General features: G+C 39.1%; 3 protein-coding genes across 4 annotated transcripts; 1 reads left to right on the forward strand and 2 right to left on the reverse strand.

The window, feature by feature from the left end:
* Positions 1-25,435: 25,435 nt before the first annotated feature.
* RFK (riboflavin kinase) lies at positions 25,436-32,320 on the reverse strand. The gene is made up of 4 exons (XM_072859663.1): positions 32,056-32,320; positions 30,176-30,327; positions 28,749-28,851; positions 25,436-28,156 (listed from the first exon to the last, which is right to left on the reverse strand). Exons 1-4 carry the CDS (start codon positions 32,135-32,137, stop codon positions 28,026-28,028), a joined length of 468 nt encoding a protein of 155 aa, XP_072715764.1. The 5' UTR covers positions 32,138-32,320; the 3' UTR covers positions 25,436-28,025.
* Positions 32,321-51,669: 19,349 nt separating this feature from the next.
* GCNT1 (glucosaminyl (N-acetyl) transferase 1) lies at positions 51,670-65,099 on the forward strand. 2 transcript variants are annotated; one of them, XM_072860491.1, is made up of 3 exons: positions 51,670-51,736; positions 62,218-62,353; positions 62,765-65,099. In XM_072860491.1, exon 3 carries the CDS (start codon positions 62,900-62,902, stop codon positions 64,178-64,180), a length of 1,281 nt encoding a protein of 426 aa, XP_072716592.1. In that variant the 5' UTR covers positions 51,670-51,736; positions 62,218-62,353; positions 62,765-62,899; the 3' UTR covers positions 64,181-65,099. The 2 variants fall into 2 exon arrangements, with proteins under 2 accessions (XP_072716592.1, XP_072716591.1); XM_072860490.1 differs by lacking the exon at positions 51,670-51,736 and adding an exon at positions 53,597-53,740.
* Positions 65,100-99,457: 34,358 nt separating this feature from the next.
* Positions 99,458-241,187, reverse strand: PRUNE2 (prune homolog 2 with BCH domain). The gene is made up of 20 exons (XM_072859152.1): positions 241,146-241,187; positions 208,667-208,771; positions 208,016-208,218; positions 206,523-206,686; positions 198,465-198,617; positions 195,837-195,931; positions 158,127-158,285; positions 150,593-157,127; positions 149,311-150,142; positions 125,948-126,027; positions 124,234-124,434; positions 118,877-119,053; positions 113,694-113,796; positions 110,046-110,177; positions 109,807-109,893; positions 106,262-106,360; positions 104,147-104,182; positions 103,587-103,625; positions 102,012-102,059; positions 99,458-99,814 (listed from the first exon to the last, which is right to left on the reverse strand). The coding sequence occupies exons 1-20, from the start codon at positions 241,179-241,181 to the stop codon at positions 99,793-99,795; spliced, it is 9,306 nt and encodes a 3,101-aa protein (XP_072715253.1). The 5' UTR covers positions 241,182-241,187; the 3' UTR covers positions 99,458-99,792.
* Positions 241,188-265,954: the final 24,767 nt, after the last annotated feature.

The following is a 265,954-nucleotide window of genomic DNA, read 5'->3' on the forward strand; positions in this document are numbered from 1 at the left end:
GAACATGTAAGGATCTGGCTGATATACTAAATCCTGGAATATGAGAGCACCAGAAACCCAGAGTACCTACTGCTGCTCCTAATTCTGTTTTATTGTTAGGTGGAGCCAGGTCCTGAATTTCACTCAAAACCAGTTGAGGAATTATGTTTTTCTTCCTCCTATATACCTAGTTCTTACAGCCATTACTTCTTGACTAGGACTCTATCCTTTTTTGTCTGGGACTTCTGTCCCTAGAGTTGAGAGGTGTTTGCTAATTACATCCGTGCCCTGTTGTACTAATTGTTAAGACCTTGCTCAGCAATCAGTAGGTAATTGCCAAGTACCATCAGGTTTCTTGACTGGCCACACCAGACTATAGTATAGTATGGTGAATATCCCTTTTCTATTATTTCCCATCATTCTAGTTATTGGATCAGTTCAGACACAAGACAAGTACAACTGGTAACCTGTATTGTGGGATACATACTGGCTTGCTTCCAAACAGACATGGGGCAAGCTGGAGCAAACAGGTGTGAGCATCCTTTTGGTTCACATTAAGATGCTCAGGTGGTGATCCAATTTCCCATTTTCCCTAGCTGTCTATCCATGTCTGACCTCTGAGGATGTCCATCCCCAGGATAATCATGATGCCTAACAGGATCTGAGGTTTCATCCTTCTGACATTTGGCAGAAATAATTTCGTCTTAACCACAGGATATGTGAGTGTTTTGCCATTCACTCCTATTACTGAGTCTTTGCTTCATTTAAGGGAGACTCTTCCTTCGTATATGTCCTTATGAATCATAGAGATTTGGGCTCCAGCATCTATTAAGAAGGCAGGGGAGATCTTGTCACTGACCAACTTTTCCAGGCTTGGGTGGCGGTGGGCTGCTTAGATGGCTGCCAGCCCTGCAGTGGGGCCTGGCCAGCCCTGGTCCCCAAGGTCGAGGTGAGGACCTGGAGGAGTGGGGCTGAGGCAGCTGCTGGGTGGGGCTCCTGGATATTTTCCACTGGCATGTTTTCTCCTGCTAATTGTTTGAGAGCAGCTATGGAAAGACCCTGCAGCTGCGACTGCTTTAACCCTTTATCTCAGCCTTTTTGGCTTCCTGCCTCGTTGACAGCCGTCAGAAGTTGTTTGCTTTTTTTTGGCTCACCCATGGCTTTCCTGCGGTGGTGGTGGTGTAGGGAGGTGAGCTGGGGGGGTAGTGTCAGACCTTTCCTGAGTTGGTATTACTTAGGCTTCAGGTGGCACTTGTGGACCGCCGTACAATGACTATATGGCCAACATCTGCCGCAGGGATCCTGGCCACTGAGTGTCGGCACCCACACACAGCTGCCATGGTGCTGGAGGTTTAGATTTTAGGGCAGCCTCTTCTACTATGGGATGGAGTCCACCTGCGGTGGTGCCTTGCTACCGTGGGTTATTCAGAGCAGTTTGTTCACCACTGACCTATATTCCTCTTTTTAGCAAGTGTAAGATGGCACATTTTAATATTGCCTTTTCTAGTTTGCTAGCATTCTCCCAAAGCTATCCATCTTTACCTCCTCTGTCACTAGCGGGTGAGGTACAAGCTCATCCTGCTGCACAATTCAATAAATTATTCACATGGACATAGGTTTCGCCAGATTTCATGGCAAATTGAGTCTGCAAATCAGTTAATTCTTGCGAGTGAAACCACAGGCCGTAAGAGTAGCAGGGGGCAGCTGCTGTCCTGGCAGTGCATCAGGCTCTTCTGTTGTATTTATTTGGTTCTGAACCTTATCACCCTCTGAGTTAAGGAGTGTATCACAGGGTGCGCAGGGGATGGGGGCTTGGGTGCCACAGGGTGTTCAAGGGGTGAGGGATTGGGGTCCGGATCACACTATGTATTTATCGCCAGCAATTTCATACATAGCAGTCATAAACTTGACTGGGCCTATTTTGTCAGTTTGGAAGAGTTGTTGCCATTGCTGCAGAGCTTTGGCAATGATATGGGGTTGTAATTTACTTTCTAAGTACTTATTTTATGCTTCCAGTTGACTATTTCTGGTATTATGGGTTACATTGCTTTGGGTAAGTTTTCTTCCTCAGCTAGAGATTTTACCTTGTTTATCTCAGCCTGTGTACTGCTGTCCGCAGGCAACTTCTGAGTAACTGGTGTAATCCTGACTTGATTTTTCCACCTCTCACACTAGGACCAGATTGCCAAAGGGCCAATATAGCTTTCCTCTACCCATTCGATATCGCAGTATGGACTATCATATCTCTCCTTTATGAACTTTTGCCCTGTGTGTCTGTGGAGAGCTGGAGACCAGCGCTGCTGCAGCATCACAGGGGCAGAGACTGGTGGCCCTGTGGGGCAGAAATGGGGTCCTGGAGCCGGGGCAAGGGAGAGGACCTGGGGGACTGGGCAGGAACAGTCAGGGTCAGCAGTACTCTTATGTCCCTGACATCTTCTCAACAATTTTCTGTTCCAGCTGTATGAGGCATATAGAAATCAGACAAGAGGTAAATGCAACAATACCAAAAAAGGCATTCAACTTTTCCCAGATGCCCTAGAGCATATACCATGTCCTTGTGGTCAGGACAAGCAAATGAATGTCACATCGTGGTTGACACGATTTCCATGGGTGCTGGTCACACTGAGGAGAACATTGCTTACAAAAGTTCAGAGATGGCCTCTGGATTTCCAGTCACAAGGATGTGCTCAGCATGTCCATTCACTTTCCTGTGAACACTGAGTCTGACCAGGGAAGGTGCTGAGACCCTGTCTTGTCACTGAATTCATCACAGATGTGAAGCTGCTGGAGAAGATAGTCACCCATAGTCAAGGTCTGCACACCTCATTCAGCTTTGCAAGGCCCAGGGGACATCAGCTGGCAATGGGCAGCTGAGCTACATAACACCATGGAGGATTTCTAGATGAGGATTTTTGTCTCCACCCAAATATCTTTAAAAAAATAGGCCTTGGAGGCCATCACAATCAGGCAAAGATCAGTTTATCTGTTATCTTCAGTGCCCAGATACTTACTCTAATTTGGCAGTATCACTTCACTTTGTTCTTGGTTCATCCCTGTATTTCCACCAGTTCTGCGGTTACCCATGTAGACCAAATACCACTCCTCTGGTTCAGGGGCCCATGGGCTGCTCACGAGTTTGCACAAGAAGCCTTCGGAGCGGGGGCAGTTTCTTTTTTTACACAAAGGTATGCTCTTTCTGACAGGAAGACAAAAATCTAGCATTCACACTTCTTGACCACACGGGCTCAGCTCACTGGCTGAGATTTCCCCTCCCACAGTTTTAAAATCCAAATCCATAATATGGTGGGAAACTTGTGTGGTTGTTCTGAAATGCAGAGTTATTAAGAAAGGTCTTCTCCACAGACCTTAGCCATGGCCAGTGTGGCTTAGGGCAAACTGGCCAAACACCTTAGGGCACCCAACAGGCACTACAAGGCGTGCTTCTTTTGAAATTTGGTTATTGAGGGTGCTGCCCTCTTGTGTGCTGCTAGACTATAGGCTCTGAGTGGCTTCATTACTGTTTATTGTACTTTGGGCAAGTCTCCACAGACATCTGAGGCCTTTCTTTTCTCATTTTATTTTGCAAAGGAAAGGATCAAAGGAAATGGTTGAGCGACCGAGCATGTTATCCTGCTGTCTACCTACCTACCTCCTCCTCCCTCCTGCCAATGCGAGGAGTGCAGGCTGGAGATTGCTGATCGACATGCTCCTGAGAGCTGAAGTGATGTCTGTCTCAATGACAGCAGGGTGATCTGAAGTGGAAAGCAAAAAAATATCCAGCCCCTTTCACTGTATCTGGCTGCTGAGCAGGAAGCAGGACCTCATGACTGGGGTCATGTTTGTGTCATGGTGGCTCCAGATGACCGTGAGAGGGGACATGGAGCAAGTAGCCACTGTGGCTGCAGCCCAGCTGCAGAGGCATGAACTCTGCAGGAGTGAGGCACAAAATGGTGAAACATCCTTCTTTTGTACAGAGAAGAGAAACTGCAGCAACCCCAGGAAGTCCTGGGGTGACTCTGCAGCGGTCCCAGGCAGAGGGACCTCCTCCAGGGACTACAGATGACTCATCTGGACCCCCAGGCCTGCATGGCAGGGGGCACTGCCAAATTCTGCAGGGCATATGGAGAAGAAATCCCTGACATCGAGCAGCTACATCGCCCTTAACCTGGGGGAAGGCCATGCTCTCCCAGTAACCCCAGGCGAGACCCACGGGAGCCCAGCTGTCCCCAGCTGCCTTGCTGGCCTCAGTGGCATCAAGCATGACAAGCCACCTGCTTCATTAGAGAAATAGCTGACAACTGGAGAAAAGGGTGGCAGTCTGGGGAGGTGGGGAGGTCAGTGCAGCATCCATGGAGCAGCTGGAACCTGCTCTGGGGAGCCGAGCCAGCTGGGCTCTCCTAGCAGGAGCTGAGAGCTCAGGGCAGCCCATGGGAGTGCTGCTCTGTCTGCTGCAGGGCAAAGACTTCCCACCACTGCACCATCCTCTGTCCCACCTGCCACCAGCCAAAAATCCATGGTGACAAGGCCCAACACTGGGCTGGCTGGGCTGCCTTCCTTTAACACAGGGATCCCAGCTGGCAAGACAAGAAAAGTGGCAACGAAGACAAGAATCGGGCAGAAATGGGGACTGTCCTGGGCTGCTGGTGAGATCCTGAGCAGCTGGGCTGTGGGCACCTGAGACAGTCACCCCAGGGGGAGCGAGGGGCCACAGGTTTGTGTTGACACTTATTCAGTCCATGGGAACAGCTTCACGCTGGGATCAGCATCCCTGCTGGGGCCTGGGCTCCACGGTTGCCTCTTGATCAGGAACCTCCATGGGTTTATTGAGTCCCTTCTGAGCCCCTGTCAGTAGGATGCTCTCTGTGTGTGAATGCTGGGGAGAAGCCCCAGTGGTAACTGCCCTGAACTGACGTAGAGTATTTTCCTTTGGTCTGAGTTTGGTGGATGTCCTCCTCTCCCAAGGACTCCAGCCCTGAACAGCACGTGAATTCTCTTACTTATTCTCCCGAGCTAGATCACAGCAGCTGTGCATGCTTCAGACTCCTCTGCTGTCTGACAGGTTACCAAGAGTCAGTGCTTTAAACAAACTAAGTAAAACCTTTAATAAGCGGAGTCTTCAAGGAGAAAGACCAAAAAATGCATGAAATTCCATGTGCCATGTTTGAAAGAAGTTATAATATATCCATACACAGGCATCTGTTTTCTTGGGTGCTGAATCTGGTTTTATCAGACAGAACTTATAGTTAGAGCAGCCCAGAGGCACTCTACTGCATTCACAGTGCCAGTGACTCTCACAGTGATATGGGGCCAGAGGATTTTTTATTTCCATGTTGATTTTCTTTGCTTTGTACTGTTTATCCTACCCATAAGGAAAACAGCAGCATTTATCATTGTTTATATAACTAGAAAAGCCCTTTATACAGAAAAAAATAAACCCTTGCCTTGCTACCCTGGTAGGTTGCATTGTGCTCCCGTGCACGTGAGCAAAGTGTGCAGACCTCATATTCGTCCACTTACAAACTGACCTCTTAGAAAGAAGAATTTTTGGGGCTACAGATATTCTTCTGCTTTTAATTCCCACTGCACAGTTCAGTTTCACCCACTTGTTTCGGTATGAGCACTTCAAAACAAATGGAGATCAAGGGAAGGATTTTCATAAGAGACTCTCAGGAGTGGGTACTTCTATTTGCTGGTTATGGGAGACGAGTATAAAATTGCCTTGTGCTTACTGAAAATTTCAGCCTTGAGACCTGTTTTGAAAGAGATCTACTATATACAGACACAAATACCACTGTTTACGTGTGAATACTGAATATAGATTAAAACATTTGCTAAAGAGCTGAATACTAGTAAGTATTGGAAATTATTTATCACTAAGGCAAAATTAACACTTACTCCTGATACGTGATTGAACAGCATGTCAGAAACCAACATTATTCCATTGGAAGTGACAAATCTAGTTAATTCCTACTTTCCGACATCTAAAAATGTATTATAAGAGTTCTGCTGTGAAATCTGTTTTGGACTGCCATAACATTACATTTTAATTATTAACTTGTAATTCCATAAACTACAAGGCACATTGCACTTCAGGAAGCTAAATAAACTCACAAAACAGTCAGGATGTTCTTACTGATTTGCTAAAAATCAGTTCTGAATTTTAAGACTTAGATGTTTACTCAAAATAAGGTATTTGAAGCTGTAAAGATATATCTTTGTGAGCTTAACAATAAGGGATTTTTAAGAATGCTTAAGAATGTCTGGATGTGTAGGTTATTGGACATCATTAAAACTATTTGAATGACCCGCATAAGTACTTCTATTGTTTCTACTGCATGAAAAGGCACACGTAAAGAAACATTAGCTAAAATGCTAACTGAAGTGTTTAAAAGCTATGTATTTAAAATAAGAAAGGTAGCATGACAGGACATGTGTGTGTAGCTGACCATTCTAGAAGAATGTTGTTTCAGTTCTTCTTGGTCCACTTACTTTCAAGTCTACTTTGTCCCATTAATATTTCTGCCACCAGATGTGGAGATATTCTTCATAGAGTGGAAAACTTTTTCTTTCTCTTTTTTTATTGGAATGAAGGCTATGTGCAAATCACCTGTTGAAGGTAAATGGGCCTCTCTCAAAGGAATCAGTATTATTTTCACTATGATTTAGAGAAAGGCAAAGCATGCTACAAATTCTATCATGTGCACATAGAGGTGCCCAGTGATTCTGCCTCCTTCCTGTTCCAAGATGTACATAGGCCAAACTCAACCAAGTTTCTATAGTTTTGACCAAAACTAAACCCTCTCATTTCAAAATTATGACAAAATGGAAGAGCTGATTTTATGCTTCTTAGATGATTTTTCTATTCTGAAAATCCAAATCACAGAACAGGTTCAGGTAACTGCTGTGGAAATCGATGGAATTAACTAGGATGAGAGTTTTAGTTCTTCACTTCCGCTCTTCATTATCTGAACTGTGTTCTGTCTAATGCAGTAGGTGGCCAGATAGGCTGTCTGCTTACATATACAGGTGCGTGTGTGTGTGTCTGTGTATACACAATACCTGAAGAGGCTTAAGGACATGTGTGTCTAAGGGGACACAACAAAGAACATCAGATAGCTATTTAGCTGTGAGTGGCCCTCATTTCCTATGTGCCATTACTGTTTCGGCTGTATTTTCATGTACCAATGTGTGCCATTTTGGCTAACAATGGATTTTTAGAAGACCTTTTATTTCGAGCAAAATAAAAGCCACAGTCATATGGAAAGCTGGCTTCTACAGTTTTTTGACCTACAGTATGGCAGTCAAGATTATTTTAGAAGTGCAGCTGGTGAATTGTATTAATCCTTCTGGTTCACTCCTGCAATAGTCAGGAACTATTTTCTTATCTTTATTGTGTTTTTTCATACATCCAGTCATTCACTTACCTCAGGTATCTTGGGCTCAGTTCCACTACAACATGTTGTACACATAGTCTAAACAAGAGTGGATGTTTCATGTTATAGGGGAAACAACATTAATTCTTGAAACTGATGGGTAAAACCCACAAAGCAGCAGTACACATTTCAAGCTCCTTTATGAGTGAATGAATAACCTTTTGATCCTAGAGGAAAAGGTAAAAAAATCTCATAAAATTTGTAAAGGACTGAATGTTGGCTTAATGCCACAAAAAATACAAGCTTAGTATTCTGTATCTGTAGGGGTTCTTTCAGAATATGGGTGTTCCATGGATGTTTTAACTACTAGCTTCTACCTTCTGTCAAAGTGGACTTTCATCTTTCAGCTGGTAACAACTACATGTGGTTTGATTCCTGGACATCAATAGCTAGATTCCTTTACATTTTGTAAAGGAATTTTCATTTTTCTGTATTTATGTTGCATTTAAATTTTTCAAGTGCCTGCACACTTCTTACTACAAATGCATTTATTTTTTACAAGTGACCCTTTAAAAAGGATGTATGATGTAATGGAAAGGAAAGAACATTAGTCTGTTTTAACTCTCTTCGAAACAATAGCACCTGCTTCCCTTTAAATTTGCAGTCCATATTAAGATTGTGGAAAACCTTAGGAAACTCAGTGTGGCCTGCTGTGTTTCTGTAAAATCAGATTAGTAAAGTCACAGTTTAGAAGTTCCTACAATAATAAAATATATCAGAAAACCCACAATTACAGCTTTCTGACAGTATAGGTCACAGTCTCTAAAAAATGCTATGCTGACATTTTTATTTCTCACAAACCGAGTTTATGTCGAAGTTATCTTTACGTACTTCCCTGTCAATTAACACAAATGGTAGCTTGCAGCACCATTTAAAAAGGGAGACAAGTCTATTCTGCATTAGGAGAGAAGGAGAAACTGAAAGAAAAAAGATAAAAGAACCAAAATTTCATGTTTTCTTGGGCCACGATAGTAAGATGAGAGATTTTCTAATAACATTTTGAAAGAATACCATCTGTATGAAGGTGGCAAATAAACAGACCCTTGCAGGACATGCATTTCATATTCACCAGTTCAACACTTGCTGCATTTTCTTGGCAGAGTTATCAACGGGCAGGGCTCTGGGTGGGACTTGGGAAACCTGAATTCCAGTTCTGATCCAGTCACTGGCCCATTAACTAAACTTGTGCAAATTATTAGTTTTCCCATCTGTAAAAGCATGATAAGGCTATCTGCCTTGTAAAGCACATTGAGATATATAGCTGAGGAAAAAAGTAAGCAAGCAGGTGTGGTTACATTTGTTGAATTACTCATTTAAGCTATGTTTTTCCAAACTGAGACCGTATCCACTCTTGAAAATTTAGTGGTACTGAGCACATGTGAGTTTTAGTGGATTCAATCTGTAAAACAGGATTAATACCCACTCTGTGTGGTCCTCCCTAGAGCAGAAGAGCATTTTAAGAGAATCAGCTAAATTAGGTGAAACCTGAGGTTCTGCAGGTGCCAAACATGGCAGTCCTAGCTTAGAAAACCCCTGCTAAAGGCACCCTATAACATTAAAGCATAAATGCACTTAGAAACACAGAAACGTGACTATGCTATTTCTTTTCTCCCTGTTACTCACTCTTTTGTGCCCTCTCTCAAAAGTGCCTGCAGGCAGAATACCTCTGGCTGTAATCTCCCCAGCCATGCAGAACTGGCATTCAGTTAGGAGGTTTCAAAGGAAACTGCTATTGCAGAAAGAGGTGGTGATTTCCTTCGCTGTGAATCTATTCTTAGCCTGTGTTGTAGCATAGTATCAGGAGATGCTACTGATCTTTCACGGGCATGAGATCTTGTTAACAAGTCCCTTGGCATTTTTCTGGATGCAGTGGTGCTGACCCTGTGCCAAATTCTTCATGGGCAATTGTGGTTTATGTACCTGATTTTTTTCAATACGCTTTGGCATTGTTAATTTTTTTCTGTCCACTACTACTTGGTAATATTTGCTGTAAGTTCATAAACAGCTGCTATTTCACCATGGCCAAAACTGCATTTCATTCCCACTTGAAGTGATTACTGCCTCTAAATTTGTAAAATATGACCAATAAAGGAAGCCGGTGAACTCTAATATTTGAGTTGTTCTTTTATTAAAGGAGAACCACTGTTTTGTGGATGACCTTGTTGTCCTTTGTTGCTGTTATCTGCTCAGAGCTCAAACACTGCATTTTTTTCCCCTTTTTACAACAGTTTGCATGGCACCAAATGTGCTATCTGCTCTGAAGAAGGAAAATACCATAGTGGTAGGGAATATGAATCGTGCCACTGTTCCTGTGCGACATGCACAGATACCTCACTGACATTTATCTGGGATCCTTTTCTTTCCTCTGTATTTTTGCCTCCGATTTTACTTTACTATATCATAGTTCCAATGCAACACGATGGCTGATGTGAAATCTTAATTCTCATGGTAGTTCTTTAATATATTTTTGGTATAGCAGACTTCTTTCAGCTAACATGAAGAATTTAAGTTTTCCAGTTGAGAGTGCACATACACATATGTCTTTGCTTTTAACGGAGTTCGTTCTAATTTCCTATCATCCCCTCCGTTTTCTTTCTGGAAAGGAGGAATCATTGATAGATTTTTGTGGCAGCTTTAGAACTACATAGCCCTTTCTTTCAGAAAAAAGATATATCAAAATTATATAGTGTAGTTTATTCTAACTATGCATCTTTATTTCTTGATGTTACTGTTCACAATACATATATGTATTAACAGGATTTGTCACATTCATTTTACCTGACTTTTCCTAAAATAACTTCCTCCTCCAACAGCTGACTTTTCCTTCCTTATCTGTTTTTCAGAAGCCATTGCTTTCAAAAAATTGTTATGTGAAGACCCTAGTGTACTATCAATATAATCACAGTTTTCTATTTTGCCACGTCAAACTGTGAAAATGTTGATAAGTAAAAACAATTTTAAGTATCTACAGTAATACTGAAATTATGTGAAGAGGTAGCAAGAGGAAAAGAAGAAATATTTGGGGACATTATTTAAGGACTTATTAGGGGATTAAGGGGCACACAATTTGTGGTGGGGACTTGCACTTTGTTGGAGTTCTCTGAGGCAACCAATGTATCTGCATGGTCAACTTGGTTATTCACTATGATTCACTCCTTTCAAACATCACAGTTACACAGACGCTGAGGTAATATCATGCTTCCCTAAAAATGTTGCTACTAGTCTATACAGTCCAACAAGTGCAGCCCAACAGGAAAATAATTCCAGAACAAAGCCCAGTGTTAAACAGTGTGAGAAATATCCAGCATCAAATACAGGAAAAGCTAACTCTTGAGTGCAGCTCACTTCATCTGGATTTAATAAGAATATTATCAAAGATTTAAAAAAATATAGAAGGGCAGGGTTGAGTCTTATTTCTGTTTACAGCTCCTCCTAGTTTTCATTCTAACCTTAAAAAGTTTCCTGTCCAGTGTAAAGTCATATTGCAGGTCTAGAAGTAAACCAGTCGTGGGACCTTTTCATGTCAAGAAATTAGAATTAAGTGTCATTGTAATCTAGAGCTCATCCAGAGAAGGTCAGATATAGATGGATGAATGAAAAGGAGGTTTAATGCAATGAGTTTTGAGTAACCTCTGTCTCAGTATATGTCAATTTTGCCATGCAAACATATGACATACCAGCTTGGTCTGTAATATGCCAGGATAAATCTGTTTGCATCTGTACACGTGCAACTACGAGTGACTCCAGAGAGTTTGCAGAAAGAAGCACCACTGAGGGTGGAGGTTCCTTTTTCAGCTTTTGTAAGAGCACAAGGAGTTCATGTGAAAGTCATTTTATATGGTGCTTTTTCCCCCCACACATACAAACAAATGCTCTGGGTTTCCCCCAACATACTTACTACTGAGTATGAATTCAGATATGAAACAACATTAGAGCAAAATGCACAGAAATATGGTTCATCAATGTCTTCCAAAACTACTCAGTCTTTAGCAGAGCTGAGATCTCTGAGGAGGTCCTGTTCACTGAATGTTTTTATTGCAGCAACTAACTGGTATTGCTTGAACTACAGCACAGCTGAGATGCGTCGCTGATGGTATTCCCCAGTTATGTATAGAATTACAGAATCACAGTATGGCTGCAGGCTTCATGTATTATACAGGACTCCCTGTCCAGCCTCTTCTGTTACTTAAAAAAGTAGGAACAGCCAATTTGCTCAAATACCTAGACTTGATTAGAATAATTTTTCCCATAACAAACTAACGTCTAACACCGAATCTAGTGTTTTATAACACTGCTGGGTAAACTGATTTGCTATCCCCACACAATGCTTTACACAGAGACAGTATTTGTGCCACTTACCAAACTAATCTCTCTGCTCTGAGAGTTATGAAAAGCACAGCTTATCAGTTTGTAACAATATTTTAATGAATATTTAGTAAATAAAGAGATGGACTGTGCACTTCAGTGCCATAATAATATTACTGCATTCATGATCTGAGGGCATTTACACCCCTACCTCAGTCTTCACACAACTTTTCTTTTAATAAGAATTATTTTTTTTACACCCAGGTGGGCATTTGGGCACCAAAATTTCATCCTTCGTAAATAAGAGCTGGCTGTCTTAAGTCTTTGAAATAAATATAGGTCTATGAGGAGTGGAGTCTTGCAGCAACAGCCTAGAAGGTATAGGAAGACCAAAAAATCTATACCTAGAGGCACTGGGAACATCAACATGTTTCTGGTTAACAGAATGCCCAAGCACAAGGTAGGTGCCTCCTAGCACTGTGCAGCAAGACCTCTCTTCAGCCGCTGGAGAAGTGGCTGTACAGTCTTCAGCATTAGCTGGCAGAGTTGAATGAAGAGGCAATCGATGATTATTGCAAACAAAACCAGGGCAAGAAAGTGAGAAAACGCATGTTATGTGAAAAGACCATTGGCTACCTAGATAGTCTATGCTTAACCAGATGAGTCCCATAAACTCAGAAAATTGTCTGTAAATGAGTGGAATAGTCTTTCCTTCATTGTCTTCCACACCGTCCAGTTGTAACTGCTGGAGTCACAACAGTGATGAATTACATGACAGGAATCCAGGGTATCTGTAGCTTTGCACAGCTATGGCATTTGGCACAGGCATGAATATGGACACTGAGGCTAGCAATCAGCTAATTTGCGGGAAATTCACAGCACCTCAACAGAGGCCCCTAACTCCAGTGTGTTAATTTAGAAGGCTGATTTTCACAGGCTCCCAAGAGGAGTGAGCAGAGCTAGGGAGGAGCTTTCCCAGAAGTTTACATTTAGGCAATTTTACACCTAATCCAGAAGTCTATTGTTTTTAATCCAATGTCCTATCAATAGTGTTATTCTCACACCAGTAACTCTGGTTCAGCTGCACTGAATTGCATTGTAACCAGCTGACATTCACACTGTTATGAAATTGGAATCAGGTCCTGTAAGACATTTTCCTGCATAGAAAAAAAGAATCCCAAACAATCCTACAACTTCCAATGCAAATATCTACGATTAGACCATGCTATACCCCAGCAGAGTCCAGAAAAATTCATAGCTGAGGAAACAGTACTGATTTAAGCTATGTTACGTCCAAAATGAGATTAGCACAGGAAGTCTGGGCAGAATTTTGGACTGGGAACTTAATTTTTCCAGTTCAGATTTGCATTAAATCCAACTATATGTATGTCTTTGTCACCTATTTTGTGTGTTTTACACAGAGCTATCTGCAAAAAAAAGAAGGTATAAAAAAATTCAGTTGTAATGCCATCAGGCCAAACCACCTAGACCTTGCAGTAACGAGATCTCTGTGACCCTTTGGAAGGGTGCTGCTATCTCCCCCATAACAAATCCTCTAGCAATTTTCAATTTTTGTACCTAAGGTTTCCAAGGACTTTCAATTTTTTTGGTGCTAGAATAGACTGGATGGGCAGAGCACTATGGTAGCTGCAGTAAACCTTAGCTCAAGAAATGGCATGGCGTGATCAGTTTCTCAGTTTCTGGACAGGAACAAGGGAGACTGAGCTGGATGTATGTCAAAGTTGTTACTCATTCTGATAAAGAAGCAAGAATCAATGTGATGTTGAGTCAGAGCCTGGCCTGAAGAGGAGTTTTTAAAACTAAGTTTTTAGAAGGCGTTTCAGTTTGAAAGGAAAAAACAAAACAAAACAAAACCAAGAAAGAACATACATATAATGATAAAAACAGTTCAGTAGGTCTGAAAAGGTCATACATTTTTGCCTTTAAAAATCCAGAACAGTATCATAATAAAATAGAGTGGGTTTTTCCAGAGTCAATGCCCCATTTTTAGAATGTAGTTAGTTTACACTTTTCTCCAATCCATGGCTTCATAATTACTTCAGAATCACACAACATCATACACATGTGACTTTTATATTTACACATTTCATTTGCAACCAGAAGAGCTACAGACTGAAAATTTTAAACAGAGGTTTATAGAATCCTCAAGTACAGCATGGTAGACGTTGGGGCAGAAAGAAATACAACAAAACAGTTAAACAACAAGTCACGGACTTATTTGAGACTTGTTCTTACACAAGGAACAATGATAGGCCAGAACAGAGGGATGAAGCCTCCAAGCTGGCAATCTTCCCATGAAGGCAGGCAACTTTGTCATTAATTAATTAGTTCTCCTGCAGTATTATGCAACATAACTTGTCATACTATCCTGAGTAAAGTTTTAACTGAAAAGTGAAAGATCTTTCTGTGGCTAAACCCAGGCATTTGCTGTTTCTATTTAGCATTGGTTCAAAGGCCAAGGATAAACATTTTGCCTTTTCACGACTGATTTTCTTGGCAACTTCGCAAGGCTGTTCTTGGGAAAGCTCTGGTTACATTAATGGAAATACCCTGCACAGGTTTCTTTAGGAAAATCTTTTGCATCACACCTGTACATTCTGGGAACTTTTTGGCATGCAAAAAAATTTGGGTTTTTAAATAAAGGAAAATCTAATTCCACTCCTTCTGTAGACAATAGGAGTACTCAGGTTGGGGCATTTAAACATCTGACTGTAAAGTTAAAGGTTGTCACTCATGTCAAATATCAGAAGCCCAATTGCTTGAGTATATTCCCCTCTGGGCGTGACTGGCAAATATTACAGAAAACAACAAACGCTACTAAAGGAACAAAGATTAAATGGAGGAGGAGGGGAAGTATTTCACTTTTAAAAACGTATTTATTTTTACTTGCAAGGTTTAAATGTTTTTGAAACTGCCTTCTTCAGCAGTAGTTAACCTCTTCTCAGTTTAACCTTACATTATTGCTATTTATTTTTTATATTACAACAACTCTTTCATCAGGATCAAGGTCACTTTCAACACATACTTCAGTAATATTTTTGGCTTATTTCTTCACATGAATAACTGGTGTTAAATTACAGCACTTAAAACTACCCAGAGATGAAGCAAAACATAAGCTAGGGTAAGATAGCTGGATGCAAAGAAGAGAAAAGATAATTTCTATATATATATTGCATGTGTAGTCTATAGATCGTTTCAATGGGAAAATCAGAATTCAGCCTTGACAATTTCTGAAGTTTTTAGAAGCAACTGACAAGAGAACAGAGGATGTCCAACTGCAGGCAGACATCAGAAACAGAGGGGTCTTTAATTCAGCCAAGGTTTTAGAGGTAAAGTGAAAAACATTAATTAAAACTATATGGCTGTCTAATACACCATCAATTATTCAACAATTTTTCAGAGTGTGCCAAATGACTAGTCTCTAAAAGGGGAAAAATCTTAGGATTTACAGGGCAGTGGGGATAGGAAAATGGAAAACGTGAATACTGCTCAATTCAGCAAAATTAAGACCAAACATCTAGTTTTCCCGGAGTGTTCCTTAAATTCTTACAGATGACACCAAGAAGGGTACTCTGTAAGGATTTGTTCAATAATAGAGTCATGAAAAAATACGAAGCAAGGGAATAGTCTCTCAAAATCTGGTGACAATGAATTTCTGCATCTCACAAGAGTGAGCAAAGGTCACCAGCAAGTTACTTTGAGGGTTACGTGTATAAGCAGGCTAAAAATGCTTGTGTGCTAGTATAGTTAGGTACATCCAGAGGCTTGAGAGAGACTTGGACTGCCCTTTACCCCCAGGGGCATTTAGACAGACTAGGCTGCTTGGAGCAGCATGTTGTAACCTGACCTGTAGAAAACAGACCTTCAGCAGGGAAAAAAGCCGGTATAGACAATATGTCAGTGAGAGAAAGGATCTAAACTCATAGGACCTTGCCATTGCCAGAAGGCTTGTGAGTTATCCACATCCTTACACTGAAAAGGGCTAAGAAAAGCAGAACTAAATGCTCATTCTCCCCAAGAAGGATGAAGCTTACAGGAAAATAAAAAAAGACATTTTAAAAAGTCTTTGCGACTCTAGTTCTTCACTCCCTAAACTATGCTACCACTAATCTATACCTAAACATATAACTAATACATAGACCACACAAAGTACAAAGGCTAGTCAAGAGTTTCTTCAAGAAATCTACTTGACCCTAAATGCTCAATGACTCTGACACCTGCCTCCCAGCAGCACGAACCCCATTGCAAAAAGCCCCAGCCCCAAGGCTGGCACTGGGCCCTGCCTCCTGCTGCATGACCGATGCAGGCAGCATGGAGGGCTGGGGCTCTCCCAGCCGCCCCCGGAGGGGAGGGGACGGGGCACAGTCCCCCACACGCACTCAATTTGAGTTCAGACAGCAGGACGAGTTAATGGGACAGATCGCACTGAATAGCACTGGCTTTTTGTCTTTTTGTCTAGGGTAGGCAGCAATCATTTTGCTAACTCCCTGATTTCCAAGATTCACTGATGTTGTATTGTGTTTGCATTATTACCTGTAAAGTGGGAGGCCCTGAAATTGGTGAGATGACTGTCCTTCTGTAGCCACTGGTTTTCCTCCCCACTACCTGGCTGGCTGGTGGGTTTGGCTGAAAAGACTTTCACCCCCTCGGGGATGAGAAATAGAAAAGATAGCACAGCAGAATGGCAGGGGGAGGCTGGGTTTCTGCGTGCTAGAAGTAACCCCAGCCCTTTCTAGAGATCATGATTTCCACCTCTCAGGGCAATTTGCCACCAGCTCTTCAACCAGACATCCTCACCAGTGGCCAGGCAAATAAGCTGCACCTGGATCCAATGACTCAGAGGACTGTTTGCAATCTCAGGGACCTGAGTTGCTGCCTTTCCTTCCTTCTCCACCACACCTTCCCTCTCAAGCTAGCATCTTCTGGCTCTTCTTGCTCCAGCACTTCTGCTTGGAGGTGACTCCACTATTGGGTGACACCACGGCAGTGCCAGGCTAGCTCCTGGATGCTCTGTTGCTCACTGAAAGTGACCTCAAGCTGTAACTGTCCCAATCTGCTCTTCTGCTGCCTCTGACCTCACTGGGAGAGGCAAACGCCTGGTTTGCTTGCCCTTGAAGCTCACACCAGCACCACAATTAGCTGTGGGTGCCAGGGGAAAGTGGAGTTGGTGAGAAAATAAAAAAGCTGAGTAATCAGCTTAAGGAGGAGTATGGTCCTATAGACAGAATTGGTTAAGGCTATAGAGTCTTTTCACAATAGATGTCTGCCCCACTTTATTTCCTTAAACAAAGATCAAAAGGAGAATGAAGCATATCAAATACAAGTATTGAACATTTCATATAGCTTATAGATGAAGAGAGCTTTACCCCTCCTAAACTTATTTGCTGTTGCTCGCTCTTCCTGTTAGATGCTTAATTACTTGTTGGGCTGTGCAGTACAGGCTGCAGCAGCTAACGCTTCGCACATTTGCTGGCGTCTGCAGAGGCTCAGTGCTTCAGCCTGGGCTTCCACATCCCACATTCACCCTGACAGTGTGCAGATTTCTTCTGTTAACGTGCATTATACAAAGGACCCGTGCCTGGACCCTGCAAACACTCTGGGACCCCTGTTCAGGGCAGACATGCTATAGCCAGAAGGGTGATAAGGGGGAAAACTCTCCTTATCTCCTACTACATCTACTCCTGATTAATCTTTTGCCACATGCCGATGTGCATTGCAACCATAAAGGCTTTCAATACCATCTGCAACTAATATTCACAACTAGGCCTGGTAAAAAACGACTAAACCTGTTGTTGCCGAGTGCCCTGCTGTTACACAGCCAGGTTTTGATCCACTGTGCTGTCCCTGGACCACTGTCAGTTGTTCTCACAGAGAACAGACAGATTTTTATTTTTTTTTTTTAACACAGAGCTTTTAGGACATTCTGACCTTCAGGTAGGCTCAGATGTGGAAGTGACTCACATTGTTGTAGACTGTCTCCTAGCCGATGGACCTAGCAACCATCACTGAGATAGCCATGGCACAGCTAGCTCATTTAGATTTGCAGTTATCAATAATAATATTAATTATTACTATTTTTTTATTATTCTTTCTTCTATCCCTGTGCCATGTTATGCCCATATCCACTTTTCTACTCAGTGCATGTCTTCTTAATAAAATGTCCACCATTTCCTCTAGTGGGAAGAGGCTCAGTATGTCTACAGTTCTCCCTCCTACTTTTAATCAGAACATTTCCCTTCCTGTCTTTCATTCAAAACATCAACATTTTAAACTACTTTGCAATAACAGGCAGAACAACAAAGTGTAGTGATTTGCTGCATGGGGCTAATGGATACCATCAGCCAATCCATCAGTTTATAAAAATCATATTTATTTGAAACCACTGGATATCCTAACTGAAGTGCCACGCTCAATCTGCACCCCCCTTTGGCTCCATTCTATTTTTTGATTTTCAGCAAAATGAATAGCCTACTGTCTCACAATTGCTCTTTCATCAGACATCCATTTTCCCATTGCTGTGACTGCTTGGATCAAAATACAGACTTGAATGCCGAGACCCACAACCTTCCCGACAGCCCTCCTGGGTGTGAGGTACAATGCACAAATTCTCCTTGACATTTAGGAGCTGAGTAACATAGAGTCTGTGCCAAGCATAACCAAGGTCTTAGTTTTCTGCAGGCATAAAAGTTCCACTTGGCACATATCAGAGCTGCCCTGTTGGAGGGAAATAGTTAGATGATAGCATTGAGAACTACTTTACACTTCTTCCCAAACTTTTATTTTACTTCCCTTCCTACTCAGAGTTTGACCTCTCAGATACAGGGTATTCTGTCGCTGGCTAGTACAAAATCTCCATGTGAATACCTTCCTATACTAAGTTCCCTAAATTCATGTATGTCCCAGCTCTTCCTGTTTGTAATCTGTTGGGATTACAGAGCTGGATTTGGCTTTGGAGCACTATGCTGAAATTTACAATATTAAGCTGAATTATTCTCCTCACTTGCAATGAGCACATGATTTACTAAGGCGCAGTTCTAGACTGCTCCTCGTTTCAAATGAGCAGTTCAGAACAGTGCCCTAGTAAATCCCTGGACAACATTTCTATCTTCCTTTATTACAACAGCTCTTAAGTTTAAAAGTGTGGTATTGAATATAAAAATGAATTTTTCAAACTTCATGAATTTAAAAAATTGAAGGAGGTTAATTTTAAAAACAGCTGAGAAAAAGTCAGTAGGAAATGGCCCTCCATGAGGTGAAATAAGCAAAAAACCTTGGAAGACAGTCAAAACCAAAACTTTTTTTCCTTTCATTCTAGATGCAAAAAAGCCCCACAGTTACACTCCCGTGAAAAGAGTAGATCAACAACTAGCAACACAATTTAAAAATCAAAAGGCCACAAAACATATCTTCAAGTTGAAAAAACAAAAAAACCCCCCCTGTGTTGTCTGTTGCTTTGTGTAGCCAAGTATTTTTCAGAGCTAACTTTGAGAGACTGTCTGTTTTGTTCTGTGGCACATTTATATGTTCAGTTTCTTTTACCTAAACTATACTGTATCTCTTTGAAAGACTGTCTGTTTTGTTCCATGACACATTTATATATTGTTTATTTTACCTAAATTATACTGTATCTAATTCTGAACGGAACAGTGTTATTCCCCTTGGAAACAGCATTCTATTCTCTCTCCACAGCATCAGATGATAGCTAGCAGGTGCCACTCCACTACACCAGGCTCAGACTGTACCATATTGTAACATATAAAAACTCTTTTGGACAGTGGATATATTGGATAGCACAGGTCACTAATTATGACATAACAATACTTAAAATTGTGGAAATAACTAGAAAGAAGCCACCTTCAGGAACTTTTAAAATGCAACTGTACTCAGACATTATAATAAATGACGCCAATATTTTGGCATAGATTTGGGACAAAAAGAGATTGTAATTTCAATTTGGAGACTGTTTCCAATTATTGATTTTTATTTTATTTGGGATTAATACAACAGATTTTCTGTCATGATTAGAGAAATACTAAGATGAAATATGAACCACTCCCTCTTAATGGCAAGCCTGAAGGTGTTCTGAAACGTATCTGCAATGTGGATGTAGGAGCCAAGAAGTGGTGCAGTGTCTCTTCTTTCTCAGGAGCAGGAAGCTAAATCCTGCATCACGCAGAAAAATCACATAGTAAATTAACCGGGTCATAGAAGGTTGCTAACTTCACCTGTTTAATTGCTGCTAATGTGAACTACTAGTATATCCATTTTCTTATTTTCAGACAGAAAAAGTCTAGTTGCACGGAACTGGACAGACATGTTTTAACATTATGTAGGACAAAGCATTCACTTCAGTATTTCACAGAAGAACCGTATGCAGTGTCTGTCTTCAAAAATATCCTCAGGGACACAAAGCACATATGATGACACACTCTAAGCACGTATGATGCTCTGTTTGCACCTAGTTAAGCACAATTTTTCCTACACACCTGAAGAATTTATATTGTTATTCAAACATAAATGTAATTTAATTCACTGTGGTTTGAAAGGGGTTCGCTAGGCCTAACACCTATTGCCTTTGGAAATGGGAGTATTTGGCCAAGGTTTCCCACAATTTTACTTTAGTGCACTGAGCTAATCGATCCTCCTGAATGCCTCTGAACATCCATGTGTAGATATGGCACAACTAGCTAAAGCAGGTGGCAAACCTGTTGCACCACTTAGGGAAAAAAAAAAGACAAAAGTCCAACATAGTCCTTGCAGTTCATAATCAGCTTTTCACAAATTTCAAAACACCTAAGAAATACACTTTGTAGGCACATAAAGTTTCAAGACCAGGCTCAGGCTTTTTTTTTTAATACTGACCTCCTCCTGCTGTACTCCTCACTGCTGATTCTTCGTGAGGACAAACAGCCCTTTGCTTTGGCTGGGGTGCTCAGTATATTTTTGAAAGGAAGTTAGATGACATTTTTTTCTGTTGTGATATTGTTTTATTTGCTTTTCTAGGGAAGGGAGCATTTGGGTGCACATCCTGCGTATAGAGCTACAGTTTATTGGAATGTGCAACTCAGACTGCTTCATAGGTAAATACAAAGTCCAGGAGACACCAGGACAAGAGGTACCTATTTGTAGGCATTTTCTCCTGTGATTTGTACACTGAACATTTAAGTTCTGAACACAGTATGAACAATGTAGAATGCTCCTGTCCGAGTTCAAGGTGGCTTATCTTTAAATATTCTTATTTTTGTTCTTCTCTTGTGTCCAGCTAACATGCCACTGTATGCTGGAGAAGGCTGCTGCCCACCCTGCTGCGGTAACTCTGACCTGGCAGACAGCCCAGATTGCTCTGACTGCAGAAAAAAAAACAAGGTAGGACCATGCTGAAGAGCAGTACTGGCATTTAAGGGCTTTGTGACTGACCGGTCTGACATTTAAAAATGAAAAGCAGATAACAGCAAAACCGTGCTGCTGAGCTGTAGGTACACAGTGTATTGGTACTGCTCCGTCACCAGAAGAGGCAGGGCTTTACTCAAATAACAGCAACTGATATGGGAGATGCCACCTTCTCTCACTTACAAATATTGTTTTAAATGTCCATGCTTTTCATGAAACAGTTGACTGGGAAGTACTTATTTCAACAGACAGCAATCTGTATCATCATGTCAAAATCACCTCAATGACTTTGAAACAGCTACAGCATCTTACACACAGATTTGTAGAGTGAAGAAATGTGCTTATTAACCCAGCGGATACAATTGGGAAAAGCAGGCTCAGGCCACACAACCAGTTTTCCAATTCTTCTAGGTGCCAGAGAGTTAAAAATGTAAGTATGCTGATGAGAACATGAAAATATCCATGTTTTACAAGATGGCAGATAATTGCCTTGAAGGGATCTTCTTGAAAGAGCAACAACTAACTGATGGATAACATAAGAAGGACATGGTATGAGGAAGAGAATTGTGAGGAAAACTTTTTTTTTTAAGTGGCATTTTAAAAATAGTGGTCAAGGATGCCCAAACTAGAGACTTACAGAGCCGTATCGATTTTATAGTGTTTTCAATTAGAACTGCCTGCTGAGAGTACACAGGGAGACCAAGAGAAAACATAAACTTTATAAAAGGCCATTTGTCCAAGAGCTACTGACTCAGAGGGAATCATTCATTTGTCACTGACACCTCTGGAGACAGTTCATAGAAAACAGTACAACCAAGGAAACCAATAATAAACACACAGAGAACACAGCACAAAAGGATCTGAAATACTGCTTTCTATTTTATGGACTTACTGTGTCTATGCCTTTTACAGTGTCCTGAAAAAAAGCTAGAGAAATTCAAATCCACAGCTGTTCAAATCCACAAATCCTAATCTCACAAAGCCAATGCTTCTTCTCTCTATCCTCCTGCCTTCTGCAGCCACCATCCTGAGAAAGATGTCCTGAAGGAACACAAATACATTTAAAAACCAAAAATGCTTCACAAGCTTTTCTTCATCTCAAGGCCTTTTTCTGTTTTCTTCTTTCCTCACCCTGTAACCCTTTCTTTGCTACTCTCATTTATCCATGGAGCTTCCCAAGCCCTAAGTTCTTCTTTAGCTAGTTGTATTTTTTTTCTCCTAGGCAATTATCTCTCACTACTCTCTCATTAATAATGCTCTTTCAAAATGATCTTGTAAATTCACACCTCCTCCACAGCTTTACCACCCACTCACTGCTCATGTAATCCAGTAATTTGATTTAAAAGGGGAGTGTAGGCTACCAGTGCTCTTTATCCTTTCTCTTTCCAATGGAGTGTATGTATATAGGGAAAATTTTCCTCTTCTGTGACTCTATTCTGAAGTTTTGCTAGAAAGGAAGTGAAGGAAAGGTCATTGTAGGAGTTACAGTCCAAGTGCCTTGAGGCCCAGCTCTCCTTCCCCCACAGGCTAGTCCCTAAAGCTAGTCCCTTTATACCTGAGGTGGGATCGGAGCTGTGGTCATAATTGGTCATGAAGGCACCTCACTGGCTGTGGACCCCGTCTGGTGACCAAGGGGTCCCACCTCTCCTGCTCCCACTGCTGAGGTGTGTGCATGCCAGGGGACATGGCAGAGCACAAAGAGCGCAAAAAGCCAGTGATCGCCATGCCAAAAGCCCAGGTCTTCATCGGAGGGGGGATGAAGCGTACCTGTCACGCACGTGTAACTTCTGCTCTCTTTCCAAGTCAGTACCATATGTTCCTACTTTTACTGTTTTTTTCCTACTGCTCAGAAATATTTAGGGAGTTGCCTAATACATGTCTAAAACCTGATTTTAACAAATCTCCCAAGACTTCCTTAATTGTGAACACAACAATTAATGTTGTGTTAAAGATTTTGCACTAGGAAAGTATATAACATTGTAAAGTAGGCAGCAATTACAACTTTTTTCCATTGTCCCTTTTCAGAATAGGTTTAAGCAGAAGGCACACCTCCCCAGCCAACAAAACAGATGCACTTATTTTTTCCTTGCATGACTTCGCAGACTCATCTTCCACATTCAGCTGGGTATTAAAAAGGGAAATAAATGTTCCTTTGTTGTTCCTCATTTATATTATCTATTCAGCATCTAGATAGGACTTTTCTGTTTCATGAAGAGTTGAGGTTCTACTCTTCTCTAACAACCATTGTTACACTGTTCTTCCTCAGTTTTTTTTCTTGAGTTCCTCTGTCCTTGCTCACTGCATGTGCCATGACCAAAATCACCATCCAGTTATTTTGCTGTATCCTTTTTTCTATTTCTTGTCTCTTAACATCATCGTCAATTCCAAATTTTCTTTTTTTCCCCGGTCCTTATGCAAAAAACTAATTCCCTCACCTAGGTTCTCATCATTAGGAAGCAAAAATGCCGAGTACAAATCTTACTGTATTCACTGATTGCATGGAATTGTGCCTTCCTCTTTCACTTACGAATCTTAGCACTGTGGAAGAAGCGAACCAACTGCAAAGTTAAGAACTCGTAAAACATGCTAAGCACTTGGCTATTCTGAGCCACAAAAAAGAAGCCAAAATTAGTTCCCAACTATTATAGATCAAGATAGAGATCATTACCTTCAGTTATGCACTTAATTAGATGGTAACTGCCATTGTTATTAATGTTTTTAAAGCTCCAGCCCATTTAAAAACCAAGAGAGGGCACAAATCTACCTAAGTGTTCCTTTGGAAGAGTAGATAAGTTTTCCAACCATCACACTAACAAGTACAGCCTTGTGCTTATTAGGGGTTTTTTTACATCTTTGTTCTCCCTTCAGAAAAAACAAGCATGTGTGGAAAAAAGGTCATACCTCTATATAAAGCATATTCATTATGGAAGACATCTGAAACCATTCTAATATTTTTAAAATTCATTTTAATTCCAGAAGAAAACTAGTAGAAAATCTAGATGCTTGGAAATTACAGTGCTGAGTGTTGAAGAAAAGCCCTGAACAACATAGGTGCTTGAGGACTTCTCTCTCTTAAATCCATACCTCGAGTCTGGGCACTCTGTTGTTAAAAGTGTGATTTCTGACACATGGCAGCCTACACTGAAGAGTCAACTGCATGTGACATCAAAAAAGCAACCCTTACACATATACCACCACAATACGTTACCTTCTTTCTTGATGTAACTTCAGTGATGCTAGGCAGAGGTATATAAAGGTCTACATATAAACAGTTGCCAAGAGTGAAAGTATGAGAAGAACTTTTTCCCAAAAGAGGCCAGAGCCACAATGAAGTCTTTTGACACAGAGGTTTGACTCCTTCAGCAGCATCCTGGTTTTGGCTGGGACAGTTAATTTTCTTCCTAGTAGCTGGTATAGTGCTGTGCTTTGGATGCAGTGTGACAGTAACATTGATAGCAACAACTAAAACATCAGCGTGTTAAGTGGTGTTTACACTGGCCAAGGACTTTTCAGCTTCCCATACCCTGCCAGGTGCACAAGAAGCTGGGAGGGGGCACAGCCAGGACAGCTGACACCAACTGGCCAAAGGGCTATTCCATACCATATGACATCATGCCCAGTATATAAACTGAGGAGATTTGGCTGGGAGGCAGCGATCACTGCTCAGGGACTGGCTGGGCATCAGTCGGCGGGTGGTGAGCAATTGCATTGTGCATCACTTGTTTTGTATATTCTTTTATCATTACTATTATTTTCCCTTCTTTTTCTGTTCTCTTAAATTGTCTTTATCTCAACCCACAAATTTTACTTCCCCCCTCCCCCCAGATTCTCTCCCCCATCCCACTGAAGGGAGGAGTGAGCGAATGGCTGTGTGATGTTTAGCTGCCTGCCGGGTTAAACCACAACAAGCAGCAGCAGATAAATCTTTGCCCTGACCTAGATGAATGTTTAACAGTTGAAGCAGAACATAGGAGAAGAATGCACCTTCTTCCATCTGAATCCTAAAAGAAACAAGCAGTTTTAAAAAGTTTTGAAAGAAAGTGTATAGACAAATCAATTAATGGGTTTCAGGCTGTGAATTCTAAGGCTGTAGCTCTCCTAAGTTCTGACTAAAGCACAGAAGTCCCCAGAGTGGGGCCAGTTTTCAGACACACTAGGAAGGCTGAACAACATCTCACTACTCTTTTCTGACAGTCTAGCTTTTTAGGCAGTCACTCCCTCAAAGCTTTGCATAAGGCTGAGACAACCGACTTTGCTAGGCATGGAAAAGGAAAGGAAACCTGTGACAAGACGGATAACTTTATCAATTACAGTTCCTTTATTAATGGTACAGTTCAGCAACATCAACTGAAATAAATAGTTATTTGTACATAATACAAAAATATAACCCTTCATAAAGTTTATACTGTGCTAGGAATTATGTATTGAGCTTAAACAGTTGATACATAACATTTTCTTTTAAATAATGTGGACAGCCAAATGAATGTAGTAACATTTTCTCTAATTTGAAGACAAACACATGACGAGCAGTTTATTAGTTCAGTGTATCCATACATCATACCTCAGCTAAGATTTGAGAGCAAACTAACAGTTTTTCAAGTTTTCCCTTTGCCACTGTTCTCTATCGATCTGTTCTCTATCAGTTCACCAAATGGTGAACTGAATTTTTGATAGTAACATTTATTAGCAGATACAGAAAAGTATTATTCAGACAACTAGCTTAAGGCACCATGGTTTCCACAACAGATGCATGAAATTACTGGCAAAAAACCAATTTTAATGAAGGCTCTATGAGTGTTCAGCTACAGTACCATGATGAACAACAATCTATTCTTTAAATATATTCTTGACAATATATTCAGTTGACTAGTGTGGCTTTTGTTTATTCTTTACAAAAAGAAGTAAAATATAAGATTTTGACATTATTACAATCTCAAGAATGCCTCAAATCTTTGAAAAAAAAGTTTCTCTCTTCATCCCTCCATTTTAAAATGTAAAAAAATCCAGCTGTCACTCTCACAAGACAATTCTTTTACAGACTTTCTAAAAAGACAGTTTCCAACAACTTACAAAGTCCACTAAATTATTTTGTTCTCCTTTAAAAGAAAGTATATGTAACTGCTGATAACTGCCCCCTGGCACCCCTCCCCTTCCCTCCCCCCAGTTCTGTATTCCGTCTGTCTCTGCTATCAACAGCACTGGTGAACAATTCATTTAAATTAAATAAAGTTGCTCCGGAAGTCCTACAGATCAAACATGAGTCCTTGATTTGCTCAAGACCTCTCTCCTAATAACATCCCATGATATTGGCTGAAAGTTAACACAATATGAAGTGGAACTAACATCCCGACAGCACCTGCCACAAAGACCCAAACGGCCTACCTTGTTAAAACTCTCTTAAACCCTAGAGTGAAAAGTAGGATTTGAATAGGGTAGGACAAGGAGTAAATTAATAAAATTGCACTACAGAAATTGTGCGTTCCAAATTGTACATGGTAGTTCAGACACAGAACTACAGTTGAGACATATCCACAGAACCATTTTCAATTTCAGAAAATGTTCCAGCCACATCACAAGCCAATGTCAAAAGATTATGAACATGACAAAGTCACTGTGGCTTACCTAATTCCACTCACTGAGTAGGGGATAGAAAAATTTATCAGAGGGGAAAAAAAAAAAAAAAGAGTAGATTTGGAATCACATTACATACTTTAAGAAGTATTTTCTACATTACTCTTAATTTTGACAATACCCCCTCTGTTTACCTATCCCTACATTTCAGAGTAGGAATGGCTGCAATTACTTGTAATAAATAACCAATACCCACTATAGTGTTGATATATTGTTCCATGAATCCCCAAAGGCTTTCATTTGTGTATTGAACTACTTGGTCAGCCAAAACCTTGGCTCTTACCTGCACTTGGTGTAGAGAGTTGATGAGATTTTTCTGTGCCTTACACTAATGTCAATCTAAAAGTCAGCCATTTTACTGCCAGTGTAGTGAATAACCCCAGGTTCTCCCCATTTTCCTATGACAAACACTAGCAGCAGATAAAATGCAAAGTTGCCTTTCACTACCTCTTTTGCCTTAAGGCCCAGTTAGCAGAATTCTTGTTATACTGTTTCTGCATCTTTTGTGCCTGAACCTTTAATCAACTTTCACACTGCCATTCATTTCCTGAATTTCAGTGAAACACTTCCTCAGAAGTAAACTACACAGGTCATGTGTTGTCATATGTACAGTCAACTATGAAGAATTATATCTCAGATTCCAGTAACTCAATAAGCAATAGTGATTTCCTCCATTTCAAATTAAGTTAAAATAAATAACTTCAATTAAAATGACAGCTTCAACCACGACAGCTGTATAGCATATAAAAAATAAGAACTATAGAGAATTAGTCTCATTAGTATCTAATCATTGGCTTCCTGCACCACAGGAAATTTCTGACTCAATCAATAGCAAAATTTTCCAAGTTACTAGCTAAAATCCAGATATAAGAATAACATAAAACCAGGAAAAGATGTTGGAATAACATTCTATATGTTAAAAACAGACATTCTTCACTTAAGTGAGCTACCCATACCTTAGGGTCAGAAGAGGTCACAATTAACTTTGGTCATGTTCTGCATGTGCTCAGATCTCTGAACAACTGGTAACTTCAGGATACACAATGTATCTGTAAGGACCTGAAACAGCCTTCTACTCTTTTTGTGTGACTGGGTTGATTATGAAGTAACACAAGGAAACTGAAATCATCTTGTGTGGTTGGTTCCAACCTCAGTTACCCAAACAGACATATGACAACAAAGTACCTATAAAAGCAGTGCAAATATAAAAGCTCCGTGATGAGGGGGCGGGAAGCAAAAAAAAAAAAAAAAGCAGCATGGGCTTGCTCAGTGGTTGTTCACTATTTTGCCTTCTGGCAGATTAAAGAAGTTATCTTCTCTGAGTTTAAGATGTTCTGGTAAATCTAGCTGTCTTTTTGCTTCTTCAATGTCTTCCTGAATTGCTGAAATGAGTGCCTCTGAAAAGATAAGAACAGGGATATTTAAAAGTTGAATTCTGAACACGCAATAGCAAGTGAAAATACAGTGTACCACAGAATACCAGACAACAATCACAGAAGTCAAATATAATTATTATCACAAGGTTTGAAAGGCAAAATTCTTTCATTTTAACATGCTTTTTTTCTTTTTTTTTTTTTAAATATGCCAGAGTTGCATTTTTCACCGTTATAGGCACTACCCTCTCCTTGTTCCAAAAGACATTTTAGCAAAAGATCAACAGTTTCATGAACTGTTTCAATTCTAACAGAGCTGCATTTTAAAAAAGATATTAACAGACTAGGCTGATGCTTTTATGACAAGCCCATGATTTTAAAATTACTCCTCAGACAAGTGACATGAAAATACAACTTTTTAGTGTGATACAAAAAACAGACCCCCACATCTTCCAATTAAGCCAACTTGTACATTTAACTTATGAAAACATTTTACTGAAATTTCAAAGGGTAACAGATAAAACATCTCATTATGGAAAGAGAGACAGTGAAGAGACAGTACTTGCATGAATAAGACACATAAGTCACCAGTTTGAAGGAGACCTGCAATACTGACCTAAGGAATCAAAGTTTTTTTCTGGTCGAATATATCCAATTATGACTATACTGAGAATTTCTCCATAGAAGTCTTCTTTGAAGGTGTGGATAATGTGTGTCTCCTAAAGGAAGAGAAATAAGTTGGCATTTATGATGAACTTTGAGTTTATTTCCCTCACTGTAAGGTTGTACAGCTAATATCCCTAATTCAAATTCTCCCCAACACATACTAATAAAAGGGAGATTTAGTTTAGCATGTATAATGCAAGATTAAAAGGCTAGGGCTTTTGCTTATGTTACGAAGAACTGTACTTTGAGGCAGTTTAAGAAAAATTACTCTTAAGAGTATTCTGATAGCCAAACAAAAAGAAAAGAAAGCCATTACTCAGGTGAAATGCTTCACCACTTCTCGGAGGTAAGATTTCCAGGGCAGCAAATCACAAACAAAGCTTATTGTATCATTGTTGATGCCTCCAAAAACTGAAGATTTTGATTGAAATAGTTGGCTTAAGGAGAGCTTTTACAACCAGCTCACATGGGAACTGAATAATCAAATTCAAGAAGGAGTGAAGGCTGAGACAGGGTTCCATCTTACACTCAAAACCATTTTATGCACATCTCCCTCTCCAACATAGGCCCACCCATAGCATATACCAGCAGAGATATCAGATAGAAAGCTTTTGACCACATGCTCAGAAAAGTTACCTGCAAAAACTTTTAAAAGTATACATTTGCGTAAGACAAGCTTCAAACATTTAGAGCCTTAGAAGTAGAGATTCATGCCCCAATAAAAGTGTTTTAGACAATTAAAAGAGAGCTCTGCCAGACTCAGGAAAAGCACCAGCACCTGACAGCCAGAAAAACACAGCTGTCACAGCTCAGGATTTTACCTCAACTCCTCCATCCTATTATTATATACCTTCAAATATTTATTCTGTATATCAAGCCACAGCACTTCGTGTATGGGTTCCATCATTTAAGAGAAGAATTAATAGAAAATAATTGCAAACTAAGGTGCCCCAACATCTCCTACTTGAAATGTAGATAGATTGCAGAAAACAATAGATTAGTATGTTCCAGCTCATTCTAGGGCTTTCATAACCAGTAAATTCAATACATCTATCAAGCTCATGTTTAGTTAGCTATCAGTACTGTAAGCAAACACTATTTCAGAAATACTGTTAAATTTTTATTTTGGAATTACTTAAGTAATGATAGAATAGAAATAAGAAAACAAAGTTTATTCACCCAAAGCTGTGTACTCTCTAGCTACCGAGAGTATTTTCTTTTCCGAATACAAACATATGATATGGATACCAAATACATATCTAAGAGCAAACAGAATTTCTAGATCTCATTTATGGATCAAATTCTGCTTATCTTATTCAAATTCAACATCTGGCTCATTTATTATAATAGAAATTCCCCACAAAGCGAAATTCTTACCACTGATTTCTTAATATTCTTATAGAAAGGATTCCATCCTATGCTCAAAACCATTTTATGGACATCTCCATTTCCAACACAGGCCCATCCATAGTATATACCAGTAGAGATATCAGATGGAAAGCTTTCAACTACTTGCTCAGAAAAGTTAGCTGCAAAAATTTTAGAAAGTGTAGTGTGAGTGACTGTGTAAGTCAAGGACATAACAGAATCTTCAAACACTTAAAAGCCAAACTCTGCCTACGTACTATTTACAAATGTAACACTGATGATGATAAGAATGATGCAACATGCCATTTGGCAAAGAATAAAACACAAACCAGCTTCATAGAATTCATTCCCTGTGGTAATACCAGAGTTATCACATCTCTTATGCATAGTATATTTTATTGTTATATACATTCTCTTCTGTGGTAATAATTAATAAACATGTAATATATCCAGTCAGAATGCCTTTCACTCTTAGGATAACTATCACAGCTTTAATATGGTGAAAGATGAGGAAAAAAAAAAATCAAGTTCCTTCTGCACAATAAAATAGCATCTCAGAATTATTTACTTGTTAGTAAAATAATTACTTATGAAATAAAATATATAGAAATAAATGAAATTATGATTTAGTCACCTGTCAATTTTGTACAAGTTGCCTTTCAGAGGCATCTGTAGATTTCTGGGATCTTCTTTGAAAACTACATATCTACAGTAAAATAAATTCCCTTCTGACTGAACCTAACCTTCTTTCAAAATTACTATCCTACTTCTACGTCCCCCATGAGTATATCTCTTCATACAAGACATCAAGTTGATTTGAAATAATTTATGGTTACTGAATTTTTATCAAAGCTCACAAGAGTAACAACTTCCCTCTCCTATTCCCTGATACCAATACATCATTTACACACAATCAAGAGAAAAATGTGAAATTATTAACAGATGTTGCCAGAAATCCAGTACCTCAAGATTGGTCTTATACAGTTTCCTTGTCTACTAGGAGTGGTGCAACATGACTGTTGACTTCAGTGTCTGTTTAAGACAGGCCAAAATTCACTTGAATTACACATTTATCTGTATGTAGACAACTGAAACAGAGGTGAGCAATAGGAAAATATATTTATTTTTAGGCCAAGTCCACATGCTCTGTTTTTTAACCTCTGCATTGTTCCCCTTGAACCTCTTTCCTTACAGCTATTCCCAATGCCTACTCCCTTTCTTGTTCTAATCTGAGGTTATATGAACGGATATTTTCCAAGCTGCCACACAATACCGTGCATGTGATCACTTATCTACATCCTGTACATCATCATGACGATCATTAGATGATTAAACGAACAAAAAACATGACTGAAAGAAACCGCTTAACAGAATGGGGGAAAAAATAACACAAAAGAGGGTACAAGACTCTAAGCAATGTAGAAAAAAAAAGTCAGAAAAATGCTAACACGGAACAAGCTAAGCCTATTTACAGAAAGAGCAAGTCATGCTAACAGCGCAATTGTGCAGGACAGCTGGGTGTCTCCTGGGTTCAAGCGAGCTTAGTCACCAGCAACCGAGCTCTCGTACTTCTATTCGGCAGGCGAACCAGACGCCCGTGCCCCTCCTGCGCGGCGGCGGCCGTGTCTCCGCGGGAGCACGGCACCTCTCCGCTCCGGCGGCCTGTGCGGCTCGGGGCTGCTGAAAGACCCCCGGGCCGGACGCCGGCCCCACCGGCAGCTGCACACCAGCCCCGCCGCGGTCCCGGGACAAGGAGCGGCGCGGGCGGAGAGCCCCGCGCGGGGTACGCCGCGGGGGCAGAGGCAGGCCGCGGCCAACACCTCGCCGGTAGCCCTCACGGGAGGCGGCACCCTCACCGCGCCGCCCGATCCCCTGCGCACCCCGCTCACCGGTGGGGATGCCCAGCTCCTTGGAGCCTCTGCCGAAGCCCTTCACCACCTCCCCGCGGCAGAAGTAGGGCAGGTGCCTCATGGCGGCCGGCGGGCGACGGCGGCCGTTGGACAGGCACGCGGCGCCGGCGAGAGCCGCCGGCAGCTCCCAGCCCGACGCTCCGCAGGTCCGCTTCAGCCCGCGCGCAGCGCTCTCCAGCAGCTCGCTCTAGGCGCTACTAAAAAGAGGGGAGGAATCAGGTGGAGCGTTCCGGTTTTCAAATCATACCGCCCTCTGACAGGCACCTGCCTCCCCTCCAGAATGGACTTGCCCGCACCGCCACTTCCACCCCCCCCACCCCCCCATGGGGGTCTGCACATGCTCAGTCTGCTGCGTGGCTGCTTCTCTGGGCGCGTTGGTTCAGTCGCGGCCGGGCGGCCGGGCGGCAGAGGCCAGCTCGGAGGGAAGCGGCCGCGCCCCGCCGCCTCCAGGCGGCTCTGCCCGGGGTCCCACTGCCTCCTCTCCTCTCCTCTCCCCTCGCATCGCTTCGCTTCGCGGGCAGGGCAGCGCCTGAGCCCGGCTGGCAGAGGCCGCTGGTGCGGCGTGTCGCAGCGGCGGCCTGCCCGCCTGGCCCGGCCCGGCCCGGCTGAGGCTTTCCCGCACCCCGGGCGGGGTGCGAAACAGGCCTGTTGCTAAACCCTCCTGCCCCGTACCCCCGTGTCACAGGCCGGCAGCGCGCTGTTGGGCCGCCCGGAGCGTCGCCGTCCGCCCGGGGGCTGTGGTAGGCCGCGGGGGCGAGCATGCTGCGCAGGCCCGCTGCCGGAGGCTGGGCGCCCCGCTGTGCGGAGCAGGCCGCTTGCGGGGCACGGGCTCGCCCTGGAAAGGCAAGTCCGCGCGGTGTGAAGCGGGGAGTTTGTTTTGGGAGCTGAACCAGGGGATGTCTGCGGAGGGAGGCAGGCAGTAGCGCTCAGGGCGAGCCGCGGTCGGCCGTCTGGCTCACGGGGATGGCCGTCGCTCCTGCCGACAAACCTCCTCGGACTCTGCTCTCGGGGACGGCTGGATCTGGCCAGTCCGGACGCTTTCATGCAATGAAAACGAAACAGCAACAGCTACTCGGGGTGACTGACAGTTGCCACATCTCAGCCCTCTTCCCTGAAAAGCTACATCTTGCACTCTGCGCCCATGCTTAGAAATAATGGTCGTTTCTTCCTTGGTAACTCTGGTTTTTACCTTTTCTTTCAGAAACGGTCCAATGCTCCAGAGCACAGCAGACATTTGGGAAAACTCACAGAACTGATCTTTTTGTTACATGATACCAATGAACCTTAGCTGCTTACTTAAAAAAGTAACATTTTTACTCCCCTCTGATTTGCCATCATACTCACATCTCCTTTTCTGTTGTTAGCACTTGTAGTGCCAGGATTTCCTTTGGAAAAAAAGCATCAAGACAGAAATGCTCATCCTGTATTCACCTTACATACTTAAAGGAAAGTGAAGGGTAACTTAGCATTTCCCTTACTTCACTTCCTGTTTCCAGTTGCTTTCATGTTGTAGCTGTGTTGATAAATCTCTTTAATGTCTTTAGGTGATTAACGCTCTCTTTTCTAAGGCCTTGATCCAGCTCAAATAAATTGAGTTTGCTTTAGTTCAAAATACTATTATTAAGTGTGAAAAATGTCTGTAATCTGTCTAAAGTACAGAGCAGACAGCCTGCCAGCAGACAGTGGTGTATATATACCATTTGAGTTCTGGGGTCTCATGCACCACTGCTATGCCACACATAAGCATATTTGTGTATAAACACATACCTATATCTAGAAATACCACCAGAGTTCTTGAAGTGAATTTCCAATCTTTCCCCCTTCTAGAACATGGTTGCTAATTTTACCAGTTTGATATAAGCTACAAAAATATTTCAGGACTTACCTCTAGTTCTGTTAGCTATTTTTTTAAATGGGGAAAAGTAGTGTAAACACCTATGACTTGTGCTTACATCTAATTGCATTTCAAGTAAATAACTTTTAAAAATGGGAACCATCATGAGAAACTGACTGATATGTCATACTATAAAACACTGAATGCTACCAGTTCATGGAAGCTGTGGACACAAACTATTTTACATAAGAAGGTCACAATTATTTTTAAAAGTGATTCTGCCTCAAAATTACCCTTTTCTTTTTTTCTTTTTTCTCTTATCCCAATTCCCCACCACCCTTTTCATGCTAACATTTAAATTTATTACTTCAGTTTGAGTAGCTTTGGCTGACTTACAGAATCATTATATATGTAGCTGTAGCTGATGAACAGAGTGGTGGCGGTATATATATTAAGAAGGAAAAGTGGAAGAGAACGATGTCATGAGTATGCTACTACTGCATATATTCTGTTCTGCTGTCTCCCATCATACAGAGAATAATGTTACAAAAAGTGTTTTCAGTGATACTTTGTAATGGAACTACTTTGGATATTAAGTACAGATCCCGAAGCTGTTACATCGTTGCTTAACTAATGACAGACCATTAACAGTTGACAATGTGACCCCATGGCCATTAGAATTGTTTGTTTATTTCAGCTCAAGAGCAAGAAACAAAACAAAACAAAACAAATTATATTTTCCAGAATATGTTTCTTACTGATAGTAATGAGTTATGCATCAGGTTATAATTCCTATTTAAGGAGATATAGATTTGTGTTCTTCCCTTTTTCTTTTTTTTTTTTAATGAATACCTCTTTTCAGAATAAATGTTGATGTTCTTGTGATATCCACAAGATGTCATGCAATGTCTTCTTTTTCAGCATCTGTAGGTTTGGGCATAAGGTTTATGATCTCAGTAGCAGAGAAGCCCTTGACTAATAGTAAGTCAAGGAAGTATTTGTTTAAGGACTACATGGTTAGGTAGTTTCACAGACGTCTAACTGATGACTTCTATCTCATTCTGTCAAATAGTTATAATGTTAATAATTTCTATCAGTCATCATGTTTTTCTTTTGTTAGTAACTGTACCTAGTTCATATTGGTGAGGGGGATCTTGAATGAGTAGAATTTAGTTACCTGTACTAAAATTTAGTAGAGTTAGTAGACATGTTTCTTCCAGAAGTGTCACCAAATTTTAGTGATGAACATGTCTGCTAGCACTGTCAGCCAAGAGAAGAGCAGTTCGATAACTCATACCTGCAAGGAGAAAACTCAGGCGCTATTTCAGGCAGCTAGGAAGGAACTTCTGTTCCCTGCTTATGCTACTTTATCTACAGCTATTGTTGTTAATGAAACATGTTTAAATATTTTTCTAGTATATATATACAGCCATAGAAACCAGAATAAAGAAAACAGAGCATGTGTTGTGTCATCTGTCTAGGGCCTGTGTCAGGTTACCTGACTGAAAATAAGCTTTGTGGACTCACCATACTAACCAACGTTTAAATGTTCTGCAATACGGATCATACTCTGTTCATCTTGTTTCATAGTAAAACATATGACTTGTATGGCATCACAACCCTGTGCCAGAGTCCCTGTCTCCTGCTGCTGTGCTGCAACAGGGTGCATTCCTAGGCATGGCTTAAGATGGGAGCAGGAATATCCTGTTTCTTCCACATAAGATGGAAAAATAGCAAAAAAAAATCTGCTGGATACTGGGATATTTTAGGGCTGTCCTAGCCAAGCTGGAAATTCTGGTTACACCAGGCTCGGTGAAATATTCAGGAGGTGACTTGAAGAAAAGTGTGCCATGTAGTAAAACTAGTAGCATTTTAACCAGCTCCTTGGAAGTTTCCATTCCCAGTGTGACAAAACTCTCATTGATTCAGGAGTTCAATCCAAGGACACTCTGGCACGCCTTACGTCTAGTGGGCTGAAACCAGATGATGAAATCAGAGTACAAAGATACATACAAAACACTCTTGCAAGAATGTCTAATAAACAAACCTGCTTTGAAAGTATTTTTTTCTGTATTTTAGTATGGAATAGCAAACCACAGAAGTTAATTTTTTTAAACAGTTTGAAGTTTTGTTCTATTTGAAAATACCATGTTCTTCTAGAACAAATAACTGCGGAGTAATGTGATGGCTAGCAAGACTGCATTAGATTACAGTGAAGCAACAGTAATATCAGTGTCTGCATAGTAAGGCATAGCTGATATTATCTCCTGAACAGTTTCTGGTAATTATAGAACATTTGTGCTATAGCAACTACCATTTGTATGTTACTAAACAATGTGTGAGAGAGACAAAGCTTGTTTGATTAATTACTGGTGCAATTCAGATATTGCAGACATACGACATAAAGGTGTAGGTCTCAATGCTTTCGAAAGCTTATATCAATGTGTCCAAAAATTCCCTCAGCTTTTGAATCACTATTTCTTTCTAGTGCCTTTTCTCCACACTGAAGCCTCAACTTGCTTCTTGAAAAATGCACAGCACTGCTTTCAACTAGCTTAACTGCTTTCCTTGTCTCTGCACAGCATTGTATTGTGCAATGTGAATGTACTTCATGGTTAGCGCTCCAAATTCTCTAAATTTTAAAACTGCTGAAGAACCCAAGCTTTTTTGGCAACAAGCCTTCAAATGCATTTTGCAGGCCTCCCTATTTGTCCATTTTCCAAAAATAGTTTAATAGATGTCTCAGATTAAATAACCATGATCTAATTAGTCCTGATTAGGCTGAATCATAATGATGGCCATCTGAATGTCAGGTGTATATCACACATATTTTTCCCAGCCACAGCTGACCCAGATCAAAATGTTTGTGTCCAGTCTATGACATATTATAAAAGCAATTAAAACCTTTGGTTTCCATTTCTAATCTGCTACAAAATGAAAGATACAACACAGCCTGATTAATGGTTTGGTGCAATCTTCAGAAGAATCCTACCAACAGAGGCTTTGGTAGCACAGGAAAAATAGTACAGGGCAAGGTGTCTCACGCAGCTTCCACCCTTGAAGATAACTAAATAAGAGTCTCGTATGTTTGCGGGCTTGAGATATGTTGAGATGCAAAATACCTTGCATTTCTCAAAAATCAACACAGATTGCTACCAGGAATCCCACAATGAAACGCAGAAGAACAAGACTGGGGATCTCAGTGAAGCAGGTTAGGAGATGTCTACTGTATTGTCATGAGTTGTGCAATGCCTTGCAGATGAATAGATGTTAGGCAACTTGGAGGTTAGTGTGAAGCTATTTCTGATCAATGTTCCTGCAGAAATGGCATGTTAGCAGTAATAATGTGTTACAGGAGGTAGTTAGCTGAGATCTATTAAGAAAGCCACAAACAATGGGAGGGGCAATGGATTTTTCAGCTTGTTAAATGTAACAAAAACCAGAAATAACTTCATTTCAGATTTTGGTGAATCTGAATAATTTGAAGCAAATAATTGGAAAGCAAAAAAATTAGATACCAAAATCTTTTCTGACCTAGAACTTAAGTACTACTTGGCTCTTAATTCCCACTTTTCATGGGGAAGAATAGAAGGCAAAGGTGCTAAAAGCTTACAGAAAAGGGCAATCTCTCAGAGGGAAGAGCCTGTTAGAAGGGCACAGGCTTAAGTGGGAATGAGTACAGAGATAAAAGGAGCAGATATTTGACGCTTATGAGACTTCACAAGTTTGGGAACACTTTACAAAAGAAAGTAAGCCAGTTTGTCAAAACTGTCTGTCTTTACTTCAAGAACTGGTTTCACAATGACATAAAGAATACAAAATTGAACCAGTGACCACTGGCCTCGTTCATGGAAGCTGTATTTAGAAGTGCTGGGAAGAACAGTATCCTCTCAGAAGCACAAGAGATGTATTGCCCCAGTGGTAGATTTCCTTTTTTATGTCCAGGAATACTCTGCATAGGCCCTCACCCCTATTCTTTTTATGGAAAGCTGAAGAGGCTTTCTTAATTTTCAGACGACAAGGGAGAAAGCTTTTTCACCTATGCAATAGCATCAGAAAGAGCAGGAGATTAAAATGATTGTGCTAGTGACTGACATTGCAGGGAGGAGGTGCTGAAGGAAATGGCTGCAATGTTTTTCCCTGCATGCTAATTACCAGTTTTTAAGATAATTTTCTTCTTTCCTTCCCTGGGCTTGCTGTTACAGCCTTGTTCACCCACTAAACAATGGCTGAGCAAACAAGAAAGATTCTGGTGAAAATTTCTCATTGTTAAAAGGAACCTGGAGTTTATAATACTCCTGCCATCACCAATATGTGATGCTGGTTCCCAAGCACGTGCAGGGTGTGCCTGCATTTGTGACAGCACTGCCATCTATATAAGGCAACCACTCCTTCATTGAGCAATCTCCGCTGCCTATTGAAGATATAGCCCTAATCATCGCTCGTGCCTGCCACTGCAAAGAGACCCTTCTCCATGCATGCTATTTGACTGCACCCTTGTGTTTTCTTAACACAGGAAATACTTGCACAACAACAAGGGAAAGTGTTAGCCATAATTTCCACTTTTGGCTTTTGGGCTACATTCCAATTGCTGTGCACGCAATCCCAGTACTCCTGCAAGCAGCCTGTGCCAGACCCATCCGTGCTGTGAACAGAAGGGTTACTCCACATCAGCCTCCCGAAAGTTGCCTCACTATGGGCAGGCTGCAGTCACTTGCCCTTGCCAGTAAACCTGGCCTGGTGCTGCCCTACCCATCTGCAGAGTCAAACCAAAGCTATGAATACAAAAGGCATGTACAAAGAAGAATCCCAGAAGTAATACAAGACCAGTTTCTGTTTTCTTTTGTTTGGGGGCTAGAGGAGGGGAAAAGAGCCCTGAAGTTAAAAGAGGAAGAAAAAATTGTGACCCTACCTCAAGCAATTCCTTCAAAATTATTTCCTTCCAGTGATTACATAGCACAGACAACAGCAATACTGATTGCATAAACACGAACACTCTAATAAACTAGACGAAGTGTAAAACTGCTTTCTATTAACCTTGTATGGATTTAAACAATTAAGGGCAAAATCAAGCTGCATTTGCCTGCTAGACAGGGAAATTCTTATTAGAAGCAAAATTTAGAAACTATAAGCAAAAGGCATTTTTTTCTGCTTAGTTCTTCCTAAATTATATCCTACCCTGATGCCAAACCAAGCACAACTGTAATATCTTCTATCTAATTGCAAAAAGACACCAAATATGAAAGGATAAAAGGCTGTTCCTAGGGTCAAGGCTGCTAACAAATATTATTCTATCCATGTGTTTCCTGCTCTTTTTTTGCAACCCCTCATGCATTTAGGGTGTGCATTGTGTAATAAATAATTATCACCCGTATCAGTAAGCAAGGTGTTAAAGAAGAAAGTAGCCCTATGTCGTGGTTTAGCCCCAGACGGCAACTAAGCACCACCCAGCCGCTCGCTCACTCCCCCCCGGTGGGATGGAGGAGAGAATTGGAAGAGCAAAAGTAAGAAAACTCGAGGGTTGAGATAAAGACAGTTTAATAGGTAAAGCAAAAGCTGCGCACACAAGCAAAGCAAAACAAGGAATTCATTCACTCCTTCCCATGGGCAGGCAGGTGTTCAGCCATCTCCAGGAAAGCAGGGCTCCATCACGCGTAATGGTTACTCGGGAAGACAAATGCCATCACTCCAAATGTCCCCCCTTCCTTCTTCTTCCCCAGCTTTATATACCGAGCATGACGTCATGTGGTATGGAATAGCCCTTTGGTCAGTTTGGATCAACTGTCCTGGCTGTGCCCCCTCCCAGCTTCTTGTGCACCTGGCAGAGCACGGGAAGCTGAAAAGTCCTTGACTGGTGCAGCGACAACTAAAACATCTCTGTATTATCAACACTGTTTTCAGCACAAATCCAAAACATAGCCCCATACCAGCCACTATAAAGAAAATTAACTCTATCTCAGCTGAAACCAGGACACCCTACCACAATACTTAGAATCGAACTGTTAAATCAGATTCACTTCCTTGTGTAACTCCTTCCAACTTCTTTGAAGTTCAAACCCTTTCACCATATTTTCTTCCTCCTTTCTCTCCAGTTTCTTTGACTTTTTACTCAGCAGCGTGCAACCTACTGCGTTAATACCATTGCAAAAGTGGCAATGATGCATATGCCAAAGAGTTGGATCTGGTGATGTGTGAGATGCCAAACACAGGGCTGCAAAAAAGGAGAATATGTCCTTTGGCTCAAGCATGGTGTCTAGTTATAGACAGGTTATATCCTTACTTGGAGGTTTGAATTAAATAGCTTTTTGTAACTGGGGTGTCAGCCTTATTCCATCCACTTTTGCATCACCAATTTGTCTCACAGGGCTCCTTCCAGCGTGACACTTGCTCTGCCTTCCACACCAAATGAGACTTGCTGGTTTCCAGTGAGTTCCTTGGCAGATGTTGGAAAGTGACTGCTGGTAGGAGTATGGGAAGCTAACTCACATGCCATATGTGAGGTCTGACAGAGCTGCTCTCCAAGCTGGTGCTGGGTCATTTTGTTTTGCCCTAAGAGTAACAAGGCTTGCATGGTCTGAATACCGCAGCTGGTATGCTTGTTGCTAAATTAATTACACTGTGGAAGCACTGTGTGTGCCTCTCCCTCAGTTTTCCCAGCTAAGCTGCATCCATCAGAAATGAAGACAATGACTGTTTTGCTCATAGGGAGTTATAATTAAAAACCACTTCTTCCCTCCCCCCCACCCCCAACCTCAGGATGGTTTTAGGACATCTCTTATTCCACTTACTTTCTCAAGGGTATCCTGAGCTGCAGAGGTTCAAAACAGCCTGTCTAACTCAGTATTAGATTCATATGGAGATGTTCTAACCAGTTTTTCTACATTATTAATATCACTACCTCCTGCACTTGGATTGCTCATTTTGCCCCACACTATTTACCTTGGCAAAGAAATAGCAGTGGGAACCCATAATTTATGCTACAAAACAGGTTGAGCAGAAGATTCTGTAGAGCCTGCTTTACCTTACAGAACTAGTTATTCTCACAAACTCAGGATTTTTCATAGCCATCATCAGTGTATATCAGATTGCTTTAATAAAGAGATTCATATAGTCCTTTGTTGCCTAAAAAATAAATCAGAGATTAGTATCCGCCATCATAAATTTTGGCAACCTTGTACTTGTAGTTGGCAACCAGAATGTGGTAACATGGAACAGATATTCAGAGGTATTGCAAAAGATTTACTTGTGAGTGAAAAAGGGCAGCATATTCTGGGGTGGTTTGAATAATCTTCCACTTCCTTCTTTGACAGAAGAGAACAAATAGTCTGTTTAGTTTTCACATTTATATTTTCTCACGTCAGACAAGTGTCTTCAACAGTCATGAACTGTCTCTAGAGATAAGTAAGGAGGTGGCACAAAAGCATTCAAGCTGTTTTGTCTGATGTTACAGAATATAAAAAACCTGAGAAAACTGACATTTTCTTTTTCTTTTAAGGAGAAATCAATCCATGGAAGAGAATCTGTAAAAACATCTATTTTGAACTACACTTTTGTTTTCATGCTAAATGTTTAATACATTTTTACTGCCCATAGTAGGCCTTTTAACTAGAATATAAGTTTCTGAACCTCTTGCCTTTTGGAGGAACCTAATACCAAATGACTCAGAAGTTCGATATATTCTGAAAAATCTTTTAGAAGAAGCTGTGAAATAACACATACCAACACGAGCTGTAGTTATCCTTTTTCCACCTTTTTGGTTCACTGCACTGCCCTATTCCTGGCAGCTCACTCTCCACATCACTCCTCAACAGGCAACTCATAATCCTCTAAAAGGTAAAATTTCGAAACAAAGAAACAAACAAGCAAACAAACAAACCATCTGAGGACAATGCTCATAGATAAGGCACAAAGGTGACTTCATGGGCTGGTTGGTATCACTGTATCTAGTTTCATTTCAGTAATACGTAAGCCTGTTACCTTATTAATTACCATATTGGGCTGAGACTTTGCATACGTAAGGTTCAGATTCACAGTTTGTGGCCTCACCTAGTTCAGTGAGAACACTCAGTTATGCAAATTTTTCTCAGTGTGAATGACATTATTACATTTGGTATCTCCCGTGCACTCTCACTGCAGCCAGATGGAAAATGCACGTGGCTGAACCTGGAAGTTGAAGGAAGATCAGTACCTCTGTCGTTCTGACCTTTCTGTGTAGGAATTTAATCAACTTGTCTATCTGCTTTTATTGTAGCTTTCTTATAGACTTGTTCTAAGGGCACGGACTAGTGAATTAATAGAGAAAAGGCTAACCAAAGACAATTGTTTACTAGAGCACTCAAAAATGCTGCCAAGTTCATATCAATTTGTTTATGCCGGTTGGCTAGTTTTTGAGTGAATGTCAACACTATAGTTAAACAAAGAGAATGTCAATATGGAGTTGAAGGCCCTTCCATTTCAGTCCTTAAAATATTGGTAAATTAGCCAATTACTTAAAGGTTATCCTCCCCTTTCTTCACAAGTACTTCTGCTAAATATATTTGTATCAGACAGCTTCCCTGTCTATAGTTTTTGATAAATTCCTAAAACATGTCAGATCATGAGCACATTCACAGCAGCCTCACTTGCCCAAGAACACTTGAAGGATCTTGGAGGATTTATGGCCATTTCTCAGTAAATATTAGAACACATTACATGATTAAAAACAAAATTCTGGCCAATGAATATCCCTAGCACCTTGATCTAATAGGTTGCTTAAACATCAAGCCAAATTCTGATTTCAGATACCTCAGTTTAAATACTCAGTAGATTTTTTGAAATCAATTGGAAATGAAATATAATGGTTTAAATAAAAATAAATTACAGGAGAGCCTCACTCTATACTTCTTCACAGTGTAATGAAACCCTATCAGTTTTACCTATGTGGGCTAGTTGTCCCTGTATATGTTTGCCAGGAATATGGATTATATTCAATTCTAAATTAGTAAAAAAAGCTAAGTGATTTTTATTCAGAAATTCCAAACTTAAGATAATTATTTCCTGTGCATTAGTTGGCATTATATATATAGTGATTTTTATTCAGTCAACTTTTAGTCCTGAACCAATTTCTGAAGAATCGTGCCTGATACATAAAAGGTTCTCTAATGTGATCTTGCTTCATTAGCAGAGCCTCAGTGTGTTCAGCATTAACTGATATGATTAACATCTACCAATCCATTTTATGCCTCTTCACAAGTTGAATATGCAATGCACTATTTTGCTGTGGTAGGAATGAGGATTTTTTTTTTCTTTTTGACTTTGCTTTGAACATAGCTGTTGCCATGCATGTATAGGAGAGAGGAGAAATTAGATGAATGATACATGGTTGGTTCTTTATTTCTGTGAGAACACCAGGCCAGTTTCCCAGAATGGTCTATCAATACATTAAACTTCTTCATACAGGAAGTTGCAGCAGTATGCCAATAAACCAAAACTGTCAACACTGGACTTCACTCTGAGCTTTAAGTGAATATTTACACATTTTGAGTTCAGGCCATAAATTGTCTTGAACATATCTTGAGATATTACACAGAAGGTGGCTGCAAGAAGCAAAGGTTGCAAAAGGTTTGGACAGTTATGTCAATGACTGCAGCAATGCAGTATCTACATCTATGCAGAACACTTACTCAGTAAACTTCAAAGCACTTCACTGAAGAAATAATTGCCCTTTTTATTTAATTCAGAAACTACAGATACCAGAAAATCTATACATCAGGTACTCTTTCTTGTTGGTTTGCATTAGAAACACATTTTTGCAAAGGCATGGCTTCAAGCTGCATTATTAGAAAGGCTTCTTTATATTTACTTAAGTGCAGTTTTTCAGATTAGGATAACCTCTGTTTATTTCCCATTCTTTTTCTGGCTTGGTGCTAGAAAATAACAGGCTACAGGTCTTCTCACACAACAGCTTTTTCACTTCATGTTATTGAAAGAACAGTGATTTGCTTGAATTATTTTCTCCGCTGTATCAATTTATATCACTATAGCTTGTTGGTGTTTGCTTGAATAGAAATTTTTAACAACACACTTGCTTACGATCTTCATTTTCCTTACTTTAGACAACATGGGGAAGAAATTGCTGTCTCAGATTACTGGATGGTTTCTTGGTAAATTAAAACTAAGTCCATTGATTTCCAGTGCTGGTTTAAACCCTTTTGGTGAACACCATCCTAAGGTACAGACAGCAGCTAATTGACAGATCAAGCGACATTAAGAGTAAGTAGAGTGTCAAATATATGGATTAAATGAAGATATTTGAGCGAGGAAGCCTTTGTCCAGGACAATGGAGTCTTTTTGAGGATGCAGTTCAAATCTTCATATGTGGATCTTGAAGGAAAAATGGTTTTCTTCAGGATGGCAACAATCCTACTTCCTAGCAGAGCTACAGATATGACTTTTAGGCATCTGCCAGCAAGCTGAGACACAAAACCACATCAGAATATTTGTTTTTAATATTTTTCTCTACTAAACCTTTTTACATTATAGTGCAAACCCCTGAATTTTGCTTGGAAATCAGGCTTTTTTGTTTCTTTGTGTGTTTGTTTATTTATTTTACAGACCTCTTCCTTATTTACACTGTTTCAAGAGGTTACCAGCAGCATAAGATCCCTCTGGACTTCTCACAAGGAAAAAGGTATGGTATTTTTCAAAAGTTTCATTCTTTTGAGGACTGAAAACCTTTTAAGAGAACAGAGCTGCTCTTGATGACTTACTACAGTACTGAGAGCATGAAATTAAACCCTTTCTCATAAGCTTCTTGTAACTACTTGTAACTCATCATCAAGGGGTAAATACTTCCAGCCTTTTTGGTTGTGTTTTTTTTTTAATATTTAACTCTGCCACAAAACACCACCACCTATGAACACTACTACATGATAAGACTGGGCTTAGGAAAACAAAGACCAATGGAAAAAAAATTTGAAGAGATCCAGCAGGAATTTTGTCGCTCAGGAAGGCTCAATGGAGCTGCTGAAAACAAATATGAGAAGAAAGTTGTTTTGTCCTGGATATTCGAGATTACTTTAATAATTGATATGTAAGTGAAACTATATGTTTCTCAGACTGTACTAAGGAAAAGTACTATGTATTCTTGTCCTAGAAAGTATGAAACTGTTAAAAGGTATCAGGTATGAAAAGGAAATTTATGAAGTTCTTACAAGAGACCTCGACTTTATAGGCAGCCTTAAAGTCTTAGGGAACCTCTTGTTCAGCATCTATCTGTGACAGACGTGAGACACTCAAACCTGAACAAAATGTTTACATAGAACCCAGATTTAAACTTAGAATTAAAAAAGGAGTGGTGAATTGCAGAATGTAAATTGACTAGCCTGTAATCAGGACCCCACATTTACCCTCCAGGGTGGAACAGTAATGGACTACATGACCAAACCACTAACTCTTGGGAACATAAAGAGACAAGACAGATTTGGAAATTTAAGTCTGCAAAATCAATAGGATGAGTTTGGAAAGGGCACTGTGAAAGACTGTATCAAGTGTGCAATAAAATACACATCCCAGCAGTATCCATCCTTTTGATGAAATTGCTACATTTTGAAGAACTTAAGCCATCTGCAAAAGCCTGTGGACAAAGATGAAATTCCTAGTAAAAATGAAAGTACACTCTTACTCTACAGTACACCAGTAATGATTCTAGGAACTCTTCAACAGGCAGTTGTATCTAGTAATATGAATAAAACCATTGTGATTTATGGTAATGTGCAGTTTATATGATTATGTGATGTCTAAGCTTACAGTAAAGTCACAAATAGGCAATAATCAGACCATAAACCAGGGGACAATTCTTATTATATATTCACGTGTACTAAATATAAAAGTTAAAGACAATCTTGTGTTGCAGGAATTATGCAGTTGCCACGTAGTCCATGTTAGGAATTATGGAGATGCCACCTCAACAGGGCTCAGCCCTAGGTTCCTGCTCAAAGATGAGTAGCCATTCCACTAAGTAAATTAAGTGATTTAGTTATCCAACATGCAGAGCAGCTCGAGCTGGGTGCCTCCAAGGAGGGACCCCCATTGCAGACCATGGACTCCACTTATACCCTTACAGACAGATCTCCCAGAATGTACCACCCATTACCCAATCCCCAAGTCCAATCACTTAATTCTGGTCGGTGGTCTCTTGATTTCGTATTGGTTCTCTTGGTCGCTGGGCTGGCCTTCTTCTGAAGTTACCACATTCCTTCAGAATTGTTTCCTTGGTCCTTATGTTCTTCATTCTGCTTGCATCTGCCGGTTTCAGCTAGTTTTGTGGTTGCAACATCAGCTTTATCAAAAAGTTTCTCTTGGACAGTTCTTGTGGCCTAAGGCTTTAAGTACTTTAGCTTCAAGTGCTAAGCAAGGCTATTAATCCTAACAATTCTCAACACTTGGAAATACACAGATTATGATTCCCTTAGGGAAAGGAACACCTAGTCCAGTAATGGAAAATATCAGTCTAGAAATTTTATTCACAGCTGACATAATAGAAAAGAACTCCCATGGGAGCACTGGAAAATTCATGTGTTCAGATCTCATACTTCTACAGTTTCTCAGGAATCACATATAGGGCACTTTTATGAAGGTGTTGTACAGAGAGACTGACTGCCCAGAGGGATAGAGCAGGACATGCTGTTTCCAGCAGAGCAAATTTTGGTAAAAAATAGCTTACCTCCTGAAAAATTTTCAGCTGATCCTAGCTAACAGAGCAACCCTGCTATAAAAAAAGAACCCACAATAACAGATAATGTACAATGAAAGTGTAACTGAAAGAAAATTCAGAAATAACCAAAGTACTGCCTATTTTACAGAAATTAGACAAAATATCATAAAGAAAGTAATATGGGGAAATTATGAGTAGACGTTGAAAGCTTGATGGTAAAGCAGGAACAAAGTAAAGACAAGAGGCTAATGCTGTACATACAAATAACATCTAAAGGAACTTTAGGTTCATGGTCGTAAGCTGGCATTAATTTGTTTGGATATGCTGGAAAAAAAAGTGTTGATACTGAATTCTTTTTTCTTCCTGTCTGCAAGTAGCAATACCAGACAATAAAGCATAAAATCATATTAGCTATATATGTTATACCAACAACCCTGAAGTCTGCAATGTCTGCAAAATGCAAATAGGAAGCTTAGGACCAGACTACCAGTTTATGTAACAATTGACGGCAAAACACCGTCATAAAAATACAACTAAATCAAAGATGCTGCTCATATGATATTTCTTTCCATTTATCATGGAAAGAAAATACATGTTTATCTAGCAAAACATAAACACAAGAGACTATAAAACACTTTATTGTGGAATTGTTCCTCACAGCTATAAAAACAGAACACCTTCAACAAAGGGAGGAAGGAGAAACGAAACAAACTTAAATGGAAAAGCTGGGCTATGAAATAGTTGACAGATGATAGAGAATCAAAGGAAGGGCTTGAGCAGAGCATTGCAGATACACAGAGCATTGCAGCCCTTTCAGAAGAAGCCTGCACTTAGATCACCTTAAAACATTTGTGAGACCAGGCTCTGAAATTTGTGAATTGTTTCAGAAGTGTAGAGGAGAAATGAAACCTACTCAGACATTAGTTCAGAATTCCTGGTGTATACCTACACGTATGTATATGTCTGCATGTATGTATAAATGTATGTACATATTTATTTATATTTGTATACATAATATTGGTATTGATTTATTTTTACTTCGGGAGAAGGGACTTTCTAAGACCATTGATACTTTTCATAAATAAAATTTGGGAAAGTTTCTGTGCTGGTTTTGGCTGGGATCGAGTTAGTTTTCTTCATAGTAGCTAGTATAGGGCTATGTTTTGGATTTGTGCTGAAAACAGTGTTGATAATACAGGGATGTTTTAGTTACTGCTGAGCAGTGCTGACACAGAGTCAAGGCCTTTTCTGCCTCTCACCCCACCCCACCAGTGAGTGGGCTGGGGGTGCACAAGAAGCTGGGAGAGGACGCAGCTGGGACAGCTGACCCTAACTGACCAAAGGGATATCCCATACCATATGATGTCATGCTCAGCATATAAAGCTGGAGGAAGAAGAAGGAAGGGGGGGACGTTCGGCATGATGGTGTTGGTCTTCCCAAGTAACCATTACGTGTGATGGAGCCCTGCTTTCCTGGAGATGGCTGAACACCTGCCTGCTGATGGGAAGGAGTGAATGAATTCCTTGCTTTGCTTTGCCTGTGCGCGCGGCTTTTGCTTTACCTGTTAAACTGTCTTTATCTCAACCCACGAGTTTTCTCACTTTTATTCTTCTGATTCTCTCCCCCATCCCACCGGGTGGGAGTGAGCGAGTGGCTGCATTGCTGGCTGGGGTTAAACAACAACAGTTTGAGAGGTTGAAGTTTGTCTAATTTGTTAGTGTCTTAGGAGGAGCTTGACTGATTCTCCTTATGGCTAAAATACTGGCTTTGCCAGGCCACACCAGACTGATCTTTCATCACTCCTGCCAAAGCAGCCAGCACGAGGAGGAGTCATTCATTTCCCCAGCAGACATGTTAACACCACGCCTGCTTCTCACCTCTTCGGTGGAATCAGCAAGTCACACTTTTTAACTGGATCAGAGTAGCAAAAAACTACCTAAGTGGTTCTATTGGGTTTACTTGGCAAGGTCGGGGGGATGAAGGGGGACTGCAGGGGTGGCCTCTGCGAGAAGAGGCCAGAGGATGCGTCGTGCTGGACACAGCTGGTTTCAGATGGCTCCAAGATACACCCACTGCTCGCCAAAGCTGAGCCCGTCTGTGACACTGGTGGCACCTCTGTGGTATCATATTTAAGAAAGAGTAAAAAACACCACACAGCAGCTGTGAGAGAAGTGAGAAAAACATGGGAGAAAGCCCTGCAAACACCAAGGCCAGTGAAGAAAGAGGGGAGGAGGTGCTCCAGGTGCCAGAGCAGAGATTCCCCTGCAGCCCCTGGAGAAGACCATGCAGCCCATGGATGACCACAGTGGAGCAGATATCCACCCTGCAGCACGTGGAAGACCCCATGCCACAGGAGGTAGACGTGCCCTGAAGGAAGCTGCAGCCAGAGGAGAACCCACGCAGGAGCAGGCTCCTGGCAGGAGCTGCAGCCCAGGGGGGGACCCCACGCTGGAGCAGTCTGTTCCTGAAGGACTGAACCCCGTGGGAAGGACTCACGCTAGAGAAGTTTGGGAAGGACTGTATCCCATGGAGGGGCTCATGCTGGAGCAGGGGAACAGTGTGAGGAGGAAGGAGCGGCAGAGAGGAGCTATTACGGACTGACCACAACCCCCATTTCTCATCCCCCTCTGCCACTCAGGGGGGAGGAGGGAGAAGAGTCACAAACAAAGGAGTGAAGCTGAGCCTGGGAAGAAGTCAGAACAGCTAGAGTGAAGGCGGTTTTAGTTTTGTCTTTGTTTCTCACCATTCTACTCTATTTTTAATTGGCAGTAAATTAAAATAATCTTTCCCAAGTTGAGTCTGCTTTGACCATGATGGTAATCGGTAAGCAATGCCCCTGACTTTATTCCAGCCCATGAGCTTTTCCATCCTATTTCCTCCCCCTGTCCTGTTGAGGAGGCAGGGTAAGAGAGCGGCTGGGTAGGCATCTGGCAGCAAGCCAAGGTCAAACCCACCACAGCAGTACAATGAGAAGCCCCTAATTTACCCAGTATATTTTTTACAGTTAATTTTGGCAACTCAAGGCTGCAATCCACTCCACTCTATTTTTGATTCTATAATTAGTACTAACTGCCAGACAGTGTCTTGGAAGAAGTTTGTCCCAGGATGGCCCTGATCATGCAGTACTGACAGTTTATTCACATTAAACTTATTTTAAACTTATCTGAAAAATTTGCCTCTCAAAAAGTATGATGATTTTGTGTAAACACACAACAGGTAAAATGAAAGAGTAGTTCTAATATGTATTACACATATCCTGAGGAAGAAAACATGACCTTCCCTTATTAACTTTACGCATGAGCCATGTTCATCCCTACCAATGAATACTCACCCATATCAGAAGACACTTTGTTCCAAAGAGAAGTATGCTACAATGTGCTTCAGATATATTTTCTTAAATGGGTGGGGTGTCTTCTTTCTGCTAGACAACATTTTCTGTTAAAGTGGTTTTTGCAGCTGTGATTATCTTCTTCAGACTTTTTTTTTTTTTCTGCACACAGTGTTTGCATTTCTGGCACCCCTCCTCTGACTTATGCTGAGGCTCAACTTTCAAGAGTTCATCTGCAAATTGAAGACTAGAATTATTTTTTTCCCTACTCAGGCACAGAGCAAGCAGCGTGGGGAATCTAGGCAAGAATGTTAGGTCTCATAAACTTCACAACAAATGGAAATATTTCTAGGGATACTTACAGAAAAGATCATACAAATTTCTGGATTGTAGCAACTCTTTCCTTAGAGAAGGCTAACATAGTAAAGGCACAGTCTCCATATTAAGAAACCTTGAAGTCCTAGCAGGATTCAAAACTGGGGTTAGGATCCTCTGTCTACCTGAGGTTCAATATTAGGATCTAGCATCTTCCTATGTTAGATCTGAACTATCACAAGAAACAGATATTGGGGTTACACTTACTAGACACAAAAACTCAGACAAGTGATCTTTTGAAAAGATTAGCAGAGAAGCTGTTAACATTACAAAATGCTAGACCACTGTCTGGCTTTTCAGAAAAAGGAAACTTTTACTTCCTTAAAACTGGTAAAATTGAGAAGATACAAGAATGAGCAGTAAGCATTAGGTTTAAAAAATTATTTGCAGCTGAAACTTTTGACAGAGCATAAAAAACCTAAGGTCTTTAAAAATGTTCTGTATTCGTTAAGTTTTCCAAGAAAAAGCCTAAAAGCCTGGAGGCTGCTGTCAAATGACAAATGAGATACTAATATTAATTTAGAGCAAGCATACCTATGAGACAGATGTCCTCCCAGTGGAAATATATTTAAGCTGTATTCTCCTGCACCATAACTATGTAAGTTTAGCCTTGCACAGAAAACTGTTCTTGAAACTTTCTCAGTTCTGTTGTTTGTATGCCTTGTTCTCACTGGACTGTTGGTCTTATGACAGCTATAAAATATTCGTGTACAAATTGATTTCATGCAAACCAGTCATGATTTACAACAAAATCATTTATGTATTTTAAATTTCCCATATTTGTGACTTGCTTTTTGTTCGCTTTTGCCTATATTTTGTCTCTACGTTCCACTTTTTCCATTGTTTTATTTAATTCCTCTATGTGTACTTCCAAAATTGTGAATGACATCTCTTTTTTTTCTTTTTTACTTTATTTTGTTTCACAGCTGCCATACAGTCACATCTCTTACTGGTCTATCACATAGCAAGAAGGTCAGCTTGTGGACTCTATCATCTTCATATTCCAGCCTCAAGGTTAGAACAGCGAAAACCAGGTGCAAACCCACTTCATCCATTTTCTTTAAGGATCAGCCAACAAAAACTATCCGTGAAAGAAACCAGAACTGAAACATAGTCCTTGAAATTTCACAAAGCTGCAATACACAAATGATGAGTCTCTGCCAGCATGGTCAGCCAAGGATCACAACCTCTCTAATCATGTCAGTTTACGAAGAACTCCGCTTTCTACCTGTGCAAAAGTTAGAGAATAACAGACTTCTGAACTTCAGCTATCTACCTGAAATAACTAATTTCAGTAATGACTTTAATGCTTTTTCTTTTTTTTTTCTCTCCACAGGAAGTAGTTGTTAGAGGGTACTTTCTGTTGCTGCAGCAATATACATCAACTCTGGTGCTTTGCTTATTTTGCTTCTTTGCATCTGTAGCTGTGTAAGTAATTAAGGTGGGGAGAATGAAAAACAATGAAAGAAAACATCTGCCCCCAAAGCGTACCCAATTCACTCTCTTAAGAACACTTGGTGTTCAGCTCTACTGTTACCACTTCTTGTACTGCAAAGGCAATACTGCCATGCTTTGCAGCCAGTTTAGCAAGAGAACAAATACTTAAATTTACGCTACGTGTGACTTAATGTTCTAATTTACATGCAAGACCAACAAGATACAGTCATCGGCTGTAATCATAAACCATTACTCTCCATGGGAAAAACAAGTAGGAAATCTTGACACCTCCCCCCAGATTTCTCACTCCTGTTGGAAACTTCTGTTACCAACCTCTACTGGGTTTACAGAGGAAAGGCCTTTTTAGTATGGTGCTCCATCAGAAGTTCAGCCCTGTAAATAACAGACACACTAGAAAGACCCCTTTTTTTTCCCCACCTGTCAGGAAAAAGGGAGGACTGCCAAGCTAGCATGTAGTTATACACTACTTCTCTACCCAGAAGGTACATATATAATGAAAATTTTCTTGACAACATGACGCTGCAGATTTGAGGTCTTGCAGTCCATTCCCAAACCAACCTGTCTGATCTAAGTGGTGACATGTGGAGGCAATTCTGCCTTCTCCTGGCAGTGACAGCCTTGAAACCAAATCTTCTCATTTTCTCGTTAGCTTTCAGCCCCTTGATGCTGCCTGCTGTGCAGACACTTGAACCTCCAGTGGGAGCTCACAACTAGGACGAGGAAAGGACAGGAGAGTCCTTTAGGCGTGCCTCGATCTGCCAGATCATACTGAACTCCAGATAATGCTGATGTGCAGGGATTCTTGGGGAATGCTGCAAGCACTGCTCAAGCTGCTGCAGGCTGTGGCACTTGGGGTTTTTTAATGAGGAAGATGCTTTCTTTGAACTTCCCATTTCCTTGGAATTTAATTTTCTGTTTTAAGTACTTTGATAACATATTAAGAAGCTGCCTGGCCCTAAGCTCCACCTCCATGTTTCACAGCTCTCCAAACCTTGTCGAGTATGTTTATCGTCGGGCAGACATTTGGTGGGGCAAAGTGAACAACAAATCGAAGTCTTCCTCAGGCTCTGTCTAGCCACGCTTTTCTTTTCACCGCTGGAAGTTTCGTATCCGGCTTCACAGCCAGGCCTGCTCCCTTCCTACCCCTCCCCGCTCTTCCGCCGCTCGGTTTTTCCACTCACTGACCCATTTAAAGCACATCCGTCCCCAAAAGGCGGATGGGCAGCCCGGCAGCGCGGCGCCAGGTGGGCACTGCACACCCACATCTGCAGGAGCCCCGGCCCCGCTGGGTCCCCGCTGGGGACAAACGCGCGGCTGCCACAACCCACCCAAGCCCATTCAGCGCCGTCGCGGTGACTTTCCCCCTCGCCCCCGGCGAGGCACCCAGGGCGGGCTGCCACGCCGCACAGCCGCCGGAGGGTTGTGGTCGTTCGGGGCGATGCCCTGCGGATGTTGCCTCCTCCTGAGGGGCCAGGCCGTCCGCCGGGGTGGCCCGGGGAACCGTGAGAAAGCCCTTTGTCGCCACGAGCCGCAGAGGAGTTGCCCGCGCTCCGCCCTACGTGGGTTTCAGCGTTGCCGGCACTGCCAGGGGAAGCCTTAAAAAAGGGAAAAAATGCCAAAGAAGAGCGGTTGCAAAAGGGGCTGGGGACAGCCCGGCACTGTCGCCGTGCGGGACGGGGCGGGCGGGAGTGAGGCGAGGCAGGGGCGGGACGCGGCCAGCGACGCCGGGCGCCGCGCAGCGACGGGCCGGGCCGGGCCGGGCCGGGCCGGTGGGTGGGTGGGTGTTGCCGGGGGAGGCGGGGCGCGGGGCGGGGGCCGGGCGGGGGCCGGGAGCCCAGCGCCGGGCGGCGCAGGCGGGGAACGTGCCGCTCCGCTGCCGGGGCGCGCTGCCTGCCCCGGGGCGCCTCCCCGCCGCGCCGCGACACGCCGAGCCGCGCCGTGCCGTGCCGAGCGGGAGCAGCCGCGGCCCCGCAGGTGGGTGCTGCGGGCGGGCCGGGAGCGGCGCGGCCCCGGAGCGGGCGGCGGCTCGGGCCGGGTGCGAGCATCGCTCTTCCCGGGGGCCTCCTCCGTGCCCTGCGGAGCGGCGCAGCGCTCCGGCAGCCGCGGGAGCGCCGGGCAGGTGCCGCACTGGAGGGCAGGGGAGGCGCAGCTGCTGTGCCTCTCTCCTCCTTCTCTTGTTTCTGCTCCTCTTTACTTTCTTTCCCTCTTTCTGTCCTTCCCGTCTTTCCTTTCGTCCTCTCCCCTCTTTCTTTTACTTTTCTTTCTCTGCTTATCTTCCCCCTTCTCTCTCTCTCCCCCCCCTCTTTCTTACCTTCCCTTTCTTTTCTTTCGCCTCTTTTCTTCTCCCTTTTCTCTTTTCTCTTCCCTCCCCCTTTACTTTTTCCTCTTCTTTCCTTTTCCCTTCCCTCTTCTCTCCCCCCCCTCTCTTCTCCCTCTTCTTTACATGTCCCCTTTCTTTTTCTTCCCTTCCTTCCCCCTTCTCCTCCCCTTCCCTTCCTCCCTTCGCCTTTTCCCGCGGCAGTGCATGCAGGGGAGCCCAGGGCAGGCTGTTGGTCTCGGGTGTGCTGGGTTGGTGTGAAATCTGTTAGCAAGCACAGGGTTCAGGGGACATTTGATGTTCCTGAGGTGTTGCAGTCCTGGCGTGTGGCTTTTTTTTTTTTTCCCCCGTTAAACTTGCTAGAACTGGGAAAACCCTGAAGAAACCTCCTTTTTTTCAGAACAGCAAAGCTGTTTAGACGGTTGTAAATAGTTTTCTGTGACCCAAGTTGGGTGGGAGGACTCAGAAGCCTGACAGGCGGCTCAGTTACGCTCTGGCTTTGCCTCCTTTCAGTGTTGCTCAGAAAAGTAGATTTCTTTGTGGGAAAGGGGAGGCGTGGCAGTAGGAGGGAATTGCCGTTTGGAGTCTGCAATTTTACATTTCTTTTTAAATGGAATATGAGGTGGGCGACCTCAAAGCTGGCACGAATGACAGAGTCAGAAATGGTAGTAAGAGGGGACAAATCTAGCATTTCAGTCTATCGACTTCAACTTGAAAATTCTTGTGAAAAATAATGCAGTATTTGGAGCTCAAGTTGGAGCTCACTTACAACGGTATATTGCTTTTGAAAGTAGGTGTATACGAAGGAAAACACTACTTCTGTTTTGTCTCCTCAGTGATTCTCTATAGTAAACATAAGTTATCAGTATCATCTCTTTCCTGTGACTCTGAATTACCCCTATCTGGGGTAATACTTCTTTCCTGAGGCCAGAAGAGTCAGAAGTTGCTTAAAAAACCCGATGAATACCTTTGCCAAGTCTGCTCTCTTTTTTCTAACTTAAGCGAAATGCACTGGGGAACATACAAGCTGAAGGTTTATAGTCTGCTGTGCTGAGAATACGGTGATTTACTGAGCAAAATCCTGCTCTCCAAATTTGTTGCTGCAGTGGAAAACCCACTGCTAGTCTTATGAAAAGATTTAATTTTGTTTTTCTAATAATCTCCTCCTGGTTTTCCTTTGGATTCCAACATAATCCAAAAGTTCTCCACTTACTTTGGTTCAGAAGCTCCTGAAACTTGAAAACACCTAACTTTATCAACCTAGAATTCTGTCTTAGAAAAGGTGGAAAAAGGTAATTCCACAGGAATGTAGCATGCCCAACTAGTACAACCGAAATAACTTGTCCTATTAGGTTTACTTCATAGCTCCAGGGAAACTACTTCTTGCTCTGTGAAGCATTATTATACGCAGGATAATTGTGGCACTAGTAGAGATGCTTACTAAACCAAACAGAAACCTCATCACATCTCAGAAAACTGTGATAGGTTATCTCAGAAAGCTGTTTGCACCCACCAGACAAGAACATTGTAAATCATAACAAAAACTATGTGTTTGGTAACTGTGTTACCAAAACGTTCCGAGGTGTGGATTCTCCTATCACAATCTCACATATTGTTGTCGATTAGATTTTAAAGCCACCTTTTGTTTATCTTTTTGAGGGGTGGAAGGATTAGCCTGTTTTCCTGCTGAAAAATCATGTAAGGAAGGGGGTAAGAGGTGGCAATTCTCACCCAGTATAAAGTTTCCATGATGACAGTGAAAGTTACCCATTGCTGATGGTACATACAGCACTATAAACTATAATATGTGGGGTTTTTCCTGTCTTTTTTGTGTATTTTGCAACAGAACTTACTTTCCAGGTAGAAAGTAAGCTCAAGTTGGAGCTCACTTATAACGGTATATTGCTTTTGAAAGTAGGTGTATACAAAAGAAAATACTACTACTTTGTCTCCTCAGTGATTCTCTATAGTAAACATCAGTTATCAGCATCATCTCTTTCCTGTGACTCTGAATTACCCCTGTCTGGGGTAATACTTCTTTCCTGAGGCCAGAAGAGTCAAAAGTCTTACTTTCCTTAGACAATAAAAAGTTGTATTTTTGAACTGTATTTTTATGTGCCATTGTCTTGCAGGTCAGATTAAACCCATCTCACCTGAAGTGAACAGTGAAAAAAAACCAAACCATATAGTACCTCTTAAGCTGTAGATTTAAAGTAGGAAGTATTATTTTACTGACTTGCACAACAGACTTAAAACTGTGCACCTAAGCATGATGCTGATCCTTGTTAGTCCTCTAACTACAGGAGACATCTGTTCTTTTCAGAGGAGGTTTTTGCTGCTGGTCTTATTTGTCCTTTAGCTCACTGATAAACTGTAACTGTAGGCATGGCTTTAAAACATTGGCTTCTATATAGGGCTAAAGAAAATCTCCTCAGAATATTTTAAGTGTTGTGCTTGAAGAAGGATCCAAGTACTCAAAAATTTGACAGTCTCTTCCTCCCTCCATGAGATTTAGTTGTGGTTTAATGATACTACCTTTCCTGTAACAGTCTGCCACTGTGTCCCATTCTGAAATACAGCATTATCACAAGGCAGCAATTAGCAAAATTCTGTAGGGGCGTAAGGAGTGCAGCGACTGCTCTATTCCTGGTGAAATTATAGTTCCTACTTTAGAATAATGTGAAAAAAATAGATATGCATTTTATTTTGAAGTAGCCAATGTGTACCAATTATCTTGATGAACACCAGCCAGTTGTACTGGGTGTTAAATTGGACAATATTTCTTTAAAGATTTTGTGTTTTTTTTTGTTTTGGGGTTTGTGAGTGTACTTTCAGTGTTAGTTACCTTGAAGTAAAACATATCTTTTCATCAGTACTAAGAGTCACAGACTTCTCAAGGTAGGAACTGGCCACCGAATTACTTTGCCATAACAGCTTTACTTTCCTCAGTTGAAATTTCTTACTGTTATAGCTCTGCCTGTGGGACCTCTAAGGACAGACATGAACGCAAATGGGAATCAGGCTTTGAACTGTTCTGAGGAAGATTTACTTGATGCAGTAGTACAAGAGAGTACTAGAAAGGCTACTAAAACTTACATTTTTTCAATGCCATTTTACACACTGACACATACGTTCATGTGGGGTTTACTCATTTTTTAAGAGAGAAAGAATTTAGTGTGTCAGATTCCTGACATTTAAACATAAGATCTCCAAATAACCCAGAGGTTTGAATTTATTTTCATACTTCCCCCCCAAAAAAAAAAAACCAGCTATCTACTTTTAGCTGCTCTCACTGTTTAATCTCCGTGTAGTGGTAGGTGTAGCAGTACTAGTCGTTTGTGGAGTTTTGTTTAAAGCTGCCTTCTAAGCTAACAAGGGACTAGAAAAAAAACTGTGGGTATTTTTCCTATAAAAAGGAACTGTCTTTTTCATTATTGGGTTTTTTTAAGCAGCTCTGAAGGAAAAGCCCTGCTCTTGCAGGGTGTTGTCAATGAGCAGCCAATTGCACCCACGTGGAACCCTGCTGCTGCCTCTGCATGACTTTCAGAATTAAGGTCTTAGTCCCATAAAGTCTAATGGTAACCCAAATACTCAGCTTATGACCAATTCTTATTTTCAGTAAGACTGAAGACTATCTAACGGAACAAACATGAGTACTTTCATTCAGTTACAGGCGTATCTACTTTCAAGATCGTGCTGTTTGATATCATGGAAATGCTGAGTAAATGTGACTCTGCTCTGTGTCTGGCAGATCTCTGCAGATAACGCTGCGTCTGTGCAGGCTGTCTTTGTGCTTATGCATGTTTGTGTTTATGCAAGCTGCTTACGCTTTAAAAATCACTTCCTCATCAGAATGAATGTTCTGCATAACTGAACCTGAATGGAAGCAGGTTAATTGTAATAACTGCTTGCAGGACACGTATGCTTTGAAGCATCGTGGATATGCCCTGGTAATAGTCAAGGACTTTGCAGGAAATCCACCCTCAGTGGAGGGTGGTCTTCTGAAGTGTTGAGGAAAAGTTTCGTATCTCAGGTGGAATTTGTGAATGGGGAAAGAGAACAGCAAGGATCTGGTCAACACCTGCTCACTTACTATTCTCAGGGGTAGCTGAAGTTTCCTAATATCTTCCCTCCCTCCGAGGCAAGAAAAGGGAAAAATAAGTCAGTTCTGACTCTCACTTCCCACCCATCAAAACAATTACTGGTCTCCTGGCCCATCCCAACTACCACTTCAGAGGTGGGTGTACTCAGCACTACATTTTCCGCTTGGCTTTTCTTCAATCCATTTCTGTAAAAACAAAAATCTCAGGTTGTCATGAATGGATGTAGGATATTAATGCAGCTGCCAGGAAGTTTTCAAATACCTTTGTAAAGCTTTGATTAAAAGTTGATCTGTCTGTGGACATTAATAGAGGCCTGCGTAATGTTCACGTTGCTGGGTCGTCTCCTCTCCACAAGTCACCAAAGCAACTTACAAGAGAACAACCATCACTGTCTACTTCCTCTGGTATTTGTTAGAGGAAGCAGAATAGGAGGAAAAATGAAGGGAAGGAGCTGGGTGCGCGTTAGTTTGGCAGCCCACAAGGCTGAGAGAGTCGTAACACCAGAACATTGCAGCTAAGCCTGCAAGACCTATCAGATCTTCCCTGCTTTTGTTATTACTGGTTTTGACCTCCTGACAGACTCTGTGATACCACCTAACTCTAAGCTCTTTCCTGCCTTTCTATCAGTCTTTCACAAGATTTATGGGCTGCTGAAGTACGCCAAAGTACTTTCTTACCCTCTACCTACCCCCTTCTGAACTTCTGGTGCTGATACTGGCCTGTGGTGTATTTTGGAGGCTACAGTGCTTCCTTTTGGGTGCTGAATCAGTGTTTAACATCTTGCCTCAACAGTTTTTCCATTGATGTGAGAAAAGACTGAAGTGCAAAAATCAAAAGACAGCTGATTTTTTTTGTTCTTGTGCCACCAGCCCGTAATGATTTTCATCTTATCATGAGATGGGTCTGTGTACCATTTCACAGCAAGCCCTAACTGCTTTTTCCAAGGAAAAAAATATACTTAGCATAAAAATGTATAGCAATTGCTTAAATACAAAAAATATTTACTTAGTTTATGGTTTCACTCTGCTCTCTAAACTACTTCAGCCAGGACAGGGGAGGGCGATGCGTTTTACATGAGCTGGCACGAGGGAGGCCCTGCGACGCCTGAGAACCGGGAATCCCGTTTTCCCAATCCCGACACCGTAACTCAGGCAAAACGAATAGTCCCAGAGAGCAGTGCCAGCCTAGTCTAACACTGATTAGAGGCTGCCATTGCTTTTAACCTCGTTAAGGAAAAGATGCATCTCTCACTCTCAGCCATACCAGTCCAAACAAGAGCCTAAAACCCGGAGCCCGGCTTTGCTGGACTGCGGTGGGGTGAGCAGAGACTCCCAGAGCGCCGCAGGGCTGGCGGCTCCCTGTGGCAGGTCTGTCAGGGCAGGGCCTGGCAGCCAGGCCCGTCCCATCGCCCCAGCCAGGAGCAGGGCAGCGGGGGCGGCACAGGGCCAGCCCTGGCATCGGGCACCTCCCTGGGGATGGGGACAGGCTGAGGCCGGGCTGGGACTTGGGCCCAGCTTGTCAGGGCCCGTGGCCAGGCTGTGGGGGCTGGAGACCGGCCTTGCTATGGCATCGCTGGGGCAGGGGCCGGTGGCCCTGGGAGGCTGAAGTGGGGCCATGGGGGAGCTTGGAGGGGGCTGGTTGGAGCTGTGAAGGCCTATTAGAGCCCTTGGGGCCTTGCCGGTGGCCATGAGAGCTGACGGCAGAGAGCTCCCAGAGGCTGGCTGGTTGGTTCTGCTGTGGTACCCCTCTCGGCCCGACGTGCGGCCAGCAGAGATGGGAGTGGGGCTGCTCCTTCCACCAGCAGCAGGTCGTGGTATTGGACCAGTTGCACAGTGAAACTGCAGCCGAAGAGGTCTGCTGTGCTGGCGGCGAAAGGCTGGTTTCCATGTTGCTGGGCTGGCGAGGCACGTGCCCTTCGTCAGGGCTGGTGTAGCAGCGCTCTGCCAGCTCTGCGCCCTCGCAAATACCGTCTTTCTTAGGACCAGCCCTGTTGTGTGGATATAAGGGTCCTTGCTAATAGCACTGCCATTACATGCTGCAGCTCCAGTCCAGCCTGTCTGTATAAAAAAACCTCCACCTGAACTTTGGCCTCCCTCGGAGCTGTGGTATAATCCTGGAAAACTGTTTTGTTTGTTTTTTTCTGTGAAGTCTTAGGTTTCTTGTGGGTTTTTCTGTTTGTTTTTAAGGATGGGTGAAGCCACACTTAACTGAAATCACCTGCTGAGCTGGGCTCGGAGGGTGCTGCTCCCCTCTGTCCGTGGCCGCAGCTGTTCTTTAATGAAGATTATTCTCCTTCAGTTCTTTTGGCATAAGTACCCATGTAGTCTATTGCTGACTTGTTTCAGTCAGTAGCATGGGTCAGCTTAATAATTCAGCATGTAGTGTTAACACAAGTTTATATAGTAACCAGGTAAAGACATTGTTAACAAAATCAGCTGTTTTACAATAGCACCTTTACAGTAATATAGAAGTTAAATCAGAACCTGACTTTTACCAAAACATCTCCCAAACTGCCAGGTAATAAGTGCGTGTTTCACAGATGAATAAACTAAGAGGCAGATGATCCAAGTGATTTGCCCTCGGACATAGAAGAGGTTCCAGAAGTGGAGACTTAAACTAGGTGTAGTAATCCTTCTTTCCATAAGGTCTATTTAAATGGAGAACACTAGTATCTATTAGAAATCAAGTTGAAATTATCTTGGGTTTGTGTTTAGTCGTACCGTACAGTTTGTATACAGCAGTGAAGAATAATTTTGGCAGGAAAGAGAGAAGCAGGCAGCTAACTCAACCTTTGTTCCAACTCCTCCAAATACCAGCAGCTACTATAAATTTCCCCTTTTAATGACTACTGCATCAGAAATACAGGCTCTGACTTGAGGAGGAGGCACTAAAAGAAGGAAGCGGGTCAAGTACATAACTTCTGCAACTGAACTTCAGTTGAGAGCAAGACCAAGGCTGCAGCATGAAGTCTTTTATCTGTGGCTGCGGAAACCTCCCTCCTGTTCTCCCACAGTGCAAAGTACTGCCTCTGACACCGCATTCTCTAGTGTGCACACTAAAGCTATGCAGAGCTTGAGAAAAATATGTTAAAAGCTTTACTGAATGCAGTCTGAAGCTATGTTAATGAGTATTCTAGGCTCATAAAACCTTATAAAACAAAACCCAGGTATATTATTAGATTAAAGGTACCAAACCTTTCCATATCCTGTAAAGGTCAGCTTTTGCAAAGAATGGCATATGATCAAGTTTTAGGACTTTTTAGAAAAAGATTTGCAAGCATAAACAAATAGTAACTTATTGTTAAGACTGTTCAGAGGAAGTAGCATATCAGTGAGAGAAATTTGATTGTGAGGAAAAACCTCCATCATAAGATAAGAGCCATGTTTACATGTAAAGGTTTGCATATCTCTCATTTTGGTATAATGGAAACGCAGGGTCTGCTTATTCTCAGCTCAAAACAATACAGGAATTGTACCCAGCTGGGTGTACAAGACCTTTCTGAAAGAGATTCTTTATCCTGCCTTCAACTAAGTTTTATTCTAAAATAGGATCAGGAAAGACTTCTTAGCAAGCTTTATTCTTTGGAAATTGTAGAAGGTGAAGACCACAATGGTAGCTTTCGATTAAGGCTCTGTCTCCCTGCATTGTGAAGAAGAGGGAGGGGGTGGCAATCCTCTTGAAGTGTGTGTTACTCCACAATGCTAGTGCTCCTGTAAAAACTGAGAATAGGATTAAATAGTAGTGCTAACTCTCATCCTAAAGAAAGAAGGATTCCAGCATCTGTCAGCTAAAGCTTCACAAATATATTTGAAGTACATTTTATGTTCTAGAAAAGTCTTCATTTCCAAGTTGGCAGGCAGAAAACAGTAATTTTAGGGGTAGCCAGTATCACAAACTTCATCCTATGGAAATATATACTTGGTAGAGATTATGGAGACTATCATATAGTCTGAATCATAACTCTGAAACTATCGTAACTCTGAAAGTTGAGGAGCTATGCTTTGCTAATTTCTTCTTCCCCTTCTCATCAGATCTTTCCCGATGGTATTTCTAAGCTCATCTGCAGGATGTTGAAGAGACTGTGTCTCACATAAAAACCTTGAAAGGCTTCAGGGACTGCTTTCTCAGTGAGAAGATAAAGCATGGCTAGCATCCAGGAAGTGAGTGGTAAGTTATAATTATGATGAGATCTATGTCACTGCTGAAGTGAGTATAAAACATTCTTGTCAAACTCTGAAGCATGAATTAACATCAAATACCTGCTTCTCAGTAACGTGTCTGACTTACTGGCTTTAATTTTGTCAGATGCAGCTGAATCAGCTCTGTTTTCTTACTGAACTTCAGTTTGTAGTCTTAGTACTACAGAAATAGTGTCTCATGAAAACTATTGGCCTCTCCCAGACTTTTTCTAGAAAAATAAACTGATTTTATTCATTAATTTCTACTTTTCAACAGAATATTTTTGTCTGAACTATTCACCTTTTTACTGTCACTAAATAAAAATGTAATTATTAACTGGTAATTTTTTAAGGAAACCTTTTAGTCTTTGAATGACAGTCATATTTCTTTTTATTTTAGGATTTTTCCTTCTGTCTCCCTGACAAACTCACCAAATTCCTGAGAAACACAAACTTTTTTCTGAAGTTGTTGAAGCTGATATTAGCAGAGTGGAGGGCAATTTTTTTAGCCCTGCAAAGCTACCTGGTATTTGAAATGCTGAAGAGGAAATTACGGTTTTGCCACAACTCGTTCTTCAGGCTTTTCTTGGGTCTAACTCTTATTTTAGTAATCATTTCAGTTTTGAAAGTTAACCAGAAACAAGACTTCTTAAATCGGAGACATCTAGAGCTGACAAAAGAAGATCCTATTGGTAATATTAACTGCACCAAGATTATAGAGGGGGATATAGAAGAAATTCAAAAGGTAAAGCTTGAGACGTTGTCAGTGTCATTTAAGAAACGCCCTAGACTAACAACAAATGATTATATTAACATGACAGCAGACTGTGCCTCCTTCACCAAGACTAGGAAATACATTATGGAACCTCTCAGCAATGAAGAAGCAGAATTTCCAATTGCCTACTCAGTAGTGGTTTATCACAAAATTGAGATGCTTGATAGACTTCTAAGATCAATCTATGCCCCTCAGAATTTTTACTGCATTCATGTTGACAAAAAGTCTCCAGAATCTTTTTTTGCTGCTGTGAAGGGAATAGTCTCGTGTTTTGATAATGTCTTTATTTCCAGCCAGTTAGAGAGTGTTGTATATGCTTCATGGAGCAGGGTACAGGCAGACATTAACTGCATGAAAGATCTCTACAGAAGAAGTTCAGACTGGAAATACCTAATAAACCTCTGTGGCATGGACTTTCCTATAAAGACCAACCAAGAAATAGTAGAGAAATTAAAAGCCCTTAAAGGTGAAAACAGCTTGGAAACAGAAAAAATGCCTCTTCATAAAGAAGTAAGGTGGAAAAAACACCATGAGATTATTGATGGTAAAATAAAGAACACAGGCATAGACAAACAACTACCACCTCTTAGTACTCCAATTTTTTCTGGTAGTGCCTATTTTGTAGTTAGCAGAAGATTTGTAGCATATGTATTAGAAAGCAGCAAAATACTTAAGTTCATTGAGTGGGCAAAAGACACTTACAGCCCAGATGAGTACCTGTGGGCAACAATTCAGAGAATCCCTGAAGTCCCAGGTGCAGTTTCTTCTAGTGAGAAGTACGACGTTTCTGACATGAATGCACTGGCCAGGTTTGTCAAGTGGCAGTACTTTGAAGGTGATGTGTCCAAAGGTGCACCCTACCCACCATGCAATGGAGTTCACGTTCGCTCTGTCTGTATTTTTGGGGTAGGAGACCTGAACTGGATGCTACGAAACCACCACTTCTTTGCTAATAAATTTGACACTGATGTTGACCCTTTTGCAGTAAAATGTTTGGAAGAGTATTTGCGAGACAAAGCTTTGTATCTGAAAAAGAACTGAACTTCTGCATGCTCCTGTTATGAAACATAGGTACAAATAGTATACAGCTATGTACTTTAACATGTAACACTGATGGTGTTGATGCTGATGATGGGTATAACAGTTCTCACCATGTTGGTATGGTGGTAATGACGCCCTCCCTGCCTTGTCGATGGACAAGGGGGAGAGAACGCATGTCTCAAGTGAAGATGGGGATGCCTGTGTTGCACACTGAGGCTTAGAACTTTGGGTACAAAATCGAAGACAGCAATTTTTGGAAGACCAACTATTTCGAATATTTATTATCTAAAAGGTGTAATTAATGGACTTCCTTTGGCTAAACGATTTCTTTTAAGGCTTGGAAAATGCATGTTGTTCATGGTTATTCCTCAGTTTTTTCCCCATGAATGTAATGCTAGCTGGAAGGGAAGGATGAAGAGGGGGATAAAAAAAGGAAAAAAGCAGCTGGGCTGCACAGACTTCATACTGAGTACTGAAAGATCTCAGGAAAATAACATTAGGATTGATCTGAAAACTATACAAAAGGGAATATATCAAAGCCAGCTATCATCATTTAACTTAAATCTGATTGCTGTAGGTCTGTAATATGTAATTCTTAATCCTCCTAAAAATTTCATCTTCAGCATGGAGTATTAAGGACTTGTGTTTAAATTTTTGTAGCCAAATCTTGCTTTTGTACTCTTACACTCCCCTGCTAATGTGATACAAAGTTTATACACTAGTTTGTAATGACATCTTCTCAGGGAAACTTCAGGTTTGTGCCTGGTGAGTTAGACTTGTAATTTTACAGTTCTTACTGTATCAGGAGTCTTGCTTTTGGATCCAAAATGACTCAAGTTTCTCAAAAACTTAAGAGAACTTCAGTAGTGTCTAAATGTGACTGATGGAACTGCTGATTTCTGCTTCCTGACAAGCTCAACTTGCATTCCAGATTCTTTTGAGTATGCAAAAATAAAGTTATTTTTCTAAATGATATTGCCTCTTCCTACAATTAAAGTCCTTCTAAAAGGACCACCAAAAAATCCTAATGATGAAGACCTAAAATGCTTTTACTGTAGGTTGCCATACACAACTGAAGGTGCAGCTGAGACAAGTCCTACCTTTCCTCCATATGTTCATTCACTCGTGTCTATGCTTGTTTGGGTTTAGTTGGTGCAGCTGATTTTTATTTATTTGCTTCTTTTGGTGGAAAGGAAAGGAGGAAGTCTGGATGAGTTTTGTTCTGGGTTAGGTCCCTGCTTAGTTTAGCTGCTGCAATGTGGCACAGAAGCATGGTGATGAGAGAACAGGACACTGTGAGGGATGATGATATTTCTTTCCATACCAGTTCAGGTTTGTTATGCATAGTTACTGGCAGGTGTCTCATCTTACTCCTGAGGTGACAGTGGAGTTCATTACAGGCACTAGCAAATGGCAAAACAGACTAATTTTTTTGTTTCTTGAACTGTTGCTGTGATTGCAGCTTGTGTTTCTTACAAAGGTAGCTTGTCATGAAGTTTCTCCTAAGTTGTGCCCCAATACTTAGACATTAACATAATGAACTGATGACTGTTGATCATGCAAACAGCTAGGGAAGCAAGCAATTTAATCTGAAATAGGGCCTATTCTTGCTAACCCTGCCTTCAAAACCACCTGAGAGCTGTTTAGGGAGTCTTCAGAGACTCTCACATGATGCATAAATAGGTAATTAAAGCCTGTGAGCTGAGGCAGCAGGGGGAAATACCCTGTCTTCCCCACCCTTTGGCTTTTCTACAAGAACGCTGTTATAGACAGTTGTGCTCTACCACCTTTGCACAAGCTACAATGAGGTGTAACTTCACTGCATCACTGGGAAGTCATGTTATATTTTTAGCAGAAAGGAAGCTGTTTGTTTTTAAGAATTTCCACCTAAAGACAAGATACATGAATAGCTTCTATGAGACCAGAACTACTAGTTCAAATAGACTGAAAGAGTGATAATGGAGTTCTCTGCACAGGATGGACTGATGACTCAATTGCTTGGAATCTGCTAGACAGCTAGAGCATCAACCCCTTTACCTACCTATTCCAGTCTGCTTTGTACTTACTCGTTTGTATAATACAATGAATGCCTCTCTGTGTCTCTGTTGTTAATGATACTGCTGCTGTAGATAGACAGTGAAGATGCTACTTGACTAGGTGCTCCAAATGTTACTGTTTGAATAGAGTCAAGAGAGATCCTGTATACGTTCACTGTATGTTCTGTTCTCTACAGAATGAAAAAAAGGACACCATTGCTGTTCAGCGTACATTCTCCCTAAGATAAGGAGGAATTCCTTTTTCTTCTGGGGAAAATGAATCACAAAAAAACCCACCTCCCTAAAACTGACCTGTAGAAGAGACACTCTGATCTTGTAGATTTTAAATGGTCTAGAAAGACAATTTCATGAAAAGAGCTCTTAATCTGTTGAACAAGTACCGAATATGCCAAAGGAAATTGATATATTAATTAAAGGTATTGCAACTACACATACAGAAAAGACACCATAGCCAACTATAATGGGTAGAGAAAGCAATTGAACTTACATTAGTATTTCACTGAATCTGCCAAGAAATTTAGCCAAAATAATCATCATACTAGAATCGAGCAACTTTGTGCCAACAACAAAACTCAAATAAAATCTAGATTGTATCCCTTACTAACATCAGCAGTTGGCTTTCCATAACTTGTCTCAGTTTTCTACTAGATGTTTAGAGGACTGCAGTAAAAGTCTGGTACTAGCTTGAGTGAACATGAAAGAAAAATGCTTCACTGGTACTGCAGCAACAAGATAATCTTGGGGCTGTGCTGAAGATGCTGGACGCCTGTTAGGAATAGCTAAAAATTAAAAACTTAATGATTACATCAACCCTTCAACTATTAATTCTGAATACAGTGGTGCTCTAATACAAGAAAACTGCTGGTTTACTCTGATCACCTTCATGTTCCCCCTCAGGGAAGAAGGCAACACACAGACCTGCACCAGGATTGAATTTGGAAGCTGGGCAGAGGATGGAGCAGTTAAAATTGATGCTGTGATGGTGAGTCAGCTACAGTGCTGACCAGGGCACTCAGAGTATCTGCTTTTTCCAGTCCCTGCTGCATGCACCCAGCTTACACCAGCCCTCGCACTGTGACCTTATCATCCTTTGGGCAGCTAGGAAGGAAACTGGTTTGTGTTCTGCCAACCGAATAACTTTTTTTTTTCTTTTTCTGTGTTTTAAAGCTGGTTCAGTTTCTCAGTCCAGCTCACCAGTGCTGGGAAGGAGTGAGTGGCCAGTGAAACTGTTGCTGGAAGTAACATGTATGCTATTCAAAATCCCCTAACTTGTCTTTTAATTTTCTGTAGCAGAATTTTCCCAAAGAGCTCAGTGCATCAGAGGCACTGCTCTAGTTCAGTCCCCACTAACAAATTTTGAGTGGCCCTAATAAATAATAACAACAATTTGCTTGGTTTACTGATAATAATTGTGGTAACCAAGTATCCTGTATCACTAAGAGCCTTTAGGCTCAAAGGCTGATTTGATCTGAGAAACCTAGTACTTGTGCTTTCATCTCCTTCCTGCCTTAGGCTTGGTTTGACAGGAAGCGTATGTTTGGCTCTCTCACTACGTCCTATCTAGCACAATAGAAAATGACCCAAAACCTTCAAGATGAACACTGCAGTTATAATTAAGGTCGCCAGCCAGATCACAATTACTTGGTGCATTTTCAAGTGGCCGGACAATTAAAAATTGACCTGGGTTATAACATGAATGCATTAGAAGATAAAAATGAAAGAAGAGGCCATCTGCTCCAACATACTTGCACTGTGCTGATAAGGAGGACATAATCCCTTCCTCCAGATTCAGTGCTATTGCTAGCTCTGAATGGCTGTGGCAGTCACTAAAAATAATAAACATTATTTAATTTAAGTTCTGGTGCAATATTTCACTGTTTTAACTTATAGCTTCTTTTACTCTTGAAAATTTTAGTGGTGGATTTTTCTAGTCACTTACAGGATATATAAAAGAGCTAATATTATAGTGAGCACCTCTTCAGTCAATTAAAACATGGGAAATTGTATTATGTAAAATGGCTTCCCAGTTCCAGTTAGCAATACCGTTCATCCTCAGCTTAACATTTCAATAATCTAGTAGACCAGTTTCCATATTTTTTAAATTCTCTTCTTTCCAATAGATCAGTTTCCTTAATTGTGCTTTTAATGCCCTAGACTGCAGTGTGGTAAATTAACAGTAACCTGCTTTTGACAGGCAAAGAGCCTTCCAGGTGCCTTAGACAGCAGACATAAAAAGGCAATACCCTTTAGGTTATATTCTTTATTCCAAATCAAGTCACTCAATTTTTTCCAGATATTCTTACTCAGTTTTCAAGAATCTACACTAATCTGATTTATGAAGTTGCTTTCCTCATAGGTATCCTGAGTTTTTCTATTTTATAACTGAAATGAGTCAGTTTCTTACTCTTTGCATACAAGTAACAGTTTGGGGTTTTTTCTTCTTTTTCTTTTTTTTTTAGAAATTTTCTTTTCTGGGTCAGCCACTAACCTCATACAGATCCTTTGTATTTGTATTATGGTCTCCCTTATTTGCCTTGCCTTACATTACAGCCTCTTCAGACAGGGAAATATTTTGCTCAGTGCCCTCATTTAAATTCTGTGGCTCTAAAACTGAGCTTTGCTGTTGGAGTCTTACACATGGTTGGGTTCTTCTAGGATCTGACAGTATTGGTTTTAATTTGTCTGTCTTCTATAGCTATAATAGAGCTTGACAAGAAAAAGTTAAGAAAACAACCAAATCCTTGAAGTCAAACCAATGTATTTAAAAATATATTGTTTTCCCAAAAAAACCCCTAAGTTGTATAGAAGAAGAAGATGATATAGAAAAAAATTCAGGTAAGAAAAACATGTCAGGATGGGCCCTGAGCAGATGTTGCTTGTTAAAATCCATGTCGCATACTCTGAGACAGGATTCTGGAACTTTTTCTGACAGATACTGGTCTAACTATACTTTTTAAAAATAATTTCCTCTGGATTTGGGAACGTAGGCCTACTGGGAAAGGTAGTCACATACAACTAATGATCTTTTATTCTGTACCATGAAATCATATTAATCTTAGCTATCTTCATATTTTTTTTATTTTTCAGGGACTTGACCCTACCTTCATTCTCTCATTTAAACAAGCAGTATTTCAGAAATCCTTTAGCAGAAAATGTTTAGTTACTAAAGTCTCCACTAACTTGAGTGAAATTAGCTTGTCTGTATCAAAACCCTTCTTCTCTCTTCCTGTCAACCAGCTTGCCTTTGCTACACATGGGGGTGGGGAGCAGAAATGGTCCTATGGCTTCAAAGTATATTTTACCAATTGGTGTGTGATAGGGAAAGTGAAAGTTGTGGCTGAGCATCAATAGCTATGGGTGAGTCTTTAGTACATTTTGGCATCAGCGGTGTGAATTGCATTAGTGATGCTGGAAAGAGGGATTTCCCAGTGTTGATGTGAAATGAGTTTAGTATGCAAAACATACTGGAAGGGTGCACATCACCTGTCTGTAGGTAATGCTTGTAACCCTGTTTAATAGCAGGCTGATGTTAATTAAGCATGTTGCTTGCACCAGGCAGTCAAACCTTAATTACCTCTTTGAACCACTGGGTTATTAGGATGATGTTGTAATACCTCCTCTCCAAGCAGGAGATGAAATGCTGTCACCCTTAGCTTTGAGTTAATCCCAGCCACCCTTTGTGCCTTTTGAAGTTTGAGGCAGATAGGTCCTTCTGCAAAAACCAGCAAACCTGTTGTCAGCAAATAGCATACCAACTCCCGCTGGCCAGGCCAGCTGCCCTCCTGCCTGCATGGGGCTCTTGAGCCCAAATGAGCCCAGTGGGTTAATTTATTCTGGACCAAGCAGTGTTGTTTTAGCTACCTCCATGGCATGCCTGTGCTGGGCATGCAGAGCAAGGAGATGCTCTTAAGAAATAACATATCACATACTTGTAAGCTTTGCATCCTGACGCATTCAACTTGTATTGCTACAGAGGCCCCAAAGAGCAGAAGGGATTTGGTTTTACGCTGGAGCAAACCCAGGTGAATCTACTTTGGGGCAGTGAGACCAAAAGGATTTATTCTTTCTTCTGTGCATTTATTCTTTCTCCTGTGCATAGCACTGAGCAGCTGTTGCCTGTGAGATCCAGAAATCCTTAACAACAATCAGACAGCAATGAAACTTAAAGAGTTCAGAAGAAATAAATATCCAGACTACACAACTCGTGTTCATCTTCTCTAAGGACATCTGCTAGAAGGTAAAAATACAAGCACCATGCATACTCTTCCCTCCTTCTCTTCTTCCCTCCCTCCCCACTAAATTTAATTTGAATTGCTGCCATGCCAGGAAACTCAGCAAACAGGATATTTAGTAACTGAGATAATGCACCCACTCCCATGCCTGCTCCCTAGGGCAACTGACCTTTGGAGAGCTCTTGTTCTCTTCAAATGACCAAAACCAGAAAGGCCAGAGAGAAACTTAATTTTGTTTTCACAGGAACTAGTCAAAGCATTTTGCCTTTGCTGCTTTTTAACCTTTTCTGCCTGCTTACCCACTGCAGCTGAGGGCACAGAGAAAAAGGAGGTCTCTTCCTCAGTATCTCCAGTCTCATGGGCTTTCTCCTTCCTTAGCAAAGAAGACTTTTCCCACCCTTGCCTCCTTGGTTCACAGTCTCCTGCCTCCTTTTCTCCTCCTGCCACGATCTGCTGGGAAGAGAGGGCACATCTGAAAGAAATGCCAACAGACCTTGCCAAACATTACTTCAGGTGGCCAAGGTACAAGGAGAAGTGAAGTTTCAGTAAAACTATTTTCAGATGGGGTTACAGATCCTATTCAGGAAAAGGGTACTTAATTGCTTTGGTCCTGAAGGCTGTCTTCCCTGCCCCCAGCTTCCCATCCCCTAGGTCCCAGTGATATCTAGACTGAAAAAATAGTGCAAGGCCCCTTTAACTGTGTATATAGGCAGGAGAATCCTTTGGTGGCTTATCTGTCTAGCTTAGAATCTGTCTAGCTAGAATCTGTCTAGCTAGAATATGTCATATTCTGCAGTCTATGCTGAATATGAAAATCTTTCTAAAATGATACAACAATTATATATTCAGATATACAGGGAAAATAAATGAGGTTACTCTTAGCAGCTGAAATCTTCCTAGGTACTTCCTAATCAGTAAAATTTTCAAACACACACTTTTTTTCTTTTTGAATTACAATTCAAAATAAGAACTACTACACACATCACATTTACAATTTTGCTACATTTACTTAAGTGTAAGAGTCATGGACTGACATGCAGGATAAAATAGAAATTTGAGTCATGAATGTAGGTTAAATTCCATCATTTAGAAATAGTTTTCACTATTTTAACACAACACTTAAAACATATTTCTTAGGTTCTATAGAATTTTCATAAAAAGCAATCAAACAGAAATGTTTTAAATTGAGTACAGTCACTTCTGCACTGTTGTATAGTTAAGAGGAGTCGTTCCTAAATGTCTCTGATCTATCTTCGTGAGCATGTAGTCCCAAAAACCTCAAAGCCCACACAAGCTCAATATTTTTCAGGTCTAACTAAACCAGTATTGAACTATATACCACTAGGGTTTTGTGTATTTTTGAAGTCATATTTCTTTTACCTATGAATGTGTCAAAATCTGCAGTCAGTATAGTGAGCTTTCACCCTTCTTAACCTTTGAAGGTTGAATTTTTACTAGTAGACTGAAGAACACTCAGAAAATACTAAATCTGCTAGACTGGCAGCTCAGCTGTGTAACCTGTGTACTTCAGTTAATTTGCACGAAACTATCAGAAATTTCCACCAAACATCTTTCTAGCATTAAAAATAGTCACACGTGGAATTTTTTTAAATGAGAGGGAAAATCCTCCATGAGGCTACCTTTCATCATCTGAAGATAAATGACACAGACTGGAACAGTCTCTCAAAAAATCAGAAGTATGTTAAGAGCAGAAAACACTGGAAAGTGACAGTCATGGTGGAACAGAATGACAATCAACTTATCAAAATATTTCACATAGCTCTGTCTGAGATGCTGTAGTTAGTGGTTCAGCAGTAGTCGCCAGTTGCTTTCAGCCACTGGAGGTTAAACAGCAGATTTGGACCAGCTGCTGGATGGAGGGCGGTGATTTAATGACAGAGGCTGAGGTATTCAGTGGATTTCAAGTGAGCCCTCAACCTACCCATGCCCCTGGGACCAGTTGGGCTGCACCCAAGGGTGCTGAGGGAGCTATCCGACATCCTCACAAGGTTGCTTTCCTTCAGTTCTGACAGGTCATGGAGACTGGAGGAGGCTCTCAACAACCAAAGCAAAGCAAATGTTGCACCCGTCTTCAGAGAAGGGGAAACGGAACAATCTGGGGAAGTACAGGCTGGTTGGCCTCATTTTCGGTCCCTGGGAAAATCATGGGTGGAGCAAGAACTCTTGGGCATGTACGAGCACATAAGGGAGAAGACAGAGACTGGGAATAGTCAGCAAGGATTAACCAAGACTACATGATGCCTGACCTGCTGGATGGTCATCTGTGATAAAATGACTGGATTTGTGGATGAGGGGAGAGCAGTAGATATTGGCTTGGATGTACATGAGCAAGGCTTCAACAGACACTGTGAGGAGAGGCAGCCAGAGCTGGACTGGAGAAGGGCAGCTTCAAGGTGCCCGCTCTACCTGCAAGGAGGTTCCCAGGGGTCAGGCTTTTTGCCAATGGTGGCCATAAATGGAAACAGGTGAGTCTACAGCTAGAGAAAGCACGGATGGGGAATTTCCATGGCAGGATAACTAAGTAGTGGGACAGGCTGCCTGGAGAGGCTGTGCCGCCTCTGCCCTTGGGGGATTTCAAGACCTGGCCACATAAAACCCTGAGCAGCCATGTCTGACCCCATAGCTGAGCCTGCCTTGGGCAGGGGTTTGGACTGGAGACCTCCTGCAGACCACACCAGCCCATGTGACTGTTTTTTCTATATTCCTCCAGCAGTTATGCAGTTATAAAACCACTCCAAAGGAATGAGGGCTGAGGAAAAATATTTCCAGAGTCAGATAACCCATTTCTTATTAACTGAATATTTTAAGTAACATGTAATACCCGAGGCTTGCTGTAACTCATTTTCACATGTTGCACACATCCCTTTTGTCACCCCCACAAATACCAGTCCCCACAAAGCTGCAACACATTGTTCCCTTTTTTCACCTGTTCTGTTATTTTTAACTTAGTATTCTTTTCACAAGAATACTGCCACATCTATCTGCGGTTAAATTTGGTCAAATGTTTGCTTACATTAATGACAGAATTACACTCTGAGGTAGGCAGGCTGCTTACTACATGTAATGTAAAGGTATATGCCCATTACTGGCAGCTGTATTTCAGAGGAACAATTAGCCCAGATGAAGCTGGGAATAGTGATTAAAAAAAAAAAGCTGGCAAATAATGAAGACACTTAGTACTTTCTGGTTCTTTTGTGACCACCATTTGGCTCTGCTCACATCCTCAAGTGAAGTCACAAATTAATCCATTTGTGTGATACAACAGTGGGATGGTAGGAGATAGTTCCCTGCTTTTTCTTGGAGTGCAGTCAGAAGGAAAATCACTCTGCACTTGTACAAGTCCCTCTTTGGACACAAAGAGGGGTCAACACAATCAGGTCAATCTTCTATGCGCTGCTCTAAGTTGGTATTTGGCTTTCTGGCCATTTAAAGATTGATGTAAAAGTAGCTATAATGATGAACTGTAGGAAAGCAAATCTTTTCTGTGTGGGTATTTTCATGTGTGCTCCCTCTTGCCTAGGAAGGTCTGTATGTCTGAACTTGTACGGTACTTTTACAAACTACTGTAAAAAAGTCTAGATGCATGTGTGTTTGTGTAGCTTGTCATCTCTTTGCACAGGAGCAGGTACTTAGAATAGTTTAGACTGAGAAACCACATTATGCAGGCCTTTGATGGAAACTTAATATGTAGTCTAACAATCCCATGCAAAAGCTTGGCTTAGAAATGGTACATCAGAATATACCAATGAAAGTATTATTCTTTATGTATAGGCATTGGGGTTATAGTAGTATAAATGATTTTTGGCAGAAGGCAGTATTTGGTTAATGTTTGTTAAGTGCTACTCTCTTTAATTGCTGGAAAAAAGAAGGAAAAGTAATTCCGTCAAAATGATTTCACTTTCTGCCGAGTGCTCTGTGTCATTTGTTGGCAAAGGGAATGGAAGAAAAAATATCAGCAACAAAAAGTGACCGTGAAATGTTTTTTTTACATTAACAGCACTGGCTCAAATTTTCTTTCCCATATTTGGTATTGCCTAAACTGCAGTAAATTACAATTTGTATTTCAAGCTGCTAGCCTTGGCCAATTTTCACAAAGAACTGAAAGCACCTAATGTGGGAACTTGGATAGTTATGTCCAAAATTACATCCCTGCCCCACTGCACCTGAAGTTAGAGGCATCTTCTTTCCATCATATTCTTATCTTTGATCTTTTATGCTTTACCTAAACATGTGAATCTACATGTCTCCTTCCACCTGGCCTGGCCCATGCTGCATAGCTCAGCACCTAGTTAGTTTTTAAGTCTGCACAAAGACATACTTGCATTCAGAAAGCTTTCCTTCCCTTCCCTTCCCCTCCCATCTGTCTTAGAGGAACAGCGCACTGTTTTTGTAAAGAATAGGAAATACATGTCTCTGTCTGCACAGGAATTTGGTCTCTTCTCTGAAGAAGTCACCAGCTCTGTAGAGACAAGTGGGTTAAAGACAAACCCTTCTCCATACTATTGCCTTGGCCAGCCCCATGCAGCTGATAACTCCCTGTGCCAGTTGTTCACACTCTTTACGGAGCCTGGCATTTAAGCCCAGAATAGGAAATCAGGCACTTACTTCCAACATCCTTCTGGAAGAACATTTAAAATGCTGTCTGTAGATGCAGCCCAACGTGTACATCTTCACTGATGTTTGCAGGTCTCTGTGCAGATATTGCATGCTGTTCGCACTTTGTAACTCCAAAGGAGGAAGTATCGCTCTATTTGTCTGATGTCAAGTTTCTTGTGTCTTTCTCTGAGGTTATGGTACAAACCAATCAATACCAGAGGCACATCACCAGGCTGGGAGGGTGGCTCAGACTGATGGCAAGTCTCAAGAGCTGATGTCTCAAAAATGCCAGGCAGGAGAAGTCAGGAAAACACAACAAAGCAATACAAGTTACAGTAGCTTGGACTCTGCATCGTTTCAGAAAGAAAAGTTTATCAACCTCAGAATGCTTATGCAAATGAACCTCAGCCGGAGAAAAAATACCCTCACTACCCTGTCTTTTAAACATCTCATCTATTACCAGGTAGAAGATTTTCTGCCCTTATTTAAAAAATGGCAGATAGAATAAAATGTCAGCCTGAGTGTTAAATGGCAATCTGCAGAAAAGGATTAGGCTGTTGGATAAAACACTGTCAAATAATATTTAACTATATTTCAAGAGGCCATTGGCATTTTTTCCTCACTGAATCAATTCCAGTGCTGCAGTTCAGTATGCAAATCCTGGCTTCAGAGCTGCTCAGCCCCCATTTGATCACACGTTATTTCTGCCATGAGGAGTCCAGCTGCTGGGCAGATTTGAGGCTCCGTGATGCAATTTCAGTGTCCTACAGTGCATTATAAGAGGGTTCACACAGTACATTTTTTGTTAGACAAAGAACATCAGCAGAGGTTTAGAAAGCACAGTGACTTCTAGGCAAATTGAAATTGTCTATGTTAACTTAGAGGCAAAAAAAAAGTCTTAGAAATGAGCTGTGAAAAGCAGAACCAATGATGAGACTCTGCTTAGCACAAGCACTTCCTTTTTTCACGTAATAGGGAGATGGTAAGAAGGGACAGAGCATTCAGTGTTAGATGGGAAGAAGTGAAGTGGCTCAGGAAGCTCATGTAAACCTTGGGAACGCAGTAGTACAGAAAATAAAACAGCATAGGTCCATTAACTTTTTCTGGAGTCCTGGCAGTGGACACATACTAGGGGGAAAAAAGAAGAAAAAAAAAAGAAAAAAAAAAAAGATTACCCACAGTACGGCTTTTACTAGAGTTAAATATTAACTTGTCCAGAGGAAATGAAAGGCAGAAAAATATCACAGGGTTACTGATTTCACTGTAACTTTATCCAAATGCCTTACTGTGGCAAGTACTATGTAAAAAAATAGGGAGACAGACTACCTTCTCCAAAGAACCTACATCACAAAAATCACAGGACAATGCACTAAAAGGCAAGTGAGAAGAATGTATTTTGTTATACTGACAAAAATTGAATGAGAAAATCATGTGGAATAAAATAGATTTGAACTAGAAAAATGGGGAAAAAACAGGAAAACAAGGAAGGCTGATGAAAGAAGAGAGAGCAGAAAGGGAGGAATAGAAACACTAGCAAAGGGTAATGATAGTAAAATGGCAGGAGATGGCGGAAGAAACTGTTGTAATGAAGTTTTGACATTTTAAAAAGTTGTCCATTCTGTTTGTTCATCTCTATCCATCCTGTCCACCACTACCGTGCTGAAGTATTATAAATGACTTAAAGTTTTACTTGGGGAAAACTACAAGTTCCTGGCAACAGAAGCTGTAGTGATTCTGACCGGGAGACCACTCTACATTGAGGAGCCAGTGACCCACAGCGGAGCTAGCCTGGGCAGGTGCTGCATGCCCAGCATGGCCTTCATGATGTGCTGTGCTGTGCCATGCCACACGCCTTCCTCCACCGCAGCCTATGCATGGTTCTGGAGGAGCCTGTGGGCAGCTCCCACTCAGCACTGGTGATAAGCCTTGTCTTTAACAGCGCAACAAGAAGTTCTCTGGAGAACATCTTTCCTTTCTGACAGCAGAAGTGATGAATGAGAGTTGCTTTCTTGCTAGGAAATCCTAAAACATCTTGAATGACTGGCAGGGGTGACTCGCTCTCTTTCTCTGCCATGAAATAGGTCTGCAAGGCATCTTGCGCGTGAATTGGAGTCCTGTTTGATGCCTGGGGCTCCCAGCACCTAAAGGCATGTAAGATTATCTATGCTTTTTTCTTCTTATTGTGTTAATAAATAGCACAGCTTTTCTTACTGGGATGCAGTAAGAATATCACTCTAAGGAGCTAAAACCAGCACCTACTAATAAAACTAAAACATAATAAAGCTAAAACCTTTGCATTATTCTCCCAAGAACAACTGACATAATCTCCTCCCACCTGCAAGGCAGTACTTATGCATGCAGTATGAATGACATCAGGCATTGCCAGAAAATTTGCTAGTAAATGGAAATAAAACCCTTTCACAGAGACTCCTAGGGCTTTTCCTCGCTGCAAATTTCTACCTTACCTAAAATGGAACAACTATTTGGGAAAATCTCTCCTTGTGGAAAATTAGTTCAACCTAATAATGCCTTTATCCTTTTTTTCATCTGATTTTTGACTTAAATAGGAACAATGCAAATATTATTCTGAAACAAGGCCATCCACGCTGACTTTTACTAAACAAAAAAGTCTGAGATAACTCCACAAACAGAACAGTGCAGATCAGGATGCTCATTTCCATCTGAAAGTTGCAAGAAAGGAAGTTAAGCATCACACATCAATCATCTTAAGCAATGAGACATATCTCTTGCCCCTGTGTGCAGTCATATCCTAGTGTTTTCTCACACTACACCCACAAACTTGCCTAAATCACAGCAGGAAGCCATCTAGTACCCACTACATAACGTGTTTTCATCTAGTCTGTGTAGGCTGTTCTTTAGGCTTAAAAGTAAAATACATTGAGTTTTTAGGTTTATTACTACCAGACAGCTCAGGCTGCTTTTCTTCCTTTGGGAACACACACCCTGCTTACTATAGTGATTTATGAGATACTGTAATCCAGACATTTTTGTCATGAGTAGTACAGTCACTACAATTAGTATTAGCATATATTCCAGACACTTCATACGCACTAAATGGAGGTCAAACTACGCTATGTGCTTATACTGCAAGAAAACCGTCTTATTCTGTGTATGCTCAGCATCTGGGTGATTTCAAGATGTCGATCCAAGGTTAATGAATTACAAGGGCACAAACCCAGCATCAACAAAGACCTGAATCAATGCAGGAGGTCTGGGTTTCAAAACCCCTTTCTATCGCATATATATAAGAAAATGCACCCTGTCGTAGTGAAGCATGACGGAGGGAGAGTCATGGTGATGGGCAACACTGCCCTAGCCTTCCTGCTACTGCCAGCCCTGCAGATTTAGTCTCAGGTAGCTTTGGGTGAGGGGGCTGCTCCCCAGCTTGATGGTCTTCACACAAGATTGGTGGTGGCCACCTGGGGCCGGTGAGCACTGGAGAAACGCACAGTAGCCTTGGCCTGGGGGGGACCCAGAGGGGAGACTGAACAGGGGACATCTCACTCATCCTGCAGCTGGACTGAGGCAGGAGGGCACTGGGTTGGGTGAACAAGGCACTTCACATTTTTTCTGCCTTGATGCTGAGTTACCCTCAGTGTGACAGTTAAGATCGACTTCCACCGCCTCCAGTCTAAAAAGGGCATGTACCTGTCAGATTTAAAAATCAGAGAATCCTAGATATCCTGAGAATTAGCGTAAGCATTGAAATAACTTTTATTCACCAGAAATGGAAAAGGTTGACAGTAGGGATTGCTTACAGCCAGCCACTGCTGGCAAGCTAAACCACCAAATGCGTATTTTGTTTTACGTATCAAAATGTCACCTTTATTCAGCTAGGCTGCTCATCTTTAGCCACAAAGATAGCACAATGTTTATTCTTAGTCCTGTCACTACAATTAAGGAAACTTTAAAACCTGTGGAACATTTCTTTAGAGAAGGTGTTAGCTGACTGACTGACTCCAACAGAGCCAAATAAAGTGTGTGTCTAACAGTACCAGACAATCTCTAAACAGAAGCCTTTTAGCTAACAGTAACCAGCCGTCCCCATCTCGCTCTTATTTCGCCACTAAATTTTTCTTAAATTCCTCCATTTTATCTTTGTCCCAATCCTCCCAGGATCATGTAGCATCACATGTGGACATGCACAATTTTTGCAATGTCAGCCATTTATAAAAAGTAAAAGTTGGACATATAAAAATATAATAGTACATTATTCTCACTAGATACTTAAAAACAATGAATATAGTTTTATGCCTTCATTCAGTGTAGACATTTGTGCAGTTAATTTTAAAAAATCATGCACTTTTAGATGAAAACTTTTTATTTAGACTATCATTACAAATTAAACCATTAAACAGCACCGCTGTCTTCATGGCAGGGAAAAGGAAGAGAAGTACAGCAACGTATGTTTGTGATTAGTTAGATGCATACCTGTGTAAACACAAAAAATTTTTTAAAAGGCATGATGTCTTGGTGATAAACAGAGGTTCCATTACACTGCACAAGACATAATTTTTCAAATGCTAGAGATGGTCACGCTATTTGTTAAGAAAGCCTGGAAATAATAAAATAACAGGAAGAAGAGAAAACCTTTCCCCCATGCCCCCTGCACTGCTTTTTATTTCACATGCAATACCCGATTTCACATACAAGACTGACAGAAGAGCAGCCCTGTGCCTAAGCTTCTCCCAATGGTGAGGACACTTTCCAGGGAAGAGGACGTATGAAGTTGAATGCTCAAAGCCTAAGAAGGACATTTGTAGGTGAATATCCTGTTCACAGAGCGGACATTGAAGCTTGCATATTAAAGGGGTCCAGCTGCGTCAGTGCAAAAGAAAATCTCCTTTTAGCTCCATCTCTAGGGATTTACTTGTCTCCCCTGTATCTGGATCCTGGCTGGCCTCAAGCAACAGATAGGTATTAAGCAGCTTGGGCTCAGGTAGTTTTAGGCAGCAACTGAGTAGCGGGTTTTGTTTTTGAGGCTGGGTTGTGGAAAGAAATGGATTGCAGTTTGGGGCTTATCCAACAACAAAGTGCCTGAATCCTGCTTTACACGTAGACATCATTCAGTGGATCTAATTCAAGGTTAAACTGACAGTCCTCTGAACCCACCAGCATGTCAAGTCCTTTTTCTCTAGTTTACTTTGAATCAACAAGTGCCATCTACTTCAGTCAAATATGTTTTCCTTTCACATTTCTCCAGTCCTCTGTTTATTAGCCTTGTTCCGAACACAGGAACAAGGTGTCTGGAACAAACTGGTCTCGGACACCATCTCACCCGTCACCTCATCAGGACTGTTGAGGCCACCTGAGAAGACTTTTTGGCTCCAAAAGTCACAGTGCTTGGCTATAGTGTGGTGCAGAAGAGGACTTTATGCCAGCCTGGTCTCCTAGATGCTACTCTAGGGCTAATTTTAACTCCACTTGCTTCAGCCGATCTTCAGCTTTGCATCTTCCTGCTTGTCTTTGCAAGGACAGACTGCCAGCCTCAGAGAACACTACATGGCTTAATTTCATTTTTCACAGAGTTGTACTTTTGCTTATTTCCAGCTTCCTTTCTCTCTCCATCTGGTAATAAACAATGGGAAGTCATGCCAGCAGTTGCAATACCTTTGGGAAGTTTGGTGCCTATAATTCGTGTCATGTATATTACCCACTTGTAATTTGTTATGATGACTGATGACTTGTTCAAAGACCTTCCAGGCTCAACACTGAATCTTGCACTCACAGGAGCAGATTGAACAGAGTAAGGATTCATGTCGTCTCCTGTGCAGGTATGTTAGGTAATCCCAATCTTGTTTATAAATCCTGGGTGACGAAAGAGACCTGCAGATGTATCCTACAGGGAATGAGATCAATACCTTGACTAGCTCCAGCTGGGTAGCAGTACTTTGTATTCTCCAGGGTTTGCTCCATCCATAGACAAAGAGAATTACTCATCCAGAGAAAAAAAATTGACAGAACTGAACATGATGGCAGAAAATAACTATGAGTATTATGGAACTAGAGTAAATTAAAAATTAAAAAAAAAATCAAGGCAATCATGATGTGGAAGTTTGTTAACTAAACCAAATCGGAAAGAAATTCTTCTTGCTTTGTTCTTAATTTTTCCATGACTTTGCATCTGGATTTTCATCATCAGTAGATCAGGAAAATTTCTTTGTAGTATAAAAAAGGGTCTTGATAAAGCAGTGGTCAAAAAGAGCTTTATATCATGAAAGGTGGCTTACTTCCCATTTATATCCATTTTCCTTGCGGTATCTGACTTTCATTTAGCACTTTACAAGATTTATCCTAGAACTGTCTCTCTTGAAATCAATCCCATGCTAATTTTTGTGATTTTTTTTTTGTATTGGTGGTTTTATTTTAAAAGGAAACTACCTCTGCAGCAAGCCTGGATGTACAACTACACTACTGATTTACCCATATACAGAAAAGGACCTGTTGAAACAAATTCCTGCATTTAACCTCATTAGTGAAAGCCAAGATACAATTGTTTTTCTTGGCTGGACATTTGGTTGCTAGTTTAGTCCACAAAGCATAAAGCATGTTTGCTTAAGGCTCATAGGAGAGTAGAGGTCAGAAAAGAAAGCCAAGAATTCATTTACATTTAAAAAAAAAAAGATTTTAAGAGTTTAGAGTAATTGTTATGCCAGATAAGGTTTTGAAAAAGAAAAAAAACCTGTTTGATAAGTTTCAGTTTGAGACAAGCCAAAAGTAGCCAGGAAATTCCAGTTCCACAGATGTCCTACCAGTACTGGAAGGGTCACTGTATTTGCTTTAACTTCCCTGGCTTTAAAAGGGGTGTAGTAGCTTTTTACATTTATTAACCAACATTTATATTTAACTTTCTTAAAAGCAATGGGGAAATGATAAGGAAATGTGCATACATTCTTAAACATTTTATTGATCTAATTTCTTATGGAGCACCCTGTCTTTCTAGGATAATTTTTTTTAGTCTAAAATTACTCAGATATATATTTCTATGGACAATGAAGTTGCTTTAATGATAAACTCAATCTCAGTGCTGCCCAGCTGTCCTAGGTCATTTCACTCCTTAGTTAGGCACTTCGGTCAGTGTTTCTGAATGCTGCTAAACATGCTGACTGCAGAATAACAACAGGATACTTGGATTTGGCCAGGTGTTAAATTTCTCTCTAAATTTCACTCTAAGTTACTAAGTTACAGGTGTTAAATTTCTCTCAAAATTTCACTCTAAGTTACTTTACTGTCCTGATTTCAAGCTGGCTCTTTTTCTGCACACAAAAGGAAAAAAAGCCCAACCTTCCCCGCCCCCCGCAATGGTCACCCAACAGTGTGACAGCACTGTAAGGTGTCACTTCAGCAGACATCCACAAAACCATCAAATGACCCCTGGTTACCTAACCCTCTCCAGCTGTCCAGAAAGCTGCAGGGCCATGGCACAAGCCTGCTGACTCTGAGGCTCGTCCCGACACTCCCGCTGCTGGATGGTACCACGGCTGCTGGTGCTGCTGCCATTGCCACGTCTCTTCCCGCTCCGTCCTCGGCAGGGGCAGCAACGCCAGGTGTGCCGGAGGGGTAGCGAGAGCGGCGGCACCGGTGATGCCAACAACAGCAGGAAAATCACAGACGCCAGCAGATGTGAGGATCGGAGCAGCAGCAGGGGTGCCCAGAAAGGAACAAAACTGAACCTAAGTGTGAAATCAAATTATGTTCTGTCAGCTTATAATCAGAACAATGCAGGTGCCATCCAGCAAGCTGCAAATGGGCTTTAAAATTAATTGCACACGACAGAACATATTACAATACTGGTTTCAAATATGCTTGTTTGTAGCAAATGGCAACTATTTCTGGCACAACTCTAGTAAACAAGAGGCAAGCATTGTGGGGTTGTATCTTCAAAGGATGGGGACGTATCATGAAGCGTCCCAGTTCTCTGCGTTACTCGCTGACACCATGGAGTTGCTGGAGTTTTCTGTATCTAGATTTGAAACTTTGTTTCCTAGATTTCTTAAAAATTGAACCTCTGCCTCTGCAGATGCTTTCCTGAGTACCTGATTTTACTTTTAGGTCTAAGCCCTACGCTGCCCATTATTTTGTCAGGTCTATTCTCAATGAAATGTAACTCCCCAGGGGAAAAATATGGTTTTATTATGGACTATTTCCCCTCTAAGGGACTAGTCAAAGAAAAGATGGGTAGCAACTGTATCCTTTTTAATCATTTTAGCATCCCAATAGAGTCATCCAGCTGTACTTATTTCCAGCACTGTGTCATGCTAGACCATTCTGGGCGCAGCATCACAAACATTTGCCACATACTGTGATTGTGAACCCTTCAAGGAAACAGGTGAACCAAACTGACAGGGACTACCGTTTGGAGGAAATACCATTTAGTCAACTTTATTTTCTTCTCTGTCTTTGGTGGAATACAAGAAGTTCTCCATGCCCCATCCCCTCAGGATGCAAAACAACCTTATCTTGGAAGCACCACACACTTCACACTTCACAGCCAGCCAAGCCACCTGAATTAGAGCGGATAACCCTCAGGAAATGCTTATTGAATTGAGCAGGGAATTCTCATTACTGTTTCTTGTCTGTTTTCATGGAATTGATTGGCTTCCACATCTCTCCTTTTAAATATATTTAACATTTGTAAATACCCTGGCTCTTCCAGGTCTGAGACTCTAGCCCAGCTGGTTCACTTCTGTATCCATGCAAAGGGAATTCACTGAACGTAAAGGATGTCCCAGCTGACTATGATTTGGTCCTAAAGTCACTTCTGTTCACTTTAATCTGGGAATGAGGATTCAAAGCAAAATAGTTATATAGGCCTGACTACAACGACACAGACTTTCCTCCTCTCTAAATTAATGTGAACAGGAGTAAAACTGAAGAAAAATAACAGTTCTGTTGAAAAGTCCTGAGCACTTACTCGTGGAAACTTTTAAGAGGCTAATAAATAGGAGCATTTGAGTGAATGAGGCTTTTATTCTCAGCTTGAGACTGCAGTGGCTGAAACTATTACGCAGCCAAATGATATTAGGCACTCTCAGCAGAACTGAACTCTCTTATTAAGTAGTAGTTACTCCTGTTCTGAAGTAAAAGCTTTAGCTAGTCTGTGATTAATATTGTATATTGATTTGGTGTGAGGACAATGAAAGAGGATCTCAAAAGTAATTGTATCTGCCAATTCAAAGAAATACTTTCCAAATTTGGGTGAACAGAACAGCAAACAGAAGACAGTAAGTCTCTGAAGAGAAAACTGGCTTGCACGTGTGGAAATACATGCATACCGAGGATGTCTGGAGGCAGGTACTGAGGTAAGTAAACCAGCTGAGGTTGCCTTTATGCTAATGAGCAGCACTCAGTGGGCTCACCCTCCTGCACAGCCTCCAAGCCAGTGCATGCGCCTTTTAAAGACTGCTGATTTTTTAAAACAAATTTATAGTACATCATAATGTGAGGATATTAATATTTTGCAACAAATGGCACCTTCCCTCAGAAAATCTGTGTGGCCCTTTTTACACTGGTTAGTACTTACAAAAGAAATCTCCTATGACTGCAAAGAAACCCCAAACTGGATTGTGTAATTCTGTTTTGACACTACTGATGTTACCCTGTTTACACCAAAGAACAAAAGCACAGATCTAACCTTCTGAAACTTATACACCAAAATCCATACAGATACATTTAAATTTTCACTTGTATTTACTGGTACTTAGGAACCGTCAAAAGGTGCTAGCTGACCATTTCAGCACTATTGAAATTAAATTCACGACCACTGTGCTCACAAATTAAATTTCATTCATTATTTGGTCAAAGTCACAAAAAAGAAAGAAGCAGAACCACAAATTTAATCAATGTATTACTTGAAGCAAACCTTAATTTTAGCATTCATACAGACAGCTTCTGCTCACCAATGTAAGTGTTCACATTTTAGGAAATGGGAGAGGTTAGCTGGTTGTTTTTAGCTGCATATATTTGCATTGACTCATTCTGGAAAGTTTTTGTTAAGATGAGTATCTGCATACTAACTTTTACTACTTATCAGGGTCCTCCCCACCTACCAGTAGTAGAAATACTAGCAAAACACTTTGGGGCATGTTGACTCTGCTAAAAACAATAATAATAGATGGCTCATCACCGTCTTTGAAGTGGAGGATTAATAATAAAAATAATGAGTAAACTGTTAGGGGATTGCAGTGAGACTAGAAGGAAAATATAAAAACAACCATATGATTCACCTTTTAGCTAAAAGGAGTCTGAGTGCACTGTTCCAGTTAAGCAATTTCTTCTTTAAAAGACACCAAAATAAGGATTCAAATGAGAAAGCAACTTGAAATACAGTATGCTTGTTTATCCAGACTACATTTAATCTCGTGCTAAGCACAGAGTTGTGTTACTTAATTCACCTTTGCTCCTAGGTGTAAAATGAGGGTATGTGTTCAGGACTGGAACATGGTGTTGTGCTGGGGAGCACCACAGGCAGGTACAGCCAGTACTGCTGCTTGTAAACTTAGAGCATATCTGGCTCTACGTGAAGAAGCTACCAGCAGATAGAGGTTGTCAGGAAAATCTCAGCTTTGCAACCTGGATCACCAAATGACTAATTTATATTTTGGATTCCCCACACATACCTATTTTCTAATTCTTGAGTGAGCTTGGAACAGCTGACAGAGGAATCTCCCTAAGGTGAATCTGTCTGTTGGTGACCACAGCTACACTGCATTCAAACACTTGTGTTTCCCAAGCAGGGGCACTGAACAGGCACCTGTAACTTCTGCATGTTCAAATGAATGTGCAGTCAAACTCTGTTCAACTTCTTGGACAGAGCTTAATAAAAAAAAAAAAAAACCACTGGAGAATCACAGAAGTTCAAAGTTATTCATATCGAATATTGAACTCAGGAAGGATGTTTAAATAATCTGGGGTTTTCTTTTCTAAATCCATTAAAATATTTTCTGGTTTGTCCCTTCTTTATCAAGCAATTAGACTTGTTTGCTCTCTTCTCTTCTTTCCTCTCTATCAGGTGTTGTTGGGGCTACTTGTGTTTACTTCCTTATTTGCATTTCTTTAATGGAGGCAAAAAGTCCAGGCACCCAACAGACTCAGCAATTTACAAAAACATAGTCCTAGGTAAAAGCAGCACAACGTTACTCAAGATTTTCTCTCTCACACAGTCACACATCTCTATTTGTCTTCAGCTGAGCAGTTATAGCCTACTGGACGAAGAGCTATTCTGTTTGGTCATAAACCTTACCAACCAGAAACTCATAGCAAGACTTGTCTGCCAGATCCATGGGCCAGCTCCAAAACTGAGACACCAGTTCTTCCTGTCATTTAGGACTCAGCTATTCTGTACAATGAGGAATAACCTCAAAACTTGGTTTATTTATTGAGGTCCCAAAAGAGCAAAAAAAACCCTTACACAGGTGGTTTTGGTTTTTTTTCTCTATCAATATTATATAATGAAAGTGAAAGAACATATGTAGTAGCAGAGCTATTAGTCACTATACTTCATCTTACCTATTTAAATATTCTTAATCCACATGTATGCAGAGAACATCCCTCACATATACACCTTGGGTCCTCCACAATATTAAGTACAACATATCTGATTTTGGCTGAGAATGAGTTTAGCTAAAATACATGGTTTAATAAAATTCTGAAGGGATGGGAATAATAATGACAGCATGATGCTCCTGCCCAGGGTGACAGGCTGCAGCTCACTTTCTGGATTAGGAGTCCACCCAGTAGGGTTCAGGAGTGTGTGGGCATGTGGAAGGGCAGAAGAGCCTAGGGAAAATTTGAAGAAATAGTCTCTCGTTTCCCCTCACCAGTAACTCTGGGGGGCTGTCACACATCTGCTCAATCCATGTATGCTGCATGGATTAGTGGCATGAAAAGTCAAGTTGGTTGAACCAGTTGCCGATGTATAAAGTAGGTTCCTTGTGGTCTCCACTATAAGAGTCCCCCTGAAATCGTGGGGGCAGCTGTGAGCACTTGCAGAAGCTGGGTGGCCTCCATGCTGCCCCGCAGTGGGAAAGAGGAAGGTGCTGGGACCACTGGGCATCTCATAGGCATCAGGGCTGGATGTGTGGAAGTGCAAAGAAACTAAAACAGGCAGCCCCACCAGAGTTGTTTTTTCCCCCTCCATTTACAAAATCTGCCTACAGTTCACACTAAGAAGGAAAAAGAAAAAAAAAAAAGAGGCAGCAAGTAGCAGTGAGATGTTGTGTTTCCATATGGTGAATTACCATTGAAACAAAGAACTAAAACCACAGACTCTGCATTTTTGCAGTCTACCTAAAGAAATTTATAGTTTTATCCTGTTGGGCATAAGGATGGTGAAGAATATGTTCTTCTGGCACACCTCAACAGCTCAGCTCAAGCGAAAGCAGCCACAGAGCAAGTCTGTGTTTGCATTGCACTTTGCTGTCAGGGGTGTTTGGACTTCCTGTAATAAATCCCCAGGTAATAAGCCCTGCTGTACACAGAGGCAGATGCTGGATCCTTTACCAAGGCATTCTGGAGGAAGATGTCTGTCCTGTTAGACAGGAGGGAAAAAACTTGTGGGAAGACACTGGAGAACTCATGTCACAGCAATTGTCCTATCCTGCGGCTGCACCTTGGAGCCATCCTGTTAGCAACTGGTAAGTTGTGCTGACCTAAGATTTAACCAGCCCACTCTTAGGCTACTTGTAGAGAGTGCTTTTACCACAATTAAGGAGAGGTTGTGCATATGGATAGAAATCACTCTGGAATAACATAGAGGTTTATTCAATGCTTGAATTAATTTTGCAAAGAAGGCAAGCCCTGATAACTCACAGTAGGGGCTAGGAGTCAGAATTATATGCAGATCACATCTAGTTTTCATGAAAATAAATACTGGAACACACTCAGGAAAATCTGAATAATATTAAGATGTCAAAAGCTTGATGTTACCCATTTCCTCATGACATGATTTGACACTGTAACATCAAAGGATGAGCCTTTCAACTCACTGATGCTATCTCCACACTAGAAAACAATTCATTTGTTGTACATGAAAGCAGTTTAGACCAGTTGATCCTTTAACTGTTGTAATCCTGGAACAGATAACTTAACATCCAGCACAGCATCGGGCAGCAGAGCAACAGCTGCAAATGTTTCCTTAAAGCCTGAATACAACTTAAAAGCTTGAATGCAATATAATCTTTCTCAACTCTGGCTTTGCTCATGTATTTATGTATCTATACATACGTGTGTGTACATATATATATATGTGCCTGATGCATCAGATCACATCTGCCCGCCTAGGTGATTTGTCACCGCCCTGTTTCACAGCGAGCTAGTCCAGGAGCTTCAGGTCAATAAAGGCCCTGAGGAACCTTCCTGTGCTCTCCTTGAGATTCCCATTGCACCACATTCCTACTTCGAGAGAAGGCAATTAACAAAATAGTGCTGTTTGAATTAGAAGCATGAAAAGACTAAGCCTTTCATCAGTAGTAATTATTTGTTTGAAGTTGGGGTTAGGAAGCTTATCAATAGAAGAAGCGCTAGTGAATTGTAACATAAAAGTAACAACACCTAATACGGAGTAGTCAGAATAAGCAAAAAAGAACTTATCAGGCTAAACAAACCAGAGAAAAAAATGAAGAGTAAGCAATTAGAGATGAGAAACAGACAGTCTCATGCGTTCTGTTCAGCATCCACAAAAGAAGCCCTACTCTTGATCACATCCCGCTTTCTTTCCTGTGGTCATGGTTTCCACTCACAAGAGTGGAGGTACTCATGGAGACCAGCTTTGTAGGAAGTGCAGCACCTGAAATCACAGAGGAAAATGAGAAGGGTGTCTAGACAGCCTCAGGAGGGTGATTCTGAGGGTACTTTACCCTGCTTTGTCCCTGTCTGATTTGGCTCTGGGGGAAAAAAAATGGAGTGCCTTTTTCTTTCCAGGACTTGTTAGAAGAGACCTGGCAAATGAGTTAACTGAATTGGTGACGACGTTGCCTGTGTAGGTTCATGTCACTAGTCTCATCCATTTTTACTCACTTCACAATTCCAGCAATTGAGAAAGTACTCTGCAGCAGGTACTGAACCTGCGTGACAATCCTCCCATGAGCTGGCGATGTCTACCAACACAAATAGCATTTAGACCAGTGTCGAGCTGATAACTGCTCCATATAAGGCAGATGCCTGAAGTCAGATTTGGTAGGCCAAAATTATGCTTATTAACAGCAGCCTGGGTTAGATCTTCTGGTGTACTAGTATAGGCTGGGATAGAGTTAATTTTCTTCACAGCAGCTTCTATTGTGCTGTTTTGGATTTGTGACCAAAACAATGTTGATGATAGCACACCAATGTTCTTGTTACTGCTGAGCAGTGCTGACACAGAGTCAAGGCCTTTTCTGCTTCTCACCCCACCCCACCAGTGAGTGGGCTGGGGGTGCACAAGAAGCTGGGAGGGGACATGGCTGGGACAGCTGACCCCAACTGACCAAAGGGCTATTCCATACCATATGGTGTCATGCTCAGCATATAAAGCTGGGGGAAGAAAAAGGAAGGGGGGAAACTCAGTTATGGCGTTTGTCTTCCCAAGTAACCGTTATGCGTGATGGAGCCCTGCTTTCCTGGAAATGGCTGAACACCTGCCTGCCCATGGGAAGGAGTGAAGGAATCCCTTGTTTTGCTTTGCTTGCATGTGCAGCGTTTGCTTTGTCTACTAAACTGACTTTATCCCAACCCATGAGTTTTCTCACTTTTACCCTTCCAAATCTCTTCCCCATCCTGTTGCAGGGAGTGAGTGAGCGGCTGTGGGGGGCTTAGCCACCTACTGGGGTTAACCCACAACATCTGTGAGATGAGTAAGAAAAGCAGAAAGTTCTGCATCCAATGGCAGCTGTGAATGAGAGATGCTTCTCACAGATACTTCCAGGCTGACAGACAGAATAGAGATTCCAAATCCACAACTACTGAAAACTGAAGAAAATAATATTCAAAAGGAAATTTTTCTGAAGAAAATTGCTTTAAGAGAAAACAGCAGCAGCCAGGACCTATGAATTTTTCCTCCTGGGAGTACAATGACCACTTGAATAGCGTTACTTTGCTGGTGGGCTGCATTCTGGGAATGGTGTGTGTTCAGAAAGTATGGTCATATCAGTGATGGAATTCTGTAAAATCCACCAAAACCAGCTCTTCTAGTTAGAGAATATCAGACCAGTTTCAGTGGATCAGCAAGGTCTTACTAATTTTGGTGCTTGCTCCCAAAATCTGCACAGTGTTAAATCCACTTGCTTTCCCCACACTGATTTTCTTTCCTCTTGCAGTGGTAATGGGGTAGGAAGTGGGTGAATGGATAACTTGAGATCTGTACCATCATATACCACTGAGACACCTTCAGGAGATGGCAGCTTCTCCACTGAGCACTGCTATTGACCCATTAAATAGCACAGGAATTCTCTTCTGAAGCAATTAGCTTTTTTTTTTTTCCCCCATTGCATTTCTGGTTTCTGTTTATCCTCTTTGGCATAGTTCACCTGTCACTTCTCTCCTGCAGCTATTTTCCTCTATGAAATACTTTTCCATATGGCCCCCTATTCCATCTTGCTCTTTCCTTTCTATATTTAATGTTTCCTTATTCACACCTATCACATCTTCTGACTAGCTTATTCTGTGCAAGTCACTAGGAAATACGTATTTTTTTTTTCTAAATTCATACAACCTTTCCCATTTTTTCCAGCTTCCTCTCCTGTGCTGTCTACCACAAGGGCTGAGAGGGTTTTATCCTACACTGAGTGAAAGCCAGATTAAGGTACTTGTCTCCAGGGATTCCATCATTTCTTTAAATGAGGAAAAATGAACATTTGGAACAGAGCTGACTTGCACTTCTGTTGAGCCAAGGCTCCAGGCAAACAGGGCGTGCTGTGTTTCAGAAGCTCTCCCCAAGGAGAATCAGAATTTGGAAGAAGGCTGGAGCAGCCCCAAGCAGAAAGATGCCTGTAACACTACCTTCCCCCGGTCATTTCCCTGACCTGTCCTTCCTTCCCCTATTTTTCCTTTCCCAGACTGATAATTTTAGCTGTGTTCCTTTTCCTTTTGTTCTTTTATAAAGCCAAAATCTCACATAAATATTCTCTGCGTTGTTTAGGTTGACTGTTTAATGCAACGTTACTCATACTTCAAAGGGATGAAGACAGAGATGAAGTTTTAGTCTTGATGGCTTAACACAAGTCTGTCATATAAAGCCAGCATTTAATTTTCTGAGTCACTCTCTCACGGAGAGAGTCTGCTTTACATATCAGGCCTCAGGGAGTGGTGTGGGAAGCACTCTGCAGATTATTTTCCTGCTATTGCTGGAGGCTGCTTTGCTTGCTGCCTATTGAAGTACATAATAGAGAAGCAAGCAGATAAGGTTCTGACATTTCTGATTTGAATTTTCTTTCAACTGCTTCTATTTTTGTAGTAAGTTGTGACTTGGCAAAACAGATAATACTGGGAAGCGAGCTCATGCTTTTTATTTCTTCACCTGAATTTAATTCCTTTGAACAGCGTGGCTTGACAATCTTAGAGTTCAACTGATTTTCTGACAGACTAGATACTGTATGAGAGATACTGCACTTTTTTTTCTGCAGCAGCCCACCACTGAGGTCACCGTTGGTCATCTCAAACACAAAAGGAACCTCATTCTGTGGAGCTGTCATTTACTTCCAAGACTGTCCATAGGTTACTAGCTAATGTTAGGGCAGGGACTTGGGTCTATTGGTCTGTGGCCTCAAGGCATTTAAAAATAATTCAGAAATAGTGCTGCGCTGGATTCAAATCACTTGTTCATGATACAGAAATATTGGCTTCAAATGTCATTCCTTCTACGACAACTTTATAATCCAAATATTATGCAAACTATAGAGATAGGACAGTACAGAGCATTCTCATGCCTAATATAATTCTGCATTTAAGACCAAAATGTTAGTCCACTGAAGCCAACAAACACCTTGCTAACAATGCTAATGTATGCATGCTTTAGCACATGAAAGTAGTTTTTTCTAATAATATTTATGAAATGACTGATTGAACTTCTTTCTTCAAAAAGAGATGAAACCTTGTAATAGTATTCAATTCTTTAAAAAAAATAATTGTAATTTTGCCTTGTTACTCCTGTCTTGACTCAAAGACCAAGACACTGGATTTTCCATAATGAAGAAAAATTAGGAGATTGCAAGTGTACTTGTAGAATCAGTCATCTGTGTTTTTTCTTAGCAATAATTATCGCTACAGGAACAGCCAGCAAAGATACACCAAAAAGCCTATACCAGTCCGCACATTTAAATGTACTGTTGTGTACTATAAGCCTTGAGAGGTGTTCTGCCTTACTTCCACAAAGCTGTGTTTAATAGGCTTATCTTAAGTTGAGGAAAGCAAAGAGGAAAGAAGAGGCGGCAGGCTCAGGCTGCATTTTGTTTCAGGTTCTCGAATTTGGCAGAGGTCAGCTGAGCCAACTCCATTGCTCCTGCTGAATGGACAAACCCAGATGGTCAGTAGAGGGACTGTTAAGAGGAGTCACTCTGTGCAAGTAGCAAGTGATAATTTCTTCTTAAGTGGGTGGATCTTTCTAGGAAAAATAACTATAAGAACCAAGCACATGATTTTTAAAGAGACTTAGTAGCTTTGCAAAATAATTTATTTGGGTGAGAGTTTGTATTCCGTAGTAGTTGAGCATTTGTGAAGGCAAAGATTGCAGAACTGTAAACCAAAACAGTGCACACAGGAACTGCCAACATTTTAACTTCACAGTGCCATTCTTTGACCTTCCCCTGAGCATAGGCAGCTAATCATACAGAACAGCATCTACAAGTACAATAGGTAATAATTTATTCTTCACTAGATATTGCCTTCTACCAAGAAGCAATTTTAAAATGAAAGTTAAATTATGCTATAAGCCATGACTGCAATTTCGTGATTTTTTTCTAATTGCAGACCTGGAAAGTGAATGCTTTCCTCAATAAAGCATTTTTTGGTGGGGTTTTTTTGGGGTTTTTTCACTTTCAGAAAGCCACTGGTTAAAATGAAAAGACGGTGGTATTTGGCACATGACAAGATGTGAAAATGAAATACAAACATAACAGGAATCAAGAAAGATCAACCAGCTGGATGGCAGACCAGTAGCTGTTGTTTAGAAACTAGAACAAGCTCCAACAAAACACCTAAGTCATAAACGTTTACCTCTGCCTACTTCAAGTGCTGATGCACAGAAAGTAAGCCCACGGGGCGGGGAGGGTGGGGAAGCTGCGCTAAAGGGCGAGCCTGCATCAAAGAAAGGATTAGAAAAAATTAAATGCTTACAGTAACAATGCAGTCATCTAAGGCCCTCAGTAAGTTCCCCATAAATTTGTGGGACTTATGAGCTCCCTCATGGACTTAAGCCCATGTTTCAAAGCTTTGTAAACACTTAGTTGTCACCATCTGCCTGCAGGGTAGCTGTATTTTGCAATGGGAACAGGATGCTAAAGGGGTTGCATGACTGGAGGAAAAGGACAGTGAATGAAGAGCAGAACAGCGAATTTCCTGACGCTTGCTTGCTCTGTGGGCTTCATCTGTGCCAGGTAACACAGGGACACCCCTCTTGCCTTTAGAAATAACTATCCATGGCTACACAGCTAACACAATCTGAGACCTGTCTTTTATTTCCACTAGTGGCACTAGTAGGAAATTGAGGGGAACTTCTAACACTCAAAAATTACAAAAGATTATACCACAAACCTGAAAATCCCTGTTTGTAGATTTTGTATTTCTAACAAAATACACTGCTAGCACTGTTACAAGCCTTCAACACTAACAAGTTTAAATTTTAGAGGATGTAATTTTTACCGGCGCAAAGGCCTCAGAGGGCAGAAAAGACACACCAAAATCAGGTGGATCTAAAAAAACCCACCCACCACACATTTATTTCAGAGAAAATGGTAAGGAAATCTTTTGTTTGCTTTCTTTAGAAGCATTTACATTTCATATCTTAAATGTCTGATCACTCAAGAGGACTAGAGAGGGGGTTGGGCTAGATGATCTTTAAAGGTCCCTTCCAAACCAAACCATTATAACTTAAAATTAATTTATAAAATGAGACTTTCATTTGGTCCAACAACTTTCAAACTACCATGGGACTCATAACAATACGGCACTATTTCCCAGCTCTGTATTTGTACTTACACTTGAAGAATCTTTAATACTTTCTTCCATTAAGAAAACTAGATTTCTTTTATTTTTTTCTGTAGTTATTTTAATGCACAGTGATGAGTCCCAATAGCTCGGTCAACAGCACTTTCCTGACTTACCAACAGAGCATAACTGCGGTTCTTTGTCCTGCAAAGCTGTAGAAATTTGTAACAGAACAAATGAGATTGGTATGAATGCTGTATGAAAGGAAATATGCATGTGTGTAAATGCAGTGGGAAACACAGCAGAAGAAGGGTTTAAAGAACATCAGGGACCAATAACAAAGAGCACCGTTTCCAGGACACACCTCCCAGGACACTGATCCCAGCAGTAAAATCGAGGAATTTGGTTCTTATGTCAGGACCGTAAGATCTGCAGTCTGGGAAGAGGTTGTCAGTGGAAGACCCTGCCACCTAACACCAGCAGGGTGGCAAGAAGGTTACAGTATATCATGTACACGGTGATGCATGTGATAACTTGCCAAGACAACAAACATACGCTTCAAACAAAGGAAAAAAAGTGGCCTCAGATTTATCAGACTGAAGGAAGCATGACTCTAAAGCAAAGGACCACCCAATAATAGCTACTGAACTCAAAATCCCCACACCCAAGAACTAGTTTGCTGTCCGCAGTAAAAACGCCAAGAAACATGATGAGGACTTGGTAGCCAGCAGCTCTTGTCCTTTGTGCTGCCAACAACTGCTCATGGTCAGGCCCCCCGGGGAACACATGTCCTGGTGCTTTAGAGTACATGGGTGTGACAGTGTGAGTGAATGAAGCCTATGAGAGGAGGAGTGTGAGCAAGTGGGATCAACTTACTTTGAGATTTTGTAAATAAATATGGTATCCTTTCATAATATCTTGCATTCAGCTTGTAAAACTAGTTCTCCCATACAGAAAACAATCCAGGTCATCAATTTATGTTTAGCTCTAAAGACTGAGCTAACGGGAATATGAATCTTGGAGAGGCAGGGAGGCAGAAAATTAACACAGTCAGGAAATGAGTGATAATGTTAACTTACTGCATGGCAATGGATTTCCCTTTCAGCTGATATACTTTATTTTACGCCACTGAACTGTGCTGAAAACTTATTTCATTACAACCCTCCATTGAAAATCTATGAGAAAATAAAATACCTTTTTTTCCCACTCCTGAAGAGAGAGCAAATGAAAAGAACATACAGTTTAAGTACTTTTAAACCTTTTTACACCTTTTTTCTTGAGAAAAATGTTAAGATGTCCCAAATGTTCACAACATGGACTACTTAGAGACTATCAAGAGAACAGGAAGATGTCAACAGCTAACATACTAGGATTTTCTTTTTTGAAAATAAGGCTTCTGTGTTACTACTTACCTGCATATTCAGCTTCCCCTTGTATAAATAGCTGTGTCTATTGCACCAGTGTTCCCAGCTACAAAAGCCATTAATCAGCACTCTGAGAACATCAGTCAAATTACTGGAAGACATAAATTGCCAGGTGGTGAGGCACACAGAAGGTAAGGAAGAGAAAATATCTGAACTCTCAATACAACGATTGATGGTATTAGGATGACCCACAGCTCTCCGAGCTACAGCATTATAGCTGGATGTAAGCGTAGCCATTCCAACCCCTGAGATTTAGGGTATAAATCATGCCATATTACTGCACACCAGAGATCAACTGCCAACAAAACATTTAAACTGTAATTAAATTATATTGGAAGGACCTGGAGAAAGATAATCAAAACCAAAACACAATTTAAGATTTCTGAAATCTAGCAGCACTTCTTTTGTATGACAGGGCCATAATTAAGTCTGTTTCTGAGGCTCAATTTAAGCCCTAAATTATCAGCCCTTAAGATCTGATAAATGTTCAAACCTATCAAAAGTCAAGGAGACTATTTTCAACAAGCATGAAACATTAGTTTAATCCAACTTCTTTGACTTTGCACTGAAAAGGTCTAGGAGCATTCATAGAATTGCTTGCAGGTGGGTGGCAATTAAGAAGCCATAGGTTATGCCCTTTTAGCTCGTATTTGGTGCCTCACTGGCCAACGCTCCAGGTTAGCTGTCCAAAAGTCAGCCAGGTTTACTTAAAGTAGTGGCACTATAAATTGACCCATTTGACATAGACATAGATTGGGACAGGAGTGGACACATGGTACCAGTGAGAAGACTGAACATCCACCAGCTCTGACTCCTTCCTTCACTGCAGTCAACAAGGTTGTTAAACTGCTCAGGGTGGTTTGACAGTCAATCTGTTTCTGCCCTGTAGCTTCTGTTTTCTGCCTACCATATGAGATGGAGTGACACTATCTATGCATTTGATTTTTAGATAACAGCATAGACACAAATCAGAGAGCAATTTGAAGAGCTCCTCCTTCTTTCTTTCAGGAACAATATTGCTAGTATCAGCAAAGGAAGGATTTGAATACATGGAGGTGGACAGTAACATCACGAGACACAGCATTGACTCAGTTTCAATTTTTGGAAGGACAGGGAGGGAAAGGAAAGAAAAAAATATTTATAATTATGCAAAGAACTGTGATTTGAAACGGTCAAGTGTTTCCATGCACCCAGGGAATAAACAAAAAAACTTGAAGCTGAAAGGAAATACTTCCAGTGGGGGTTGCAGTTCTTTATTTCTGATTCATAGGTATATATATGCATACAATGATATTAGATATCCTTGTATTGCTTAATATATAATTTGTCAGCATAGGTTTTTTAACAAAAAAAAATTGCAACTATTAATTTATATTTGATCTGAGCACTCTGATACACAGTAGAAAAAATCCGTATATAAAAGATTATATCTGTGCAATTATACGTCCTATATTCCTCTTTCAACAAACTACTGATTTATTAATATTGATACATTATTGTTAGTATAATATAGAATTGCCATAACATTAAAAAACTTTTCAAAATATATTAATAAGCAAAGATAACCACACCTCGATCTTGCAATCATTTTTGCGCCATCACATTGATGCCCCATTTTGCTTTAATGTGACATTTGGCTTAAACAAATTCCTTCCATCTCAAGCTGCCACTATTAGTCCACCCACATAAATCATATTAATTCATGTATAGCTTTACTGTTTAGTAATTTCACACAAAGCCTTTAGAATTAAACTCACCTCTGAGCTGACATCCACCACTAAGACCAGAAATCTCTTATACCTCACTTAGGGCTCAAACAGTGCATGAAGATTTGTGCTGAACCTCTGCTTTGTGGTGAACTTCTCTTTTAGCGAACACTTCTCTCACCTATAGCGTAACACAATCTGGCTCATTCTAGTGGCTTAAACTACAGGTCTACAGAAGATGTGACTTCATGCTACTAAATGCTTTTAATAGTTTAGATCTAGGTGAAGCTTAATTAGCATCTGGAAGTTAATACAAATATTAATCTGTACATAAAACATTATCCCCAATATACTAAGTGACAGCACTTTTATAAGGCAGACACAAGCCAAGATTCGAATATCTGAGAACAGGTGGAAACTACCGGATCCTAATTTAGGGCAAGTTTATAGAGCAGCAACAACGGTCAGCAGGCTTAGGCCCTTCCTCTGTGAAAATTAACAGGAACTGACAGAAAGATGCGATACAGCAGGCTAGTGTGACAGAGACACAATGCACCACCTGTCAGTACAGAGCAAGGACTGCAAAGGTGCAGATACTTCAGTTTTGATGCTGGCAGGTAAGAAAGCATTTGGCAAGTTCTTGCCTTTCTGACAATTTTGTCAATCTCCATTACAGTAGCTGAACAACTGTGCACACAATGATGGATGCTTGCTTCCCTGCCTGCAGACTACCTTGCAAATACAGGATACAAACTGACAGAGGTGGAAATGTGCAAACCACAGAACAAAAATATCAGTCTTTTAAATGAAGGACAAAATATAATTTTCACTTTCAGTTTAGATCCTACTGAAAAATGCAGGCTCATGCTGTCCTGCCTTTTGCTTAAACTTTATTCCCCAAGAAAACTTTTGCTTGTCTTCTCTTTCATTGATAATTCTGGACTGGAAGCAAGACTGCAGTTAGTGTACACGTAAAAAGAAGGTGCAAATTATCTTGAATTGTTGTGTCTAAGGACTTCTTTACAGACAAAGTGGAGAATCCACAGATGTAATTCTAGGGCATATGAGAATCTCGTGAAGATAAGAATAATATTTCAGAGAGTGCGTAACACTATTACTTCTGTCAGGACATCCCAAAAGGCAGGTGAGTCAGCAGGTTTGGAAAGTGCATGCGTGTGTTCATTAGGGGAAGAGAAAGCCTTAGACATTTTCTTGACTCTCATCTTTTTAAAGCAGACAAGCGGAATTCACCTGACAATTAATGTGCACTCTCTTGCAAAAGAATGGCCTGAGAGACTGCAGTTATTTTCCAGTGAATATGAGGACATATTACAGTGTCTTTTGTGCCAGTACACGGGACAGCAGCAAACAAGAAATGCTTAGGGTTTTTTCCTTTTCGTGTTTTTACTGCTGTGTTCTACGACACAGACAATAAACTGCATTGTAATACTTTTTTATATATATTAGATACACTTTGAATAATACTTTGACATCTATTCCTAACAAATGATTGTGACTCCCAACTGTAGATTTATACATTTAACCTTCAGTTGTTAGTAGGAAATACTAAGTATTTTTTTCATATTCATAGCATTAATAGCCTTTACAATTGGAGTTAGGATGCTATTTGAAGACTCATAACTTAAAAAAAAAGTTCTGGAAAAACAGATTTAGAAAACAACAACAACGAATTAATGCTCCAAGGCTTTTAGAATATATGACAATCATTTACAGGATTAGCTGCTTCTATAAAAACAATCCCTAAAATAAAGATACTAAACTAAATTATTAAAATGAAATTAATTTCTGTTACTCATTTGTCCTCTGGGAAGTCTGTTTGATGACTAATTATTATTTTTTTACTGTATCAGTTTTTTCTGTGACCAAATAAAAAAGTCATTAAGGTTAAATGAACATGGAAAGACTTTTCAGACAGAAACAGACAAATTCAAGAAAGTCCTGCATCATTTCTAGAATTATTTTTAAACAATAAAGTTGCTGCTGCTCTGTGACACAACCAGGCTAACATTTATTGTAACAATAACTATTCTGTTCAGCTGTGCATAAACATTAATAGCTGAAGTAAAAAATGAAACAAAAATCCATATCCTCATTGACTTGCTCATGAGGCACACTGTTGGTAAAATAGTATGCCTTTGAACAGAAATTGCACACACACATAGAAATCAATGCTAGATGATACAGCTTTCCTAATGAAAATTCTATTTCTGAAAACAACACAAATAACCAGGCCCAAAATTATGTTGTTTCCATGGCAACAGGATTGGCCCTTTTGGTCTTCTTGAATTGCTGAATGACATGGAAAAATCATAAACCAAAAAAAATTAACCCAAATTGCCTATTGGACACCATGGTCATGGGTGTCTGGGTGATGAAAATCCAAGCGAATCCTCTTCTTCAAATGCCTGGAAACGATGCTTTTTATTTCAGGGTCATGTCAATGCTATATATTAAAGACAAAAAAAGAAACACAAAAGGACAACAAAAAAAGGGAAATCAGTGCTGTGAAACACGTGGCTAGTCATTTCCCCAATCCTGAGCTCCCACAAAGTGTTGAGCATCCTCATCTCTCATTTACTTAAATGCATTGGTGTCAAATAATTTACACACATCCTATCTACTATACATGGAAAATATAGACCTTAGTAAGAACTGTTACTGTTTTATTGAAATTAACACATTCCTGGCAATTCCAATCTGAAGTAGACACCAGATGTGGAAAGATCCACTGGTAAAATGACACCACAGTGTAGCAAGGTATGGGTGCCCCTAAAAATATTTCTAAGAGTATGGTTTTGCCATTTAGTGCAAAGCACATGTCATCAAATACTTTAGAAGCATTCTTTAGAATAAGAAGTTGTCATCATAAACATTGCATCAAAACACAATTTTCCTCACAGAATACATAATTATTTAAAGCACCCTCAATATTTATGAACTGTTACAGAACTCACAGGGTTCTTTCAATGTGAATATTTCATAATGATTTTTTTTTTTTTAAGTCATAAGGAATTGCAAGAAAGTAAACCAAATAAAATACAAGAGAGCATGACAATAGACAAAAGCCTTTGGAATAGACATGAAAAAGACAACAGAAGCAAACTAAGAGCTGGGCAGACTCCAGAGAGGTTTCAGCAGAAAGCATACAGAAGAAAAGTCTGTGTAAAACTGTTATCGTTGTGGAGGCATTTACATGGGAAATCCTATTTCCTGAAGAAATGACACCAGAAATGAGTGATATGACCACAGGAAAATTATTGCCACTTCTGAAGACAGATTCGTATTTATGCAGAGAAAACAAATAGCAGAGAATTAGCCTTAATTTGGCCTTAACTATATTTATTTAAGCTAAATACAAATTCTCTTCTCATCTTGCTTTTTGCTGCCCAGCTTCTCTTTCGAGAAAAACAGGAAAATTATTCAAGCCACAAAAAGACCAAAATCATAAATAAATAGTCTTTAACATGTTATTTGTTTTCTATGCTCATACTTCAAAAAAACAGTTCTCATATTGACTCATTACAGAATAACCAGTGTCTTGAGAAAAAAAAAATATGCTCAGAGATTTTATGTCAACTGCTCTAGGAATCAGGAATTTAGCTATGGTTCTAACCTGTGTATCAGGTATGATACTATGATAGTTTACTAGAGTACAATTTTATTTTTAAAAGTGAAAAGAAAAGCTCCATTTTATTTATGCATCTGTTTGCTACGTGTACTTCTAATTATTTGCCTGCTTACTAATACTCATGTTATCGGTGGACTCTTTTACTGAGGAGTCAGGTTTACTACATGCTATTTCCCGAACAATATTCCAGTGTGAGACACCAGTGTGTTTCTACATACCAGCCAGATGGGTAGGGAGTGCAAAGTCCCCAACCACTCCTCCCCTGTACACACCCGCCAGGAATACATACACTGCTGTAATGGTTAGTCCCCCTGACATGCTGTTCTAGCAACGAACCATTAGTGCTTGTGTGACACACTGCAGCTGCAAACACCCTCACTGATGTGCAGTAAGAGCAGTGCAGGGTTTTCCATTCGCATGCTTCAGTTATGGTATCAGATGGAGGAACAGCATGCCAGAGGACTGACACATTCCCATTTCCAAGGGAACCAGTCTCTCTGAAAGGAAGAGACATAAAGATACTGGAGATTTAGTCAGGGAAATAACTATGAAAGAAGCTGAGAAGCACAAAAAGCAAAGAGAAGGAAGACACCAAGAGCACGATCCAGAAATCAAAGTAAAATATAAGACCTTTTAATCTCTGAGTGAGAATGGCAAGTTTACCACTTTACTTTTAATTGAGGATAATGCATGGGACCATCTTCACTCTGATCATGTTGCACTTTTTCTATCTGTTTTTCACATAACTTAACCTGAATGTCCTCAGGCTAAGAATTCTGTCTCTGCTTCGAAATGGTGGAGGACACTTTAAACACATCTGCAATGCAAATATAATAAATCCTAACTTCAGTGCTTTTTCTGCTTGCATATGTTGAATCACGTTCCTGAAAATAACTATAAAAGCATTTAGGTCTCAAAAAAGCTTTATGGAGTCTACCCAGCCTCAGTTCCTAGCAGCATGGTTGTAAAATAATGTTAAAATGTAACGACAGTATTAGGCATAAATTCTTACTCCTGCTCCACTGAAGTCATTTCTGGATCATTTGAGAGGCAGCTAGTTCTGGGTACAAGGAAAAAGAGGTAGTAGTAAACATTTCTTCTGTGTTTATTTCTTTCTCTTTTTAAACATGACATCAAATTTGGGGGATGTAATAACTAACTGTAGTGAGTATCTTTGATGGCAAAAACACACAAATGTTATTGATAGGGATGTAGTGAGCTTAGTGCCTGCAACACAAATTAGTTTGAGTAATAACTTTTTAAGCTATTTCTTTAAGTTGGGGGAGGGAAATGCACTACAGTGACTTCATACATCCAACAATAACAATAATCAGTGATGCCTCATATGAATATTTAGTTCCCCTTTCACTTGCTATGCTGCAGCCTGCACTCTTTTAAATGAAAGGAGTAACAAGAAAGCAGCTTTCTTCCACCGAGTTTTCATTGTCATATACTACAATGCATTTGAAAATGTTTGAATAGAAGGGATAGAAGTTGCATTTCAAGGCTGGGTGGGCCTCTTCTTTTGTTTAACAAAACATGCAGGTGGTATCAGATAACTACTTATGTGAATTTATTGCTTCCAAGGCAGTCTAACTGCTAGAATCAAAACGCAGTGGCCAGTGGTTTGGGTATTTCTCTGTGGTCGTTTCAAAAGCTAATCTCAGGAGAACCGGAGGAAAATGTGTACCACAAAAGAAGAAATTTTAGAAAAAATGCCACAAAGAAGAAGTGGTAAGATAAAAATTCTGAAGTGCACAAGCTAAAGGAAGGAGACTGAAAAGAAACTTCAAAACCTCAAAATCTTTGGTTACAAAAACCACAGGGAAAATGTCATACTAGAACCGACAGACACAGCTCCCTTCTCCGGAATCTTGTGTACAATACACATGTGAAAAAAGGACAGTGGATACTTTCTAAGCTCTGCTCAGTGAGTCAAGGACTGTGTCCTTCCAGTTTAGGAATCCTATGGTACTTTACACTATACTGCCTCATTATGTTAAAGTCAAAGCACAGAGTTATGAGTTTAAAATATCTGATCATCAGCTGACACTGATTTATTAAGTGACCATAGACAATACAATATTGTCAAGTATTAATCCACTGGCCTGTCCAACCAACACTGGAAAGACAGGAAAAGTTACCTACCTACCTTAACTGAGACTGAGGTACAATAGCTATCCCTAACTTAGTAAATTGTAAAAAAAGTTTTTTAAAAAGAACTACCTCCTAAAAACTTTACAAATCATCTGACATAATGGGTGAAGGGTAGAAAATGTTTAATGAACCATTTTAATGGAGTAAAAAAGTTATTTCAGTCTTTTCCATGAGTATAGACACAATCATCAAAAAATAGCAAAAATGTTTTTTATAGTGTGAGTGTAAGATTATTCCTTACTGAGACCCAATGGCACAAAAGCAGGCTGCTTATAGTGAGAGGGGAAGTCAATTCACAAATGTGGCAACTTACACAGTAATTGAAACTACGAGCTGATTGCTGTACCAAACACCTAATATACTACTGCATTTAATCTGTTCTGTGAAACAAGTAAATATAATGCCAGCACCCAGCTGAAAGCTATCTTACTTAGCTGTTTCTGAAGTTTCCCTCAGCTCTTCATCCAGTCTGCATGAATAAAAGTTATTGATATAAAGAAACAAAGAAGCAAGCAGAGCATAAGAGAGAAGCAGAGCAATAGCAGAGCAAAGAACAAATATAGTACATGCTTCTAAAATAGGCACCCAGTATTGTGCACTGACCCTGAAGCTCTTCAGTTCAGTATGATACCATTTATCCCTGTGCTCAATCCACCTTTAATTTGTAACTCCTTACTTAGCTTATTTAGAGGCAGAAACATAAAAGCAGCAGGGATCTGAGGCATGCCCAGTGGACAGAGCTGAAAGCATTCAGTTACTCTGTCAAACAGTATTAAACTTGCTGCAGCCTGGGCCAAGTCAAGGACATTTACAGTTGAGTAAATTTTATTTGCAAGGGAGGCTGATCTCAACAGCTTGAAGGGGAAAGTAAGATTCCACATCATTGCAAGTCCTCTCTCATTCAGCTGTTGAGGTGGCCTGCAGGTGAAAGGCTGTCACACAGATTCACTCCATTATGAGCAGCAGCATGGGCTAGAAAGCAAGTTTTACCTCATTCTTCTCTTAATACACTTCTCTTCATCATACCTTACAAGATAAGAGTGGGTGAAGGAAGAGAAAAGATGTTCAAGTTCATATGATATAACAGGCACATTGTATCCCACTTCAGTAAAAACTACCAAACAACCGCACAACCCAAATCCTGGCATAACCCTATGTACTTTCTACAGGTGACATTCCTCATGACCATAGGTGGTATTTCTGTTCTTGCCAGTGGAGCAATAATGAAGCTGAAAGCTGAATTGTATTTTATTTTGCTACAGGAATCTTTCTCAATTTGCAGCAGAAGGGAAGCTATCAGCTGAACACTGCTCTTCTCCTTGTGGCATGGGAATAACCACTCACAGTGCCCTGAATACACACACCCACTAAATCTTCGTATCACATCATCTTGAAAATGCTTGCCAACAATGGCCACACTTGTCACCTTTTGATTTTTTCTTCAGCAAAATCGTGATCTCTCATCTGGCTGCTGATGACATGAAGTAGGCAGTTCCCTAAAATTTCTTAAGCTCTAAGTCCTAAAGTTTCTTTTATACTGGTGCTGTGATCATTTCACCTTTGGTCTGAGAGGTGAATGGACTTTCCAAACAGTTTTCAGTCTACAGGGAAGAAAAGATGTGTGTAACACAGGTATGTGTACTGCTACAGACAGTGTAACAGTAAAATAGCAAGGAAGCAGAGAGAGAAACACTGAAGTATCAGGTCTGTATCAAAGGGAACAATAAGAAATTAAAATATTTACAGGAATCAAAAGATTTTGGGAGGGAAGGAGGAAGGGATGGAGGGAGGATGAAAAAATTTTATGGATATTAAAACACTCTGGACATCTCTTTATCAGGTCACCAATAACCTCTGTGCACCACATTCTTAGCATCACTCCACCTCTAAAGAAGTTACAGCAGCAAATAAATTTGAGTGAAAGTCCCTATGATCCCCGATTTCACAACAGTAATTTACTATTTTTACAAGTGCCACTGCAAGAACCGAGCTTCCCACTTGCTCCCTGGATTACACAAGTATCAGAGCAAGCACTAGCTCCATGAAGGAAATTATGCTCCTTTCACAACTACTGCGACTCCTGCCTGGGTTGAAGAGATCAACGACAGTTCCAAAAGAAGTGTTCTTCATACCGAGTCACTGATAAACCATAAGGAAAAGACAATCATACTTGTATGTTTACTCATCAAAATACTTTCTAGAACAGAATGTTCGCCTGTTCAAAACCTAGGACATTTGATAAAAAGAATAATTTAAAAAATGCTTTCCTGAACAGCTTATCTTTTTAATAATGACCCACATGAGAATCATCATGAGAATCATGATTGATTTCCAGGGTTTTCAGTCTTGGTATACCATTTCAGTTTGTTGTTTTCAGGTCTGAAAAAAAGCCAGTTGAGGTGAGTAACTCAGATCAACTTCCTACAATTTTTTAATAGATACTATTTCCTTTAGAAATACCTGCATTTGAAAAACCTTTACACATAAGAAGCAAGAACTGAGGCACAGTCTGTGGTTCTGGGTTAAACCATGAAAATCAACAAGATAAGGAACGGTGAACCTATAGACTTTCAGTGGTTTTCTACTGAACAGGCTATCTTTGAATCATTGTTTCCGTTCAAAGCTCTGTATGACTAAAACTTAAAAATATTTTTACTTAAATAGTGGTAAAAGTTGTGGAAAAATATAGCATAGCTGATACCTGTGGAAGGGTTAAACTTTTTTCCTATTTTCTTACTGGGTTGCAATTAGTGAGTGAACAGTCTGTTCCAATTTGGATTATATAGTCATAGGGTTGATGAAGGGACTCTGCGCCTGAAAGTTTTTCTTCATTTTTCCAGCAGTACCATTTGATCCAGTACAAAACCTTCCTCTTCCTATAAACATTGGTTCCCCTAGGAGTATATATTTATTGTGTTTTGTGTTTCCATCACACAGTTTTCCTGCTTCCGAAGGAATGTGGAATTTTTGTGGAACAACACATAACCATTTGTAACAATACCAGGAAGGGGCTTTCTGTTTTTCTTACAGACTCTGAAACACTATTACTAGTTTGTGGAAACTGTTTCCATTAGAACAAGTACACGCTTACTGTACATCACTTACTTGACAATACTGTCTGGTATGTGCACGTATTCCATTGGAATCATCTCATGAAGCTCTGCCAGTGTGTTGACGTACTGTATCTTACTGCTGAACTTAGAGCTGAAACACAGAAACAACACATTCATTGACTCTTCCCCCCCACATCTTTTACGATATATTAAAAAAAAAAAGATGAGGCATGTAATTAATGTATTAAATAATTAAGCATTTTTTTATTCATATCTCAGTTACAGAGTTCAGCTGATCATGAGCATACCTGTGTTCTAGTGAGGCTGAAATAAAGTCTAGACCTTTTGCTGTTCCTTGCTTAGGCTGAATCACAGTATTTAGGACAACATTATAAGTTGTAATGCCTACATACTAGGCAATGCGATTAGTTTTACAGTTTGAAGGAGATGTATTAAAATTCTGAAAAAAATCAAATCCCCTACAGCCCACTTACATGTAAAAAGAGATGGGAAGCATTCACCTAACATGGTCATGATGAATTAACATCAAGTGATCGTGATGAATTAGCATTTATATTTGACGCTGATTCTCAATCAAACATAATAAAACTGAACTTCCTCATTTGTTTAGATGAGTACAGACCTGATTGTGTACGTGCATGTCTATTCTTACTGCAGGGCCTTCTTATGAGGAAATACTTCCTTTGTTTATTTCAGCTGTGCTATATAATCATTTGTTGTGTTTGAGAAATGATCACTTGGAAAAAGGCTAACTTGTTCAGAAAACACACATTAAAAAATAAGGCTATTCACTTGTCTGACCTAAATTATTTGATATGTATCATCTTATGAGAATTCTATCTTTCTCATTTGGCTCATAAAGCAATTTTCCAAATTTAGCTCTGGTTGTATTTAGATAGTCTTTTAACATCAGTAACAGTGACAAATGCACATTGACCGTAAATGTTCTTAAGTGTAGGCCATGGAAAACATATTCTTCCTATTTACTGCTGATTTGGGGGTATGACCAGACAACATGAAGCCTCTGAAATAGCTCTGAGCAGAAGGTTACTGCCCCTCCCCTTACCATACATATCTCCCTAATAAGGTAAAGTGAGACAACTGAAACAGGAATACATGAAGGTACTGTGAATAGTTGTTTGAGCTCATCCATTTTAATTTGTCTCTGTACCAAATTAGCATCACTAGGCACACACACTGGAGCAGGCCAATGGTCATGTTTTAAGATGCATGAATCATTCACAATTATCCAGTCAAAGCCATGATAACACACAGATAATTCTTAGCATTTTATCCAGAATGTTAATCATAGTCCGCATCATCTGACCTGCCAGCTAAAGTAACTTGGAAGCTGCAAGCCAATCAGAAGCTTCTAAAGACTGGGGGAGGGAGAGAAAAAAAAATTTAAAAATCTTTCAAGGGTTTATTTTTCCACTTGAGGATTCTCCTGGGACCATTAATTCCACCACAGTGATTGACTGCTGAGTAATTGCTTCATGTGGGAGTCTGTGTACGGGCATCCCACATACATGACCGAAATAAGAAGTCCTTGTTTCTTTCAGACTTTAGGGGAGGCATGCTGCCAATAGTGGTAAACTTCCTATTATTTAAATATTTCCATCAAATGCCAAATATCTTTCGCAGACACTTGTTTTAGTAGAAGTCTAATTTCTTATCTAACACAGCTAAGATGATCTCTAGTGTGAATATCTGGTCCATAAAGGGTATCTAGGATCTATCTTTGCAACCACTAGTTCTTTCATCCTGTGTTTGTCAATTGTTTAGTGTTTGTCAGTCAAGATGTCCAAGTCCCAGACACCACCGAATGACCTTGCCAGTTTTTGAGGTAGAATTGACTGTAGCACACCCTCAGTGACTTGACTGTCCCTTGCCATTCTGTTGTCTTTCAGTTTCTTGATTCCTACTGTTTTGCCCCACATCTCAGCTGAAACAGAATTAAAATTAAGTTGTTCATGTTTAGCTGTCTCACTGAAATCTCTGCTTGCCTTTGGACCAATTAATTTCTTACTCTAAAATTCCCACCGTGCATGTCAGTGGTTTGGTGAACAGCTTGAGGCTAGCAAACTAAGCTACAGCCACTGGCCTTCAATCTAATCAAGTTTCTTTCTCCTTACATTGCTTGTTACTGAATTGACTCTCTTTCTGTGCCTCCTGGAGTTTTTTACTCAGCTTTCTCATAGTGCTCTTCTGTCCTTGGTGAGGCTTCAAATATCTTATGTCATCTTCCACAAAAGTCACACTGGCCACGTGTCCTGCCCACCATTTTTCAGCTCCCATTTGCACTTCACTTTCTTCTTGCAGAGAGACTCAATCTCTTGGCTGAAGTGGAGAGTTTTAACTGGTCTCTATTGTGTCTAGTTTTGTACTGCTAAATTGCTTTGCCAAACTATTTAGAGTGAACTTTTTCTCCTGTTTGGCAACGCAAAAGCTCTAGCCACTGCTGCTCAGTATGGTCATCCTGATAAATGACTAATGAATTAAAACAGATGTGGCCTATTTGATTTTTTTAAATTTTACTGCCTACCTTTCCTCTGGGAGCAAATAGGATGACAACAGAAATATCTCAGACACCAAATGCAACCCAGTGAATCCCATCATTACTGTTGATAATTCCAGGTACTGTTTCCCTGTTACTCCGGTATTTTTAATTGTCACTTTCTAGTTGGTATTAGAAACCATTAGTGTGTATTAGTTGGTATTAGTGTGTATTTCACCACATCTGAAAGAAGCAGCTCCGTTATGACACTCTGCCTGTTGCACTTTGGCAGCGATGGGAGAACTCATGTGCTTCCCCATCCCAGCATCACCCCACCAGGACAGAGCACCCTGCGACAGACACCTCTAGAGTCCTCATCTGCAGCCTGGGGGCAGACCTCCCTGAGGTCTGTCATGACGTATGTTTTTTGCTGTGTGGCTTCTGCAGATTATGCTTCTCTTGCCTGAAGCAACTCTTTCTCACACCTGTCAGTCTGCTCTCCCTGATCTCAGGATTTCAACTTCATACTTGCCCATCTTCTTCAACAACTTGTGAGGTCTTCACGGTCTGTAACATTTCTTCGCTTTTTTACTAATCAAAGCATTATTTTTGGTGGCATTAAACCTTTTTTGGAACCAGAACTCCTGAGCATTCAACAGCTCAGGGTGCTGGCAGTCCTCTTGCATGAGGAGCAACTAATTTTGTTTAAACCCAGAACTGTAGCTTAATCTTGTCCTGTAGCCAGATTTTTTTAATGTGGTGATTATTATTATATGCAGACCCCTTTTCTACAAGCCTTTTAGCTGAGCTTGGAACAAAGACAATTTTAAGGGACTGAATTCCCAGTTCTGCATACACATACAGGTTTACGATATCACCTGTGATGTCTTCAACTAGATACTCATATAAATCATGGAGTTTTCTCCACTTACTTTAGGAAAGTCAATTTCAACTGTCAAAATCTCAACATGAACTGTAAAATGAGTACTCTTCAGTGAAAGATTAACAGCCATATTTGATTATTTAGGGTGCTTCTGTATTCGTAGGAACATAGAAAACCACTGGTGTTCACCACATACCTTATAAAAGGTCGTGTCACAGCCAGAATTGTCCTGATAAACCATGATGGATGAACAATTATAAATGATTTCAAATTCTTCCGTAATCTAAGTAAAAAAGAAATGGTTTCTTAAAAAAACAAAAAACCACAAAACATACAGGAAGTTCATATACAGTGAACACTGTCATACAGGGGAGTAATGGAAATGGACAGTATTTAAAATAATGGCTGTGGATCAGAAAGGAAAATACTACTCACCGTCGATCAATCATCTGGTAACATTTTTTCATCCAACCCAGTCCAGGCATCCTCCTTCTTGGTGTTGCTCCATTCAAGTAGACAATCATATAGTCTTCTGCTACCATCAGCTCTAAGGTACTGATTACATAGCTGATAAAAGTACAGAAGTGAGCACATACTTTACATTATCCACTTAAGCCCAAACTAAATCAGTCTACTACGAATAAATCAAGGCAGACTAAGCAATTTATGACAAGACAGAGTTTTCTTTTCCTTTAAACCAAAGCAAACATTTAGCACTGGTTGCCATGCTACCTCTAGATGTATAACTAGAAAACCACAATCTTATCTGCATCTTCAGAAATATGTGGTTTCCTTACAAAGATACAGTTTCCTAGTGAGTTTTCAAATCTCACAGGTGACTTTGCTTTTTCTTAAAAGGGCATTAAATCATGAGATTTTGCAAGGGAGAGCAGAGCATGGCAGGACCATGTGAAGTTCCAGGAACTTCTGAAATTAACTGTTGAGAAACTTGTCTTCACTATTAATCGTCATGTTTGTTCAATGCAAAAACACTCCAAACACTCATTAAATTCCTCAGCTCAGCAATGGTAATTCAGACAGAACAGTGCCCTTGGGGCCAAACTCACCCTACCTAGAAGACTGCAGTACCCTGTCAAATGAAAGGGTTAGCTTTAAATTCTTGCCTGGGATTATATGTGCAGATGCTCCGCCCAGTAGTCCCTACCTCACCTGGGAGCTGTTCATCACAGGAATGTTCAAATTGTTCTCTCTACTATCCAGCCCCAAGGCATGTCTATGCAAAAACTACAGTGAAAAATCACAAGTCACACCTTAAAAACCTGAATGCCTGAGTGCACTCACTACAAAAGGCAGGTCTATCCCTGAGCATAATGGCTGCTTTCACAGGTGTATGGGAATGACTCACTGTCTAATCTGACCCTTACATTCCTTAAGATGCAGTTGCTTTAAAAGAATAGTAGGAAATCTAGTTCTCACCAAAGAGAGTGATATTTTACCTGGGCATAAGGTAGGCAGCCATTAACTGCCATGCATTTGATAAATCCCATCTAAATCACTACTCAGTCAATGCTTTTCACTGCTCTCTTTCTCACCTTGCAGTTGTGCATTCCCTGCTTTTGCCTGACATTTGTAAAGGCTCATGTCTAACAGTGAAATATCAAAGCAAGGGATTGTATGGACATTAAGGTGCAAAAAAGCTTAATTTAACTGAACCTACTCACTATTTGACACTTTATGAAATTATCCCTTCCCATAGGGCACAACTGCTTTAAAGGCATTTAGCATTTAGACACATTTTAAAGGCAGAAAAGTGTGTATAAGTACTTCTCAAAATGCTACAAGCCTTTCAGTTATAGAAACAGAGACAGTCTGAAAAATGTCTACATTTGCCTAGGTGCAAAGGGAATTGTGAATATTATGAATACTCAGTTATAATAAGAACAATCATGCATACTTCTCATCAGGAGAGGAGTATTATGACAAAAAGGAACCTCTGTTAGTTTTTTAGTCAGATCTCACTTATATCACATACTTTCACTCAATAGTTCTTATTCACTGTGGGCTGAATTAGAACATTTGCCATTTTAGGGATGCTGAGCTCTCTTGCAAACCTTACCTAACTGGTAATTTCCTATTATTTGGTAATAATGGTAATTTCTTTATTATTTGAAAAGAGGGACAGAATTTTTCTTATTGACTAGAACAATTCACTCACTCTGAAAGCAAAAAGGGCTGGTTTTGATTTTTAAAGTGTAGTTTTCCAAGTTGCGATTCTTTTAAAAAACTTTTAATCTCTAGACTGTATCAGGCAGCCACAAATGAAACAGCAGAATTTTCCGTGTGGTTCTGAATCATCTAGAAGAAGTGCTGTACAAGATGCTGTCTCAAGGTTTTGGCTCAAACCCAACTCTTCAAAGACAGTTTTACAGGATTAGTCAAGGTAACAAACAGGAACAAGGTAATTGGAAATGTGAAGGGAATCCAGAAGGGAAAGTAACTGCAAAACTCAGGAACAATTGAGGACAGTGGTTAATCAGAAACTAGAGGTGGCTTATAGACTGCAAGTACACGATTATCTACCAGAAACATGCTATATAAAAAATGAGAAGAGGTTTAGTGATTTGCAGGTCTCTTCAGACCCCTATATAATTCAATAGTAAAGAATTCACAAATATTTAAATATATCAGTTATTGGATATGTTGTAAACTATCGCACTTCCTCTACTTCAATGCAATTAATAGGCCTACAACTGAAAGAAAGGGCTGATCTGACTTGCCCTTTTCTGTTGTCTTACAGAGAACCAACAGCCTGTAAGCCTTAAAATAAGCTGAAGGTTCACAGCCAACCTGAACTCCCTCTTATGCTACCACCCCAGAAAAAGACAGTGAGTTATAAAATTGACTTTGGCAATATCCTCAAGTGATGTGGAAAAGTCTCTTAAGGCTTGAAAAGGCTTTCTCTGCAAAGTCCATTTACCACCAGCTCTATCTATGAACAAGGGTCTTGGGTGAAGTCAAAGAACAACTATTTAATGTCAGTCTCAGCTTTGTTCCCTAGTTTTCAAGGTAAAACCACTGTAGTAATTCCCCCCCTCTAAATCATTGGGCGGTGTGTAAATCATTTACTGTAGATGACATGGGGGTCTTAGAGGCTCTACCAGACAAATGCTAGCAGTTGGTCTGACCTGGAACTAAAGCACTCAATCTCATTCTTCACATGTAGACACAATTTTGAAGGCACTGGCTGTCACCATGTGCATCTTTAAGGACTGGAGTTTTAAGGAGACTGGGTCTGTGCTCTTGGTGCCTCCTAAGCTGCAAATGGCGAAGGCCAGGCCTCTGCTGGCTTTAGAAATGACTTACCGGGTTTTAGCATAGAAAACACTGGAGTGATTCATTTTTTAACAGCTGTAAGTGGAAGTAGCTGGAGGCACTTCAAGGGAGTGCTGCCTTCACAATTTTTGGCTGCCAAACCAAGTTGCCATTAAGAGTAATTGTCCTGTGATAACTTTGAGTTCATGTGGCCAAATCTGTGTCCTACCCAACCGGCCCCTGCTGCTTCTAACTGAATCAGAAGCAGCTGGCGTCAGGAAAAACACTTAGAGCTGTTTGTGTCAGCAACTGTAATTTATCCTGTATTTTTAAAACAAGTGTCGCAAAATGGTCCTGTCACTCCTAAACACAGCCGCAGCATATATTAAAAATACGATATACAGTGATACATCATGATAATATATAACAAACAATGAAGAGTGAAAACCAGTCTGGTGGCCTAAGTCCGTGCTGATTGTTCTCAGCAAGGGCTGGAAATCACTAGTGAAATAGTGCAATGATTGTAGGCCCAAGAAGCTGAAGGTACTGCATTCCTTGACATTTAGGGAGATACTACAGTCAGATTTGGTACTGACAAATATGCCTTAATTTGGGAGGGTGAGTAGGTAAAGAATACCAAAATAATACTCCACTGAGTAGTTTATCTAAAACTGCTATTTTCCTTGTCTTTCAGATCACTCCCCTTCTAATGACCAAAATTACCTCTTAATTAAAGACAGATTATCTCTCACTACATAATTACGAGTGCTAACTCAAAAGACTCTGTCACATTGCTCACATATCACTCACAGGAAAAGATTTTCCATGACATAGTTGTAATCAGTTCGACTGCTGTCTGGCAAGAAGCATGCCGCAAACACAATGATAGCATTCAGACCATCACCATAGTATCCTGTGGAAAAAATGAAAAGGCATTTTTATCTTTGTCAAAGGCTCTTAACAAGATAAATTTAAAAAGAAATCTCAAAGTCCTGGAATAGAGCTACTATGTCTACTGCTGAAGAAGACCAAAAATGTACAATCTATCATCATGTCATAAGGCAGCAGGATAGTCAGTGATGTCGAACTCCTGAAAAACACACTTAGCACAACTATTAGTAAACTCTTTGTAGAGACCAGCAAAAAAACTTTGTAAGTAATACAATCTTATCTGAACTCCTGGGTCATTGCATCTCTACAGCAATTGTGTGCTGAATACTCACCTTAGACTGAGAAATAAGGGGCTAAAGAAAATATCCTACATTTGTTATCCTGCATCTTTTGAACGATGTTTCACAAAGTCTTACAATCCAATCTCAGTTGGCTTGCACAGCTCCAATGGCTTCAGGATATTACAATTATGGCTGCACCCCACTATACCTTTAAAAGTTCCTGGGATCAGCTAAATCCTTTGCTGCAAGATTTGTATAAAATACTTTTTTACCTTGGATACTGCAGTTGTCCAATACTGGCATTCTCTGGGCTGTACCACTGCCTAACGATAGCTGTAAACCCTCAAAGCTGCAGCACTACTGTTCTGGGGTCCAGGACAGTTGCTTGTTACCCAAAAGAATTTTTTTTTTTTTTTCATGATGGTTAACCTTCTCCACAGTCCTTTGCAGCTGCTATGGATTTCTGTATTATTAATAATAAATACAAAATACTCCTGCATTTCTGTTGAAAGTTTTGTTTAAAAGATACGTGCAGTCAGGAGGCAATTTATGAAGATGCTGTAGAAATGGTTGTAGGTAGATGGCACTAACAATGCAGAGAGACAGAAGCTGGATATACTTAGAGAACGACTTGAAAGCCTTTCAAAAGAGGCTATCAGAAACTAACTATGAGGGAGATACTGATGTTTGTGAAGGAAACTCTGAATCTCCCTCAGAGATAGGAACACATTCCTGACAAAATTAAAGGATAATACTGGCACCTATACAACACTTTCATAAGGAGATTTTAAGGCTTTTACAGTGCTTTTTAGGTACTAGAGAGCAGTATCCATGCCTAACTCAAATGCTCGTAGAACTTCTTGCATTGTAGCCAGCCAAGCAAAGCAAAATTCTCTATAGAAAAACAGAGATAGTACACAATCCACATGTGCTAACCGGGGAAGAGTGAGAGACTAGTTTGTTTTCTTCTTTCTCACTCAACACCTACACTGAGTCTCAGCTAGCTGAAATAAGAAAATGTTTATGTCAAGGGAGTAATTTCTTACACGGCTTTGTAGAGATCTTCAAAGAATCCAGAACCCCTGACAAAATGGGTGCTTCAAGGCACTTGCCCATGAAGTGTTCCATGCCAAGGAGGACCACAGCTGATTACTCTCAACACTATCCCAGTCACAAGGACACAGCACTGTTTTGGGCTCTCAGCTATGCCTTAAAGGACAGAAAAACACTACTGCTTGCCCAGCTACAAAGGGGACCAAAAGAAGGGTAAGTCTCTGAGAGAAAAATGTGCATGTCAGAAGTAGGTCTCCTGCCTCGAGCCATATTGTTTTGAATCAAGGCTTGGCAAAGCAACCTGCTGAAGGATTATGTTGGAGTTTTTTCTTTCTGAATTTGATTTGGTAGATTTGACTAAATATAATGCATTGGATAAGATGATAACGCACATTGTTGATGGGAACACCAACACTGAGTTGAGAATGCTAGCTAGCCTAGACCTCATCCACTGAAGAATCATTTGGACACTGCAGGAAACTTTCTGTCCTTGGCCTTAACTCCATCCTTCCATGATCTTGGCATCTCTTGTCTTCCCGAAGTAGTATTTTTTTCCCCCTCAGCTTTACAAATAAGAAGGAGATTTCTTTCCTTCCATAAAGTTAAAAATCCTTAAAAGACTTTCAGAACAATTTATATCATGCTGCCATAAAGCAATCTGTCCAGCTGGCTCAGGAGTTTGGCAGCAAGAGCACATTGTGGCAGGTGTGTCCACTAAATTACACAGCACAGTTTGCAGTTCATGTAAAGCAAAATGATTATGTGCAGATGCCACCTAACAGCACACAGAAGAAAAACCCACAGATAAATCTAAGCCACTTTTTCTTACACATGCTTGCAGGCAAGGAATGTTCACCCAAGGGAGAAGTGTTTTTTAATTCATCACTAGAAGCCAGTAAAAGCCATTTGGCCAAATTCTCACTCAGCCTATGCAAAGAGACAGATCTCTAAGAAATTTCTCCATCAACATATGTGGAAGGCAATCTCACGCTTAGACTGCCAAGTCTACTCTCCCCTTTCCTGTTTTGTGGCTACCATCTAGATTCTGCATTTGGTGTTATCTGTCAATTGGCAGGGAGGAATGTTCAGTAGATCACTGAATCATCAAGAGATGCTTGACCTGACTTCCAATTAACTAATTTTAGCCAGAACCTGTTCTTAATCTTGAGGTTAAAGGAAAGATTCCTGGCCCTCTAAACCACTCCAAAGATAATACAGCATTGCCAAAGGGAACATCATACAGAATAGGCCCAGCCGCCATAATGTAGAAACTGTTTGTCCTGGTTTTGGCTGGGAGTTATTTTCTTTCTAGTAGCTGGTATAGTGCTGTGGTTTGGAGGCAGTATGAGAATAATGTTGATACCACACTTATGTGCCAGTGGTTGCTAAGTAGTGCTTACACTGATCAAGGACTTTTCAGCTTCTCATGCCCTGCCAGCAAGAAGCTGGGAGGGGGAACAGCCAGGACAGCTGACCCAAACTGGCCAAAGGGCTATTCTGTACCACAGGACGTCATGCTCAGTATAGAAACTAGGGGGAGTTGGCTGGGGAGCAGCGACCACTGCTCAGGGACTGGCTGGGCACCGGTCGGCAGGTGGTGAGCAATTGCATTGTGCATCACTTGTTTTGTATATTCTGTTGTTGTTGTTGTTATTTATTATTATTTTTTATTATTATTGTTGTTGTTATTGTTACTATTATTATTATTATTATTATTATTCCCTTCCTTTTCTGTCCTTTTAAACTGTCTTTATCTCAACCCTCAAATTTTACTTTTTTTTTTCCCAGATTCTCTCCCCCATCCCACTGTCGGGGGGGAGTGAGCAAAACGGCTGTGTGGTGTTTAGCTGCCTGCCAGGTTAAACAACACCACCGTTCACCGTTCCCATGACCCATGCATCAAAATGATTTTGTTTCCACATCTTCAGTTTGCCACTTCATAAACACAGAATTTAATCCAGTCCTTAACTCGTTTTGATATGGCTAGATTTCAGGCAAAATTTCCAGTTTAGCCCGTGGTGGGCTGAAACTCATAGTTACTGACCAGCACCCATTCAAAAGTAAAGGAAATGTAATGTTCTTTAACTTAGATTTGAGTGATCTAACAAAACAAGATGTCAGACGTGTAAAATATGAATCCTGATTTTTTCACACTGAGAGCTGAGCTGAATGACCTAGACTCCCATCGATAACTGTGCATTATTATGTTCTTCATAGTTGCCATCAGAGATGTCTGCCACTGGAACTAGTCCTTGTTCAACAGTCAAGTAGTACTCAATTAAAAGCTACATCTCCACTCACTAAAATGGACTGGTATTTATTTTTCATAAAAGCTGGTATAAATGTATACATCAGCATCTAGTAGGAACTGTACATGACAGTTTTCGCCACAAATGTACCTAGACTAGTTTACAGCATACAAAAACCATATAAATAAACACCATTAGCAAGGCCTCAAAATATTTTATGTTTGTTTCCTAAATTATGCCATCTGTGTCTGTTTGCTAAACTGTGTCTGAGGTGTCATCACATTCATAAATCTTTGATGGTGTTGTTATAGTGGAAAAATGCTTGGAGGTTTACACATCTTTATTAATTCCGACTAAACCTTCTGCACATTGGCCACTGTGAACACCTGTAGGCTAGCATTTAACTGCTTTTAATGCAAATGTGCAAATTTGAGGACCACATCCTCAGGTAACATATTTAACCATAATTTATTTATGTCACTTTTACCAGATAGAGGTTCAACACTGAAAATATACTGGAAACAATGGTTTACCTTTAAATGATGTTACAGATCAGCAACACTGTGGCAGAAACATCCTCATATAAACTCACAAATCTTACCTCTGAGATGCTAAGTTACCTGCCTCAGTTTCTGCAGGAACAGAACAACACATCCTTACTTAATATCATTATTAACAGCTGGCAAACAGTGTCTCCAAAACATATGGGATCCAAAGATAATCTAAACCTGAGACACTGAGGAAAAGGCACTTAGAAAGCTTTGTTTCATTTTCTTCCTTCAAAATCTATAGTAATATCTATCCATTTGAATTAATTTATACAGAAGTGTGCTAGTAACACCAGAACTACAAATTCTCTGAGGTAGTTAGGGAGCAGATGAGCAAAGGAGACAATATAGCAAGCACAAGAGGTCATTTTCCTACTTTAAATGTTTTCTTTGATATGCTACTTGATAATCATTAACAAATTACATGAAAACAACATAAAACAGTTGCTGGTGAAATGCTATCTGCTGGCAACTATAAATGGCAGAAAAATAACATAAGGAGCTTAGCCAGACAAATGGAAGCCCCAGGGAAAACGGTATTTTTTTTAATTTGCCACTCTACTTGTTTAGATCTGTGCACCCACATACATCATTCAGCAAATCACAGAGCACTATACTTCCTTGTGCAAAAGTTTTTGCCAAAATCCACAGAATAAAGTTTTCAAAATATTTTTTCCGTAGGAGAAAAGTTTTCTTCCTTACTCGAAGACAGCTTTAGCCTACAATGACCAAATTGTTACTGACACATGTATGTTAGTTTATTTCTTACTCCTGAAATTGCTTTGTATTTAAAATACTTATTAGTCATTGCCACACTGAATTGAAAGTCAGGTTGATTTCAGCCATGGCTGAAAAATAAACTCTCTCTCCCCTTGCCAGTATGATAAATTAACTAAAATAGAAATAAATCATGCTCAATAAAGCACGAATTTTTTACATCAATCTAAAAAATGCATTCAGGGTTTTCCTACCTCCATGTGAAATGACCTTTTTGTAAGGTTCAATGACTTTCATATCAATTCTTTGTTCTTGTTCTCCAATAACCACTGTTCTCCATAACCTGTTGTCCTCACGCTCCTCTTCAGCAGTGTACTCTGGAATTGATTCAGACTCCTCCTGGGAAGCATCCTTAGTAGCAGTTTGCTCTTCTGAAAAATAAAATTGTATATATTACATCTGCCTGTAAAAGCTCTAAATATTTTCTCTGTTACATACATTTGAAATGGATGACTGAAATCAGCTGGATTTTTACAGCACTATCCTGGATCTGCACTGGTATAAATAAGAGAAGAATTTGATCATCTAACAGTCATCTAAATGTGAAGTTTCCATTTTTTTTAAACTTTTCATCATTATGAACATAAAAAGAACAGCAGCAATTATCACTACGCAGAATACCGCCAAGGGATATTTGCATTTTTGCATCCAGTTAGTAAAACTGATCAGATGCTCACTAGAGGTACTGCACTGTAGGTCTTTAAAAATCTTTGTGTTGCAAGTGTGAGAACTATACTAAAAAGCAAAATAGGGAACTAAAAGTGAACACAGCGATGCTTCCTGTCTAGAGAGGAATCACCACAGAGCTACAGCTTCTCAACTTTTTCCCAGTTTGTCTCCCATCTCTTCACATTTGGCACCAGCAAATATGAAGAACGCCCATCTTCCTCTGCTTCGGTCATGAGATAATGCTGACTCCTCATATAAGCACAGTATTCGTCTCCCCCAGGGCCTTTCAGTTGAGGTTAAATACCAGTTCCCTCCCAGATGTGAAGTACAGAGCAGCCAGGCAATCTGGCCTGTTCATACCAGCACCCATGAGAGAACAGGTATATGCAGTCCACAATGATCACAATAAATTAACTGCACAGCTGACAAGAGACTATAAAGTCTCATAGCACCTCCTCTCTGCTGGATACTCTTAGTTTCAGAAAAGCTGTGAAGTAATTAACAAAATCTGCTTTTCCATTGCACATTGACAAGATGGGTCTTAAAAACAAATTTAACCGCAGTCCAGTTTTTCAAACTTAATGGCTGGTTACACAGAAAGTGACATGAAAAGTGATTCTGTCCACAGCTGGAATTATTTCATTTCCTTCTTTAGTTATTGTTACAACATACTGTTTTTCCTGTGGGAAAAAAAAATATCTCTCTTTTGTACTATTATTCTTGCTGAAGCACCTTTGCCTTGTGGCTGTCTGCATATTATCAATTTACCTTCGTAGTGAAGATTCTATACATTTATGCATTACACATACTTGAAGTAAACAAAATCAACTGTTCTGGCTCTGCAGTCATAAGTAAGAGCAGAATTTGATCGTGTAAGTCAATAAGTGAGGTAACAGTAAATAAAGATGGAGTGAAATACATAAGAACATACATGTGTGTACACAAAAAGCTGATCAGACATCTTATTTGAAAATACCAAAGAGACCTATGAGAGTTAAGAATAAACTAAAAGAAGTTATTTTAATTGACAAGAAGAAGTAAAGAACACAATGTTTCACAGAAGTCCTCAAACATTTCTATGTATTGGTTTACCTTCGGATGCCTCTTTGATTAATGCTGCTTCTTGAACTACTCACACAAATGGAAGTATATGATCCTTAAAACACACCAGTTTATCATAAGAATTAAATCAATTTTCTTTATGAAATCAGGAATAAGATAGTATAGTGTGTATATACCACATATATCTACACACATAGAACTATGGGCACATACACATATATGTACTGACTATTAATTTGTAAAACTGATTTCTGCATTAAAACCTCTCAATAATTCCACCAAATTTGTTAGGAATATCAAGTTCCTCAAAATACACAAAAAAAGCTTTGAACTTTTTAAAAAAATATATATTAGCTTGAGCACACATTTGTTGTTACAGTAGGACTAATGAAGCCTGAATTTCTACTGCCACCTGTCTTGTATTTTCTGTCCCTAATACAAAGTATTATTAGGGAATAATACTGGTGGAAAGTCCCCCTCCCTGAGGTAGATTCTCCCATGTGCAACAAAAGCTGAGTCTATAATCAGTTCTTTTCTTTACCTAATTCCTGCCTGCTGGAATCTTGCAAGAAAGCAGTAATATTTCACCTCCTACCTCACTGCCTAACCAGCCAATGAGTTAAAAACTTAAAGTAAAATTGTATTAATGGTGGAAACATGGATGGAAGATCAAGAAATACATACACATGCATATATAATGTGACTACATAAGCCTTTTTTCCTTAGGATCTGCAAATAAAAGGAGTTTGAGGAGATCTAAGGTTGGGAAGAAGAACAGACTGCAAAAGGAGATTTTTTTCAAGTATGCTATTTCAAATTGGTTTAACAGTTGCTGCTCAGTAGATTATATATTGTGGAACTGAAGTACGTAATCATGCCTTCTCACAGCACAATGCTCATGATGTTTAATAATACACTTAGCATTCAGTTTTGAAGTATCACATATTCTGTGACATTGGGAACAAGCTTACAAAATGCCTAACCCCGCTCCCTCCAAACCTAGATATCAGCTCAGGTGCTTTCAGAATAGATAGATGGGATTATCAGAACGGCCTAGGAAAACTGTCTAGTCAGCTGGTGCCTCGGAGGGTAGAAGGGGCACGGCTGAGGGAAAGAACTGTAGCTGGCAGAACAGCTTTACTGAAAAGAGGCTGGGCTAGGTAACTGGCAGACTAACACTGAAATTGTATTTGGGGTTTGATAATGTTTCTTTTTGTTGGTGAAACTGCAAATGATGAAAAATGATGAAAAGAGAGCCTGATAAAACTTACAATGCTGGAACTGGCCAAATGAATTATTTTTAGACAGAAATGGTACTAGATTGCCTCTTCCTGATGAAGTGGCTATGCTTTACTGCCTGGAGTGTTGATTTTGCAGTGAAAGATGCACCAGTGTGAAATTCAGAAAGGAAATAAACATCTGCAGACAAAATAATAAACACTCTTTTACTTTCCAAATAACACTGACTTGGGTGGCAGCCTTCACCTGTATGCACATACGGTTTTCAGAAATACAATTTTTATGTCATCTAATGTAATAATCTAAAAAGCTCATTTCACAAACAAGAGCAGGTTCTGAAAGAGAATGTTTAAATGAAATGTATTAGTGACAACCCCCCCCGTGACACTGATGATCAACCAATCCCTAAACAAGTCAGGTGCTAGTTTAAGGCAAGTACTTTAGTATTTCTGCTCTCATCTATCTTCTGGCACATTGAAGTTGTGATGATTCTTCTTCATCATTCTTTTAAACACGTGGGTTTCAGTATTTCTTGTATTACAGAACCATCAGTTTTCCAGCAATGAGGTGGACCCCTGAATCATGACAACAGCCTTGCTTTTCTCAGTTGCCTTTTATAGTTCAAATGGACCTTCAGCAGTCTGAGCATGACAAACTAAAAATCACTATTTTCTACTGTCTCAACAGCTACGTCTTCTCAGCATTTACTTCCCTGGGTTTGGCACAACGTTCTAGAAACACTGATCTGTGGGAGATTATGAGTGCGGGTAACAGCAGAGCACATACTGGCTAACAGTAAAGGGACAGAAATACAAAAATAACAAAGGCTATTTACCATGCAAATAAACATTCTCCAGTAGTTCTTATGACTATACTCTTACCTATCAGATTCATGTAATATACAGCCTACTTATTTTATTGCCAGCTTCTTTTTATAAAATGTGATTTTTTTTCCTTTTCTGCTCTCTGTTCCTGGCTCATATAAGCGGAGGACATTTTGCTGATTAAGTATGTCTAAAAACAAACCACACAACTGTAAAAATGTCACCAAAAACACAGGCACCTTGAGTTCTTCTTCACTTAGGAGTTTGGGGAAATTGATCCAATTTTAGCAACTGAACCACATTTAGAAAGCAGCAAAAAAAGCTGGGGAGAAATGCTTGCCATAAATACAACTGCCACCAAAATCACTGGAGTTGAATTTATTTACTTGAGCGCTTAAAGGCAAAATCTGTTCCACTGCAGACAGAGATTTTTGCTCTCACACAATGGTCACAACAGTCTAAAACTGCAAGCACATGCTGCTCTGGTGTGAGCGCACGCACGCATCTGTATGTGTGTGTTTGTGTGTTTTAGTTTTAACCTTTGTTACAAAATATTCTAACCATCAAGCAACTCATCACTATGCTCTGCATCTACCCATAAGGAAATCGGCCTTCTAATGAGAAGTGACATTAGAGATGCTCATGCATGACTGAGTACACAGTAATGCCTCTTTGGCAATATCACTTAAACTGATGCAACTGTTCTTCTATGCTCAAAAGAGCATACAATTTTTAAATTATAGTGACCTCACTAGCAACAGAGAATTTAAATGCAAGGGAAAACTCAGTTTAAATTGATCAATTTTTAAAGTTTCTTTCTGTTGTAGGTTCTAAAATGGTCACACCGATTTCCCCCTCAAATAGCTTATGATCTGTATGTATTTACATTAGTGAACACAGTTCTTATATGGTTCTTAAGGTACTAGCAAGGAATGAGTGTGAACACCCTATTTCGTACATCATGAAGGTAAGTAAAATGAGTAAGACAGTGTAAAACACTTTTACACCACATGAGAGAAAATCATTAATATGCAAAGGAAGACTGAAGTATCCATTGCACACTTCAGGGTGTATCTATACTGTACAACTAGCCCTGCTGAGAAAGCATATTTAAATTGGTGGAATGAGGAATTCTGTTGTTCCATCACCTGAGCTAGCTTTATCATGCCATCCACACACCTTCCACATCTCAGCTTTCCAACCATACATGGGAATAAAAAAAGACCTTTCTCACTAACAAAAGACCTCTGTCACCACGCTGTGTCCATTTCATTTATATACTGCAAGCGCTTTGGTGCGGCTTATGTCAGCCAACACATTTTGCACAAGGTTATATCCCTAAGTACTACTGATGTACCTGTAATCTAGAGCTGGCCGGAGCTGCACGAAGGTGCAGTTAGCTATGGCGTTCTCTACAACAGAGAGAAACTGCTTTCTCCTTCTTGAACAACTCTTTTCAGACAAGTCCTATGGTACTGGACAAAAACAGGACTTTGAATTTGATTCTCTCTAGGTAGTTCTTCATATTTTATTTGATCAGCTGTACTATGTCTTTCTGCACTCTGCATAAGGAGAAATGTATTACTTTACACAGAGGAAGAAAGGTTAAAAAATAGCAGACAGTAAAATGACGTGGACACCTAGCATTAACTCGCAAATGCTTTAACCATATTCATAGCCTGACAGACATGAGACTGATCATGTAAGCAGTAAAGAAAGAAACAGATGAGCTCTACATTTACAATCTAGAACATTACCTTGTCCAGTGTATTCAAAAGAGTCTGCTTCATCAGGAGTGTCAAGGTCATCTACATTGATGTCAATTTCATCTGGTGTATCCAAATTGTCATCAGAAAGTACAGACCCTTCACTCTGGTCCAAAGAGAGATTGATATTTGGAGCAGTGAGCTTTACCCTTCTGGGATGGGAACTGTTAAGATCAAGAGAATTGGGAGGTTCTGAAGAAAGAAGAAGAAAAAAAGAACTTTATCTCCTCTGCATACAATTCATCTCCCAGATACTTAAGAATCACGTTCAAACACACTGGGACAGATCAATTTTATTAACACCAAGCCATTTAAGACCACCTAACATGAAACACAAATATCAACATTAATGTTTAAAGAAATAAAACAAGCATCTACATAAATGGCAGATGAAGCTGGGAGCTCTTAAATTATGCAAAATCCAGATTCACTTTTTTGCAATCATCAGATGAAAACCAAGCCTTGGACATGCTCTGACCCACAATGTTTAAGAATTTAAAGAGCAATATACAAGTCATTTGAGTTATGAACGAAGACATTGCTGAATCCTGGAAAAATTCATATGAGTGAAAATCCCCTGTAAATATTTGTTTTCTTACGCACTTTGTGCTATTCGAATGGTGCTGATTTGCAAGTAGCTATGTCTTCAGTTTTAACTATACAGTATCTTATTTGAGACAGTAACAGAAATAAAAATACCTCTGAGTACCTTAAGCAGTCTTAAATAAAAGTAGTCTTCAATAAGAAAAAAGCTAGTGTGCTGGTTTGAGCTGGGATCGAGTTAATTTTCTTCATAGTAGCTAGTATGGGGCTATGTTTTGGATTTGTGCTGAAAACAGTGTTGATAATACAGAGATGTTTTAGATACTGCTGAGCAGTGCTTACACAGAGCCAAGGCCTTTTCTGCCTCTCACCCCACCCCACCAGCGAGTGGGCTGGGGGTGCACAAGGAGCTGGGAGGGGACATGGCTGGGACAGCTGACCCCAGCTGACCAAAGGGCTATTCCATACCATATGGCGTCATGCTCAGCATATAAAGCTGGGGGAAGAAGGAGGAAGGAGGGAACATTTGGAGTAATGGTGTTTGTTTTCCCAAGTAACCATTACGTGTGATGGAGCCCTGCTTTCCTGGAGATGGCTGAACACCTGCCTGCCCATGGGAAGCAGTGAATGAATTCCTTGCTTTGCTTTGCTTGCGTGAGGGGCTTTTGCTTTCCCTATTAAACTTTATCTTAGCCAAAGAGTTTTCTCACTTTTACTCTTCTGATTCTCTCCCCCATCCCACTGTGGGGAGAGTGAGTGAGCGGCTGTGTGGGGCTTAGTTGCCAGCTGGGGCTAAACCACTACAGCTAGGTATGGCTTTGCTCCTTGCCACTGCATTGTCTGCCACATTTCTAATGCTAGTATTCTAATGCTAACTTAGTTCACTTAGACAGTAGTCAAATATAAGATAAATAATAGAGACTACTTAAACTTTACAAGGACTTTACGACGAGTGATGACAACAGTGAACAAGAGAAAATGGCACACTACAATTATCATTTCTCAAGTGAAGAAGAAAATTGGCTAAATAAAGCGAACTTAACACTTTTTCTTTTTAACACTGAACTGATTCTTCACCAGCACAGAAACATCTTTCTCACTGCATAACTAAATGCCAAGGGATTAAGATATAATTAAGAAAATGAGTAAGAGCTTCTCTCACCGGGTCTCATCTCTGTAGAACTGGGGCTTAGTACACCCTCAGCAAAGGGGATGTCCATTCCCACATCCTCTTGTACCAACCTGAGAGGTAAAATACAAAGCAAAATCTTAAAAAGATGCACAGGTTGACCTTGCTATCAATACAGCTCATGTGATCTCATACAGAACTGACACTTTCCTCAACATAGCCAGTTCAGAAGTCTGATCACAAATTGATGTGAGAAATGAACACAGCTGCTGTAATTCTACTGTGCCATTCTTACCCTTATTTATGCATACATCTGTAGAGCCTTTAGAGACTATAGGTCACATATAGCCACTTTTACTTCAATCAAGACATAGCACTGAATAATAACAGGCTCGCAAACAGCAATGTTTCTCATTTTATACAAGCAAAGTTGGTCTTTTGTCATCTGGCAAACCAGACAAATGGTTGCAGGGAGCTTCAGCTACTCTTTGCAAACTGCACGCCACAGTTAAGAGTTCCATAACAGTATTTTCATTGCTGTACATACAGTTACTGTATAGCAAAAATGAGATCATGAGTGGGTTTTTTCATTCTTTTGATATCATTTGTACTTTAGAGCAATTCTGACCCAAATCAGTCATTTTGTAATACTGAAACAGTTGATGTCCTGCATTGGAAGAGTAGAGAAAGCACAAAAGTGAGAACCAAAACTACATCACAGATTTTCAAAGATTAAAAAGTTGCAAAATATCCTACCTAGACTCCATTTTTATGAAGATACTAAGAAATTACATTTAATGTACCCACATAAGACAAGTCAAAGGCATTAAGTGGTGAAAATAATAACATAGGCGTTCAAATGTTTAAAGCAAATTGACTTGAACTATTTTCATGTCTATTTTCTATTCAAGCATTTTACAAAATGCTTGCTGGGAGGATGGTTCAACTGCAGATAGGAAACAACATTTTACATTTTCAGGACACTCTTGACAGCTTCCAAACTACTTGCACTAAAAATGTATGACTCCAAAAAAGCTTCACTTATTTTTTCTGTATTCCTGTTCCAAACTCTTTATTTTTCAAAAATAATTTCTTTTTTTCCACAAAAGCTGAAGAACAGACAATTTTTACACTTTGATTAACAGAGCTGTGATAAGATCAAAGAAGGTACTTCTCCCTGCCAGAGCATCAGCTAGCTCTGTTCTGAATGATGTAGCTGAACGGATCTGAATAGGCTTGGCTTGTCACTCCTGCAGTTTCTTCCTACCCTCGCTTTCCCCATGAGGACTACCCTCATTATTTTACTGTATGCAGACAAGACTCTTCTGGCCAATCATTGCATCAGAGTATGAGTATAGTTTCTGTGATTTCTTGTTAATTTCATATATATTATGTACAAACGTGTACATGTAGGCCTGCCTATAAGTGAGCCAAAGGCTTCACTGTGCTTAAAGCTGCAAAAGATCTTTACCTCAAGCCCTGTACCATCGAATTCCCAATATAGACAGGCAAACTAGTGAACTCCCATTTTTCCCATGAGGTCATAGAGAATACAGGCAACATAAAGCTAGGGTCAAACATGTTTGTGCTGCTCAACTCATGATCAGGCCTTCTCTCTCCATAAAAGCAGACACATATTAATCTTGCTAATTTTACTAGATTTATGCCCACATACTGAAGAGTACATCCTTCACAAATACAGAGGTTAACTGCTTAATGATTTCTACAAAACACGCCAATTCTGGAATATGTTTAATTACTGTCAAATAAGGCTTGAAATATTCTTTCCCTTTGGATACACAATAGAACAGTAAAGAAATTTGATCAAAGTATCCTGCTCATGAATAAAATGAATGGCACAAATTGTCTGTAATGTACCATTTCCTTTTTTTCTGCTCTGCAGCATCATCTGTTTTCAGAAGCTGTACAGAAAACTGATACACAGAATACCATCACAATTTACTTAGAAATGTAAATAAGTCATTAGAGTCTTTGGCTCTTTTTGGTGTCTGTTCAATTCATAGTAAAATATGTGTAATGAAGTCTAATTTATTCATCTGAATTTAGCAGAGACAAATCTGAATTCTAATGAAGTGCTGTAAGTAACAGCCAAACAAGGTAAGAAACCACAGTGGTGGAAACAGTGTGGGGAGAGGATGAATACTTCTAATCCATTTTAAATTCAGATTGAGATTTTATTTGTGGCTTTATTAACCTTTCCGAATATAAAACTATGAAAAATTATTGGATTAAAGCAGCTCAGGACTACTCAGATGATGACTTATGGGTATTCAAGGGTGTATAGTTTGGCTGGACAGAACAGGGTTTTGATACTAACATATAAACCATTCATTTATAAAATCTCTTACAGCCTTACCACACCAAATGACAATTCCTTTCTGAACAAGCTTCAGAAATCACTGCAGGAAATTACTTGAAAGGAAATGCTCTTCTTTCAAGTTGTGTGAAGAGTAAGCTACAGGAGGACATTGAATTTTCAGGCTTTCTTATTAAAAAGAGACAGTATTCTCTGCTGTAAGCCTGTAAAATTGTTTCAGCAAAATGAAGATCATCTTCTCCTCTGTATGATAAGAGTATGACGGAGTTTTATACACTCTATCCCTACAAAAATAGTGACAATCATAATCTGAAAAAAGCAATTTCCCACAAGTAATTAATTCAGAATTTTGAGAGTTGCCTAAAATTTTTGCAATGCCTGGGACAGAATTATCCTAAGTCATGACATTTCTAAGATTGCCTCAAGACTGCTTTTCTCCCTTTATCTTTTTTTAAAAATCCATATGTACTTGGAGCTGGCACTGCTGCTTTCTCTAGAATGTCTTACACTTTCACAGCATAAATTCAAATGTTCTTCTGCTTTCAGTGGGACCACTACAGCTGAGTTAAACCAGAATTTTATATTACAGTTGTGTTTACAAGAATGATACATTTCTAGGGGACTGAAAGATAAATGTGTTTCATATCCTTTTGTTTGAATTTCTACTGAAATACAGCTACTGCTACAGGCAATATACTCAAAAAATACCCCTCACTTAGGGATTACTAGTAAACAGCATCGGAATTTGTCTGAGAATCTCTAACTTTATTTTGATGGCACAGTGTGTTTAATGTCAATAATCCATAACGTTCATATCAGGCTATTTGATTTGGGAAGCAAATCAAGCGCAGTTATCAAAAGGATTGTATTTTCAATCACATAAAAGTTGGTATCACCTTTCAGAAATTTTTTAGCTGAGATAAGATTGCCTTCCCCCCCCCCCCCCCCCCCCCCAAATTGTGTCAGGTTCTCATTTACTGTCAAATAAACAGTCAACAGGCTTTTTGGAGAAGAGGGAGTCTGACTCTGGAGTTAGTAATATTTTTCCAGATCCCTTGTGCCTTACCAAAACAGATTAAAGATTCCTTGCCAGATATACATACTCTATGTTCAGTGAAAGTTCGTATTTTTTAAAAGCCATAGTTAATATTTGTTCAGTCACAAATTAATAGGCAATACAGGCATCTTTCAAATCTGGTAGGTTTAGAAAGCCAGTCACAAAGCATATCTGTGACATTGTACCTCAGCATATGGCTGCAGACTCCCCATCAGTGTGAGAATGAGCAAGATATGGACTAAGTTTGCTTTCTACAGACATGGCTCACCATTTTCTGATGGATTTGGAGAGCATGCTATGCTGAGCAGCTCAACACCTTCCAGAGTAATTTCTGACTGTGCACAAGCTCTCAACAGAACTCAGCATGAACCCTAGTAATGGAAGATGGACTCCAGAAACTTAAATTAAGCAACTACCTCCTCTTCCTTTCCCACAGACTACTACACATACTTCCAAAATTCTGGCTTACAAAATTTCTTGCCTTCCATACAGGTGCAACTGATGCCATGGATGATGTGGCCAAAAGTATTAGAAAAAGAAAACACCTTTTTTTTCCCCTTTTAATGAATGGTCCTTATTGAAGAAGTAAATTAAGTTACCTTAGAAAGCTCCATTCTAATCAGGTATGATTTACTGGATTGATTAAAAAAAGGATCTTTCACTGGGAACTGAGGTCAAAGTCAAATAAGCTTTTTGTGTCATAAATGACTTCTTTTATGTGGTACACAGACCAGTCATTTAAGGATCAGCTGCACTGGGAATCAAGTTACTGCATATTTGCTTTGATAATTCAGGTCTACATTCTTGTTCAGAAGTAGCTAAAAACGCCCTGTTTCTCAAAGGTGGATCGGAGACTGATACCAAATTCCTATGAACGGAGGAGAGAGAGGCTGGAGGCTGAAATCCTTTCCTTGCTCTTTCTTGGTTCAGACATTCTTACAGCTCAATAAATTAATAATCTTTAAATAATTCTTAGTGCCTTCTCAAATCAGTATTTCTCAGAATAAAAGTTATCCTTCCTGACTTTTCTAGGTACAGCAGCATTCTGCTGTTTTGGAAAGAACAGCTCTGAATATTCACAGCAATATGTCGTAATCCCTATGGGCTGTGCTGCCTCACCCTTGTGTCATATGTGATATATCACCCGTTTCCCAAGCTGCTCTGCAGCTATTATGTCTCAAGAAGTTAATTTCTTTAGTCTAAACCAAATAACCTCTCCAATGGGTTGCTCTGAATGAACACCTACAACCTGCAAAAGAGAGCAACATTAATCCAACAGTGAGCGTCACCTTTCTAAAGTGAATCCCTGCGCTCCAACCTACCAAAACCTGCTCACCAGCTGGCCTTTAAATTGTATACACTTTCCAGGCTTCTGTACTCACCAATGCAAAAGTTTAATCTGAAGTGGAGCCCACAGCTGCCCACAACTTTTCCTAGATAAGTAAATCATGTTTCTTCCATGCTGTTCCCTCTATACACAGAAATACTTTTATACTTAAATTTTCACAAGATGTTGAATGTTTTTATACAGTTTCAAAGCATGATTAGTAAAAGGAATGACATGGATGAAATCACCTCAGCTCGTATTAATACATGCTTGTTTTGGAAACTAAATGGGAGGAGGGGAGATGAAGTACAATGAAAAGGTTATTCAGAGACTAGACATCTGGCTTTTTTCATATTCTCAAATTCCACACATTATGCAGGTACACCCTGCTCTTGGATGAAATAAAAGTCCTGCTTACAGCCCACTGTCTCACTGGTTTGGAGTAAAAAATGGAGCTGTTTTGAGGAAGAATGTATGAACTATGAACAGTTTAGGTATAAAAACAAGGCAAGGGAACTTAAGTTCCTCCTTGAGTCGCTTTTGCAGAACACAGGCAGCACAAAGTACTTTTCCTTTGAACCCCTTCCATCCCCACCCTGTAACACCGCCCTTACGCAAGCTCAGAGACCAGGAAAGGAGAAACGAGAACTTGAGGGATTGGACATGACAGTACAGTATTTTCCTTGGAAGGTATTAAAAAGCCCTTGGCGATTATCCAGTAATGCCTGTCCACTGACTCTCAGTGTGGTTCCATCTGAAAGTGCCTTTATGATCAAGCAGGGTTAAGTGTTTTGCCAGGCCAAGGCCAGAGTACACAGCACCTTGTGTAAGCCCATCTCTGGCCTCTCCCCTGCCAGAGGCAACCTACTGATGGCTCTCACAGCATTTTGATTGCTCCACCTGGAGGATGTCTTAACTTCTTTCGGACAAAATGAGAATGCTGTTCTTCCATACTCAGAAGCAATAAAAAGCCTCAGAATTGGAGCCTAAAGCCAATATTTAAACACTCCACAAATTGGAATTTACATCAAGGAAGAGTTAACACGAAGTGTTTTCTTAATTACTATATTCCTTTTCAGTTTACAATTCTGTGCTACAGAAATTTATATAAATTTAAAGCCAAAATATCTCACCAGATAGCTGACTTATAAGGGGTGTTTTGCTATCCTCCATCTCTGTAGCTGCTCCAACATTCACCTCATCTGATATAAAAGAATAGCAAAACCCATTCTGTTGTCACAATTAAACACTTGACAAATTATTCCATTTTTAGAACAGAAACTGTTTTGCATTTAGGTCCAAATAAAACATCTTTCCCTTTCTTTCATATGTTATATATGTGTTCTCCAAGCTTGTGGCTTGTAATTGCTGTTCCATTTCTGTTCAGAAAAAGCTAGAGATTAGAAGTCCGCAGTCCCTTGCTACAATAGTGTGTTTTAAAATAACAGCAAGTATCTACTTTATGAAATCATTACTCTTTCTTGGAGTGCTCAGAAAAGATGGAATATAGTCATTCTGTCCTTTGTTTTAAATAGAGGATGGTTCTTCTGGTTATAGATGCAACTCCATAAACTATGTTATAACTGAGATGTGTTATTTCGGAGACCTTTAATGCTAATGGACTAATAACAAATCCTAATTTAATGTGCATGTGTTTGTGTTTTGATGCTTATCATCCATGTAAGATAGGTAGAAATGTTCTACAGGCAAAGTCAGAGAACTGTTGGACATGCTTCAATATCAACTGTGTCTATAGCCAAAAGGAGATGCTATAGGAAATAAAGCGTTAGTATATAAAGTTGAAAAATAAAGCCTGACAAAACATGGGCTTTAGTCTGAAGAAAGTTCAATGAAAATACACAGAAACAAACAGAGAAAGAAGCCACGAACATTAGTCCCAAAACCCCCAACTGGATTGTGCACTAAGAGAAGAAAAAACCCATTAGCAAATGCACTCACTAAAAACAACCTCCAAAATTACTTCCTAAAACTATTCCTTTGCTACAAAACTTCCAAACAATAAACAAAGATTTCTACAGTTGCCTATTCAGAGATAAAGGAGACTGCAGGGTGAATTCTTTAGGTTCAGCAGAATTAATGATCCCTAACCTGTAGCGGAGTATGCAACAAATCAAAGTGACATATACTGTGCAGGATTCAGTCAATATCAGTTGGATACTATGCTTCAACTACATCCACATACCAAGAAAATGAGCATATTGGAAGGAATCCACTCCAGGATATCTGAGACTAGAAAAAAGTCATTACTTTTACTCACAGCTGTGTAAAATAATCATACTGTATACAGGTGACTTGTAAAAATGGATTAATTCTATAACCTCTCAAGAGTTGCATTTAGCAACGATATGTTAGTATACTAAATTAACTGTGTTTCTATTGCTATTTATTTGGTAGCTCTTAATCACAAATTAGTTCAGAAAAAAACTATAGACTGAACACTGGAATTTATGCATAGCATGAGACTTTTATTCCCATCTCTGGATGCAAACCAAAAAACCCAAAAAATTATCTGTGGTGCTTTGTTTGAGCCAAAAGCTTTATTAATTAAACATCTGTGCAAATGTTAACTAATAATTGTCATACTGCTGCACAGTAGGTAAACACATGCTGATATTCCCATTTTACAGAAAAACATGTCACTTGCTTTCTCAACAGCCACAGAATAAACCATTGCTAAAAATCAGTAAAAGTCATAACTTCCTAGTTTTTCACACTTCACTTTTCAGATTTAAAGCTTCTTTTAGTGATTATACTGTTACTTGATGTTTTGCATGTGCTGATTTTTTACTCCATTTTCAGCATCAAAGTTGGATGAAAAAGTTGGGCATGTCTGCAAGAGGTAGTATTCCTTCTGTAGGAAAATCCTGTATTCTAGCCATAAGATTTAAATTGTTTGCATTTCAGCATGTTAACTGAAAACATGTTAAAATTCTCGCTTTGAGCTGCTGAAGAAATTTTTTAACCATTCTTTATGAAAATGTTTCTTCGTCTCCAATCAGCTTTAGTGTTTAGTATCAGTTTATCTACCCACCTTTTTCCTTGTTCCTCTTCTTAAATCTATACTGTAAGCCTCAATTTTTTCCAGGTAGCCATTCGTAGTAGTAGGCTCTCCTGTCTGCTCTTATCAGTTGAAGACTGTTAAAAAATAAAAGGTGCTATTCTTAAGCACACACCACTGCTTTCACTGCTGCTAGGCAGCCACAGGCTGTCTGCCCTGACTCCTTGCCAGCTCCCTCCCTGTGTCACAGCGCAAGAGAAGCAGGCAAAGCCAGGGAAGGATGCAGGGAGCCATGGAGGGACAAATCTAAGTAAATAGATGAATGATAATGGGATTCACTAGGCTATTTCAGCAACCTTATGCATATGCCCATGGATGAGGAAGGCTTATGGAAGGAATCCAGGGCTCCAGGCTTCTTCAATTATCTGTGACTTCCAGCCACATGAAATAAAAAGGCATCTCAACACAGAATGAGGGAAACTGGATTTAAGTCCCAAACCTAGATGTCTTGTTGAAATGGGGTCTTAGGAATGCAAGCCAGGCTGATGCTGCCTGCAGCAGATCCTAGAGTCCCCAAAAGTCTCTTCCTAGAGGTTTGTCACAAGCAGGTCATAGGATGCTACAGGAAAGATAGTGCAACCCAATAAACAACTATTTAATACCTTATCTTGTCTTTTCTGCATCCCCAAGCATTATTAACCATGCACCATTCAAACACCGCTCTAGAGACAGGACAATCAGTCCTTTCTGGGGCTTTTCAGAGCTGCTAATCACCTGAGTATTGGGCATTTCCAAACTTTATTTAACATACCTTAGACAACAGCTTTATGAGTTAAAGATAAGGAATTATTCACTGTAACAGAAGAGAAACAGAGAAATTCACTTTGAGAGTGTCCATTAATTGTGAGTTCCTGATATGTGATGCCTAATAACCTTTGGGGTTTTTTTTCTGAATGTGTAGTGTTTTATAACATCTTCTATATGCCACTACTGATCCTCATGACTAGCTGCCACTGAAAAAGACCGGTGTAGTCAGACCCCAGTGGCTTCACTGTGGCATCCAGAACAAAAAGAACAAATCAGACAGGGGTCAGAGGAGAAGGACATGTACGATTCATTCATGCTGACTCCTAGTGACCTGCCCCGCACCACACAACAATTTCATGGCATGGACACAGACAGGAGACAATTCTTTAGAGCAGTGTTATCTGACTGTACCCATGAAAGAGTGCTGCCTCCAACCATGCTGTTACAGTGGAGTGTAGAACCTGCTAGGCATTTCCAAATATTACCATTTTAATAATAGTCTCTTAACTCACTATTTTGTGTGCAAAAGCAGGTAGACAGTAACAAATTCTAAGGTAGAAATAACATGCCACTTGACATCTATTGCTCTGCTTTGGCATTGCATTCACATACCACCACATGGTCTTGCTGTCAGAGCAGGGGCTCTCCTTTGTTATGTGCCTAGCTCAATGCTACTTAATCTCTACTGAGCCAGTGGAAAATTACTGGAATTAACAACACACAGTTGGGGAGCCTGTGTGATGGGTGCTCCTTCATCAATGTTGGAAGATCGCAAAGTCTTGCAACGAGCTATGTAGGGTCAGAGCAGTATTAGCATTTAGAAGGCTTGTTTAAACTTATCTGATCTCTCTGCTCTTAATAAATGTTGTTAATATTCTACAAATAACATCTAGATGATCTGTTAATCAACAACCACTGTTGAACAAACACTACAAATGCACTGTTACAAGGTAATGCCAGCAGAGAAAGTAGGAGTTAAATCAATCTGATGTGAACGATCCTTAAGTATAACCTGAAAATACATTTTGTTTGAAAATTGTGTTTCTAAAAATTTATTAAAATGCCAGGCCTAATCACAGATCTGGGACCTGACTCCCACCTTCCACTTTCATTCCTGGAGAAAACTCAGTTTTAATTTTCCTCATTTTAAGACCAGTTTTCCTTCCAGCATGTGCAGTTCACAGTGACCATTTTCTTACCATACTGTGCTGTCAAGACCATTCATCAGAATACCTGCGGCTCCAAATGATGCAATTGGCACATGAATAACCCTTGAAAAAGCAGTGTGCACCTTATACCCAGCACAGCCATCTGCACTTTCAGGAAGTATGCTAATGCTTTGAGAGTAGTTAAAGGGGTAGAGGTTGCAGGATCAGAAGCAGAAGATACTTAGGAAGTTTTACATTTTATGCCCTACTGAGATTCTCCAGTGGAGTTATGAGAACTTCCCTCCTTTATTACAGTCTACACCTTATCAAGCACATTTGCTTCCAAATGAAGACATGCTAAAATGCCTTGGACTGCTCTTAACAATTAGTAATAACCACTAGTTCTGCAACTGACCTAACTCCTGAACTTCATTGGCTATTTCCTGTTTTCTACTTGGCTCTTCTGTAATAGTCAACTTTTTGCATTGCTTAATGGATTTCTTTCTCTGCATGTATGAATGCTGACATGTACAATGATGATGATACTTATTACCATACTATACTAGCTGGAATCAAATGTTTTAACAAAGCAACTTACAACAGGTGAATTCTATCTTGCTCGCATGATAAGATGTGTTTAGGGATGATTTTCAGAGCTGTTAATCATAACAACTCACTTAACATCAAGATTAACAAATTCGTAGCACTTTTATTGACTTGTTCATTAAAGCATTAGGATTTTTCTAGCACTCCTTTGATTTCAAATTCAGCCTTTGCACAATTTATAATATGCTGACAGACAGGAAAAGATACACAGCAACATTTTTTTAATACTGTATGACTTCTATCTTTTCCTCCCCTCATAATGCTTTGTCTCTGGTCCTATTTATGACTTCATTCCTTATCCTTCTCAAACAACTTCTATTCCTTCAATACCTTAAATCTTGTGAATGTGTTCATTTTCTCTTTTCTTCTCACTTCTGTGTCACTGTACTGCCAAATTTCCATTTTTCCACGTTAATGTAACTATGATTTCACAACTTAAGATGTTCATTGTTATTATAATTTAGATTCATATCTTACTTACTGCAGCAAACCTACAAATAACTAGCAGCTACATTTTCCCTAGCTTGGCTACGACTGAGATAAAGAAAAGGCTCTAAAAAGACGTTGATGTTAAACTTCAGTCTCTCTTAAAGCTGCAGTTGGCGGAGACGTAATAGATAGCAAGGGAATGTAAGTGACAATGCAGAATGTGGAGCAGGAATTTTAAACCGCAGATTAAAATGGAAATACCCTAACGGGTGTGAATTGGTAACTGAAAAGTTCCCATCCATCTTGGGCGATATGCAACTTGGGAAAAATACAGGAAAAGCCCAACCATGAGCCAGAGGAGACACCTAGTCAAGGCACATAAGCTCTACTGAAGCAGTAAAACTGGCACAGACAAGGCAGTCCTGCCGCACTGGCAGTCCTTGCACTGGCAGGAGGTGTTCAGAGCAGGAAAGATTGGCAGACCCTGCAGTAGGCAGGTCTAGAAAGGCATGTGCGAAGGGAGACAGGAGACGCAGAAAGCCACCAGTTATCTTCAGAAGCAGAACTTTGTCACCGAGTTGGAAGGGCCACAGAGGCAGTAGGAAGATAAAAAACAACCTAAGTGTGGGACAGAGGAGAATGTCAGACATAGCAAAAATGCTGTGAAAGAGCCAGAGCAACAGGAAATGCCAGACTGAAGAAGTAATGTTCAAGACTGAGGTGAGAAAATGGGGCTCCTCTTTCCCCCACACGGCACTCCTCACACATTATAGCTTGGGAAATACAAGGGCAAGGTTAGCTGTATGCTCTACTGCTTTAGACAAGCAGACAAAGATGTGTCCTGCTGGGCTGCTGTCCATCAGACTGCTCTTTAGAGTTTGCTGCCAGTGTTTTCTGCTGAGGAGAGTGATCTTGTTCTTGTAGGACACAGTCAGGTTTCAGCTGGTAGCCTGAAATAAGGATGTCTGATCTGCTGCTGTCTGTTTTTCACAGTTGCAATGGCTATAGAGAAGACTGCAATCTACAGGACATGCCAAAAACTAATTAGAAATAGCTGGACAAGTTAAGATATTTCATAAAATCCCGGAACAGCTAAGCCATTTCCTTCAACGTTCAAAGGAAAAACAAGTAGATAAACTAAGAAATCTGTCAAGCAACTGGACTGTCACTCCCATTCTCCCCTGCACCTTGGTCTCATTTGTTGTTGCAGAAGCACCATATTTTTCTGGGTATTTGTACAAAGTCTGATAGGAAGTGTCCTGAGGACACTACAGTGATAAAACCAGGTTTATCAATATTCACAGGTGCTGACAAAATCGTATTCTCACTGATACACTATTTCTTGGAAAGTTAGAGAGCTGCATCTTTTGCCTGAACAAAGACTGTGGCTTAAAGATTGATTTATTTTTTTCTCTGCCTTTTTCTACAGATATATTACAAGCTGTTAAATAACATAGCTCTCCTATTACTGCTGAATACTTCGGAGATGCCACAAGACCACAATAGACTGCTTGTAGCAGGATCTAAGTTTTTAAAGTAGCGAACTTATGCAAAAGCTAGACTTGTCTCTAACTACACGAATTTCTATAATATTGTCCAGATTTATGCAGGGCCAACTAACAGCCAGACGCATCAAAGACACAAATAAAAAGGCTATTTTAGACCTTAGTACTCCCCTGGCCACAAGCGATAGCAGTGGAAAGCATGGGTGAGCGTAGTGGGAGGCACACAGTAGCCCTGGAAAAAAAGTGTTTTGGCAGGGTAAGGATCGGTGTGTGTTGTTCTCCCCCGCCCCGACCCCCACAATTGCCTTAATGCCTCCTGACAGTGCTGCTAGAGCTGTGTGCATCCTCCCTTTCTCAACACAGCTCTGCTTCCCATGAGTATTAATAAAGATAAGTCCAGAAATGACATTCTGCACCCCACTTACTTAGAACAATTCTGGCTAAATACGCCCACCAAGCCTGCACACATTTCCTTTCAGCGTTGCTCTAAGTAGCTAATATTTAGACATTCTATACATTTTCAATGCCTCCTGTACATCACTACCATTTGTTTGCTTACCACACTTAAAACTGAAGAATATTTTCATTTCTTCATCACAGACAGAAAGGCAAACAACCAAACAGAGCTGAATCAAGCTCCTATGATTAAATTTAAACAAAAATACTACCTGTACAAACCATCTTTTGCAGTAATTTTTCAGTGTTCTTACCACTGAGATTATTGCTGCATCCTTGATCGGTTAACCTTCAAAGATTACATATTCTGTTCACTGCAACATTTTAAGAGGACATTGCAAAAAATTAAAAAATCATATGCTTCAGTTGATAGCAAAAAACCTGAAAACAACACCATTGTCAAGCAGTCTACAATGACAGCTATCACAAACAATCACTATGCCAGTAATTAAGCAGTCTTCAAAGCAAGTTATCCGCTGACAATGCCCAACGTTCGTTCCTTTTTTTCCCACTGTATCCTCAGAGCTAGGCAAACAAGCTGAAAATAATCTAACGAGCTAGGTGACTGTGCAGTGAAGTTTTGTTTCCTAATTACAAATACCGTGCCTGCGCTCAGACAAAAGAAATCCCATTGAACTGATGTAAGCTTCTCTCATAAAGAGCTGCAACAGAATTAAAATACAGCTGCCCAGTTCTCAGTAATGAGGTCCTGTGTGCTTTGCATCATGCTGACAAACATTTCCCCTTTTTCTGTCTAAAGTAACTGCAACAATAGAGCCGTTAATCAGAAAACCTTCTGCATATCAGCCTCTCGGAGTAAAGAGATGCTTACCTTCTAAAGACTTGAAGAGGCCTTTCTACTGGGAAAATAATAAGGATGCTTTACTGCTGCACTTCAGCATCCCTCTTTCTGTAGCAGTTTACTAGGAATACAGATCTTCCACCATTTTCTTGTCACGTGGCTAGTGGTACTGCTAAATAAGGGTGATCACCTGCCTTCAGATAGCTGGCTGTGTGAACCAGCAGCTACCGGGCTTTGGTTAAAGAAGCGCTTAAATGAATGCAGAGCTGTGCTTCAGCCGTGAAAATTATTATTTTTTTTTTTTACATTCCCTGTGGAGCTTTGTCGGAGCATCACCAAACTTTGATACGGCGAGTCAGCTGGCAGTAGGAAAAAGCTCCCTGCTGTTTCATTTCAGAGCCCGAGGAAAGCTTGTGATGAGAGACTGCATAGCAAAAGTTCTTACGGATTCAACCCGTCTCAACCCTTGTTTCGGTTTGCATCGATGGTTACAGAACACATGCATATTCAAACATGCTTTACATAATTTGTTCGGTTTGCAATTCAGCTATGGGAATGCAGATGTAAATTTAAAAAAACCACCACCAGTTCAGAAGGCAGGGTGAATTCTGAAAACACAAACTGTACGAGCACCAAGAAGCAATGCTGATGGCCTGTGCTCTTGACTGTGTTTCTTAGGGGTGTGCTTGAAGGAAGGACATTTCTTCCCATGCAGTGCAGTCCCACAGTCTCCTTTTATAAAAGCCTCTTGGGGGTAGGGTCCCTAGAAACTCCAGGTTTCTTTCCAAATGCAAAACAGCTTTCAATCCTATTCCCTTGTAATCCTGTGGGGATAAAACAGCAAGGCAACAGGCCCTAGGACGACGCAACCTTCAGCTGGTTTCTCCATTCACACCATGCAACTCCTTGAAGATGAGTTATGTGAGAACTGGAGATGCTTTCACATGAAATTGCTATGCCATAAGCAGTCAAAAACAAACAAAATCCTAACTCCATTTTCATTTGTCAGTACAGCTCCATGCACACCTACAGCACAGTGTAAATAAAAATTCAGTGGCTCCCACCTTGTTCTTCATGGTATTATAATCCTATAGGGAAAGTTATCATCATCTGCTGCAGATCTCCTGAGAAATCAGTCCCCAGCTGCTACTTTAGAGAACAACAGATCAAGACCAAGCATTTAAAAAAAATTAAAAATCATCACCAATATGAAAATACATTTCTAAAGAGGACAGTGCTGCAGACGTGATCTTCAATGCTACTGTCAGCTAGCTCTGCATAAAATTTCCAACGATGAGAATATTTTTTAGCACTTTTTCAACTGGATAATTTTTAATTCATTTGAAATCAAAACTCCAGAAACCCAGAAGCTGTATCCAGGAAACAGAGCTAGAAAGTATTTATGTACAATAGAAGTCATTAGCAGCATGATTATGATGAAGCTATGAAATTAGTAACGTGGCAGAAGCTATGGCCTTGATCCTCCATGCTCAGAATAACACAGAACGCCTTTGAGATTTTAGGACGCTCTGCTGGGACCCACTAAGCTCACTGGGGCTCACTGTCAAAGTCAGGTCTGCATCAACAGGGTTAAGTTTCAAAGCTCAATTAATCATTTAGGCTGAAATCTCATGTCATTGATCACATTGACTGGAATAAATTATATAGTGGATTAGCTCAGAAAACTGTGGGGTTTTGAATAGTGGGGGAGTTTTTCATGTGACCACTAAACTGTACTAACATAGTCCAGGTCTTCTTGCTTTAAGAAAGTGGCTCTGTCCACCCAATCTCACAATTTAAGTAAAATTTGAGGACCACAAGTGAATAATAGTCAGTAGGGTTTTTTTCCTTTTAACATTGTTTTTCAGTCACTGAAGTGTTGTTCTCTTCTTGTTAAAAGGTTTTTATAAAGTACTTGGTATTTGGCATGTAAATATTAATGCTGTTTTTACAAAAATGGGATCATCACCATATTGGCTGCTGCTATTCTTAACAGCTGGCTCTGCAATGGAAAACTGGGTTTTTAGTTTTAATTAATTTTCAACCTCCAGATGGTGATGGAAAATACTGTATCACCCCAAAATTGATAACAAAAAAGATAATTGTCATGACTTCATAGGCCAAATCAAGTAGAGGGAAAAAAATGGTGTTACTAAAGCCCATGCATGAACTGCATATGTTGTTACTTCCATCAATAAAAAAGGTTAGCAGTGAGATTCAGTGATGTTAAAATAGATTATTACAAAATTAAAAAAAAAAAGAAATGTTTTAATGAATTTATAGCTATATTGTTGGAAAGTTCCCTGCTCTGAATCTGTACCAGGGATTCTTCTATTTTCACAGAAGCAACATATTCGCGAAGGCTAATATGTAACATAGAGCTTCTAATACATAATGTATATTACTAGAATTATATAAAGGTATGATATATAATAATATAAAATACATTAATAATATAGTTTCCCATCCTAAACTCAGAAGAACATTGAAATCTCAAGGTCTGAGCCAGCAATCTTAAAGAGTTCTTGCTCATGACAATCTAAATATTTTGTTTAGTTTCAATTCACTTTTTTACTTTTTTTACAAGACATTAACTTTCATTTACATGGACTTTCCTACAAGCAACCTTCTCAGTTGTTGCTCCTTTCCTTACATGTTTGTTTTTAACCTTTAAAGCATGCTCCTTGTGTTTAGTCAGTTGTCATGCTTTGTGCTGCCAAGTGGGAGACCTGAGTTCAATTCCCATTTCAAGTCCATAATCTTGTAGTTCAGCAGGAGCTGGAAGCACCACTGAAGCAGCATGCTTGGACTTCAGAATGCCTGGAATTGCTTTCCAGCAGATCTGGCCAATTAATAAACAATCTTGACAGGAGTGAAAGATGACAGCCCCATGGGTATGCAAGGAAAAAAGGAAACAAGAGGCATCCAAAGGGAAGTAAAGGTTACTTTGCAGAATGTGGCCTCTTAAATTTACAACAGATTTTCAATCCTTTAGGCTTCCTATATATAGCAGCCTGCTTTGCCCATTAAAGCAAGAAGCAAACCTGGGCTCCCTAATTCATTGCCTTATCCTAGCTTTGGGGTGACAGAACAGGCTTTTTGAGAAAAGACTGTGTGAAACCCTTGGCCCACTGGAGTCAATGAGAATTTTTTCCCTGGTTGCATTCTGTCAGTATTTCAGTTCAGTACTGGACTTTGATATTTGACTTGAATCATTAATGGCTTTGAGATATATGATGTGCATTTGGCTAAATCACAGAGATAGCAGAGTAGTCTCAGAACTCTTATTAATTTTGAAATAGTCACAGATTTTTCTTTCATTATATTTAATTATCTTTATTCACTGTCAACAACAGGCAATGTGATGAAAACAGACTTCTCTATTAAAAATTTACCGGATTGCTTACAGTACTGGGGAATTTTAATAGCCAGCAGTACAGCAATGGTCACAGAGAGATATTCTGGACAGAGGCAGTGGAAGAACTATCTTTTCCAAAAAGTCACTATACAAGTGAGCAGAAGAGACTGATTCCTGCTTCTTTGAGAGCATGCTATCAGAAAGATAAGTGAAGCTTTCTTTTGTGGAAGCTTTATTCTATTGGGTTAAATAAATCTTGGCAGTTGTTCAAAGGAAATTGCCTTCTGCTCAGTTTTGCCACCAGTTTTCCAAGCTCTCCCCCAAACCTTCCAAATATCAGTGTCCTTATCTCTACTGCTCTCACTACTTCTTACTCCTCAAGTCAATACATCATTTCATAGTATTTCCCTAATCTCTTTCCAACTTTTCCTACTAAGGAAAAGGATAATCCTTCCCTACAGCAAAGGTAAGAGCAAGAATGATCTAGTATACACAACCACTAACACACCCTAAGGAGTGTGCTGTTAGTTAAAAGCTAGCATAGTCACCTGCAGAGTTCTCCTTCTGCCTCCTGACCACTGCATCACCACTGAGCCATACAGCTCTGTAAGACAGGACAGCTTCTATCAGGAAGAAAAAGACCTCCAGTCTTCGTAAATTTTACTGCCGGCACACCTCCAGCCACAGGAGCAGCAGCAGCAAAATATGTTATCCTGCCTACCCAACTTCGTACAGTGCTCCACAAATTCTTCCTTTATAAATGTATTCACTCTCAGCTGTTCACATATGGAAAGCCATATAAAAAGCTATTTTCTTTCTGGAAAGACTGACATTAATAATGTGCTATCAAATATTTTTGTACTTTTTTATGAGGCCAGAGAAACCTCTAGGGTTTATTATTTCTTATTCCTATTTTCTTATTCTTCCTATTTTTCCTATTATTCTTGTTTCTATTAGGGTTTCTTATTCCACTACTAAAGCAACCTACTTCAGCATAATATGCAAGCATGAACTTCAGTTTTTCTAAACAGGGACATGTGAATAAACTGTAGATTCAGAAAGGGGCTTAGAAGGCAGTTACTGAGTAAATGCTTCCATAAACTTTGGACTACAGATTCAATTGTCCATTAGTTGGGATGTCCCCATCATCTGTTTGAGTACAAATGATGAGTTACTTCATTCTTCAGAGGTACTGTGTTTATGCCATACGTAAATATATGAAGGTGAAGTACATACCTAAAAATAAGGAACCTAATTTCTATACCCTGCCAAGGGGTATATGAAAGAACAACCAGCAGTCCACAAGAAAAGCTTCCTCGCAGGAAGCAAAGGCTGCACTAGAGAAAGCCCCGGATTCAGGAGCCACTTCTAAAAGCACCATCACAGAGACGGGTGTTAGAGGTTCAGAATGCAAACTTAATTGCATAAAGCAAAAGTATTTGACAAAACAAAAAAATAAGCAGAGAATGTAATCCATGCTCAGGGCACAGCTATCCAGCCAGACCTTCAGATTAAGGGTGCTTAATTTTCTGATACCAAGCAGGCTTAATTAAGCATAAGCTAGGAAATAGACTATTCAGTCAAGGTAACAGTCACATTTAGTGAAGCATTCAAGAAACTTTCCTGAGTCAAAATTATGCCCTTTCAGAAGTACAAGAATTCAGGTAGAATGACACTCCGGAGAGCTGAGTATCAGTTACTTAGACTTTAGTTCAGTTCTACCAAAGCCTGCTTCAAAGATGTAAATCTTTGGCGGACTCAGAGCCTGATGACTAGCACCATCAGGCCATCCAGAAACTCTAGTGCAATAAGAACAAGAGAAAAGCCTTAGTTTCTTTTCTTATGTGATGACACAGTGTTTCTGTGCTAACCTCCCGTAGGCTGGCAGTTCTGCTGCATTACATTGTTTTAAACTTTGTCGGCCAGGAAGGGCAGCTAATTTCAGACTTACAAGCTGCACACTGAGGTATGGTTTAAGAAGGAGCTTGTGTTTTTAAAACTGTCAACCAAATGCATTAGAAAGCATTTCTCATTACACACTTCTACCCTGCCAGTTGCTGTTTCTTCAGCTGTTTATGTAAGAGGTTTAGTGAAATTGACATGTAATCTAGAAATAATTATTCCTGTATGTGTTTTATCCTTTCTACCATAATATTTTTTGCGTGTTGCTTTGGTTTCAAAGGAATCAAAGCCTCCGTGATCATGCTGTGGGTATGTGTAGGGATATCTGCATGTGTCTCTGCTGTCCTCTACAAAGTCTTAAGTCATTATCTAACTGACCAAAGACATAAGCTTATTACAAGTTTATTGAACATCAGCTACCAAGCACTGAGGAAACTGAGGGCAAAACAGTGAAAAGAGCTAAAATCCCCAAAGACAAAAAGAAATGTTGAAAATATGTTTCCTTTTAGTTTCCCTTTCGCAGATAATTTAGCCTAGCCTGTCAGTATTGTTGGCCTTAAGTAAGGAAGCTTAGATAGTAGAATTGCTAACGAGCATTCTTTATTTGAAGGAAACCTATGTACGGTCTTTCCCCCCTCCTAACAATAATCATTAGAGTAAGAATGCTTTGCCAGTGTTAAATCCTTGGTTAGCTTAGATAGTTGCAATGTAGATAGATAAAAAGGAATTCTTCAGGCCCTGTGTCCTTGGAAAGGGCTGATAAGGAGAAGCTACGCAAGAACCACCTGGTTTTGGATATGCAAGGAAGGTATGAGCAAGACAAAAATGGACTGAGCATGCGTAAAGACAAAGTTCAGTCAGCGGTCAGAGTGATGAAGACTACCGACTTCCTCCAACAACCACCAGAGGATTCCTAATGACCACCTAAGGACTTAAGTACGCATGCGTCAGAGACACTTATATATATTAATGAGTTCCAAGAAATCTCATGTTTATATAAATTAATATTACGAATATGTATGATTTTGCAATAGATAATCTCTGCGATTCTGCTTGTTTGTCAGAGCACTTATGGTGGAGCGATCCCCAGTGCTGCCCAGTGCTGTAATAAAGGATGCCTGCTTAATAGTAACTCTGTTGCTATTGAGTTTTATTTCGGGAACACTCTGAAACTCCGATTCGCCTGCTGGGAGATTCGGATTTTAAAGGGTAGTCTCCAGGCATTTTGCTTCAGCTTCACTGTAAAAGCAATCTCTATTAGATATGAAATCCTCATACAAGAGCAATATTTTTAATAACATTAATGGTGGAAAAAAATTCCATTAAATTTTGCACCATATCATCAAAAAAGTCTAACAACAAAACATAAACCCAAAGGAAGGTAGATTTTACTGGTTTCATGCTTCTATAAATAATTGTTAATGTGAATGCTGAATAACTTCCTTACTTTTCTTTACTTCTCTGGGCTTCAAAATCACTGCTGTTAAGGACAGAAATAGCCACTGCTGTCCACTGAAAAGGCACTTGGTATTAAACAAGTATTAAACAACTTCTGAGTCAGATAAGAAAAAAGCCTATAGTGGAAGCTACACTGACCATATATATATTCTACACCAAGAACTACTGTATCTTTTCCTTGCAGGATGCACCATATTCCATCACGCATTTCAGTATTCACTGAAAACACGCTTACATTAACATGGTCCAGGTTTGGACTTTAATGTGGGGATCAGTCTAAGAGAATGTACTAAGCTCTAAGAATAATGAATGTACTACACCTGAAACACCAATGCAAATTACTACTGTGTATAAGATTCAAGTTTTTACTTTGGAGACTTACAGAAATTCTTAAAGAACAGCAGAGTTCTTCTCAAAGTGGATCTAACAATTCATAGCAATAAGATGTATCCATGGCTATAGGAATGATTTTTCTAGTGGCAGTGTAAATTAAAAAATCAGACTCTTTTCTTGAGGTTTCTGGCAAACAATCTTACTGCTTCAAAGTCATCTCAACTCCATTGTGCTGATTTATAAAAGTCTTTTAAAATCGGATACCTAGACCAGCTTTGGTTTCCTCTCTAAGAACATCATGGGTAAGTAAGCATGGTAAGTCAAACCCTGGGATGCTGCCTGCATGTAATTAATCAGTGTGACTTAAGCAGGGTCAGCATCTGGCTGCTTTTAATTTAAAATGCTTTATGGGAGACAGAGGAGTTGACAGATGATTTGTTCATGTCAGATTTGCAAGCCTGCGACTATCCAGCACCTCTAAACAACCCTTCCTTTTTCCTGTCCCATTCACCATTTATTGTGAGCAGAGGTTGTAAGCATTTTTTGATTTAAAGATTTTTCACTAGAAATTACTGGTTTGTCAAAAAACAGCTTTATTCATTGAAATTAGTTGGTTTTGATGAACTCCCAGTGAAACCCTGCAGAGATAATGGAGGAGGATGACTTCCAGGGTCCTAACAAGTCCTAACAAGCCAAATACCTCAAAGTCAAAGGACATCTAGTTTTCCTAGGTCTGCAAATCCCAAGCCACCCTTCCACACACTAATGTGGATTCAAAACAACTGCTTGGGGATTTTCCTTGTTTTGCTTCTTCCAGATTTCTCTTTTGTAGAAAATTTCAAAATTGCTACTTTTCCTTCTGGAATGGAAGTTAGAAGCTTGGAGGATTGGGTGCCACAGAAATGTGCCAACCTGCTCTACTTTTGATAGTTTCAAGGTCAAGCACTCAGCATTTGGTTTATTACAGACCATACAGAACTGGGGAGTGCTCATCTTTTGCTAACCCTTCTGAAGATTTGACTCTTTCTTGAGGGCAGTAAATGCTAACCTGCATCAATAAAAGCTGTCTGCCCTGCAGAGACAGAGCCCCTCTCATCTCATATTCTCCTCAGTGCTGTCTGTCTAGTTAGATTGAAGTGATTTCAGCCAGGGGCAGTGTGTGAGGGCAAAGTATGCTCTGTATGCTATTCAAAATCTTGACTGTCAAAAAAACCTGAAGTCCTATACAGGTGCTTAAGCTTAAGCCTGCAAGTAACATCATGATATTCCAGAGTTTCTGAGACTGTGGTTTCTGTGGATGAAGCCAGCATAGGATGAAGCCATACCGTATATTAAAAATAGCTCAGCTATAATAGTGTCTGATCTTGTGGCAATGATACACTCTTTGAAAAATCTGTGAAAATGTTTAGAAGGGAGGTATTTTAACAAGTCTGGGGGAAGATAAATCACAGCTATTGAACTCCTTATTCCTGAAACCTTAATAACTTATGAACTGTTTGGGGTGGGGAGGGGGTTAGCAAAAAGCTGTGCTTTTCTATCACGGATTATTTGTACATGCTGTTATCAGGGTTATACTGTCATACACAGGCATGCCACCTTTAAGGGAAAAAAAGCCAACTGCTAAAATTGCAAAATTTTTAGTGAAAATTTCAAAAACTAAAGTCTAAAATAGATTGCAAGCCAATTAAAACCTGATAATAGAAGTTGTGAATGTGATGTGTATTCTACACTGAACTGACAACTCCTTGGGAAAAACTTGAAAAAAAGTAAAAAGTCAGTCTTGCATTTCACGCAAACAATATGTTTCCACGTTTCATACCACATATGTTCTTTTGGGTAAGTGCAGTTCAAAAGGAATAACAATTACAAAGCAGTTACATCCCCTAGTTTTATTTGTCCTGGGAAGTTTCTTCTGTTCACAAGAATTTCACTGTACAAACGCAATGCCAGGTTCCTCTTTGTAAAACAGCATGTCAGTTGCAGATGCCCAGGAGAAATGAGGTCAGACTTCCACACTTGAATCGCTGGGGCTACCCTGGAAGTCCACTTTAGCAGTTACAACCTCCTGGTTGTAAAAGATGAGGAGTCAACAACAGAAGCACCCTCTCCAGTACACTACAGTAAATGGAGTCAAGAGGGTGGTCTCTCTCTCCATCTGGTGACACAGCACAGAGACAGCAGGCAGTAGCAATGCTGTCAGCACAGAGGCCGCATTTACACCCAGAGGCAGGTGCAAATATACTCAGACTGCCTCAACTGCCAGTCCAGTCCAAACAGAAGAAATGCTGCTCTGACCAGACTACAACTTGGAAATAAGCACGAAGACCATAATTTTCCATCATCCTTTTCTTTCCTCTATAAACAGCACCTTTTTCTGACCCTGGGCCTCGACTCCCTCCTATCTTCCTTCACAGCAGTTTTGCATTAGGCAGAGATAGTACTTCACTTCAATCCCTCCGTAATCTCATCACTGGCATTACATCTGGACTGGCAATACAATCAGTACCTGGCTTTGGCCTGCGTTCCCTGGCGACATCTGTTTCAGATTTAAAGGTAGATTATGAAGTCTATGGGACTTCACAGAAGGAAGATGGACTTATTCCTGCAGGGGAGTGGCCTTACAAGCTTCCTGCATTGCAAAACAATCCTAATTTGACTCTTATCAAGCAACCAAGAACACAGACTCTCTTTTTACAAAGGGAGGAATATAGTGATACTTAAATCATATAAATATAATTAGTACTTCAGACTTGAAAGTCCTGCCATCTATTCATAACGTCATACACTTCAATAACATTGCTAACAAGGGAACAGAAGACTATGGAAAGGAAACAGGTTGGCTTTGCCTTACCCTGGTTTTTCACTCAGTTGTCTTTCACTGTTGAGAAGCCCCGTTTCCTCCTTCATTTCTTGTTCTGTTGCTACATTATTTCCAAGTCTCTGGTGAGAATTTGCTTCCCATGCACCATCACCACCAACCGCCTGCAACACATGTGTTCCTGCGATGCCTGAGCTCTCGTCCTTGGTAGTCAGGCTGTCCGAAGGAGAACAGCCCTCATGCTCAAAAGATTTCTGAAGGGGAGTTTGTACTTGAAATTCTGCCTGAGTGTCAAGAATCGATTCCTGCGCTACAACAGCTGCTTGTTCTTCACCAGAATGTCCAGACCTTGATTTTGGCATCTCTGACTCAGCAGAAAATTCTTCAGGTGATATGTCACTGACTTCATTTTGGCCCAATATAATCCAGCCCTCATCTTGCCCACAGCTTTCCTGTGATCTCCTTTCATCATCCAGTTTTTGAGGCACAACAGAAGAACTTTTCTCTTCTAAGTGAACAGAGTCCCATTCAGTCCCAGAAACAGAGTGATCCTCCCTTTCATTTGTAATGGAGATCGGCTGAAAGGTATCCAAGGAGCCCAGTGAAAAGCCTTCATGAGATTCTATTTGTTCAGCTACACTAGCTTCTTGAAATGCAAAATCACTTTCATTTCTTTCAAGGCTATCCTTCGTTGAAGGTATATTTTCTGCCTCAGTAACAGGGATGTAATCCATCTCCAGTGAAGTTGGATCTCGGCGCACCTGCATCCTCACATCTTCCTTACCCTCTGTACTTTTCAGTTCAGGGGTCTCAGAGGAATTTCTTGGCTTACTCTCCCTGTGAAGTAGGGAGTCAGTGGCAGCTTCTACAAAAACAGGCAAACAGAAAGTTTTTGAATTACTGTTTCAGTCACCATGATTTCTTTAAATCAGTACAGTGAGATAAAGCTCTTCTCAGTTTGCTTTGCTCTGTTAATGTGTACTTGAATTTTATAACATCATAATCATTGCTATAACTGTTAAAGATTATACATTAACACTGTAGTCATTCCTACAGGATAAATGATTCAGTGTCCCATATGCTAGGCTCTGTACAAACAACAGAAATAATGTTCCTACTTCAATGTTTAAAATTTGTCTTTAGATCTGTCTAGAAGGGTGATGCTAGAGGTCTTCCCAAAGTACAGAGTTTTGTACGTCAGGGAGACATGCAAACTTCAAACTTCACTCAAAGCCTTATAATTCAGCAGTAATACTTCAGACATTTCCTTCTTTCTTTGTCCTATGAACTTGCTCTGGAAAGCAGGTTTTCTTACCATCAGGTGATCTTTTATCTCCACCTGGCGGTGAGTCGAAATCAGTTGTTCCTGCTTCAGATTTTCCTATCAAAATCTCAGAAGCTCCTAGAGTTACTTCAGACTCAGAAGGTGAAGGTACTGACGTGTGATTTTCCTGAAGGCACTCTGTGGATGTGTCAGACAACTGATCTTTAATGCTGCTGTCTTTGGTCATTAGGATGCCTTCTGCATCTTCTGAAGGAGTTGGCAGTGGTAAAGGTTTTTCCAAAGAAACACTGTCACAAAATGGCTGCTGTAACAACAGCTCATCCTTTGCACGCTCCCTGCTGCCAGAGGGTTCCACATCAAAAGATACATAGGATGGTGGAGTACACACCACTGGTGATTGGTCACTGGGCATTTCCTTAAACACAGGAACATAATTTTCAATTACAACTTCAGATTCTTTCGCTACGTCATCAACCAGTTGATTATTTGAATCAGATTCGTGGCCTTCATTACCACCAGGCAGAAAGGATTTGGGAAAGAATATCTGTTTATCCTTTGATTCCCCTTCTGCTGCTTCACTGCCTACTACTGCCAGTATGTTGATTCCACCATGTGTGCTTTCCGGGACATTAGGCCCTGATGTGTTCCCGATGTTATGTTCTACCCCTGTCTCAGATTCATCCACACATTCTTCTGACATGTATAACTCATCACGAGTTATTGCTGTATGGTCAATACCAGAATATTTTCCAACTTCAGCCAAGGCACTAATTTCTTTTAAGCTTTGTTCTGCCCCATCAGGTAGGGTGAAATCCATGGGAACCAAATGCATTTGGGAGGTCGCTATTTGAGCCGTATCAATTGGTGTTCCTTGATGGCTTGCAGGAGTAAAACTTTCATGGAAGGTGTCTTTCAGATCTAAGGATGTCACTTCTAAAACATCACTGGTAATTTCAGCCAACTCAATTGCGTCAGTAACAAGTTTATTTTCTAGACCATATTCTTCCAAAATTGCAAATTCAGGAGGCTCTTGAGTATTAGAAGAGATTAGCTGATCAGTCATTCCCTGATCATAGTCCTGGGGGCTACCACTTTCAGACTGTGTCTCTACCTTCTGCATTACTAACTGACACTTTGAATCAAAATCTGCCTCTTTAGTCATATTTGACCATGCAGGAATTGGCTGACTATCTTTGTCTTCAGGCTCCACCCCAGTCTGAGAAGATGGGATAAAGGCATGCTTAGCTTCATACTCCTGGCACACATCAGGACTGCTTGATGCTTCTGAACTATTGTCGTGGTCACAGTGACTTAATATATCAGGATTTTCACCATCTGATTTCAAAGTGACAGTCTGCTCAGCATTAGTCCACAGGTCAGGTTCCACTGACAACAGCTGGTCACTTTCCTGTGTGTTACCCTGTAAAATATCTGGGATAAGTGCAGTTTGGGGAGCTAATATACTCCACCCTGGACTTGACTTCTCTGTCATTTCAAAAGATAAGTCTTCTACAGTGAAAGCACCTGGCAAGGAGTTGTACACTTCTAATCTTTCACAGGTGTCCTGCTGTTGTTCTTGAGGAATGAGACTTGCCTTTCCCTCATTGTCTTTTGGTAGATCCGGTACAATGATTTCTTGAACTGACATATTTGGCATACCTTGTTCCTCATCTGAAAAAGGATTCTGTGGAGTCAGTTGATTTTCCTCATCTGTAGGAAACAACTGCTCTTTCAAGCCCCTTTCTTCTTTATCCAGCATGAAAGGATCAAATTGTTTGAACTGTACAGTGTCTTGATTTATTTTACTATCAGGAATATTCATAGGAGGTACTAGCCTTTCATTTTCTTTTTCATCACAGTACAGGGAGGGAGGCTGATTTCCATCATTACTTGCATTAGTGAAATGTGCTTCTGTTAGTTCTTCATCTTGTGAAGGTGATCCCCAGGAGTCCTCCTTACTATTTGTTAACTGGTTTGTTGCAGAGTGACTCGAAACAGAATACTGATCTTCCACTTGCTTTTCTTCACAAGGTTGTGAATTCCACCATTCTGAACTGTCATCAAAACCAAATGTTCCTACTGTGGATTTTGGATCACTTCTTAAATCAGCTTCCAATGACATACTCCACATATCTACAGCTTTTGAAGAATACTCTTCTTTATCATCAACAGCAAAAGTCGGTGTAGTATCTTCATTCATTTGATACAAATATAAGTCTTCTCTGCTACCTGTTTTTTCACTGAAAATACTCACTTGAGCTTTTTTCTGAAGTATTTCCCAGTGACCTAAATATTCAGAAGTCTCATTACACTCCATTACAGTCAAGCCCTCCTGCAAAACTTTCCCAGCTTTAATAGCTTCAGGATTTTCACTGAAGATGCCTACCTGGACATCCTCTCCCACCTTAGTTTTTGCATCTAAATTGTCGTCATTTGCTTCAGGACTTGTTGCATTGGATTGAGCATAATCCTCTCCAATTTCAGACGCTTTGTGCTGTTTGTTTTCATATGTGGAATCTTCGTGAATCACTTCTGGACATGCCTCTGAAATCTCTGAATCCTCATTTATGTCAGGACTTGATAAAGAAGATACAGTATCATCATCTACATGAGCATTCCAAAAATCTAAGCTTTTAGGAACTTTGTTCTGTTCAGCGCTTGTTTCAAGTTCTTCTTCACATTCATTCCCAGATTCATTCCTTTTACAAGCATCTTCAAGATTTTTATTATTTTTAATATCCCAGATATCCCTACTTCTTTTGTGATGACTGGCAACTGGAAGGTCTCCCCACACATTCACAGATGCATCACTTAAATCAGGACTTGTTCCACTTGAGTGTGCATAATCATTTATTGAATCACTCCACACATTATCTTCTTCTAAATAACTTTTGATCTGTATATCTTTTGAAAGGCTACTTGTGGTGTTTGCCATTTCAAGGACTTCACTTGCCTCAGGACTTGTTCCAGGAGATTGCAAATCTTCACATGGCTGTGAATTCCAAGCAGTTTGGGGAAAACTGTCATTAAGCATTACACATGGCTCTCCGCAAAGATTACTAGCAGGTTCTAAATTTTCAGAGTTTTCATTTCTCCCAGAACCTATTTCATGTGAAAATGAATTTTCCACCACAGACATATCTGTAATGTCAGGAACACTGACATATCCAGAAGAAGGACTCTTTTTAAACTCAGCTATGAAAGGCTTTTCATGAGTGCTGTTCAGTTCTGAGCTATTTTTGAAAGGTACTAACTCAGAATTACAAATGCCTGGATGGTTAGGAACCATTTCATGTAAGCTCTCTTTCACTTCTCCCAGTGCTTCTTGTGGTTCATTCATCAAAGGAATTGATGTAGCTAGGTGACAACCACTCTTTCCAGAGTCATTCCAGATACCTGAGCTTCCAGGCATTTTAGAAGAATTATTTTCAGGATTATCACTACCCTTATCAGAACTTTCAGAGATACTTTCCATCTCAGGACTTGTTGCATCCTCTATCACTGTAGTCTCCTTTTCAGCTTTCTCAGAAAGCAGCTGTGATGTTTCACTGTAACTGTAATTTTGTGGTCTGGAGTCATCAAAAGATTCATAATTTCTGCCTTCCTCAGAAGCACTTGAAGAAGATTCTACATTATTCTGTGACAAGTCCTTCCCCTCTTCCTGACTAACTAGATTACTTTGATTGGAAAACGACTCATTCTCTGTGACTAATGCTTCCAAACTAACACTATTCCTCATTTTTTCTGGGGAGCTGGGAACTTCTGTTGTTGACCTGTTTTCTTCTGAATCTGCGTTACATGAAGATTCACTGTCCTCTTGCACTGGTTTATCACAAATGTCACTAATCATTTGCTGTCCACTTGTCTCATCTGGTCTCTTATATTCCTCTTTTCCTTCCTGAGAGATGACAATGGCATCGTCCCAGCCTTCCTCACAACCCTGCTCACTCTGTAAACTCCATGAGTTCAGCTGCTGTGCTGAATCCTGACTATCCAGCTTTTCATCAACACCAGCAGTGTTTTGTGCTGCCTTCTTACTAAGTATCTCACTCCCTAAGTCACATATTTTCAGATCCAAACCGTTCCCAGTGTCTGAAGTTGGCGTAGATGTGTCTGCATCTTCTGCAGGAACATTGCTCACTGCTTCTACATTTTCAGCTGCAGTCTGTCTAGTATTTAATTCATTCTGTGGTGGTGATAAGTCATTCACTGTTTGATTGTATACCGGTGTTATTCTTCTGTTTTCAGATATAGAAAAATTATTTTCAGTGGTATGTATCCCAGTTGAAAAACATTGATTAGCTGTTTGTTCTGAATTAAGGAAAGGTTTAGCAGAGGAAGAAAGAGCAGTAATTTCAGAATTTCTTTCTTGTAACTGGGTGACATTATTTAGGGGAGTGTTCCAGATACCTGTGTCTCCAGCACTAGAAAAAGGCACGTTTCTAGGAGATAATGGTTCCTTATTTGCTTTCTCAAGTACTTTTGGCTCAGCCAAATTTGGGGTTATCAATTTATCAATAGCTGGTTTTTCGTCAAAATCTTTGTCCTCATTTTCTCTTTCGTCTTCCACATATGTAGGTGATATATATGAATCAGATGTTGAATAATTGGTGTCTGGTGGAGAAACAACTAAATCTTCACCTATGTTTGATGAACTAAGATCTGAGTGTTTATACGAGAAGGTATCCTCCCATGGCACTACTACTTCTGTCACTTCTTTCCTGATGTTTTTATCATACACATTCCAGGTCTCTATATTTTCAAATTGTCTTGGTCTATGTTTAGGGTCACCAAATACAGTTTTTTCCTCTGTTTGCAGCTTGGAATTATTTTGCATATTGTTGAAAACAGAATTTGTATTTTCAGACTTTCCATATTCTTCTACTGAATAATATCTTTCTTTATCCCAGGCTTCTGGAGATACCTGGATAGGTGGATTTTCAGTCTCATTGTCTGCTGTGATTTCTGAAGAATCTGATAAACTAGTTTTTGATATGGCCCATTCTTCAGGAATATTCACTGATTTTTTTTCTCTATCCAGTTTGGGCATGTTCCATACATTTTCTGAGGACCTAGCAACATCTCCTGCATCAAACTTAGTCCAGACTTCGTAAGAGTCTCCAGCTAGCTGACTGCCTTTCCCTTCACCACTACACCATGCATCTGATATCATAGGTGTCGGCTGACTGACCTTCCATGGGTCAGCAAAGCTCTCCAGTTCTTGCTTTGTCTCCTCTAAAGAAGCAGTTTGCAAACGCGAATGTTCACTGTTTTTCTCTTCATTCTCATGGTTCCAATTATCTTGTTTAAACTGATTATCCCACAGACCTGCTCTCATGTATTCCATTTGCTTTGGCTGTTTTTGGACGAATACAGAATCTGAGGCTCTTCTATCAATATGTTCTCGTAGCAAGGGACTTTCTTTACAATCTTTCCATAAGACAGGGCTCTGAAATACAGATTCCTGCTCACTTGAACTCCATGTATCAGCATTTCTGGACTCCAGGTCAAAGCCATCCCACCAGCTCCCATATCTAACACGAGACTGAGAATAATTTGTGCCATCTATTTCATTAATTTTTTTTATGACATCTTGTGGGAAAAATAAAGGCTGCCCATTATCTAATGGTGAAGTTTCTACAAGACTGTTCATAGGAGTTGGTGGAATTCTTGAATCAGCAGATTTCAACATTTCTGGTGAAGAAGAATCACCTTCAACTAAATTGATCAAACTTGAAGTTTTCTCACACATTTCTACTGGATTCTCATCAAATTCAGCTAAAGTGTCTTCCTCATTTGTTGTCATAAGTAAGTCAGTGGAATAATTTGCTGTATCATTTTCTAGCAGGTTTGCCTCATCAAGTTCTTTCTGCACAGTGATTTGTTGTCCTTCTGATGAATCACTATTAAGGAAATAGTCATCTGCTGGGGAACAATCAGCAGAACGAGAAGATGTCTCGGATGGAGCTGTAACCATGGGTGCTAGATCAAAATTGAAAAGATCAAAGTTATCGCTATTGTCTCTAGACTGAGGTTTTTGTTCTTCAGCTATTGCTCCTTCAGGAATAGGGCTATAGGAATCAAAGCCAGGCAGAAGACTGTGATGGGAAGCAGCACCTTCTGCAACAGGGCTATCATCACTAAGGAAAACAGAACTCTCCTTGGAAGACCGGCTGCTTCTAATGGTAGCCAATCCACTGTCTGGACTCACAAGGTCTACATTAACATCAACGTGGGCTTGCATAGATCCATTTAGATCTTGAGGATTTTCTACAAAATTGGCAGAACTGGGCTGTGGTTCTACATCAGAACCATATAACTCCATAATACCAGAAGATCCTTGTGAAAGTGGAGCACTTCCAGCAACAGCTTCCGTAGAAGAAGTTCTACTGTTTGATGCCATTTCTGGTTGTCTTCTATTTATAACTTCTTTAACTAGAAGAAAAATTTGATCACAGGTCACCAAAGAATTTTCTTGATGATAAATGAGAATTTGGTCACATCCACATTCTAGAGGATCCAGCTCCAAACAAGGATTCTGACATTCTTCTAATTCACAGCAGATCTGTTGAAAAATAGGATGTTTCAAAAGCCATTGCAATCATGGGCATAAGGGCACATACTGACTACTTCACTGTGTAACACAGCCATACTTATCTATTCCTATTAATCTACTTCTTGGCCATTTTGCTGTAACAGCCTTATTATGATCCCTAAATAGATGAAGTATTAAAATAGAAGATCAATACAAAATATGTATTACATCATTGGTCAGAACATTTGCTTGAAATAATACTATTTGACTTTCAAGTTCACTTTTCATTAGTAAAAGAAAATCAAAATAAATGTTTAGTTGTTGCCTTAAGAAATCTGAGTAAAATATGTAAGGGTACATGAGAAAAGTATTTCTAGAATGGGATAATTAGATTCATAAAATAAATACATTTATATTGACCTTGAAAGCAATAGAGTCATTTAACCACCTGTCCCTAAAATCTGAAGTTTTTAAGACTGAGAAAAAGGTTCAAAAAGTTGCCACTGAGAAGATTTCTTTCTTCTGGGGACAAATACCATCAAAAAAATGGACAGCATCTGGCTTTGGATAAATGAACATCCTAGTAATAATTTGGCTTTGTTTCAGAACTTAAAGTCTTTAGCAATAACATACACATAAGATGAGTTCTGGTCATTACCGTTCACAATGTGTTTGCTCGTTCCTCACTGCCAAAGACTCATTTGTGTAGATGACAATACAAAACCAAGTCAAAACTAGTAAAAAAAAAGATCATTCTGTTTTAGCTAAATTGAAAAATCTTGTCTCTTTCTGTATTTCTTGTAACCATACACTTTTTTCTATTAGGCTAGTCTGAAACAATCATAAATATCACAATCTTTCATTTTGCATCATATAAATAATGCAGTTATTTCAAATAGCTACTCAGTTGCCAGCTAACTGTTGCTACTTTTTGACCCCACTTAATTATTCAACACTTTGGTGAATACTACTCTAAAAAAACATTTTTTTCAGGAAAGACATGATTTGATTCTTTTTCCAGGTACTTACTTGATTGCCTAGCTCTAAGTTTTCCGAGTATACTGCTATTTGACGTTTTGCTTGCTTCTCATCTGACAAACAGTTGGCCAAAATGACAAGTACATCAAACCCATATTTATCTATGAATGCTTTCAGATCACCAACGAGACTCCTGTGTAACACGCAGTCCTGAAATATGGTAAGAAATTAAAATAAATGTCAGGGTCTTTTCCTTGCTCTTTCCATCCAAATCTGTGGTGAAAATAGCCTAAAACATTAATAAGCATCAGTGTCTGTAACTGACAATAGAATTCCATTCCATTTGCCAAAACAGCTATGTGCTTAAAAAAAATCAAGAACTGGTCTACAGCACAGTAATGGACTTTTATTTTTTAAAAACACTAAAATACTAACTGTAGGTTTTGCCTTCTGGAAACTGCTGCTGAAACAGAATTCTTACTTGTTCCTGCTATTTGCTTTTGCAAGGTTGCTTTAAAGTATTGGGCTACTGCTATTTCTTGAATAAAAACCCTTTTTTTGTTAGAAAAATAAAAATATTTTATGAAATTAGTCATGTCAATATTTCAATTAAAATAATAGATGTTAAAATAATAGTATTGAGGAGCAAAATCAGGCACTTAAAAGGAAATTGTACATGCTAACTTAATTTTGCAGCCCTTTATATGTATCCATTATGATGTTACATGATTGTATACAATTTTACCACTGATTATTCCTTTAGATTCCTTTATTCCTGCTCTTTGAATTCTGTGCAAGTCTTCAAAACAATAACCCCCCAAAATAAGGACAAAGTAAGGCAATCTAGTTTTAAAGTCTCTTTGGGTCAAAAAAATGCTTATTTTCACAGACACCCCACACCAAATACACAGGAGGTAAACACTGCATTTGTCATTCCTATTCTCATTTATACTTGGACTAGCCCAATGTTGAATTATCTAGATTTTGCAACATAAACCATACATCCTTCTTTCTCACCTGGGGACATAATGCACAAAGTATAAATGCCTTTCTTCAGTCCTCGGTTCTGATAACTGCCTGTAAACAAAGTCTTAGAAATTTTATTTTCTCCTTTATGTTTCTGCTGTTTGTATTTGAGATAATTTTTTGTCATCTTCTAGTTAATAGTTCTTCTGATGCTGCCAAGCTACACTGGCCTGAATAAACAGCAGTTCATCATCAACACAACACAACTGTATATGCAGATTGGCATGTTATTCCCCTGCATCTGTCTCCTACCTGATAAATTACTGTTTTGGTTACATATATACAAATACTATTTATTAATCTACTCAAATGTGTCCACAAAGTGCATCTCCCTTCCTGTAAGTTAAACTGAAAACAAAAAAATCTGTTTGTCAAATGCCTTGGAAGTAGATTCTTTTCTGAGATTAGAGATGAAGTTCCACTTTGACGTTCACATAGCACCTAAGAATGAGTTTTATGTGAAATTCATGCAGATTAATGCACAAACGAAAGTCAGCTATCAGTTTACTGGTGGACATTCAGATATGAAATCTGAATAGGGGGTTATGGTGAGGAATTATGGCAAATAAGGTTTGAACATCCAAACCAGTAACATTTTTCTGAAGACTCAAGTATTGGGTATATTAGAAAAAGCATCAAAATGTGCTTAAGCATGGAAAAGTTACTTCAGTTATCCCATTCCTAACTGCAGTTAGAATAATTAAAATCTATCCGAATAAAAAATTTGAACTACAGCAGATTCAAAACCACCTGAAAATCCCTTGTAACTCCTTATCTCAGTTAACCACTCACAGCCAATTCAAGAAGATTGGGAGGTCACAGGGAAGGACATGGACTGATGAAGGATCTAGTCTGCAAGGTGTTTTATAGCTGTACATAAGGTAAACAAATGATCATTCTAAAAAATGTCCAACCTTCAACCCTCATGATGCTTTATCTTCTATATTGCTTGTATCAGCTGAAAATGCACGGAATTAGAAATTTTCTGTTAAAATCACATGACTGAACTGTAAGCCTCATGAAAGTGACATAGACTGAGATAATATCTGCCATCATCTGAGCCCGCATTTGGCACTCACAAAGTCAGTTGGGGAGTGCCAAAAATCCTGCTTTCTGCAGTATTTTGAGGAAGGAACCTCTTAACCTGCCTACATGGCAAGGGAAAACTCCCTGTCACAACCATGGCCAACTGGAGAGTCAATATGTGCATGCAGGGCGATCGGAGGTATATCTCTAGAGTTTAAGGTGAAGGACCACTAGGGCATCACAGAGCAAGGCTATGAACAGAATAGAACAAGATATAATATTCACATGATAGCAGCTATTTCTTGGTGGGAAGGGTTACCACAGCAAGAATGTGGCATCAAATGCCATACAATGAAAGGTCAGTTCTACCAGTCAGAACAAGAACTAAAGATGTAAATGGCCATGGTAAAGCCCCTGAAGGTGCTAAAATCTGAATTTGCCTTATGTCCTGTTTTTTGCTAACATGTCATATGACCAAGAGCAACACTGAGGAATTGATATAGCAGCAGGTGATCCAGTAGCCTGCTGCTGAAAGTGGGGAAGTTGCCAGGTATGTATCCCTGGTAGAGCAATTGGACTGGAGAGCTTCACATTGGGACACATTAATATAAACAATGATGGATCTGTACTACCTACTTCATTACCTGATCCAGCTAATTGAGGTTCTCTCAATTTCTTCCATGCTCTCAAACTTATTATTATTCAGAGTGTGTACTTTTTCTTCTTGAGGTTCTCAGCATGTTGATGACTGAGAGAAGCACAAAGATTAACTCTGAGCAGGCTACCTGTCCCTCGCCATTGGGTACAAGCTGCAGAAGGAGATCAATTATGTACTACGTATTTTTTCCTCTGTGCTTCACATCGAGCTTGGCCTTTGGGCTGTGTTGTGCTACGCATATTCCTTGGGTGCAGAATAAACTTGGCCAGCTAACTGTACCAGAGAAGCCTGCAGGGAGCATCCACTTGGTACTAGCAATTACATCACCTGTGCATCCTTAGCTTTATCTAAGAGTGCAGCAACAAGTTCTTATAGGAATGTCCTTTCTGTTTGACAGTAGAAATGAGGAATGGAGTTATTTCCTTGTAAGAAAATCCTATAATAGCTAAAATGACCAAAAGGTGAAAATCTCTTCTATGAACAGGGTGTCTCCAGCTTGCTGTGCATGGATTGGAGGCTTATTCAATGCTACACCCCTCAGGGCTCCCACCACCTAAAGGGATGTAGGATTATCTATAGTGTTTTCTCCTTATATTGTTAGCTCTAATAAAGAGTGTTTTAAAGGATACCTCACAGAGTTTGCATGCTTTTCTTACTGGGATCATAATGGACCAGTGCTGCCTGGTGCAAAACACTATCAACTGGTGAGAGACTGCTCAGAGCAGCATGGGAATGGGTCTAGGTGTGCCAGCACCATACACCACATTGAAAGAAAACATCTTTAAAGAAAACACGCAAATTATCTGAGGATTTAAAAGTGCAACAGGGCAAGAGATGTTTTACAGTGACATTCAGTCAACAATAATACTGAGGAAGTCATTAAGACATGTCAGAACACAATCCAAGTTAAGCAAAATTATGCTGATCACATCCCATTTATTACTTTACCCCATAGCCTGTCAATGAGAAAACTTTCTGACAAAAAAGTAATTATTCAGCAAAGGTATAAAATCCAAGACCCTACTCATTCTGTGGCATGAGGAATAAGATACAAGCTTCTCACGTTACTATTACTAAGCAACAGTTAATATTCAAATAATACCCAACAATGTAAGTTACTCAATTTTCCCATAAACAGTAATTTTAATAATCAACAATAAATGTTTCTCATAAGTTGTTACTTCACTAAGTGCATCCAGAAATGACACACAAGGCAAACAGACCTCATTAAAAGAATAGGTCAAAGAGTAGATTTGCTGGAAAATGCTGTTGACTAAGCCATTGAATAAAAGCAAGATCAGATTACTTGTCTTACAGCATCATGACTCTACCTAATCTTTTTTTTATGTTGACTGGAGTGTTAATCAAAACATAAAATTAATTATTAATTTTAAAATAAGCAAAGGTAGTTTTATTAATGTTAATAAAATTATTAAGTAATCATTTTTTCTAAAACTTAGTTTAATTCCATCCCTCCCCCCAAACATCCATGAAGTTTACTCATAGTACCAACAACACAGTTCAGATACTCCCTTCACAAGCATTCAAACATTCAAATAAATAAAGACAGTTGCAAACAGGAAACTCTTATAAATTACCAAAGACTATGTATTGAAAGACATGGTAGACATATGGACTCTTCCACAAATTTGCTAACTTAAGTAAACAACTAGAATGTTGCATGTATTGTAAATGCTAACAGAAAATAAAACATTTCCTTCAGAAATGAAAAAAATGCTAATCATTTCAACAGTTAAGTTGCTACATCCCAAATTAATTACAAGCACTGTAAAATATGCTGTTGATGAATTAGTATAGTAGGAAATACACTGACATACAGCCAAACCATGACAAAGGTCAGTAAGCTATTCATTCTTATACTACTTTTCCTTACTTTATTAGCATGTGCTGGCTTAAATATTAATTAATATTTGCATAGTGTACAGCAGGTAAACAGCATATGTAAACACTATTAGTTGTCGTAATGCCCTCTAAGTAACCTATAACAAAAAAAAAGGGCTATAAGTATACTTGAAATGTAATATACCTGAAATAAATAGTAACTAGTAGTAAATATATTTTGCAAATGCTGTTAACTATGCAAATGCGTAGTTAACAGCAATGTGGATACTGGAGAAATTTAGTGTCTTAGCATTTGTAATAAAATTGTGCATTTGTTTTGTCTAATGCTTATAAATATTTTATACAGTGCTACAACATAACAATATGGTGAACATTCTGAAATGACAAATATTTTTTTATCATCTGGGTAAACAGAATGAGAAAGTCTAAGAAATCTACAGACTTTTGAAGGATTTTTAAACGTGACCTGTTCAGTTATTAAGTATTTCTGTTGAGAAATACCATTTTACGTAGGCTGTATATTGTTGTGAAACTTCTTTCTCTGCAACTTGATTTTCTTATAGGAATCTCTTTTTTTAATTGAATAGTTAACATGACTACAAACGTGGATGATCCTTTAAAAGAAGCAAAATCTCCAAGAAATATCCAAACAGAATTTGTAACTTCTCTGTCTCTAGCAACACTTTCTGATTCAGGAAGCCAACAGCCAATTACCCAAGTGATCACTGCAAATGTACATTACACACACTTCTGATTCTTCTAAGCTAATTGTGTCAATATTAACCTGACCAAATTAAGAACAAACTGTCTCTTTTGTTCTTCATACTCCTCACATGGAGAGCACAATATGGCTTTTGTCAGAGGTGCTCCATCATTTTGGCTCAAGGAAACTGTCAGTACAGTTTGGGATTCGTTATTCATGGGCAGATACCCTGATGGGTCTAATGAAGCCTTTCTGCTGACAAGTCATTTGCTAAAAATACCCAACCATCACAAAATATAAATGAGGAGTATCACTGTATCCCATTACAATTTTCACAACCAAAGCAATTATCACAATACAGAAGTCGATACATACTGCTTTACACTGTATTCTCTTAATATTTCATGGTCAGTACTTCTGCATTCCAGTTTATTTCTATGTGATCACTGATAAAACTTTATGACATACTTAAATTGCAATACAATAGGGTAAACACCAATGTTATAGCACACATGCAGAGCTAACAGTCTGTGTGCCATTTGTTGTAAATCCAGCTAATTACTAGAAGCCCCCTCCTTTAAAAAAAAAAAAAAAAGGGCAAAAAAGCAAAAAAAGACTCAATTTTTAATAAAAGTTTTCAGGTAAGGTCACTAAAAATGAAAAAAAAAAAAAACCCAGTATAAACAGTATGGTGTTTATAAGACTGCAGAAACACGGACAAGTATATTCACTATTTTACCTCTTTTTTGTATCAACACCACTGGTGAAAAAGCTCTATACAAAATTCACCATCTTCTCTGTAAGGAAAGATTGCATTTTTCTGTTGTGCATTTCAATCTACCAAATAGCAGCTCTGCTGTACTGATAGTTATCAATCTTCTGAAAAGAATAAAAATAGTAGCTAATTCTGCTTCCTTTGTGTTGCTGTCTAAAGTTTCCAAAGAGAAATAGTTATTGGGTCCCAAACCAAAGAGCAGCAGAATCGGCATCTGATAGTTTGTGCTACCCTGCTCTATAGAGACACCAGTCATGTCTTATGTTCAACTTTAGGCATCCTGAGCTTAACTTAGAAGGAAATTTAAACAGGAAGTTCTATAGCACTGTGAAACACTACATATAGAATAAAGTGATGAATGCCTGTTTAGCACTGATCTCACTCCCTTTACTATAGGTGTTGGCTGTGTTTTTACAGTCTATTATTTTCATTAAATGCAGAATAACTAAAAAAAAATAAAGCAAAGAAGAAAGAAGGATTCATCTATAATAAAAGAAATTATAATGCTTTGTTCAGTGAAAGTGTGTTTAGCCAGTTTCACACTGGAAGCAGTGCCTTTTCTACAACACTGGTACATTTTATGGTAGTGTATCTTAACAATGATCCACTCTATGAACTGAGATTACAGCTAAACAAGTTTTACTTGCAGTTGATACAAGTACAAATTCTGTGTATTCAAATTCAGGTTTGTCCATTTTAATCTCTGTTTAACTAGGACTTATAAAGATGTCCATGTTTTATAAGTATTTAGCTCAGCACATGATTTCCAGCAAAAACTGGAAAGTCTCAATTAATTCATAAAATTAAAAAAAAAAAAAAAAAAAGTTGCTCAAGTAAACAGCCAAACTTCAGTTCCATTATTCCACAGTTTCAGAGCTAGCTGCGACAGCTTTGAATTTAGCAGCTGGGGTACAGCGTCTCCATGTATCTTAAGAGACATTATGATATCCATAATGATATGACAGGGATATCACACTGGCCCATTTGGCTTAGAACATTCTTCCTCCAGCTGGAATACCTGCCTTCAGCAGCCACCACTGCAACCCACCTGAAGGAACACAAATTCTCATCCATAAGCAAGGCAGCTTCCCCTGACTACTGAGGTGTACAACTGAAACACAACAGTCAAAAATGCTCCCTGGTGCCAGTGGGGTCTGTGCACATACACTCAAAGAATGTAATAGATCAGAAGGGCTGGAGATGGAGGCCTGTTAAGGTGCTGCCGCTACTGCATGAGATAATCATTAAGTGCCTAGCCTAAAGACAAAAACAAACATAGGTAATAGCATGCATACTGTTGTGGTGTGCACTGGAACAATATAGTAATATTAGACGGCTGTGACCACAAAATCTAGAAGAAAAAAGGTTTCGCAGCAGCACAGGAATCAAAGAAGGAATGTACATCATCTAGTCTAGTGAGATAAAGGTGAAAGTGCTTATTTATTTCCTTCTTCAAGGGAAGAAATTCAAAGTGCTTGACATTTGTCTCATTGTTAATGGATGTTTTCTGTAATAAGAAAATCGTGACTGATAAAGATAAAGCTGCCATTTTTCACCATTTTTGGCAGTTGAAGGATAAGTAGTTTGGAGTTGTTAAAAATACAAAATACAGCAAAACATATAGATGTGATTTTCAAGTTTAAAGACTTAAATGCCACCTCCTTTCTCAAGAGTGTCTTTAAAACTCTGCCTCTGTAAAATAGTTAAAGGGACAAACTAGAAAACTTGCAATCCTAACTACGACTTTTGCTGCAAGTAGGGAACTACAGGGAAATGTATTTGCACTATGTTAAAATATACTCCCTCCAGGTCATTTTAAAGGCTGAAGTAAGTACGTATACATTTTTCTGGAGCGAAATGCCTGGCAAGGAAAGTCTCTTATTTTAAAACCACAGGTATGAGTATCCAAAGTCTAAAAGTAAAGGAATCCAGGGACCTGCTTATGTACCACATTTATAAGCAAATATCAGCTGTACAAAATACGCACAAAATATGTACAAAATGACAAGGAAAAATGTCCATACTAAAGTACAGTACACTATATACAATCTAATACATTATTTACCTCAGAAACTTAGAGGAGAAAAAGAAACGCTATTTTTGTGTCTTACTAATCAATAGGCCATGTGGACATAGCACATGATACACTTTTTTATTCTCCTTTATATTATTCTGCTTTCTAATCCTAGGTTAAGAGCTTTGATCTGATTTTTCCATAACTTGTAAATCAATTAAAAAATACTGGAAAAGACACAACCTACCACTTCAGTTACAAGGTTCATTTAATCACATACAATATTTGATTTCACTGTTGACTGATTAGGAAGTGGTAACAAGCAAAAGGCTGACTTGCCAGAGTGATGAATTAAAACATAAGAAACATCACAACCATATAGATACTGACCAGGAGCTGTCTATTTTAGCCAGCTAAGTCTCAGGTGTAAGTTTATATGTAATAATTCATACCTTACAAAATAATTCCCATGCAAACATGGTAACGCAAAAACACATTTCTGGCTGTCAAGAAAATTTCTGGCAAAATTAATCAACCATTCATCCATTCAGGCTCTTTGCATACCCTTTTGTCAAAGAGGGAATACTAAGAGATTTCTTTCCTCTTCCACACACTCATTGCAATGGTTTGTAGAATCCATCAAGCCTGAGTTGATTTATTGAACTGTCTCTTAGCTCAGCAGTATAACTATAGCAAATGAACTGGTAACTTCTCTAAAAACAGCAGTGATTCAACAATATCTGGTTTATTTAATTCTTTCTAACTTCAGATTAGCAATTTCTTAAAGGCACTGACTTACATTCTTTAGAAGTTGTATCTGCAATTTTATGCTGGCATGTTTTGTTTGCATTCCTTTTTTTCCGCTATTTTGACATTTGGCAAAGGCATTTTTGATTTACACTGATGCTAGAATCGACCTAAATCTTCACATCTTCACACGAGCTAGTATACTTCTATTGCTAGTCAACAGAACTTTCAAATTTAAATACAATACTGCCATGCACTTCTATGTGAGCCATCTTATTAATTATGCTATGAATACTGGAAAATAATTACCCACTTAAAGTCCCCACCTATTTCTTTAATTACATAGACAACTTTGCATGCATATTCAACTATTTTTGTATTTATCTAATCCCATCACTAGTAATGAGAATTGTTATAAAAGGTAGTTAAGGCACAAAAAACAGAGATATGCTAAGCCATTTGAAACACTGTTTAAACATGGATTTTATCGCTAAGCATCGTCCATTGAACCCCATGGAGCACATTTATCACTCACCAGCTTTGCATTTTTCTTCATAAAGATATATGACCTTTGCCTATTAGATTTCATTAGCAGGGCACCATACAAGGCTCCTCTGCAGATGACAGGATAGAAAGCTAAACAACCTCGCCTGAAGGATTTGTGAGAACAAGCCCATCTTCAATCTTTGTCCCTGGGAGGCACTTCTAACACCTGCCAACCACAGCACTATCATCAGAAAAACATTTAGAGATTTATCTTCAGGCTGGTGATTATAAGAGATAATTTGTTTGGAGTATGGATAAAGTTGGTCTAGCATAAACAAACTACAAGCTCAAATTAAACGACGAACCTCATTAACTATTGATTTAACCACTGCAAATCCATGAACAAATGTTGTATCAAAATGTTAATTCTTCCTGAAGACATAATCAAGGAAAAAACCAAAATGCCAAGGCAGGATGGTGAGCTATTCTTATGTGCACTTTTAATGCTTGCAGAGTAAATTGGAAGGAAATGGAGACTTGTTTCGTTATAACAATGACAACAGTATACTATTGCCATTTTCCTATAAACATGTAGTTTTGTCTGGCAAAAAGTGCTATATCTCTTTAGTTGCTGTCACTATAGAGGGATGAAACTGTGGTTTCTCTACTACTTTCTGGAACGCTTTTTCTGTTTGGAGACAGCAAGACTAGATGTACCATTAAAAACACTTTCAACAGCAAGAAGCTAGCAATATTGAAAATGGATACCACCACAGGCAGACGGTCTGAAAAATTACATATACATTTATACCTTCTATATTATACATATCACACATATCCTCCGTGCCTGTAACAGGAAATAACCTTCTCCTAATCTTTGAAAATCACTTTCACTCAAGCTAATAAATCATCAGTCTTCAGTCAAGAGCATATTTAGAAAAAAGGTAGCTGAGTTAGTCTTGAAGGCTTTTTTTTTTTTTTTTTTTTTTTTGGTGATATAACGGAAGCCAGCCCTGTCTCCTCATTGGTAAAGGGGAGAAAAATGCTGCCAGACTTCCTATTACAGCCCAAAAAGAGCAGCCAGTGAACATCTCCACCTGATGTTGTTGGGATATGGTCTAGCAGAGTTCCATTGCACCATGTCTCCGCCAGCATCCCTGTTCCTTAACACCATTATGCTGAGGGGGAAAACTCATTTGTGTATAGGAAGGAGAAGGAAACCTGCAGTTCTTCCTTCAGTGTGGTGCTCTGAACAAATCATTCAGGTGCAACTTGTACTTAATAACAAAATACCAATGTTTTTAACATTAAGATAGCCTGTAAAAACAGCTAAAGCCTTTTGGATGGAACTCAAAAAACTTGCAGCTAAAGCAGTCAAAAGGAGAAGAAACTTTTAAAATATTTAGCGGGATGACATCATCTCTCAGTACTAATTCCTTCTAAAAGGGAATGGTATTTAATGTGAAATGATTAGTTCAACAGTTTAAAAAAAAAACCATGAAAACATGCAACAAAATCTGCTGGGTAATACTGTCTGTCAATTTGAGTGTTCCTCACACAGCAATGCAGCCATGCAGATGCACTCGCACGTTTCCGTCTTCGGTTCAGTTACCAAAATTTTTAGTAATTTATAATCTCTGAAATCTCTTTAAGTTGTTTAAAGGTTAAATGGCAGTTAAATGGCAGTTAAATGGCAAGTTGCTGACTTGTTTATTTTTTACCTTTTTTTTTGCCCCCCATCATATTTACTTTGCTAATTTACTTTGCTAAGTATCTCACAATCTCACTACAGGAATAAACCACAGTTACTTAATTGTTAAAGCTATTTCACTCTATTTACATAGATGGGCAAATGATTTTGCAAGATAATTGATCTAGAATAAAAAAAATGGACCACTCATTGATACAGGCGCATCAGGCATCCAGATTTGTGCAGGATCCAAACCTCTTTTCCCCCTTAAAAATCCTGCTTTGAAAATGATCAGCTGATAGTAAGTCAAAAGAACCATTTGTGCAGGATTCAGATCTATCACTTCTAATATATTCTAAGTTGTTAATGTGTCAGGTTTGGATTGTTTTGTCAAATTTTAGTAATCGGTGAAGCCTTCTGTTTCATCTAGCTACCTCTTTTTCTGCCTTTCTAAAGGAGCTGTTTGTTTCATCTCTTGGTCTTTTGATTGCAAATCATTTTTCTCAAAAACTGTACTTCTCCCATTCATTATTTTTATTCCAAAATACTATTTTCTCCTACAAGTTTTCTTCCTCCAGTGCTGCAAATTCTTGACTTACATTATTTTTTATTTTCCCTATTACCTGTCATGAACTCTCTGTTCCCATTTTCAATGTCTCATGCTCCTTCCTATTGCAATTGAATTCTCAGCAAGAACCACTGATGCCACTTTAAGAATTTAGTTTTAGCTTTTTATAGTTTTTTCCCCATTGCCTCAAGTCTCTCTAATTGCAAATACAGTTTCCCGTTGAGGCAAAATGCTCTTCTGATTGTACCTCAGTCTTTGTTATACATTTATCCTTTGGTTCACAATAAATGTTTTCCTTTCAGCAGCACAGATCCATGGCTTTTAAATGCCCCACTCTAACCGGGGTTTCTGCATATTAAAAAATACAAACAGTAATTATTTATTACCTTTAAGTGTTCACTCTGCAAGCCTGAATGAATAGGTCAATTCAGAATCACACGAAGTAGAAGTTATTGGAAAGCCTCTCACTGACTTCAAAGGATTTGGCACACGCCACTAATGTATATGTAGGTATTCTCCCAATCAGTTCCCTACACAGATAATATTAACACTATTTCTCAGGCACTCAAGTTTAGCAAAATGCCCTTCCAGGAAGTGAAAGTTCTCTGCTATATATGTAAAAATGTTAGAAATGCATTTTGAATTATTGTGATCAAGTCACTTTTGCACTGTATGCTAAATCACTGGCACCTTGCTTGGCCACCCTTCCTGCCTTGTCGATATGGAGTAACCCTCATCTGGAATACAACTGGAGACAAAAGAGTAATTAATTTTCCATTCATTCAGTTCTCTCTGCTGAGGAAGCTGAACATCTTCCTCCAAGACATACAAATAAACAGGGATCAATGTGTTTTCAGTGGAATTGGCTTTAGTCTCATCTGCACTGGCTGCTCCTGAACAGGAACTGGACTAGGAATTGGACAGAGATGATCAAATTCTGTACACTGAACTTTGCCACCAACAAAATCCCAGTCTTACAAATAAGACGGGCAATTCAGTTTCTTGTAATTCACTTAAGTTTTCCTAAGGATTCTTCTAATAAACACTTACAGTTATGCAAGCAAAATGCCTTTAGCAAGTCATTTGTTAAACAGTCAGTTCCTTCAGAAGAGATAAAAGGAGTCATTACCAACACTTGCAAAACCAGGATAAAACAAAGTTCTTTGCAGATGCCTGTCAGGGGACACACACTTGGTTACACCAGGCAGAAGTTCAGCTGTGGCACCCTTGTCTCTGTTTTACATTTACAGTAGCTAAGACAGCAGCTTGAACCATTGAGATGGTTCACGTTTCTGAGAACAAAATACAAGCTGTGTGTAAGGCAGATTTTGGATGACAACTGGCAGGATCGAGTTCTCCAGCCTATGTGCTTTATTCAGGTTGTATGCTTCAGAAAGTTGTGCTTTGCTCTCTCTCTAGACAAGTAAAAGTGAAAAATGAGATGCAAAGCAAGACAGCACCTTGAATCCAACTCGGAGTTAACCAGTCTGAGGCACAGGACTCTGCTGACACTGGCATGTAAATCTAGTTAAACAACCATTGGCCCTCAGGGCCCAAAGCAGCTGGAATACATTTAATATGGTTCCAATTTTACTTGATACTTACATGGAACCCTCAATGTTTAAAAGAAATTATGACTAAGTGTGTAAAAAGAAAAAAAAAACTCTTTTTTTTGGTGTAAAGAACAATAATGCAGGGATTTTGTTGGGGATGGTATACAAAAAAGTGCTTTAATTTTTAACATTACAAGAAGAGTGGCATGCAAAATTATTATTTTCCAATATGTTCAGCAGCCAGGCCAATCAGTTTCCAAAATTTTTTGTTGGTGCTGATCACATTAGGTTGTTACTGCCTCTGCAGTTTAACGCAAGTTTAAAATGGGCTTTACCAACTGTTGGCAATTCCGCCCTGTGCACTAGTGACTCCAGCTAGCACAATTGACTCTCCTCACACCATTACAGCTTTCTTCCAAGCACTTAAATCTTGAGCCAAGCCTAACCTGTCAGGTAAATTGTACGGTAAGACTGTTAATAAAGTAAATAAATATATTTAAATATAAACTCAATAAATAACAAACTAAAAAATTAACAACAAAATGAATATATAGCAAGTTAACAACACATATTTGAGTTTGCCACAGGCGTGCCATGCATAGCTGTAATGCCTTAAAAAACATTTGTTTACCCTCTGCTTAATGAATGCAGTCATGCGTTGTCACTGAAGCATCTTTCTAACACAGTAAGGAAAGAAACAAGTATTTCTCAGCAATGTCAAAGCAAAATTTCATCTAACAAAGCAAGCAGCTTATTTACTAAATTTTGTACTGCTACTCATTGACTTCACTGTAGCCTGTTGATAATTTGAGGTTTCAAAACTAAGGTTTTAAATACATGTTGAATTTGTGTTGTCTGAACATTGAAGTAAACAAAGTAAAGATAGGGTGGTAGGGTAGTCAAACTGCTAATAAACTTACAGATAAAATGTACTTAAAATATATTCAAATCTTACCAAATTCATGGAACCGAAGTAATTCACGGAACTAAAAAAGATGTGCATAAGCACCTTATTAATTATGCCTGTAGTTAAGGCTTTCTATTCTGCTGGCTCATTTTTAGAATGCTCCCACTTCAACCTCTGTGAAATTGATGTCCTTAAATTCAGGGGCCCATTTATTTTCTGAAAATACCATTAAAAATGTTACCACGTAAATGAGAAAGCTGGGGCTCCAAATAGCATCCAGTCTTCTTTCAAACCATGAAAAAAATCCATACAGAATGACACGAGGGCTTTACCTCTGCTACACTGTGCATTGCAAAACCATCTATTGCTGAGTGCTAGAGAGAGGCATATAGTGGAATGCATAATGTATTATCACAACCATGCAGTAGCTGATAAGTAGTAAAGTAAAGGCTCTTTTAACACCTTGCATGTTAAATGGTGCAACTACTGTATTACTCTCGTTTTAGCCTCTTGCAACTCTGTTAAGACAACACCGGAATAAACAGCGGTATCATAGACCTACAGGTCTTTTGATGAAGATACTTGTATCATAATCCTTGACAAAAAGAAAATGTTAAACCCCAAATCTGCAAAAGAAAATAAGACAGAATGGTCTAGAGCTAGAAGGACATACATAAAGGCACCGACATATCTCTTTACACTAAAGCACAAACCCTTCTATTCCTCCCTCTTACAAAAGGAACTGACTATGGCTCTGCTGTATATTTCAGCAGAACAACATTCTTATATACAAGGTGTGGTTTACCTCCACCACTGTACTTCCACCAGGAAGGAGAGGAAGACTGATGAGAGGAAATAGTAGAAGACAGGGCATTCTTTGCCAGTCCTTTTAGCAAAAAGCTGCTTGCAGATATCAGAGAGGAGAAAGAGGATATGGCAAAGAAACTGAGAACAGGTAGGAGAGGGGCAAAAGAAGGAGAAGGTATCTATAAAATCGGCATGTGAGTTTATACCAGCGTAATACTTATAAAGAATTCTCTGTTATGCTGAGTTGATTGAATAAAACATTGAAAAACACAAGGTACAGGAAGAAATAAGAAACAAAGTATATACAGTAACAAGCATTATATCATCTAAGTATAAGCATTACAAAAAAGGGAGCAGACGAGAAGTCTTGATTAAAAGAGGTGTAAGCCTGATCGCTCTATGAAGCTTTAGTCGTATTCTTGTTCACCCACCAGATGGTGCCCTTGCAGCATCCATGAACAAGCCAAGTGCATCCCTGCCTCTGCCTACAGACAGACACATTTCACTCCGTGGGTTTTCATACCTGTTTCTGAAGGGACAGTTTAGCTATAACATTGATACTTGACCTGTTCTTAAAAGAGGAGAGTTTTCAGATAGTTCTTGCTATACGGATTTTTCAAAATCTCATTAGAAGTCTGACTAATTTTGGTAGCACCATGATCTACAGGCCATGCCTACCCCTATGGCAGCTGGCATCCACTGTGGTGTCTGGATCTGTGAGCAGGAGAATGACAGTATGGCATTAATTAGGAGAGTGCACACACTCTTAGAAAACACTGGAGATTTATTTTGTTGCCTGAAATATGGTTTTTAGCCTGGAAATACGTCAGCTCTGCAGAGCTGTGTATTTCTCCCACAGTGATGGAGAAAGCTTTGCCACTGTTCAGGTTAATGTGTTCCTGTTTGTCTGCTGACATTTAAACTGGAGGATACACAGCATTCTTCAAAGCTTGATTGGCACATGGAAGTAAAATGTGTAATCAGTGTTAATCTCCTAGTCTATTACTACTGGTTTTTATAATCTACATATATTTTACAAAATTCTTTAGAAAGAAATGCTATCAGAGCAAATGATGCATCAAATTCAAACAGGCCATCAAGATTGCTAATGGATTTTAATAGCAGCTATTACAGCATAATGGTATTTTCCCAACAGCTGTTTGTTTATAAAATTTTCAGTTTACAAGACCTTTATGTCCAATCCCAGGAGACATCCCTCAATTCATTTATAATCATTTGGTTCAACCTACACATAAATGCTGTCTTATTCGCATTGGGTGTGTTTGTACATGTCTATAAGACATGAGCAACTACCACAGCAATGAAAATGATGAGGAACCTTACAAGCTAAACTAATTAGTTTGTATCTTTTGACTTTAACAGCAAGTAAGTGTTTTATATGTTTCTTCTCTCTTCCTACTCTTGAATAGCTCATTGCAACTAAAAAACAGCTGCCTGGATTATAGCCTATTTTATGCCTCAAACTGACATGATTATTTGTTTAGTTCCATGTAGCTACACCTGTTTGAGACTTTGAAACATAGTGCTAGGTGTTGCAAGGGCATAACTGGGGAAACCAGCCAGCAGACAACGGCACAATATGGCCTGCAGAAGTGGTGGAGAAGCTTTAGAGGAAAAAGATCTTGACAGGTTTCCAAAGTTTGATCTGAGCTGGAAGACTTGCCAGAGATAAAAACAAAAAAAGCATGATTTTTTCCACGTTTGGGGTTTGTTTTGTTTGGTTGGGGGTTTTTTTGTTTTTGTTTTTTAATGTATGATCAAATATTTTTGGATATCTATTAGATCCAAAATCAGGAAGAAATAGGAAACTAAGACCTTGGCATGCTTTTTCCATTGAGTCATGTTCAGAATCTCTTTACCAAATGAGATTTTTTTTTTTTAAAGTATTGAGAAGATAACTAGGAATGGAAGCTAACCATTAACTGAGCAGAAAAATTGTTAATTTTATTCAATGAGATTTTTAGAAGCTGCACACTTGCAGATGGCTGTTTGTCCAGCTTTCTTCCTGATTGTCAGGCTGCCTCTGTAACATACATTTTTAAATAATAGTTAATGCTGAAGTCTGGATAAATGTCTTTTAGTATATGTACTAATGGGTAAGTTTTTTCCAGAAACATCTAGACGTAATTAATTTTGCATCCATGTTGTTAGCAAATATCCTACTAACAACAAACACTGGAGAATTAGGACAAGTCAGAAAAATCACACACTTCACTTTAAACGATGCTCTCTTTGGACAGTAGATGGCTCCAATTTTCCACAGAAGAAAGCTACCACTAAAATTCTCAGCCAAGACTCACATTTCCACAATACAGGAACAGGGGAGTTGGTATGCAGTAAGCAGGGTATGAATAAACAAGCTGTTAAGTGGGTACTGTTTGTGAGTAGTGTTAGATAGCCACCTTACAAAAAGGCACATTTCACCCATACCTTAAATGTTCTCCTGGGTAATTAGCTTATAGTAAATGTCAACCACAGCCAGGCTCTGTAGGTTCACATTCTCCCTCTGTGCTTGCTAATCTCTGTGGTCTGATAAGCACTTAGCTGTCTCAAGTAATCAGGACACTTATTAAAAGAAGGATCTTTACATTTTTTTCATGGAGTGCCTTGGCATTCATGGAGCTTTACATGGAGAGCCACCACCTTCTCTTTCAATACTGTACCATCACTTACCACTATTTCTTTTACTCTGTTTTTTCACATCCATTCACGGCTATTAGCAGAAGTTTTCATGCCAGAAGTAGTACTAAAAAGTTAACAAAAATATTGTTTTTCCCAAGACACGTGGTCTAAGGCCTTTTGTCTTCCCCCATGTTTGCCAAAAAAGTTATGGTCAGATCTAGTCCTGGCCTTGCTGCTAAAAGGAAAGCAATTAGAAAGCACAATCTAAATGTGATCAAGTAAAATACAAGTACTTTCTATCTCTAACCAGCTATAGAAGAGTTGGGCTTAAACCCAAAATCCACCCATGAGATTAGACTGCAAAACCCACAACTGATATTTATAAACAGCTGGCATAAAAAAAATAGACAAAATCACCTCAAGCCTGACTCTTACTGGTCACTAGTAACTCACTAGCATCATACTGGAAAGAGCCTATTTTGTTGATGGGAGAGTTACTCTTTCAGAACAAGCCGTGATACCTGGGAGTGGACTACCTAGAAAAACATAAGAAAAAAATACCGATTCAAGACTGACATTTTTGCTGTTTACAGGTGGACCTTCCTATCTTACACGAGGACCTCATGCCTATGGATACGCCACTGAATATCTTTGATTGGTTTTAACTGAGAAATTCGCAAATATACAGAAGAAAGATTATTTATCTGTTAGTTTTGGAACTCTGAGAAACTGCTTGGATTTCAAGGAGTTTCATGGAGCTTCAAGAACTTGCCCATATGTCACAATATTATTTAATTTTGTTGGATGCCATAAAAAAGAATGTTGCCTTAACTTGTCTGAAAAGTGCACAGTGTATGTGTAGTGTACCTTCATGTTAGTATGCAAAAAGTTTCCCAATGCCTTATTTTTCCTTCATCTCATCTATGATCTTTCTAGAAGGTTTGTTCAAGCACTTTGCAATAAGTTAGACATACTGTGAGATCTCATCATAAGTGGTCTCTACATCAGAAAGTTAGTAAAGACTATAGAGTCTTCTGGCTTAGTTGTCTTGCGTTGTCATGACACCACAACGATTAGTGGATTTTCCACCTTTGGCCAAAAAGAAATTTCAAGCTCAGCTAAAAACACAGCAAAGAAAGCTTAAGAAATCTAAAAGAAGGCTTCAATGGGAGATGAAAGATGACCAATCTTCTCCATGAAGCTTTCTTTTAAAGCTCTAATAGCTTTTCAAAGAACAGTGAGAAACTGAAAGCATAGTACTTAAAGAAAACACCTAAAATTAGTAAAGGCAACACTCAGACTTGAGGTCTAAACTTTTGTTTACTGTTAGAGCTGCTTGTGGAAACAAACTTGTTCAAACAAATCCAATGTATATGTATTTTGTACTGTATAAGTACTGAATATTTTATATATACTGTATATAACCTATATACTGAATATTTCATATTTCAACAATGTCCTTGTGCATATATACATTGTCAGAATAATATATTTGTAAGTGTATAAACACACATATACACTACTGCTTACACATTTCAGTTCAAGCTGATCCAGTACAGCCAATCAGTAAGTAGTCAGGAAATTAAGACTTTACAAATATTGTAATTCAGAAGAACACTCTTTATCCAAATAGTACAAATAAGCCATGGGTCAGCAAGTTTATTTAGATTAGAGATGTTACAGTGAAATATTCCAAAAGGAAAGATAAGCAACAGAACATATTAACTTACTTGTGGTTATTTTAATTTAAAAAGTTTGGGTAAAAGATGACCTATTATATACTTTAGAGTTTAATGCCTCAAACTCTCCTACTGTTATAGGACATCACTGTTATAGGAAAGCACAGCAATAGCCACAGAAGTAAAAGCTATGTAGACATCCAGAGAAATTCAAAGGTAGTTAAATAAGAGACTCTTTATATAAATACAACTTAGGAGTTATTAAATATTATCTTCACAGTATTTTCCTCACAATTTTATAATAACCTAGTAGCTACATTCTCAGTTCTGGCAGAGCTGTGCTCAACACAGCACTTGCATCTGTCTTTACAATAAGTATTCTGGCTGATGTGCTTCACCCACCATTAAGTTCCCGCAATTTAGGTTTTAAAGTACAGCCATGCTCTGACACAACCACAGTAGAAACCAAACAGTTCCTGCAATTAAAGCTGTTTTGCAACCTATTTTTGGGACATATATAATACTCAGTCATCTCAATTACTCCAAGAAGGTTAGAAGACTTTTTTGAGTTTAAACTGCTATTTAAAGAACTCAGAGTACTAAATTTAATTCTTGCCGCTGTTATAGGCTTCCCGCAGGAACTCCAACATATCCTGCATCCTCCACCCTGTGTACCATGCTGACCCAAGGAACTTTCAGTTGAATGACAAAACTAGAGATTCCAAAAGAAATTGAGGATACAAAGTATTTGACAGATGCCTACTTGAAAGCAGTTTTTAGCACTTCACTATGTGTACCATGTAAGCTTACTCTCTGAATACTTTTCTGTACAATAAATTAAGGGAGGAAGGGGGGAGCCAACACTCTTTAGCGTTTTCCTTGCATGTTCCTTGGACTTTCAGTGTAGTACAGAATAGTATGCAAATATACCATACTGTATATGTATAGGAATGCTATCTCTTCCGTATAGAATACATATTATTAAACTCTTTTTCTGAAGAGTGCATTACATTTCCTTGTACTACTGAACAAATACTGCATTTCGTGCTGACACTGATGAGTGAAGTAAGAATTATGTGCATCAGATACTCATAGAGGAGGAGATTAAGGGAGTACTGAGGTTTTCTGGCTCAATTCATAAATCATTAGGTGATCTTTCAGGATTCATAATGATCCATAAGAATAAAATTTCACAGAACTAGCATGAAAACTACATAAGATGTGGTACTCCCTCAGAGTTTATATGTCATTAATACATATCTACTCAAATATTTTGCCTCAATGGTAAGAAATTTGTGTATTCCATGGTGGGAAATCTATGTAAAATAAAATGTAATGCAAATTTTCTAACAATGCCAAATGGATGCAAAGCTGGAGCAGAAAATACAATGTATCGCTTGCTATGGCCACGATAAACTGGTAGCCTTTAAAAGGCACAACTTCAATATTTTTTTAACACAAACCAAATATATACTCCATTTCGACCAATCACTTGAACATAAAATTCTTTTGTCTCACTGACAAGAAAGCTAGTGCCTATTTGTGTGTCTTGGTTTCTGTTAACTTCTCCTTAGTTATTTTTACTGAACAAATTATACACTATTTATTTATTATTAGGAACTCCTCCTAAGCTGTTCATAGAACTGTCTAATGAATGGGAGGTAATCTACCACTGCTATCATCAAGTCAATAAATTTAGCTGTGGTTTTATTGGTACTGAGCATTATTTTAAGAGAGACACAAGTACTCTTGTACTGTAATAACTGTAATCATGCCTAGTAACACTCAATCCTAACCTTCATGGAACTTACAAATACTGAGTAATCATGTTCTGCATTGTCTCTCAAACAAATCTACATCCTGTGTTCTCACCAAAAAATACACTCTTTTATGTATAAATGTAACTTACAACATTTAATAATTGACTCTCTACTTACTAGGTCAGATTCTGATTTCAATTATATCTCATAAGATGAAAAATGGCTTCAAATGAGTTAACATATTAAACGAGTAAACTATAAATGAGTTAACAAATTGTCACTGGAGACAATTTACATTGGAGAAATACAAATACCAATGCACTGAAGAGATACCAATACATCTAATCAAACATCTTTCCAGATAGGATGAGTTTTAATGTCTTTCATGTTTCTCCCTTTTTTATTCTATATTATTTGGAGAATTGCTAGGGCCTTATAAATTTTTAGTATTGACTTATTTCACATAAATTAATGGATAAAATATTTCTATATAGCAAGATATTTCATCAGAGAATGCAAAACAATGTCCAGGATCCTAATAAATACCGTTATGTCTGAAATGAGTTATCTCAGTAGTGACTTGGGCTCAGATTTATTGTACAGTTCATCAACTTCTCAGCATGCTGGATAATGAATGTTTCATTTACATTGCTAATTGCCAAGCCATGGTTCCTTCAACCTTTAACCCTTACGCTTTATCACATTATCACCATATGTCAATATAATTGCATTTAACATTCCAAATAACTAAGTTTTTCATGAGGTCAAGAGATCCTTTTTTTAAAGCTTTACCAGTGGGGTATCTTTAAAACTACCAAGAAAACCAGCATTATACAGATACTGCAAAACTAATCAAATTTTTTTCTTCAGGAAAACAAAGCTTCTATCTTCTGACCCAAAATAAGCTCTTTTCTGTTAAAATCTGCATTTGCCCATTGTAACTAAATCAGTTATACTTCTGTGAAGACCTTCAACTTTACTGTCTGTGATTATGAAACACTATTAACTAAGACCTAATATGAGATATCTTCTGTATCTGCGTGAGATTTTTGTCCCTAGTTTTCTTTGATCTGTGGACTTATTCAGTTATGTCCACACATCATATCATCTTGATCTTCATTCTGCTTTGCCCAAACAGTAAAATATTTTACTGTAGGTACCATCCAAGATGCTGTCTTAGGCTATGTCTCTGGTATAACAGCATTGCTACTCATCTGCTTACTATTATACTCTCCCTCAATGGAAACTGGATGGTATCTTACCTCTAGAAGATCCTATGGACAATGTTAATTCACTCTGCACCTGAAAGCCCCTTTCTTTCTGTTGACTCTCACCACAAATACTTCTTCCAGCTCTGAAATCTGCATTGTCAATAGCAAAGTTCAAGCCCAGTCATACACAGAATAAGCTGTTCTGGAAAAGGATTTTACTACCAAGTGTATCTGAGTCAGTTTTACTGCTTGTGCATGGTCAAACTTAAGAGAGAAATTACATTCCTGGTTGGTAACAGTTATGTCAGCAGAGATTCCGGCCTCTCTCCATTTCTTTGAAAGAAGAAACTTTGGCAAGGTGCTTTCTCAGAACAAGTCTGAATTTCAGAAAGTTAGAAATTCATTTCTCAGGATCTGAGTCAGAAATCTAGATGCACCCTCACAGAAAGAAATGAGCACCAAATTGCATTGGAATAAAGAAAATGGGTAATTAAAAATAAAACGGAGTGAGCCTAATTCATTTTCCATGTAGCAAAAATTTCATGTTACACAGCAGGTAGACAACTCATATTTCTCACAGCTCACATGTTCCTCACATATATGTGGTGCATATGTAAATATATATACACACACCCATAAATGTATGGCACACTTTCATATGGCATGCAGTACCACAAATTAGTTGCCTCATCTCTAAGAACAATCCTATGGCATAGTCTTGAAGCCCACAAGTTGGTGAAGCTTCAAGTTGGTTTGTATCACACCTCATACTGGTTTATGCCTTTATGTTCTGTGCCACAGTAGCTCAGTCTCCTCTTCTGCCATCATTTTGCACCTCTTCCCTGACTCTTGGAATGTCCTTTCTGACCAGACATCAAATCCCTGAAAGCTCCTTTCTTTCAGTTGCTTCCACCACCCACTTCTACTGCAGAAACTTGGCCTCATTCTATGCACAGAACACTACAACATAATAACCATACTTTAAAATTTAAACTATAATGGAGTTGCAGGCATGAAATACCCAGCATATCTTATGAGGTGCATATACCCCTCTCTTGCAACTTGCACCTACAAAATAATAAGTTTTAGCACATACTGCTGTTGGCATGACCCTCATGCCAAGCTGTAGACAATCCCTTTTCAAATCACCTGCAGTATCCACCCAGTAAACATCCATTTGTCATTGCCCAACTGATCATCTTCCTGGATGCCACAGAGAAGAGCTGTTTCTGCTCCCTGCTAGCTTGGACAAGACATAACCCTCTGATTTACCTATACATAAAACATGAGAAAAGGCTGGAATCAGAACCATAAAACCCCTTTGAATTAGATTAGGACCAGAAATGTATGTATTTTTTTTTCTTCAAAGTGTTTCAATCCATTAAATACATATAAAAAAGGTAAAAAAATCAAATTCCATGTTACCACTAGGAAATTAATATTCCTTCATGCACACCAGCTGAGACTCAGCACAAGTATTTCGCTTAAAAGAATTCCTAAATATGAGGAACTTTTAGCTGTATATGTCAGTGCATTCCTAAGAGATTTAAGCATATTGTGGTTATCCATTTCCAGCTGCTTCTGTGGAGTCAAACTTTGGTTTTATGTTAACAGATAACATTATTATCACATTTTGTGAAGAATAGTGGCATCAAGACAGATACATCACTGACTGTGCAGAACGCCATTTGAAAATATGCTTGTTTTTTGAGTCTTTAATAATGGATCAAAAATATAGCCAAATTCAATGCCACTTTGAATGTGTTCGGAATGTGAGTTCACAATAACTGAGCGTACAGTACACAAAGGATCCCTCATCATTTAATTTACTTTAACCTCCCAACCATTTCCAGTTGACAGAAGATACTGTGAATTAACATTTTTCTAAAATGGTTAAAGCATAAAATCCACAGAGCCCAAAATAGTCACCAGTGGTACCTGACTTCAGCTGGCTGTTTATTAAATTAGTAAAATGACTACTTTCATGGTTCTGTCCACCCGGGCATCTTGAAAATCTCACTTTGGATTTTACTGCTACGCTGATAGTACTAGAAGTCCACAGGAAGTGAGGCTGAGGTTTGACTTCTGAGTAAATATTGGTTTATACTACAAAATACAACTCCATTACCTCAGAGGATCTGTGTAAGTGTAACTGACTGGAACACTGTAAACAATTAGGCTAATGATATACATGAAGGAAGAATTCATACTAGAAGACAAAACAACCAATATTTTCTATTTATTCATCTACAAGTATTTACAGATTAGTACATGGAGAAGATCAACAAGATGCAGCACACTAGAGGAGTACAAAATACCTAATAATAAGCAGAGAAACAAAACTGGACATTCCAATTAACCCCTGTTCAAAACACTGAACAAGGGAAAATTGAACACAACTGCAAATATTAACATATAAGTTAAATATGCAACCTGTGGATCTTCCTGCCAACCTGTGGAGATCACACTGAGACAAACATTTAGCAGGATTCAAAGAAAGAGTTTAGTATTTATTTGAACTAAATACTTGCAGGTGTTGTAAATTATTTCCTCTTGAAGACTTAGAAAAAAGTGTTGCTTAAAGGAAACTATATCATGATTGTTCAATGCAGGACTATTGCACTTTCTTCGAAATCTGACCCATGCACAGTTCTCAATAATTTGGCTGAATCCTCAGACCTGGAATAGGAATGTGCAGGTTTCTTGCTGGAACAGAAAGTATCCAGACAGAAAGGAAAGTATATGTATTACCAAGGTCTACTGTATGACTATAAGGCAGGGGGCAGGACTCAAGCCACATTTTTTTAAAGCATTTTCTTTTGTAGATATTTCCTGTTTGTAACTACAATAGCAAGTGGCAGCAATGGCAGCAATTGCTATTTTCAGAACAGTGAATCTGTTTATGCATTGGAGTTTCTTTTCCTCAGATATGCCTACTCCTAACTGTAAAACAGATTTTTTTTTTTTTTTTCTTTTAAATATAGCAATGCAGACCTACCTGTGAAGAAAAAACTTATTCCCCAAGCTGGAAGCATTGATGAAAGAGTGCTCACTTGGGTGGCTGAGACATGCTTAGCACTTTGGATGCTCTCCAGTGACTTTCCACACAGGCACACTAAGGAGTGGGGTTGACCAAGTTCTAAAGAGTCCTTGAAGGACAGTTATGGCAGCAAAGTCCCTAGAAGGAGAAGGTAACCCACAGAAGGAAAGAAAGCACATATGCGACAGTAAGAGAAAGCCCCTGGAACTCGTGGGAGATGGGAGGTTTTCAAAATATTGATGCTGTGGATTTCCACGGTTGTGAGTCCCGAGAAAAATCCATACCATTATTTATTTTATATCTCTTTCTTTGCCTGTTTCAAATCCTAGCAGTGGACGAGAGCATCAACACATTCACTCAGCTGGGGATCCTCCTGTGGAGGCCCAGGGAAAAGCGAAAGCGCCCCACGCCACAGTGAGAGCAGCAATGTTTTCACCAACTGCCCTTCATGGAGAGAGCACAGCCCTGGGGGGCCTGGCAGCATGCCAGATCGGAGCAGGGAAGGTATAATTTACACACGGCCATGCAAGCTCCAGTAAATCAGTCTCATGGCAAGAAAAGCACAGCATTTCAGTCTTCACAAACTCCCAGCAGAGTGGCAAATACATACATACTCAACTAAATGCCACAACTATATGGGCTGAACCCTAATATGTTTAGTTCAGTTTAAAAAAATGGGGCGGGGGGAGAATATTAATATTTTCATTGCCTTTTTTTTCTGTTCACTCACTGTGTGTTTACCATAAATTAGACCTGCTGAGAGTGTGATGCTGAGCAACCCATATGGCAAATACTCAACGGAGAGATGTGAAAGGAAAATCTCTTTTTTGTTTCTGAATTATCTCTAGTCCCTTTATTTAGAAAGTCTTGTTTAATAGCAAATGCTGAGAAACAACCCTGCTACTGCGATCTATATAGAGAAGAGATGACAAACTTTTTAGACCAAAACAATACATTTTCAGTAGAATATGATTCAGTACGTGACGGAATCTGACAAAAAACAGCACTTAACTCAGTGCTCAGTTAAATTTTTTTGTTTTAAAACACCATTACAGGAGTTCTCAGTTGTACAATTGCCATTTATTCAAACTCATCCCCAAATCCTTCTTCAGCTAAAAATCCACAGCTAGCGTAAGTCCATGGTGTTCTACCAACTGAAGAGTTGACCTGACAGCTCCCATTTCAGGTACAAAATTAATCTCTTCCAACCTTTTTCCATTCTAGTCTAGTCTAGACAAACATGCAGAGAACAAACCGGCATACACAGATGTCTGGCATCCATGAAACCTAAAAAAATCAAATTCTGGGTGTGGAATCCAGGCACAGATTGCTGACTATATCTCTCTGGCAGTCTTGCAGTGGGGGAAAAAAAGACTGGACTGCAAGAAGATTCCCTGTGGACTCTGTTTACTCTTACCTTTCCATTTCTGTAAGTCTGCATCTTTCTTTTTTTTTTCTCACCCCCCTCCCCGCCCCCAGGAGAAAGAGGAGGGAGGGAGAGTCATATTTTATGAAAATTCATTGGAAATGTGATTAAGAAAAAGGCAAGAACAACAGCAAGACAGAAATGCTGAAATGCAGGCAGGTTACAGAATATCTAGTAGTGAGATTTGTCCTTCTGTAAAAGAACCAGAACTGTCAATAAATAGATACTAACTAATAGGTTTTGTTGGCAAAGGTAGAATCCAGGGTAGGAGAGATCTTCTTCAACTGGATTTGTTGTTCATGCAAAGGAAGAAGAAAAATCATCTGGCAATGAAGACAGAGAATTCTGCCAGGTTCTTTCTTTGATTTTACTACTAACTCTATAGTCCTGTTTGACCTGAGCCAAAGAACCAAGCAACCCATATTCAGATTCATTATTTCTTTCTTACAGAACTGATGATAACATTCTTCCAAGTGTGAAAGGGTTGTATATATGCCTGAATTCCCCATCTCTACAATGCAGATACTGTGATTTTTCTTATTTGGGGAAGATAAAATAATCAGCTGCCATAGTTTTCATTTGGCATAAACCTAGTGGCCTCAATAAACTTTTTCCTGTTTTATATCAGCGTAAGTGCTGTGTTTATCTCGTGTTCAGAAGGAAAGGGGACTGCAAGAATCCTGGAAGACATCTGTCAGATGCTCATAAGAAATTCTGATGCATTGAGAGCTACATGATCACAGCTGAAGAACGTATACTGTTCTACCTTTTTTACTTAAACAGTAATGAGAACTGTGTGGCTTTGTATAAAACCACAAGAATTATGCTAGGATGAGAAAGGAAAATCTCTCCATAGCTAAGTTTTCAATCAAAGCATGATTTTGTTATTAATCACAAATCACAAATATGGAGAAAGTTATGAAACTCAAATTACTGAGATTTATTCTTCAGATAAAGTAATTAAAAAAAAAAAGCAGATGGGAAAAAAAGAAATGCTAAAAACCTACCTAAGACCTTGAACACTTCCTACTCTTTATCGTAATCAATAAATTCAATCTGTACTTAGCAACTTTGGTTAAAGATATTGTAATTATTTCAGAAATGGGGCAATTTGAGGACTAAAAATAATATATTCACACATAGAATTTCTTATGGAGATAAATAATATAAATGTCTATCCCCAAAGCAGTGCAAAATTACCTTGAAGGAATTTTCATTTGATACTTTATTTATTAAGTCCATACAGAAAAGGAAAAAATGGTCAAAAAGTAAGATGTTGCAATACTTGCAATATACACAGGAGTACTGAATGCTGGGTTTTCTAGGGTCAAAGAGCCTGCAGGTTAGACTTAACCTGTATTCACTTAAATACAAAAAATAAAATTTACACAAGCAACCTAGCTATGGAGTTGCAGAAGAAATTATATTTTTTGGTGAATAACATTCATGCAGCACCTTTATGATGAAAACTACATTTTGTTAGAGAGGCACAGAAGCTGTGAATAATTCTGAATACATAAGCGGTGATCTTTCTGAGAAAAACTTTTATTTGTCTCCTAGAAAGAGAGAACGAAAAATTGCATTCTTTGGTAAAATTATAGCTGGTCTTCTTAGCTACTCTGAATGTGAGTACTCAAATAGGGGCCGAAGGGTTTCAAGTTGAATAATTTTGTATTTTTTTGATCCCTGTATTATTAATGAAATATATTAAAAAGTATATAAAATTAAATAAACCCCGACGTTTTCAGTCAGACAAAACCTTGACTTCAAGTAAGCCTGATAGTGTACCCAGTTACACAGAGTCAAAAGGAGGATCCCCCTTCCCCAGAGAACATAAATGCTGAAAAATCTTACAGAGCACTTGATCTGACTAATTAAAAATTCCAAAATTTTCCTACATCTTAAAATAACTGATAGCTTCAGGACTAGATATGTCCTGATATGTAGCAGAAGCTATAAAATTCAATGGTGTATGCTAAAAACACAGGCTATTGTAATGTTTACAAGTGTTAAGCATTCACTTACATTCCAGTTCAGAAAGTGTTTTAGGCACATGCTTTGCCAAACAGATGGAACAAAGTTAATATTTCAAGACACAGCAGACATATTTTGTTGGTTTTCTGCATCAAAATATCACTATTCTAAATAAATATTGCATGATTTTAAATGTGGGCTTTTTAAAAAATTTCTAAATGAAAAAAACAAAAGCAGCCACCAAGACAGACATTTGCTTAGAAATACCCAGTATCTCTCTGTCACTTCCTGTGGACAGAATTGCTGTCTTCTGTAATAATGCAACACTAACACTAGAAAACCCAAAACAAGTCCTTTTACTTATAGCTGGAATTATATTGTAATCTTGGATCAACAGTTCAATATTCTAATTGTTTCCCACAAAATAGCAAAGAAAAAACATAAACTAAATAGCAGAAAATAAAATTTAACTTTTCTGTAATATTCATATTGTTATTATCCCTAACTATTATCAGTTCCTATATTCTCATGCATTATGGCCAGATCTTAAAATATTAAATGTCCAAGTTAAGTTTTACATTGAAATTTTTTAAAAGCATATTTTATTTCACAGAAAAACTCTTTTTATGCTGAACATTTCTCAAAACAGCACCTCCCGCTGTCAATGTCTATGCCCCATGAGCAGCTGAGCCGAGATGCTACTGACAAGAACTAGAAGAGTACACAAATGATAAATTAGTCAGCTTTGTAGAAGTCAGGAATGCAGTCCAATAATGATACTGTAGATGACAGCATTTTATTTAGCTGAGAGATAGTGCATATTATACAGCTGTATTTCATAAAGAAACTATCTTATTTAAACACATTTCATAAATGATACAAAAGAAAATACAGTTTATCTTCTTGAACAATGTACTTGTAAACACAAGCACATTTTTACTGTAGCGTTAGTAGATTAACTTAATGTCTATGCTTATTCCTTTAATAATTCTCATAGCTGTTATTTTACTTTGTTCATTAACTTTTGAACCAAGATTGAACAAAACCAGTAAAGGAAAATCATAAACAATAGCATGGGTCAAATTTAGACCAGATGTCACACAAATTATAACACACAAAGTCTATCAAATTTCTTCAGACACTGAACTAAACTGAAATCCTACATTTATGCCATTGCAGACCTAATATCACTGTACACCTCGTGCATTCTTAAAGAGATACTGCAAGTACAAAATCTCTGATGCTTCTGGTTTACTACAAGTTATGACAGCAGTATAGAATAAAATAATCAAATACACCTTGCAAAAATGACAGTTGAATAAATCATTATTTAATGTTTTAAGCACAGGCTGAATTGGACTGATTGATAAATATAATGGTCTTGGCCAGTTTTACAGGTTTACATTTTTTTCACATCACAAGGGACCATAATGAACACCTTGCCTGACATCCTACATGACTTCATGCAGAAACATCTCACTCAGTAGGGGAACTTTAGCTCATATCACCCTCATATCATCTCCTGGAAGGGATCTGGTCTTGATTTTAAAACTATAAGCAATCCTGATAATCACTGTAATCAATGTTGTTTTTGCTGCCATTTGATTTCACATAGTTAATTAGGAAGCACTTAAAACGGTCTAAGGTTCTCCCCACCAGTTTCCATTCATACCTTTAGAGATGAGTAACTAACTACAACAGGGAATTCATCAGGTCTGCCTCAGCTCTCCACACCTTGGATTGTACTCATTACAGCTGGGGTACTTCGGCTGACCTGAGGCATCAACAGAACAGCTACTGTCCTCCAGAACACGGCAGTCTGACGTTTAAACATGAGTACGGTATTTACATTAATGCATGTTTGGCTGCATTACTCAGTCCTATAAGGTGATGACTTAACCCTGCTAATATTTCTAAAAAAGCAAATGAAAGTATGTTCAAGCTTTGTGTACTATATATGTTATACATTTTCCTACAGGCAGATCTCACACATTGACATTTTAAGACCTTAATTAAGGTTGATTTATTTACAAATGGTATGTTTTCAGCTCTCGGAAATGATGTATTTAATGTTTTATTTTTAAACACAATTAAAAAATAATATATAAATATATACATACTGCAAATGCAATACAGATAACAAATTCATTTAAGCCCATTTATGCACATTAGTGACACACCATGTGGCAGAAAGACTAGGACTACAAGAAGACCCCTTGGCGATTTATTTTATATTAAATCCCTAATGGCCTCTTCTCATCTTTGCAAAAATATGCACAAAAGTCCAGACTATGCAGCCATTGAAATGAATGGTTATTTATTTGCTAAACGAGAACCCTATGTTTAATGTTCCTTAGACATAAGGTAGTCTGCAAAAGTCGCATTCCTACAGCTCCATACATCATTTATTTTACATACCCTAACTTCTCACAACAGGCATCAGAAAAATATCTCTGAACAGCATTGCTATTGTAAGTTGCTGAGAATTTTGTTTCCAATTCCATTACTGGAAGATTAAATTTTAACATGTTTACTTGGGGTTTTCTTTTTGTTTTGTTTTTAGCATTAAAAACAAATTCATGGACCAATCTGATGCCATTTAAAATATGTTTATATTTATACTGCAAGAAAAAAGTTCCCAAATATATAACTATGGTCCAATCATTACAGACAGATAACAAAAGTTCAAACCTTCAAACAAACATGTTGTAATCTCACTTAACTGCGTGCAATAGTCTACCTAGCACTTGTTTGACACGCTCCAGCTGAGACAGATTCTTGATTTGCTTTATGGAAGTATTAAAAGCATCACTTCATAACACAAAAATAAAATTGTCCAAATTAGTAACATAGTTGCATGCCATACTACTACTACAAAACAGCCTGAAAAATTAAACCGTGTCTCTGAGATCAGACTATTTATTCATTAGGAAGCAGATCCACCATGTGCCCAAACGTTTCTAAATTTCCTAAGTTACTGTCGCTGGAACAGCCACTGTGAGTTTCTCTGAGACACAGAGCCACAAAGAGGAAAGTTGTTGCAAGAGCCAGAACTTTCCCTCATCTGGCAAGAGCCAGAACTCAACTCGTTTGGACTACTAGATGCTGCCCAGGGACAGTCAAGCTCACTGTGCCAGCATGAACCTGCAGGTCACTTTCTTTGGGCAACAGCACTGGTGACTGCAGCCTCCATTGAGGCTCTGACAGTTTCTCTAAACCTCTTGTTTGGCACCCCCATAGAGGTGGCTCCAACCTTACAATACTAAAAGATTACACAACCTCTACAACCTGGTAACTGTCTTTATGAAGTATTCAGATACCATGGCCAGAAACATGACCAAGAACCTCAACAGATCGTTCAGCCTTCAGAACGCATGTATTCCCTTGTCTGTAATAGTCAATAGCAGACAATCGTAGACTATTATTTGCCTTGTTTTCAACTGGCTGCCCTGCTTCTCCCTGGAGAAATTTGATTTTCTAAGTTCCTGCAAGTTCTGTGAGCAGTTAGAATAAATTTTCTTGAATCAAAAGATTAAGGACTTAGTCCAACAAACCCGTTATTAAGCTACAATATCATGAGCCATTTCAACTAAACTGAACACTCATGAAACCTGGATTGTTATTCTGGTGCACTAGACTTAAAGCAGAGAATAGAGTTCAGTTTACAAAGGAAGTATTCCTTTCTCAGGAAAAAATGACTTTCACAAAAAGTCACATTGAGAAGATATTTCTCATTTCCAAGAGAATTCCAGCAGAGAACAAGCAAAATATACTCTCAGGGTATAACATAATGTAACAGAAATTAACTGTAACGCACTGAATTTTGCTACAATATCCTGTGAGTAATCATTATTATGACTTGGGGAAACTTTCCAGCAAAGGCAACAAAAATAACTGTGATCTGGGCACTGTCACTTTTCTTTTGTCACTCTTGAAAAAATGCTGCTATGCATGTGAAATCCAATTAGCATACACTCTGGCTGTCAGTCACTGGAGACATAGGTCTGATTTCAACTTACAGCTTTAATGCCACCTAAATCCAGGAAGCTCAGATCCAAAGGTAGTTGTCTGAAGAAATGCAAAGCTGCATATAGACTCTTACAGAAACCTAAACATATCCACATGAAATGCCTTCCCTGCCTTTATCACTAATGACAACACTGTCACAACCTTTAATATCTGAAAGATTTGCTTTTATCAAGACACTTATAAATCGGTCGGTTGACAACTAGTAAGTCAACACACAATGGGTGTGAATCACACACTGGTGACTGATATCAGTATGTACATACAAATAAAGCACTGAGATCAATTGCACTACTATTTTTGCATTCATGCTTTTCTTCATGAGAAACTGGAGAGCAGGAGTGTACCTACATGTCTGAGTACTGCTACACAATAGTACTAGAAATAATTAGGTGTATTAACTTACAATTGATGACTTATTAGTTACCATAATTTCCTTCCTTATAAAGTACAAAACTTAGAAAACATTCCCATAGATACTAGGAAATCCTTATCAATACTAATAAAAATAGGTTTTACAGCAACATATATAACACAAGCTTCAATTAATTTAAATTCACGGCACATTTATGAAATAAAATATTAATATCCTCATTTAAAGAGGGAAAACTGAGGAAACAATTTATTTATTTAACACAGGAAGAAATAGAGAAGGGAAAGGAACTTATCTCTAGGCCAAGACTTTGCTAAGAAGATCATCCACCCTGTCAAGAACAGAGTATGTTTTCAGAATCTACTTTCAATAAAGATCTGTAAAACTTGCCACAAAACCAGAAATAAGGAAAGCTTAAAATCATCTGAGTATGTGCTACTGAAGTGTGACATTTGTTAGAATATCAGACTTACTGATCTCTGTCTTTACTATTGTGAAACTCTGACTGAAATGAGAGCTTGAGTGTTGAGCTGCAACACTTTCACTCTTCATGATACACATCCAATGCAGCAGGGGCTGCATGCTTGTGAACAGCTTACTCTACCCAACTATAATCATACAATCATCATCTTTGTTCTTATCGGTGTCACCTACATAGTAGACCATTGAACCAAAGCAAATAATCAAGCCTATAGGAAGCACTTTAATGAAAGATACTTTTGCATACCTCTTGATTTAAAAAAAAAAAAAAATTGACCTTGTGAGATTTCTGAACAAGCAAACACATTAGAGATTCAACACCTGCAGCAAAGCCAAGCCTGTTCTTCATGTTCCTTTAACGTTTAATCAGGTAATGTCTGTAGAACACTTTGAGGATGAATAACATATTACCATTATTATTGCTGAGAAAATCCTGAAGTCATTAAAGTTTCTGTATTCTGAGTTCATAACAGAATTCTAGACTGAACAGACAGACAGGTCCGGACAGTTTTGTCTATAATTCCCTTATATGTATTACGTTTCTGATACTGGGTGAAGTAACTAGTGCAGAACGTTTTTACAAGCCATCTCCTTTACCATCGTGCAGACCATATTATCCCTGGCTCTAATAAGAGCAAGTAAAAAAGGTCTTGTGCTGGTCAAGCACTGTAAATCAGGGAGTTCAGAAAATGTTTGAACAAAGAGCAGTAATGCAGCAAACGCAAAACTGATCTCCATCCCAACTGTGAAATTAAGAGTCCTTTTAGTACAAAGTACTAAGTGTGACTTAGTGTGACTAAGTGTGACTTTAGTACAAAGTGTGACTTTGTAAATTTATAACTAGAAAAAAAGCAGTTACAGCCCTGAAAAATTAGCTCTTTCTGAAGCAAACTATTCACAGTAGAAAAACAGAGAGCAAAAAGTGAAGAGATACCTGTAACTTCCAGAAAAATACCATCAAAAATGCTAGTAATAAAATTACGTAACAGATTGGGATTAAAAACCATCTATCATCAGTAAAACACTGATCAGTTTGTTCTTTTTACATGAAACTGAATCTCCTTTTTCTTCCATGATGGCCACTAGATATGTCCTAAGAAAAACAATTATGAAACAGACACTGCTTGACCACCAGATCTTGACACTCCTTGAACGAAGTATGTCAGCATCAAATGTTACACAATCACTGAACAAAGTTTGAAAATTTGCCTGCTGTTAGGACTATGAAAACCTACTGTTGCCAAATTCTATTTGTGAGTTGCGGCCAAAAGGAAGACACGTTTTAGGTGATGATTCATTTGAGTATGTAGAGTAGTAAAGATGAGTTCAGTCACATTTAGCTGGAGCTTAGGTCTGTGGAGTGCAAGGCCTGCATTCTACATAATCTATTAAACAAGATTAAAAGGAAAATAAATAAAAAGAAAATGTAATGCTAAAGCTAGTTCCTAATTACTAGCCCTGTGTGTCCACCATTCACTCAAACTGACAGAGTAAAAGAGAAAGATTTAAAACAAAAGAAGAGGAAGATTTTATAAAGAATTTTTTAAAATCCCATTTCCTCCTTTGGGGATTTATCTTACAATACTCTTTCCCCATCCCCTTTCCTCCCAACCTTGGCATAATTTTCAAAGCAAAATAAAACAGTGCAGGTTTGGTGGCTGGTAAAAATTGCTTGACACTGAGAAACTAACCAAGAAACTAACAGATTCTGCTACATTTCTTGAAGCTTTGCTACACAATTTGCTTTGTATATTTTAGTACGCAAGCAGAAATCTATAGAAAATTATTAGGTGGATTGCACCACAAACTTCTTCAACCACAGAAGCACTTTATTTTTTGTAAAATGCATCACAAAAGACACGTTGCAAGAAATCTCATAGGATATACACAGGGAAGAACTATTCCAGTGATTTTTTTTTTTAGTACCATTTGAGGTAAAATAAAGTTTTGATTAAAGTAAAATGCAAAAGTAGAAGATGAGAACTTCTTTTGCATGTGTCCTGGTTTTGGCTGGGATAGAGCTAATTTTCCTTCTAGTAGCTGGTATAGTGCTGTGTTTTGGATTTAGTATGAGAATAATGTTGATAACACACTGATGCTTTAGTTGCCGCTAAGCAGTGCTTACACAGCGTCGAGGCCTTTTCTGCTTCTTGCACTGCCCTGCCAGCGAGTGTGCTGGGGGTGCACAAGAAGCTGGGAGGGGACACGGCTGGGACAGCTGACCCCAACTGACCAAAGGGCTATCCCATACCATACGGCGTCATGCTCAGCATATAAAGCTGGGGGAAAAGCTGTCCGGGGGTCCGCTGCTTGGGAACTCGCTGGGCATCGGTCAGCAGGTGGTGAGCAATTGCATCGTGCATCACTTGTTTTGAATATTCTTTTATCGTTATTATTATTATTTTCCCTTCCTTTTCTGTCCTATTAAATTGTCTTTATCTCAAACCATGAGTTTTACCTTTTTTTTTCTGATTCTCTCCCCCATCCCACTGCAGGGGGGAGTGAGCGAATGGCTGTGTGGTGTTTAGCTGCCTGCCGGGTTAAACCACAACAGCATGTCAAATACTTTTGTATGGGGTGACCTTCAGGCAAATGGTGAGATTGTAAATTGCAAATATATACTATGTAAAAGTGTCTCTTTGTTGTTGAGATTTTCTTCAATCTAGTTAGTTTTATTATTAATCAGCATATCAGTATGCAAACTTCCATCAGAAGTAATACTTCCATGTCATACTTGTTCAGTGATCTAAACATTAATATTTTTTAATTAATATTTTTACATAATAGCCACTAAAATTTATATCTACTTCAGGTCAAGCTAAATAGCTACTGCCATCCATAACACAAATCATCTTGAAATAATGATACAAAACATACTACACAAGAGTTTTCCCTAAGGAATTACAAAATGTTTGGGACTAGTCAATAAATAAATTGTATGGGGTTCAACAAGGCCAAGTGCAAGGTCCTGCACTTGGGCCACAGCAACCCCATGCAACGCTACAGGCTTGGGGAAGAGTGGCTGGAAAGCTGCCTGGCAGAAAAGGACCTGGGGATGCTGGTTGACAGCCGGCTGAATATGAGCCAGCAGTGTGCCCAGGTGGCCAAGAAGGCCAATGGCATCCTGGCTTGTATCAGGAATAGTGTGGCCAGCAGGAGTAGGGAAGTGATCGTGCCCCTGTACTCGGCACTGGTGAGGCCGCACCTCAAATAAAACTGTGTTCAGTTTTGGGCCCCTCACTACAAGAGAGACATTGAGGTGCTGGAGCGTGTCCAGAGAAGGGCAACAAAGCTGGTGGAGGGTCTGGAGCACAAGTCTGATGAGGAGCGGCTGAGGGAACTGGGGTTGTTCAGCCTGGAGAAAAGGAGGCTGAGGGGAGACCTTATCACTCTCTACAACTACCTGAAAGGAGGTTGTAGAGAGGTGGGGGTCGGTCTCTTCTCCCAGGTAACAAGTGATAGGACGAGAGGCAATGGCCTTAAGTTGCACCAGGGGAGGTTTAGATTGGATATTAGGAAATTTTACTTGACTGAAAGGGTTATCAAGCATTGGAACAGGCTGCCCAGGGAAGTGGTTGAGTCGCCATCCCCGGAAGTATTTAAAAGACGTTTGGATGAGGTGCTTAGGGACATGGTGTAGTGGTGGTCTTGGTAATGTTAGGTTTACGGTTGGACTTCATGATCTTAAAGGTCTTTTCCAACCTATATGATTCTGTGATTCTGTGATTCAGTGAAAATCCAAGCAGCCACTTGTCTCAGGGATACTCATAAAGACAAATCTATAATTTTGATCCAAAAGATCAAAATTTTAGGAACTTTTGCCCCATTGAGGTCCTTTTGTTTCTACCAACATTTTCATTTAGGCAATGTGGCAATGGACGCACTTCACTACACAGTTTCAAGATAGGTTTATAGAAGGCATAAAAGAATATCCTCTCCTCCCAAAAAGCTGAGAGAGTGTTAGAGTGGCTTTATAAATTGTATGCCATACTGTAAGTGAAAGGTAGGACAAAGTCCTAGTTAGTAACTACCTACTGAAGTATGAGAGTACTTCACACCTTCAATTCACACAAAAGCTGCAACTTGCTGATGCCATTGTTTTAACACACCATGGTACAGACTGACAGGAAGGAAAAATCAGATGCATAATAATGTAAGTAAATCAGACTACAAACAGCTACTGCTTCTCTCAAAGTTAATTAAATCACTGAAAATTCTGCTCATATATAATCTTGAGAAAATAACTGGCTCAAAATCTTTGTTAAAGAACCGTTTCCATATGCAGTAGGGCTGTTTACCAACTACATTGTTTAGGTTTCCTCTTACCTCCAGTGTCATGTACACAGTGCTAATTGCTACTTTGATTTCTCCATCTGAAATCTCCTTGAGATCCTTCAGCATAACCTCCTCAATACTTACGCCTGTTTGAGAACAGAAAGGAATTTCAATACATACAAGCATCTACAGCTGACCAGATGCAGTAACCTAAATTAAAAACACAGCTTAAACCTTAATGTTGAGCCTTCTGTATTTTAGGACACCCTATGAAAAAATTAAAACCAACATTACTATTTCAATGCTTAATGTTTCTAGAGGGATTTTTTTAAGCAAGGAAGAGATTTAAAGTGGGGGGTGGGGAGCAAAGGATGAAAAATTACGTCTCCTGCAATGAAGTTGTGTGAACACTCACATTTTTTAAGCAAACCGAATTCCAGTTGATAATAAATGTATAGTTAGATCATTCCTATGGTCTAATATGAAATCACTAATATGAAATACTTCTGGAATGAGTAATATATTGAAAAGCACATGTGGAATACTATGGTATTTCTAAAATATTCAGAAGCAAAGCACTTAAGATAATCTGTAAACACAAAGTCATTCAACCTTTCTGACGTTCCTCACAAATTGATACCAACACCAACGGGTTTTTCTTATGTACATCAAATGGTGAATGAACCAACTAGATGTTTATGTACCATAGAAATACATATTACCATCAGAAACAACAGTGTAAGATTGGAATTGCTTCACACTGCAACCAGACATGTTGATATGTTGAAGTACAATGTATTGAAAATCCACGTGACTAAGTTTCTCTAATGGGAGATGTCTGTCTAAAATGCTGTAAAGATTCTCTAAATAAATATATATCATGTATAGGAACATGGTCATAGCACATGATCAAAAATACAGACATGATAGCCAAATGTCTATATAAAGAAAGCTGCAAGCCACTTACTTCAGTGTAGGATGGCAACTAAAATGTCCACAGACTTTTAAAGTTTAGCATCATAACATCCAAAATGTGTTTGCATGACTGATTTTTAAAAGGAAGCCAAATACCAACTTAAGCCAAAGAAATGAATCTTCTCATTATTGTTCCTGTATAGAGTCCAGCTACTGCATTCAATCTAATGACAAGATGAACTGGCTAATGTTCACATATTTATTATATTTATGCGTCTGTCCTTTTAAAAATATTTGTAGGTAATCTGTAGACTTTCTGGTGGGCTACAGCCCACTGTGCCTCAAATAACAAACAAATTCATTCATTCAGGCCAATAAATCATTATTTCTGCATGAAACTGAGAACTTTTTTGCTGAATTGTCCTAATACTGCCTGAAATAACAGGTACATAAGGTAAAATATTCAGCAGAGGTTAGGGCCTTCGAAGGACTTCAGAAACTCAACAGCACCTTACTAATACAAATGCCACATGAATATATGCAGTGCTAAATAGGTACCTTGTAATACACAGCAAACAGCAGCTATGAGACAAAAAAAGAGCGTATGACATTGCCCTTCTCATGTGGCATACAAAAATGACTGGAAACCAATGCCACGCAGACTGAATCTGTTATATCTACTTGTCCAAGTTTTGCATTGGATATTAGTGTAAACCTCATGGGCCAAGTACATGACAAACATTACTAAACCATCTTCCCAGGCAACTGGCAGAACTAAGAACTGAGCATTCAGTTCATTTCTGAACTATGATTCCTGACTAATGCCTGGAGGAACTTCAGGGAACTATGTGAAGGTTTATAGCCCTGAACTAATTTAGCTTGCAACCTCACTGAAAGAAAGAGCAAAGGAAGCAGCACCTCAAATTCTGTCCTCAGCTACCAGCTAGGGCTGCCATCTCAGGCTGATGGTCTGAATTCAGATGAGAGGGTTCTGCAGATGGGCGGATGGAGAATGGTAAAAAAAGACTATGAGTCTGCATGGACTCTGTGCATTCCTGATATAGCTAACAAAGAAATATCTCAGTAATTCAATACTCACTCTTTGGCAACAACTTGGTAGCAAATGACAGTAAAAAATGTGAGAGTTACTGCAACAATTTTCTTCAGGCTTTCAGAGCATCCCTTCAAAAGCCTGCCACCAAATTTTGCGTTCAAACATTCCCACTTTTGATCACTGAAAAAATGACAACTGTGTTCAGCTATTTCTAGCAGAAGGAAATGAAAGAATTGCAATTTTCCCACTGCTTCCTTAATCTTAGTCTGAATTCAAATTCACTTCACCTGTACACAGCCCTCGATAAATCTGGGAAGATTCAGAAGATAAAATCCACTCCCACACCATATAGTCAATTGCAGCACAATTTCTGCACATGGGCTGACACATTGATTACACCCCTATACTTCATCAACACAAATTCTTGACTAGCACACACTTGTAAAAGCAATATATGAAATAAATTAATGTTTTTATCTGTAAAAGCAATACAAGATTATTTAGGAGTTCAGTAGTTCCTGAACAGAAATCACAATTCCCTGATTCAGAATGTAAGCCACTTAATTTAAAATCAAATATAATACACGTAACTGTCAATGAAGATAGCATGTTGCAACTATTTTCACCACGCACAATGAGCCGATATATTCTGATACAGTTACATAACTAAATTTGTAAAAGGTCTGAAAAATAGAAGCAAGTTGCACTACCTTGTGGGTTAAACTGAGTCTCCTGGAGAACAGAGATAATTTCCTCTCGTGGGGGAAGATCTGGAAACTTTTCCTCTAGGATTGACAGTACTTTCTCCTGCTGCTCTGTAATTCTGTCAGCCTCCAAAGACATGCACTTGAAGAGAATGCTTCCTGAAACATTGAAAGACAAAAATCAATGCCTCCTGTAAACAGCAAAGAGGTACTACAGAAACAAGAATGTTTACTGTATCGCCATCCAAGCTCTTTCCTTCTTGGAGGTTGTTTCCACTGACGATTCCACTTAATCAGATATACTGAAAGCTTTTTCACTCCTAACATGAAGGCTGTTTCCAAAATCTGAACTGGGTGGCTTGTCAGGGCCTATGCTACAGCTAACTGGCTGGTCCCAGTGCTGCCACGGTGTGCAGCATGCTCCTGTACGTCTAACACAGCTCTGTGGCACAGCCACTAGCAAGCAGTGGGACACCAGGGCTTGTTCCTCTCTCTAAGCATTAGACCAAGTGTTGGTACGCTTGGAAACAGTACATCCACACTGCCAACCTTCCTTCTACGGACACGTCAATGAACTGCCACAGTGGACATAAGGAAGAAATTATTTACAATGAGAGTGGTAAGACACTAAAACAGGATGCCTGGAGAAGTTGTGGATGCCCCATCCCTGGAAGTGTTCAAGGTCAGGCTGGATGGGGCTTCAAGCAACCTTATCTAGTGAAAGATGTCCCTGCATGTGGCAAGGGGGTTGGACTACATGATCTTAAAGTCATTGGTCATTTTGGTGTAACTGACTCCGGCTAATTCCTCATCAATGAGCACACCAAAAAAGCACAGCACATTCAGCCAAACAAAATTTCAAAATTTAAGAGAAACTTAATCCAATAAATAACTTCGCCATAATTGGTATGCTCTTACAATACAGAGGTGAGTCTGATGTCTTTTCAGACAACTATGTGCTGCATATATTCCATTCTGGATGTGAAACATTCCTGATGGTTCAAGGTTTAAAGTCACCTTTTCATTCCCTGGAGACTGGGATACCATTTATTAATATAACCAAAGATAGCCTTCACTTCCAATTACTCACACTAAATTAAGGATAATAAAGTCTTATACTTCAGCGTTGAAATTATTTATTACTGTACTGTGCACAGGGATTTCAAACAAGTGTATGATTGCATTGCATCATGCTAGGTCAATGAGCAAATCAGTACAATTGTGTAAGACAGTTATTGTAAGCCAAAATGTTTAGGCTTTAGCAAAGAGCCAAGAAAGGAAAAGAAAAACTTGGACACAGCCATCCTCAATCTCACTAGACTGACTAGGACCCAAACATCTAGTATGTATCCATTTTTCTCCTACACTGTCATCACATAAAATAACAAAAAGCATTTCTTCAAAATTCATAAAGCACTTGCAACACAAAACAATTTTTCCATGCTAAGTACACACCTCCTCATTAGACAAATCCTGTGTGGATTAAATAATAAGTAATGTTTAAGAAGTCCAAAGCTGTTCCCCACCAGATATTAATTTCTCGAAATTCACATACATGAAATTCCATTCTGTGTTTCTGTTACAGATACTGTAATTGCCAATATTCTTTTAATTCTCAGTGTCCCTTTCTTTGTGTCAGTCCTGTCATCCTATTAAGACAATGCTCCTGCCCTCTTTGATAGGACTGCATGAAAATCATGTATACTGACCCAGACTGACATTTGTAAATTTAGGTACACAAAACATGGCTCCACAGCAAGCAGATTTCAGATGTCTACAGGTGAGTAACTGATACCTAAAGCACCCAAGATATCTATATATATTAGCAAGGCCTACTTTTCCAGTCCCTTTTATATGAAGCAAGTTTCTCAATCAGCAGCCTCCAGGATAATTCATCTAACAATATCTCTTGGTTGTTCCCCCCTCTAACCAGGTAACAGTGCCTGTGACACATATTCTTGCCCATACCTTGGGAAGGGCGGTGACCAGAATGAGTTAGACGGCTCACAGCACACTCCCAGTCAGCACAGAGCTGCACCTGGATAAATGGGAGCTCAGGGACCAGGCTGCATGAATTATTTTAGCAATAGCAATCTTCTGCTTTTTCAGCACCCTTTTTTTCTTCCTCCAGGAGCAGACAGGGAAATTGCTCATGCACACACAAAGGAAACGGAGACTCCAGCAGAAAGTACTGGACCTACAATGCGTGCTCAAATTCGTCATACAGTTACCTACTGGAGGGAGGCTGTAGCATATCCCGTACAGCCTCCCAGCAGCACTAGGATGAGCTAGGCAGTCTGTCACCTGCATAGGTCCTTAGACACACAATGTGTCAAACTTTTACCACAGCTGCACATGTTTTGGGGAGAGAGTATTTGGGTAAGACCAAGAAGAGAAAATCTTAACACAAACATACTGGAAAATGCAGTAAAACAAGACGTGTGAGTTGTATATCCAATCAAGCTCATCAGTTTTGAACATGATGTGAACTTTGTTGTCTGCCTAATTATACAGAAATAACTACTATGTACTGGGCTCGCTGTCCAGTCAGCAACTTCTGATGCATTTTAGCTCCATATACCACAAATCATTCCAGCCTAATTACAGGAACGATTGTGAATTGAGCAAAAACTACACTACAGTTTTTATCCAGTCAGTCCTGGATTTCAACTAAGCTATAAGACAAATGCAGAACTATGTCCTTCCTAGAACATAATAAAAGCTCAACCATACAGAAACAGTGAAATGAAGACAGTTTCTGAGTCTCAGAATTTAAGAAAAAGTATTTTTTCCTGTTTCTCATAGAAACAATTCCTAAACTATTATGATAAAATGAAATAGATTATTTAATTAAACCCTTTTCTATGTCAGTATTTCAAACAGGTAATGTTTCCATCCAGCACAGGCAGTTTCTACTGTAAAATTCAGGGCTGGGACACCAAATTAAACTGACTAGTTCCAGGCCTGATGTAGCTCAGCCCTTCTAGAGCCAAGCAAAAGTGTGTACTGGGAGGCCAGACAGGAAAGGAGGTAAATGAAGAAGAGGAAGAATTTCATATTTCTCCAACTCCAGGAAATAGGAGAACTGGCAGCAGAAAGCTGTGGTTACACCAAGACAGGTTCTAGCAGCAAGGTCAGCATCTGGCTGTGGTTTTAACAAGTGCCTGAACCACAGCAGCTATGCAGCACCAAAAATCATCATAAGTATCTGTTTGCTAAAACAATACATGGATTTCTTTCACACCAAAACAGTTCTACTATAATGTTGCAGCAGCATTGCTCATGCCAATAAAACTAGCTTAATTCTCCTAAACACATGAATTGGTGGAAGGAAACTTTTACATTATTTATCTGTTCCCCAATCAAAAGGGATGGAAGGATTGCCTAGGACATACTACGGCAGCCTACCGTGCATTTCTATAGCTAGCAGTGTGCATTTGTCTCTTGCTTTCACATGTGTGACAAATTCTCGGTTTCTTCAACAGTAAGGCCATCTTGCATTTGATCTCACATTTGGCAGGACATTACTGTAAAGTCATAAAATCAGAATGTGTTTAGACATGCACTATACTGCAGCATCTAGCTGGAAGCCTTTACCTTTCACTGCTCAGTTCATCTCAGGGTCAATCCCTTTGCATAATTTTGATCAGGGGTGACATCTTCAAAGAGCAAAGAAAACTTAGAAATTTTGGGATTTATCACTTAATACAATAATGAAATGCAGTCAGCCTGAAATAATGCCTCATCACAGGCAGACACTTAGAAAGGTTTTTAAAAGGCTATTTTTCCCCCTTGTCACAGCAATACTGTAGTGCTTGCAATTGCAAACTTCTCTACCAGGATGAAAGCAAGAAAAGGATCCTTCTCAAATTAACAGGGTGTCAGCAAGCCCTAAGATCAACATTTATTCTTCCTTCATTCTTTAACACTATGCTCATCAGCAAGACAGAAAGGCACACGTCTTCTCTCCCAGGCATCCTCAGCATCCCTGTGAGGGTTAAGATTGCAGGCAGTGTAGAAAAACAGTTCACTCAAGGTACTTTTGCTTGACCAAAGGTCAGTAGTCCATTTAGCCATGTGCTCTCTTGTAAGTACCTGCTGTAAAAGAGATACATGGGCTCAGAAATCTCCTGCAGATTTTACTGAGTGCTGGTGCAACTCCCCCAGGGTTTCTGAAACCATAATGGAGGCTGCTCTGTCTGCTGACAAGCACAGAAAAAAGAGACATATAATAGGTAATGCAAGATTCAATATTATTTTTTATGTACATCACAGTACATTACAGATATTTTTTTTCCAAAGGAGAGGTCACTAGAAAACAGGCTAGGACTCTTAAAAAAAAATGTGCATTTTGTTCTTTTTTGCAAAGCAGTTTGGAAGTGGAGCACTAGTTTTGCCAAAAGCAATTGCTGTGCATTAATATTAAACATGATCTAATGAAGGCAGAAGTTGTTTTGGGAAAACATTAAGAACAGCACAAGCATCTCCTGAATTATAAGTTTATGGCTGAGAGAAACAGTACAATGAAAATATAGGCATTTCTCCTGTCGAGGTTTTGTTCCATGACCTGGAAAAATAAAGGACAGGGAAAAGGGGAAAACCAACAGTCCCTCAAGGAAATTATACTTCAACCAATTCCCCACCCCCAAAAAACCCCACAAACCAAAACTGTAAAATGGACCCAAGCAAGCAGTCTTCATTGTAATTAAAAGGGAAGCCACAAAGCTGGAATAAAATGTAATTTGGGGGGGGAAGCAGGGGGGAGGGAAGCATTGCTTCCAAGAAAACTGTTTCCATACATAAAACCACAAGTATCAGTCCAAACAACTGCAGCGTTTGGTGCAGTTCAAAATGCTCCTTTCTTCCTGGCATATATACTAAGGATGTACCAATTAGGGAATATGTGGAATCATCTGATCGATGTACAAGATAGAACAAAAAAAAAAAAAATTGGCATCATCCCAAAGTCCTTAAAAGGGCATTTCTTAACATTTGCCTGGGTGGCTAGAATAACAAACTAATCTCCTCTACTGAAAGTCAGACTGCCCCAACAGGGCACGAAAAGACCTCAGCTATGCAGCTCATAACTAGCAAAAGCAGATTCACATAAAAAAAATTGCTGATGCTCTTGCTGTAAATCTGTCTCTATTTACATGTTGCAGTCTGCACCTTGTGGCATCCTTCAAGGCCTTATACAAATAAACATAAGGATGCTTTTTTGAGAGTGCACTGACCCACGGTACCTGACAGTGAGTGCTTGGAATCACATCCTTGCCAGCTGGCTGCAACAGAAAATGTAATGATTCAGCAGTTTAATGGATCTTGAGTTTGGCAACAGTCCCCTTGTAAACATCTCTGGGGAAATAAAATAATACAGGCCCAAGACTCTGGCAGGTTCTATAATTGTTTGCTTCTGGCACAAATCCAGGGACAGCACAAGCTCTAACTTAAGGCAAATATGGTAGTACAACACTCTGACTCTCCAAGCAGGCTCTATTCAAAGCCCAAGGGTAGAATTAACTTATAGCATGTCTGACAGGGAGTCAAAGATACCAGGAAAGCATTCAGCTGAAAAAAAAGTCCTTAAATATTAAACTGCCTAAATCAATAATGCTCAGTTTCACAGGAAAAGCTTTTTCTCTTGACTTTTTTTTTTTTTTAAACACAGAAGAGCAGGTGACATTTATTCAAAGTTGAAATATAGCAGGTTATAAACATCTGTCTTTGTTATTAAAATTAAAAAAATTGCTAACAGACTGTGAGAAAACAGAAGTTTGAAAAAGAGGCAACAAATGAAGCTGTCATAGCCACTACACGATAATTATTAAAACATGAGATATTTGTATTATCTTACAAGACTTCTAGCAAAATACTCACTGGAAAGCCACAAAATGAAAGATGAGTTCCCAGCTCAGAGACTCAGATGTTAGGATCTCTCAGCTGTTTTATGAAAATAAAATCCCAATTCTTAGCACTTTGACTTCCACTTTGGCCTTCTGTTCTGAACTTCCCCTGAAATTTATACATACTAACAATATACAGATTTACATTGGAAGTAACATAACAAAGTGGGAAAAACCTAGTAGGACCTTTTCAGTGGCTCTACGCCCATGGAGTGCCACCAGAGAGAAGGGCCATACTGCAAGCCTCTACTCATGCATTCAGGTAGTGAGAATGAAGCAGCCACCCCTCCTTCCCAACCATGATATGTGGTCCCTTTATTTCCTCACAAGTGAGATAAATTTCAAAAGCTATACTTTATGGGCAAGGACTTTGACAAAAGGCCATAATATATACAGAGAAACACAAAGCTAGACTTGGGTAGGTTGTATTTGATCTTTTATTTTCAGACTGCTTGTAGTTTGATCTGCCGTCTACATACATTTATATCTAGGAATTTTTTTTATCTTCTCAAAACCAGTAATGGGATTCACTGACTTTTCTGAATTTGCAATGGAAGGTTCTGAAGTACCAAAAACCTTTTCTATTTTAAGAGACCCACAAGAGGACACACTGTATTGCTTAGCCTTCTATACATACAAACTGCGTTGCTGGGAGAAGTAGAAAAGCATCGAGTCACAAGTGCAGCTGTGTTTTGTTGTTTAGGCTTTGTCAATCACTTCTCACACCGTGCAAGAGAAGGTATGCAGGGAATCCTATATCCACTGAGTTTCTCAGTGCGCTACCAAACACAATAATTAAAATGAAGTTATCAATTAAAAAAAAAAAATTAAGCTAATATCTCCCTCAAAACTGGAAGTGCTATCTCTAATGCAAACATTTTTAATATTTCTCTAATAAAAGCACTTTATCTTAATTTGGATACAGGCTAGAGAGCCAAAACACGCAGACACTTACAACCATGCATAGTACTTTAATGTACTATGTTCTTGTTCATTATTCAGAGCACTGCATCCTGACTCTTCCCACCGCCAAACAGGTATCCCAAGAGATCCCCAAAAGCCTTTTTTGGTTCTGCCTCCAAAATCAATTATTATGCTTGGTCATTTGCCTAGATTCCTGGGTAGCTACTCAACAGAAATTTGGGGCTTACAAAAATATTTCATGGCAGGTTTACTAGTGCTTATTAGCATGGAAAGACACTAAAAGAGCAGGCTAAATGCTGTGTTACTGTTAATGCTTCTATGGAAACACAAAAAATAAAAATTACCTTTTGTAATTTCTCATAAAGTGCTCATTACATTAGTTACCACAGTGATGAGTACAATGACAAGCCAAGACTCCAGTAGCTTCTGAAATCTCGGTGTAGGCAAGTTTTCATAATCCTCATTAAACATGCCCACATTAATTTCTTAAAAGGGCATTTAACAGTTGCACATCAATTAAAACCTAAAACCTTTAAAATTCAGTAAACACTATTAAAATTCAGTAAATAACTTAAAAGCAGCAACCAGTTCTTTTCAACCCCAGTTTTATTTCCAATTGAAGAGTTCTGCTGCAGCAAATAAACTGACAAAACTAATACAAACAATGAACTATGAAGACAGAAATGAAAATACTTCTGACTGTTGAAGCCCCATCCTTTGCACTCTACCGGGTATATGATACAGAAGAAAAGGAGAGCGCAATGAAGATTTGGTTACAGCATTTTTAAACAGTAAAAGTTTCACATCACGCCGTTAAAACATCATTCTACAAAAAGGTACTGCCATCGGGAGAGCTTTAACGTGTAAATATTAGATTCCAATCCATATTGTTGTCCACAGGCAGGCAGAGCCGAACTGGCAGCACTGCACAGCTCCTGGAATTGACGAACTGCACAGCTTTTCCAGCTACCCAGCTGGTGTGTCAACAGCTCCATTTAATATTCTTGTCTAGTGATACAGCAAAGACCTCTCATGCCTATTTTTAAATGCACATTTTTAATATTCAATATAATGTTACTCTTTAACAAACTCTTTACTCCCTGCTTCTTTTATGAAGCTTCCCGTGGTCTTTAAAGGGATTGTTAACCAAAGAATGGATCACACTCTTTCTGCATGAGCAGATTCAGAAACACTCCATTAAACCTTTCAGTATTTAATATAAAGAGTAATCTCTCACCTCTGAGGAGATAAGCCAGTTGCTGAGTGATTAACTCTGGTGCTTCTTGAAGAATCTCTTTTACTACTAAAGAGGAAGAAGACGCTTGTAACTCCAGGCTGCCGTCACATTGCTCATCTGGATTGATGACTTTGACAACAGCTGATTCCAAACTTTTATCCTCACTATCAAGCAAATTTAAAAATTATATATATTTTTCTTTCTAGCTGCTTAGACAACCCAGTAAAACAGTGCAAAAAATTTTATAAAATTCTGGACTATAGCACTATTGTTATTGCTACTTGAAGTCTGCTATAAAGCCAAAGAATGTCGCAAGTCCTAAAGCTGTAATTTTTTTAATGAAGTGTTCACAGTGGTTTTATTGTTTGATACATCACTAAGTACTAAGACTTAAATGTTTACATTTCCATTATCAAAATCTTTAAAAATTAATAATCTGAAAAAAATATTTCTACATGTGCTGAAAAGATCACTCTTTATATAGGGGAGATTTGGGATTTTCCCCATTGAATATTTTGAAAACTTACAAAAGATCTTTATTTTGTATTTAGACACTTTATGTTTCTGCTTATAATAGCAATAACAAAGCCAAACTATATTTCATTATATAAAACACTAATCATAATTCTTTAGAAGGAAGAAACACAGGAAGGGACAGTAATAAACAAAAAGAAAATCTTATGGATAATTTTCACTTTGAAAAAGTGAATGATGTACTGAGCTGACTGCAGTTAAAGAATCAGTAACTATGAGATTTACGCATATTTCTCATTTTAGATTTTCCCTACTTTTATTCTAATCTACAAACCCCTCAGAGTAGGATGAGGCCATAGCACAACAGGATGTAACTTATCTTAAATGAAGTTCTAAAGAGAGTTGGAAGTAAACAGCATCCTTCACTCTGGGCAAGACAGGCAGACAATTATAAAGAGGGTCCCTATAAAAGATTCACTATGGGCTTGTAAATATTCCCTCCTAAGGATGGGTATATAGACTATGATCTTCCACAGAGCAACTCTGAGCCTCTGGCACTGAGGACGTTTTGAGAAAAATGCTGTAGTTTGTAAGGACTGCAATAATCTAGCAGCCATCTTAACAGTACATATGCAAGTGTGCTGGCCATCTCCAAATCAATGTGGGAGTCTTAATGCCTTTAGTGAAAGCTAACTAAGAAGCAGGAAAAAAATCTAATCTCTTATTTACTGGTCACAGGAAGCTTCCAGACTACTTAAACTAAATTAAAATATCTAATCTAAGCTGTGTGAAAATACAAGGTCCCTAAAAAAGGTTCCATTAAAAGTGATGGAAAGATGACTATTTAGTTTGTTACATTTATTGGACATAATGGGAGACAAAACATATTTTAACTTCCTTCTTTTTTTGACTGTGTTAACATAGCAATACCAATATTAATGCAGAAAAAAATGTAAAATATAATTTTTAAAACAGCTGAAACCCACATAAGCCATCTTGTTGTACATACAATGCAATACCTTGTCAGCATGTTGCTGTTTACAAGTGTTAAAGACAATTTCCCTTCAGCATTCAGCTGGTGCAAATTGATTTCATCTCGGAAGATATGGAATGACTCCGGGATATTCAGCTCCTCCAATATAAATCTTGTCTCTGTGAAATAGCTAAAATCTCTTCTTGGTATGTTCAACACGGGTAAGCAAAGAACGTCAGGAGGACTGACCTGTAACATAGGTGTGCATTTGTCAGACTTGCATAAAATAAGACCTGTTTTTTATTAGGAAGATATTTTAACAGAGTGAGCAATTAGAAACAGTCTGAATTTTCTGTTTGGTTTTTCCCCTTTTACTTCATTTTTTAAAAAACGTCTTTTGCTTTTTTCTTCTGTCTCTGTTTGCGTCCTACAGAATCACTTGGGAAACTAGGAAGGAGAAATGATGTACAGGGGTGATTTTTTGCTGCTATTGAATAAGCCACCTAATACCCAATCATTAATTTTTGTATGGAAATAAATGGAGATTGTTTCTATTTAAAAACCTCACCTCTGATTATAACAACATAATCATCCAGAATAATGTTCTTACAGTACGTTTTAATTGACTTAACAATAAGATGTCTGTAACAACTTGGAACAAATGAGTTAAGACCACTTGGTCCATTTTTTCCATTACCTTGTCTAGAAAGTAGGCATAGGCCAGAGTAGAAATGAGAGAATCCAAATCACAGGATTTATTCCCAAGAACAACATGGACTTTCTCCAGCCGTTTGCTCCTGTTCTGTAACACATTAGAAGACAATTGCAATGAGTGACAATTATAAGAGAAAACAAAGCCCAATCACCAAAACACTTCAAAAGACAAGTTAAATATCAGGCACTATCCTCAGTTGCAGCACTTTTCACCATTGGCTGAAGGAATGCACTTACTGTGGGATCAGGCATGTCTCCTTGGCTTCTTAGCTCCCAAAAAAGCCAAGAAATCTGGGTTTCATAAGAGACCCCAGTTTAGAACCCAACCAAGATCTAACCTGACAGAAGTCCCTTTAGCAGCAAAGTAAGAGATAAGCAGCTTCCTGTACATGTGGAACAAGCTTTTGAAAACACCTCACAAATCTAGTACGAAAAGCAGTCCCAAAGAATGTGGAAATACACACAGCAAACTATACATAGCAAGTTGTAATTTTAATTTTCCCTTTTTTCTTTGCTCTGCTGAAATCAGTAACTAGACTACTAAGTGGCTTTCACCCTGAATCTTCAGAAGCTGAACACACCCGGTCAAGCACTGAGGGCTTTGAGTTGTTCTCACTTGCAAAGGGAACTGAATCTGTTCTGCATTTAATAAAATTAGAAGCCTTCCAAACACGAGGAAAAAAAAAGACAGACCAACTGTGTGAAAGCAAAATATTGCAGGGAAGTGTCTACCTTCTTCATAATTGCACACACAAAATGTAACGTGATGTTCTTCTCTTGTGCACCTCATTAATGCCAAGCTATCTGCACGGAAACATTCCAGTTTAGTTTCTTTTAATGAGATATGCTTCTTAATTTGAGAAACATACCTGACTGACACTAAGGTAGATGTTTCAGAACCAAATATAAGCAATTAAACATTTTTGCTGTTGTTGTTGTTGTCGTATACAGGCTGATGTACTTTTTGTTATTTTGAATTAGGACTCTAGATATCAAATAGAATTTTAATCTTTCAACAGAAGTATATATTAGTATATTATCCTCAATAATTATAAATGTGCAATTTTTTAAAACTAACCTTTTTTCTCTGTGTGTAATCTTACCTCTATCTGGATATAAGGAAGAAACATAGTTCTGTTTCCCTTATATGGAACACAGCCATCAAAATACCTTTGGGAAATAAAACCAGGACACCTATTCTCCGTTCCCTATGTAATGGGAAAGACAGACAGCTTTCTGAAGAGTACAGTGTCTGGAACAGATATGTTCATTTAAGCTGTAGGCCTTCACCAGCAATAAACTGCCCCCATTTTCCTCTTTTCAGTATATTTTTTGTCATGTTGTTCTTCTGTAGCATACATTTCTGATTGATCTGCCACCCTAAAGAATGAAAATAAAGTTCATTATCTCATCCTTTTTTAGTATTATTCAGTGTATAGAAGTCTTTTCCTTTAGGTTCATCATAACTGTATAGCAAATGACCCAACCCTGAAAAAGAAGGAAACCGGATAAACTGACAAGTTGATTATTAAATATACAGTCACCCACCTCTAGGAATCCAGTGCAAACAACAATATAAAAAATTTCAAGCTATCTGATGCTGTTCTATACTTACATATTCTGTACCTATAAAACGATTTGCTTCCTGTTGCTCATATTCCACAAACCACTGTCCCATATAGAACTAGCAAGAATCCTCAACAGTCATCTGAGTTTCAGTGATGAATGGCAGACCTATTTATGTCATCAGGTACATGAGTGTTTTCTTTTGAAAAATTAATAAATTTTTTGTGTTGTCTTCAGAATTTTAGTGCTCTCAAGCACTAAAATCTGCACACTCGTTTTTACAACTCAGATGTTAGCTGTAGCTTCATTAAACTCACATGTTAGTTGTAGCCTTGTCATACAGGTCTGTTGTAGTTCTAAAATCTGTAGAAAATCATGTGGGAGGAGAACTACCAAGGATGGAAAACCCTCTTTGTCTTAACAGCTGTTTAAAAGGAAAAGAAGAATTCACATTTTAAAAAAAAGAAGAAAAAAACCCCAAAACAAACAACCCAGCATCTTTCACTCATGTATGTGCCATCATGCGCCCTCTCTTTACTACCTCTTCAAGAATGGAGACAGAATAATTACACAAAAATTGAAGAATTCCAAGGCTGAAAGTTTCTGAACCCTACACTTGAGTTCTGAAGAAATGAAAAAAGCACAGCTATAAAGAGCAGAATACAAAGAGAACAGCGCAGAGCAAGAAAGCTCTGGAGACCATCTCTTCATACTCCAAACAGGTCAACTAGCCATCTGAGGACTGATTTTTTAACTCTAGCACACCAGAATTTCATCAACACATAAGAACCAGAACAGATTGTGGAAGGACAGGCCTTCTCCTTGGACTGTTCTAAAGAGCTTAACAAGAACTCTGAGATGGAGCTTATTAAACTGAGTTTTTAATATGACAGTAAGCAGACTAACAGTGAGAGGGAGTATTTCTTGGTCAGGCTGTTAACACGCTATCCCTCCAAACAACTGCTGGCTTTTAGCAGAATATTTCTGCCTAAGACAAACATGCAATCGAGGTAACCTACTAGCTACTGCCAACTCTTTCCCAAAGGAAACGGAATGAAAAACAAATTTCCAAATGTGTTCAGGGGTTTCTGTTGCACACGGCCTTTCTATGGTCACTCCAGAGAGGATAAATTTTTGTTTCATCCACTACAATTGGTTATTTTAATGACTCTACCTCTCCCCGAGTACGAATCTGTTCATTTGCACACAACTACCCCATTTCAGTCTCTAACCTCTCATTTGTGACTTTTAGCAATGTGGTTTTGCGATGGGGTTTTTCTAATAAAATATGACAGCTATTCTACCAATGTTAAAATACAAAATCAGCCTGTAAGCTGTCTTAAGTAATTCAAGTTTCTATTTCACAGATTTCAAGGCCAAAATTGGCCAGAACAAACAGCAAAGAAAGTCTGTGCTTCACATTCTGATGATGTAAGATACACTGACAAGAGAGAAAAGTGATAGTCCACATCTTGTTTCACCAGACTGAAGAATTTTCTTCATTAAAAAAAAGCATGAAAGCATGATTTTTGAAGAGGCGCCTTCCAATACCAAATCGTGTATTACCAAACTAATTATTAATAATAAAATAAATTGATATTAATAAAGTTGTAGAATACGTTTGAACAGTTAATTCTTCCTGTAGTTCTGGAAACTCATAAAGGGAGCAAAACATAACAAAAGTAACCTAAAATGTCACTCTTAATTATTACTAGAAAGCACAAGAAGTTGTTTGCTATTATTGTCCTAAATGAAATCCTCCATTTTCTAAACAAATATTCTTATCCACGTAAGTAATCTGTTCTCCCAAACACAAGTTGGATTCAATGATCCTTATAGGCCCCTTCCAACTTGAGATATTCTATGATTCTATGACACATCTATAGAAAACAGCATAAATTTGATATAGATAGAAATAGGTCAGGCTTGCAGACAATCTGCACCAGCCACAGTTAGAAGTCCCACCATAGTATTTCCATTCACATAGTATGTGCTGTCCCATTACAGGCAAAGTTAACAGGAAAATTAGAACCACTGAGCTAAGCAGCAACTCCCCTAAGCACATGGATGTAACTCCAAACCATAGATCAGGAGCTATGGTCTGAGAGCTGCCATGTGCAAAACTGACCAGCCAAGGATATCTACAGGGAAGCACATAAACAGGTACATGCTATCCCTGACATAGCTCAGTACATTAATACTGCATTATTTACCTCCCCATTCCCCAGTGATAACCACTAAAATAATTCAGTGACACATAAAGATCACACTTGCATAACCTATTCACGCGGACAACATTTTCTACTCCAAGCATCTTTATTATTTGAACTGGGTATTTATCTGATGCCAGAATCACAGACAATGTATTTATATTTTAATACACTACTCAAGACAACTAGGTAGCATCTCCCCCATTCCATGTTAACACCGGAAACCTTCTTGTACCACCAACACCTTTTATCAAAAGCTTAGCAATGACCTCAGTGTTATACAAGTGAGAGCAGGCTAAATATTGTTTTATCCTGTGCTGGACAGACAATTTGAGATCTGCGCATTGGGTAAAAGATCAACTCTGCCAAACTCCAGTGATAAAAAATTGAATGCTACTGCAAACATTCATCTTGGCACAAATGGATGCTGTCCACCAGTTCTACCATAGGACTACGAAAGCAATATTTTTAACCCTCAATCTGATTTGCAGCATCTTAGAAGTTGTAGAAGTCAGTACTTTCAGCATGACAGCACTTCCTCAGATAATCATTACTGGCAAAAAGACACCACCGTCCATGGATAAAAATCATGAGATACTCCTTCAGGAAAAAACAGGTCTTGTAGTCTATAACCGCAATGTTGCTTACTACAACTTTTAAAGCAATCAAAAGCTAGAAAGGAGGATACTGACAGATCTGATGTTAAGAGGAATAATTGAATAAATTGTTACAAAACTATTTTAATATTGATTAAAATGATATTTTAAGATCAATGGAACCCTCAAAACAACCTTTGTTTTCATCTTCCAGGGCTTAAATCCGAACTTACCCATAATAATATAAACAGAACACTGCACAAAACAAGCGTTCCCTGGAACATGCTGCCTTTTTTGCGTATTTGGAACAATAGTATGCTATTCCTCTCAATTCGCACATCAGATAATGGTTCTCAAAGAGCATACAAAAGAAATGGCATTCTCTAGCTCAGGTGACATTGTCAGGTCTGACAGGCTTATGTGGAAAGTCTCCTCTGTTAAGTTGGTACCACCACTCCTGAGGCTGGGGGAACTGTCTCCTCAGCTTCTATGGCTGCTCATGGTTCAGAAACCAACACGAAACCAGCATGAGCTACTGTCTGTGGTTGTGACTTGTTTTCTTATCTATTTTTTCTAGAAGATTAAGGCACAAGGTAGACCTTCCACTGACAGTCCTTGCATGCTGTTTTAAAGATTAATGATATCTTTTTTTCACCTTTCCTGATCCCTGCTCTTCTATTCGCTAAGCATAATTTTATTCTCTTCTCCTTCCCCTCTTGCAGATCCAAAATACATGATTTCATCAGCATTTCCTCTCCCCATGTGTAGCTCCCTGAATTGCTTTTTAGTATCTTACTACTACTTATTAATAATAATCTTCCAAAAAGTATACTCTCGATAAAAGCAACCCTGAAGTATGCCCTCCCAGGGCCATCCAAGCTTCTTGTTTATCTTCCCGGTCTGAGACTACTTCCTCTTCCGTCACCTCAGATACACCTAGTTTGCATAGTTTGCTGCTTGCTAATCAGCTAGCTAGGAGAAAAGCAGGCACATGGACATGAGGCTTCCTCTTCCAGGTCTTTCCAAGCAAAGACCACAGCAGAGAAGCCCACAATCAGGAAGACAAAGCTTTAGATCCATAAACTCTGTGGGACTTAGCTGCAACAGGACTAAAATGTGATTAACTCCTGCAGCTACCACAGCTAAACCTGAGAGGAATAATGAACCCCCAATATCTCCAAGAATTAAAAAATGTAAGAGGCTGATGATGAAACTGGAACTAATAAATTAAACTACATAAGATACCACTGATCTTTCTTAGTGCTGATGGGTTTTTGTTTAGCTACATTAAAGGTAAGTTATAAAATGCATAAACACTGGATGCCTGGGATCAAATGAATTAAATAAATGATGTGTCATTCTCAGATGGCATCAGTCAGGACAACTCAATTCAGATCAGACCTGCACAGATCAACATTCACTTATCATGCTCAAAAAAGAGATTTATAAGCATTAAGCTACTTCTGCAATCTAGTAAGTGATCTCTTCTGATACAGTGAAGAAATTCTCATATCTGCCCAGTTTTGTTGTCTTTAATCACATAAAAGCATTAGTATGGCAACTGTATCTTTATGCAACTGAGTCAAAAATACCTTTTATTGGTTCTTACCTGCATCAAACAGCTGATTCATTCAAACTTACTGCATATACTGGCAATCAGGTTTGCAAAAACCTTGGCTAGGATATATTACTACAGTGATTCATCAAATTACAATATCCCAGTCAAAAATGACAATGTCTCTTCTTTATTTCTTCTGTTAATACAAAAGCTGAAATGATCTTGCAAGTTAAGAAATAATGAAGGCTTTTTCTGTATAAACAGGAACCCCTACAAAATGCTCACTGCCTCACGGCAAAAATTTTTGTTCTTTTCCCTCTCCTTCATACACACACACGCAGCCACACACAGCTTTCCTTTCTGAGCCACTGTTTTCTTTTTGCCTCAAATCTCACTGGATCTTCTGTCCTTCAACTGCAATGGAATCACGGCATTTTGCTGCATGGGATGGGACAGTACTTGTCAAGGATAGCAACTCTTTAAAGGAAGGAGCTATATGGCTCCACAGATGCGTATTAATAAAGAAGAAGCTGCAGAGTCACATAACCATACAGTGTCAGATATGCTGAAAGCTTTTCCAGCCTTGTGGCTGAAGCACTAACAAGAGAGCATGGCTGCACAGACATACTTAGCTTTCCTGGAGATGCAAGGGAAAAAGCCTAACTACCTGGACCACAGACAAGATAGTAATAAATATTGCAACTGAGATTTTAAGTCATTTACTTACATGACAGAGGATTTTTGTACCTACTCAGTAGCTTTGGAATTGTACCTCCAACCCAGAGGTACAATTTATTGAGTAGTCATTTTGGAGTACATCCTGCATTTGCCTTATAGTATCAGGTAGTAGTATACTTCCATCGGCCTGAGGACTTTTAAGTTGATTATCCTTCTCCGTTGTCAAAGAAATGGCTTTAAGCCAAGGCAAAGTTAATTTAATATTTTATGCAAAGTTCAAGTTAGTTTAATATTTCATAAGTCTTTTCACAAGAAAGCTTTATACTGGCCTGGAAAAAAAAAGATGATCTCTTATCCTGAAAAGTCTTTGTTTTCTCTTATTTTTGAGGACAGAAGAAAAACTATTATATTTCTCTGCCCCTGCAGTATCACATTTATCATGTACAGTATATTATATATATTGTAGTTTACTGTAATAGTTGTAAAATACATGGTTACATAGTGGATTCTTCCCTAAGGAACATAATTTAACAGAGAAAATTTCGAGTGTGCCATATTTTAATCATTACCTGTTGGATCTATATTGTACAATGTTACTTTACTTATGGATCTAAAAAAAAGCTTTTACAGCAAACATCAATCCGACTAGCAGAATAAAATATAATAAAACAAAAGGGTAATTCTCTAAATCCACACCATCTGCTTTTATATGGGAGATACAGCCTTACAAAAAAGATAAACAAAAGTGGAAGGGTCATAAAAATTCAATGCCACCCTCAGAAATGGTTGGATAGGCATAAAATATCACCTGATGTTTTGTGTTGAATAAGATCTGATGAAAAAAGACTATGACTAGTCAATAAGAAAGACTAGGAAAGGTTTTTGCACCTTAGTTGTCAAGCACATAGAACTTACCCGGGGCCTAACAGATACATATATTTTACCTGGTCTTACCTGCACAAGTGACTGCACTTCCCACAGGAGGTTGAACATAGCCTTGTTGAACAAGCATTACTGGTCTTCTGAAGTTAATAATTTAAAAGCCATATTTAAGAGCCAAGAGCTTGCTAAAGAGAGTTTTATTTTAAAATGCCATTTCCCAAAATCACGCTGTTCCATAGAAGCATGCTGATGCTTCAAAAGTAAAAATGGAAATGAGGCAGGTTAACTATCTGGCATGCCAGCCAGGCAAGGAGGTCCTGTCCCTAGCTTGGTCCTGGAATTTCCACATGACAAGAGCTCTCTTTTCCAGTCATTTCTAATCAAGAATTGGCACGGTCAGATATTGTTGCCGAGAATTCAGTTCAATATTTCTGCATTACTAACAGGCTCTGATTTGGCATTCTGCAGACAGACAAACTTCACACTGTTCAAGAAAGGATCCCTACCAACTGCAAACAACTACTCTCTTTTCACTTTTAATTAATTTTACAGAATATAACTGCATGCAAGTCTGCTCTGCCTGTTCTTGAAATACCTCCTCACTAACTTATCACAAACATTAATTCACATTGCAAAAAATAAAAATGAACAATGATTTCCACATGCAATTTTCATTTGAAAAAGGATAGTTGGAGTAATCAAATAATGCAGAGATGCCATTTCAATACCAAAAGAAGCACCACAGAATTAAAAACATCAGTCAAAATCTTGTTGGTTCCTTTTAAAATTAGATTTATTCCATCAATTGGTTTGGCATTGATTTTCCACCATGTTTTATAAGCTTTACATGTTCACTCTCTCTTGCTTCTCCAAATTTTTGCCTTTAGGGCCAACTTTTAAGACACCACTCTACTGGATCATGGGTTGTAAGTATACGGTATACCCAATAGTATCTGGTTTTCAAAATGGGTCATACATGGGGTACACATACATGCCCACATTCACACACATTTTAGAAGCATGACTTTGGCACCACATGTTTTGATCCCAGTTTTGCTGTTACATCAAGATAAAACTCCCATTAAGTCAGACAGATATTAAATATGCTTTGTCTCAGGGAATTAAAGAAACCTAAGTTTTTATGACACAAGATTAACAAAGTGAGGAAGGGAAAAACTCATTTAAATGACCTTAGGCTGAGTAAAGATATCGCATTGCTCTTCCTGCCAAGACAAAACAGGATATACTCCCATATGGCTGAAAAAGGAAAATGTTCCTAGCAGAATGATTATTTAAGCTTGAATCAGCAGTACTTCAACAGCCTGTCAATAAGATTCTCTATCATAGAAGTTACTAAAGGAAAAATCAAAGTTCCCTGCCTCCTTTTATGCTGCATTACTCATTTGTTGTTCAAATTAATGTGTTCTATGCAGGATTAGTGCTCTCATCTAATAACTGAGTATCAGCCATACAGCATACAGCAATTCAGCTCTGCAAAAGAACAAGTTATATTCCTATTCCAGCTTATCTTTAGTGTCTAAAGCCAGTCACAGCATATTTTTGAATTTTCAGCTCAAGTTACACGACTCCTCTTCCCTCTCCTTCTCCACTTGCCACTTAACATGCAAAGGTGAGACTGGGATGCCTATCAGTTTACAGGACTTGAGAGTATTCATCTCCTTTAGGAATTGTTTGGCTTACTACAAGATCAAGGCGTCCCCTGAGATATTAAAAACAAATGAGTTAAAAGTAAGGAACACATTTACCTGAGGAGCAGAGTGCCCCTGTCATATTAATTGTATCAGTTCTGTGGTGCGTCAGGAGGTGACTGGTACCAATAATCCCCTACATCATACACTGCAGAAGTTGAATAAATTATAGAGAGCAAAGAGCAAGTGTATTGGAGAAAAAAGGTGATTTTTTTTGGTGAAGGCAAGGGAATTCAACTCAAATAATGCAGTTCATTCACCTGCCTCTGTCACAGGCTTAACATCTGACCTCAGAGTGTTTAAGAAGCTTAGCTTCTTCTCTAAAATGGTGGAAGCAACTTTGCAACTGAGAATAAATTTACCAAGAGTTAGAAAGCACTTGAACACTGTGCTGTACAGGAGCCTTTGGGGTTGAGCTTCATATTCTCAAGTCAGTGTAGCCCTTAGGTGTTATGCACCAAGTTGAACAGGAGACCATACCCTGAAGTGAGCCAACACCCCAGTACAAATACAATTAGTGATCATATGATCACAGTCTGAATTTTCTGTGCTTATATGGACAATATATAAGAAGGTTTTACTGTTGTTTCCTTTTTTCTTTTTAATTGTATCATCTTGCAGTCTCAAAGTTTCTTCTAAATTTTTTATGAATATGCTATAGATAATATTCGTGACTATACTGCACTCAAATACAAACATTATGCATAGCTGCATTTTCACATTTTCATTTTGTTTCAGATCTTCTGTGTAAAATTCTGTCTTCTCTTCATCATGAACTATATCATAAGTGATGCAAGACAAACAAGTAGTCCATGCTAACAATAAAATCATAGACACCATCTTCCCATCACTGACTTACCCTAAAATGTATTACACATCTTCAGTTGAGAGAGAAAATCATAGCTAGAAGAGATGATCAGGAGGTGAAAGTCACTTTCAATTTTGCCTTTCTTGTTCAACAGGTTTTTATTATACTATAATTACAAAATGTCTTTGGCTTTTTACCCACTCTCTGGCAAGACTGCCTCAGAAAAGATGCAGTATTTTTTTTTTACTCTAGTATTATTTTAGTCACTATTTCTTTTTCCACACTGAAAATCAGAAACCAATTAACAAGTACTCCTCTGCTGTCCTTTATGCCTGGTGCAAACACCATTCCCCAAAAGAATTTTCCCAAAAGCCCTTTCTTATTATTGGCAGCTTCTTTTTCCATGATGGAATTCTATTTTTGTAACATGTTTAAGTCCAAGTGTCTTTGTGAGAGATAGATGTTGGGTTGACTTGCTGCAGAAGCTGAGCACAGATTAAAAATTATCTTGCGACGCTGTGCTTGTTAATGAAATGACAGTGCACTAAGAAATGAACACTCAGAATGAAACTTGATTTTACAAAAACAATCTATTTTTTGATGTGGGATGTTATGAGAATAGAAACATATGCTCCATTATGAGAAGGCACTGCCTTTTTACTTATACAGTAATTGGTTATGTCTACACATGTTTAGATCCCTGAGTTGCTCTCACTATAATACTAATATCAGAGCCATATACATATTGCACGTGAGCAAGAGAAAATGCATAATCACATTCTTGTGTTACTTTTAACATTCAGATGCTTTTCAGAGTATGTCTAGTCACTAATAAACTTAGAACTTGTGCTGCTTTAATGTCTAATACTCCTTTTTACATGGATGACATTAAAACAGTAGAAATTTAGAAGTAATTTATTTAGTAAGTTAGGCTGGCTTCAGGCTAGGGACAGAAAGGATATGGTACCTCTTGAATCCATACGCAAAGGATGTAATCAGAAATCAGAAATCTCCATCTATGGAGTGATCCTTTCTCTGATTGTTTGGGCTGTGTCTGAGTTTCTAGTCTGCTCATGAAATCCAAAGAGGTCATTAATACAATGACCCACTGAGCACTTCTTGGGGCACTCTGAAACCACCTTAGTCAATTTGTCTCAGCAAGAAACCCAGTTCAGCTGTTCCCCACCATGACACACCCTCCCCTCCAGCACAATCAAAAAGGCATAACCCAACACCTATCTCAATACTGTTGAACTCAGATCTTCACACACGCTGAGATGACTGGGGTCTTCTCAGTCAACCGTGTTCTCTTTTGGATTGGCTGTCTTCTGCCAGAGCAGAGACAGTGTAAAAATGTAGTGCTGATGTCTCCAAAGTCAGACACATTAAGGGTTGATCCTGCGTTCCATTTCATCAGCTAATGCCAGTGCATTTCTTCAGAAGTCAATAATCTTCAACATATCGTGTATTTTGCCTTGTTGGCATTCCACGTTCTGACATGCATTCCTCTTGTTGTGATGGCAAGCAGCCTCCACGGACCTTTCCAAATTGCTCTTAGCTGACAAAGTATGTTTCAGCATAAACATTACCCAAAACCTTTTCTGAACCAGACTTCCCCATCTATCCTTGAAGCATTAAGAGGGCATTCAAACATATTTCCTGGATACCATTTGGCTCACTGCATATTTTTGCTGTGTTTTAAGCACACTATTGACTGCATTAAATAACCTCATAATCACATTTAAAGGCTTAGTGATCTAGTGCCACCAATGTACTAAAATATATGATAACAAATGCAGTCAGCATTTTCCATACCATATGCTTGTAAATGTTATTCTGCAGGGAACCAATTAAAACTATGGAAAATTTGGAACACAGACATATGGAACAAAACAAAGCAACTTATCTTGTCACCATGGTGCTTGCTCAGTACATCGACTAGGGAATGGTGATATTATAGGACAAACAAACGCCACTTTAATTAAAGTGTGCTGAAAGGCAATATACAGTAGCAATCTAAAACCTTCATTTTTGCTGTGCTGATGTTAGTTTTCCATCTAATGAGACAGAACAGGTAAAATACACTCATGTAAAAACAAAAAATCCACAAATATTCCTATTTGAAGAAATGCAACACTAGTTCTAACTTATTGAAAAATTTCCTCTTTCAGCATTCAATGAGAAAAGGGTCTGAAATGGAACGTTTGGGTTTCAGGGAAAACATTTAAAATACTGCTAAGGGTATAAAATTTTTCAGGAAAAAATTAAGTTTGAGCAGGGACTTATCTCTTAAATGTCTTTCTACAAAAACATAGTGCGTCAGGGAAAACACTGAATCTAATCCTTGTATTTGTCCAGCGCAACTGACAATGGAAAAATAGTAAAAGAACTGGAAGAAATAACAATCGCTTTGAAAAATATCCTCCAGGGGAAGCAAAAAGTTATCAAGAGGTGGAATCATTATTACCTCCTATGCCTGGGGCAAGCTGGGAAAGATCTATACGAGGGAATATGCTCAAATCTGCATTTTGCATTCCTTCTTGCACTTCAGAGTTCAGCACTGCAATAGTTAAAGTCCCACAGAGCACCACAGTGCCCATTACAAAGATTCCAAAAAAAGTAAGGACCTATAGGTTATATATTTTGGGTAAGGCTCCTGCCTTCTTACTCTTGTATAGTGCCAATGACACCTTGAACTGACATACAGATGACGATACTGCAAACAATATTTATGGTGATGATTATTATTGCCCCTCTGAACCACAGCTCCATTTCACATTATTCTGTCTTGACGTAGAACATATGTGTACCCAAGCCACGTTTTAAATTTAACACACTAGGACAATTGGTAGATGAAAAAAAAAGAACGAATTATGTTAATTCTGGTGGTCACAGTAATGTTCCAGCACAGCCAAGATCTGTCAAGAACGACAATACAATAAACACATCTTTCTCACATGGAGCTATAGCCAGATTGTCACTGTAGCTACCAAAAAATCCCCACCTTGAGCAGAGGTGAGAGCTTCTGTAACGGTAAATAGCCTATTGATTGCATGGACAGACTTTATCTGTCACAGTTGTTCAACTTCATCTCATAAAAGATGTGTTATATAGAGGAGAACCATAGAAATAGGAGTATATAGTATTAAAGATTATTTTCATGGTGAGCATACCAACTATTGCTTTAAAAGTATGGAAAATAATAGACAAAATCATTTAAAGTGTAATTACAAAGTAAATTGAAGCACTGTTTATATTATAAAGCTATAAAACAACTTCTTTAAAGGTATGTTATGCCATTCATTTAAAAAATGAATTTTATTTTGTCCATATTCATTTTAAAAAATTGGTAAGCATTAAGAGAATATGAGAACAAGGAATGCACATAGAAGAGATTTTTTTTGTTTAAAGTTTGTCTCAATCTCATCCATTTTGATTAAGGTTTTCACAATGTATTATTTCAAATTTTATTAAGCACGAGGAAACAGTAGATATAAATCGACAAATTCACATATGAAGAGACACTAATGACGTTTTAAGTAAGACATCCTCTTCAATGATAGTTTTGCTGAATCCTCTCAGTTATCACCAAAATGAGCAATTCATCATCCCTGGCAAATCTGCTGCCCTAGCTAATTCAAAAGACAACAAATATTTTAGAAAAACATATGGTAACGACAAACAAAATAAATTACATTAATATTTCAACTTCACCTTTCAATTGACAGATCAACAATATCTTCTAGTTTCATATTTAACACACTATAATGTATTTTCAGTCTATGGAAAACTGATAACTACGTCCTCCCCCACATAGGGACTTGCTTGCTTTTCCTCAGCAGTTAAGCTCTTGGTTTTCAACTGAAGAGTATACTGTTAGGAAAAGCAGCATCCACTGATTTCTGTGTCTGCTGTAGCTAAGAGCAAAGGGTCCAAAGGTAAGGAGAGATACGTAAGCTAGCCAAGAACAATCTGCTTCCTCACAGGCTAATACCTTGCTTCCACCAAATCACAGAGCTCTAAACTTGCTTAAAGTGATTCTGAAGGTAAAAAAACCCGAGACCACAACATCCCTCCTAGGTCACCTCTTTCACAGACAGAAGTCCTTAAATCTCTGGGGGTGGGGGGAAAAAAACCCCAACCAACCAACAACCAAAACACACCCCAAAACCCCAAATCTAAGTACATAAGAGGGACCTATGCAAGCCAAAATATCTGATGCACAAGACTGATCACAGCAGCCAGACCCACACTGTTCTACTGGTAAAGTCTGAGAACACTGGTAGGGCATTTAGGTAGGGCAATTTGCTTGTAATTAAACCCTACCTCAGTGACTAGCAACACAACATACTCCCATCACATGGACGTTTAGTATGTGCCAATAAGACAATTCCTGTGTTTCCAGCTATAAGAATGCTGCAACACATGAACTAATATTCTTCTGTATTTGCAAGGTGTTCAAGGTGTTAAAAAAAAGGGATTCATCACCCTTGGAGATACTGACAGGCATCCAGTTGAACAGTTGTCAGAACAGCAACAGTGGTAACATTAGAAACCGGTGATGATTTCATGGCTTTGCAATGTAAGGTCACTCTCAGTCTGACATTTCTTTAGCTTATTCTTTCTGCTTAGTTAATTGCATAAATCTCAGCAGGTCAGAGGACTATTACACAGCATTTTATGTAATACAAGCATTTTGCACTGAAAGAACAAGAGGAATAACTATGTGTAGCTTTCTTTACCTTACACGGGAAGCATGTGCTAGTCTTGTATTGCTGTTGAAAGGGTATCTGTTCAGCATTAATGGAATTAGGAAAGTCTGTTAAAAATAAACACAGCATAATTCTTTCCTTTCTTTTACCAGCTAAGTAGAACAATATTTTTTCTCAGGATCAGTCAAAGAGGATAAGGTATAATGGCAACATATTTATACGCAGTCTTATGTGAACGATTAATCTCTGGCTCTAGATGGAGTTCATCTGTATAAATACCAATATATACTTGCCACTCCTGAATAAAAAAGCACATCAGGTCTTAAAAGAACATACTGACTTAAAAGATATTTGAGATATTCCACTACATGATTACTCAAATGGATTAGTAAGCTGTTTAAATTTATACAAGGACCAACCCACAGAGGCTCTGTGATTTGACTCATCTATTACAGGCACAGCAATATATAAGAAGCAAATTTTGAAAATTAGCTCTACTTATAAAAATAGATTGTTATGGCTATCAGAGGAGATCCATGTCCACTTGCTGAAGTCACATGAATACTGCATTCCTGTGATTTTAAAACCAGCCTTACAAATACATTGTAATTATTTCCGTCGATTTGGGGAATCAGGATGCTAATAATTACGGTAGTTAGTGTCACAATGAGCATCAACATAGAAAGTTTAATTTGTATTTAATTTTTTTCTTTAAAAACAGTATGTAAGATATATTGATAGCAACATATATACGTTTTAATAAAAGCATGACATAAAATACCTGTTTTGTTATGAAGGGTATATTATGAAGCACTTGGGGTGTGCAACATGCTGAAGTTAACATTAGCAAGAAAAACTGCAGTTTTTACTCTGCTGACATTCAGTCTGTGAAATCAATTAATGTGATACAGAGCAATAGCTGTGCTTAACAGTAAGAGGAAACTCAACATAACACACCATTTAAAAATGCATGACATGGGGAAAATTTGTAACACAGTTAAATGAAATCTACACCTAACTGCTCCTCATGAATGGAATTCTCTTTTCAGGAATGCTTCAGCATAAAAAACAACATTCAGAGAATGTAGTGGAAAATACTTAAATGACAAAATCTCTTAATTAATATATAACTCCTCAGAAAAAATTACAATCAAATTTGGAAGTCTGAATACTTCGCAAATAGCAGGACACGGAAGACAGGTATCATTGCTGTCTAAGCACTTCTGTCATCCGTCATGGCTAAATGATACCAATAACACGACAGTCAGTACCCAAAAATTAAACTAGCAGAGACTCAGCATAAACATTTTGAAAGGCAAAGAGGAAAAAAAAGAAAAAAGGTAAGACATTTCAGAAATTCTGTCCAAAACAAACACAGCAGTATGGTATTGTTCCCAGATACGAAATATTATTGTTCCCAGACACAAAAGTGCCTTTTTAAACGTTATGTAAGTGCAACTGACTCTCCAAATACCACAGATCTGACATTAATACCAATTACAGCTCAAACTGAACCTCAAATTAAAGTTGCAGAAAGAGCATGAAGCTTAGCAGGTTTCTGGAACAGTATTAGTATGTTTCTCCTGTTTCCTCCAAAATATCTTTGGTCTTGCCACACAGTGCTGAGCTGTGCTACTGCTACTTATTCGATTTCTTATTATTGATCTTGGTAAAGATACTTTGCCCTTTCTTCAAACTTTACTGTACAAATTATAATTTAGCCAAGCTCCCATCTCCAAATTACCAAAAGTATTGACTTAACTTTTCACTCCTAAACGTCTTTCACTATTTGAAAATATTCCTACATTTTATGTTTTTGAGGATTTACACATTGCTATGAAGAAAATAAACTAAATTTAAATGTCTGTGATGGGATGAGGTTACAGTAACCTCTATGGACCCCAGTTTTATTTTACCATCAAAAGGTAAGACTCTTAAATTACAGCTGCAGAAGTGTCCACAGGTATGAACTTCAGACACTTTACATGTCAGGCATTGGTGTGTGCACATACATATTCATGTAGGCATGCTGGCTAGGTTCAGTAGGACAGAGTATCTGCATATCCTTCTACTTAATAACCTGGAATATAAGAGAACTACTTCTATAAAAGTTTATAGGACTTTAAATATGGGGAATACCTGCTTAGGAATTAATGCTCCACACAGAAGTTGTGTACAGAGAGGGATCTTGTTTTCCACCCCCACCTCAAAGACTGTATGGTCAGTCCTCTGCATGTTTGCTCCAGTTCTCCTCACTACCAGCACTGCAGAACCAGAACTAATTACACGCAACTCCATTCCCACCCTTCTACAGGTTTCCTGGTACAGCAGTTACACGGGCCTGAGGACAGGGACAAAAAAGGTATCACACCTGACTTACTGGGCATATTTACCTTACAGACTACCATTAGCTAAAAAGAACACATCACACTGATGTTCTGTGTCTTCCTTTTTCTCCCCACTGATAGCAAGTCCAATTCAAGGATTTGGCACTAATCTCCACAATTAAAGAGCACATGATAAAGAGCTAAAACCAGACTTGTTGATTCTTTCCTCCAGGGACACTTCAAAAGATGCACTTACAAGAGATGTGTTTTAAGAGACAGACAGTTTTAGCATTAGGTGCTGGATGACGGACCACCCTGTCAAAAATAGAAATAACACTCTGGCTCAGCATGGCCTTCTTCAGAATGAATGGAAAAACCTTTCTTCTCACAGAACATTCAGCAGCAGAAGCTACAAGCACCAAAGAGGAGAGGGGGGGGAAAACCCATCTCCCTCTGATTGGAAACACCCCGCTATTTCCAACTGGCATTTGGTTCCCTGGATTTACACTGCTCTCTGGCCTCCCAGTACAACTACCAACTCTATATCGGTGTTTTTATACAGGCTTGCCAGGAAAAAGACCTAGTTACTAAAGCTCAGTGGGTTTGAGCTATTTTAAACTTTATGCATGTTGATTTACCTTAATTAAATGCCCTCAGAAACATTTGCAATTATGTAAAGCTGGCCCCTGAAATTAATATCCCTCTAACAATAGTAACTAAAAATTGCAGACAGAGAACGTACACATAGGGAAAGAAGGAATTTTTCAAGACTCAAGTCAAGTTTTCAAGTTTATTTAGATTCTTGACAGAACCAGGAACCAAATAGGATGCTTCCGCATTCAATAAATAATATCTTTCATATTATCATTCTACTTCCCACTTTTCTCTTTTTCAGTTTTTTGGGTTTTTTTTTTTTGTGGTTTTCACTCCCTGGCCTTGACCCTGTCTCATTCACCAATCATTTCAAATAAAGCTCCATGATTTCCAGTAAGCTAATCCACAATCTTGTTCAAAATAGCACTCAGTGTTAATGCACAGGGATACAATGGGGCTTGCAAGTACCCAAGTATTCTGTAAAGATGCAGAAAGTGCAAGAAAATTCCCTTGCCCTGCGTGTTATCTATTCTTACACACTTTTCATTATTTTTAGTATTATAGCAGTGGTTTCTAACTCTCAGTGCACCTAACATGCTCTTCTGTCTACCAATCTAAATCACATAAAATTATTACAAAAATGGGTTACTTCCTAAACATTCAGAAATGTGTTAAGGGGTCCGGAAAACAAATACAATGGAGTGTTACTCTTCCAAAAAAAAGACATGTTGGAATTAGAAAGCATGTCACTCCTTAGCTTCTCTGGATTGTCATAGATGAGCAGCCTATTGTGAGGGCTAAATATTTTTAACTTGAAGATAAATGATCTTTCAGCTATAGCTGTGTACAGTGTCGGTGACATCCAGTCACCTGTTCTGTTCACTGCAGCTGTGGATTCTGCTGGGATCTCTGGGGAACAGAGCTTAGCCTCTCTTTCCTGTTAAAAATGACAGTCAGTTGACTTGAAATGCTTTCCCAAGAACCTGTGATGCTCTGAACGTATCTGTTAATGCCATACTTATTAATATCCAGCCTTGAAAATACACATAAGAGCACATGAAATTATGACTACATGGAAGAATAGATCTATTTTAGATTTTGTAGAAAAGCTTGCAAAAATTTGTTTACCATATTTCTTTTAGTTTCAAAGGAAGAACTAAAAGCTCTTTGTATTTCATAGTTCAATCTGAACTTCCCCTGACATTCCATTTCCTCGTGTCCTATTGCTGGTCACCAGAGCGAGGAGATCAGCACCTCCACTGCCCCCCTTGAGGAAGGTGTAGACTGCGGTGGGGTCACCCCTCAGCCTTCTCTTCTCCAAGCTGAACAAGCCAAGTGGCCTCAGCTGCTCCTCGGAAGCCTTGCCCTCGAGGCCTTCAAATTTTTCCTTCAAATCAAAGTGAAAGCAGAGCATTAAGAGTACTTTATTTCTTGAACATTTTTTGTCAGAAAGGCAAAAGCTATAGCATACAATAGGGGCATAAGGAAAGTCTAGTTCCCCTTTTCTTTAGAGCTGTAAATTTACCCAAGAGGACAGTATTTCTAATACCTATGAAACACATCAACCGGACCAGCCTTATTCAGTAAGGTCTCCACCCTTGTCACCTCAGGACTTTTCTTGCACATCTCAACAATTTCTAGAAGAAGCCTCCCTTGAGATGAGTGGGAAATACAACACGCTGCACCCGCTTTGCATCACCCAAGCTTGACACCAGTTATGCTCGTCAGGAGACGCACTACAGCGTGCAGTACGAGTGCACGTACATGCATGCGCATGCGCAAAACACAGACACCGCCTGCCAGCTGGTTCCATGGGATTCCAGAAATAGACCTCAGCCTCGCGCTCTGGTCGGGTTTAGGCGTTTAAGGCAGAGAACTCTGCCCAAGGGCTCCCTAGTCCATTAACCCACTTGCAGAGAGAGAAGGTTTGTGTTTCTCTCTGTGCGTGCGAGTGACAGCGAGTGCGAGCGCACCAGCAAGCGAACTAGATGAAAGTGGTATTTTAATAATATGGGCTAAGTGAAAACCGGTAAGGCTGGGATGTCAGGTTGGACAGCCACATTCAGTGTTTACACCTTCCTTCCAGTTTCTTCTATATTGGCTTCTTTTCTTCTGCTCTCTACCTAAAGGATCTATATAGTCACTTTGGAAACCTTAAAATCCAAACCTGTACTTCAAAGCGAGTCCCATGTTCTCACAATGCAATAAATCTGTAACAGACATTTTCATGCATCTGAGAGAGATGTTCTGACCTTACAATCACCTTATATCACCTTCTAAGCTTTCAAATTGGACAGAACATGTCAGATCACTACTCCAGCTGTAACTTCGGCTATTGTACCACAGGGTTGCTGCCTCAGCTCAAAACAATGCTATGAAATAGTGCTGGGTTTCTCCTGCTTTCTGCCATAAGCTTAGCACTTCTTAAGCAGAATTCCTTGTCTCTCCATTACCTGTAAGCTTCATTTGTACAACCACTTCTGATTTATGGAAGCAAAGAGTAGATCCTGCTCTTACAGACTGATGTTAATTCAATATCAGTAATTATCTGGTTGGGAGAGAAGCAGCTAGATTTTAATCACTACTTAATATGGCAACTAACTAGGTTGCTTTTTCCACAAGATCATCAAACAGTACCAATCTAAGCTCTGAAAAACTGAAATGTGCAAAGAAAATTAATATCTAACGAACTTAAAAGGTAGGTGCTTAAGCACTCAGTTAACAATGGAGGATAGAGGTAATTAAGGGGGGCTAGAAAGATTTAGGATGTTATTTCACATCTTGTTTAGCATCCTTGCTTATTTTCCAGTGCAGCAAAATGCAAAGAGAAATAACCTCAGAGGCAGACTGGACGAACTGTCTGGTTGTCTAGCAATGGACAGCATGTTGCAAGGTAGAACAGGAAACGGCAGTTCATAAATAATCATATGTCAAACAGCTAATTTACCGTTGTAAGACACTGAAAAGAACCAGTCTGTACATCATGGGTTGGCACAGAAGGAAATGACAAACTGCAATATTACAAGCACTTACGGAGAACCACAAAGTACTTATACTACAGCCTGCTGAAACTGTTGAAATTTACCGAGAGACTAGACTAGTTTCACACACATTGGTATGTATGCCCCCTCTCCTAAAAGCCACATGGCAATATCATGGCTCTGACTATCAAATATCCTACTGGCAGGAAAGGAGAGAGAGCAGAGAGAAAAGAGAGGAAAAAGGAAAAAGAAAAGAAATTAAATATATAAATAAAGATCTAATTCCTCTCACCTCTTTGGAAGCTACAAAGTTGAGGAGAAAAGGAAGCAAGAAGGTAAGTTCACGTGCTTATTGTTGTCGGCATTAAAAGAGAGCATTTTTATATTTAGTGTTCCATTTTAGCACACTGAAACCACCTTCTTCTGTTTTTCTCAGTATAAACTAATGCTACCAGAATTGGCATTACTCTGTATTTTCACCACTGTAACACAGAGCAGAACTTGAATTCCCAACCTAACAGAAAAGTTGCAAGGCATTTGACAGCAAGAATAAAATCTCAAATAAGTTCTACGAGATGGCTGGGGGGAAAGAAAAATCAATAGAAAGCCTGAAAGTTTTCTCAAGCAATGGTTTCTGCCACCATAGACAATTTGGTAAAGAGATACATTTAAATTACTTTATACGGGGACAGATATAGAACACAGAAATGGCATATAAACTGTTTCCATAACAGTAAGCCATACACTTTAACTCGCTCTATTTCCAAGAAACAAGATCTCAGCATTTTCAGTCAAGCAGACCTCATAGTCTTCATACTTACCTAAACTTAACTAAAAAAATTTATTTAGATCAATTCATTTTCTCTATCAGCTGTAATTCGTGTTTTATTTAGAATCTGTAAATAAATTCTCTTTCCAGACCATGAGGTCGTAACTGGCCCAATTGTCATGGGGGGAGGGGGGTGTGTTAAGTTGATGGGTGTTTTGGTTTGGTTTGGTTGGTTGTTTTTTTAAATGAAGGCTCAACACTGATATTGAGACAGGCTTATACCAACAACTATTGCACAAACTTTGCAAAACAGATCAACCAAAAGACTTCAGATCCAGCTTTTGAAATCCCTCTTCCACTGTGCAAAAGCTGCCAGCTGAAAACTGTGCAATGATTTTGAGAGGTGAACAAATAGCTGCTAAGATTAGATCACTTAACTCATTTTCACATGTGGTCTAAAACAGGATATGAGTCCATGTCTCTGGAGATGAAAGACTAGAACTCCAGTCTGCACCACTCTCTCAGCCCTGGAATGAATGCTTTAATGCACAGTTATGCCACCCTTCCAAAGAACAGATGAAGTCACTGCCTTTGCCTATTCTTTGTAAGAGTGCCAATGCTGAAGTTCTAGTGTGCAGCAAATTCTCAAGGGATGGAACAAATTCCACATAGTAGCACGGAACTGTTTTTATATGAGTTTATGTAGCTAGCCTCTCAGAATATGCAGAAAGCAAAGAATTGTACAAAGCCACCCCACACCTTTTCCTCTCATATACAAAACAACTTTTATGTAAAAAATAGCCAAGATGCATCATTTTAAAGCTGGTTGCAGCAACTGAACAGTTTATCTATCATTAGCCTCTACAGCTCCATCATATCACAAAGAGATAAATGCACCCATTTCCCTGAGGGGTGGTGGAGAGGAAGTATATAGTCTCTTACCATAGACTATGCCTTAGTGATATGATTCAGGCTATAAACGCCTCACAAACTGAACGAGTAATTCATTTTGAAGAAACAAAATAATCTGTAATTCAGGTAAACTTGAATTACAGTATTTTTGCTAGTGAAAAAATTACCCCAACTAGTATCTCAATTAAGTCAAGAGAAAGGACAGCTCAGTCCGTCTTGCAAAAAGAGGAAATTTTGTTTGTTTTCTGCACTAAAGTTATTTCAATTGAATGGCTAATTTCCATTTTTATGCTTGCTGAACTAAAAGACCAAAAACTCAAAGCAACACAGAAACAAATCCAAAAACAGGGAGAGGCTGGAAGTGAAACAGTGGTTTTAAAATCATATCTGGTCTTTTGACTTGATAAGGCTATCCACTTCAAATGTATAAAAAAAACCTGCAGGAACCTGGCAGGCTAACCTTTCCAAGTTTTCATATAAACCTAAATCTCTTAAACAGACAATACAGAGGTACATCACGTAAAGCCACTTGCTCTTCTGAGTAATGCGAATGCCCAGGATACAGTCTCAAACAGATCTATCTGTAAGAAAACTATGTAAACTTATATGAAATTTCTGTGGACTGCATGCATGCATTATCAAAAAATAGTAGTATACTTTTCCAGCAAGTTAACCTGTCACTGCACTCCGACTCAGCTGTAATCCAGCCAGGCCTGCAAATGACTTTGAGTGTCAAAACCTTTGTTAAGTAACAGAAAGGCTGCTGAATCAAGGCAACTGATCACTTGCCAACTGTCTATATTTAGGAGAGATTGTCCATCCAAGTGTTTAAAAGTTTACCATTTATCGCTGCTTCACAGAGTCAAATATATTCCAAATGGAGCAATTCTGCTTCTCATTTTTTTAAAAAAAAAGCAAACTCAAAAGAAAAGTTCCTTTCTTTCCTCCTGTCCCACTGACTGCAGAACAGCACACAAGGTTCACCAAGCAGAATATGCCTTTCTCTGTCAGCACACCAGCTAGACTCTCTGTCTCCACTTATTTCCTTGAGTTATAAAAGCATGGCAGTATCTGAAGAAACAATTCAGAGGTTTCTTCGTCCCTACCAACTCATCTTTGCTCAGGAATTTTTAATCACTACTGTACAAGAGCAAGAAAGTATTTATTAAGTATAATAATTCTTATGCTCTGTATCACAATGTAGCACAGTAAGATTAACCATTAGGGAAAAGGTCACTTCAGCATGATGGTCTGTCACTTAATCAAAGGCTGGTTCAGGGTCTAACTTGGTTAGTTAGTGTCTGGCACTGTATACAGAGCCACTTCCACACAGAAAACTAAACCAGAATCAAAACTGTGCCAATTGCAAAAAGACATAAACCCAATTATTGCTACCAAAATATGGCAAAATCAAAATTTCCTAAACAGTACAAAACAGGTAAATCATGTCAGGTATACTGCAAAATCTCACTGTGCTCTAGAGAGAAGTTTTCATAAGGAGGCTTAAGACTAATAAATGGAGCCTAGAGGGGAATGTACAAAAGCAGGTTATGACTGTGCAAGATGGAACTGGGCTGGTGCATTAGGTCTATTAGGTCTATTACACATTATTCAGTTACTGTCAAATGATATAGTAAACAAGGAAAGAGAACTATCTGGCATCATCTAGACGTCATCATTTTCTGAAATGTTCCTAACCTTTTCACTGTCTGTCCTCTGTCCTTACTGTGCTGCAATCTATCTGTATCTCATCAGAACAAGTGATACCATTCCAGTTGTTAAGGACCTGTCTAACTGTTGCTGGCACCAGGCTCTCTTCTTTGGAGAAAAAGAACATAAGAGAAACATTATGAAGTCATTTAAACTCTTGAGCCTGATCTCCCTCAGGACTCCAGGATGGCAAACAGGACTTTGGTGCTGCTCCAGTCCTGCCCCTTTCATGCTAAAATCCCACACCTTCTCCCCACCACCCTGGCATAATCTCACCATACGCTCCAACTCAGTATGGCTAAAGCTGAGCTTTTACTCCCTCTCCTTTTAATGCACCTCTGTCTCACAGGGACGTATAAACCAGATCTATAGGGATTAACAAAACTATCCCGTCCATCACTCCAGCCCATAATCTGGACATCATGTTCAGTTTAAACATGCACATCCTGCCTGTTGCAAAGTCCCACAGGTTGGTTTTTTTTCGCATCAACCTCTCCTATCTACCTTCAGAGCTAATACTCCGGCTATTATTACCTGATAGTTTAATCACATAAATGTTATTTGGCTTCAGCAGAGGTAACCTGGCAGCTTCCAGAACCATGCTGTGGAAAACCTTCTCCTAGTCTGTGGCTCTGACCCTGCCATACTGGCTCTGTCCATACAAGCCTCTCTCTCCTGTCTCTCCTTGCTCCAACACATTAAATAGAATCCCTAAACTACATTTTGTAACCTTTTCAGACCTTCCTCTGCTTCATCTATCACCTCCTATTCAATAACAAAATGTTAACTTTTATCTCCAGCCAGTCAATAGCAGAGGAATGGAAAGAGTAATCAGATCTCATTTCCCCCCGTGTTGTCCCTATGCTTAAAGACATGTTTCCAAACCTCCCCATCTTCCTTTTTCTGACTCCTACTCAAAGCTGCCCTTCGCCAAAATGCTAACAAATAGATTAGGATACATAAGCATTATCACACCTACCTGTTACCACCCTACTACTACTTTGGATTCATCTGCTTCCCCCTGTATGTTTTCCAATTTACTTTACGGACTCTTTAAGACCAGGATTGAACAGATTTTTAATGAATTATTTGCACAGCATCTAGCACAACAGGATCCTGGTCAATACCACAGTACCACACTTAAATAATAGTATGGGTAGCGTGATACCCTAGTAAATTGGCATATACTGCACTGAAATGCCTTTGGAATTTATTTCTGTGTAGAACAATGAACAAAGTATGTCAGCTACGCATGCAATGATTTAACACCCAAAAAGTTATTCAGGATAGAATTTGGCTTAATCTTGATTAATCTGATGTAATTCACCTCCTCCGATGGAAAATACACCAAGATGTGCTTTAATCTTCCATTAACACTCCTTTTTTTTTTTGTGAAAAAGGAGAAAATATCACTACAGCAGAGACTGATGAAAGGCAAGGTATGTAGGCTATCATTTAAAAACATTATTTCTGTCCTCGAAAACCAAGAAAATCCATGGGGGAAAAGTATTTTTAATTCTCAGCTTCTGCTACATGTTTGTAGTCTGTATGGCTTTAGTGGAACTGTAAAAGGCTATTAAATCACCCAATATATTTTCCTTACAACTGTAGGTTGTTTTTTAAAGTAGTTTTACATATGTTCATCCAATTCAGGTTTTATTTTGGTTTGCTTTTATGGAGGGGCTTCCTCTCCTTCCTCTGGGAAACTACTCTCCTAGCTAAAAGACCTCATTTTCAGGAAATATTCTCTTGTTATTAAGCCTCTGCTGACTGTTTTGCAATGTCTTATTTATACCTATATACATGAATGAATGATTCCTTCTTTGCATTGCTTTTAGTACCCCATAGATCCAGACTGCTCCCATGTCTCAGCTCAGCAGTAATTTAATCAAGTTTTATGTTTAGTTCATTTTTATTTCCTTGGAAGTCAACTTTTTAAATAATTTTGTTATGATTCTCTGAATTCTTCCTCCAGCTAAGAAAAAATTTTGGTTATATGGTACCCGAAACAGAAGGAAGCATTCCACTTGAAATTGCATAATGACGATGAAAAAGAGAGTAAGTCTACAGGACGTCCCTAATAAAGATGTGTGTGTGTGTGTGTGTGTATAAACATACAAAGGTCTATTACTGGCTGACTATGGGTATGAAGACTGTATCCCAAAATTGCATTTTTTAACACTTATATCACCCTACAAGCATGTCTTATTTGCATTACAGTGACACTCCCATCTCCATCTTCCTATTTTATCCTCTCAGATTTTTCTCCTCATATTGAATGTAATTTGGAATTACTGTTCAATAGAATTTCCCAAAATATTTTTCTAATCATTTCACTCATCTCTGTAAGTCCTTTAATATTACTGTATCTGCTCAGCATGGCTCACAACTATTCTTTGTTTAAATATTTATCTCAGAATTACGTAAACACAATTTTTACTTTTTTCCACATTACTAATGAACCCTGACTCTGAAGTTTCTGCTGCAGAGTACATGGCTTCTTCTCACTGATTTAAGGAACAAAAGGTTAATCAGCTATAAGACTCTGATTCTGCAATGTTTTTAGGTGTATGTACCATTTATACATGTGAGTTTTCCAATTGAAGTCAATATCATTACTCATACTCTTAATTCTGTACATACTGTAAGTGCCCTGCTAAATGGAGTCAAGTCCCCTGTGTGCTGCTGGATTAATGCAAAGAAGATACTTGAGAGGGTAAGACTTGATTCCTTGTCTTAATGCTTGAAAGCTTTTTTTACCCCTCTGCTTGGATAAGTTCAGCAATTTCTGGAAACTAACTTCTGCTTCGCTTCTGTAATGTCTTTCACTTCCCATAAAGCCACCACTTTATTCCAGCTAAATCAAATATTATTTTCAAAGTAACCACTGCCTATCATTGATAACAAAACTCCAGATAGGCAAATAAAAGGCAATATGGATAAACATGTAAGTGACTCAGCTTGTTTTTAACTGCTGTCACATAAATCTGCTCAAGTCATGCCATCATCACTAACTGTTCTTTGAACTTCTGTGCCTCAGAAATAAGCACAACATTCATTTTTCATATCTATCAAAGCAATGCCTTGGAAGCCTCTTTTACTATTCTCAAGGGCATCTCCCTGGTCATGGGCCTGGCCCTCACTTTGGAAAATGTCTAGTCACACAGTCCAATTTTCCTCTGGGCACACCTGTCTCAGGGCATAATTCCCCATTTGCTCAGTGTATTATTCTTCCAGGTGTAACATTGGCCTAGCATTATAGTCTCTTTTCTTACAGCAGCAAGGGATTAAAAGAACTTGAAGTTTTAGAGGGTTTGGGGTTTTTTTTCCAAATGCTGTTAACTGCTGAAGATGACACAGCATTTAGAAAGATTATTTCCCCAGCTAATCTGCTATTCTCTGCAGAGGGAGGACCATCTTTCAATTGCTAGTTTGAAGCAGTTTGCTGCAGTATGTGGATATCTCAGTATCATCTGCACATTAAGCCCTTTCCAGGGCTCATTCTGTCCTCTTTGACTTCCCTGAAGCCAGCATTAGGCTCTCCATTAAGCACAGACCTAAGGCCAGAGGAAAAAGTACTGGCTGGCAGCCATTGTCTTAGCATCTCTCAGGGGGAATTCTGTCAATTTTTTTAGTTTGTTTTTTGTTTGTTTTTTTTTTTAATTCTTACAGCTTCTTTCTTGACAGACTCCCTTAACTTCTCACAGTCATTCAGCTTCACTGCAAACAGTCTGAAGCACATGAGATTACCTGAAAAATACCAAACTTAACTACCTCATGCAGCACACTATTTCACATAAGAGAATTACTAAAGAAATAATTTCTGAATTTTTACTTCTCTATTTAATTGCCTTTATCATTTTTATAATAATTCTGAAGTTACACCACTGAAGGCTTAAATGTTTGATTTATTTTTCTAATTAAATTATACAAAATTATGTATTGACTGATCAGTCACTCTTCTCCCACTTGAGAGATTAGCTGTGCCTGAAAGAGTCTAAGCCAGAGACAGACTGAATTGCCACCAAATGTATCAACATAATATACTGGGGAAGAGACAGCAAGGTTTTGTGAAATACGTCATTTTTGTACAAAATCTTTTAAAGTTCATTGAATAATTCAACAAGCATGCAGAGAAGGACAAGCTAGTCAATGCACTGTGCTTGGGTCTCAGAAAATATTATTGGAAAGTTTCCTAGAGGCTAGTAAAGAAACTAAATCACCAAAGAAAAAGGGGGTGTAATCCTCTCATGGCATAATAAAGACCTAAAAGTTAGGAAACAAAGCACAGGAATGAATGGTCAGTTTTGCAAATGAAACAATGAAGCAAAAATATCTGTGAAGGATTCTCCACGAGGATATGTGCTGGGATATCTGCTGTTCTTCATATCCATAAATAATAAATAATATTACTTCCACTAGGACAGGCAAGCAAATAATGAGGTGACAAAGCTGCAGACAATACCACATTATCCAGGAGAGTCAAATCTAAAACTGGCTACAAGAGCTGCAGAAAGGACTCATGACACTGAAGGACTAGGCAATAAAATAGTAAATGGAAATGAGGGCTGAGAAGTGCAGACTAGGGGGTATGTGAGGAAACAACCCCACCTCCATTTTTTAACTACATTTAGGTACCATACACAGTCAGACAGGCTTTAAAATGGGTATTACTAAGCGGAAAAACATCATGCATTCATTTTAAGTGATACTCTGAAAGCATCAGAAAAATGCTTTTTGACAGTAAAACAGAATAAATAAGAATAGAAGTAAGTAGAATACCAACATCTCTTAAGAAAATGGAAAGAAACTGAAATGTTGTTATATTACTGTCAAAGTCTTTTATGCACTCACGCCTTAAATACGGCAAGCAGTTCTGGGCTCCACAACTTTCAAAGGGTTAATAAAATTATAAAATCTTCAGAGAGAGGCCACAAGAATGAGCAGAGTGATAGAACAGAGCTCGTGTAAGAAGGGGCAATAGAAAACCTTAGCTTAGAAATGTTTGGGAGAAGAGAAGGGGGACACGGTAATACTTAACTAAACACCACGGAGAAAGTGAACCAGAAATACTCATTCAAGGCATAAGAATCATCGAACACCCATTAAAATTGTCGGGCAGATGGTTTAAAGCAAACAAACAGGGATATTGCCCCACTCACACAGAGCATATGAAAAAATATTAAAACTTACTGTCTCAGGGATTTTGTGGAAGCCAAAGCATAAATTGAGGCAAAAAAAAAAAAACAAACCCCAAGCCTAAAATGTAGCCAAATGAATGGAAGATGGCTCTAGCTGTGGCTAACATAGTAGTTCAGATACACATTTTGATCTAAGCTTTCAACACCTGATCAGCAGACCTGTATATTCCACTGCTTTTAATCCTCCCTTAGCCAAGACAGAACGCTGGTTTAGAAGGACCTTTGGTCTCAGCTAGTCTCACCAACTCCCACATTATTACTAGACTTAGGAAAAACTGGAGAAAAACCTGCAAGACTGAACTGTAAATGCCCAAAAATGTCAGTACAGTATCTCTTATATCCTGACATGTTTTGCCTTCTAACATTTTTCCCCCTTGGTTTTACATAGATTATACATAATTTTAAAAATCAGTACTGAAATTTACTGAGAATGTTCTATGACTACATGACAAGTCACAAAAGCAAAATTAATTGTTCTTAAAGAAAGAATAGCCCAATGTAGACTTTATTATTAATAGATAATAAGCAGAGAATTTTCCTCTCTAACAATCAATGAAGATAAACAATACAAGAGTTTTAGAAAACAAAAAAATGCCTAAGTCCTTTGTGTGGTATGCTCCCCAGCTAGGATTTGCTCTATGTGGAAAAACAGCCTTGATTAATGTTGTGACTGGAGCCAGACCCAAATGAATGATGAAGCACTTGCAGTAATAGGTTCTCCTGCACAGTCTGGAGCAATTGTTCTTCTGGAGCTATTGTTCATGAGGAAAGAAAATTTTCCTTTACTCATGCTCATGTACTCATGTAGTCAATGCACTGCAATCAGTTTAACCTAACAAGATTACCTATGGTGTGAAATACTAGCACTGTAAGACTGGCATCATCAGGCCTCTGACATAGAACTGTAGGGCTTTAGCATTTTCGACAGATATGGCTGCAGTAGCACAGCAACACACAGCAGCTCATTAGTTCTGAGCCATTCACCCATTTACCCGGGCACCTTTACCTTACGCCAGTGGCAAACCAAACATAGCCGCTGGTTTGCCCTCAACTCAGTCTATGGCTACCTTGTATCAGCAGAGAAAGATTCCCCACAACAGGCTGGACCAAGCTAGAAGGAAAACACACCATCAGCCCCTGTGTTGCAGAATGCAAATCTTCCATTACTCTGGACTACCTTTTTCAGGCTACCGTGGTCCAAAGTAAACTGGCAAATTGAAGTCAACCTATATGATTTATAAATCTGTTCTGAACATGCTAGTGCTTAGATGCTTCTTCCCCAGCCATGCTCAGCTGACATGACCATACAAGGAAACGTGACAGTCAGAAACTGTCAGAAACATGACAGTCAGAAACCTGACTCCTCCTGGAGAGGACACCTGCTCCAAAACACACAGTTTTCTCACACAGTTCAGAAGGTACAAAGACAAGTCTGCATTTCTTTTGAAAACCCACACTGCAGGAATAAAAAGGGCTACTGTTCAGTTGCTGTGCTCCCTGTTTCATCTAAATGAAAGAAATAATATTATCTATTATCCATGGGCCTCTTCAGATTATAGTTTTCCAGACAACTCCTTTCTGATTAGCAACAGCTATTCAGAAAGATTAATGCAGTATTTGCTTTCAGTAGTAAAATCAAGTTGTTCTTACTGCTTGCCATTTACTAATGGTGCAGAGGGGACTGCTATCATAACGTAATTGATGTCTATTAAGTAAGACCACCTTTGATGTACTTGAGCAGGAAACTTGTCAAAACCAAATCTCCAGTTCAAATGTTGCAATATATGAAATGCTGATGTGAAAATGTACTAAGTATTTGCAACTGCGCTATGCAGTATCTTTTAACAGGGCTACCAAAGTTTAGACTGTTTACTTGAAAACATAAGAGAAACACTTTATAAACTCCTAAAAATACATAGTAAAGCAACTTAGCTGGCATGTGACCAAGATGACACACCTCATGTTTACCCTTAACATTTGCCAACGCAGTTAAATATTAAGGAAGCCATCAAGGGATTAATTTTCCCTTCTGTTTTGCCAGTCCTCTAAAAATCCTCTGATTTCCAACATATGTCTGACAACAAAAGATAGCATAACAAACCATCCTTTACAAATGATTACATAGAGAGAATGATGGCCATCGGAGAAAGAGGATCTTGGTTTTACGATTGCTCACTCTCCAGAGATTCATAACAGGTCTATGAAACTGGGAAGGCCCTATGCTTCTAATTATCAACAATGAAGTTTACATTTAGCTATCTACAGCAACTCTCCAAAGGGTGGGGCGGGGACCCTGCAAGCACATGGGTCCCAAGCGCTCCAAAATACAGGGCAAAACTAGCAGCCACGGGATTTTTTTTACTAATCCATTATTAGTCCTGTAATTGAACATACTTCTTAGAGCTGGGATAGCTAGCAGGAGTGCAGGCTGCCCGTGAAAGGTAACAACTGTAAAACTGGGTTTTGCACAGAAAAGCAACCGTCATGATTGGAAACAAGCTGGCCTAAAACTATCCCAGTCTTAAAAACATCCTACTTTTGCACTGCACATAAGGGAAAAAAAAGCACACGCTATTTGGGGACAGATTATCGGTCACTGTACACACATAAATGCACTGCAGTTTCAGCACAACCCTACCACCAGAGTCATTTGAGAACAGGACCTATGTATCTCTGTGATTCCCAACACAATATTAACTACCTATGGCAGAGGAGACATAATTATGGGGCTGGTCCTTGACGACCTTAGCATATTCCTCAGTTATTTTAAGCCTTGCTTATCCGAACCTATGCCCTACTCCTAGTGACATTTAGACGACAGAAATGACAGCTTTTCAGTGACTTCTGACGTAATTTTTTCCCCATTCAACTATGCAACTTGATGCATCTGAAAGTCGCTAGAAACGCGCAAATAATCCCAAAATGGCACGCTGCCACCCCCCACACGCCTCTCAAACGCGGGTTCGTATATTCGTAAAGCAGAGCATTATTCAGCAATAACTAGAGGGCAGCAAGGTGTGCGAAGAAAACGCACCCCCAAAACATGCCCCGGCCGACGCAAAGGTCACAAGCCCCATCCTCTCCCCACCGCCCGCCCTGCCGAGCGGCGCCGAGGACCAGAGCGCTGCTGAAACACTCCGAGAAGTTCTGGGGAGCATCCGCGGGTGCCGCACCCGGGGCTGCGGGGGGAGAGGCCGACGGCTGCAGTTACCGGCAAGTCGGGCGAAGTTTCGCCCGGCCGTGACTCACCAGCTTGGACTGGGCGCGCTGCAGGAACTCCTCCATGGCGCCGGCAGGCAGCCCCGCCGCGCCCCGCCGCGCTCCCGCGCTCGCCCCGCGCTGCCCGCTCCGGAGCGCGGCCCCGCCGCCCGCCCCGCCCCGCCCCGCCCCGCCCCGCCCCGCTCCGTCCGCCGCGGGCAGTGACGTCAGGCCGTGCCGCAAGGGCCGGCGCGGAGCCTCGCGGAGGGGCGCGGAGGGGCGCGGAGCAGGCGGCCGCCTCCCTGCAGCAGGGCCGCGGTTCGCGCTGGTCTGCGCAGTCCGTCACAGCCTGAAGAGCTTCGGTTCGTTCTGTGTCAGTGGCGTGTGACCGACATAAAGGGCACGCTACGAGCCGTCTCTGGGTCGCAAAGCAACAGGTACGAATTGGTGCGCGTCCTTAGGCAGGGATTTCTCGGTTGTCCATTTTACAGATGGCAAAACTCAACAACGGAAAGCTCGAAGGCATCGGGGCCAGAGACAATGACCGTTTCGGGGTCCCCTTACCACGGTGGCACAAGGCCTGGGGGGAACCTAGCAGGCACAGTCGAGGCTCCAGAAACCCTGCCCTCTACTTCAGACCTAGGATCCTTTCTGACTGTAGCGCCCACAGCCACATTCCATATGTATTCAACTGAACAACTCACAGAGGAGCCTCCTAGGATAGCATCCACGTTCTAGAGAAATAAAGTGAAATGTTGAAAGAGCTGGAGTCCCTGTCCAGGACTGTAGAAGTCGATGCAAGGTCACGCGATGAGGGTAGAGCAGACCAGAAGTGAGCTGCAGGATCCTCAGCTTCTGCGATGCTCTCACACCGCTAGTATTCACCAGTGTGTTTCCTTTGCCCATACAAATAACTAACCTGAATAGTACAGATTTATTATTCCAATCAAGTTGTGCCGCCCTGGGGAGTTAGCGATGGCTAATTATTAATAAATTCAGTGCTATGAGATCTGGGATTTTTTTCTCTTGTGTATTATTTTACAGCTCATTGAAGGTATTACTGTAAAAGCTAAAAGCTCTTGCTTCCTTATTAACAAACTTTTTCTTACGAGAGTAATTCACTGTCATCTGATTTGTTAATTCTTTCATGATATCTTGCAGATCCTATTACTGAGTTGCCTGTCATGATCACTCTGCTCTGCCTAGCATATGTTCCTGTTCCAAACTGTTCTGGGGAACAGAAAAAAACCCTAATCTGTATCATAACCATTTAAAACTGAAAGGTAAATCTTCATTAAAATATCTGAGTGGACTGAAGCACCGTGCAAATGACATGAAGCAAAGTATTGTAAATGACAGCGTTCTACAGAAAAAATTGAATTCTGCCACATTTACTGGAACATTTCGTCTTCTGAAACACATTAGTGTGTTTCAGAACTCTATTTGAATTTGGGTTTTGCCATTATTCTATAGAAAAGTAGGTCTCTTGAAAGATGACAAGTTTTGCACAACTTATTCTCATACTTGCAACTGAAGTGTTGCAATACAGGAATTGCTGTGTAATTTGAGATGCAGAGTTGAGGTCTACTAAAAATGTTTTGCCAAGTAAGAAATCGATATGATCTTGCAAAAAATGGATTAAAGTATATATTTCCCTTCAGCAAAGTCTGCAAAACAAGGTTAAAAAAAAAAAAAAGATCCAGCTTGCTACAGCAGCTAAACTGAAGTTTAGGAAACTGATGCTTCATTTTTGCTGCTTGCATATTAAAAAAAAAAATGTCAGAAGGCAGACTCTGGACAGCAGATAGTTGGAGAATAAAAAGCTGAATTTGCTAAACAGGCAGCAAAGTTGTGTTCGTACGCCTCATACCAATAAGCATGCTTACTCCTATATACTGTAAATAAAGTGTTTTCACTAATTACTTCTTTGTACATCTAATGAATAGGTCTCTGTATGTGGTTATGGGCAGAGTCTGTAAATATACTCGTATGCTGTAATATCCAAGTGGTCTTCCACTGAGCTTAGAAGAACCCCGTGGATTCTTTGTGATCCACATGCTGGCAATCCAGAGATGGCCCCAGTACAGTTGTGTTGAAAACAAAACAGAATGTGCCTGAGCTCCCTGAAAATATTTGTAAAAGATATCTTTTGAAACTGTTTTTTAAAAAATTGTTTGCCTCCATAAGTATTGTATGAGTTAGATATTGCATAATTAATTATTCACATCCTATTGTACGAAACCATGAACAGAGAATTAGTCTTTGTATCTGCTTAATATTTTATAGAAATTCCTTAGCCTGATTCTCCTCTTTTCTACCCCACGTGCAGCCACTAAATTACTTCCGCTTTACTGAAGCTTAAATTAGAGGTGAATCAGGACCCAGAAGATTATTTTTTTTGTTCATCTTTCTGAAGTAGCTAAACAAAACCAATTCACAGTCATCCAGAAGCTCTTCCTAAGGGGTGTTCTCCCCTTGACGTGTGTAACATAATTCCGTATGAAATCAGTGGGAATCATGTATGTATCCCAAAGTGACAATTTACTCCAAATCTCATTCATAGAATTGAATTATTAAAAAATAGACTTGTTGAGCAATGCTGAATTTTTGCTTGTTCATAAGCACCTTTGTAATACATCTTGTCACGCTGAAGAGATTTAGCCTGTGAACTATGAGTTCTGCTTTGTACATTTTTGTCTTTTTGAAAATGTAATTCAAAATAATGTCGTACTTCTGAGAGAGAGTATGGTATGGAAGTGCATGTTTCTCTATTCATGTGGCAAAGGAAAAGTTCATTTTTAAATTTCAGCCATTATTAAAGCATGCAGAAATATATAATGACTTTGCTGTATCATTTTTCTGTGTCCTAAAAAAACTATAGCTCTAGTGATTATGAAGAAAGAGAATGCCTTACACTACAGGATCTTCTAAAACCATCTTCCCATCTTCACTGTGACCATACAGGGAAAAGTAATTTGCATTATATACAAAGTATCCTAGTAAAACCTTATATCCTCATACATACTATGCAATACCAAACAACACAGGCTTTTGTGATCTTTCGTAGGTTCTGTCGTTCATATCCATTTTACTTATTCTCCAGGCATATAGTTGAGATTGGTTTTATTCCATATGATGAAGAAGCAAAACCAGGGATTACCCATGTCTCAGAAAAACTCAGATCTCAACTCTGTAGCTCATCTTTACAACTTAGCAAGAAATTTGAAGAGCTGTCATGATACAGCTATCCCATGGTTTAGCATTTCTATCATAAGTAGTGTTTATGATAAGCACTTCAATAGCATGTTAACAATAATTTTCATTATAAATAAGGCTGAGGTTCCCATTCCAAGAGTTGCTATACTGCCACAGTAGGAATAAATAGTTTCTGCCCCATGGAATTAAAATGTTACATAATCATTTCAATAAAAGAAGAAAAAAAGAAAAAACAGTACACAGCTGTTAGCTATTGTAAGAGGATATTATTAAAGAATTTGAAAGGAAAATGGTGATTTTACAAACTACTGAAGGAATAATTCTCCAGACAACCACCCAAAGAAACAAGAAAGACCAAAACTGCATGTAGCAGCAGCAGATTCACAGGCATTGACACTGGCACTCAAGCCTTTTTATTTGCAGAGTCTCTGTGTCACAGACAGAGTCTCAGTGATCCAGTCTTCTGTATCGAGCAACTTCACTTCCTATGGGGAGCAATGCTTTCCCATGTTACTTACACTTCCCAGTTTTACATGTTTCAATTACACTGGTCAACCTGCAAAGATAGACAGAAAGAAACCATTTCAAATATCAGAAGACTCTTCTCCTCCAACTATGAAGACTGTCCGTCAATAACGCGTAAAACCTCTACACTGTAAATGCCCCCTGTCTTTCTCTAGAGAAGGTGGGCATGAAACTGTAGTCAGTAAACTCAGTGTCCCTGTTGGTCTGCTGGTTTGCCCAATGTAAACCAAGTACTAATAAGAAATGATGTTCTCCAAGGGATCACTGTTCTTTATTTGATTACTTCATTCCCAACCATAAATTGCAAGGTGAAAGCTTTATAACAGTCCCTATTGCGCTTATGAAATATTAGGTATGGTAAAAATGAAATTGCTGTTGCTTTTCCTGAGGGGTAGAGAAAGAGACAGGAGAAGCCATGCCTGGCTAGGAGATGACTCCTAAAGATCGGATACAAATATCTGTTGAGCTTTTCAAAGACTGAATGCATTAATCTCATTTTAGCTGTGAATAGCACATAATTCTTGTGTTACAATAATTGCCTGTTCTGCTCCTCCATGCAAAACTGAGTAAGATACCAGAGTGAGCATTTCTGAGCCAAGGCTGGCTGCTAATTCAAAGCCAAAAAGCACCACTGAATCAATACCAAAAGTACTTGAAGGTATCCCAAACAATGTCTGATTGAACAGCTTGCTTTGTGGGAAAGTAGGGGCCAACAGGCACAGACAATAGAACAGCAGGTTTGGTCCCCTCCCAAACTCCAACTTGTACCAAAACCCCATGAAATAAAGCGTGGGAGAAGCCAGAATCCAGATTCATCTCCCGTTAGCACTAAGTCCATGGAAACCGGGTTCTCAGGTTGTTCATCAAATTTCAATACAACTGAGTACTAAGACAGGTTATTATAGAAGTCAGCCTGCTGTGCTGCTGCCTCTTTCTTATGCCACTTGTACTAGGAACTTAGGAAAATTACATGCCCCAAGTGAATACATCCCTAAATGATCAGTCTTGCTAAGAGACAGAGTATTTTACTTCATTTGCACAGCCTGAATACACGCTACTTGTATTAAACTAGTCCCAGGTCAAAGAAGTAAATCTGATAGATGTCCTCAGCTTTGCAGGTTAAAGCCGTTATCAAACCTCCTGCCCACCTACCCCTCCCTTGAAAGATAATTGAAGGAAGTTTATCCCCATTACGCTGCCGTTCACTAGTATCATTTAAACTAGGCCAAACTATGTTTCCAAGGTACAGTAATCCCTGTCAAGATAGGGGGAAAGGGCTTAAGACATTTGACTTAAATCATTAACACTGTTTGCTTCCCATGCACATGGGTCAAAGTCCTTGAAGACAGATCTCCTTTCTCAGCAACATCTAGTCTCATGCCTTTGACAATAAGGTCTTATGCTGCAGTGAGCACAAGGTATTTCCAAGTTAACTATAAGAAAATTAGAGTAATCAGTACATAAAACTTCTGCTGTTTTATAGATTACCATTAATCAATGGCATATACTAAGTTTATTATTATTGACTTTTGAGTTGTTTAGCAAAAGTACACAAGGGAACATTCTTACAAATGTTAGTTTGAATACAGATAAAAAGGAAGTAACTGTTCCCCAAATTTCAAATTAAAGAATATACTGTTAACAGAATATTGGATCTGTGACAATAAACCTAATTCTGAAACATATTACACTGAATATTATATTGGTTACTATTTGAAATCCAAAGAGTAATAGAAGTACTTCTCATTTTGCAAGCTGACCAAAGTATGTAGCTGTTCATCATAGATCAGCTAAAAGTAATTTTTAAGTTAGAAACTACTTAATTAGCAGAATATCATATTGTAATTTTTAGCCAAGTCTTCTCATTCCACAGACAAGTATCATAGCTAACTACAATTACTTTCCTAAAAAGAATACTATAAAGCCAGTACAATTCTTACATTGAACTTTGAATTTCATACATACTCAACAAATTCATAGGACCTCTGCCTTGAGGACAATACTGAATGTTTAGTAGATATGCTGAAGCTAAAATTAAGGCTTGTGCAATGGTGTGAGGAAGATGAAGAGTTTCTTTATCTGGAAGTAGAAGAGCATTTACTGTGAAGGTCCCGAATACCAGTAAAAATATTCTAAATTATTAATAAAGTACAATAAAGAGCATTCCGTAGCTGAAATTCTCATGTTTTAAAGGGAGAAGGGTATTTATAGGGAGGAAAAAATTACCTCTAACTTCTTTTTTTTTAAAAAGGAAATCTGGTTCTTTTAATGAAGCATATAAATACAACAGTAGAATTACAAAAGCCATAGTGATCTGAAGATGCAAATGAGGGGAATTCATGCACAGGTAACCTTGTTTTGGACAGAAAAAGATTATGCCAGAAAGGAGTGTAGAACTTGCAAAAAATAGTCCTTCTTTTAAGTCTGAATTAAGCTTGCTGATTCTGTATACCTCAAAAATTGTCTGATATAAGTGCACCATATTTTACAGGCAAATATTCTGGAATACTTACCCCCAGCTTTGCTGTGTTATGGTTACTCTGTGTACAGCTTCAGAATAAATACCAAAACAAACAACCATTGGTATTTAGACAACCCTTTGGGTATTTAGACAACTCTAGGTACACAATGACAAAGTATAACCCAGACAAAGCTAGGAAAGTGAAACTGAGTACAGTTTATCAGCTGTTAGAAAAATGAATTAAATATTCAGTCTAATGTTTCCAAAAGTAACTAAAATCTTCTGTGTTAGCAAAGCAAATGTTCTTGACAGATTAGCTGAGGACTGGCCTGTTTACATCAACAGTCTGTAACAGTATACCATGGTACTAAGATAGCTCATTTAAAGGTGCAAATTCTATTAATCATAGTAGGAGGTAAAATTTATCATTTGCTCCTCTCTGCAGAGCCTACTAATGCGGCAGAAGACTGTTTTTCCTAAGACTGTGGCTATTAACTCTTGTATTAACTCCTTCCTAAACCACTACAGCACATTTCTGCTTTTATATATAGAATGGAATAGTAACTCAACTGTTTCTATGTGACTAAATTGGGTACAATTAAAATGTTGTCAGTTTGGAATAGTTTAAGGGAATAACGACTGTGTGGCATGCAATGGAAGATGTATACTAGGTTTAATTTAGCCTTAAAATTGGTACTAAACTTCATAATGTCAATGGCAGGTTTTGCTAAAAATCCCAGGAAGCTTCAATATCATCAGATAAACTGGGGGTCAACAGAAGACACTGGCAACACCTAACTACAGTGTGTTTTACTCAAAATACGTGTGGTTGTTGGTTGAAAAATAGAGTAACAAATTGAAGCACATACAGAATATATGCAGATCATTAAAAAAACACAGTCATCATCTTCTGAAGATAATATTAAAGAAGACTTTTGAATCCACAGACTCCCATTCTAAATGGATTGTGTTCTGTATGACTGTAACTCAATGTAGATGTTGAAAATGATCACTATAATTATTGAAGAATAGAGTTCCTGAACAGATTTAAAGTCACCATGGAATTCAGTTAACTGCTGAAGAGCTTCAATTGTTTACAAAGAGAAATGGCCTCAAATATGTGCCATCACCTTTTTATCCTTTCCTGTGGAAAGATTTATTCATGTATTCCAGCAAGTATTTCAAATTATATCTGAGAATAGGCCCTACATCACATAATTGCAAATGTACTGCCTTCCTATAAGCAGACAGAAGGTGCTTTGTATGATAGAGCTGGAGGTCTCCATACAGATTTATTATAGCCCTGTCACTGATGGACAGATGAGCTGACAAAAGATAACAAACCTAGAGATGGTGATGTTTCTTCATGAGAGTCTGTGATTCTCCCTATATCATAAGATAGCAAAGTGTTCTGGCAAAGATGCAAGAAAGCTTCCACAAGTTCTACAGAACATTATGCATTATGGATACTTCTTGTGAAGCAAAGCACAGCCAATGTCACATAACACCACCAGTGTGCTGTACATCTCTGTTCCTACAAGACACTTCAAGTGTGATTCCATTACTCCACAGCTGGATGATTTTGTTGATGAAGAACGGCCAGAAAGCACATTGTTCCATATGTTTTCATAAAGTGCCTGTAAAATATTACCCAAAGAGAATCTTTGGTAATAAGACTTCATTTGTAGAATGCTGTAAATTTAATAACATTGCTGCATTTTAATGATCAAAATATCTTTTTATATTCAAGGGGAGGAACACAGCAAAAAGCAAATAGGTCCATGAGCAGCATAGAGGAGCAGATCAACAAAGTGTCTTCGAAGAACATGTTAAAGGAGAAGCCGCTGCCCGAGCACTCACACAGCATTCAGGGAGCAGCACACACACCACCCGAGATTTTAACTGCTAGGACCTGAGTCCCTTCGCAGCAGGCAGCTCCACTGAGCTGACGGGTGCCCCTTTTCGACTCCTCGCTCACGCACACACTCACTCTCAGGTGCTTCCTCTCCCCTCTGGCTCGACCCGAGGTTTCCCAAAGCAGAGTCTCCAATACAACATATGCCAGGCGAATTTATTGAGTGGTAGAGCGGTGAAAACGGCTCGAGCTGGGTGCCTCTGTAGAGGGATCCCAAACAAAGAAATTCGTAGGCAATTATATCCTTACAATCTCAATTCCCCTGCCCTCACGGAACAGTTCGGACCAATAGTAATATTAGGGTCTGGGGTCTTCCCGTTCTTCAGTGGGTCCTTTCATTGTCTCTAGGAGGGCCATTTCTTCTCTTATCTCTAAGGTTGCAGCTTCTGCTGATGATTGTAGCTTCCTTATCTTTCTGGTTTGCACTGGATTTGGTGGCCTTCCTTCATGTAGCCAAGTAAAAGTTCAGTATGCGATCACCATATCTGGGTGAAAATTCACAGCTTGTGGCCTAAGGCTTTAACAAGCCTTGATACTAATGCTATGTATTGGATTCTGTTTGAGCTAGAAAGTGACTACTACAACAAACAAGTATATTTCCTTTGGAGGACTTTCTGGTGTCTAAATTGGAAGTCTGGAGACTTTTGATGGTTGACATAATCTTTGCATGAGCCTCTCAATGGAAAATCTGATGTTTAATAAAGAGAAATTCATCTTCAGCCTTTAATTCCTCTTCCCAAGCTAAATATGTGGAAAATTCTTTCAAACGTGGTTGCAACTGATCAATGCTTTAAAAGTTATTGCTGGAAAACAGTAACAGACACGCAAGTAACCATTTCCAAAGGAAAACTGGCTAAAATAGACATCGTTCTGCCAAAAGTGTTGTTAAGGCCTGCAAGTGATTTCCTCAGTAGCACACAACAGGGAAAAAAATTGTCTACCGTCACTGTAGCTTTAAATGCCCAGCCCCAAGGAACACATGCCTCTATATGAGTGAGCTAGCTAAAGGCAGCATTTAGTACAAGTCCCCTGCAAAGCTGTCTCTTTTACTTGCACTACATCAAGCCTGTAGTATCAGCACTGAATAACATACCTTTTGGAAAGTGTGGAACCTCTTCTGATACTTGCTGTGTGTGGTTTAGAAACCTGAGAGAGCTGGAGCACAAAGGTAGCTAGGTTGCATATACTGAGTAAATATGGAATCCAGCTGTGTCCATGCGGCTTCCTGTTATTTTTGCATGAAAACCAAAGGAAACAAAAGGCTTGGAGTCTTTTCTGTTATTTCTGTTTTATATTTTTGAGGATTATCATAAACCAATGAGATTAATGCCAAGGTTTTGCATTTATTTTGTGTTTCAATAATAGCATGTCTTGTATTCAAGACTTAGGCTTTTCAGCTAAGAATTCATACTGTAAAGATAACAGTCTTGGCCATTAATGATCATTACTGTCACCACTAAGAAAAGATTCATGTTGGTGTTATTTATTAAAGCAATCAAAATGTGCTATTATGTTCCTAATTACAATATTTATTCAAACTCCCCTACTTACCCACAGTACAAATACAGTGCAGGCAGCTGTTGTGGAAGCATCCCTGTGCAGCTTTAGAAATGACTTTTTCTTTCAACTAAGGACACTCCTATTCTCAGAGGGAAAGAATAGAATAAATGTGGATCTTCGCACTGTCAGACAAACACTCTGGTTTTGGATGCATGAAGTTGTATTAAGGATAAGAGCTGCAGAAGCAGAGAAGTGACTAAGAACTGTGGTAGATCAAAAAAAGGTCTGTTCAAGCTTCTGCCTTCAAACCAGCATATCGTTATAAAAATAAAACATTAAAAACAAACAAACCAACACAACTTTATCACTTGTAATGTAAATCACTCACAAGAAAAACTGAGATTTCAAAATACTACAGAGTATTTTATTTATTCAGGGCTCCTTCCTTTTAGGAGGTAAAGAACACCAGTATCAGAATCTACAGACAGAGACTGGATATCATGACTGCTGATATCCCTGAGAGCTCCCTGAGAGCTGAAATGAAAGGCTTACTCACTATTATGCAGCACAGCAGCAGAAATAAATACAAACTATAGAACCAGGGCTATCATAAAGCCTATCACACAAAATACAAGAAATAAATATTAATGTTTGATAATGTATTTTAAGAACATACATTTAGAATATTAAAAAAAAATCTTCAAATCAATTCAGTGTCTATTGACTGTGCACTCTTTGCTGAAGTATGAGCAATGTGTTTATTAAGTCAATATTACCATTTTCAAACACTGTTAAGCAGAGACCACTAAGACAGGTAAGAAAGTAGTGTTCTGCCCTCGTCAGATGAAGCCCACCTTTCCAAAACCAAGAATGATCTTTTTCAGCAACTACAGCCTAATATGGATTATCAGCAGCATCTGCTCCTTTTGTTTTTAGAAAACACAATTTGAACATGTGCTTTTTCCAAAGCAATCCCAAAGCAAAAGACACAGTTGAAAGAGATCATTAATGTCTTGATAAATAATCTAAATTATTGTTTGTTTGAAAAGACTAATGTTTTAAATATCCCAAACCACTTAAAAAATATGAAACATTGTCTAGGCCACTTGCCTGAGCAGAATTTGTAGCTGTGAATGCAGTTGCATTCACAACTCCATTGGTATTTTCCCATGGTGTATTTTCCCATGGTGTATCCCCATTTTCCCTAGTGGTATTTTCCCATGGACAGAATACATTTTGTTAGCAACGTTGGTGTGTGCTTCTATGTGCATGCTCCTACTCAGATGTTTTCCTCTGGATTCAGTCTGTTCCTAAGAGACTGCTGGATAATCACTCTGGGTGTTCACTCACGTCAGGGGAGAGGGAGAGAATCCAGGATGCTCTTATGACGCCCCATCTCCCACTCTAAGCCATAAAACTCAGATACAGTGAAATATCTTTATTAGTTATCAGAATATTATTTCAGAAAGATAGGATAAAGGAGTAAAATTTACTGAGCAAGTCAGTACAAATCTGTGGTGCGGTAAGATTGCCCTCCTTTTTTGGAGGAAACCTCTTTCATGGAAGTAAGAAAAGAGAGGTTATGTAGTTAAGGAGATTATGAAGGAATAAAACAGTACTTAGCATCCTCTATACTCTCACTCCCAGTATGTATAACAAAACTAGAGACAAGGATCAGATTACAGGTTGTGCCCTTCTCCTCTGCTAACTGTATATAAACAGGGACTTCATAGTCACAAGATAATTGCAATCATAATGGAGGACGGTTAAATATATGCCTCAACAGGCTTCCCTGAGTGCTGAGTTCAGTCTATTTACTTACTCAGTGAGCAGTCCCATTCACTTTAGCAGGAACATTTTTTTGTGAGAAAGATTCACAGCCTGGAGAAAACTCTAAAATGCAAGTAAAGCACATTAAAAAAATGGTAATACTTACAGTAACTAGTGGAACCACCACTGAGCCTAAAAAGAATCTTGTTGGCAAATTGCACTGTTGTAGAATAAATAACCAGTGAGAGTGAAATGTATGGGAGGAATAGACTAATCGGTGAATGAGGATGTCAGAACTAATTAATCTTTGGAATAAGAAGCGTAAGCAGAATAAACACATATATATACTTTTATCATGATCCCCTGAATATGATAGTCAGTTCACTTCTTCATAGATATCCCTTTTGCTGTAAAAAGGGCAAATGATTTTCTGTATTCCATATTTTATTTCTTTTCTTCCCTGAACAGGGGAGAATTTCGTTGTATCACCTGAAGGTAAATTAACTCAGTATGCCTGAATGGCAGTGCTTCCTCAATGATGATTTTCTTTTTTTTTTTTAATAAAAGATGAAAGACTGCATCTACTAAAGTCAACAAGAAGGTTCTCCACCACAATCAGTAGGGTCAAAATTTCCTCCTTCTTACTTATCTTCATTTCCTCTTCAACCTTAAAAACTGTCTAATCCACAAGTATTGCATTTTTATAGATCAACAAGGAAGAGAATACAGGAATAACCAAATACTCATTTTCAACTGAGAGCACAGGTATCATAGTGCTTCATGACAGCCACAGTTCTTGTGTTTGGAATTAAACTAAAACTTGGTATTGGGTATTAGTTGTATCTTTCCCATACTGTCCCAAAATTTACAGTTATTTGTACGGATTTCCTTTGTTAGCAGTATTCTATTATCTCATGTTTATGGGCTTATATTTGCATGACACTATTTAGGTATTACTAAAAATTGCCTCCTTTATACTTATTGTGATTATAGCTCTTGGTAAGCAATCCCTGTGCTACTCTTTGGAATCATCACTTTTGGCAATACATAGCTAGTCTAGTTGTACATCAGTATAGTCGCTTTACTTCTTGAAGAGCTCATATCTATCCAGAACATATGGAATTGTTGAGGAGCAGAGATATTTGAACTGTGTTATTACAGGCAGAAAAAAGGGGTTTTGTTTTATGGCCCAGAGCTTCTGTAAGCAGAATCACAGACACATAATTCTTGGAAGACAGCATTCAGGCAGCTGAACATCTATAGACTCACCTTCATGCCTCCTGATTTTTTACAGTCCAGAAACTTTTTATAAGAAAGCAACTGTTTGTAATCTGAATAATAGTCAACTATTGATCAAATTAATAATTTGATGAAAGGCAGAACTTTCTTGAAGCTGTTCAAATTTGCAACAATCTCAGCAATTGTTTTTCTCCAGAGCAATTACTGAATTAACATTATTTGCTTCAAATAGGACATAGTATAGAACAAAGAATACACTATTGTTTTTAATAGCAAATTCTCAAGACACCCAGGAATTATTTGCTTGTTGGGCAACTGACCTATCCACTTTTCTGGATAGACTGTACTTTTACTTCTCCTCTAGCTCTCCTTCAGATGTGTAAGTGCAAGGTAGGGATGAAGGATAATATGTTAAGGGATCTGTCTATATAGAATTGTTTTCTACCTTGGAGAGCTAATTAAACATAAACTGCCTAGGGCTTTTAAGTGCCTTCAGAACTCCAAAGCTGATGTCTTATTCCATATCTTAATTCATTTTTTTAATACTCAAAAAAATATTTTCATTTACATAGAACAGGTGTTATTTCTGTAAATTGTAGCTGTTCAGAAATGTTTCTGATTTAACTGCCAATAATCGGTCTCAACATATCGTAATTTGCCTCTCTTGCTGGTATCATTGATAACAGTAGTCCAAAAAAAATGAAAATATGGCTGACAGATGTTACCCTTTTTTCCCTTCCCTGCACTGATCTCAGAGAAAAGTTTATATCCCTTCTTTCCATTGGCTTTAATACATGTGTACCAATACTGTCTCAAGACTTTGTAAGGCCCAGATCTCACAAACATACAAACACACTAATATTTATCTGAGTAAGTCCAGTGACTACGTTTGTTAAGTCGAGCATATCCTTGTAAGTTATTTAAACAACAGCTTCAATTTCTAATGTTCTGTTTAATGAAGTTATCCTTCCTCTTTTATTTAAAAAGATTCATCCAGTCTGGTAAATTATGACAGAATACACAGCTAATGTGTTTTTCTCTTCCTTTTGATATAATAAAATAATAACGGTAGTAGCAGTGATAATTATAATTTCTGCCATATACAAATTGTATCGTACTTATCGAAGTTTGGCAAGTCATTTGACTGTGATTCTCCTTCCTTTCAAATATAAAAAAACAACAATGTTGGTATTTCAGAATGATTCATACTATATTCATATTTTTGTCTCAATATTTCCAAAAGTAGAAATAGCAATGCCATACATGATGGAAGACCATGTAAAATAAGTGAGAAGAGTATTTGTTTCAGATATCTGTCAACTGATAACAGTGAAATAGTTTTTCCAGTGGATGAATTGGGAGTAGTAGACTGAAGGAATCGTTGTCTCCTCAGCTGAAGGACATGCTGCTTCTCTATAGCTTCCCACTCTAGTGGCGTGTAACGTCATAGCCATTTGAGATATACGGACCGTTTCATGGGATTCTGCTGTGGCCACCAGTGGATTAATTAACAAAAGTGATGAAAGTTAAATTCTGCTCCAAGGTTTAAAAGAAGGACTGAGATTGTTATGGAGGGATAAAAAAAAAATGTTCCCCATATTAATTTCGACTTTCAGAATGAATTAGCTTTGACTTCTCTGCTGAAAGTTTCATCTAGTAACCTCTGATAGAACACAATCAGTTCCGTTCCTCACTTTGACTCCCAGCAACTATTGCAAATAAACCATGACAGAAAGCCTATTTCATGAATAACCAGAGTAAAACTAGATAAAATGAAAACCTAAAGTATTTAAGTAAATTTAACTGAAGGAATCTGAGAAAGCCATAGTCAGCTCATGTATACTTATAGACAGATAGAAAACTACAATAAGAATATTTATCTGATTACGGAATGCCCTTCTTTGCATTCCAGTTCTATGTCTCAGTAATCATATTAGTAGTATGTTGAAGATTCATCTTTGATTTACAATTGGACACTAACAGGAACTATACCACTGATTTCTGCTAGAATGTCTTCCAGCCTATACTGGGTTTGTGTGGCAAGGTTTTGGTAGCAAGGGGGCTGCAGGGTGGCTTCTGTGAGAAGATGCCAGAGGCTTCCCCCATGTCCAACAGAGCCAATGCCAGACAGCTCCAAGATGGACCTGCCAGTGGCCAAGGCTGAGCCCATCAGTGATGGTGGCAGCGCCTCTGAGATAACGTATTTAAGGGGGAAAAAACTGCTGCGCAACAGCAGCTGGGAGAGAGGAGTGAGAATATGTGGGAGAAACAGCCCTGCAGACACCAAGGTCAGAGGGGGAGGAGGGGAGGAGGTGCTCCGGGCACTGGAGCAGAGATTCCCCTGCAGACCATGGTGAAGATCATGGTGAGGCAGGCTGTCCCCCCGCAGCCCATGGAGGTCCATGGTGGAGCAGATATCCACCTGCCACCTGTGGAGGACCCCACACCAGAGCAGGTGGATACACCCGAAGGATGCTGTGACCCCATGGGAAACCCACACTGGAGCGGGCTCCGGGCAGGACCTGTGGCCCCATGGAGAGAGGAGCCCACGCTGGAGCAGGTTTGCTGAGAGGACTTGTGACCCCATGAGGGACCCATGCTGGAGCAGTCTGTTCCTGAAGGACTGCACCCCATGGAAAGGACAAGTGGAAAGGACCCATGCTGGAGCAGTTTGTGAAGAACTGCAGCCTGTAGGAAGGACCCACGTTGGAGAAGTTCATGGAGGACTGTCTCCGGTGGGAGGAATCCCATGCTGGAGCAATGGAAGAGAGTGAGGAGGAAGGAGCGGCAGAGACAACGTGTGATGAACTGGCCACAACCTCCATTCCCCATCTCCCTGCCCCACTCGGGGGGACAAGGTGGAGAATTTGGGGGTGAAGTTGAGCCCGGAAAGAAGGGAGGGGTGAGGGGAAGGTGTTTTAAGATTTGGTTTTATTTCTCATTATCCTACTCTGATTTGATTGGCAATAAATTAAATCAACTTCCCCTGAGTCGAGTCTGTTTTGCCCATTACAGTAATTGCTGAGTGATCTCCCTGTCCTTATCTCAACCCACGACCCTTTCATCATATTTTTTCTTCCCCTGTCCAGTTGAGGAGGGGGAGTGATAGAGCAGCTTGGTGGGCACTTGGCATCTAGCCAAGGTCAACCCACCACACAGCCATAACCATCAACATAACAGGAAATGATCAGCCCAAACTATTTAAACCACATTGACTGTTCTACAATCAGAACATGTGTCTTCTCATGTACTTAGTTCCATCTGTATTTCAATAGCAGGAACTGAAAGGAGGTAACATATGAAAAGCTCTTCTGCTCATAGGCACCACACAAAAAGAAGAGGGAAGAATACCACCTGTTTAGGTCCTGCAAACTTTACACTATTTTTACAACAGGAGCCTGTCCTAGCAATTCTTGTGTGTTTTAAGCTAACCCAATTACAACAAGAAAACATGAAAAATCTCTCCTCTGCATCTGTTGAGATACCATCATAAGTACTGTAGATTTCCAGTATGTATGTAAGTGCTATTAATACATAATGAATAGCAAATTGAGAGAGGTGCAGAGACTGACTGCTTTCAGCAGAAAAGAACAGCACAAAGCTCTGCACTTAAGGCTATGGCTTTAATATAGCAGACTCAAGGCAATTTTTGAAGGTCTTGTAAAATAACAATGGAGTTCAGTGAGGTATTAAGTGCCAGAAAAAGCAGTGCTCTAATAGCAAAAAAGAACAGCTTGTTCTCAGGGGTATTTCATGCAGGATGTTCATGAACGGAAACACTCTAGCATCATTCTGCTATGCTGATTAATGTTCTTAATGTCCCATTGCCTTCAAAAAGTTAACAGTCTAAAAGGCTTTTTTTTTTGAGAGGGTGTTAGGAAAGGAGGAGGGTATGTGTGTCTACTTGAGACAAAGGGAGAAGAGAAGAGTTCAAAGTTAAGACTACACAAAGCCTAGCACAGTAGATTTTTAGGAGTTCAAAAGGCGCTGGGAGGAAAAATGGTTGTAAACCACAGCAACCATGTTTTGGCACTAGGAAAAAATGTAGTCTTATGCTCCCAGTAAGCTAAAAAACAGTGAATGTAACAGTTCTTCTTGGACTGGAATTCAGTGATAGGATAGATCTTTCCCGCCTCGGCAGTAGAAAACAATCAATACAAGGAATGGGGAAACCCAGGCTCTATTAAGTCCCACATTTCATCTTAGATGATGAAAAGCAACAGGTGCTTCAGTGGAAGCTGTGGAAACCTGCACTGCTGACACAAATGATCATTCTATACATGAAATTTATTCCTACCCCTTCAATTTCACAATTAAAAAAAAAAAAAAAAAAAACAAGTTAACACCAGGAATTCCTTATTTTCTCAACATGTTCTATGAGCTATGAGTTTATGAGGGAAAGAGAACTGTTCTTACATGTTAAGACCTTTGTTTTAGCCTTCACCTGCTACAGCCCTTCAGCTCTGAAACCACTGATTCCTGGAATGATGCCACATGCACACATTGTCATGCAAGCCAACCAGGTGGCTTTTGCCCAGAAATAAGACTGTTTCAAATTTTGTCCCACCTCATAAACTTCATGTTCTCCTTATTAAACATTTAACTCTTTCACAAGTGCTCATCTTAGCCTCAAAGATAGCTAGAGGCAAGGCTTTTCCATGTGAATTGTGTCAAATGAAAGAAATTCCTACTTACAAATGTGCTCCCATTTACATTCATAGCTTTCCAGGGGCAGAACCTCCTAGTACTTTGCCAGGTGGAGAACAGCCTGTATTTTGGAAATAGCCTTACAATAAAAAACTATCATACAAATTTGCCTGACAGTATCAGCAACAGGAGTCTACAATAACATCTTGAAGAAATACTTCCCTATGAAAATACACTCCCATTTGTGAAAAGCTATAGCTACAGAATTTGCTGTTCTGCTTTTCTGCAACATTCATCTCCTTAATGTTAGAGGAGATGTCACTTACAAGTTAGGGCACTAATTTCCTTTTAATGAACCTTTAAAGATTTAAAGGTTATATCCTTCAACTATTTCCCAAAATAAAGATGTTTTTAAAAAATCCCAGGCCCTCCATTTCTGCAAAGTATTATTTGGGTTTAATAACGTGCCTTCTGGGAGCTGCAGTTTTGCTTTATAATGCTGTCTTTTCCTTTCATTGCAACTGACATTCTGTTTGCTGAACTCTTTGCGCTACCCTTACATTTGCACAGAAACAAGTGGAGATATTTCTTTGTTAATTGACTTATTAAAAATTCATGGTGCACTTTGATGTTTAATATTTAAATGCAATGTTTAATGTTTGCTAGTGCCATTTTTTTCCTGAAAAAAAAAATCAAATATAATAGAGAATGTGGTGCTTTTCAGGATAATGACAGAGATTTTATTGTGGGTTAACATTCAGGATAGATAGATAGCATCATTACTTCAACATTAGTACACATTTTTTAAAAGTTTAAGATCACACTACCTTTTGAGTCCCAAGACAGCCAGCCTTGATATACTACAGTACTGTAATGCAATCTGTTTTTTTTCTGTTCCATTTCTGCTCAGGACTGCTGATGTCATACAAAGAGCATTACCAAGCAACTATATACACCATTGACATTAGACTCAAGAGTATTTCATTCAGAGAACTTTCCATTTGCTAGTTAATCTGTTAAATATTTTCCACCCAAAGCTTTGAGTCTACAAAGTGCTAAGCTTGCTGGTGAAGCAACCAAATGCACAGTCAAAATTTCAATCTTCCTACTTCAAAGGAAAAAGCATTATGTCACAATTGAAACTGAGACAGACCCGTGTTTAAAGCAGAACGTGCAGAACCCGGGACACTTGCATTAAATTATCTTCTCACCCCAGACGTCTCTGGTTTTGAGCAAATCAACTGCAGTCCACTAACTTTCATGGACAGATCCTAAAACTAAATTCTCCTATCTGTGCACAAATCAAAAAATGCAAGTACTAAAAAATCACATTAAATTATTGCTCAACTTCATAGAGTCCTTTGGGAGTCCTTTCACTGGGAAAACTGCCTACAAAACCGTTTTCATTCAAGTGTAGAACTGCCAGTGCTGAGTAATGAGGCATCAGAACTTGCGAAGACCCATAAATGTTGGATTCCTTTGTCTAATTCACCCATAGCTCACCAAATCCAGTAGCTGGACTAAAGACCTTTCCATGCTCCTTCAGTTTTTCCCACTTTACTACCTGGGATAGAAGCCATAGGATGGAGCCTACCAATCCATATTCCAGAAGATTAGTCAGATGACCCACCTCATAGCTCTTCACTTTACAAAGAGATCCTGCTTTCTCTTGTCTCACCGATGCTCCTTGCTCTGCACTCCCATCACCTTTCTTTGCACCAGAAGTGCTTACTGGGCTCTTCATTGAGCCAATTCTAAGCATAGCTCTCTCTGCCCATTAAAAAAGGCTTTGTTTTGGGGCTTTTTTCAGGTTAATTTTCCACAGAAAGTCCTTTTTCATCTCAAGCCTATGAGCCTTCTCCACAAATGCCATTTTTCAGCTGGGAATAACTTTTGTTCCCATTACTCTATTGTGACACTAAGATGGCCCTTCTCTGATATTCTCTTTGCGAACCTACGCAAATCAAAGAATATCAAAAACATAGGGCAGATATTCCAGCTAAGCCACAGACAACAAAAATTCCAGACTCAAAACCATCTTCACAATTCCACAGATGCAGACAGCTGTGATATTTACTTTTCAGGATTATTTTAATCGTTTACACATAATTAGGGTCTGGATGTGCCCAAATTCACTTGTCTTCTGCTCACAGTCATCCTCAGAAATAACAAGCATTGTTTTGCAGAGTCAGATTCCTGAATGTTTCAAGGTTATGCAAGCAAAAGCTGTTTATTTAAAATCAAAATAACTAGGAAATGTTATGTGAATCAGTAGTCCAGTGACATGGGAAGGAGTTTTATTTGCAGATATTATCTTAAGTAACTATTTTGGAGGTTTGTAATACCAGAAGAACTATTAGCCAGCTGAAGAACCTGCTGGGCTCTCCCTTTTTCAGGCAACAAAAAGCTTTTTCTGTCATTCATAACTGATTGCTATTTTATACTAATTAAACACTAATTTAAAAAAAAAAAAAACCAAACAAATATCAACAGTAAAACTTATTTTACCAAGTTGGAGAAAATTCCTGAAATAATAGAGATCAAAAACTTTGTTCTAAGAAGGGTCTGACAGGAGTGCTATACACAAACAAAACAGTTAGTTTGTTTCTGAAGCAAAATTGATGCAAAATTAAAGCTATAACTCACCAGACATTAAATGAAATCGTATGTCATAAGCAGAGTAGTGGTTTATCAGATCACATTCTGTTGTTTGTCTCTTCAGGCTTCTTCCTACATTTCTCAATTATGACTTCTCCCATGGTGTTTCTTTTTAATAAATGGTGAGGTTATGCACTATTGATGACCAAGCAACATCAGGGAAAAATTATAAAATAGCAGATGTGAATCAGTAGGCCAATGCCATCGGAATGCGTTTTATTTGCACATGTTCAGATGCAACATCACAAATATAATTGCAATATGCAGCCTCAAATTTAAAATGTAAACATTTTAATCTCTGGTATCAGATCTTTTTGTTTTCTTGATGTTATTAAAGTGCATATGCACAGTATATATGCAAACGTTTTGTTGTCTATGCTGTTTCATACCTCACCTGTGATTCTGCACAATCCAGCGACACAGAACGTGCTAGACTCACTGAGACAGGCATCTTCTGAAATGAAATCTGCAATATAATGGATCTGCCTATGCCTAATCTATATCCATGCCTATAACTGATCTGTCTATGCCTAATATCCACATTTAGAAGCCATTTAGTCACCTTGGTTTCACCTCAATTTAAAAAGAATAAAAAAATCTCAATCTCCTTGCAACAGAGGCATGCTTAAAAACGTACTCTCAAAGTACCCAGTGTGTAGTCAGTTCTTTGGTAAGGGAATAGCAGCATTCAACAGCACCAGAAAGGTAATCCACAGCCACTGCCAATTAGCCTTTTGCTCGGGGGGTGCAGCCCCGCTACCGCTCTCCAACGCGGGGCTCTGACTGGACAGTCTCCGGACAACTGAATGGAGGAGGGAAGTTCCCAAGTTTGGAAGGGAGGGATCTATCCCCCAGTGCTCATTTCCCCCAGATGAGATAGCATTTTCCGAGTGGGAGAGGAAGACACGACACTAAATTTAATTTCAAATAGGGCTGGGTTAAGGCAATGTCAAAATCTGTTAAAACCAAATATACCCATTGGAATTTTAACACGGTCCCCAACAACTCCACTTGAACATGCTCTCAAAATGCCTACCCAGGTGCTTCTGTCAATGTGAGCAGTTTGCTGTAAGAAGTACTATTGAAAATGCTCTTGTTAGGATTATTGACTGATCATAGCCAACTGAAATAGCTCAGGTTTTGAGAGAACGGAATTTACGAAAAAAGCTGCAGAGTGAATTTGAATCACAAGTATATGATCTCTCATTTATCCAAAAATACTCTATGAAATAATTAAAAATATATACAATTTTCATAACTATTTACTCAACCCTGAGGAGTATATTGCACATTTGAGGTAAGAATTTATCCCTTTATCCTATCTCCAGTATCTACACGTGAATGGGCTACATTTAAAGACAAAAAGGACCCAAGAATACCAACCTGCTAAATAAAACACTAGTCTTTTAAAGGGACTAGTGCCATCTCCTAAAGAAAGAATGCCCTCTACTGCTTGGTTACAGAGCTGCACCATAGCAAAAGAAACAGCTGTTCAAAAACAGGTTTCATATAGACTGAAACCTTTGGAAAATAAATTAATAAATAGATTTAAAAATAATAATAGTAACAACCATTTTTGTGGCTTATCTCTCAGAACTATTAGGAGATATGAAATGCATGTATGAAAACAAATGTTCTTTAAAAGCAGCATTTCTATCTGCTCTACTGTTCATTTTTCGTTATATACTTGCGTAGCATGGCCCCAAACATCCCACTCTAGACAAATATATAAAATCAAGCTGAATATTTTCTCTGTAATACTCGAATGCATAACACATTGATTTTAAAATGATAGATGTTGTTACTCTCAGTAATCATTTTGGCATGCATTTTCCCTGAACTTTATATATTTGCTACCTGTCCTCAAACTTAATACTCCCCCCCCCACTTATTTTTGCATACAGTCTCCTTCAGGGACATATGTATATCATTTGTCCACAGTGGTTTGCCTTTGAAAAACAACCAGCTGAAATTCTTACATCTCTAAAAGTTACATCTACGGCATGCAATTTTGCAGCATGCTACCACACAGAAGTGCTCAAAAGCGTTGTCAAAAAACAGCAGAGACATGCATGCTGATTTATTTTACATCAGCAGAGAAGAAAGGCACTCATGAATACTATTCTAGAAAGCTTACCTCAGATCCAATTCTGTTTTATATCCAATTTGTTCCTAAGGAAACCCCGTATTTTCTTAAAGTAAAAGAAATTTCTGAAGTGGGTTTCAAACAGTCACCAATTAGTACCTCCAGCAGGAGATACTCATCTTTTTTCTGCTGTTTTTTCCCTCACTTATTTGGCTGTCCAAGTAAATAGACAGAGAGTGTAGGGATATCCACAGCAGCCTAATTTTTTGTTTTGTAATAACAGCTTTTTTGGTTGTACGGCACCTAAAAATACAAACTCAAAGACAGTGTAGCTCAAACTCAAAGGCTGTTTAAAAGCACACAAAATATGAACTTCTGGAATACATGATCCTTTCTGTTTTGTTCTTGACAGTGCTTAACATTGTCCTATCTTGTAGTATGAGCTGCTAGGCATTGTAGGAATGCAAAAAGTTAATGCTAAAAAAAATTATCATCCCCCAGCAAATATTTCTGAGACTAAAGCTTTGCCTCACCTGGCCCCAGCTATGGAAAAGCAAACAAATTTCTAACCTTGAAATAATTCTTCTTCAGCCAGATATTAATTTGAATTTTCCTCCATTCCCAATGTCACACTTGCAATATCTGCAGAAACATACAGTCTGGAGGGAAGGTACTGTTTTCTCATCTGGAGAAACACCTAGAAAGTCAGGTTAAAACCCGGAATATTAAATCAGGTAGCTCTACATTAGCTGAGGGACGCTGACAACATGTACTGTAAGAGAAAATACAGAAAAGAGAGTGTGACTCTATCAGATATGTCACAAGCCAGCATTCTCCAAACACTTTCAGATCTTTACCAATGAGGCCACAATTTCTAGGAAAAGAAACTATATGTTTCAACAATTCAAAAATAAAATGGAAACTTTTTTTTTTAAGAAAGAATGGCAGACATGCATAATCTGGTACACAGAAGTTTATTCCATTTCATATAAAAACAGGAAAGCCCACGGTTTTATGCCAAATGCACGGAGAATGTCAAAAAAGGACAATCTCTTTAGAATGATCTCAGGAATTCCCCAGCCTCCCTGGTTAGAAAATTATTTTCTTTTGAGAAGGAAGGAATTGCTGACTACACAAGCCCTGCATACTGTGTTTGACCAAGGTTGTTATAGTGCATATATAAAAACACCAACACTTGATTTCAGACTAATTCCATATTATTCTGAATTTTCAACCAGTAATGGCATTTGATGCTACCGCCAGGGCTATTCATGGATGCTCATAAACATTTTCTCCAATTATTCTGATATTCTGGCCATGAACTGATCTGGCGACTTCAAGGAAACACTTCTCTGAGCCTGCATAACAGAAACAACCACAGTAAGTATGACTGCAGCAAGAGTGGCCAAAGCTTTTTTGTTGTTCTTCAGCTTTTCCCATTACACACACACGCATAACATGGCTGGATAGAAGTTTGAGATAGCCTTCATAGTAATAATAATGTATGTCCCATGGTTTGCAAATTTTCAAACCAAGAAACTCTCCCAAGATTTTACAAACTTAACAATTTGTTGCATTTTCACCTTTCTGTGAAGAAAAGCTGAATCTTCAATTTTCAGCAGTAATAAATAAAAACCTCATAAAAATACTGTCCCAAATAAAATACAGCATCTCCCAAATAGAATACAGTATCAAATACCTTTGCTTTCTGAGAATATATACAAGCTCGATGTGCTTCTCCCCACAAATACTATTCATTATATACAAATATATACATATATGTGCATATGTACGTATGTATGTATGTATGTATGTATGTATCTATGACTTTTCCACATTAAGAATCGAGCCTTTAGCAGTACGTTGAAGTAGCACTGAAATTTAAAACAAATTGCAATGACAACAGTACTATTATTCATTGCTTCCAGGACTGAATCTACAGGAATAATGATTGCTATCCAACCTCTGTTTCCTCTGCTGGATGTATCAACTATATCAGCTGTTCCAGAAAGGACTGTAACTCAAAGTAATCAGGCACTTTAAAGAGGCAAGATTCTTCTGTCTTCATACAAAATACTGGATCGTTGAAAGCATTTTTTCTTAAATTGGTAAAAATATTTTTATTACAGAATATTTTTAAGGGTTTTTACTTATGGTTTTATTTTTATTTAAAGTTTCTTTTTAAGCACAGCCTCCAGTACAAATGAATTTCTGTATTTCCACAAAAAAAATGTCAGCAGTAATGACAAGCTAGTCTCTCCTAAACCTGTTCTCAACCAAATGTCAAAGGCAGTAAGAGTGATTTAGGGTAATGAAATAGAAACTAATATGATCCATAAAGGTGGAAGATTCCTACTCTAAAAATAAATTATTTTTCTGAAACCATTCAGATATGTAACATTGTTTATCCAATTCTTTATTAGCAGAATTACAATTCAACAAAAAAAATAGGGAAAGACTGGCAGTCAAACTAATCAGCAGAATAATGGAAGTGACATAAAAAGATACTGCATGCTTGTACATTTTGCTATCCTAGCTTAGGGAATGGGACATAATAAACATCTCCAAATATCTGAAGGCCATAAACTCCAAAATTCAAATAATTACTTAGTATTACACATAGAGTATGTTTAAGAATAGTGGCATTACCCTAAGCAAAGTGGGAAAATTTCTTGACCATGAAATTTATACAAAACTGAAACATCTCTCTTAACAGGGAGATCTGTTGCTCAAGTAATTTAAATTAGAATGCAGAGAGCATACGGAAATGCCCTGTAGGGAATGCTCTGCATTGGTTTGGCAATAAACCTAGTATGTCTTTCCGGCTATAATTTGTATGATTT

The sequence above is a fragment of the Ciconia boyciana genome, chromosome 4 (genome assembly GCF_034638445.1).
Source record: "Ciconia boyciana chromosome 4, ASM3463844v1, whole genome shotgun sequence".
Taxonomy (NCBI): Eukaryota; Metazoa; Chordata; class Aves; order Ciconiiformes; family Ciconiidae; genus Ciconia; species Ciconia boyciana.

Excerpts from the sequence above, each read along its gene's own strand:
- GCNT1 (XM_072860491.1), top strand. The coding sequence starts at position 62,900 with ATGCTGAAGAGGAAATTACGGTTTTGCCACAACTCGTTCTTCAGGCTT.
- RFK (XM_072859663.1), bottom strand. The coding sequence starts at position 32,137 with ATGAGGCACCTGCCCTACTTCTGCCGCGGGGAGGTGGTGAAGGGCTTC. Across the intron at positions 30,328-32,055 it reads GGAGCTGGGCATCCCCACCG|CTAACTTTTCTGAGCAAGTA; the intron begins GTGAGCGGGGTG and ends AAATTTTTGCAG. Across the intron at positions 28,157-28,748 it reads AAAAAACTTTGATTCCTTAG|AGGCACTCATTTCAGCAATT; the intron begins GTCAGTATTGCA and ends TTATCTTTTCAG.
- PRUNE2 (XM_072859152.1), bottom strand. The coding sequence starts at position 241,181 with ATGGAGGAGTTCCTGCAGCGCGCCCAGTCCAAGCTG. Across the intron at positions 208,219-208,666 it reads ATGCCTACTTTCTAGACAAG|GTCAGTCCTCCTGACGTTCT; the intron begins GTAATGGAAAAA and ends CCTATGTTACAG. Across the intron at positions 198,618-206,522 it reads ACTGGCTTATCTCCTCAGAG|GAAGCATTCTCTTCAAGTGC; the intron begins GTGAGAGATTAC and ends TCAATGTTTCAG.